At 38.0% G+C, this 247832-nt stretch overlaps 4 protein-coding genes across 38 annotated transcripts; 2 read left to right on the forward strand and 2 right to left on the reverse strand.

Annotated features, from left to right (window-relative positions):
• The first annotated feature begins 2751 nt into the window (after positions 1-2751).
• Positions 2752-31119, forward strand: LOC134539087 (kappa-scoloptoxin(11)-Ss1a-like). Of its 6 annotated transcripts, none has more exons than XM_063380835.1 (6): positions 2752-2883; positions 8159-8340; positions 21842-22068; positions 25655-25843; positions 26558-26791; positions 30642-31119. In XM_063380835.1, exons 3-6 carry the CDS (start codon positions 21958-21960, stop codon positions 30882-30884), a joined length of 777 nt encoding a protein of 258 aa, XP_063236905.1. In that variant the 5' UTR covers positions 2752-2883; positions 8159-8340; positions 21842-21957; the 3' UTR covers positions 30885-31119. The 6 variants fall into 6 exon arrangements, with proteins under 6 accessions (XP_063236905.1, XP_063236929.1, XP_063236913.1 ...); XM_063380843.1 differs by having other exon boundaries at positions 2766-2986; XM_063380852.1 differs by having other exon boundaries at positions 2793-2823.
• LOC134538935 (uncharacterized) lies at positions 18079-95100 on the reverse strand. Of its 5 annotated transcripts, none has more exons than XM_063380555.1 (7): positions 94902-95100; positions 86863-89489; positions 86280-86473; positions 81114-81289; positions 45136-45346; positions 44613-44756; positions 18079-21265 (listed from the first exon to the last, which is right to left on the reverse strand). In XM_063380555.1, the coding sequence occupies exons 2-7, from the start codon at positions 89261-89263 to the stop codon at positions 21086-21088; spliced, it is 3306 nt and encodes a 1101-aa protein (XP_063236625.1). In that variant the 5' UTR covers positions 89264-89489; positions 94902-95100; the 3' UTR covers positions 18079-21085. The 5 variants fall into 5 exon arrangements, with proteins under 5 accessions (XP_063236625.1, XP_063236631.1, XP_063236657.1 ...); XM_063380561.1 differs by having other exon boundaries at positions 94689-95090; XM_063380587.1 differs by lacking the exon at positions 94902-95100 and adding an exon at positions 94722-94895.
• LOC134539051 (enoyl-CoA delta isomerase 2) lies at positions 94651-140208 on the forward strand. Of its 8 annotated transcripts, none has more exons than XM_063380770.1 (7): positions 94651-94741; positions 106553-106673; positions 107656-107828; positions 111726-111846; positions 112301-112390; positions 112698-112838; positions 138905-140208. In XM_063380770.1, the coding sequence occupies exons 2-7, from the start codon at positions 106557-106559 to the stop codon at positions 139058-139060; spliced, it is 798 nt and encodes a 265-aa protein (XP_063236840.1). In that variant the 5' UTR covers positions 94651-94741; positions 106553-106556; the 3' UTR covers positions 139061-140208. The 8 variants fall into 8 exon arrangements, with proteins under 8 accessions (XP_063236840.1, XP_063236833.1, XP_063236874.1 ...); XM_063380763.1 differs by having other exon boundaries at positions 94725-94863; XM_063380804.1 differs by lacking the exon at positions 94651-94741 and adding an exon at positions 94832-95103 and having other exon boundaries at positions 112684-112838; positions 138905-138993.
• Positions 139657-217791, reverse strand: LOC134538962 (DNA repair and recombination protein RAD54B-like). 19 transcript variants are annotated; one of them, XM_063380677.1, is made up of 19 exons: positions 214418-214588; positions 210031-210148; positions 208069-208197; positions 206265-206412; positions 204816-204915; positions 200027-200122; positions 195553-195702; positions 187287-187489; positions 186646-186790; positions 184640-184804; positions 182699-182822; positions 177029-177234; positions 172935-173081; positions 171197-171343; positions 157711-157837; positions 156442-156601; positions 141820-141946; positions 141004-141216; positions 139657-140696 (listed from the first exon to the last, which is right to left on the reverse strand). In XM_063380677.1, the coding sequence occupies exons 3-19, from the start codon at positions 208145-208147 to the stop codon at positions 140628-140630; spliced, it is 2406 nt and encodes an 801-aa protein (XP_063236747.1). In that variant the 5' UTR covers positions 208148-208197; positions 210031-210148; positions 214418-214588; the 3' UTR covers positions 139657-140627. The 19 variants fall into 19 exon arrangements, with proteins under 19 accessions (XP_063236747.1, XP_063236669.1, XP_063236684.1 ...); XM_063380599.1 differs by having other exon boundaries at positions 156442-156706; XM_063380614.1 differs by having other exon boundaries at positions 156442-156706; positions 210031-210191.
• Positions 217792-247832: the final 30041 nt, after the last annotated feature.

A 247832-nucleotide genomic window follows, 5' to 3' on the forward strand; every position in this document is an offset into this window, starting at 1 on the left:
AAAAGTACACTGATTAAAGGGGGTGCGCACAAGTTACGTGGCACTCGTTACTCGGGTAACGTAAGTTAGTAATACAAAATACGGGACACAAAAATACACTGAGTTAAGGGGTGGGCGATTGGAGACGGCCAATCCCGTATACAAATGTCTCTGCGCGGGTGTTGTGCCCACTGTGGTGAAACACGCACCGCAATTAAGTTTGTCCAAGCTCCCTTGCGGGTTTGTGGTCAGCGCCGTGCGCGTGACCTTAAGTAAAGTTCTGTGCGTTGCGGGAGGCGGCCCGTGCCGTATACTGAAGATCAACCCCGCTGACCAAGTGTGGTGCGGGGTGCCTTTAAACTGATGCGGTCGGATTAGGTCCTGGACCGAAAAGGGGGACCGGGTACTCACGGAGAGTTTAAGTAAAAAAAGGGGTTCTGTTAATTAGTGACTATATTTACCGGACGTTACTTTCGATGAAGACAAAGGTTGTTGCCTCTCCGTGGGACGTAGGTCCGCCCCGGTCCGCGAGCCGTGATGAACTGCCGAACTGGCATGGCGTCCGAGGGAGGCTCGGCCTCTCTTGCGCCAGGTTTGACCTCATTACGCTAGACTCTAAATGGGTGTGTCTGGAAGAGACTTTATTGTCGCTAAAATCCTAATTTAATGTTCCAGGAGGAATGGGTACGGTTCTTCTCTTGTCTACTCAGGTTTTCGCGGGTTTGCCTTTAATTGCTGTTCGGCTCGCCTGACTCGGGTGGGCCATGGCCAGGGGTGTGTTCCGTTAGCGGGAGCGTATACTGGCGGGTGCAGGTCGGGCTCTGGGGTGGTCGTCTGCCGAACGACGTCAATTTAATTTCATCATTCACCGAGAGGCAGTGATTTCACTTATTCCCTTTATTTCACCATTTTTCGGTGCGAGGAAGCAGTTTACAATTACGAGCATTACTAGAGAGTAGAGGTGTAAAAGTAACGAAAAAAAGTGTACCCGTATGTATTCGTTACTATAGCAATTAGTACTCGTTACTTCTGATACCGCATAACATGCTATGTTATGTAACAGCAACGGAACGAGTCGTATTTCGTACGCGTACTGTATGACGTCGCGTAAATAATAATAAATCGAATATAAACAATTTAAATATTTGATAATTAACAGCTTTTGTTAACCAAGAAACAATTAAATCTCATTAGAGCGGCTTTATTATAATATATCATTAAAGATAAGAACATAAAACGTGAAAATACGCGATAATAAAAAACAAAAACATACATATTTATAATTTGTAAAAAATACTTCCTTACAGTGTTTCTGTTCCAATCTAAAACTTTGTCTACACACACAATACTTTTAATAAACAGTAAAAAACTTGGACGACGAATTTCCAAATTATACTTTTATTAATAAACAAACATCGTTCTTTGTAACGAATAAGCGCGCGCATGCGTAAAACATACGAAAGATGCGAGTAACGAAATGCATTCGTGTGTAAAGTTCCGTTACTTGTTACTCGATGCCGCATCCGTTACTCAGTAACGAATACATACGGTTTGCTACAGCTCTACTAGAGAGAGATTTCACCGTTCACCGTTTAATTTCACAGGAACCGATTTCACTGATACTCAAAAGTAACAGGTAAAGGCCTTTTCACAATACCGCGATGCGACGCGATCTGGCGACGCGATGTAGCGATGTAAATATATGTCGCCAGCGAGTACACTTCATAATAGCGCGACGCGATCGCCATGCAGTTGGCGAAAAAAAACCGAACCAGCCTGCACTCTGCTGGGGATATTTTACAACATGGTTGTAAACAAAAGTTTTTGGCGGTAATATTCAGATTGTTACTATTATATTTGTTCACTGACTGACTGACTGATAGAAGCATTTTATTATGGATAGGAATCTCGAAGCCCGTAATATTCACAGACGGAGAGTACTAGCTGTGTTATTACTAAATAATAACAAACTATGGCACATTGGACATTCAAGCTAGTATTTGCGATTTCTAGCCGAGCATTATTTTTCTCCGTCTCATTACAAAATTTGTTATTAGAAACATCGTACAAATACGGCTTTTTCTGAACTTCATCAATCAGATGCTCTTCAAAACTCATTTCAATTGAACAAAATCCTCGTGTTGTTTACTAACATTACTTAGATGCATCAATACATAGGTTCTTACCTCTTGTTTTTCAGTTCTTCTTCTTTACCACAATCATGTTTCTGATTGGCTGTTATTTTTGACGTCATTAGCGACATCGCCGAAGCGACGAAACAGCCTCGTCGCCAAGTGAGCTGTCGCGCATCGCGGGCGATGTAGTTGTGATTGGCTGGTTTCGTATGACGTCACGTCACATCGCATCGCGGTATTGTGAAAAGGGCTTAAGCCCACCACTAGTTACTATGGCAATGGCGGCGATGGAGCTAGCGGCTTGTCCATAGAGTAATAACTCTATAATCACGTGTGATTATAGGGTTCTATTTTTGTTTCTATATACTTATGACTATTTTACTGTTTACAAATGTGATGTTTAATTACAACATCTTTATTTTGCTAACAGCTAAATATGATCTAGTCAAACTGTATCACAATTTAAACTAGCAACAAACTGGAGAAGCACCAACAAGCATGTTGCACGCATGTAGGTAATAGTCTATGAAGTGGAAACAGGTGTACTTTTCAAGGATAATCATTGAAGCTCGTACCCGAAATAAAATCTTCGGAGTGCGCATGCGCACGACGATTGTTTACATGAACTCTATTTTCTATGGTACCGCCATATTGCGGGTGGCAAAAGAATTACAAACAGCAATGTAATTTGTATGACGCTTTATGAAATGTGCGTGCAAAGAATTTAAATATGAAACTATTTTTATATTAGTAATAAAGAACCACGCAGGTTGGCTAGCATTGCTTTCACATTTAAACGGTATTATAAGTGCTTAATTAGGAACGATTTAATTACAGACAATGAGTGTACGAACTGCCAATACCACATTCAAGTATTTACGATTCTGCATGTTTGTTTAATACAATGAGCACCTATAATACTTGGTTTTTAACATTGTCTTGATATTGTTTTTTATTGTGAATATTATTATTGATGTGAGGTGTTATGTTTTGAATTAGTGGTGGCAATTTTTTTTTTAAATTTAATTAGCTGCAATTGGGTACAAAGTGCCCGGTGGCAAGCATTCTCCCTACTTCCCCCTCACTCTCCTTGTGAACTGGTCCACACTCCCAGCCGCCACACACTCCTCCTCCAGCCTATTCCATTCCCCTACTGTCCTCACGACCATCGCATTTTTTCCCCTTTCTGTTCTCCTCCTCTCTTTGAAAACCTTCCTAGTATTTTCCTTTCTACTTCTAGGCATTCCCATTTTGACTTTGCCCCCCAGCTCTCCCCATTCTCCCACTCCACTCAGCACCTGGTACATCTTGACCAATCTCTCCTTCTGTCTTCTATCCTTTAAGCTCTCCCATCTCATTCCTATCATCATCTCTGTGGTACTGCACTCCCCCTTCCCTTCTCTGTCCGTTCTCCTCCACTTGCCCTTCACCCATCTAGCTGCTCTCCTCTGCACCCCCTCCAGCTCCCTCTCAAGTACTGCCGTGTATGGGTCCCACACTGCTGCGGCATACTCCAGCATGGGGCGGACCATAGTTTTATAGGCCTTGTCACGTATGCTGCTGCTTCCCCCCCTGAGCACTCGTCCCAGCATGCCCAGTGCCTGTCTGCTCTTCTTCACTACCTTGTCTATATGCTCCCCCCACCCCAGGTTACCCTGCAGCACCACCCCTAGATATTTATAGCTGTCGGCCTCACTTATCACGTCTCCCCTCCAGCGATATTCCCTCCTGATAATCTTCCTCTTCCTGGTAAACCTGACAACTTTCGTCTTTCCCACATTTATTTTCATACCATTATTTTCCACCCATTCTTCCAGCCTTTCCAGATCCTCCTGTAACCCATTTCTCTCCGCATCCATGTAAACCACGCAGTCGTCTGCAAAAAGCCTAATATGCCCTTGTATCTTCTCTCCGATATCGTTCATCATTATGGTAAAGAGAATGGGCCAAGCACACTGCCCTGCGGCACCCCTGATGTAACCCTTCCTTCCTCCGATAACTCCCCCTCCACACGTACCCTCTGTGTCCGGTTACTTATGAAGTCACCAATCCAACCCACCACCCTCCTGACACTTATAGCTCCCTCCACTTTTTTCATCATTTTTTCGTGAGGAACTTTATCGAATGCTTTTTCAAAATCGATGAAGCAGGCATCAATCTGTAGACCATTATCTACCCCCTCCACCAGCTCCTCCAACAGACCAGCCAGCTGAGTCTCACACGAATATCCCTTTCGAAATCCATGCTGTCTCCTGTCAATCCACTTTCTACCATCCAGCTCCCCTACCACATGCCTGTGCACTAACCTCTCCATCACCTTGCCCACCGCCGACGTGATACTAACAGGTCTATAGCTGGCTGGGTGCCACCACGTGTGGGGGCACATGGACCCGGCTAGAGGCTCTTACTCAGGGCGTTACGTGTCCCATGTGAGGCGAGATATTAGCCCTCCTGATCTCGAATTCTTCACCTGTCCCTAACCGAGCCTGCTCTCAGCGTCGGGCACGCTTCTGCCTAACCGCAGTGGGCTCTTATGGCGTCCCACACGCCGTTGACTAGGTTAAGGACCCACGTGGCCCCCCCGAACACAAAGACACGTAGCTCAATTAAGTTGGTTTTATTTACTTCTACATTACACGTCGTCATACAATCCTTCCTTTACACTGTTAAAAACGCCCGAGGCATGAATCGATTTAGTTGAGGAGGCGGACCACACACGTGGCCGCCTCAAACTTTTACGTAAAACGCAGGTAGCTAAAAACTCCTGAGAGTATAGAAATTACTAATTAAACAGCCCCACCGACCGAGAGAGGCCCCGAGGATCAAAAGAAAACGATTTGAATTATTTAAATTAACAGAACTACTTATCGGTGAGACAACGGTGATGTCCTCGGGGTGTCTGCAGAGACGTCCGCTCTCGGCCAGCTGTAGAAGGAGACTGGGGCGAGACAAGGTTCGCGGCAGGTAACATGGCGCCCTTCGCGCCCAACACAATTACCATTAACACCTTAGCTATTGCGTGCCCCGGGTTATTATAGAAAATAACATGAACTCTTTATAAAATTACCACACACACATCCACGACCAGACTGTCTGTAACAATTACAGATGTACTGCAACGACTGATGCGAAGTGTTATGAAATCGACACTATACTTTAGATTACAATTAACGAATGTTCAATTCAAACGAGATTTTGGATTCCACGAAATGCTATGCTGCAAACTGTAGTCGAATAAAATATTTTTTAAAACATTTAATGAGAAAATTCTACAAAGGTTGCGAAAGTGTAGCGTACCTAAGTCACAGTGTGTGTTGCTGTTTACATGTAGATACTTCTCAAGATGCGTGCATTGTGAATAAAAAAACATGCTGTTTTAATATTACTTAAAATTTAATTTAAATCGACAGTTGGAAGCGCGTAGGGTAGGCCAACATGATTTTATGGATACTTAACATTGTTCATGCACACATTTTTTTGCTAATCAACTTACCTAGTCCAAATGTTTAATTTATGAAGCCACTGAAATCAATTTAATTCTTTGTTTTCTAGGAGACTACACTTTTACACAAATATGGTACAAGTAGTATAGGCCTCATCAGCAAAGTTATATTTCACATGTTACCTATAATATCATATATAAACACTTGACAAGTGACAATAAACAAAGGGTAAAATTCTTGGGCCGTGGCTTTTCCGTAAATAAAATAATAAAATTCTGATAATAGTCAACAGAATAAAATTTATGTAAAATATTAAGTTTAGGTGCATCTGCCTTGCATCGTATGTGTGCGCTTCGTTTACTCGCCATATTTGAAGTAACGGCAGTTCAAAGCACATTAAATTTACATGTTCATGAATATAATATCTTACATATACATTTACTATTTACAATACTATTTACATCGTCCACCAGCACTTAAAATTAAGTTAGGAAAATTGAAAAGCCAAATTTAGCTCTCGCTGTATGAACGCACATTGTACATTTACAAAAAGAAAATAACAGTTTCTTACCTGCGGAAAGTTAACCCACCACAACTGCCGAATCTATTAGTGCAACCAAAAGCTGCACAAGCTTTCACCATCACGTGTATTCAGCAAAAATTAAAACGGTGCCATTCAAAACAATGCTAAAAATTCGCGTTTTTGCCACTAATAGCACTATACTTTCTTGTCTTTCAACATCGTCTGCTTGGTGCTTCATGTTTGATTCCAGACTTCCACTCCATAGACTATTACCTCCATGGTTGCACCCAAGTCCCATGTTTACTGTGACGCAGACCGCCAATGCTCTTCTATGTCGCATAGACCGCTATGCCTCCTCATTAGACTATTTTCATTATTAACACTTTATTTCTTCCAAAATTATGTTTCACCGTGCCCCTTGTCCCGAACCTGGCGGGTTCAGTTTCCCGCGAATATCAGGGATGTTCCGCGGGTGGTAAGGCGGGGAGGGGGGGTCGCGCGCGGTGAGGACGGGAGTATCCTTCCGGAGCTCACAGAGGCCGACAGCCGCCGCGCGTCACGGGACCAGCATTTTCTTTATTTTCACCGATATGTAGTTTACCATAATTAATCAATCTTCAAACCTTTTCCTTCAGTCCCGTGGTCGGCCTCGATTTATCGTGTGGTATGTAACTTAATTAATTAGTGCTCCAAGACGAGCGCGCTACGTCATATGTAAGTACTTTGTAAGGACTGGAAGATGGTCCGTCGGCGCCTCACGAGAATTCTTAGCCAGTCGGCTACTTAGTTTTAGCCCGCACAGGGCAGCCAGTAGGCACTACATAACCAACTTCCTAACGCATCAATATCTGGGACAGTTTTAGGACTCGTGTAGCGTCACCGGAACAGCGGGCCTACACGTTCCTAGCCTAGTGTAATACGTAAATGTTATCGTGAAGTGTGATCTTGCTTAGGGTTCTAATCGTGTTATGTTTAGGGTTCGTATATGTAATCATCGTGTCGTGTCAGAACTGAATGACCTCAACGTGTAATAAAATCACGAGCCACCACTGAGAGAGTGGCCGCGCGTGTGACGATTCGTTTCGGGACAACCATTACGGCCAGGAGGGGTACCACCATGTAAAGGACTGTGCCGGATTAAATTTATAAGTTATAACACAGTGTTTTCTTGGACTTATCAGGCGTCCCGAGTGGCCTAAACAGCTCGGGGAGGGGCCTGCTGTGTCGAACCTCTGCATCCCGCCACAAGGCCGAACCTACCCCGAGATTCCGGACAGAACGTAATACTACTAAATTCGCACAGAAGTAGCAGGGTTTGTGTCAAATGGGGCTCAACTAGTGTGGCATTTTAATAACTTACTTTCAAATTTTTTTAAACTTCATAGTGTGTCAAAATTATTGAAGCAGCAAGGGCTTGTGTAGGGACAGAGGAAATGCGCGGGAATAGACGCGAAGCGAAGACGAACAAGGGAGCGGCGCCGGCGATAGGCGCGCATCAAGTTACGCGCAAGGCGCGATAGGCGCGCATCACGTTACGCGCAAGGCGCGATAGGCGCGCATCACGTTACGCGCAAGGCGCGATAACGGCTGTGGGAGTGTAGGTCCGCGCGCCACACACGGGGATCGCGTGACGCAGCTGCGCCACCGCCGCGCGCGTCTACATGAGCCGTGACGGAGCCGTGAGCATCGACATGGAGGGTGTATGCCATGCATGCCTACTACGAGGCTTTCCGTTAAACCTTGCCAGGGCAAACACATTTGCCGTCTGTACCTGTGACACACAGAGGAAACCAAACACACACGTCGACACTCAAATGCGGCGCGGTAGGTTGCCATAGGTGGCCCAATGAGGTGGCACTCTGTCATCAATGTGGTACCACAACTCACCGCGCGTGCACAGAGGCGCACGAGTTTCTCAACTTTAGAAATGTACTATTTATGTGCCACGCGTGTGAGGTAGCCCTAGACAGGCAGCCAGTAGTTCCGGCACCCCCTATCACACAGCGCTCCGATGGTATTGTCAAGCTACCCGAGTTTGCGGGGCACGAAGACCCCGTAAAATTCTTACGGACATACAGGGACAGACTGGCTTGATATGCTGTCCCCACGGATGCACCAGTGCGCCCCGTCAGGACGGACAGGCGCTGCTTACCCAGCCCGTCAGCGGCCCGCTCCGGGTCATCAGCGAGCCGCACCAGACACCAGGTGGCCCCGGCGACACCGTCGGACCGCCTGACGGCAGCGCCCCTGGAGCGGTGTGGTGAGTCATATCGATTAGGTCAGTTGAGACCTCGGGCTGGCCAGTTACTTAGGGTATCCGTCATGATGAATGGACAGCCAGTACACGTCCTTGTTGACACGGCCGCCAGCCATACATAGGTGTCAGCTCAGTGCATGAGCTTATGGGACATTTGCCCATGTGCGAAGGAGGTACATTTAGCTACGGAAGGGGCAACAGCTCGTATTGTCGGTCGCGCGAATATCACCCTCTCCATCAGGGATCATGTCAGCCACACAGCAGCATTAGTCGTAGAGGGGCTACGGGAGTCTTTAATCCTGGGACTGCCTTGGCTAGCACAGGAGGACGCCACTGTGGAGGTCAGGGAGGGGAGATTGCACGTCGGCCATCACGAGCGGCGTACGGTATACATCCTGGGCTATCGGCCACCTGCCGAGCAGGGACCACCTATCACACTTGCTGACCTGAAGAATGATGTACCAGCTGCCCACGTAGCGCTCATAAATAGTTTCCTGTCCCAACAGCCACGAACAAGCTCCGCCGTACCACAACCACAGAGCACGCCATTCCCCACCCGACCTCACCAACCACAGTTTGTGAAACCGTATGGGTTCGGACAAGCTGAAAGACAAGTCATCCAGTCCCCAATCACAGAAATGCTACACAATTGAGTCATCGATCCCAGTGAATCACCCTACAACTGTCAAATTGTCATGGCAAACAAAAAAGATGGCTCCATGCGTTTCTGCATTAACTTCAAGCCCGTAAATTCCGTAACCATACCTGCCCCACCACCACTTATCAATATCACGGACACTTTGGCAGGGCTGGGCGACGCCCGCATTTTCATGTCCCTGGACCTCAAGTCCGGGTACTGGCAGGTGCCAGTACGTCCGGAGGACCGTCCGAAGACTGCATTCACCGCGCCTGACGGCCGGCGTTTTCAGTTCTGCGCCATGCCGTTCGGGCTGATGGACGCCCCCGCGACCTTCAGGGCCATGATGGTATGTGTATTGGACGGGTACGCTGGCCCATCATGTAACGCTATCTAAACTAAGACATGATACTTCCACACCACTATCTAAAAGGAAGGGAAAGTAAACTCTGTTAATTCCTAAGATAATTTCAGGACATAGAGCATCTTTTGTTTCTACTAGTAATTCCTCCTTTTCTTTCCACAAAAATTCACATTCGTTTACACTAAATAAATAAAAATAATAATAAAAAAAGTTTACTGGGTGTTCAATCACCTCAACCTCTTTGGTGTCATTTTCCTGGCTTGGATTACTACTGCTCCCTACTATTTCTATGCATACCGATGCCGGGAGCTTTACTCCGCCGATCCTTACTAGTTTACCTGTCGATCCACATTAAACTCAGTGAGTTGCCACATTGGTATGGATGGGTTATGTGAGAATTGTGTTATGACCATGTTGTTAGACTCCGTGGAGAATTAGGACTGGTTTCGCCTTGGTTATTTTCTACGAGATCATAGTTGTTATTCTGTTGTCTGCTCGCACTACATGAACTTGATGAGTAAAATGTTTTGAGTTTTTTACCCCTTGAGTTGGTTCAGGTGCAGTGTGTTTATTGGCTACCTGCCATGAAATGTGTCCCATCTGTTCCTCGTCAGGCAAAACAGAGTTTACATGTTCTGGTGTATTTGACTGGTTGAACAATATTGCCGAATGGTTATGACCCGTCTACAAAACCAGCTCAACAAAATTCCCTGACTTTTGCCTGTTTTCCATATCAAAATTTGTGATTTTCCCTGACCTTTCTTGGACTATTTTTTTAATTTTTTTTCCTTAGTTTTGGTGTGGGAGTGTGTTTGTGTGCATGCGATTGCATAATAGTATGTATACGGAAATAAAAAACCTTATATATTTAACTGAACAGACCTTCGGTGCATTGTAACATGTTTACAAATACATAATGAAAAACTTAAACTAAAGAAAAAGTAAACAATACCATGCAATACAAATGTTTAAACTTTCAAAATTAGTTTAAGTATTTCAAGCAATAAAATATTATGCAAATAGATAAACAACCCATTTAAATGTAATCCCAACATCTGTACTAATCCACACACAAACATATGACCACACTGAAATAACACAGCACTACGTAGAAAAATTACCGATTCCTCAGTGTGTCTATTTCAGCTTCCAAACGACTTGCTTCATTTGCAACATCTTCCAGCAATTTTGCTTCTTTTTTTTCTCCAAGTCTTTCACAGCAATTTCAGCATACCTTTTTTGCCACCTTTCTTTTTCCTTGGAACAAGCATCAATGGACTCTTTAGCTTTCACCTCTGCATACTTCGCTCGAGAATTTCTGGCCCCATGAATAAGAGATTTGGTGATAGGGACATCTCTCATTCACCATAGGATATCTCTCACTTCACCATAGGATAGGACAGCATCATAGACGATACGCCGTGCAATCAATGAGGTCACCTTCTGATTCGTCATTAAACACTCAGCATTTACAGAAAAACCCCGTTCAACGTTCGAGTTTCCATGTGACAGAATCATGATCATCTTCATTACTCTTAGAACTGATGGATTACTACCATTCACTTGAAAAATGCTATTCCAAAATGAATCCAATCGCACTGTACTTCTTGTGTACTTCTTAAGAGATACTGTTACAGAAGGAAGAGAACACATGCGCTGAAATTCTGTAAGAACATCGTCAGCGGTTGAACCAGAAAGCCAATGATTTTCCGTCAGAATGTCAAGCAGAGAAATCATTCGCCGTGCTCGAAGTTTGGGATTAGCTGCGACAGAAGGATCAAAGCATGTAATTGCTCTTGTCAGTGGATAAGCTAAAGGACTACGTTCCAACAACTTTGACACCATTTTCGCTAATGCATTGCGACAATCACGACAGAACTTCATAATCTGAAGGTCTTTAGTGCAGCACGACATGCAAACCCTATATCAATTTTTTCAAATGATGTTAGATTCTTAGTATCATTTATATCTATAGATTTGGGACTATTGCTGTTTTAAATACCTCTTCTTTTACAAACCTTGTCATTAGGTTGTTCAAAACAGATGTGAGAGCACTGTGCAAAAAAGGGGCCAAAGGTAGATCTGATTGGAATTCAGTGAGAAAAGATTCAACATGATTGGCCAGGGTTATGAAGAATGCAAGCTTTGCTTCTAGTAGGGGATCTTTAATAGCAGCAGAAAGAGTTTTAAAACTATCAATTTTTGGAGGGTAATAACATCCACACACACGAATCCGGCCGGCAGCCATTACCAAAACATTAAAAGAAACTGCCTCTGGCACAGAACAAAAGGAACACACTAGCACACCCTACCGGAAAGTACAGTACTACGCAACTAATTTTGTTAAACGTCCTAGAAAAACCGCAACAGAAAATACTGATGCGCAAGCAAGCAGTAATTGTAAATTTTAGTAAAATAATTATTAATTGCCTTGAGAATTTCCCTGACTTTTATGAGGCTAGGTTAAAATTCCCTGACATTTCATGGAAAAAAAATTCCAACATTTCCCTGTTTTCCAGATTTGTCGACACCCTATTTACCCTGATTCGCATGTACGTACTGTCAATTTTTCCAACTATCTTGTTTACCTCGGCCCCTCCATTTGTTTCGATACGGGTGTGCATAATGCATCTGAAAACCTGCTGTTTTGATGTGGACACGTATCTGCTCAATGTTCCTTCTCATTACTTTTGCAAGGTTGGTAAACCAGTTTTGAACGATTATTATGGTTTCGCTCATTACTGTCCTTCAGTGCACTTGACCTATCTAGTTTCTCGAGATGATCATAAATCAGTAGCTGTTCTTTGAAAACAATTATCACAGAAAATTGTGTGCATGAAAGTTGTAGTTGGTACTTCATCAGCAACTGTGAGAGAATCATGGCTAGGAACTCATCGTCCTCCATCTGACAATCCATGTATCGAGTTCAATTTTTGCCGATGTGTGCCTCTATGTTGACCCCTTTCTTTACATTGAATCTTTCAGGATATACCTAATTGTACTTGTAAATTACATTGTATTTTGGTGTTAGGAAATTGTTGCGTAAATAATTTTTGGAATGCATTATAGTCATGCACGGATTCGTGGAAAAGTTCTCACCAGTAAAAGACGGTATTCTTAAGGCAATTATGTACCTATGCATTTTAACCGCTCCTCCTCTGATAAGCTTAACAATTTGCAGTACTCATCAAACTGATTTAATAATCATTTAGGATTTTCATGACTTTTCAAAGAGTACGTGGGGATATTATCAAGCCATTTTTTTTTTGCTGGGTGGTGTAACGCCAGGATAGGGTCTGAAACTGACAGTAATGGTTCTTGTAGTCGGTACATTTGCACCGACAGTTTCTGAAATATTTTCAGCTCCATTGCTTTCCCATGTCGGACTACGATTCAAATCAGGAATTTAATTATCCCTGGTCACGCATACAGCATTGTGTATGTAACCCCTTTTCGACTTACTTTCAACAAATCAAACTGTTTACCCAGTCTATCATTAGTTCCATGAATTTTCTGATCTTGTGTGTTTAACCAAGTACCTACTTCACTCTCAACAGCAATCATTCTGTCATGTACTGCCTCAAAATTTTGCTCTATTTCGAGTTCGGTCTGCTCGAACCACGATTTCAACTGTCCGGTTTCGATCCTAAGTATATTTATCAATGAATTTGAAATCTGTGTAAAAGACTCTATTAAGGTCTTTCCTTTTGCATTTTTCCTCATGCTGTTGCAATAATTGCATTTACTGATCTATGCCTATCGGTTGGCTAATTGTCATCGCAGTCAAATTTTGTGTCTGGGCTAGTGTTTGGGAACCTACTTCCAATCCTACTTCCTCCCTGGTCGGCCCCTCCAAATCCTTATTGATTTTGCCTTCTTTGGTTCTCATGTTAAACATGACTTATTTTTCTGTAATTAACTTGTAATCTTTTCTATTACCCCTAAGGCAATATCTTTCCATTCACTATTCTTACTTACTAACTCGCTTATCTGGTTCAACACTTCTTGCTTAAATGCACTAACTCTTTCGTGCACCAAGTTGGTCGTATACTCTTTAAAAACTTGTTAGTTATGCATTGTATAGGAATAGAAAATATTACTACACATTCACGCTTTTTTTACAAAAAAATAAAATAAAGATGATGGTCAGATTCCAGAAGACTGAATGAATGAGATTCTCCCTTGGGCACCAAAACAGATAATATTCAAAATATATTTCAGATGCAGTAACTTTAAAACAGTAATCACTAACAATTAAGGTAAGAAACTTGAGAAGAAGTGTAATTTGATTATGCAAAACTTCAGCAATATTTCTTGCAAGTGATACTACTTGAACAGCTTCTCAGTTTAACATCAAACTCTTTTAAATAAAAATAAAATAACCCACATCATAGCATCCAAAAATATTTGCAATATTATTAATGTATCAAGGAATTTAAATTTATAGTTATATTATGTTGATTTTAATGGCAAACACAAAAAAAATGGCCACCTCTACCAGTCAACAAGAATCAAAAATTATACTTAGAAAACTCAGTCATCAAGCAATAAGAGTGAAAGTCTTAATCATTAAGAGGACCACTGGTAGAAAATTAGGTTAGTGCAAAAAAAAAAAGAAGAAAAAAGTGAAGTAAAACATTTACATGTAGGGAAAGCAAATCAAACGTTAATTAATGGGCAGGTCCAAACTTTAGGTACATAAATCATTTTTAAGCAACTATGAATAAAATAACATTAGGCACTCTTACAACTAAAATACACATTTACAATTACAACCTTGCAGAGTACTTATGACAACACCTGAGAGTCTTCTTTAACTTTTAGTTTGACAACATAGATTGCGCGTACGTTCTTGAAGAATTTCTTGAGTTTCGTCTTTTAAACTGCTACAGGTGAATCTTTCAAACAGGGTCAGCTGGTGCTGTAATTCTCTGGAATCTTGTGGAAAAAACATAGTTTTCTTACAATGAAAAGATGCTCTCTAGTCTTGAGAAATCACCATAGCACCTCTAGCATAGCTTAGAGCTATCCAAATAACCATATTCCAGGTTTAGTTTACAGACGACACTATTTCTTGTTATTACAACTTAAGTCCGGGTAAAACGTATACAGTTTTCCAACTTCTCGTAGGTGTCACAAATTATTCACTCGAAAACCAAATTTTTTTTTTACTTCTGATTGCTGCTTGGTTGGGTAAGTATACAGATTTAAGTGCGTTACACAGTCCATAGGCGTACCCAGGAATTTTTTTCGGGGGGTGTTCTTCCAGATTTTTAAGAAAAACTGCATTAACACCAAACATTAATTATTTCTTGAGTAAATAAACAGAATAGTCTCAAATTTCATTTTTTAACCTGGGCTATTGGTGATATGTAATTTGTACATAATTTTTCTTTAAATTACCTTAAGTAAGTTCACATTACAATATTAAATTACCTACATAACCCCCCAAAAAGATATATATAAAATATAAAAATAATATGTTAACTTAACGAATTTACGTATGCACTTTACAAACTTATTCGTAATAAGTTGATGGCATGACAATAAAATAATTGCTGTATAATTTGATTGTAAGGGTGCTAGCAACTAAGGCCGGAATTACAATAGCCCGTCCATCCGTCATCCGTCTGTCAATTACGTGACCTGCACCCAATAAGATGGACTGAAAAATGTCATCCACTCGGCCGTCTAAATCTTGGTAACTTTATACTTTTGACGGGTGAACGGATGAAACTATAACCTCCTAATGTCTTCTATGTGTTTGCATATAAAATAAAATATTAAAATGTATTAAAGTTTGTTTAATTGTTTAGCTGATTCCAAAATCATTTCTTAGCTTACGTTTGGACACATTTTGAATGCTCTTTTTTGAAACAAAAATGGTCTAAGTCTCGGAAGTATTATAATTACGTATGGTAACTCTGGAAATGTGAAAATACATAGCGAAAAAAACAACACTCTGAGTTTAATGAGTTTCAAGTACTTGCTTTACATTATTGTTTAAGTAATATAATTACATATGAAAATTTTTTCCCCCAAATTGTTAAGTTTTCTCAACAGTTGTCAGCACTGACATGGAGAAATATTATGACGGACGAGCGGAGTGTTGTAAATCGCCAGCCGACCTCCGTAGCGTAGTCGGATGCACACCGGCTTATGGTGGAGAGGTTCTGGGTTCGAGTCCCGGGTAAGGCATAGGAGTAAAATTGAGACATTCAAAATATACACTTGCGATGAAAGATGAAGAAGAAGAAGAATGAAATTGATATTTCTGGCTAAACGGATATCGCTCAAGGCCAAAATCCAAGCAGTGAAGTGAAGTGAAGTTTTATATCGCTTGGCGGCTGACGGACGAACGGATGACGGACGGATGCGACGGGCTGTTGTAATTCAGGCTTTACAATTCAAGTGTACCAAAACAGAATTAAATCTTTATATATAAAAATCTCGTGTCACGATGTTTGTCCGGGCTAATTTCTGAAACTACTGCATTGATTTTAATGAAATTTTGCACAAATATTTGTAACTTTGTCCAACTTTATATATAGGCTACATTTTATTTCGATTAATGACAGCGTTTTCCGAAAATCAGCTCCCAAGGGTGGTTAAGCACTGGCAACAGTGGGTACTCCATCTCCATGACAACGGGATTTTGCATTGTTTATGCCTTCTGCGTCTTCATGGCAACGGACATCGCATGGATAGATTTTTTTTTTCAATTCGAGGCATATTTCTGTATAGATTTAATTATTATTTTATCTAAAATTATTTAAATTTAAAAATATATTTGTGCGAAATACCATTGGCTGACTCATTACGATTGACTTGAAATCTTTCAACCGATTGAAACTTAGCATAGTTACTCATTTTGTGATGTATGTAGACGCTCACTAAGATATGATTTTCCGAAAATCAGCTCCCAAAGGGAGTTTTGGGGGTATAAAATATCAAAATTCCAGTTTTTGGTATAAAATCACCATGGCAACGGCTGTTGCTTTGTTGATGCTTCATTCGTCTCTATGGCAACAACTAATTCACTGTTAGTGCAGTCCTCATCACCATTGAAATTTTACAGGAACTTTAAATATCAAAAATTGCCTTTTTTTTTTCAATTTTATATCCTACAGACTTAAACTTGACAGTAATGTTCCTCATGTTATACAGGATGACGTTTTTCCGAAAATCAACTCCCAAGGGTGGTTAAGCCCGGGCAACAGTGGGACAGCATTGTTTATGCCTTCTGCGTCTCCATTGCAACGAGCATTGCTTTGATTTTTTTTTCCATTCGAGGTGCGGCAGTGGCCTACCTACAAGGAGGGGCATGTATAATGAGCGGCGCAAGTGTTCTACCTGTAGACTGCCATAGCGAAGTACGGGTACATCAGTTGTACGTTGCGTGCTCGAGAATCGGGAAACCATCGGTGCTACTCGTTTTCTCTCCGGTACTTTACAAAGCATTGTAATAAATTTTTGTCGAAATTAATTGCATTTTATTTCATTTATTATTACTGTAAATGGAATATTTAGTCTCATTTTTTCCCCATCAGTATAGCCGTGCGAAGCTGGGTCGGGCAGCTAGTATATTATATATATATAAAATTATATTGTTCTATTACAATATTCGCTAAAAACACCTACACATTGAGTTGAGGCCATTAAGCTACTGACTCAAACACAACTTCACACCACGTTACACTCTAGGTCCCTTTCATCTGGGGCGAGAAATTTACATTTCAGCTTTTCAATGTTTGTAACAGTCGTTTAAAATTACGCACCTTGCGATAATCAAACTTTTTTCTTCGTGTTATACGTACAGATGTACAGTATTTAAATGAAAGTACCTTACTTGACTAACGATCAAAAAAGGTCCCCCCCCCCGTTTTAATAGTTTTATAGAGTTTTGTATGAAATTAGGTCGCAATCACTACTGTTACTCAATGCCCAATTCTACTAACCAAATCTAAAACATAATCAAAGTAGAGCTGAACTGATTATTTCATCGACCAATCACCGCGATTTGAGAATTTAGACTGACCTATCATGAACCAACCACTGCAATTCAAATTTGTTTACGTTTACTTACCAATTGGGCTGCTTGGTGACGTTATTTCTCTCGTTGCTCTATGTTTAGAAATTGAGCTCGAATGACATGAGTGTTCATAATTTTCTTGCCTTATTTCGGGAGGGGTTTGAACCCCCAAAACACCCCTTCCTGGGTACGCCTATGACACAGTCTGTTTCTAACATCGATGATCCCGACGATAATTTAAATAAAATACTTACCTTGGCAGTACTATTTAAAATTTCTCAGTTAATTTCCACTTTTGTAAGAATACTAATACTACTGTCAGACCAAGTATTCTCTGAACTGATACAACGAATCAATCAGTTATACAGAACGACGATCACATATTCACGTTCAGCTAGTTCTGTTCATTAAAACATTTCAAAGAAAAAAGTTCAAAAACATAAACTTTTTTAGTGTTGTTATGGCAGTTGTTTTACAAATTGATTTTTTTTTGTAGTTAAAAACATAATTCCAAAAATGTTTAAATAAGATCAACAGTAGACTTAAATTAATAATAAATATCTACTAGTCCATAGAATAAGTTGAGTAACTCTTTTCACATTGTGTTTTGGATACAAAGATAAACATAAATTCATTTGTAATGATTAACATATATCCAAGAAATTCCTCAAAGTAATAGGTAATTCCAATCATTTAAGTTAACATCAGTTACAATTGATCAAAAACGATTGTAATTTTGATTAATTAATATCATCACTACATTTTGAACAGGCGTAAGGAGGCTACAAACAGAACCATGCCGAGACAACCCAGTTGTATGAATACAATATAAAATAATGTGATATTCTATTTGAAATTAAATAATTAAATATTAAGTTTGGTTATGATAAAATTAAAATCACCAAGATCACATAATCATTCTAATATTGTCACACACTACATTATGTGCTACAAATGTACAGGAGATCATCCTCAACTATTAAACATAATTATTACATACGCACAGAACCTCTGGAAATGCAGTATAATCGTATAGCAGTGTTGATCAATTCCAAAAACAAGCAAATTCGTATTCCAATTTCAATTCTCATATTTGGGATTTGATTATTTATTTTAGATTCTGATTGAATCACATTTCATTCCCTTTAACGATAATGTTTATCAAAATAACTCTGATTCATTTACAACTAACTTTAAATAAAAATAACTTATAAGATATGGCTCTATAGTTTTAGTAAGATTTCAAAAATATATTAACTTGTGTGAACTAGTGCTGTTTTCTTAAACATTAAAACAAAAATAATTTTAATTTACTTTAAATACAATCAGACTCTAAAATGAGAGACATAAATTGGTAGTATACATTTTCATACAGTGACAAAAATTTAAAATACAGTAGAGTATAACCTTGTTATAACAACACTTGTAATACAGTTATTCTAATGACAATTGTAATCACAATATGTTGCTGTAAAGAGTGAACCAGTAGTGTTTATTAATTTAAGATTCAAAGCTCTTTAAAAAAAAAAAAGCAATAATTGAAGTCTTTTCATCCTATAAAGGAAAATCCTATTGAGAAACAATGATTAATTGAAATGATTTTCAAGTTGTTACTTGAATAGATTCTTAGATTTCTCACTGATTGAACAAAACCCCATGATTCACCAAATGAAACCCCTTGTTTGTAAAAGAAAATTAATTTTAGACGAATCAAGATTTCATTGGTCCAAAATGCTAGTTAAGTGGCAAACATTCTGATTAATTGAAAACCCGATAAATTAAAAATACTTTTAAACAGAACCTTTTGATAAATAGAACAAAAATTTCGATAGAAGGTAATGATGTGATGAATTGACTGTGACACCCTTATTAAAATTACATATCACTCAAAATGTCGAGGTTTTGCTACAGGTGAGAAATCAACCAGCGTCTACACCATGACCACTCTGAATCCTCACGTACTGCTGGAATCCATGTTAGCGTACTGCTGCTGTGAAACATGTGCTTTTGTTTTACAATTTTAAAAATATATTTTCCTAAAATTGGCTTGGCAGAATATAAATCAGCATCAAAAAGATGCCCTCCCTCTTTCTCTTCTTCACTTTCTACCAAATTTTAATTATTTTAATATTTCTAAAAACTTATGTGAACGAGATTCAAAATTTAAATCAAGCCAGTGCCAGGCCATGTTAATGTTCTTATGCAAAAGCTGTACTACGACCAACTCCTGTGTTATCTGCACAGCTTAATGCGTGCACACTATCTCATCCTGCACAGGTTTCTGCACTGCGTTGCTCTGTATAACAAGTATCTGTGGCATCACCAGATCATTGAGCACAGTCAACAGCCGTGAACTCGCTGCATCTTACAGTTCAGCCACGCGTCCGACACAGAGATACTTTGGGTTCTTCAAGATAGGTACATTATTAGAGACTGCCTGGTCGCTCGTTATGCAATTTCTGCTTGCAACCAGTGTGGAATGATTTACTACAAGGGTAATATTTTATTTATTATGAAATGTACAATACTGTAATTCTGCCCTTAAAACTACTTCATTGACCAACTGGGATACAACTGTCAAATAGGAATACACAAAATTAACAAATAATCAACAAACAGTTCAGCAATAAACCTGAATGGTAGTTCTCCCACTAAAACAAGTACGTACTCAACAACTAACTATGTGCAAAAATACTTAAATTTTTACAAAAAAAATTACAAAAAGAAAAAAAAGAGGTGAAAATAATACATGGTACATATCCATACATAACTTAAAACTGAAAAATAACAGTACTCCTTAAACACAACTGCTAAACACTATTTAACGTAAGCCATATGTACATTCTAGACATACGTATTTTTCCATTATTCTCACATATCTGTAAAAATATTTTTATTGTTTTGCAAATTTTTCAAACATTTAAGTAAAATAGACAGCACAAAACAGTAAAGAATCTGTTTTGAAGACTGGGCTCTGCACAAGATATTACGACTAACTTGTCACGCATCACAAGATTTGTCAGAGACTGTAACAAGGAACACACAACTTTCCAAAACTTAACACAAATGACACATGTACATTAAAAATGTATGTATAGTTTCCCACCACACCTTGTTCTGCTGGAGGGAAGGTTCTCACGCCCAACGGCCTCCCGTGCAAACACTGATCCGTGACTTAGGTGCTCTATCATAGGTACACAAAATTGCAGTTAAAAGTCTTGTCTTAGTTCATTGAAAAGCTACTCAATAAAACACTTCAGAATCACACAAACATGACCAAAAATTTTTGGAATCCAATAACATTTCTTTTGTACTCAAGGTTACAAACCTAACACATTTCATTTTATATTAATCTTAAATTATAACCCTTAACTGAAGTTCTCTTATATCTTACAAAATTAACTAACGCACATTAAAAAAAAATAGTTTTATGTAATATTTAGTACAGTGTGTTTACTTATCATTATTTTTTTTACAACTACAGGTATTTGTAGTGAGAACACACATCATGGTGCATTGCAAAAACTTCAAACCGAACTTTGAAGTGTGTGAAAACAAGCATAAAAAAATGTAAGAACAATATTCTTTTTAACATCATCCCATATTAGAAGTTGACAGTTTTAAGTCCACCATAATTGATCTGAAATCATCAGATTATTCATGGGACTGTTTCTGCTTGCGCCCAGCACTGGAAGGTGGACGAGGAGCGCGCCGGTCAGGGGTCAAAGCGCTGGCGCTGCAAGCTCACCTCCTCGAGCTCCAGGAAGCGCCGCAGCCCCTCCTGGCATTCTGCACTGCTCCAGTGCTGCACCAGTAGCTGCGCCTCCGAGTCGAGGGCTGCGTCCAGCTTGGCGCGCAGGCCGTGCCTCAGCAGAGCCTTGGTCGCCTCCATCGCCTGCCGGCACGCACAGGAAATGCTCACGCACCTCGCGCGTAGCCGCTAAACACGCTGGGGAAAACAGCCAGCTTGGAAAAACCACGTAAAATCAATGCATCAGGGCCAAAGGTCTTATCGACACTGGAAACCACGGGACCCGGAGAAAACACTGCAAGATCCGTCATCTGAGTTCGACCTCACCGGACATTGAACTGATTACCTTGTTGAAAAAGTGTGGTTTCAGTTAACCATCAAGCAACATGACCTTCAAACTCTCAAAAATTCAGTAAAACCCTACAAATAAAATCAAACTAAGAAAATTTCATTCATAATAAGTTAAAAAAATGTTGCACTTGAATACACAGAATTTTATCCTTTAGTAAGTTCTACTGTTACATATTTCTCTTTGGTTCATTATACTGTATGTTTAGATTTTTTTTGACTTCTGTGAAGTGTAAAAAAAAGTTTCAGTGTATGGTAAAATTAGATTCAAAAAAATTTGTTACTCAAGAATGTAATTTGATTTTTGAATTGAATTAAAAAAAAATCTGCATAAGCAGAAACCTATCTCCATCTGCCCCTCTTCTTGCCTAGTCACTCATCATGGCCAAGCAGCTTTCCCGATCTGGTGCTTCCTAGAAAGATAACTGGTGGTGTAGCGAGGCACAAACCGATTGCGTGGGTGACCTCGGCCGCCAGTGAGTGGCAACATGCGCGGCGGCGAGGTTGTGGCGCTTGCTGCGCTCACAGCTGCGGCCCTGGCTTCCTTCTCCACCATCACCAACGATGAGGACGATGTGGACTTTGTGTACCCTGGCCAGGTGTGTGCAGCATGCGTGTATGTGCCGACTGATTGACACTCGGGGTTTTCTGCTCATCATCGTAAAGCATGAAAGCGACAACATACTAGACACAAGGCCCACACGAAGCAGATAGGCTTCTTACCAGGAGATGAACTTGCACAAACTATGCATGAAATGTTCATTATTGACGGTTTAGAGACTGAAGGCTTCGACAAAGCAATATAGGCAAATACTGCAACAGGCCACACTCAAGGTGCAAGATACAGAGGGTGGAGGGACGAGACTTGGACGAGACTTTTCCGCAGCGCACGCTTTCAGATCCCTGAACGCTGGCGTGCCACAATCGATCAGGACACGTAGTTCCACATCTCATTGATAGGGTCAAGATTTTATGGTTTTATTTTTAGGTTAATTTTGTTTTTAAAAAAGGAGTTTTCGATGTTATTGTTTCTACACATTGTGTTTATTCATAAAAATCATTTAACAAATATGAAACTAAAACAATTCTTAATATTTATTTCACCAAAATAGTCTCACTTCGACTGACACATGATGCACATATACAATAAAATAATTTCTAATAAGCATTTCTCAAAAAGAACTCGGAATAATAAAAATAAATCCGCATATTTTCTTGTGTTTGAAAAATGTCCAACATAATTAATGTTAAATTATGTAACTAATATAAGATGCATGATTAAACAACATTATTAATTTTTCCAATCAATTTAGTGTACACATTTTGGTACAAAAGTCATGGTAAATAATTACATTCAATTAATTTACGACAGTAAAAGATAACATTATTGCAGTTTGACTTAAGTTTTCAGATTGCTTTGATTTCATCTTTTTATTTACATTTCGGTGCTAATGGTGTATTAAGTGGCATTTTGGTGTTAATGTGTTTAATGACATACTTTGCAGTTTTATTTAGGTTTTATTGCAATTCACCATAATAATCTTGTTCCCACTCACTAAACGTGCAATGTATCGAGTGGGGTGCAATTTACATACATTATGGTGGGAACTAGCAAAAAAAAATAAAAATTTCAGTTTCATATGGGTTCACTTAGGTTGACGATAATAGGGGAAAGTTGTCAATCAGGACTAAACGAATCACATGTGATGTTATCTGGTGAACTGGGCCGAGGTCAGTCGGCCAAAGATCACACCAGTAGGAGTGCATTTTTATCTTTTGAAAGAAACTGTTTACGAGGTGTTTCGCTGGAATCGTTTTGACAGTTTCCAGCTTTGGTTGGTTTTTAATACCTTATAATAAGGTAGCCAACTCATAACCAAACTTAATTTTAAGTATTATTGCATTAAGACAACAGACACAAACAAAGACTTGAAGTTCTGGGAAAAATTTTTTTGTTGACTTTTGTTACATTTCTGTACTTGTGATGTGATTACTTAAAGTGGAGAACCTCTTATAACCAACTGGTAACTTTAGAAGGTCCCAGGTCAGCATTATGTGGTGGTGAGGCAGGGTGTTTCAGCAGAGTGTGTCTCTGTATTCCTAAACCCTGTCTCAAAAAAACTGCCACAATTACAAACACAATAAAAAAAAAATAGAGTACATATTTTTGTTGGCTACTTGTATGTTTTGTTAAAGTGTCACCAAATCTCTAAAAAAAAGGATTTAATTATTTTAATTTGGGCAAAATAACACTTATTTTATTTCCCTTGTCAATTGTACTACTTCTATATGGTGACGTGTGAATATTTCTTATTTTACCCACTTTTCAAAGTGTGATTATATTTTTATGTACACATTTATCATGCACTTGCTACTTGAAAGTTTATAACTTGTGAACTTCTAAGTTGTAATGTTTATGAAATAGGTCAGTGATCCAAATAATATTTTCTACAAAATACAAGTTTTAACTAATTATGCAATAATATTCCAGAACAATAACAATCCAAACATTGTCTAGCACCATTTATTATAAAAATTGTTGGTGTTTGAATATCCTAAAGTTTAAACTAATAATATTTATATTTTTAACTACATGACCCCAAGGTAGACCAAGGAGGAGATTAGAAGAGCAGATAGTTAAACTGGTGCAAGAGAGGGGAGAAAAATAGAACCTACAGAGTTACTACACATTTTTGAATATGAAATTCCCTGACTTTTCCAGGTTTTTAAGTCTGTATGGCAAATTTTCCAGACCATACATATGATTGCAATAGTACTTGGTAACTTATTTTGGAAAGTTCATAAACTGCAATTTTGTTCCAGCATATTTGCAGCACGATTATCTGATAATTTGTAAAAGCTATGGCCTTTCAGAAAGTTCATATGTTAGCATTAGTTTCTTTTTAATAAGTGGTTTAACTACAGGCATTTATACAAGTAGAACAAATAAAGTAATTAACTGTCAAAAATGTACCAAAACATTAATATTTAATATTCTTGTGTGTAGGCTCACACTTGAACAAACACACAATTAACAAGATTAAATATAAAAAGAACTTTCACATTTCAAAAATGCAATGGTAAAGCTGTTATTTTGCAAGTTTAAAATAGTGAAGATATAAAATGTTCATAGAATGTATATTATTTCTGATATTTCAAAATGCTGATAACAAGTCTATATTTAGGACCCCATACAATAATTGTCATAAATAGATAAATAAAAACATCATTCACAACATTTTAAGGCTGTTGCTTGTCAACTGAAGAGATTTAATCTTTTAATAGTTGGGCTTTCTTCCACTGCTTGTGTCAATTAGTGAATTTTGCCAAAGCATCTGTCTCAATGTACATCAAAGCGACATGCTATTCCAAGATCAGTGCCTATAGAATAGTCTAGATTGAGGGACATTCGATAAGGTCTATTTTGGTTTGTTAAATGCCATCTTTTCTGTCGTGTTTGTGACATGACAGTTAAAAATTACAGGAGAAAACAAACATGTTTTCTCAAACAAATAGAATAATTTATATTTTAACAGTGTGGAAGAAAGTGTGTTGTTTCATAAGTTTGATTTCCCAGACGTTTCCAGATTTTACAGGTTTTCCTTGACTGTAGCAATCCTGACAGTAAAGGAGGAGGAATGGAGTGATATAGGAAGATCATTTTACTTTGATGACCCGGCCACAGGCTGGAAGCAGTTGATGATGATGATTGATGAACATGGTTATGAACATTTCTTAGATAACAGGCAGTAAGATCATTACAATGAGTTTAATACAAATTTATGGGATAGTGTTATTGCTGTATTTCATAGAAAAACCTCAAGAATGGACAACAAAGATAAATAAATGCATACACACAGGGAGAACAAGCTAAAATCAGCTGTGTCAAATGTTAAATACCTAGACAGCACAAAGAATTCCATGAAAGGAATTTAGCCAGAAAAAATTACAACACAGGCGAATATAGTGGGCTGACAAGACTGTTGCAACAACAGAAAACACAGACTAAACTACAACCTTGGAAAACAGAGTGGAAACCCCCCCCAACAAATGATACTAAAAAAATAATCTGGACAAAACTACAGCAGGCAATGTTGCGATGTTTCGGGAACTGACATCAGGCTATTGTAAGAATCACTGAGGTTATTTCTACTACAATAAGAACACTCCATGCTTGTGTCGCAGCCCAACAGTGAGCGCGGACTGCCGCTGTGTGGCCGTGCCAGCGTGTGCAGCACACTGCACCTGCGCATGTGGCAGCCAGCACTGGTGGAGCGACTGTGCCGCTGCCCTGGGCGCGCAGAGTGCCCCTGGCACTGGTCCGAGCCCCCCGACGCTCGCACCATGCCGCTCGATAATCGCTCACAGCTCAAGGTACCCACCCACAGCTCCTCAGCATGCCACACTTTTCTCTTACTATTACAATGAACATGCTAAAGTCAAATTCAGATGCTTGCTACTTTATGCTAAGCTGTTCTACAACTTTTACTTAAGATTCTCAAATATTATTTTTAATATTAAATCTCAGTATTGACTTAGTAATTAAACATGCAACAAAGTTCCAACGCCCTTCAAAATTTATCAATGACATGTTTATCATACACATTTTAGATAATCTTAATTTAGAAATAGTCAAAGCTAAATTTTTAATTAAAAAAAAAAATTGAAATCAAATAGTTGTTAAATCCCTAGCAATTATAATTTCCACCAAACCTTTAGGCAGTCCAAATTTCAAGGAAGACTTGAGTGTGAGATAGTTCTGTGTTAAAGTATTTTTGCATTCGAAGCAGTTAATGTTTGATGTTTAACTTAAGTCTGTTTTTTTGACTCGTCATTTTACATTTGACGCACTCTTGCCATCAAAAACTAGTTATTTCTATTTTTTTTTTGCAGATTAAATTATTTATAAATTCTGAACATATAAAAATCTAAGATGAGTTAAAATATCATGTACTAATATTGAAAACTGCTATAAATAAAATCTTCTAAAAAAAGTCTTCCCCCCCCCTTCCCCCAAGTAACAGTCAGTATGTATTTGAAACGTCCTATGTAATGCACATGAACAGCTAGTGTGGTGGACATGTGCAGTTCTGCGAGAGCGTGGCCAACCTGACACAGTGCACGGGGCAGGAGGCGGCTCTGGTGCAGACGGTAATCACGCGCAGCGTGCAAGAGGGCAGCGCGGAGGACACCACCGAGACCCAGTACACGGCACAGTGTCTCTGCCCGCCCGGTCGCTACTGGCGACTGCTCAACAGCACGGGTACTGTGGACGCCCTCAACGGCACTACCCACAACACCACCTCGTACCAGTGCAGCTACGTGAGTGTACTTCAGATCACACATGCTCACTGTCAACCCAGCAAGGACATGACGACCAATTGGTGGCCAGTGTATATTTATAATTAGGGATGGGCCGGTCGAATCCTCGAATCCCACCGAATCTCTAGTATTCGAAAGATTTCGAAATTCGAGGGAAAAGATTCGGGATTCGAGGAAAAATATTGATGTAAATGTAGTACTTTAAAAACTTAAATGCTTACAATTTACTTGGCCTGTTTACATTTTCCTTGGAACACATCCTATTGAGGTACAATAGAACAACGTTAATACGTGATGGTCGGGACCGAGATAATCACTGATTACCAAATTTCACGGACTAGCGATTAAAAGCCCGGAAGGTCTTGTCAAGCTTCTCAGACACCCGCGTGCAGCTGGGTTAAGGCCAAGGTCATGTGACGTAACATCTCCCGAGGCTTACTGCGCCTTGGCAGCAGATGGATAAAAAATAGTAAACTCCCCATTATTCATGTTAATTGGGACCCGCCGATGCCCGGATAATTGAAATCCTGTAAATTAAAAATAAACCCGGATAATACGTTCACGGTAAGGGCCGGCCGTCTTTGAATTAGTGTCTCGGCTTTAAAAATACAGCACTGCCTAGTCATTAGTTCACGGTCATTTACAACAGCCGAAGAGAGAAAGATAAGATCGTGCTGACCTTGCAGACCCCCCCCCCCTCTCCCCTTCGTACAGCCAAATGCCAGCCAGACACGTCACTCGCCTGGCGCCTGCCGTGCGTTTTCGGGTGGAAACAAACAAAGGGAGACGGGAAGCAGAAGTCAGGACATCCCCCTCAAGTTTAAAGAGTGACAAATGTGATAGCTGAAAGGGGGGCAACACAAAGGGTCGGTACAAATAGCGTTGCAGAGTTTGGCGGCCCACGCGATGGCTTGCAGTGTTTGCCGGCCGCCGGCCCGCGTGACATTAATTTTAAGCGCTGATAATTTTTACTTCTCTTTTTTTTCTGCTCTTTTAAATCGTCCCGGATTATCCGATTCCCAAATTAGCGCATCACGGATTAACGAGGTTCTACTGTATTGTACTTTTAATTCGTTATTATATTTAAAAAAAGCATGTACTGATTTGGGAAACTTACTTTATATTCATGAACACGGATGCATTGTCACTACATTGGCATTAAATAAGGCATAAATCACAGATGTATTCTCAGAATATGCTAAAAAATAAAATAAAGCACATTTAGGATCTGGACTAGTAATATGAATCTTGGTTTTTTTTTTAATAACTTTACCAATAAATCTGTTACTTAGTAATACAACAATAATGCCGACTTTCATCACAAGTTACGGTCGCACATGTAGTAATAACAATGAAATAATGAATGACAAAAATTAATACATTATACAATTATTATTTTAATCGTGATTCAATTATAAATATTCTGATACATGTTCTATTTATGAATTTTTTTAGGACCAAGTTTGGTTTGTGTAGACTACCAACGTTAAAATGTGTATTATCTGAGAATTCCATGATGTCCAACCAATGAATTTGTTAGCCAATCAGTTTGAGCAACACAAAAAATAACTAATATTAATATAAAGAATTTTAATGGGTAAACTAGAGAAAACACCCCGTCACTTTTAACTTCGGGCATATTAATCACTATGCTTTAGTAGGCTTAATTTTAAAAGATGCACGACAATATTTCTTATGGCCTAAAACCATTGAAGCCACGATGGCGCCTTTCAGTTTCCATTAAATATTTCAGGAAAGCCTTTATCTTCGTTTGGGACTTGAAACAAATGTCAAGTTGGTAACTACAAAATATTGTTCTGTCGGATGTTGAATTTCGTTTTCCGATTTCCGTGGATACATGAATCAATGTACTCACAGATAATGCCTGAATGCCTTAAATCCACCAAGTCGGATTTTACAGCAATTGATGAAGTGACCAGATTCTTACGTGATTCTACAGTTAATCCAGAAATAAACAGCCTCGAATACTGGAAAAATCAGTCTGCGTGTTCACCCAGGCTACATAAACTGTCCAAAAAATATTTGTATTCACCACCTGCGACAGTGTTCTCTGAACGTTTGTTCAGAACTGCAGGAAACATATGTGACCAAAAATGGAATCGTCTTGATCCAGACCGTGTCAAAATCCTTGTTTATTTAAATAAAAATATAAAGGGTTAAATAATTCTGCATAATGTTTAATTTTTTCTCTTAACTTATAAATTATTTTATAATTAACCCTTGAGATCTGGATTTGGATTCGAGGTACTTTCTGGGATTAGAATTCAAGATTCGGGTTCGGGAAAAATGGGATTCGACCCATCAATATTTTAAACACTAATATTTAATTACCTTAATCTTTTTCATTTACTTGAGATGTATTAGTGATAATTTTGGAAATAAACCTGTATTGTTTTAATTTTTGCTCACCAAGTTTGACATCTTGTGTCAATATCTATGGTGTAGCTTCTTAAAGAGATGATCTATTTCCACCTTCTTCTTCTTAATCGGTCAGCCATCCCATCATGTAATCATCATTATTTAAATTCTGTTTTAATCCACTGGATTATGCAGTGAATTGATTGCTGCTTACCGCCTTTTGGGTAAGTTTTCTTTCTTGATTCCCCCGGAATTATGTTCTTTATTTATTTTTGGCCGATGTCTTAATTGTGAGTGGCGTGAGACATCCGGGCCATGCTTGAGGTAGTCCACTAAGTACGGGACGGGAGTGAGCCTTTTCTCCTCTGCTATTGGCATCAGGAATGCAGCTTACTAAATAAGGAAAGTTTACTTATTTATCTTTCGGCTTCCAGCATGTTTCGGCATGAAGTTTAATCTACTTTCGACATTATCGGCTCTATTCCGTAGAAAAATAATCAAGTGAAAGGAACTTTTCGTCGTTTCGTTAAATGAATAAAGTACATTTTAGTTATTAACCTCAAAAATAATTTCTGTTATTGTAATTGCCACTGGTGTAACCAGCCATGTGCTTATTGTCTTTTATGTTTTATACTAGCACAGGGCCCCAAGCTTGCAGTTTTAATAATTTAGTGTTTTGTAAAACTGAATACTCATATCTTTGTAAGTTAAGTAAGTGCATGATATTATTTAAATTATTTAATTGAACCAAAATAAAGAGGTATTATTTAATGTAAAATCAGTTCCTTTCATAAGTTAATTTAATAAATATTCGTGGTGTTCTGTTGGTTGTAAGAGCCACGTGAAGAGCCAGTCGGCATTTACTCTCTACTTGTATACCTCTACACATACAAAGCAGTGCCATTGAGCCTAATGTCCTGGAGCTTCTCTGTTGTGTCCACCCCACAAGGTTAACCTAACCGACTGAGGTGGATAGGGCAGAACACATTTTATTTCATTAAAAATTTTTAAGTTACAGTTGAGCATTACATAAATACTGCCATACAAAAATACTGCCAGACATGCACTGGAAGCAGCGCTCTGCTTAGTTGATGGTTCCTGAGTGGAGAGTGGTAAACCCTGTGGCCTAGAGCGAGCCAGGAAGTGACCTAGTTGCAGGAAACATGATGTATGGAATGATAGAAGAGGGGAAGAACTGAAGATACAGGCAACGACAGATTAAAGCAAATGTAGGCTGGGCAGTTGTGTTGAGGAGTATCAGCACAGGGTACAATGGCAAACCCATCTGAAAACAGTTCAGTAAAATACACTTTGGCACTAAAATGGTGAACTATTTTAAAAAATTTGGAAACTTAAGTTTAAACAGATTAATTCATTTGAGCTATCATCTCATTATCAAAGTAATAGGGAATGCATCAGAAGGAACCAGAGTAAGTTCGGACCGTGATTCAGGGTCGTGGGTGTGTTGCAGCTGGAGCGGTGTGTGGCGGGCCAGTTCTGCGGCCACCTGCGACGCGACCACTACTCCTTGTATCACCGCTGCTCGTGCCCCTGGGGACACCTGTGTCTGTCGCTCGCGCTCCAGCCCCAGCCCACTACCGAGCTGCTGTTTCACGGGCTCGCCTACCGCAGCGTCTGCAGCCCCAACCCCCTTGCCGGTCCCGACACAACGAGCCCCCTCCCCATTCCCGACGAGCTCCCTCCCTCTTCTTGATACGCCTCCACTGCCATCCTCCCTTCCGACGCCCTGTGGTTACATTGCCACGTCTCCTTCACGAGAACCTTTCCCCCGACCCAATTCTTTAGGCTTCCTGCATTTTGCAACACCACGTAATTTAATTTAATGTTTAATATTTCATAGCGAATAGTTGAACTTTCTATCAAAAATGTTTTTGGATGATGTACAATGGGTTGAAAACATAAAAATATATTACCTATATTTTACCTTCTCCTATGTCTGTTTTTACAAACAAACAAACTGAAGGGAAAAACCTAATAAAATGATTTTACATTAGGTACCGCATTATATATTTTTTGTTACACTTTCTCATTTTTGAAAGCAGAGCACAACAGAGACTACAATTCAAAAAAATATAACATCTTACTAAGAAGCTTCAATCACACGGAGAAAATGATGATGAATTAAAACTAAAAGCAGAACATTAAAAAATTACTCCTTGTTTGTAGTAATATCTCTCTTGGTGGCTTTAAAAGTGAAAACAATTATTTAATAATGTTAGGCTTTGATGACTGATGCCAATGTGTCTGTCTGCAGATAGATGAATTAATAGTTTAGTATTAGAGTGCAGAATATTCACTGGCTTTGTCAAACGAGGCCCTCTTTTTTTATAATAAAAAAACCACACACACACAAACTGAAATTTCAAAGTTCTTAGATGAGTGAGAGAGTGTGTGTATTTTTTAAATAAATAAATAAAATAATAATAATAAAACAACCTTAATAGAGTTCTGAGACTTGGGGGATATTCATGCAACCAAAGATAACTGCTTAATGATGCTGTACACCTTTGAATATACTACATGTAATAGCAGTAAACAGCAATTACACTACAACTACACTGTAGATACTATATTGTACAGGGCTGTATTCCCACACAAGCAAGGGGAGGGTTGTTTTGTCTGCCAATTGCCAAGGTAAGGAAGAGCCTATACTACAACCATGGAAAAAAAAAAAAGGATAGTTTTCTCCAGTGAGGAAGTGGAAACAGTTGAAAGCTGAGGTAAACTTGAGGTACGTATTTGTTTCCACAAAAAAAAATGTATCAGGTGATACATACTTTGTGTAAATAGTTCTATATGTAAAGCTACATAAAACTTCAAAACACACAATTTTACTAAACATTTTCTTTTTGAAGCCATATATAAAACACATAGCATATGAAAAACATTACGAAAGCAAAACATACAACATAGCACAAATAAACACAATAAAACTAAATATTTTTCCTTGCATGCAAGTATGTAAAATTATTTATAATTATCTGGATCTATGAAAACATTGCAAATGTAAATGCACAAAGGGTGTAACCCAAGTGATACCTTCAATTTAAAATCACTACAGTTATGACATGCACTGTGAAGGTTTGAAAAGGTACGATTTGTTATCTCAAACACACAAGAGCCACAAGCACATTGATAGCCTTGATAATTATTATTTATATTGATATACTTAGATTAACGTGGTAAAAGGACAAAACCAGATTGAATTATTATCATTCAATAGTAATCCGATGCCCTAATCTCAAACTGCTGTGCAAACAATCGTTACTAGTGATGGGATTTTCGATACTTCGATACCTCGATACCTTCTATACTTGACAGTATCGCAAAGTATCGAGTATCGAAACTGTAAGTTCGATACATTTTTTCGATACCGGAATGCTTGGTCATTTGTATTGAATTAAGTTTTGAGTCACCATCGTACAACATACAACTACAGTAGAACCTCAATGATACGTTCCCGTTTCATACATTTTCCAGTGTCATACGCCGATTAATTTTGGTCCCGCCGAAAGTACAGTAAAACCTCCATTAACGAATATCCTATTTAACGAAAAACCCCATGCAACGAAATAAAATTTTGGTCCCGCCGAACCGCCATATGATCAATGCTGTTTTAACCTCTAAATACCGAATTTTATTTGTTCCGAAATAGTGAAATTCCCTTTACAACGAACTGCCGCTTTTGAAAAACACGCAAAAATAAACATCTCCTACAAGACATCCACTAATTTTTTTTGCATTCACTGCTTAAAAATACGTGCGTATAACCTTAAAATAATATGCACCATCGCGGAAGACAATAAATAAACAAAGCATCATGGATAACACACGTCATGTATACATGCCACACTTTGTTCAAAATGGCGGGTACATTTAGCGCTAGTGGCGGAAACCTCTCGTGCCATCGCTCTGGCAAAACGAACAACTAGTATATTTTGCGTTTATATGGCTATAGATGCGCACACGCAAATATTTTTAACTATGGTATAGTTAGATTTCCGTTTTTTCAGCTTTCACTGTTGTTTATTTATTTCCACACGTAGTTACGGAAATCATTACGTTACTACTGTAAAATGAATTCTAATCCTAAAAAGCGGCGACAGATTGACGTTAAAATAAAATTAGAAATTTTAAATGCAGTTGATAAATGTGGGAAAAAAAAGTGATATAGCTAAACGTTTCAACATCCCGGCGTCTACACTTTCGACCATATTATCCAACCGGGAACATATCGAAAACAACGCTTCTCTGGTAGGGAGAAATCGAAAACGTGTGAAAGTATGTAAAAATGATGATCTGGACAAGATACTTTTAGACTGGCTAATGGAGGCTAGGGCATCAACATCAATGTCTCCGGGCCGATTTTACAAGAAAAGGCATGCCAGGAAGCACTGGAGATGGGAATTGATAATTTCCAAGCATCAAATGGTTGGCCATTAAACAAGTGTATTCTATGTACTTTTTCATGTTTAATTCCTCATATCGTATTAAACAGTCAGAAAGACAGTTCTAGCCATTTATGTAAAGCTTTATGATGACTAGAAATATATCGTGCGAAACCTCCATTTAACAAACCCCTTTACAACAAACACAACAAATTTTTGTCCCTTGAGATTTGTTAAATAGAGGTTTCACTGTACTACTATATTTACAATGGTTTACTTTCCCAGAACATACACTTATAAAATCATTAATTTCCCGTTTCATACGTTTTTACGAAGCGGAAAAGTCCTAAAATTCACAAACTTTTTTGTTAGATATATTCCTCCTGATAAATTATGTTTTAATTAATGATTTTATTTTGAAAAACGTTCATTGTTTACCTTTGCAAACGTAAGAAAATAACTATATCGCACCATAGATATGGATAGTATCAGGAAGACTGTGCACTTCGCTAGTAGCATCTATGGCCAGCAACAAGCGAGTCTAGTGGCGCAAACTAGCAATGATTATGAAAATGGTGCACGTGCTTTACCAAGGCACGGATATCATATTTTGTCCATTCATTAATCTTTAAACTGAATATACCTGTTTGTTAATGTTTTCTTACGATCGGATTGTTTTGTATTTTACGTTTCTCAAGTTAAAATTTTATTGAAAATTGTTCTGTTGCATAACGTTGTTTGTAAAATGAAACAAACAAGCAAAAATTTCTGATTTTCTATTTACAATAGCCTAATTTTTTAATTTCTAATTTTGGCTTGGTGACTTTTCCCCCCCTCCAAGAAAGGTCTTCAAACATTTTGTAAGGCCACTGTTTCTCATGTCAGCTTAACTTGATTATGGACTGTATTTCACTTTTCTGGTGGTTTTATTATATGTAAATATAATGATGAATTCATATCTTTCATTAATATAATGCAATTATTTACACATTATGTAGGTAAAGGAGAATCCCGTAATAGCGAGCACGGTAATAGCAAGAACACTGCTATAACGAGGTCTTTTTGAGGAATTTACGGCATGATCGCGTGAAGCGCGCCTTGGTTATTTGTCTACTATATCTTCACCCCTCTCGCTTGCCACTAGACATCTTGCCGTTGACACCTGTCACATTCTTCAGCCTTGCAGTCACCACATAAAAATAGAATCCCGTCCTTTCTTTCTTTTATCAAACTTCCGCTTGTCTTCAAGGCCAAGTAATGCTCGACTCAAATAAACAAAGCCTTTGAATATATTTATTTATTTTTTATTTAGGGCCGGTTTTATGACCTCCGGCTAAAGTTCCGGCTAAAATTTAACCGCAGGCTAGCTCTTATTTCGGTTTTATGACTCCCTGTTAATGCCTACCTTCCAGTTAAAGTTCCGGCTAACCTAGCGGGTGGATGAGCCGGCCGCTAGCTGCTTAACCGGAGGCTAAGCAACAGAAAATAAAATGGCGATGTATCAGGCGAGGTTAGTTGTTGATAGTGATGATGACTATTTGAGGAATTCTATTGAATATTTGCAGGATGCGATGGAATAATTTATTACTAAATGTAAAATGCTTCGCCGTATTCGTCAAAGTTTTATTAAAAATTACATGGCATGAACGTGTAGTCACGCTTTTCTATTCTCGTCGAGTCGTGTATTATTATTTGACTTTAATTGATCACGAAGTACATAAACGTATGCTATGTATATAAACTTAAATGTTCCTGCTTAAGAATATGTGTAAATAAGTGAATTTTAAAATTGCAAAACGAGGGTTATTATTACCTATAAAATGCGTGTTTTCGTGGAAGTTGTATCAGTGAATTTTTATTCGTAATACAGTGGACATATGCCGGGAATGAAATGCACTTCATACGACTTCAGACGTGGTTCTAATTCAATGAATACAATTGAATGTGAAAATAAATGTTACCCAATTATCCCTTCCCTATCTTACAAACCATTAGGTACTTATTATCTACCTGCCACGCAAGTGCAAAACGAAAACAGCACTGGAATTATTATGTTTACCGTATCCAAGTTTATCCCTTGATCCTATCGGCATGACCCTTTATATGTTGGTCTTGTTTAACATTATACTTGCTGTTTTAATTTAGAATGTTGAAAAATCCTGTACATAACACAAAATACCTAACATATCACGATGCAAACAAATTATGTCAGGTCTTGTAAAAATATATTTCTTTCGTATACATTTTAAAATCATAATTATTTCCCCAGTGAATATATCTAGGATCTCTCGACCTACTAAATTAAAACAGCACGCATCCTATACCACAAACTAATTCCATCAGGATCGGATTAATTTGGATACGTGATACGAAACTATTAGTACAAAAATGAAACCTACACCAGTGAAATGAAAATCGACAAGTATTTTCCCGAAACGGGGTCTATATTATTTAATTATGAAATAAATTTATGAAAGAAATAAGTGTTCTCTAGCAAAAATGTCATCCCTATTTATTTGTTGGTATAGAATTACTTAGTTAGTTTTGGCTTAATATTATTTATTTTATTTATTATTTATTAAAATTTGTGACATGCACACCAACAGCCGAAGCTTTAGAGGTGTGCACAGAACAAGTAATACAAACACGACACATACAAACGAATAAATACAACATAAACAGGATAATAAAAGACGCACATACAAGCGAATAAATACAACCTACACAGGAAAATAAAGGACGACACAATAACAAACAAAACAAAACAAAACAGCAACTGAGATAATTTTAACTAATTGATCTAAAATTGGAAGAATAAACAGGATTATAAAATTACTCAGAATATTAGGGTAATCATAAAAATTAAAATTTGAAGTTTTTAATAAAATTTTCATATTTATTGAAATTTGAGATAAGTCTGTAAATTAAATCATTATTATTGTGTAAGGAACATAATAGGGATCGAAGGCGGCTTTTGAACTGCGGGACTCGAATACCAGAGTTATCAAGTAAGTATAAGCAATTAATTTTTGAACTATAGCACTTAAACACAAACAGGGCATCCAGATGGATGCGACGATTTGAAAGAGATTCTAATTTGGGTAATTGATGGTGTCTAGAACTAATTATTTTGAAAAATTTATTTTGTATGGATTCAATTTTGTCACTGTCGGTGGTGTTAATACTGTTCCAGATAACTGAGCAATATTCGAGTTTACTTCTAACTAAGGACAAATAAAGAGTAAGAATGGATTCAGTATCAGATGCATAGTAAGTTATATAATTTATTAAATATAAGGTTCTACGGGAAAAGGATACTAAAGAATTAACATGTTGATGAAAGAATAGTTTGGAATCAAGAATAACACCAAGATCTTTTATACTAAGAGATTTGGAAATTTTTGAGTTGTCAAGAAAATAATCATATTTAACTGGATGAATTTTCCTTGTGAAAGAAATAATTTTTGTTTTATCTTTGTTAAGTGAAACTAAATTCATTTTGCACCAATTATCAATTTCAGTAATATCAGATTGAAGAAGCAGACAGTCATTTAAGGAGGAAATTTCTCTGGATATTTTAAGATCATCAGCAAACAGAAAACCAGTAGTATGATGAAGAACTTTAAAAATATCATTGATATAAATATTGAATAATAAGGGAGATAAAGTACCCCCTTGAGGCACACCAGAAGTAGCATGATATAAAGTAGAAGTTTTTTTATTAAGTGAAACAAAGAAACATCTATCTTTAAGGTAACTAGTAAACCAGGTTATATAATTATTACAGAGACCGAAGTTAGAAAGTTTAGCTAGTAAAATGGAGTGATTGACAGTATCAAAGGCTTTAGCCAGATCAAAATAACATGCATCAACCTGCCCCCTTGTTGTAACTTTATTGTATATAGGATTAATAAATGAGAGAAGATTAGTAGAAGTTGTCATACTATTTCTAAAGCCATGCTGATTAGGAGCTAATCTGTTGTTTATTGGAAAGTTAATATGTTTAAATATTATTTTTTCAAAGATTTTAGTAAAGCCATTTAATAATGATATAGGCCTATAATTAAATACACTGAGTTTACTACCCTTTTTATGTATGGGAATAACCTTAGCTATTTTCCATTTAGTGGGAAATACTTGTGATTTTAGACTTGTATTAAATAGATGCAACAATAGAGGCATTAGAATAAAAGAGCAGCCTTTAATAATGAAATTTGGTATACCGTCAGGACCAGTAGACATAGTTGGTTTTAATGATTTAATTCCCCATAAGACCTGGCTTTCTGATAAGAATGATACAGGAATTGAATCGTGAATAATATCGGGATCAATGATACGAGGGTGGTTGGTGGATGGTACATATACACTAGCAAAGTACTTAGCAAAGACATTAGAAAGAATACCAGGATCATTACAGATATCACCATTGACATTAAGAGAATGGGATTCACTATAACCATTTTTCATAACATTGACATATCTCCAGAATTTTTTAGGGTTATTCTTAACCTTATTATTGATACTACGATTCCAATTAGTTTTATCACGCTTAATAAGATTTTTAACTATTGCTCTATATTTAGAGAAAAGAAGGTAATACTGAGTATTATTGTTTCTTTTATAGAGTTTATGAAAGTGTTTTTTTAGATTTTAAGGCATGAATTAATTCACCAGAGAACCAATAAGGATGTTTAGAGGCCTTACGTGTGGATAATGGAATGTGAGTATTGATTTTATCACAGATACAAGATGTAAGTTGATCTACAAGAGCATCTACATCAGTGGTGTTATAATATTCATCCCAATTGTGGGTTTTTAGAGAGTTATAAAGGCTTAAGTAATCACCAGCTTTGTAGTTTCTGAAAATAGAATCTGGAGTAAAATTGTGTGAGGTCGCCTCAATAAGTAGTTTAATAAGTAGGGTAGGATGATAGATATCCTCTTTGACCAGAGATTCAACAGCTTTTTCAACCACACAATGGGATAGATTAGAAATACAAAGATCTAGAAGATTATTGGAAGATTGTATTAGGTTGTGCTGAAATAAATCCAAATTAGATATGAAATCAAGCAGGCACTGAGCCTTGGATCTGACATGTGCACGGGCAATATTGAAATAGTGATTTCCTTTCCAATCTATCCCAGGTACATTGAAGTCACCTAAGATAATCACATTATCATGAGAATTAACGAGTTTTTGTTCAAGAGCTTCAAAATACAATGTAAATAGATTAGGTGATGTAGTTGGAGGAAGATAAATATTACCCAATGTTAAGTACTTATTAAAGGCAATTTTAATATTAATCCATACGGCTTCTACTCCACGATAGTCATATAATTGAATTAGCTGAACAGAAGGGAATTTATGTTTGTTCACTGCGATCAACACTCCGCCACCACGTTCCATTGATGAGAGTAGCGGATCCCTATCAGTTCTAAAAATAGAATAATTATCGGTGAAATAATGAGCATTGATACATCTTTCGTTGAACCAAGTTTCTGTTAGACAGATTATGTCATACTGAGTATTAATAAGATTATCAAAGAATTCAACTGATTTTGTTCTAAGTCCTCTAACATTCTGATATGCAATTTCCCATTCATTAAGATTGGGCATTCACTGGGAAGTGAGTAGGAAGCACTCCTCCAGGCCCTGGCATAGAAGTTGCTGGCATAAAAGGTGACGATGTACTGCAGGAACTTGGAGGTAATTGGGTAGAATTACCGAGAGCTTCAGGAGATGAATTAGTATTAACAATTTGGTCTTGATGCAGTTTTCCAAAGAAAGGACTGATTAAACAGCCACTGGGCCAAAAAACAATATTATTAATTCTACTAAAATCTTCTTCCAGAACAGATACATGGAAGGAGGCGTAAGAATTATGCTTTGTCCGGAGCTTGGCCACTTTGACTTGCTTGAGATTTAGTTCGTTGGAAATATAATCTACGACTTCTTGTTCCGTGACAGACGGCTCAAAACGCGTGACAAAGAGAGCTTTTGTTTTTTTGTAAATAGGTTTAGCAATTGTTTTTAATGTGGAAACATTCCTGATGCCAATTTGCAAGGGATTTTTCTTACGATCCGTGTTAGATAATTTTCTATCGGAGTTTTCATTATTCGTGGACTTGCGTGAATGTTGTACTACGGTGAAGCCGTCTTCGTCGACGAGCTGTTTACCGTTTTTCCTGATGACGTCGTTGGAGACACGCTGAGTTGTAAGTGGGTCACTGGTGCGCGCACTGTTGCCAGATACACCGGATGACTCGACACAAGCAGGTTTCTTGTTTGAGGAGACTTTTTTAACTACTTGACTGTATGAATTAACAGAATCAGTCTTAGAAGATAAGATCTGTTTAATCTGTTGCAGTTCATTTTTTATCTCTGCAGTTTCACTACGAGAGTCGATAAGAAGGGTTTTTAACACCATATTCTCGCTTTTTAACTCGTCAAATTTCATACTGAGGGATTTCACGGCCGAGATTAAGTCTTCCATGGTGGGATCCAGAAGTTTTACCGTCCAAGCTTCACTAGAAGATTTTTGCTTCGATGAACTTTCACTTGCTTTTTCAGATATTCCCGGCGAATTAGAAATCACTTTTTTAGTAGGCGATCTGAACATTTTAGTAACCGTGTCTGGAACTAATTCAATGATCGAATCATTATTATCGGGTAATGAAAACCCATGAAAGTCGGAAAGATTAAGCAGCGATGAATCAATTATGAGTCGAACTTAACGATAGTGAAGAAATAATAGCACATTAAAGCCGGGGAGCGCGCGCGCACGTCCGTCGGCTATGAACGCTCAGCCGTCATTGTGAACGCTCAGCCGTCACTGAACGCTCAGCCGTCACTAACAAAATCATGAGTTTCAATACAAGAGTAAAGTTGAAAACACACGGTTTTGAATCGTAAATTTTAATTTTATGGTTTAATACAAAGCAGGTTTGACGTCAAAGTAGTTTTTGGTTAATTTAATTATATCTGTTGCAAGATAAAGTTCGCGGCATATTTCTTTACTGCAGCTGTAAACATTCCGAATCACAATACAAACAAACAGCTGACTAACATTCTACCAGAAAAAATAACTGTCTTGCAACAAAAGTTACCAAATTCTGTTTTATTTCATTACCAACACAACCATTATTACACCACACGCTTCGTCAGGTTCCGGTTAGCCAACCGCAGGCTAAGTATGGGTCATAATACACCCCTCTTTCGTTAACCGGAGGCTAGCCTTACCTGGAGGCTAGCTAACCTGAGGATTTAGCCGGAGGTCATAATATCGGCCCTTATTCATGCACTCCGTTTAGTCCCAAATTAGGGACATGGAGCAATACATACATATTTCTTATTTAGATAATAGACAAAATCTATTTTTTCCCGCTATTAAACATAACAATGCGCACTTTTTTTTAAATATAAATGCTCTTAATTAATTTGTTGGGACATTTTCATTAACGAATAATAACATTGTTTATAACTATGTTAGGGCAAAAAAGTTAGAGCCGTCTTTATACTTGTTGCTAATTGATCGCTTTAATAATACACAAATATTTATAAACTTGTTTGAAATTATTTGTCCTGACACGTTTACAAACACGTCACGTTATTTATTTTACTCTGACAAATAGTAGGAACTACCGTATTTATTTCCGAATCGCTAGGACAGTTTTCTTGTTTTGTTTCGGTCAGTTGTTGGGGTATCTGATGGTTTGAGTTTAATCCCAAATTTATATTTTCTATAAAAGTTTACAGGTTTCTTTAAATGAAAAAAAAGTATAGTTTTCCAGCGACTATTTCGTTTGAGGCGTACGTGCGTTGCCGCACTCCTGATTTTCTTTGTAAGGAATTAAATCGTCGCGCTACACTAGCGCCACCTGTTTACAATATCCCGAACCAACATGGCTGCCAGCAGACGCCCGCGTCGACAATAGATAGCAGGACAAGGCTGTGTCGGCCACGGACCAAGCCGAGTAATCGATTGCGGGCTGAGATGCTATACTTACGTGGCATGGTAGGGTATTCTGGTTATTTTGACGCAATCCGTGATCGCATCCGTACTTGTGGGGTATCGTTTTAAAGAGAATTCACACATCTGCTCACAGAAATTAAGATTTCGTTAATAAAACCGATTATTTTCCAATTATACAGGTTCAAACACAATATTTATGCTATTTTCGGTTAATTTTTATTTTTTGGGGGCCAAAATCTGTCCAATTCGGTTATAGCGAGGACACGGTTATAGCGAGGATCAAACCCGAAACCGTGACACCTCGCTATAACGGGACTTTAGTGTATTTAAGTTTAATCTGACATTGTGCTGGTATGATAGATTGAATTTATATAGTTTAAAACTAATTTATGTTATTTGTAATAATTGTTACTAAATGGGCAAATATTTTTCCCTGGAGTATCGAAAGTATCGAAAGTATTGAACTGAAAAAACAACACAGAATCGAGTATCGAAAGTGTGGTATCGTCCCACCTCTAATCGTTACAGAAATTATTTTTACTTTAATAAATTCTGATAAGTTACACAGAAATATAATATATAAAACCGGGTTGTTAACCCCTCATTGTTCCCGGGATTAGGGTCATAATAGAGAGAGGGGCTGTAATAAGTATTTTGGAATGATTGACTCACTCCGAATCCTATACGTCAAAATATGCTATTTTCACCCAAAATTTGCGTTCAGCATCTCTGGCAAAACGTCGAAAAGTTTTCAAAATAAAATATACATTTATTTTTCTAATAGATGTTTTCTGAAAAGAAAACGATAGCCAAGAAAAGCATATTGGACCATCAACAGTCACCAAAATAGCATAAACATAGCGTTGCAGTATTTTTTTAACAAGCACCAAGTCCATTTGACACCGATTTCATAAGGAAAATGAAATAGATTTGCATCAATTGTTAGTTTAATAGACGTGGGTCATAACTATACATCACTACAGAGAGGTCAAGAAGGTTAAGTGCAAGCCATTGCTTTGTTATCGCTTGTGTGAGTGGGACATTACAAAAGGTACACACAGTGTAGAATGTCCTGCACTTGGTAAATATTTTTTTCGCTGTGGTGGAACCTTTTTTGTCAACCCAGGGGAAAACATAATTGCCTTAGCTGTCAAATTAACTGTCGTTGATGACTGTTAAAAGCTAAGGTGGAAAGAACAGACTGCGGCAGTACATCAGGATATTTTTCTGATGCATTGCATCCTACGCGGCGCACCATTGTGCTACTGAAATTCCAGCAATATGTGTTCAACTCACAAAGATGTTCACTGTGTGGCTGGTGGCATGGAACGAAAAAAAACCAATTAAGAGCCTAATCTTTTTCTGTCGTAAAGAGGAAAGTATTACAAACACAACTTAACATTTTCGGAACTATCCAGAAATTCACAGCTTTTTCCCAGTTAGTTCCTGGTCACGTCAAATCCCCATTATTTTCTGTTTTCACTGTTGGTACACAAGTTGCACTTGACACAAAAATTCGACTTTGAGGAGTAAATTGGAAGTAATCTTTGAAATTAAATTCAAGAAATTTGGGTTTTGACCCAAAACTAGTAATAATTATTGCTTTTTTAAAATGCCAATCACCTCAGTTTGGAATGCTAGCAGAAACAAATCAATGTAGACATCAGCATATACGACACAACACTGCAGTAGTTACTTACCCGAATCAAATTTGACTTGATGGCAAAAAAAAATCAACTTGTTCCTCACTAGCGAAGATGACAGTTCTACGGAAAACAACAGGCTTAACATAATATAGTTTGGACATGAAAAGTGAACTACTATGAGTTGAGACTAACATTTCATGCTGTTTTATGAATGAATTTATGGGAATGACACTGTGCCATCTAATTTCAAACAATTAACAAAACCATTAAGATACAGTCAAACCTCTATCTATCGAACTCGCATGTATCGATTGTCCGTGTTTATCGTATACTTTCTACGGTCCCGGCAAAATTGCCATACAACTAAGGTTAAAAAAGTCAGCTTGTACCGATGTTCGAATTATCATTTTGTCTGCATTGATCGTACAAAATATGTGGTCCCGTCACTATAAATTATAATAGATGATCGTTTAACCATAAAGATTTTGCAGAAATAACCATTTCTTAGAAAGAAACCATCATAAAAACAGTAACGATAGTATATAGAAGTAGTAAAAATCACCTTAAATCAGCAGCCATTTTATAATAGCAAAGAGTGAACTGTCAACAAACTGTAGATGGCTAACATTGGTGCCATATTTCCGTGTAATCGACTCGTCACGAAACGTTGTCACACTATCGACTTGTATTTATGTACGAAACTTTTTCATGTCGGCTAAAATGGTAACTTAAAAAACAAAACATTTCCTACTGTATGTATATAAAACTACTTTAAGAATAAACATGTCCCTTATTATGACTGAGCATTGAGACGTCTCGTTTATAAGGTAAAAAGAAACCAATATGGCGTCCACTGTGGCGTTGAAAATTTATTGATTCCTGTGCAGCATCGTGAACGCATTTCTGTAGGCCGGTATTTCATTTTTCGGGCATGCTATCCTAATCTATGGCACATGTTACTTCCTGATTCTGATCGGTGGTCCTTTACATGTGCGTGAATGTTGACTTAATAAAAAGTGCAAAAGTGAGGTTAATGTTTTAGAGCGATTAAAATGTCTCGGCATAGTAAATAGGTGATAACACTTGATGAACGAATTAGGATTATTGAAGAAATTGAATTGTAGGTATATTGTGCATAGGCTATGTTTTTTTTAAGTGTAAATTGAATTAAGTAAAATGCTTCCATTTTTTTTTTTTTTTAATTGATTAAACTTTAATGACAAGTAACTGATATATTTCTGACACTAATTTTGAGGTTGAAATATTTTTTTCAAAATCTAAGAGTGAAGTCCACATCTATTGAATGTCCGCATCTACTGAATTTATTTGTTGGTCCCCTGAAAAACGATAGATAGATAGATAGTTGAAGAACACGAAGCTAGGAGTCTACTCCTGCTGCCATGGCTGCAAGTACCTGGGAGGACTGCGCGGCCAGCTGACGCACTAGCGGCAGGAGCTCTTCCTGGAACTTGTCAGGCCACAGCACGCGTGTCACCAGGCCATGCTGCCGCGCCTCCGTGGCCGTCAGCTTGCGGCAGCCGAACAGCAGCTCGCTGGTCTGCAACCACACCACCCACCGTGGGTTGTGTCTCCGCCATACATTTAAGTATAACCCTGTACAGGCACCGAGCCTTTAAAACAAAGTAATAAACTTACATGTATGTAAGTGCTGTATTTAAGTAAATTTGCTGTAAATGTATTTGTAACTCAGGCAAACTGGTTAAATTTAAATTAGGTTATGTGCCGCATAAAAAACGAAAAAAGTGTTGGAATATGGGCTTGAATTGAAAATAGTTAAATTTCATAACTATTTCACGAAAAAGGGTACCCATCAAAAATTTTGTGTAATTTTAATTTCACTGCTTATCTCTTAATTATACCCGGCATGAGATGTTCCCGGTCTTCCGAGCTGTGATCGGTGACAAGGAAGCACTCACCAGGGCGCCGCCCAGCAGGTGTGGTAGCGTCAGCACTGCTCCGCCCTCGGGAACCTGCCCCAGCCGTGCGTATGGCGTGTGGAAGGTTGCTGTGTCACTGGCCAGTACCATGTCGAACAGGGGCAGCATGGTGACACCCAGGCCTAGCGCTGCACCCTGCACGCCCGCCACCAGCGGCTTGGGGAACAGTGCCAGGCTGCGCACAAACTCCCTGCGACACAACAAGCACTGGCCTGCACTTACACATTACGCCAAATAGTAAGACTCAAGTGTCTAGTGTCTACAGATCTTTGCTCCAAGCAAATCTAAGTGATGGGGCTCATACTTACTTTAACACACTACACCTAAAAAATGACAATGGTGACAATCACTTTCCCACAAGCATGTGCTTTAATTACTCAGATCAATATTGCCTGTACCATTCAATTATTGAAATTATTACATTGTAAAGTTTTAAAAGCTATGCTATGTAATTTAAATTAACTTGGTCCATAGAGTAATAACATTTTCATCAACAAAATTTATATTATTTCATGACTATATGTTTTCTATATGATTTAATTTTTTTTTTACTTTCAGGCCACTAGTTTGTTTTAATATCTTTTGTTTTAAGAAGTAAAGAATTTTTATTTTATTTAAAAAACAAAATTACACGTAAAAGTTTGGAGTTGTAGTTCCATTTTAGAACATTTTGAGTACGCTTTAACCTTCATCTGAAACAGTTGTGATTATTTAGTCTTGCATAATTGAAAGAAAAAATATAATTTATTGATAGTATGAATTAAACGAAAAATTAATAATTAGACCAACATCTTGAATATTGATTTTCTATAATTACTGTGGAGCTGGCCATCAAAGTGGAAGATTCTTATTAGAGTGATGTGCTGAAGGATCCTTCATTTAGAATTATTTTCAATTGACCAATGAACTTGATTTGGTTTCAAACGTGATATCCAACAGTGCTGTATTGAGAAGAACAATTTTTGAAATGGAATATTTAAAATAAATAGTGGATAGTTATACCTAGAGCCAATGAAACTCCGTGAACTTCAGTTGTACTGTGTAAGATAGATAGAAGATTGGTGATTAACTGATTATTGTTATTTGTAGGTTTAATATTCCATGATCTTAAAATAAAAGGTATGTAAAATGCTCATGTATTTATCAACTATTAGCATCCTGACTTCAAATTCTCATTGTAAATGTTATAGGTCTGATTATTAAATTTTAATTCTTTTTGCTACAAATTTTTATCTTGCCACTATTTTACACAATAATTGTATGTGCTACTGTCTCAGTATACACCTCGGAGATACCATAGTATATGAGTCTCATTATTTTGTTTGCTCTTCAATCTTACCTAGCTGAAATAGTTGTGACTTTACTGACTCCAGAAAAATTCATGTGTTGTAAATATTGTGCTATAATCAATTATATGTATCTATGTGTGTGTATAGAGAGAGTAAGAGGGAGAGTGAGAAAAAAAAAAATTTTTAAAAATGTATTTTTAAATAGAATATCTTGATAAATTTTAAAGAAAGATCTAATTCCACTCTAATAAATACAATAGTTTGCTTATTAATATTTCCTGTGATGCAGGAACAAATAATTATATACAGTAGAACCTCGATAATACGTTCCCGTTTCATACATTTTCCCGTGTCATACACCGATTAATTTTGGTCCCGCCGAAAGTTCTATATTTACAATGGTTTACTTTCCCGGAACATACACTTATAAAATCTTTAATTTCCCGTTTCATACGTTTTTACGAAGCGGAAAAGTCCTAAAATTCACAATTTTTTTTGTTATATTCCTCCTGATAAACTACGTTTTAATGCTTTTATTTTGAAAAACGTTCATTGTTTACCTTTGCAAACGTAAGAAAATAACTTTATCGCACCATAGATATGGATAGTATCGGGAAGACTGTGCACTTCGCTATTAGCATCTATGGCCAGCACCAAGCGAGACTAGTGGCGCGAATGATTATGAAAATGGTGCACGCGATTTACCAAGGCACGGATCTCATATTTTGTGCATTCATTAATCTTTGAACTGAATATACTTGTTTGTTATTGTTTTCTTACGATCGGATTGTTTTATATTTTACGTTTCTCAAGTTAAAATTTTATTGAAAATTGTTCTGTTGCATAAAGTTGTTTGTAAAATGAAACAAGCCAGCAAAAATTTCTGTTTTTCTTTTTACAATAGCCTAATTTTTTTATTTCTAATTTAGGCTTGGTGACTTTTCCCCTCTCCAAGAAAGGACTGCTTTACTTGATTATGGACTGTATTTTACATTTCTGGTAGTTTTATTATATGTATATATAATGATGAATTCATATTTTTCATTAATATGATGCAATTATTTACACATTATGTATTTAAGTTTAATCTGTCATTGGGCTGGTATGCTAGATTGAAATTTTTTTTTTATTATTGCCATTCCCTTTTCATACACTTTCCCGCATCATACACCATTTTTGTGCCCTCCGTTGAAAAGTGTATGACAGGGGTTCTACTGTACTAATCAAGATCTTGTAATTTAAATTATTCAAATACGTTGTTAGTTATACCCAGATAAATACTCCTCTAAAATTAAATTTATTATTTAATTGTAGTCAAATGTGTATAAAAGAGTAAATATATAAAATTATTATTTTTATAAAAATATCCAATTTTGTGGAAAATCCCTGACTACTGTAATCCCCTTTCAGCAGGAAACACCCATTCTATGGAGAACCCTCCTCCTGTGGGGAACTCCTGTGGGGAAATACCGGTAAATATATCTTATCCCGCCACTTTTCCGCAAAGTAAAAATAAAATTACGAACATACCATTTTGCAACACTAGAGACGTTCTTCTATTTACCCTGCAAACAGCCTTAATAAATTCCTACTAGTTTCTGAGAAATCCCAGTTTTGAGCTCACATTTTAATACCTATGCATTGCTGCTGCAGTCACGGTTTATAATTGTTAACCCGTGTCGGTTTGTGTGTTTGCTCTGAAAAAGTTCAAATATTGTGGATGGTCGATTGGGTAAGGCTAGCTACATTAAAAATACTTTCATATATTGTGTGTGGACAGTTGGTTTGGTTAGTATAGCTACATCAAAAATCCTATAAAATATTTCTTACAGTTGCTTAGGAATTAACAATTTAAGATGTAGCTTTCCTGACTTAACCAATCATTCACAGGGATTTACAGAATTTTTAATGTAGCTATATCAACCCAACCAGCCATCCACAATATTTTAAAGAATTTTTTACGTCACTAACGTAACATATGAATTATTCGTTACTACGTAATTCCAAACACTATTTTAAATAATATGTCAAAAAATACTTTCTAATTTAATTATATTTGGACAAACAACCAACAAACAGAAAATATAAAAATTATTTCTCTACAACTCAATACACTGTCAAATAAACTAGTAATATTACAATACCATTTACTTAAGTTCTCCAAAACAAACACACAAACCCACACGGGTAAACAATTAATGGCGACGGCAGCAGCAATGCACAAATATTGAAATTTGAGCTCACAACTGGGATTTCTATGATACTAGTAGGAATTTATTAACGTTGTTTTCAGGGTAAATACATGAAAGTCTCTAGTGTTGGAAAATAGTATTTTCGTAATTTTCTTTTTCTTTGAGAAAAGCCACGATGTAAGATATTTACCAAAATACACTTTCTCTGGTTAAGACCCAGTCAGATGTGCAAATTTGCTGGACTTCAGTTATTTGATTTTATTTTCTGGTTCAAAATGAGTGGTAAAAAGCAGGATGTTGTATGGCTTTCATTTAAACATGATAAGAACCAAAGTATCTAATTTAATTTTAAAAAACCTGGTTTAAACAAAAAAAAGTTTAAACAAAAAAAACTAGGTTTGGCCTTTTTAAAAGAAACATGGTTTTTTTAGAATCCATATATATAAATGTGTGTGTGTGTTTTTTATATATATATATATGTTATAATATAGTAAACATAGGTACAAAAGAAATTAGGATGCTGGTATTGATTTTGTTGGTAAACTTAAATATCATTGCAAAGGATATATTCATTTTGTTTTGAATTGGACCAAGTTCGTTTTAGTGTAGAGCGTCACTTTCTATGTTCCCAACTGTTAAACATAATTAAAGGTAATTATAGAATTTCAAAATGATATAGTTCAGCAATAATTTATTTCAAACTTGGCATAATTTGTATTTTGCTGAATCAACATACTCAGATTTAAGCACTAGTGCCCGCAAATATTTTTAAATAACTTATTAATTGTCTTTTTGAGTTAGTTAATGAAGTTTAGTAGTTATTAATTATTATATTGAATTACTTATATGAGTTTAGAACAAGGTCTCATTAAAGTCTTCATAAAATTATATATATAAAAAAAAATTAAAGTTAGGGAATAGTTCCATACCTTTACTTTTTCACACAAAATATTCCACATCACATTCCAAAATTAACTATTAATCCAACAGACAAAAATCTAATATTTCATAGAGTCATTTCTAACCACAGATATACGTTTCTTAACTGTTATCTATTTTGAAATTATATCTCAACACCAAAACTATCTGCAACTTGTATTCACTGAAATACGTATATACAGTATTTACTCGCATATAGATCGCACCCATAATTTGAGGTCTTGAATTTGGTATTTAAGATTCCCCCCATATAGGCCGCACCTGTAATTCATTACACATACGCATTGCACCACAGTAAAAAAAATTTAAAAAAAGGGCCGAAAATAGATGGAAATTTACCGTCAATAGCGTGCCGTGCGCTGAGAAAGGTCATTGTACTCGATCAGATGTTGTTACGGCGCGGCGTAGCCGCCGGCTGACTCTCTCTGTTCTCTGAGTTGCGCATGCGCAGTATAACCATTGAATATATATAATGTATAGAAGTCGCGAGCCCAGGTTAAATAAATTTTCTGTCCGGTTTCGCAGAAGAATTGTAGTAGTAGGAAGCTCCGTCGCAGCGATCGCTTCAATCGCTGGGTATCGACAGCGCACGCCCCTAGCGGTGTTAGGACGTACTACGTTAACCAGCCAGTCATGCCACCTCCCTTCACCCTCCCATATACGGGAAACTGGTATCAGCACCGTTCGGCGACCTTGACGATAAGTATTCCTTACCACTCACTGCCTTTGAGAGCCACGAAACCCCGGGAGAAGACAATTACTGGGATCACTGTATCGAGGGATTGTGTACCCTAGTAACCTGAAAATTAGCTCCTAAGAACTTTGTATCAGGCCTTCAGTCCGTGTTGAGTTTAAAATATGATTTAATTTAAAAGTTAAATACCTACTTATTTTAACTTTATTTCGCATTGATAATTTTATAATTTCAGACATGCTGAAGGGTAATAAATGTGCGTACACGGGTTGTCAGAATACGAGGATTGGTTCATCAATGTTCCGTTTTCCAGTTAAAAATAATGACAGGGAAGTTGTGAATTATAACTTGCCAATTTTGTTTTACATTATTTATCAGTTATATACTGTGTAAAAAAAAGTTGACGCAAGTATGCGAGGAAAGTCCTAATTATTTAATATGAATTAGTAAAGAATACTTTTCTATTATATTTAAAATATCCACATTTTAATTACTTTAAAAAACTAATTATATTACAGCAACCACATATTTTTAAGTTCATCATTTTGACTAAAACCGAGTGAAAGCTAGTTAATTTTCGATGTAAATTTTAATAAACGCAAAGTTTTAGCCAAGTATTACCCACGTCGTCTATTTCACATAAAATGCATTTGTTTGGCAAGCGTTTCAACAAAAATTTTAAGATAGATTGCAAAATGTGCTTAAAAAACAACTAAACAATTAATTATTTGTGAGTAGATAGACTGCAGCTGCATTAGTATTTTTTTGTTTATTACTTTACAATATTAAGATGTTAGTAGCTTAATGATCGCTGTCAAAAAACGTCATGTGAAAAATTTTGCGTTTATTTACCAGAGAACATACTTTTTAAGCGGATTAGTGTAAGGAAAACATAAGTTCGAACTTTTGTTTTATACAAAAATAAAAACAAAAACGTGGTAAAAATTGGTCCACACAACCACCTCCGTACTTTTTTAAGTAGATAAAACTGTTTAAAATGCTTTGAATTCTACCGTTATTACCTAAGTTATGAACAATTTAAATTCCAAAATATTTTATTATGTATCCAGAAAAAAAAATTAACCTGGAAGACAATTATATTGAGATTCTAAAAATTAGGTACGCATTTAAACACGAGGTGTTATAGACTTCTAGCCCAGTCACAGTATATTATGTGCTCAAATTCAATCCGATGTTTATGATTTTGTGTTTCAATTGTTCAGTGGTCTGCACGGAACGTCACATCAACAGTCATGATAAATAGGAAATGATAATGTAATTGACATATTTTGGGCAAATAGAGGAATCAGTACCTCTTATCGGCTATATGACTGTGTAGTAAGAATCCACCATTAAGAACAAAGTCAGGGTTCTCCAAGTCCAAATTCTCCCTCGTCACCTAAAACATGTACAGGGTTGCTTTCTTGGTTTTGCGTATCCCAGCTTCGTCAAAGAGAGCTAAATGAAATGGAGCCAACTCATACTGCATATAAATGATTAAGTCATCCTATGTTTCTTCACTTATCGTTATCCTCTGGAAAACTAACAAATGATAAATGAGCTATTACAATTGAATTTAATAGTGTAGCTAATATTCGCCAGAGGGAGAGCTTGATCTTTTCGTGACAATGCTTGATTAGAATTTATCCAACATTACTCTGTATTTATTGCTCGCCAATTACTATAGCATTGAAAAAGGTAACTGTGGCATCCCCTACTAGTCTAGTTGCTATAGACATGATTTGTTGTGATCCAGGAAATGGTGGGTGATTATTTAGCTAAGCAGAGATCTTATATTAATCTGTGGCATCCCTACTTCTTCGATATTGTCAGAAATCTAGTTGTTGAAAGATATAAAATGAGTAGCGCATAACTTTTCAATGATGAGCAGATGCAAATGCAGTCATCCCCAAGGTCACAAATTCTTAATGCTTCACATAATTCATACGTCAAAGTCACAAATTTCGTTGTACGAACTGTCAAAAATCTCATCAACTATGGTAGGATGATTATGTGGCTTTTTTTACATTGAAAGTTTTTGTGCATGTAAATAAACTCTAGAATACAGAGAACTGTTTTTCGCTAGAGTTTTATACACCAACTTAACTCAAAGTTACTGGGCCCTCATAATTTGTAAATTATAAAGATGATAAAATAGTACGTATAATCATTTGTTTGTGGTATTTTTATTTTACTTCCACCCATTTTTAATTTTTTTTTTATGTGACTTGAAATGCAATTTAATGCACTGTGTTGTATAATGCTCCTGAAGGAGAATTTACAAACCAACCTTACTTCTGAAAAGTATAGGTAGTAAATATTTTTAAAATTTTGAATAAAAAATTTTTATATCTAGACATGTTAATAAAATATTAATTTATCACTGCAAAATAATATTCACTGCACGTATGCGAACATAAATATTATGTATGTACATGTTTACTGTTTAGTTATTTCTTTAACATACAATATTTTTCCCCGATAAAAACGAGTTTCTTGTGTTAGAGCTTACTAAAGTTTTTATTAATGTATGACTAAGTTCATGCACAGATTTACACTGATCAACTATTTATATAAGTGTCTGGTATTTTATAATTTCCTCTTTGCATACATTTGGTTGAATTTATATTAAAGTGGATTCTTTGAGGTACTTTAATTAATTTGGTGAATAAAATATTTGTTTTATATCCAATTGGACCGATTTTTATTCAAATACAATAATTATTACACCGTCTGGAATACAACACCAATGAAGTACTGATATATGTGGCTCTTTTTAAATAATTGTGTAATATTTCAAGGAATATTTTTTTTGCTTTCGGTTGTTTAAACAAAATACATTTGTGTTCAATATATTTACGTGTCGTTTTGACGAGCATAACCTCCCGCCTTGTCAATGCGCTGGCCCTCCACACAGCAACGGAAACAAAATACAAAAGAGAGAGAGAGAAAGAGAGAGAGAGAGAGATAAAACGCGCACAACCTTGAGTTAAGCGATACTATAGCGCTCTAGCGTGGGAGACACTAACCACGAGTGCCTTCTTTTCGAAAGCAGAGCTGTCTGGCGGGGGAGCTTGCAACTACCTCAGTTTTGATTCCAAAACTGGCAGAATAAATCGTATCCCCTCGCGACTTCTATAAGTTATATATATTCAATGGTATAACTCACTCAACGCTCCGCCCAGACTCGTGACCTTCCATCAGCAGCCAGCCAATAGATGCGAGCTTAGCGGAAAAAAATATAAGCTCCACCTCCCGTGTACCAGTTTTGTCCAGTTCTAATACCAGTTTATTGGTATACGCACCAGTTTTCTCGCTGCCGTGACATGTTCAAGTTTACGTTCATCTTGATGTCTTGATACCAATAATTAATTAATTATGATCCCCAGAAATAAATGGTTACTTTAAAAAATATGCGTCAACTGTACAATACTTCCGAAATTATAAAATACGTATAAAACTGTTACCAAGACTCCGCTCATTTTATCTTGTGAAGTTTGTCTCGTACCAGTATTTCGGCTAAGTTGTGACATAAATACAGTATCAGAACTTAACAATCAGCCACGTATATACATTTGTGAGTATACGTTTTTCCCTCGTGCATTTTAGATTGTCTCCTGCTATAATTACTCGGACTTTTACACGCTTAGGCTTAAATTATTACATGTTTAGAAATAAAAGCAACTTTTCATGTTATCAAATATGTATATTTTGCGATTTAAAATGTTTATTGGCGACTATAAACGTTACTTTTTCACTATGTTTTTAGGCCTACTAGCTAATTTTATCTACTCTTAAAGTACCCACAGTATTTTCTGGTTGTTTATGGTTGTTACGTGACGTAAATAGCGGGATGGATTAGATTTTTGAGACGTAATTCGCGTGAAAGTATTGTATTGGACTAAATTGGTACTAAACGAGACCTGAATAATATAGTGCAAATAACGGGACAATGTAAATAACGGTAACGTAAATAAGGGGTTTCGCTGTATGCGTACATTGTAAATAAATTTGCCTATACCTATATAAACTTCTTTTTCGCATTTTAAAGCAAAATATTGCAAAAAAAAAAAATTCCTCAAAAATTTAAAAAAAATTTTCTTCACATATAGATTGCACTTCATTCTCCCCCCCCCCCCCCCCCCCAAATCTGGTAAAATTGCCGCGACCTATATGCGAGTAAATATGGTACTTTGTAACGGATGACGTGATTACACCAAATGGCAATATCAAAAGACTAACATATTCCCTCTCTCTATATAAAGTGGTTGGTCTAACAGTGTGTCCAAACAAATCTGTGAAAACACTTCCCTGACAATATTTCAAATTTTTCTGTTTATTTTTAAAAATAATTTTTTGAACAAAATAAAGAAAATTCTAACTCCAAAATTCTTATATATGGCCTAGAATTAAATAACAAAAAAAATTTGAACAAAAATAAAACACAAAAAAATTTAAAAAAAAAAGAAAATCAAACAGAACCTTGCATGCACTATTTTATAGTATGTATGACAGTAAACTAAAACACCACCTAAAAATGTGAGAAAGTCTTTCTGTATTCTCCAGAGATCTATAACATCCATACCTGCCAACTTTGGCCAGTCCAAAAGCGGGGGGTGCTGTCATAACTTAGAAAAACACAACTTAGAAACACGCAACTTAGAAATACATAACTTAGAATTTTCTAAGTTATGACAGTTCTAAGTTATGACTTTCTACGTTATGACATTTCTAAGTCATGTGGTTCTGCATTGCGTGTTTCTAAGTTACGTGTTTCTAAGTTATGATCATTCTAAGTTGTGTGTTTCTAACTTGTGATAGTTCTAAGTTGTGACTTTCTACGTTACGGCGTTTATAAGTTGTGTGGTTCTGCGTTGCGTGTTTCTAAGTTATGACAGTTCTAAGTTGTGTGTTTCTAAGTTGTGATAGTTCTAAGTTGTAACTTTCTACGTTACGACGTTTCTAAGTTGTGTGGTTCTGCGTTGCGTGTTTCTAAGTTACGTGTTTCTAAGTTATGACAGTTCTAAGTTGTGTGTTTCTAACTTGTGATAGTTCTAAGTTGTGACTTTCTACATTACGATGTTTCTAAGTTGTGTGGTTCTGCATTGTGTGTTTCTAAGTTACGTATTTCTAAGTTATGACAGTTCTAAGTTGTGTGTTTCTAACTTGTGATAGTTCTAAGTTGTGACTTTCTACGTTATGGCGTTTCTAAGTTGTGTGGTTCTGCATTGTGTGTTTCTAAGTTACGTGTTTCTAAGTTATGACAGTTTTAAGTTGTGTGTTTCTAACTTGTGATAGTTCTAAGTTGTGACTTTCTACATTACGATAATTCTAAGTTGTGTGGTTCTGCATTGCGTGTTTCTAAGTTACGTGTTTCTAAGTTATGACAGTTCTAAGTTGTGTGTTTCTAAGTTGTGATAGTTCTAAGTTGTGACTTTCTACGTTATGACGTTTCTAAGTTGTGTGGATCTTGAATTGTTAACATTCGGTTGTGTGTTTGTGGCGAAGGTTTTCATACGGTCTTTCATGCAGTCCCTACATAGTTCTCACTCTGCCCGCTAGATGGAGATGAATACCTAACCATCTTTACCACGAGTGCTTTCTATTGGTTACTTTAAATACTACATTTTTATAAACTTTTTTTATTAACTATGGCATTTCCACACAGTACGTACATTTAACAAAGAACATTTGTGAGAAATAAATATTATGTATTATTAATTGTAGAATAGTAAAAAAAAAAATGAGCTTATCACCAATTGAAACACAAAGTTGAACTATGATATAAAAAAATATCCTAAATTATTTGAAGCGCAATCTAACAAAAATTACTTCAACTGAATTAAAAAATAAAGTTAACATCCAATTACCAATATCATGGAAATAACGGCCATTTAAATTAGCTAGTAATGCCTAAAACTTGATGGGTAGTTTTGATTGCATGGTTTTAAAACTGGAAACAATACGATTGGTTTATTCTTTGTAATAGTGAACACCAAATAACTCTTCGTGTTTTGAAACTGCATAATTAAAACAAGTATTTTGAATTTATATGTTATTTCCTTTAATTGTTAAAACTCCGCTTTATTGGTCATTTGTGAAACGGAAAAATTAATTCACAGTCCAATGTTCAATAATAATGTATGTTTGCTGAAGTATTACGTGTAATAAAATGAATTAATGACTACGGCTAGTCGACGTCTTATAGAAAATGTATAATCATCCCATACAACACAGAAAGTTAGCCAATAAATTCACAATGAAACATTTTTTTAAGTTTTCGTTATGTGCGATTCACAGTTAAATAGTATTATTTTAGTTTAAAAACTGGTCTAATAAATACATACTTAGCAGACTTAGGGTCTATCTTTTGACAAAAGTTTGAAATTAACATATGTAAATTTATTATTTACTGCAGAGCTTTATAATCATGCCAATTTATAATATATACTTGATAGTTCAATGGTTTCATTACATGTTACAAGATATTACTTCAACCATTTGTTATTTGTAAGTAAATCATCTAGAGTTTGTGTTGTAGGCCAATGGAAATGAGAAAGAAAAAATCTTAGCGACATAGTTTGGTACCCTTCAAACGGATTGTCGAATAGAGTTTGATCGTGTATTGGATTATCAAGAAAACAATGCCAAAAACACGTACAAAGTTTATGAGTTGTGTTTCGAAATTATATTTGATACTGCTGTAGCGACCAGCCATCCTATCTTATTTTAACTCAATAACGTTCATTGTTTAAGAGAGTCATTTTAAGAACTAATTTTATAACCGTACATTAATTATACTGTTCCTGAGCTTACTTTTACTATCCATAATTTATTTGTGTTAACGCTTAATAGACCCCTACTTCAAAATTTTATTTTAAAACGATTTCTCTAGACTCATCAAAAATTAAAAACTTTGTTTTAAATTTTATATGAAAAAATTAGGCTGAAAACAAATTTAAGTATTTTTTTTCGTAACCATACAAAATATTGCCTGAATATATTTCTCGGTGGACTGATTCATACTGCTGTAATTTTTAAGTGTACTTGGCTTTGGTTGCCAAAATAATAAGTGTAACTTCTGCAGTCACAAACATTGTGTCGTTATTTTTACCAGTTACAATATTAAATAAATTAATTAATAAATGAATAAGGAAAGTAGCATTTTAACAAATATTTTCATGTTGGTTAACTTGAATATTTTAACATTAAAAGAGAACAAAATTACATAAAAATTTCATGGACCAACAAATTTCTGAATTCTTGCAACTAGTAAGGTCTGGCGAGTCGAAAACATAATTTAGAATTGTTATTGTTGATAAAATTGGGTTCTACCCGACTTTGACGTATTACTTTTACAGAAAAATAACAGATCTAATATTGTTTCATAACTCAGGTAGAATTTGATGCTTAGAGTGAAATTTGAATACTAGATTCCAATTTCACCTAGAAAATAAAAGATTCAAATAAAATAAATTAAAATAAATTACAAAAATAATGAATTATTTTTTCATTCTCTTTTCTTCAGACAACTATTTATAAATATAACTTATATTAAGACGTATTTGAAACCAGTCACATGAAAAAAAATTATTAGTGTCAATTAATTCAATTACGGTATTTGAACTTCGGGAAGACAACAAAAAATCCACCGCTGTCTTTACACTTCCAAGCCTATTAGGTGACTGATCTCCTCCGCAACAAGCAGAAAGTCTTTATGTTCAAATACTATTTCTATTCTTTAACTTTTCAATCTCACTGAACATGTCATAAAAATATACAGAATGCTGGTATGTAAATCTTCATACAATTAAAAACAATTAATGACAATTATTCTCATATGATGAAATTATTTCATAACTTTTAATGCAAATAATTATTTTTAGAAATGTTTGCCAACGTATGGTATATATATGTACATAAAGAGTAATTTTAAATATTTTAAGGTAGCAAAAAAATTTTAACGTCATTGTTTTCTTGTCCTATATCTAAGTGAATACAGAAATATACATTTAAAAAAAAATCAGATTTAGTTGTTGCTTAAAGAAGGCAACACAAGTATCATGTAATGTAACATCATTAAAAAAAAAATTGCAAAAGTTCTAACCAAGAAGACACAATTTTCTGTTTATACAAATCAATAATTCATAAACGCCATATTTGTACATATAATTAGATTCACTTACAACATACAAAAGTGTGTGCATTTTATTAGATTTAAAGGAGTAAAATGCATACGCCGTTCATTTCACACTTGTTTTATTCGTCATGACGGGTGAGCGCCACTTAATGTTTACAAATACAAATAGGCTTAGTTATTCTTTTATTGTATTGAATTAAACCTTGCATATGTAAGAAATTAATTCCTCTTTCGCTAGACGTGATTTTTACTTTATCGTTGGAAGCCTCCGATTTGATTTACTTTGCGGTCAAATTACTTTCAATGTTGTGAGACACACTGTGCTTAGTTTTCGTTTGGCAAAAACAAGGCTTTGAAAATAATGGTTTGCAGTAATGTTTTGTTCAGAAAACATTTGTATGAAAAATTGTGTTTATGTTTTAATGTTGTAGTAAGAAGCCACACTGAATATTCTTTTATCAAATATCCGTCTGATAGTTTTACTTTTCTTTTTGGGTATTTCTTCTTCAATATCTTCATTTTTTAACGAGGATGCTTTGGTATCTGTATTTATAAATGGACGTAACTGACCTATTTCTAAGCATCGCTTTGTTTTTAAGTGGGTTCTTAAGCCAGTGATATAACGTTGACTGATTTTCAAAAACTGAGAACACATTAGGCCTTCAGATGTATTTAATTAAAGCCATTAACCTTTAACATTACTGTCACCAAAATTCTTCTGATGTGGTTTTGAAAGAGCCATACTTTACTAGTACCCGCAATTAAAAATAATAGATTAGGTTTTGTACATGAATAATGTAATAAACCTTACGTGAATAGATAATAAAATTGCTCTAAAAATTACACAATTCAATGGGATTATCTTGAATCAAGGTAAAGGCAGAAATTATTTAAATGGACAAAAACAAAAATATACTTTACTAACACGACGACGGATTGTTCGTGAAACCACCCATGTTATTTGCGCGAATCAAATGCCAACTGGCGAGTGAGACGGCGGCGCGGCTATGTCCGAGTGCATGCGAGATGCAGAGCGACGGAGCGGCAACGTCGCGCTAGGCGATTCAAAGAGCGGCAAATTTGACTGAGTTTTGCGCGATTTGTCAACAAATTCACGATGTGGATCCACAAGCCAGTGCGGGATCCCCCAGGCCTCAGATGATGCTGGATCCCGCGGGATTGCGGGATTCCACTTAGCTGTATTGCAATGCCTAGTCTCAGTGCCTTGCTCCTGTCAAGCTTATACGCCTATAGCGTTACAGTCTTTCATTTACATGTACCTTATTAAGTAATGCGATTGTAGTCTCGTCTTTATTTGCTATCAGCCACGCACACGGAGCTCAAAAGGGAGACGCTAGCCATCAGTGTGTACCTAACTACGTTTTGCTAACTAATCAAACCATCTATCTTTACAATAAATATATTTTTAAGTTTCTCTACTTTTAAGAGCAATGCATATATTTTAAACCATGTTTTGCTATGCATGTTTTATCAATTCTGACTATTACCACATTTATAAAGCTATAATTAAATAAATTTTAATTTAAAAACTAAATATAAGAAATTGTTCGAATTTTACATTCAGTTTGATATCAGTTATTTGTAGGGACCGGAAAAATTCGCGGTTTCAATGGCCTTTAGGATAGACTGCACATTCCCCTGTACGCTCGGGCAAATAACGCAAGTTCATTGGCTGCTGACTTGTAAGTCGTCTCAGCTGGTTTGTCTGTGATTTGATCCTTCTTTGGTTGAGGGTACATAATTGGTTGAGATTTGTCCAGATGAACAATAAGCCAATAGCAAAATCATCTCAAAGGTATATTAATTTTAATTTTAGCATATCGCTGAAAGAATCGGTGAATTTTTCCGGACTCTAGTTATTTGTACTGCTGCTTTAAAGAAAACATGCTCAATCTGAACCAACCATACAACTTACTAAGTCCCACACTTTTTTCATTACAAAAATCTGGTCTAAAAATTAAAACATAAAGAATTATACAACTAATTTTATAAAATAAATGTTTTACAAGTAGTCAGTATGTTTATACTTCACTTAAGATAAAGTAAATTTCTTAGTTACTCGTGTCAAAAGTAATATATATTCAGTGTAAGTTTTAACCGCAGCGTCAGAAAAGCATAGTGTAATATTAGCCTAACAACTTCAAGATCGCAAGGAAAGAATATATATATATATATATATATATATACACACACACACACATACATATACACACACCTAATATGTGTGTTTGTGTTTGTATGTACATGTGTGTATATATAAAACATTTTCAGCAGTTTGTAGAACAAGAAATGAATAAATGATACATAATACATTCATTTCTTAAAATATAATAAAAATAGTATCCATCACATTTATTACTTCCTAGCTTTATCCCACGGTTTCACTCTCGTTTAAGTAGATTTTGTCATTCAATTCAGGTTGTCTGTCGACACAGGAAGGAAAACTATTAAATTCAATTAATTAATAATATAATTAACTCATTTAATTCAGGTTGTTGTTCAATACGGGTAGAGGTTAAATATTTATAAAAGAAAAAAAAACCACACAATGTAAATCAGGGTTAAGTGTTGGAGAAGAAAAGTAATAGCGGAGTTTGTGTTAGTAGAGTCATAGGTTCGGACTTGTCGCGAATTTAAGATCCCACTCCATATTAAATTTTACCTACAGTTAATTAACATCCCTTATTAACTCTTCTTGTAATCTATATCTTACATAGTATAAAACGAAGTCGCTTCCCGCTGTCTGACTGTCATTATGTATGCTTAGATCTTTAAAAATACGCAACGGATTTTGATGCGGTTTTTTTTAATGGATAGATTGATTGAATAGGAAGGTTTATATGTATAAAACATGCATAATATAGTAGAGAAACACTGATAATTTTAGAGGTTTAGAGGTGTATGTTGTGATGAATTGGTAGAAAATCACCATGGCAACGGATGTAGCATTGTTGATGCTTAATTCGTATCTATGGCAACGACTATTTCATTGTTAGTGCAGTCCTCATCACCGTTGAAATTTTGCGGGGGATTAAAATATAAAAAAATGCTCTTTTTTTTCTTTCAAGTATATAATCTACAGACTTGAAATTTGATAGTAATGTTCCTTATGTTACGCAGGATGACATTTTCCGAAAATCAGCTTCCAAGGGTGGTTAAGCCCGTGCAACAGTGGTTACTTCGACTCCATGGCAACGGGCATCGCTTTGATTTCTTTTTCCATTCGAGGCACTGCAGTGGCGTACCCACAAAGAGTGGCATATAAAATGAGCGGCGCAAGAGTATTCAGACTGCAGACTGCCGAAGCGAAGTATGGGTACACCAGTTGTACGTTGCGTGCTCGAGAGTCGGGAAACCATCGGTGCTATTCGTTTTCTTTCTGATAAATTAAAAAAAAAACATTGTAATAAATTAATTACAATGGTATTTAATTTATTATTACTGTAAATGGGATATTTGGTCTTCTTTTTTCTGTAGTATAGCCGTGTGAAGCCGGGTCGGTCAGCTAGTGTGTGTGTGTATATATATATATGTGTGTGTATATATATATATATATATATATATATATATATATATATATATAAATGATTAAATTTCTTCTGCTTTGAGGTGCAATCGCGTAAACACGACTAAACGTACCGGTATGGGACCATCACCATTCGAAGCGGGATCGCATGTAGGTGGTTCTAGGTTATTCATTTAGAATTCCGTAGACCCTTTCACCAATTTTTTTTTTTTAGATTTTTAAATTTGATAAGATTTTTCGCCAGTAAAAAAAATATACATACAATTTATGTTATGGAAACATTTCTCCGTGCTAAGGGATTGTTCATAGCAACAAAAAATAACTACACCCAGTGATTTATTAGTTAGATTTTCTGTTAAAGTTTTCTTTTAGTTTATTAAACTATAATTTATTTTTTGATGAAATATATCCTAGGTCCTTTCTGTACCCCTGACAATGTGTATGCAAAATTTAATGATGATCGGTTAAGTAAAAAAAAAAAAAAAAAAGTCGCCGCACGGTAAGTTCATACTTTTAGGAAGCCCTGCTTCAAGCTGGGATCTATTTTCAAGGTGACTATGTATCCTTCCGCCAAATATCAACAATAACATTGCCATGTGGAAAACCATGTGACTACCACATGGCAATGTTTTGGTTGGGTAACTGTCAAATAGGGATGTAATTAATGGATAATAAAATTACACTGCAATTTTTATAATTGGTTAAATGTCAGTAGAAAATGTCATAACACCATGTTTAATAATTCAAATATTAAATATAAAAAAATCTAAGCAAATTTTTATAGTTTAGAGTTTAAACCCAGCGTGGTGCTGTGTCTTCACATAATATCTATAAAAATTGATGTTAAGTTTTACTAAAGAAATTTTGCTGCTTCGAGATTACTATATCACAAAGTGCTATGGTTGAAAGCATGGAAATATTGTCAGTATCATTTATGAAGAATTTAACTTTAAGAAATTATTCAGTATGAGGTAGCTATGTAAACTGTTAGTTTCCTAAAGCCGTGAGTGCCAGGCACATCACTGCCATTACATCGAGAGAAAATAACAAGTTAGGGTAAATATGTAGTTGGGCGGTATTTGCGAAAAAAAATGTTAAAAATCCGAAAATACCTTTATTGTATGCTCTTCAACTTCCTCTTTTCATTAAAAGCGGCGGAGGTAAGAAATTCCAAATACTTTAGAAGATATCGAATTTTAAAATTTCATCATATGTAGTTGAGCGGTATTTGCGAAAAAAAAATGTTAAAAATCCGAAAATACCTTTATTATATGCTCTTCAACTTCATCTTTTCATTAAAAGTGGCGGAGATAAGAAATTCCAAATACTTTAGGAGATATCGAATTTTTAAATTTCATCACAATACCAGTGCATTGATGTGGCGATTATCATTGTTTCTTGTTTACGTACGAGTATCTACTTTTTTATTGGATAATGATGTCACGTGATTGTTCGTGATAGGCCAGAATTCAAACTAACCAATACGTGATTATTTAGTTCATTTATTGTTTAAAACGGTGTTTAATTACCGCCTCCAACTTAGGTGAGTTTTTAACGTTTCTAATTTTAAAGTCTTATTTGTTATTTTGATATTGTTGTGCAAGTAATAAGTAACAAAAAAAAATACGTGAGTTATTACTGTGCATACTTTGTTACGGGATTGTTATGTAAGGTCAGTTACATTATAAATAATTTAAAACTAAAGAATAATTAAAATTAATTCACATTATTTTTAATGTCGGCTTAGTTTGAAAGTATTAATAATGTAACTGACCTGACCTAATCAACCATTTTATTAATTACGCATTGACGATTCGCGTATTCACGAACACACGGCAAAATAACAAAAATGGCGTCGCTCGAATGGTTTCACAGGTCTTGTATTGCAAAATTAAAAAATTCGATATCTCCTAAAGTATTTTGAATTTCTTATCTCCGCCGCTTTTAATGAAAAGAGGATGTTGAAGAGCATATAATAAAGATATTTTCGGATTTTTAACATTTTTTTTCGCAAATACCGCTCAACTACATATTTACCCAAGTTAGTAACACTTTTCTGGCACTACGAACCGAGTCAAGTATCGGTTAAAGGTTATGGCTAACCAACATGTGTTTTGTAATTAGAGGCATTATTTTCTATCAAGCAGAATAAATTTTAAATTCAAATTCTAAGTTATATATTAAACATTTCTGTAAGTGTGTATTTTTATGTGTCTATGTGGTTTGTCTCATATAAAAACTATATCACTTAAGTATGTACAATGCAGAAAAGAAATTGTTGCCATAAAAAACTTAACTTAAGAATCTGTAATAAAATAAATATATTAAATAAATCGAAACTCAGCAATAAATTATCACTACCATCAATATTATGTTATATCCTGTAATGAAACTAATGTTTAAGAATCACATATAAACACAGCAGAGAAATTACCTATCACTAAACACGTTATCCAGAACACCTGTAATTAAAAAGCATACATTAGCACATTTACCCTGAGCATATATTCAAATGCTGTATTTTTTTATGGTTACAGGTGTTAACAAAAAGTCATGACAACAACCTACGTAGAGTTGAATTTCTACTCAAGTTTTTTAAAATGCATTCTAATTATTGACAATTATGTTTCCTAACCTAACCAAAATTAACCAAAATTTACCAAACCTAATTTTATGTAAATAAACCTCAATTGGGTTGGGTTAGGTTACATTATGTTGGTTGAGGATAGGTTATGTTAGGTTAGTATCTGTGTACATGCCCTTACATTTAATATGTTTTGCTTGTGGGGCATTACCTAATATATAAACGAAAATATAAGAACGTGTCTGTTTGTAATTTGCCCGACATTCAAAACAAGAAAGCTGCGAGGAAGGTACTTTTACACTATTTTACAAACACGCCCCAACCTAACGGAACGTTTTCACGCACATACTTTCATAACGTGTTAATTAGTCACTCACTTTTTCACGGTCGTGACGCCCAGATCTACAAGAAATGCTGTCATTTCTGCGACATCACCCTGTTCCAGTTGACCTGTATTCATTAACATCGTAACTCTTCGTGCCACGTTGATAATATCGTGCTGTCTCCTTCTTTACATTCATTTTAATAACCTAACAAACCGTAATAACTAACACAAAGTTACACTGTAAAAGCAATAGTTCACTACAAGTTACAATTAAGACAACCCTTTAAAATTAGAAAATTAATTAGTACACAAATACACTGGATGTTTTCGGAAAATCAGAAGTCGTTTTGAGCAAACAAGCGTTCAACATGGCTCGGGCCGACACACAGTTACGTAGGTGATTCATCCGCAACAGCTTGCAACGTCATCTGTAAACAAAATAACTTAACTTTCGTATATATTAAACAATATTACTCCAGGATCTGGAAATAAACATATGTGAAGCATTTTAAGCAATATTTATCGTTATTTCAGCTGTTCAAAATTACATACTAAGGAACTATTTCTTCAAGTGTGTAGCCAACATACCGATAAATATCGTTGCCACGCGTGTTTAAAAACTTACATATAAAATTAACAAATACAAATTATTTCAGTATTCATACACACGTACGGAAACGTAATAGCTTGATAAATTATGTCGTCCTATTTTGTTTATTTATTTGTCAAACAAATTGCACAATAGTAAACCAAATATTCTTAGTTCCATTTTTCAACAGTTCTTCCCAAAAGTACGAACTTACCGTGCGGCGACTATAGTTAAGGCGTGATTGCGTAACAAACAAACAATCAAAATCAATTTCGCATTTATAATAGTAGAGTCTGACTAATCCGGACTTGTCCGGACCGGACCCTGTCCGGATCATCCGTAATCAACTTTAAAATGTATCAAAAACAAGTTTTATAGGCTAAATAAAAAATCTTTATGCTTAAAAATCAACTGCGATTTATTATAAGGTACTTAAGAAACTATATACATTATGTATGTAACATATATAAAACAATAATATGTATTGTACATACCTACATGTAATTAAAAAGTATAAAACAATTAAAGTTTAAAAACAATTAATTTACTCGAAAAAGTCTGTAATATTCTTTTGTTTTAAAGAAGATTGCCGTCGTTTTCCCGTGCGATCTCGTAGACGCCTCAACGTCAGTAGCTCAGCAGACGTTGTGTCGCTTTGCTTCTCAAAGTAACTCAGCAACCCCTCCAGCATTGTAGTCGCTTCGCCATGAGTTGGGCCAGCTGATTCCTCCGTACCTCCATCATCATCTTCCGAACTGTCTATTTCAGTTGCTGTGTTTGCAATGCATGCCTCCACGATTTCATCTTCACTTAACATTTGATGACCAATACCGTTGTCATCGTTAATCCATTCTGATATGTCATTCTCCTCTATGTTGGCACAACCCTCCAACTGTTGAAAAACATGTACAAAATCAAAGCTAGTTGAAGTTGGTTGAGTTTCGTCTTGTCCCTGTTTTTCCTGTGAAATGCTTGGCCACAAATTTTTCCAGCTTTTTTGAAGAGTTGACGGCTTAATTTCTTCCCATGCTTCTGCGACCAAGTAAATGACAGTCTTCATTGTCACTTTCTTAATATGATCTATTAAGTTAGCTGACGGGTCTGCTTCTTGTTGCTCTAAAAGAAACATGATCATTTTTTTCCTATATTGCCGTTTTATTGCTTCAATCAACCCTTGATCCATTGGTTGTATCAAAGCAGTCATGTTTGGTGGCAGAAATTTTACGAAAATTTCACCGTCTCGCAATTCTTCTTCACTTGAGTGGCATGGTGCATTATCAATTAACAACACAGCTTTTTCTGGGCTGTTTTCGTCTCTCAAAAACTTTTTTGTTTTAGGAACAAATGTTTCAAAAAACCAAGCTTTAAAAATTTTGCTGTCCATCCATGCTGATTTTTGTGAAGTGTACTGGGCTGGAAGAGCATTTATATTAAGATTTTTAAGGGCCCTAGGCTTAGCCGATTTGCCTATAACCAATAGTGGAATTTTCAAGTTGCCAGAAGCATTACTACAAGGAAGCAAAGTTACTCTTTCTTTTTTTACCTTATGACCTTTGGCTACAGAATCCAATTTTGATGCTAATGTTTTTTTTGGAAGCATTTTGTAATTTAATCCCGTTTCATCAGCGTTAAACACTTGGCAAGGCTCTAAGTCTTCATCTTTAACAAACTTTTCAAATTTTACTTTAAAGTCTTCACTTGCACTATTGTCACCTGACAACATTTCACCACTTACACTAAGTTCACGAATACCGTGTCGATCTTTCCAACGAGATAACCATCCCACACTGGCAGTAAAAGCAGGGTCACCTTTTAATTTTTCATTGAGTTTGAGCGCGAACGCTTGTAATGTTACGCCCGACAGCGGAACGCCTTGTTCACATTGTTGGCAAAACCAAATGTACAAAGCCTCGTCTAAAGTTTCATTTTATTGGTTTTTTTAACGTGCTTCTGTTACCCAGACTGTCCTTACTCACCATTTTAGCACAAAAATCTTCAATTTCTTTCCGATTTTTTTTCCAATCAGAAACAGTTTGTTTTCCCACTCCTAGATCTTGCGCGATTCTAGTTAATGATTCACCTGCATCAATACGAAATAAGGCTTGGAGTTTTTGCTCCATAGTTACAGTCACTTTCTTACGTTTAGTAGCCATTACGTTGCTCTTAATAAGTGTACACAATACAATGCTCGCACTGAATAAAATTAAACTGTCACAAACACTTGTCACCAGCACGAGTAACCATCGACTGAAGGGAACAAAACAAAACAACTCGCAGGTATAGATAGAGTGAGTCACTTCTTGGAAAAGACGATGAGCGGAAAACTAGCGGTAATACTCCCGGCTACTGAGGGCAAGAGGACCCTCTCTTACAAATATACTATTTTCTTATTTTCCTTTGTCACAATATTCTTATTCATCATTTACGTATTTTTTATATCCGTCCGGATTAACCGGATGTCCGGACTAGCGGGGTCCGAATTAGCGAGACACTACTGTATTAGTAGAATGAATGAATAAAAGTGCTAATTAAACGGAACAGGCCAGTGTTTATTTTTCATAGTCGTTTACATATAATTGTTAAGTCATTGACATTTCTTTCAATGAAATTAGATATGTGCCTCCCGAAATCAGATACTAAAATAAAAAAAAGTTAATTTAGTTTTGTTTATGAATAGGTTGAACAAATATTTATGCTTGTGTATACGAGCACAACGACTGCTTGTTGTCGACGGAAATGTTTGCAGGTTGTACTGTATGGCTTGTCATTGTGATGCCTCAGCGGGGCGCCTGAGATCCCGGACTCAAGGTCGTAGGGTCTTTGGAGAAGAATACCTGAAATGTGCTGGAGTGGGATGTGGCAGAAAACCTGTGCGTCACTGGGGAAGGGGAGAGAAGTTGCCACGTGGTGGGGGAACAATTTACGGGCAAACGGATTCTCAAGACAAAGGACAGAATGAAACTTACGCAGATTTTCGTGCTGGTTTGTATGAAATATAATTCGAGTATTCACAAACACAAAATATTTTAAAAAAATGCAATACAGTCTCCTTGAGTTCTATGGGGAAATAAATATTTGTTTAGTTTAAGTGTTCCAAGTTACTTCCAAAATTAAACCTTCACATTAAATAATGTTATCAAATTTTGCAGTTTTTCACTTTTTACAATCGTATTCTAACACATAAAATTTTTTCACCCGTTCAGATAGTACAACAACGAGTTTTGAGAGACGCACGTGAACACTTACAAGGGACAAGGGGCCATCCATAAATTATGTCACACAAATCATGATTCCCCCCCCCCCCCCCCCCCGGGCCCTGTCACAAATGGTGTGACGTCACAAATTTTCCAACTTTATATATTTAACTAATTGTATTAAAACAGCAGTTTTAAAATTATTTTTACTTTCATTAAAAATGTTTTAAACAAAATAACATTAAATCAAACATTTCTTAAAATTGACAAAACAAGAAACTACTTAAAGAATGATAAACTAATAATTATATCAAAATGAAAGATACAAAACTCAATCATCTTGTGTCCATGGACTCTGTGAACCCACTCCTCTATATTGCTTATCACTGGCATACCAGGCATTTCGTTGTCATTTTGGTTGTTAGTCAGGAACACAGAGGCCATTTGTCGTTCAACTCTGTTGAATGTACTTCTTCCTGGAGCATTTGTGGCAATGTAAATAGCATCCAAGTCAAAATCTTTAAAATATTGCACAGCTGATACTATAATTCTCTCTAATTTCAAATCTCGAAAACTTCTTTGAATTTCGCATTAATGAGTTGATTACCTTAAATCCTATAGGCGTATTGATATGTTGGTAATATTTCTAAGTTTTTTGCTTACATTTAAAGTTTCGCATTTAAATATTTTATATTTGGACATGTGACATCACAAAGCTTATGAAGCCTACCCCTTGTCAAACAATGTCACACTTCGTCGACCACCTCCACTCCCCTTAACACGTGGAGTTTTTTAGGGATGGCCCCCAATGAGACCGAGTCTTATCAGTTTCAGACAAGAAACTCAAGAAAAGGTAAATAAGAATGTTTTAAAATAACCTTTAAAAATCACACAAAACATCTTGCAATTCTGTCTACCATATTTAATGTAACGTGTTCCGAAAACACTGAAGTTATTTGTATGGAATCCAACGACTTTATTTTTATTACAAGTTTCACGTTTTCACTTATGAAACTACCAAACAGTGAAAGCACATGAAAATTATTAATGGAATTATAAAGAACTACTTACTTTGACATAAAAATTAACATTACTTATAGAAATAAGCCAAATGTAAATTGTTTCGACATTTGTATTGTTTCAAGTTGCAGGGTCGGCGATGTCTAGCATTTGGCGTATTTTACCTATAAATTGCAGCAGTGTTATTGCACTTGTTGCATGTAGCATCCTGTGCGTTTGCTTTTCTTGCAAAGTTTATAACATTATCCTTGTAGCCAACTAGTGAACACCTTAAGGTGTAGCCAAATTATACCTACTTGTTAATTTTATTTAATTTCAGACGCCCGTGGTCACTTCTTAAACATAATTTACTACAGTTAAATCCAATTGTTAAATTGTCATGTATTTCACACTTCTTTCATGTGAAAAGTGCCACGTATCTACCGCTCAAGCCCGCCCCACAATGTGTAATGGAACTTCAAGAAATTTAGGTTTCAATATGCGTTCCGCTGCTTCCACAGTGTGTAAAAACTTAACAATTGGTAATGAAGTGATTGAATTTTACGGTAACGAAAAAAATAAATTTACTGAAATTTTTTTGAGTTACGATAAAATAACCACGGTCATGATTTACACACACATGCCTACACGCACACACACATGTATATAAACATAATTATATAATTAAATATAATTAAAAAACAAAGTAATGATTCTGGAGGAAAATTGAAAATAATGTCTTATAATAGCGAACTGCATATTAAAAGTTCTCAAACTCGTTGAAAACAACCGCATAGTACTCTATTTATTAATTATTCAAATCCAGCGCTATGGACGTCTACACTTTCAACTACCATAATTCACAACTGCATTTCCTTTACGAGAGCTTGCAAAAAAAATCAGTGTAAAAACAACCCACAGGTTACTTACAGGATTAGCATATATGAATGACCGGATGTAAAAAAATAATATTTTCAAAGATATTATTCTATCAGTGATAATGAAAATAAAAAAAGAAATTCCAATTTCTTAATAAAATTGTTCACTTCATGGTAGCTTAACCTTAGAACTCGATGATAATAGGAAAAAATTATAAGTGTTTATAAACCAAGTATACATTAATAGTTAATAATCAGGCATTGATATGTTTACAACTCATGACCTAACTTCGTATTACGCTTCATATCCTAGTTATAACGTCACTGTAGATCCACAAAATGTACTAGTACTAGGCCCAATTTAAATATGGATCAACCGGGCATTCGCCCAGATTTCCAATTTTTGAGCGGCGAAAGAATTCGAGGTACGAAAAAAATGGGACAAAAAGGTTTGAGGAACGAGAAATAATGCCTAAAAATATAAATTACTAAACAAAATAATTTAGAAAAGTTTTAAAATTCGTTTAACAGTATACTATAACTCATATTTTATTACGGTACCTGTAACAGCCGTATAAAAATGCTACAAGCATTTATGAAATAAAAAAAATACATACAGCCTTTGTCTTTGAAAAACCTTAGTATTTAGTTGCATAATATGCTGTTTTAAAACTTATTATAAATGAGCTTGACTTTGAGAAGTTTTATTTTTGCGGGGAACTGGAAAGAAAGGGGGCGGCTAAAAATTATCTTCCCAGAGCGCTGGCTCCTGAAATCGGGGCCTGGCTAGTACATAATACAAGAGCAACCAAATTATTAAAATTGTTTACGATGAAATGTACTTATTTTCCACTATCCCTACAACCAATTCTATAGATTTTGGTGTAAAGTCAAAATCATCCTCACAACGAATCAAGTGAAAGCTTACATACAAAAATATCTTAAAATAAATGTTTTGTATAAATAAAACGGAAAGACTGTTTGCAAAACAATCTGTTATTCACAAATGCAAGGCTACGCACAGTTAAAACATACTTGTTTTTCCAACACTCAACCCACTTAGTACTAAAGAACATATACTGAGAACTAAAATTAACCTAGCCGAACTCAAGAACTAATTATTCTTAGATGACGCTGTAGGCACTATTCATTTGGTTAGAATTCATATATAAGGAGTATAAAATCTATATTGTAACACAAAAAATTAGGATAGGTTGGTAATATGGTAATTTTATTAAAGAGCAGTTTCTTGTAAATAAGGCTAATACAAAACCGTGAAGTGGAAGATTCGTTGCGTGAATTCAGAAGTAGTAATATTCATTTGGTACTTTATACGTAATTAATAAAGGCACCCTAACTAACCTTTAACTGTAGTTACTATTCAACTTGTTTTCCAGGAGCCGCTACTCTGTAATTTTCCCTAAAACATTCCGATGTGGCATACGAGTAATATATTAAATTATTAATGTTTGTCCAGCATTTGGTGTCAGTACATTATGTGTGGTTGAGGTCCATCATTTTGGATTGTGACTTCACGTCGGCCATTTTGCATGACCTTGACTTTGACCTCGGCCGCTTGATATTCCTGACAACATTTTGTTGGTGTTCTCCCTGTGCTCCTGGTTATTCCTGTCAAAACTTTTGTTGAATTTCTTAGTGTGCTTCTGGTTAATCATTAGAAAGTAGGTAATCATTTCAAGCATTTTTTCGATATGAGACATACAATTGTATTCAGTTTTGCGATTATTTAGTGAATTCCTGTTACCAAATTACTTTCGATATGAGAAATGCAATTGTATTCAGTTTTACGTTTAGTTAGTGAATTCCTGTTACCAAATTACAACTACAAATTAAATCAGGTGAAACTCACACATAAATTAGATTTATCACCGAGTCAATTTCTATGTATTAAAACAGCTGAGAACCACAGCATGCAAGACTATTCTCCTTCTGCTTGAGGTCTAGCAAAGCTCTCCTTCTATTCCGATCGTGAGTGAGCATCCCGCATCTCGTCTAAAACAGTGACCGCTTTTACAACATAACAAATAACGAATGTTTTATACTTGCATTATTATACAAGGTAAATTGTACTAGATGGATTCAGATATAATGTTTAAAGCAAGAACACTGTGAGCAATTACATGAGGAGACATTTGTTGGTGAAAAGCAGATCTACTTGGAGATGAATTTTTCAACAAATGTAAAATTAACTCTAGCTGATGGTTTACTGAAATTCCTACTTGAATGTCTGTTTTAGTTTGGAACACTTAGTATGCTTCTGACCACATTCACAGAAGCTAGCATGGATTCCGTAGCGATTTCTGTAGCCGTTATCGAACGGACACAAGTGTAGTTATTGCAGCAAGAAATTTACCTTGCAATAAATGTTAAACGTCATGAGAGAAGCGAGTGTATTTTGGGTCATTACCAAAAATTATTTAGTTGCACTCATCATCATTTAGTTGACGAAATATCTTGAATAAACATCACAAGATCTGTACAACCAAGCTAACTGATGATAAAAAGAACGGTGCTTCAACATCCAGAAAGTGAAATAAAGACAACACTATCCCAGATTTCGTTAATTATTTGAAATTAAATGCTAACGAAGAAAGTAGCATCTTTAATGGAAATGAAAAAAAAAATTTATCAATAGCAAATTCAAGTCATCTTTGCATAACTGAAAACAATGTTCGACAAGTTCGAATAACGTGATGACGCACTTGAACCTTTCAAGATCGAAGACCAAGCTGTAGCACCTGAATCTTACAAGATCGACAATTGTAATGAAGCACTGAGACCTAAACGATGGAAGCGACATGTTAAAATTATCAATTCTGATCATTTCCGTGATGATCAATGGGACGATTATGATTATAATAACTATGAGGCTGGTTTTAAAACAGAAGACTATCGAGTTTCTCAGAAAATTGGCAGTAAAAGCGTAAAGAAGATGGAGGCAGCAGCAGAAGAGATTGATTACACAACATGAGAAGATCCTAAAATATTGGTCGATACGTTAAGACTTCTACTTGCTTCCCAAAATGTTAAAAATATATCCATTACTAAAGAAAAAGGTACTATACTTCATGCACTAAGATGTATGGGATAGTACAATAATGCCTTGTTTTACCTGCAACTGTGTTTTATTGAAAAATAAATTATATTTTGTATTTTGGAAAAAATGTTTTATTTCTCGTATTTTAATTTATCGCCTAAGATTGTTTTCTCACACTACAATTTCTAACTAAAATATGCAAAAATCGTCACCAAACAAAATAATAAGTAACAAAAAAGCCTTCTCAGCAATCGAGACAATTTCGGGCTAAATATGACTGAAACCAATAGGAGCTAAATTCAGTTGTAGCTGTTGTAGAGAGTTGGAGCCATTGTAGCCGTTGTAGCCAGTTGGAGCTGATGTAGCGATTGTAGCCGTCGTAGCCAGTTGGAGCTGTGGAAGCCAGAGCAATTTGGAGTTGTTGATTTTAATCTTTACTCGGACTGGACAGTAGCAGTCGCAACAATGGCGAAGACCTTGATGACGTATGTACCATCAGCAATTGAAGGTTCTTCAGTTCAGTCTGACCTATCACCTATAACAACAGTAATGCTGACTATCGTCAGTAGAGATCATTGTGGAAGGTCTACCATCGTCGTTTACATGCTAGTGGAGACTTTAACGGGTGCAGTGTCTTTATCAGCAGTAAAAACATAACAAGTATCGAAAACGAATACATCGTGGTTCGGATATGCTTGGCCTACAAGGCTGACATTGTAAATGATCTGTTCGAACAGTATGCTGAGAACCGATGAATTAGATCTTTTGGTTCGGGATACTTTGTCTATACCTGAAATGGTACATGAGTAAGCTGAAGGGGTTTCCAAAACTCTTGGTGTGGAGACGCTTGTCATACGGCCTGTCTAGAGAGACGTTTCGTTGTAAGGCCAACTATCGAATTGTCAGAAAGTAAAGAGAGAAATAAAAAAAAAAAAATATTTTTTAGTCTAAAATCCCTTTTTTTGCATCGACCAAGGATCGAACCGAGGACCGAAATCAATTGATTCAATCGCTATATTATTTGGCTAATTTCCTAATATTTTGTCGTTTTTTTCTCGATTATTAATTTAATAAGTACAGAATTTCAATATGGCGATCAAACCTACATCTGCGGCTCACTAGGAGCTGATAGATTAGGAAAGTATATATTTTTTTGTATTTTTAAATGAATTTAATTAAATTAAATTTTAAACATAAAACTTTATTTGTATTGGTCAAGGATTGAACCAAAGACTCAAATCAGTCGGGTCAATCATTACATTAATGAACAATTTTTTTTTATAATTTTTGGAATCATTTCCGGATATATAGGTTAATAATTACAGAATTACAATATGACGGCTATGATGTCCGAAAAGATGGCGGAAGTGACAACATTCTTGCAATAAATACTCCTGCACTCTTGCCAACATAGCGGTAGCGCTCCATAGCATACTGGACACTAACGTGCCTGGTAGCTAGAATTGAAAACAAAGATGTTGGCAGCGCCCTCTAGCATATGGTTGGTGTACTACGTGACACTCGCGCTCCTGCTATTGTGAATTGAAAACAAGTATGGCGGCAGTTTCCTCTAACAAATTCTGATATTTTTATTTCACCATATTGAAAAAAATTACAAGTCCGAATTTGCTACATTTTTTATATATACCTTATATAATTCTCAGTCTGTTAAATGTCTCGATGGTCATGTGGTAAAAGGTGTATGTTTCTAATCCAGAGTTCAGAACTGCCATGGTTCGAATCGCCTAACTGCCTATGTATACAGTATAAAAAATTAAATTTAATATGTCGATAAGGGTCATAACCTCATTAGTAGGTAATGGAACATCGAACTTATGTACATGAGACATAGAGTAGCTGACAAACACTAGGAAAAAATAGCAGAAACAAAAATGGTAGACATTACATAATCCAAGATGGTGACCTCCAGGAGAAGAAAGAAAAGCAAGATGACAACTTCCGGCAGATAAAAACAAGATGATGGAAAAACCAGATTGCGGCCGTAACGAATTGGGGCATTCGATTTTAAGATGGTGGAAAGTTTCAGAAACAAAATGGTGGACCTTCTGTTAATTTCAGCTGCAAAAAAAATGAGTCAAAATATGACAAAATAACACAAGTGAATATGTTCAAATTACTAGTTAATGGAGTGTAGCACTATGAGGCAAAAAGCCACAGATAATGTAATGTAGGTCTACACATAACATAACCAACCACAGACATTCAATTAAGTAATTGTGTCACAGCATTTTTCTCAAGAAAACAATTAGTTAACTCATTTGTGAATAATGCCTCTCCACTCACCTACTCGCACTTGGCAATGAATTAGTGAAAGTGTTAATTCAAAGTCGAGTACAGTAAATAGTTATCTGGTTGCAAGCAATAGAGCTTAAAATTTTCGTCCAAAACACCTGACACAGTTCTTACTTTTAGAGTAAAGTAAATTAAAAAGAAAGGATTTTTTTCTTCATAGAACCATTAAAATACATAATATTACATTTTAAAGTTTATTGTGCGAAATACGAAATCAAAAATAATGTAATCATTAAATGATGAAAAACCGTACTTATATTGTTAACACTTTACTATTAAAAAAATGGGGGGGGGGGGGGGGGGAAGCTGCCGTAGTACGTACATTTCAACTTATTTACTAAGACATTGGAAACTTAAAAGTCTGTAGACAAAATACTCTGCAATCTTACGTGATGGAAGAGAAAGTCCGCGAGAACTAGTAACATTTCTGATTTAGACATTTAGACGTAGGGCATAACGTAGGTCACACCGAGCAGATCGACCCGCATTTTCAGCCACATGAGTCACGCTGAAATATGAACTCGATTGAAACTTCTACAAGCCGAAGAAAAGAAACAGCAATTTTTCCTAAACTGTTACTAATTCAAAGTAACAATAAATATATAAACGGAAAATACCCTTAAAAATTTTTTTTATAATATTAGTCAAAAATAGTTATAAATAACTACGGGTAACTCATTCAAAAATATGAATAGGTATATTAAAGGAAAATAGTTATCGAATTTTATTTTACAACTATGAAAATAGGTTACGCAAGCAATAAATTAATCAAAGTAACAAAGAAAAAATTGTAAAAAAATATATACTTTTAAATTTAAAACCTAATTCCCGTAAAAATACTTCATTATCTCACATCAAGAAATGAGTGTTACTCGGAAATGCACTACGTATAATACAACGAGGTAGCGAAAACGCGAAAGCTCAGGTTCGAAATCATTTCATGAATCTTTATTTTTTACCACCTCTCCTATAACCTTGCCGTCATGTTGGAACCAGCTGTCTGGCCAAAAGTTTTCTGCATCCCCAGTAAACATTGCTTGTGCAGTATTGCCCCGGAAATCAACAGAAAAATAGTACCTTGGTATAAATTTTATGAAATGGAAAAATTAAATTTTTATGTTCCTCATATATAAAATTTTCAAAGCTTTTTATCTAAAAATGTTTTAAAAAGATTTAATAACTACCCTGCGTCTGAACATTAATGTTTCTGCTTTCTCTTCATTACGTAATTTCTCACTTATTAAAGTTTTAACAATTATTTTACATACATTCTGTATTTATATTCTCAAGATTATATTTATCGCTACATTTAAAAAACTAAAAATTTTATATTAAATAAATTACACTAATGTAACCTTCGAGAGAAGAATACCTAATGACGCTACAACGAAAGTAAATGAGATAATACAAGTTTATTTTTATTTCGTTTTAAATTTCCGTCAACAGCGAATTTATTATAGCTATACAAACAAAACAAACTGTTTTACTAACACAAATTAAATCTTAATCATTGAAAACAGGAATAAAATAAACGTGTCATTCAGATATGGCGAGCAAACCATTAGCTGAAGTCAATTTAGCTATGTGTGGAACTAACAGCACCATCTATACACAGAGAACCAAACTGAACCCGAAAGTAACTGTTTAGCCACAAGAGTGCAGCTCTGAATGCGGGGAATGCAAACAAAAATATTTCTCACTACAGTCCTTTCCAAATATTTACGCCTTCTCATTCAAATTCTAAGTAACGTGATTCGGCGTTATGTGTTTCTAAGTTACGTGTTTCTAAGTTATGACAGTTCTAAGTTGTGTGTTTCTAACTTGTGATAGTTCTAAGTTGACTTTCTAAGTTATGATGTTTCTAAGTTGTATGGTTCTGCTTTGCGTGTTTCTAAGTTACGTGTTTCTAAGTTATGACAGTTCTAAGTTGTGTGTTTCTAACTTGTGATAGTTCTAAGTTGTGACTTTCTACGTTACGACGTTTCTAGGTTGTGTGGTTCTGCATTGCGTGTTTCTAAGTTATGATCTTTCTAAATTGTGTGTTTCTAAGTTACGTGGATTTTTCCAAGTTTTCTAAGTTATGACAGTTCTAAGTTGTGACTTTCTAAGTTATGTGTGGTTCCTCAAAAGCGGGAGGTTTTTTAGTGGAGTAAATACTTGTTCCCCCCAACAAAATTGAAAATTTTTTTAAGGAGTAAACCTGCATGATCAGCACAAGCAATGGGCAAATTATGTTCTAAAATAAAATACGTTAACAAACACTTTGCTTTTGTCCCACTATCTTCTTTTCGACTTGTGTCACGAAAAACGTCTAATTTCTGATTTGATGCTATATGCATTTAGCATTGATGGCATGTTTCTTCGTATTTATATGCTTCACAATGTCGCCCTTTCCGGCATGCGAGATGGAAAAATCACGACACAAAGAACAAAATGCAGCATGTTAACCTTTCCTCGATTGCAAAATGCACGGAAATTCGTCACTAAATGTCTTCTTGTACACAGCAAGATACTTCACTGTAGGCTTACTTAGCGCCATTTCTATTAAATCCCTATTGCGGAGTAGACCTATAACTAAACAACGCATACAAAATACTCATAACGCAACTGCTTTCACAAAATAATATTTTTATGAATACACCGTTGAATAAATTTGAAGACTGTACTATAATGCTACTTCTACACTTCCTATGTGAGCACAGACGCTAAAAAAGGTGAATTTGTTCGGGGATGAACAAACAATTCACACATAGCCGGCTGACAAACCGAAGTGAATTTGGGCACGAATGTAAACAGTGGTATCATAAACTCATTATTAATCCAGTCCGTCTTTATTTCAAACCAACACCACCGAAAACACAGTTCACAATGTTGACAAATAACGCCATCTTGGAAAACAAATGAAACCTTTTTCTGGTTGGCTAACAAACACCAATGAAGAACGTGTACCAAAACAGCTCCCATAATTATCGTATATAACTACGTTTCTTTCTTAGATGTACGCTTAACCAAGAGTTTTAGCCGACAATTGTGGGCATTTAGGCTATTAAAATTACACGTTATGGTACGAACCGTAGTTACTATACGATTGTACGGAAAAATGGTACAAACATATTAATTCTTTAATTTATTGCATTAATTAAAAACTTCAAGAGAAACAGAACCAAAAAACGGGGGATTTGAATGACAAATCGGGAGGGCGGGAGAAAGGGTAAAAAATCGGGAGACTCCCGCCTAAAGCAAGAGGGTTGGCAGGTATGAACATCTAACCTTGGTACTAAACAATTTCTTGTAGAATTATAATACAAAACTTGGACACCAAATTTAACTTAGAATTCTTGAAAATAATGTAGAACATAATAAGTACAGTAGAACCCTGTTATAATGAATCTGACGGGACTAGTTTATATGTTCACTATAGAGGGGAAACTTTATATCTGGGAAAACTTTTATATTGGCAATACATACTCAAAAGCATAATCTTAACTACACATAGGCCTAAGCCAAGAAAAGAACGAATGAAAATACTCAAAGCAACAGTTTTATGAGCAAATGCAGATATTATTTTTAATACACTACACATGTACAAACTTTCTATTAATGGTTCTTCGACATCGGCGTATTTTCCTTTTTTCAGGCGTTTAATACTCTGTGACGTATTCGCAGCTTGAGAAAGAAGATTGTTCAGCTTGTTTTATATTGTATTTAATGTGGATGTTGCAATTCCCAGTTCCTTTGATATTAACACGTGCGGGACAGTGGGGTTGGAGTCTACCTTTTTAATAATGTCCACTTTATCTCGCACAGATAATGCCTTACGTTTTTTAACGCGTTTTTCACCCTTTTTTATGTTCGTATTTCTTATTGAAGCACATTTGCAGCTTAATAACACGAAATTCTTTTTACCGTCAAAAGTAAATAAACGAAAAATAACGAGTCTGGCGCATCAAAGATCACTACATATCATTTAGTATCGCAGTTGCTAAAGCTGGAACGAAAATTTCTTACTTTCTATGGAAAAATTTAGCCCACAGAGTTCTATCTAATGGTAGTCTTAAAAACCTTACTCGATCAAAATGTCCGAAACGTGAACGATAAAAATGAGACGTAAAAATATTGAATTTGCTGCTATAATGTACATACGTATTTGTGTGGCTGTAATTTATGTTTAATTTTGATAACTTATTAAATGTACACGCGTTCGCCCATTCTTTAACTATGCAGGGAAAACTATTTTTTATTTTCACCAAACTGAGCACCATTTCTGGCTACACGTAGTCTACCGAGGCCACGCGATTACGACTTGTTTATATTATGAACAGTGGACAATGGAGTAGCATATTGGGGAGAAAAACGTTAATGTGATCCAGAATAGACGTTTTGTAAAAATACTTGTAATTATATGAAAATATTTGAGATAAATGTGCATTATGTCGGCAAAATTTGTTCGTGGTACACGGGAAAACGTATCAACATTGACAAAAGTTGTGCGCTATATCCAATAAATTAATACATAACCTCACATCATTTTGCCGGGACCGAGACGGAAATTCACTATAAACGGGAATTCATTATAGGCGGGTTCACTATAAACGGGTTCTACTGTATATGCAAATTGCGATTTTAACTAAATTTCTTGAAGCAAATCACACAAAGTTTCCGCACTCGCAGCAAGAATTCGCTGCCGGAGCAGTTATGTTGATTACTAAATAATTTCATTTGCAGAGCGAAATCTTAAACTATGTAATGAATGGCTCCAATAAAAGCCAAAAATAATTAAACAAATACAAACCCCTGCTTTGCACCTGATTTTCAACTCTGAATTTTATTACAATACTGCCCATCTTGTTAAAATTCATTAAACAGTTAATACTATAAAGCTTATCTCTGGCTTTGTGAAATTTGGTTTCTTGCCATCTGCCACACATGGCAGCACAATGGTTCAACATTTTCGTTCCATTCACGAAATTACTTGTATACTGCGAGCTAAGATGTTACATATAAAAAAAAATTGGGATGGCAGATTACAGCTTGACATTTTCTTCTGAAATTTCTATGACTGGAAATTTCCATGACTTTACCATGATAACAAGAAAATTCCATGACCTTACCAGACCAATAATAAATTCCCTGACTAAATGAACAGACAACAACAGAGCCAGGTATTTAAAAGCTGACGGAACATAGTTTGTAAACCCGTGTCGAGCGGTACTGACTTGAGGGCGGCAGACAGCTCTAGGGCGGCCGCTCGGCGACGCTCCGGGACCGCATGCAGCAGGCACGACAGGTCGATGCCCTGGCAGAACGGACCACCGGCCGAAGTCAACAGCACTGCACGGCACCCCTCGTCCTTGCGCAGCTGCTGCAGGACCTCGCGCAGCTCTCGTAGCACCTGCCACACACACACACACTTGTCACAACCAGCCCGCACACAGCTCCCAGGCCTCGCATCTCACTGCAGTACACCTCAAACAATATACTGTGGGTGGCAGACAGCTCTAGGGCTCTTAACTTCAAAATCACTAAACTTAGCAGTTACAGAAAATAAATATTTATAATAATATTTCTCAAATTTCTACTATGCCTTCTTGGTTAACTGATCATTAACACGTACATTTTTTTTATATAAAATTTTGCAAAGTAAATAATGTGTTTTTTATGAAAATTTTCTATATAAAAAATTTTCAAATCATGAAATTTTACAAGACTGAAATTAAAAGTAATATTTTTTTACCTGTTATTGGTCATTTACTAACTAATTTTTAAGTTATTTTTGGTTGCACGTTGTCCTAAATTTATTGTATCATATGTTTTTTTAAGTTACAAAGACACTCTATATCCGACCGACTGTTTTTACATTCAGAATTCTTGTATAATCAAGATTTACATATAATCAATTTGGACATACAATGGAGGTCTTCTTACATTATTAAATGTCTTATACTCGAGATTGTATAATGTTTAAGGTAATCTTCTGTTTGAAGTTGTCTTTTACGAGAGGTTGTAGTATATTCTGTCACCCTATATCTATTTTATATTTTATGGGCATATTACATTTGAGGGCGTCTTGAAAGACTAAACTGAAATAATGCATTCAAAATAGGTTAAATATTCACTTTTTTATAAGATAAAATTCTAGACTTCAAGCTAGTACAGTAAAACTCGTTTTAGAAGTTCCCGCATAATAGGTTTTTTCATTTATAATGTTTAAATAATTATTCCCTTGATCACTTCCATGTACCACAATGTTATTAATTTTTCTCATTCAAAACCTTTGCATTCATAGATGCTTCTCACACATTGTAGCATTGCAAAATGGGTCATAAGAATATTAAGAATAAGTTTGAGGTGAAGGATATATTTTTTTTGTTGATATAGAGAACAGTTAACAGGTAACTCGCACAATATTATGGAGTTGCACTAAGGGAAAATTTCATGCCTAGGGGCTAGGGCCAGGCCGTAAATTTTAACCTAAAGATTTTTTCGGAATCATGTAACTAGAAATTTAGGCCCTAGGCGTCGGCGACGGCCCAACTTCGCGCGACTTCGGTCAGTGCGCGACCGTATCTTGAGTTACATCGCTAACCAAGGGACAGTAATAAATTCTATTTTTTTTGTGAGCGACAAGACTCAACGACCATCAACAGAAAAATGTCTGGTATGGTATGTATTTGGACCTCATCCTATCAAAATTCAAGGACTTCGAAAAAATTTGTAGAACAAAAACTGTGCAAGTAACAAAGCTTTAGAACCAAATTTGTCTGAATTGTGTTGTCATGTAACTGAAAAAACTATCGTTTCTTTGGTTTGAAACGAAATAAACAAAAAGTAATGCAATAAACTCTTTCATTTCCAATTTAAAACATATTTTGATGTAACTAAATATCATCTGAATCGACCATCGTAATCATAAATTCTTAAAGAACATTGTTTGTATTGTTACATTTCTATGTGTTAGCCGGGCCGCAAGGTATGTAACAACATAACGTTCACCATTTAATCAATGAAAAAAATTATGTAATAAAGTTTATCTAAATTTACACTCTTAAACTATATTTAACAGTAAACTATAAAACAATTGTTCTAAACCAATAACAAACATGATCATCAAAACCTGAGCCGCATGCCGCATGCTGTTACCTCATATTTTTTGACCATTCATCTGCTGCATTCGTATCAACTTTGTAAGGCTATTCCATCTGTTCATCATTTCCTTATTCGAGGGATAAAAAAAACCACTAGCCATTCATTGAACTGTTTGCGTAATATTTGACGCAATTGGTACAGCAATTTGAGGAACTAATCACAGTTTCCTTGTTTGTTAAGCACTGTAGTAAAAATTATTATATGGTGAATGTAATGATGAATATTTTAATTTATCATCCCACTATGATTTCTGTTTTTTGCCAGACCTCTACCGTATTTACTGTAAATTGTGCACAATTTTTTGTAAAACATGTGTACAGATGTATTCCAGCTCCAAGATTGGTTGACCTGCTACTGCTTAAAGGAACGACGGACATCTTGCATGTGGTTTGCGGTAAAAAACATCTATGCCTGGTAAAAAAAAAACCTAAAATAATTAAAAAAAACTCAGGATATGAAAACTCGTCTTGGGCAGAAAACTCATTATAGTGAAAAATTGTATACGTGATTGAAGGGGGAAAAAAGTTTTTTTCTGAAAGTATTAGTGCAAAAAAAAATTTATTTGAACGGTCATAATTTGTAGCATGTGCTTCACCAATTTCCCAATATATTGTTACGAACTATAGCAAGGCCGGGACACGTGCAGGTGCAGAGCTGGCTGGCGGCTGCCGCAACATGATATGCGCCGCGCACGCCTGGAAGATAAAAAGGATTGTTGCTTTCCCCCCCTCCTTCCCACCACTCTCCGCACGGCGCTCTTCCTTTGACACGTAACTGAAATCTGACAGCTGTGGAGTTACGCGAGCCGCCGACACGTGTTTCGAGAGATTTCTGCCATCGGGTCAGCGCGGAATGACGCGACAGGCCCCGGCCGCGCTCGCAAGTTCTGGAAATTGCGGCTGATAGATAAAACGAGGACGGCGGCCTCGAGAGGGAGTCAGTTCGGAGTGTTCAGTCGGGAGTTCTCCCGCGGCGGAGTTTCCGGGCGATAGTGCCGTGGGTGTGGCAGAGTGGCGAAGTCCTTGGACGAAGGTTCCAGGGCAGGGAGTGAGTGAGTTCAGTGGAGTCGGGAGTGTTCCCGCGGTGGTGTTTCCGGGCGATAGTCGCGGGCGCGGCGGAGTCCCGAGCGAAGTTGCGAGCGAGGAGTCGAGCGGATCCTCGGCGAAGGGGAAGTGCGGCGGCGGTGGAGTGCGGCGGCGGAGACCCACGAGGGGTGCTGCGGCGAGAGTTGCGCCAAAGGTGCGGCCCAGCGAGGTGTGTGGAACGAGTGACTGGGGAATAGACCTTTCTTTAAGTGTAATTAATTATTTTCCATTTTAGAAGATTTTTGTGACATAAGTAGTGGCAATAAACAAAACTGTGTGTAAAAAAATCTTTAATTGGGCTATCCTTTACGAACCCGTGGTAAATCTTAACAATATTTTGTTTATAATTTTCTAACTTGGAATTCATTTCGGTCATCTGTGACAAAGAACAACACCGCTGCGATCGGGAGCTATTACATTCATAATTTTTTTTTTTCGTTCCATCACAGTAAAAATGTTTATTCACAGATAATCCATAAATAAAATACACTATCCAGTATATTTAGATACATGTATTAACAAAGAATTTAATGAAAATATTCATAAAATTGGTAATACTCTGGAAGCAAAATTAAAGAATCCTGTAAAAAAATAACTGTAGAGGATAAAACTGGTACCAAGAATGCTAACTGTGCTGAAGTCAGCTCTATCTACTGGATCTATTTGGCCGCCCGGGTGCGTCATGTACAGAGCTTGGGACAACAACAGCTTACGTAATTCCACGCAACTAAGGCAAATACCGTCCCAGGTGTACAATTATGCCGATAGACTTTCCTACAGGTGTCTACTATAATTAAAAAATAAAATTTGAGAGGCAACCACTGTACAGGTTGCACCAGAGCCTCTCAGGACCTCCACTGTGTGGTTTTCATGGTATGTCACAAACATTAATTTTTCACACCCACTTTGGCCATTGGTAATGATAGAGCTAATACATAAGGGCCTTCCTACAGGTGTCTACTACCAATAAAAAATAAAACTGGAAAGGCAACCACTGTACAGGTTGCATCTGGGCCTCTGAGGGCCTCCAATGTGTAGTTTTCATGGTCACTTAAGAACGTTATTCATAAATTTAAATAATTATGTAAGTCTATAATAAACATTTAAAAGTTTGATGCGAGACTTTTTCTAAAAAACAATAATTTGTGGTAATGGAATCCCCACAAACAGGTCAATTTTAAAAGAGAAAGCTGAACAAATATTGCAATGTCATTTGAATTTTTTTTATGTAGCAACTGATCTGTACTATTTTCATTTTAAGAAGTTTTCCCTGTTAATAAGTTTTTAACATCCAGTTCCTTGAAAAACATCTTAACAGTGTTTTAATGTGTCGTATATTCATTTAAACCACATGAAGTTTCCTTTGTCACTTATTGAATATTTACTTAAATAGAAATTTTCCATTTCATTGAATTTATGAGAATTTCTTATAAAAATTAATGTTTTGAATATTTCAATTTTTAAAGTTGACAAAAAAATAGATACTGTAATTATTACCACTTACCATAGTAAGTTATTTACTTTTTATCATTTCAGTGTTGCCTGAATAGCGATGTAATACGTAATTATTAGCCAGTGACTGAATTCATAAATTCTGTAAATGAAAATATGATCCCAAAAAAAATACAGTGGAAAGTCTTAATCTCGCATTCTATGGTTTCGCACATTCTGAAGTCTGGCACCAACTGAGCCATTTGCTTTCAGCTTTATTGTGTGGATTACAACTCCTGACCTTGGCCACTAAGTTTCATTACTGTGCTGCCGGTGTGTATTGTTCACATTGTCAGTTTTGATTTCAGTTCAGTTTCCCAGTTTCCTAGCAGGTTCATTTCACAGGTACATTTACGAAATGCTCATCTGTATTTTTAATATAGCAACTTAATACATCTTCTTTCAAATACAACTGAACTGGATATTAATTTATTTTTTCTCGTTAAAACTCTATTGACATTCAATAATTAGGTAAAATTACTACTAAAACATTAAAGATTAAAGTGTTCCCGAACATGCTGCATGACATACCTCCCACTGTAACTGATGAAAGGAAAATTAAGTTGTACGTGATTAAACTTATAATTTCATAAACAATGGGAAAAAAATTGTGAAACAACTATACAAAACACATTCGTCAACCTGTACAAATCTGCACACCTGCACGTTAAAGGCGTTCTTCATGCGGGTGGAGACGGGTGCCAGTACCAACTGCACCAGACTGCCGTGTCGGCGCAGGCACAGCTCTCGGTAGTGGTAAGAGCCCGTGTTCTGGCGCACGCTCGAGCGCTGCTTGCCATTGCCGTGGTCGTCGCGCCGCTGGCTCTCCAGGGTGTGCACCAGCTCCGAGTAGCCTGGGGCACACGCCAGCACCAGCAAGTGAGCACACAGCGAATGCAAGGACTCACATGTTGCATGAGGACAGGTGGCCCCGAGTATCACGTGAAAGTAAACCACGCTTCGTGCAGGTCACGGGGGTCACGGACGGATGGGCAGCTGAGAGGCGATGGAACTGTAGAAGAGGAAGGAATGTGATGGGGGGAAGACAAAGGTTGGGTGAAGAGTTTTCATTTTTTGAGCATTAAATGCTGTCTACAGAACCATTGAAGACAGACACATAGAACCATACTATTAAGTGATATCAAGGAAGAAATCATTTACTGTATACATATTTTAGTTAAAGTTATTTCAAGGTCTCATTACAGAGTGAAAGATGAGTAGCTATGCAAACAGAGGTACTCACTGGCAGCGCCGGGGCTGATTGGGACAGCCATGCGCACCTCCTTCTTGGCGCTGGGCGTGAGTGGCACGCTAGACGAACGACTGCTGCAGGGGGACGAGCTAAGAGACTTCTTGCCTCGCTTGTCGTCTGTGCTGCCTCGCTTCATCTTCAGCAGTTTGCCTTTCTCAACGCCACGGTGGAAGTTCCTCGCCATCTGAGCCTTGAGTCGTTGCTTGTCCAGGGAGTTGATCTTCTTGGAGCCATTCGCCATCTCGGACCCCTTACTTCGAACGTCCGCCTGCTTCCGAGTCGCTTCCTGCAGCTTGGCCACTGCCATCTGCACTGCCGCCTTCCCAGAGTCCGCCAGAAACTTGTGTCGGACCGGTTTCTGCTTGCCCAGGTAAGTCTGAACCTTGCCCGTCTTCCTTACGAATATGGGCACACCTTTCTTGCGGATGGGGGCAGGCACCAGGGGCTCCTCCTGATCGATGCTGGGGCGCCGCATGGGGCTGGTACTACGGCTGGAAAAGTTGCTGCTGGATGAGTGTCTGCGTATTATGCGTGATGCCTCTGCGGGTAGCTGCAGACGAGGTGAGCATGGCAAGGAGGGGGTGGGGGAGGGTGAGCACATGGAGCCCTGCGAGTCTAGTGATGGCTTTCGCTGCGGGGGAGTCACTGGCAGGGGAAGCGAGTGACCTGCAGGCCGCTTAGCACGCAGTGCCAGGGGTCCCGCAGACGACGGCGAGCTACTCAACCTCATCACTGCATTTTTCACCAGCCGAGTCTTCAGTAACAAATCCTTCTTCTTACGTCTTATGGACTTGAGAGGAGAGATGGGACGCTTCTGTCCAGCAGAAACCTTCTCCAACCCACTTCTCCGCTTCGACTCTCCCTGCTCTGCCTCGTACAGCAAGTTGATAGCACCTTCGTCCATGAGCAGACGGTCAACTTCCCTCATGCGATTCTTCTTCTTTCCACCGTCATTTCCCACACAGTCCACAGATGCACTCTTCTCGTCAGGTTCTGTCTTCACAAGTAGTACTTCTTTTGGTTTTGCTGTATCTTTGGTCTCATTATAGCATACTGTAGCGGCACTGTGCTGTACCGCGCTTCTCCCATCAGTCGACTTCAATGTTCGTTTCTTGGGACTCCCGTACGTCCTTGGCGGCGCAGCCAACCGTGGCGATGGTACCATGGGTATGTCGCAGGACACCATGGTATTGGTGGAGCAAGGCTTCGGTAGAGTGATCCTGTCATCACCATCCTGTAAACTTAGGTTCTGCCCACTTTCAGGTACACGCGTCTTTGTGACGTGTCTTGGTCCTGTACAGTTGGATACTTGAGGATGAGATGCCCGGCCTTTGACAGCAGCAGTACCTGCAACTATAGACTTTGCAGTTCCATGAACTGCTCCCCTCTGCACGCTTGTGTGCACTTCTCCATTGCTCAAGCTCTGCTTCACCTGCAGCTTCGGTATAGTGATTCCACCAGCCTTGCCACGTGTCGCACAGGTAACTATCAACTTTTTGGCTAATGGTTCTGATACATCAGTTCTCTTTCGACGAACTTTCTTCATGTTCGCAGACGCCTGCGAACCTTTTTGGGCACTGTTCTGTAATACTGCACGGTTCGAGAGGTCCTTATTTTTCTTCTTGATGCGAGGTTTCCGAGGCTGCTTCTCTTTCTTGTCGTTGGGTTTTTTCCTCTTGGTCCTGATGGGCATTTCCATGAGCTGCTTGAGTGCAAGCTGGCGTTCCAGCTCTGGATCCAGCTTAAAGGGCATGGGCTGTGCAAGCTGCGCAGGCGGGGGCTTAGGTGCGGGCTTGGTCTCCGGCATCCAGTCGTTGATGCCGTCTCCCTCCAGGATGGCCAGGAGCTCCTTGTCATCTGGGATGGCCGCCGAGCTGACGGGGAACTCCCCACTGCTGGCCTCCTGTTCCATCTTGGTGGGGCTGGTATCGACCGGGGCGAGGCGGTTTGCCAAACGCTGAGTCAGTTTCCACGCGAAGAAATAGTCCCCGCCCTCTGGGAACTCCGGCACCGTGTACTTCTTAAGCGTACGCTCCAATAGTTCCTTCGCTATCTCATCCTGCGTCACTATCTGGCTGGTGAGGGCGCGTGAGGGCCCCCGCGCACCCGACCGTGGCTTCTGCACCCTCCCACCGGTGCTGGCAGCAGGATCATCCAGATTGATGCCGTCCAGGTGTGTTTGCGTGAACGGCATCGGCGCTGCACCGATGTACGAAGCTGTTTGCTGTCGCATTGTCTGTACTGCGGACTGTTGCTCGCTCACCACTGGCGTCTGGGGTGCCAATGTCTTGGTACTGGATGGCTCTTCTGCACTAAAGTCTGCCCCGGGAGGTAGAATAGCTTCCTGCACCGACACATTCTGTCCTGAGACCTCGCTACCATACGCCTCCATGCCCCCAGGCGTCACCTACGAGTGCATGAACCGAGAATGAGATTCCTACCACCATTGTGCTCCACCCTCAATAGACACCATCATCCCTAGCTAGTCCATGGTGCAATAGTGGCACAAGGCACTCATTGTCAAGGCACAGTAAGCACTAACCCCTTCAACACTAACAATCAACAGCTATTTCACCCAAGTTCCTTGTATTGCTTTCTCAGCAACCATTACAGCGGTTCTGAAACAGGAGAAATAAAACTTTATGTAAAAACCAAATGTCTATCCAAGTTACAGGGAAATTAAAAGGTTAATTGTGTTCTATTAGTACACATATTTAGAGTTAATACATAGTTAATTTCACTGTAAACTCAAAAAGTCACATTGAACGTTTAAACCTTTAAACAATATACTTTAGAGTATTTTCTACAAGTGGTTTTTCCATCCCAATTTCAAACACTTATTTGACACACATACTCTTGAAAATTGCCCACTCACTCGATGGAAGTGTTGTCATTAGACCAATCGCTTATCAAGATCACCTGGTCTCAGATCCTGACAGGAATCATGACGGAGCTCAGCTCCGTCCCTGGCTGTCACCAAACACTTTTATTAATATTGAATAATGATTAATAGAGATGCTAGACTAAACTGTTTGTAGACTGAAGTGGTACAAATTACAAAAGTTGTACATTTTAGAGATAAACATATATATGGTTACCAGCGTACAACATAAAATTTTTCTTTGATGATGTAAGGTTAGATTATTATTCAGCTAAAACACTTAATAGGCCTAGAAATCATTTAAGTGTCCAATGCCATCCCATAAAAAATACTTTAACAAAATTTTAGAGTACTATTTATTAATTAACTTAACCAAACTTTTTTTTTTACAACTTCAAACATAAAATCAGAAGCTGCTCAAATGCAGATTATTCTGGCTTAGTGAATAGTAGGTGTCTTCAAGTAAAAAAAAAAAAAATAATAATAATAATAATAACATTATTTTGGCAGACTTTAAAACCATGTACTATATGAAATGATAATAGCAGAAATTTTGTCTGTCTTATTTCTACTGAAAAAAAGAAAAGAACATTTACTAGTTGCTTTAAAAACTGCCAGGACAGTTAAATAGGCTATAAAAGGCGAACATGTCCAGGCAAAAGAAGATATCTGGCCACCCTAAACATATATATATAAAGTATGTAAAATAGTATGTACTACCCATCAATTAGGTAAAATGTTAAAAACTAAAATTCCACATTATTAATGAAAATGAAATTAACAACATGTGTGTTTGTGTGCTGAGAACATTGAAAGGAATGACACCGTCTCTCTGGTCCACAGAAGGGGGCCACTCTAACCTGCTGATCCTAGGTTGGCTTAGCCAGGCTGGTGTAACCTATATCAAAAATATTAAGGTTAAATACACTTGCATCAGCTCGTATGTTGAACATCAGGTAGTTTCAAAATAAATGAAACTATTTAAGTTTGAAAAAAAATTTAAGCTACTCTTGGTTGTTTGCACCTTTATTTTGTCCAATTCCATAAGATTGTTAAAAAAATACTATTTTGAGAAATTAACCAAGTAACTTGTGGAAAATCTCTACACAGAAAAATTATAAATTTTGATTATTTATTTAACTACAACTACAGTATGTAAATATTTTAATCGTAAGGCATTTTATTTTGTAAAATGATAATTCTTGGACTTGTAGTGTATTGCTCAATGAGCACTGTTATGTTAGGAATTTATTAGCATGAAAAATAAAGATGATGGACTGAAGATTTTCATTTGGAATAGAGGGTCTTGCTTGCATTTGACATAAGTGGAAGCGTTTTGTCTTGAATGGGCTCACTACTACAATATATTCAATTTAATTACTAAGAAGCTGCCCATGAAATGACAAATTATAAGTAAGCATTATATGTTGCTGTAAGATATATATTTATTTGTGTATGTGCAAGAATATATGTGGGGAAATGAACTTTGAATCACAATAAATAAAATATTTTAACTGATGTGGATCAAACCCGTTGTGCATTGGAAGTGGAAACCAGTTACATGAACCATATTTGCACAAATATATGACTTTACTGGTTTCGTTAAATATTTGAATAATCAAGATCAATACGGACCACGTAAAAACCCAGCTGTTAAGGTTTGCTTTAAGATTTAAGAACTGACTTCAACTAGTGAAAATTGGAGGACGGTGATACTTCGGTGAATCATAGACAACCTCAGAACAGAGTTAAGGAGTGGGAGTGGTCTACTGCTGCTGTAGAAGGATTTCGGCACTCCGTGAGTCATCGTGCCCTGTTTCCAAACTTCGGCGGATTCCAGTCCTATCACCCTGGTGGTGTGGAGTAGGATCCATATCACAGTAATCAATGCTAGACGAAAACTATCATTGTCTAATGTAGGAAAATGATGAACCCCGATTGTATATGTGGTATGTAAATAAGGTAAATTTTGTTTTATAGCTATTTTTGTAGGGTAATGTGTAATTTTGAGTAATGATACAAGTTCATTTGTTAACATTCAAATGAAGCATGATTTCATCTTCTGTTTTAATTCTTCATAGTAGTTTCTCATTTGTTTTACAGCCTATTTAAGTGATTTTTTTCCCCATATACTCAGAGGATATCAGAGATAACTATTATTGTGACATTATTGAATAACATCTTTATCGACTTTGCTAAGTTAAGTAATTTTTGAAATGTTGATATTCAAGTGTTTGAAGTAGAGGAGCTTGTAGACTCTAACTGATATTTAAAGAAAAGATTTCAACACTCTTGTATTGGTAACTGTCTCATCAATTGCACTACTACAATAGTACAGCATTTGAATGTTAGCTATATTTAACTAGTACATAATCCCATATTTTAAATAAGTAATTTATAACTAGGTAATATCTTATAACTAAATTTTCTTTTGTGTAAAATAATGTCAAATTCTGTGCATATTGAGATAGAAAATCAGAAATCTGTTGTTTACTGAATAAATTATGTTAACTTAATCTCCTTCTGAGTAAAGTACCTAATTAATATTTTCAAGGGACTGCAATGGTGCCCAATTTTCGATACTACTACTTTCAATCACTGACGGGGTTAACTTTTTTTCTGTGTGTTTAGCTGGCATCAATATATCTTAATCAGAGACATATTTTACTTATGCAGCTACTTCTCACTTGAAGGAGTTAAACGCACACTTTCGTGGGCGAGACTACAAACTTTTGTGCCAAAATTCCTAGTAAGGTTTTTTTTTGGAAGCCAAGCTATTTTTTTTTGCAGAACAAAATTACCACATAGTCAATTTAAAAGTTAGCTCAGAATGTTGATCAGTTGACACTGGTAGTAACTCTAGCAGAATCAAATCATAACTTGGTGGCCAAGCTGTTTGAAAAGTTGCAAAAGAGAGTTTTAAAGTAATATTATTGTGACCTAGCAAATACCTTAACCTATGAAGACATTAGTCAATGGAGTGGGTCTATGAACAAATGGTGAAAACACAATACTTAAATAACAAAACAAATAAACACCGTATAAAGGCTAATGATATAAGTTTGTTTAATAGCTTGAAAGGAACGCGCTACATGTAATCATACAAATGTCATCAAGTAGATAGTGAGTGCTGTTAACCGAACAATATAATAACAAAAAAGTCAGATATTATTAGCATTAAACTCCATTATAAACATAAATGTTTTGTTATCTATAAAGGAAATAAGAGATTGAGTCATTCTCATTTTAACTTCAACTTTCAACATGTCAAGGACTGCACACACACTCCATATCTTCTTACCTCTAAGCCCAAAATTTTACACATATATTTGCAATCTAATTATCATTTTGATTTGAAAACTTTTACCCCATGACATTTACCTTGCTACTAGCCTTTCAGTGTATGAATCACATGACCTTGAGACCTGTCTGCCATTTCAGTGAATGTTTTTCTCGATAGCATAACTGACAATGCTTATGAGTAGCCTTAAAAATCTGTACAAGGAAATAACTTTGTTTACAAATCTGAGTCACTTTGTTTACTGGCACATGTGCTGAAAATACTAGTTTCCTTTAGTTTCTAATTTTTTATTACCAAGATAAGTGTAGCTACCTACAACATTTATCTTTGGTCTTGCAGACATCATTGGGACATTATCGAATATACCATCACTCAGGTAATTATTGAAAAGAGTAGGGCATCAAAAGAAAAATGCAAATACAAACCTGAAAAGTTTTTTTTTTATTTTAGTTCCTTAAGTTTTTACTATTGATTCTGTAAAAAGGGAGTGTGATGTCTGTATCATTTCATTACCTAAGGAAAAATTATTTTCCAGTGCATTTTTATGGAAGGGTGTTCACATGATGTTTGAAATGTTGAAAACAGGTTTAAATCATTACACAGGCAAGTTATTTAATATTTTTTCGTATTTCGTAGTAGGCCTATTGGTGATTGTTGCAAAAAGGTTTTATTAGATTTGATCAGCTACATTAATAAAGCATAGTTAATACTAATTTATAATATTACTTAGCTGACCTAATCTCTATTTACAGTATATCTCTGATTTACAGTATTTTACTTAAATGTGGCTAATATAACATAACCTAACCCACAGTTAAAAAAAAGGGTCAATTACTGGTAAAGTACATGAAATGACACAATGCCCATCCACACAATCGTTAGAAATGTTTAACATTAAATAATGACTTTTCAGATTGGTTATCTTTTAATTTTCCTTTTAATTTGTCACCCTCATCAAGAATTACCATTATTTGTAGTATCTCACAACCCAATAGACTCAAATTTTGGGTGCGCCATCTTTTAAAACAAATCGGTTCCCTACTGCTCATGACAATGATAATATTCTACATTGCTATGAAGATAACCTAACCTTTTGACAATGTTACTTTCATTCACATTTAATTTCAGCCTGGTATCTTCACCCCAAGACAAGTTCTTGGCCACAAGGTAACCCATGCTACATCACATACATAATTATGTTAACCCAAACACAAACCAGAACATTAACCCTAATGCAGCAAAGACTATATATACATTATTTCAATAATGTATCTCAGATATGCTAACTTGTTCTCATGTGTAGGACGATACATACATAATGGTTCAACAGTTGGGGGCAAATGTTATGAACACCAACATACTGTCTACGTAGAACATTCCTCATTTAGTCACAACCTTTAATTCATCTCATTCACGTACAGCAACTGCCGGTACAGAAACATGGAAGCAAATCACCTTACAATACTCAACTAGGGGGTTATAGCAATGTTTACACAAAAGAACAACAAATGTACCCGCACCAAACTGATGAAGATGTTTTTGTTTTCATCAAAGTAACATACAATTAAAAATTCGGGTTAGCCACAAACGAAATATCAAAGTTTTCAACCCTGAAATCTGAAGTGCATTACTCACTTGACCTCCAAGAGAAATTTAATTTGTATTTACACAAGCACGCAGTATCGCTGGTGAGTGGAAACAGGTTCGACTGGCATTTCCATTCACGTGTCCACTTTTTATTGAAGTTTTACATGAGCCACTGTTTGTGGGCGTGTTTGAGGCCAAATAGTTATAAACACGATCACAGCAGGTAATAACGAGTTCACGACGTTACAGTTATCGACTTACCGCTATCACTATCTTGCTGCTGGACACGACAGACGCGCGTTTCTTCCAAATACTTATCACGTTACTGACGATGACGTGGGTTATTTATTGCTAATTTAAATACAAACGAGATGCTTAATGAAAGCCAACCTGTTTATTTCTATAACAAAATAGTGGAACAACGGCGCATGCGCTCTTTGGACTTTAGTGAGCTTCCGGTACGGTAAGGAACGTGAGCATCGGAATATAGAAATAATAAATTATAGAAGCGTACAGAAGTTTGTTATCTGGAGGTGTAAGAACTTATAATATTTAAGAGTATAGCAGGCACAAATTTGTTTTTTTATATACACTGTTATAATAAAATACTATATTTGATGCTGACTCGACAATACTGGCGTGTTGTGGCGGGGTGTTCAACCCTTATTTTGCTATAGACTTGTTTTATTCATTGCTAAATAAACCTCTGGATATAAACTTACTGTTTTTAGTGGTGTATTTGGCTCTAGTAAATTTAAAAGTAAATTTATTAAGCTTCAGGTAGATATTTTCAGTAACATTTTCTCTGAAAGATTAAACACAAACACTCCATGAAAGAGCTTTTTACATCACTTAGGCAGAATTTAAATTGCTTAATGACGGGGGAGGGGTATATAACTAATCTGCTCGCTGTTTTCTTTCATATTCTTTTCTTTTGTTGGTAGAAATGATAGATTTTGTTGGTGGGGTGGGGGAATTGGTTAGGCTATATATCCCTCCACCCCCGTGGCTATTCAACCTCAAGAAATTTTGGTTTTGTTTTTATAGACTCATTACGTAAAGTAAATACAGCCTATAATTTTAAGCATGACATTTGCTCGCTTTTTACGCTTATGACACCAGCATGACTGGTTGTACACTAAGTTGTCATGGTGAAAGTGTTTCTTGGAAATTTATCTTTATTTATATAATAGTTATTTGATAATTCTTGTCATGGTAATGTGTGTGATGTATAACATTTCCAATGGTCACTAACCACATTAACTATGATTACATAATAAGAAGCACTGAAGACCTGATAGGTTCACAAGACTCACCAATAAGTCGTCATCTGTACAGAATGTTCATTAATTTCTTTTGGTCCTTTTCCATGTTTTGCACAGCACGAAACAGACAATTAAGTATATTATACAAAACTTGTACATTTGAATAGGGTGACTTAGAAATGACCTATCATGACTAGCACATAAAAGTTACGAGGTAACTTGGAATGAATACTTGTGTTGATGTGCCCCTTCCCACTGACAAAAGCAGCTGGGGTATTTTAACAAGGCACCCTAGACCAACATTTTGCGTACCCAGCCACAGGCAGTGAACATAGAGCTCCATTGCATTTGAAAGATTAAAACAATTTAGTTTTGTACCTGTGTGAGTAAATATATATATATTTTAAACTGTTAGTATTACAAGTAATTTTTTTAAGGTGTTAAAATAAGAAACTACTTGATCTTATGTCAGGTGTAACAGGTGCAAAACAAGCAATGTTTAAGTTGAAATGTTGGCAGGCAGCAATGTAAAGAATTAAATATCAGATTTATATTTACAGGAAAAAAACTACAAATTAATATTGCTAAAGGCTGACCTCAATAAAGGTGTCAGTTTTCACTGAGTGTGGGTGTCTGTAGATAGATACCCAGACTCTATATCCTCCAACATTCCTCTTTTCTAGTGAGAAAGTACCAATATGACAAACATATAGCAGCAGTAAAAACTTTTTCATTCCATTTTTTTTTGCCAGAGAGTTAAAAAGTGCCTTCAGATGACTCCACTCTGACGTGGTCCCTAGATGTGCTGACAAGCCTCATGCTCTGCCAACTACTCGATGAGGGTTGGGAGGGGACTGGCAGCAAGTGTGCATGTTTCTCCTTCACTTGCCCCGACTACAAGTCCTTCTCATTCATGATTGGCAGTCTCACACCCCTTGTTCTCTAGAAGGGGTTACTCTGCATGGTATCGGGCCAGTTGGAGCAACGAGGGTCAGATTGCCGGCCAACAATGTCAAAATCTTGGATAACTGCTTGACATTGAACCATCAGTAGAAACAACTGTCCACGAGGTTTGAACTGCGTGCCTTTTCTCCTGATAGTGCCTCGGACACTTGAAAAACCCCCACCTTATTGTCTCTCTTCCTCCCTTCCATTTCCAGTTTTCTTTCCCCTCCAATGCAGACTAGATATTTCCCCTGCGCACAAGCGCACCATCGGTGGAAAGTTTTAACTTAAAATGTTAGCACTGAGACTGGTCTTCTTCAATACGACTTTGGAGCGGCAGTTTACTTCCTAGCTAAAAGACTGAGTAGTTTTTCTGGGTGGGCATGAGGGCGGCATGCAATGTAAGTCGAATATAGTTTATGTAGTTTCATGTTTCAGCCTTGGTAAAATTATGGTTTGGTACTGTCTAGTGAAAATTATGTTTTGACTTTAACTTCATTGACGTGCACGTGTTCATTTGGTCGCTGCCTTTTGTGTCTCTGCAGCTTGGGCTTGGTCATAATGTTTTGACTTGGTTAATGTGCTTATGCCAAGTATTTCTTCTTAAGCTGTTATGTGTCAAGGGTCATTTCTACTAGTCAAGAAAGGGTAAATGTGGCTAGTCGCACGTTTAGCAATCGTGGGTTTTGTTATGTTTGCATTGTCGAGGTGACAGCTTTTTCTTAATTTGTCTTGTTTCATGAAACGCTGTGGTCGGTGCGTGCCACTTGACTGCTCGGAGCAAATTGTATTGGGTTAGATAGGGGCCATGACTCGTAAATTGAGATGCATGTTACATGAGGAGACATATATTGCCTTGTAATAATTCTTTTAAAAATTTGCACGTGTTGTTGAAGGAGCTTTGTATTATAAATTTTCTATCATGTGTGTACGTGAATGTCTGGGAGGTAGAGAGAATTTTGCTAGAAGTTAATATGGTGTGAAACTACATTTTGTATTGACAAGGCCGCGGCTAGTCCCTGTTATTAGTGGCGCGTCTCCGGCTGCTCAGGGGCGGTAGATTAGGGTTCGTGCCTCGTGGCCTAAGGGGTCTAGCCTGCCCAGGATGACTTCAGGAAATAAAGTCCGAATGAAGTTTTTATGGTTTTATGCACGATAAAACATACCCTTTACATGGGGCTACCGCGGTCCCGCCTGTGGCAATCTCAATAAGGGCGATGCCCGGTTCTGCGCGCTTTAATTTCCCCGCACACTGCAAGGGGCATCACACCCGTACTGTAATCGCGACTAAAAAGGTCTAGCTGTGGAGCGACGTCTCCCTGCGTCCACCTCCCTGCGTCTCTCGAGCGCGACTGCTCTCCCACGTGCCGCGACCGCGACTCCCCTCCCACGTGCCGTGACCTTGACTCCCCTCCTCCACGAGCCCGCGGAACGCGCGGATTGGCCACAGGCGGAGAACCACTGCCTAGGCGCCCGGTGAATAATACGAATAAAATAAATAAAATTATGAAATATAAAAACAAATTAATCTGAAATAAAATACAATACAAAATAAGTACATACAAAAGGAATCGCAAGTCTATACTGCACCCTCGGCGAGTAGAAACACTTCCACGAAGCACCACTCGGCAGGAGAAGGCATTGGCGTGACATATAGGCCTGTAAGAGTTAAGGAGGCCTTTGGGCCGACGTCAGTATGCAACTAAAACCTTTTGATCGTCATGTATGCATCAGGTAGATCAGAGGTACTACATTAAGAGACAAGAATTTGAGTCCATCACAAGGCTTGCTTTAGCTGTATTATAAGATTCCAGCAAGGGCAAGGGGTCTAGGTTGCCTTAGACCCCCCTTGAGCTTTTGAGCATTTCAACATCACCATGCTGCAACCCTCTGACATTGCGACTTGCGCACACAAGCACCAGCGGAAACACTGTTCATGCCCCAGGTTTTGTGATGGTAATGTGACTGCCTGTAATTTGGCTAGGGCGATCTCATACGCGGTGTGTATTTAGTTATTGAAAAGTGATTTTGAAATAAAATTCAATTATGAACCAAACCACGACCCTTATGTTCAGTTTCTCTTGTTAATTATGACTGTGATGATAATGGTTTAACACTAGGATCAGGCCACAGTATTTTTTTGTCATGGAAGGATGGCATGTAAACAATTTAATCATAATAATTTGCTGATTATTATAAATATTAGTTAGGAAATTGTATTGCAAGAAAATGTGAGTTGATAGGAATGGTTCGACATCAGGTTGGCTTTTTAATATATGTAGAATTAATTCATAAAAATTATAATATTTAACGTCACAGAAGGAAAGGAAGAAGACATACTGTTCTCTATTTAATGTGAAATTGCATTTTTTACCTCTGTATGCTTAATATTCCAGGTAATACATCATTTTACCTACAAGAACAAATTTTATGTTTTTTTTTCTTTTACTTACATATTTCAGTTACGTAAACACTTCAAGTACCGCCAAGAAAGGAAATTTTGCCCCATTATTGTTTAAAAATTCATGGGCTTAATAAATTGTTAATATTACATAGTAAAATGAACAAACACATGTTAGAAGCAAATTAACTTAATTTACTTACATCAGTAGGAGAGTTAAACTTGTAAATAACCCTATTACTACCAATTCGACATTCCAATAGTGGATCAGGGAGTAAAAGCAACATATCACTTTCATTATATTCCTGTTGCCTTCAATCCCATAACTCGAAAATCACTTGGCGACAATAATTCATTCATTATACACTTGTAACAAAACATGGAGTTCTCAGAAATTACTTTGCATAGCACAAATTTTCCTTGACTTGGCTTAGAGCTTTCAACTTCCAAACTAATACTTTCTTGTGAAAATGTCTCTGGAGTGTTTTCTGTGTTTCCTGGTAGTAAAGTGATAACATTCTTCATAATTTCACAACATATACCATTACTCTACCATCCTTTTACACTGACTTTATTTAACAGCAAAGCACTTTTGACATATTAAGCGGGCCCCACATAGTGATGATTATGGAGTCCGAGCACTTGGAGAAAACTTCCCTAACGATGCTGTAGCTTGCATGAAATATCTGGTATTTCAGTTTCAGGAACATACTCCCATGAGCCTGCATGATTTCAGACTGATGCTTAGTTAAATAATTTTATATGAAGTCTTCCAAAATAATTATTTTGTTTTCTGGGAGTGTTTATTTTAAAGTTTGCAGTTCTCTACATTGTCTTTTAGCATTATAACTGTTCCAGGAAAGATATTTTAATTGTGTGTAAAGCTCACATTTTACTGATTCAATGTCTGTATGTATTTCTTGCTTTACAACTCTGCCAATTTGTGTTTTCCACTTATAATAGGAAATATTCCATTGAACTCAGAGTCATCAAAATTAATGTCTAAATTTGAAGTTCCGCAGTGATTGCATTCTCTGTCTACACAATTAATATTATTTGTGTCAGAATTAGGGAAGTTTTGAAGTTATAAGCTATAAGCAGTTCAGCATTTCCATTATAACTACATACACACACATCCAGATCTGTAAGAGACATAGGAACTATATGTTCAGAGCATAACGATTTGAATTTGAAATACCATAATGAAACATCACTGGATTCTTTCTTGAAAATACTGACTGTTTCACTAAGTTCACAAAAAATAGATGTTTCTGACACTGCATTTTGCAGTTTGATAGTCACAAAGTCTTTTTGACCTGCACATTGCCAGATTATATTACTGTGTTTTCTCGCATAATCGTCGCACATTTTATTCTAAAATCAAGTTTGAAAAGTAGGGATGCGACGATTATGCGGGGAAAAAATTTTTTTGTTAGGTAAAGTTATTCATAAAAGCAAAACCCGTTCATGGAAAGTATGTTTATTTGAAAAAAGGTGGAGTATACAACAGCATGCCAAACAATTGATATTAATAATTCATTAAACAAAAACCTTTCTTCAACTTAAAATAGAAAAACAAAATCTGTGACGCGAACGCAAGACACTTGAATATGTGACGTGAACTAACGCTTAACTGTCGTAGTACACGCTTGCCACGAAAGAGTGCGGGCCATCAAATGTAGTTAACTCTGCACCTGACAGAGAGCATGTGTTGCATGCATCTGCGAGATATCGATATTAGACTACGTGTGCGCGCTCTATACGGGAAGCAACATAACCAAACATGAATGATGCCAACTAGCGCTGGCTACATGTTTATAAGCGGTACACCACGGCGATGCAGGCGGTCGGATAAAGGAAATAACGTTGAAAAACGTCTTCAAAAGAAAATTTACACGTCAAACAACTTAGTATTTCCGTTAATTAAATAAGTATGTGGTAATGTCTGAATAAATACTAGATTTCTACTTTAAAATACATTGTTTTATACAGAAAAGATACCTACACCGGTACACCGTGGCGACACAGACGATCAGATAAAGGAAATAACGTTTAAAAACATCTTTAAAAGAAAATTTACACGTCAGACAACTTCGTATTTCTGTTAATTAAATAAGTAAGTGGTAATGTCCGAATAAATATTAGGTTTATACTTTAAAATACATTGTTTTATACAGAAAAGATACCTACACAAAGTACTCTGGATATACTTAATAGCGGGACCAAAAACAACATGCGACGTTTACGCGAGAAGTTTTTTCATCACAATTTTGACAGCCTAAAATATAGGAGCGACGATTACGCGAGTGCGACAATTACGTGATAAAAGAGGGTATCTCTTTAAAAATGTCTTTTACTTTTCTCACATTTTCATATGTAAAGGCATTTCTTCTACATTTCCTTTGAACTACTGCTTTTTTATTATTGCTAAGCCCTGCTATATCCAAAAATTTACTCAATTTGTTTGGTGACAAAGTCTTATCAAGTTTTCCAAGAACCTCAACTCTTTTCCTTGGCAAATGAGGTAAAGCTTTTTTCACTCAAACAGTTGCTTTACATATGGCACTTGCAAAAAGAAGTGTATGACCTGTGACGTTTTGTTGTCTTATTTTCTTTTGTGCATCCTTTTTCCTTTCTCGTTCATATTATCATAATTTAAAAATACCTCAATTTTTTTTAGTTCTCTCTTTAATTTTTTCCTTTCCTGATCTCTATGCCGCATTTCTTCTTATTTTTCTGAAAGTATCTTCTGCCTCTTTCTGCATTGCCACATCTGTTTAGCACCTGTCTTGCCCATTGTTTACTACAAACTTAACACATCACTTGTAAAGTTATAGAAATGTAAGTTAAAGCCATTTTTCCATTGTTTAAAGAATGTGTAACAGTACATTATCAGACAGAATTGTAAGCATATAACAAAACCTCATTTTTCAAATATATGTTAAAACAGATTGTAGATACAATTGGTGTATTATTTTTTTTAAAATATGAATAGTATATTCTTTAAAATATGAAATGACAGTGAAATAAACTTAACACATTAGTATTCAACCTCCAGCTTTCAGTAATGAAAATGGAAGAAAAATATGTGATAAAAAATAGGAAGGAATAGGAAACAATAATGTTGAGAAACTTGGTTGGACTTTTACTTCTGTGAGGAAAAAAAAACCTTTTGTGACAGTTTGTAATTGTATATGTTTTTTTTTATTCTAATAAAATGTCACAAAATATTTTAGTGGTTAATTAGATAAATTTTGAATGTGAACTTACAATTCCATACTTTAATAATTATTGGTATTTTCTTTTAAAAAATGCCTTGAAATTGTCACAGAAGAATATTTTAATTTTTTTTGGCGAGATGGGGCGGGGGGGGGGGGGGTTCCCCACATAATCTTGTTATATTTATTTAAACTTACGTGTTTTTTTTTCTCTTGTTTACTCACACAAAGTAACATAGGCCTACAATGAAATATTTTACAAAAAGGAATTTGGAATTTAATAAATTATAAAAAACTGTTGCCCTTCGTGACCAAAAAATTTATGATAATCAAGTTTGAGTACCAACGGTTTTGCTTAGCCCTTAATGCAATCCGTCTAAAATAATATACCAATTTTTAATATTTTTCTTGATATAATATTAAATATTAAAATATGCAACTATGTCCCACTTTATTGTGGCCTGATCCACTAGTGTTTTAAGAGTCCCGCCTTCCAAGACACACACATGGTGTGCAGATCTTCAGAAAAAACCACACTATTTAGAAATTCCTCAAGCTATCTGAATAAGAATACACTGAGGGCGGATGTATAGCTACGTTTCCATATTTCATTTTAAACTGTATTTTTAGAAGGCTGTAAATGGCTAAAAGTCTGTTTTCAGAATAAATTTTAGGCATGAACACCAGGTACAGAGTTACTGCTTGCTCTTTATCTCATAGTTGTCCTATGCACAACAAGGCGATGCTGGGCTAGAAGCACCAGCAATCATCGCTCTGATCATTCCACCTCACTAGCACAAATATACCAATGACTACACAGGTCCCTCAATCTACAGATATTTAAACTTTGCTCAAGAACATTTTCCTATTTTCAAGATAACTGCATATTATATCGTGCTCAATGAGAAGCAAAGTGGTTACAGTCTTGAAGACCACAGACAAGTTGGTATTGACACCATTTGTAAGCAAACACCACGAGTGAGGAAACACTCTTCAACTCTGTTCCTGGAAAACTCCAAACACTTGCTGCATAAGCCCCGATGACGTGGGACGTACCTCTTTCGGAGCTTGCAACTGCAGCACACTTCTAGAAACAGTAATCCTTCGAGACCTGAACTCGTGCGTTTGCCATGGCTGCAAGAACAATTCAACAGGACTCACCTCTATCAAGACTTTCTGCTCGCACACTTTGAAAAAATATTTTTCTTTATGTTACAGTGGATTTGTCACCAAATATTTTTTTAATAAATAAATTTAACAAAATTCAAATATAAATAAAATAGTGAAAAATATAAAACATGTCAGCTCACGGTGGTTCAGCACTAGAAGGCATACATATGGAGGTGCACACGCCACTTTATAGAAATCTTACAGAGAAGCAAGAAAACTATTAAATGACTGAAGTCATCAGAAAAGTAATTATATAGGTATTTTTCTTTGCACCTGGTACATGAATAGCTGAAACTAGGGGTTTCTCTCTTTAAAAAAATGTTTGAGAGCAATAATTGTATCAGCTTCACTAGTTAGAGTTTAGTTTGGGTTAGTTTATGAAATGCATCAAGCAAATAATATTGTTAGAGGTAGGCAGTCTGCCTGGACATGCCATCCCCCTCTTCCCCCCGCACACTTCACATAAGGTCTATGTCTGCACGGCGCATGCCTGGCCCTGGAATGTAGGATGCACGTCAACTGGCCGCTACCTATCAACCCCGTCAGGCGTCATGATGTCGTCGGGGTGGTGGCACCACTTGCGCAACTCCTAGCGGGGTCCAAGCCCGTGATTGCGCAACGCAGTCGGAGAGCCGTAGGAAACTCCCAAGACGGAGGGTTTGCAAGGCCCTGGCCGATGAGTCTGAGAGGGTCTGCGCGAGGGTTGGTAGCAATACTAGCGAGTCCTTGGACCTGGGTAAGAGTTGTTGGTAGTGATACCAGTGAGTTGTGGTAGGCGATAACAGCGAGCAGGCGAGTTCCCCGGCGACAAGCAACTGTGTAACGATCATGGGCGACTTTGGCCAGGCGGAGTTAGTGACGCAGGGCTTGCGAGTCAGTAGTGGGGACAGCAGTGTGAGGACACAAAAGGTTAAAAGCATCTGCATGTAGTATATTAGGTGTTACATTATCTCAGGTGGAATTCGATGTAAATTTAGTACTGTAAATAAAGAGACATAATAAAGTAACAGGGCTATCCTTTCAAACCATCCTTCCACACTCTTTTTATTCTCTTCCCAGTTCATAACAATATGTTTAGCACAACTGTTCGTAAAAAAGACATGCATTTTGAAAAGAAAAAAAAATGATTCTCTACCAGTTACCAACCAGATTATTACAAATAATATTGTTACGATTTACTGCGGGTTCGTAAAGGATAGCCCAATTAAAGATTTTATTTCACACACAGTTTTATTGATGGCCACTAATTATGTCACTTACAAATAATCTTCTAAAATGGCAAATAATTAATTGCACTTAAAAATAATGTCGCTTCCCCAGTCACTTGTTTCTTACAATCCACACACCTCGCTGGGCCGCACCTCTGGTGCAACTCTTGCCGCAGCACCCCTCCTGGATCTCCGCCGCGGGACTCCGTCGCCGCCGATGCACTTCTCTTCGCCGAGGACCCACTCGACGCCTCGCTCGGAACTTTGCTCGGGACTCCGTCGCGCCCGCGACACTATCGCCCGGAAACTCCGCCGCGGGAAGGCTCCCGCCTGATTTCTCTCTCTAAACTCCGACTTGCCCCGGCCGGCGTCCTCGGGCATATATATAGGTCCCGGCACAATTCCAGAACTCACGAGAGCGGCCGGGGCCAGTCGCGTCATTCCGCCCCGATATGACGGTAGAAATCTCTCGAAACACGTGTCGGCGGCTCGTGTAACTCCCAGCTGTCCGGTGTCAGTTACGTGTCAAAGGCAGGGCGCCGCTCTGGGAGTGGTGGGAAGGAGGGGGAAAGTGATAATCCTTGTTATCTTCCAAGCGCGCGTGGCGCATATCATGTTGCGGCCAGCTCCGCACCTGCACGTGTCCCGGCCAATGTCACGTTCGTAACAATATAATTTGTTGTATGAAAAGTAAAAAAAAATTACAAAAATAACTGATGTCATGAAAACTATTTATTTTTATTTCAATTTTTTTATATAAGTGTTAATTGATAAATTAAATGATAGTTATTCTCTCATATTTTCTGTGTAAGTTTTTATAGTGCCTTTATCTCTGGAATTTCAAATGAAGCAACGTTAGTTTGGTTAGTTATTTTGTATTTATGAGAAAAAGGTAAACTTGCTCAGAATGTGAGATTACATTTGTCATGTGACTGCAGGTGAGTCATTCTGATGCTGTAATAAGCTCCCACATGAATCAGTAACAATACCACAAACTATCATAGGTTTAACAGACTTAACTGGGGTGGGAAAAATTAACTTCAAATGGTAGTAACATTCTTAAACTTTTGTGGCCTTGTTGATTCCTATCATTAGTCAAATACTCTGTCCAAATACACTGCCTTAAATACGTGAGCTTGGCAGCACACTGATGCCTGGTTCACACGAAAATAAGACACATTTAACAGTTGTTGCTGCCTTGGTCACCAGATTTTAATCAGTGCACAGAGTATACACTTGGAAACATGTTGGTTGGTAGAGATTTACAATGGAACTGATTAAATGGTAAAACAATCTCAATATAGGTACTCTTATGCAGCAAAGCTGGAAATGGTGCGAACTATAATAAGGATAATCTAATACAATACTGCAATAATCAGATTGTAAAAGGTGAACAGCCTAAAAAGAGAGTCTTAAGATAGAGCAGCAATCTGTTGCTTGGCCCTTACTACTAAGAAGGTCTGGGCACCTTGATTAAAAATGCAAGTTAAAAACATGTCTATTTCACCAGGAAACCATAGTAATATTAAAAATCACATTCTGTTTTCCACGCAATAAAAATCTCTCTGTATAGCGAAGTATAAGTGAAGGTGTGCACGTCTGGTTAAAACAAGCCACTCCTCTACACAGAGTACTTTGGCAGCCCAACACGACAATAAACATGGAGTAGTTGCAGGGAGGTGAGCATGCTTGCTTGTGCGCACAGGGGCATGGCAGGCGAACAGATGGCTGCTGAGAGCACGCAGCACATCCTGGTGACTGTGGAGCGAGGCCTGCAGACAGTCACCTTCAACCGGCCACACAAGAAGAACGCCATGACCCGACAGGTGCGTGAAGCACTCGGCAGTCAGTCAGTTGTAAGCAGTGATCAGCTCACATGCAGTGTGCTGAAGTCAACAGCAGACACAGTATTGTACTCTCAAATCAAATTAAAAATAAACCTCTTCATTTTCTTTCACCATGAGGATTTATTTTATGGTTAAGAAACTGCAAGATGCATATGTGTGTGTGTGTGTGTGTGTGTGTGTGTGTGTGTGTGTGTGTGTATATATATATATATATATATATATATATATATATATATATATATATATATATATATATATATGAAGCATTTCAATAGGTCTAAAGTTATTTGTTAAAATGGGAATATTAAAGACAGCTTAGTTTTGAGATTATGAAAATGAGGTTGTCTACTCTGAGTTTAGTTTACTTTGGCCCTAATTCGGTAGTTTGAAGTCAGTCTGGTACTGATAACACATTATAACCTTCAAGATGTTATTTTGGACATATGCCATTGCTGGCTACACTTTATGTCATAAGAAATCTCAATAACGGACAAAAAATATGAATACACAAAAAAATGAATACACAACAAAGGTAACCCTGCAAACACACAGAAAACAAGTCCAAAAACTGCAGACAGCACAGAAAATTCCATACAAGCAATTAGTCAAAAAATTATAACAGCACAGACATAGTGGACTAACAATGACCAGAAAGTAGCAACAAGGACAGTAAACAAATACCAAAAAAACAAGCTTGGAAAAAACAGCAACAAACAGACGAACCCAATGATGATACTTCACATATAATTTGAAAAACGCGACAAAAACACAAAGACGCACAGTCAAAACCCAACAATGTGACAAAATGGATATTCTGGACAATTCGAAAACTGAGATCTTTTTCCGTTGTCTGGCTCAAACAGACTGATCGGAGAAAGGTGTAACCTGTCCTCTTGCTCCTCTTGTGTCCTGTGAACCTGGAGCAGTGAGAATCAAGACTGCAGGCAGCGTGCTGTTGCAGATGTACGCAGCCCTGGAGCGCACGCTGCGTGAGGGCGCAGCTCGTGAGGACGTGCTGGTGACTGCCTTGACGGGCACTGGTGACTACTTCAGCAGCGGCAACGACCTGTCTGCCGCGCTTAATGCTTCGGGAGACCCGCGCATGTCAGCACACGAGGCTTGCCTCCCTGTGAGGTGAGTGATGTTACCACAAGAACAAACTGAAATAAACTAAAGTTTTGTATAGTGATTTGTTTTATGGTAGAGCCGTACGATGGAATAGTGTTGACATATAAGCATATTTGACTGTCTGGTCTAGACTTTGAAATTTAAAATTAATTATTGTGTGTAGATTTGCTTGGGTGGAATTGTATTTGTGGGAGACAAACAACAGATAAGATCTGTGTTTAAAGACTCATCACAAAGTGTCACCCTTGAATCAGTAACACTGATGCCAGGAAATATACTTATCCTTTGAATCATAAAGGCAGCTCATACCTCTTTAAGTTGGAGTTCACACTTTTGAAGAATAACTACTGTAAACATTTTAGAGAGATAGTACTATAATACATCCATGGATAAAATTCTGTTTTTGGTGGTTTTATGAGTATTTATTCATTAATAAAGCATTCCAAAAATATTGTCTTTGTGATGTCTGTTATTTAAGCTTGCCAATGTGTAAAAAGTTTTCAGTAGCTGCAGTTTATATAAGCTCTAATTCTACCATATTAAATCAAATTGAAAATCATTTCCATGCTATTGATGGTTCTATGTTGAAAAACATAAAAAATACAATTTTTTACAATAGTGTAAGACATGATAAAGTATGTATGGTTCTTGTAAATTAGGTCCCTGGTGTGATTTAGGGAAACAATTGAGTCAAATATCAAAATTGATAGATCAGAGTTGAACCTTGGTCTTTTGGAGGTGTTATCCCAGCGCAGTTTGCTGCACACATGCATGTTCTGTGGACAAGGAGGGCCGGGAGTACTTCATTAGAAACAAGATTTCATGGTGAATTGTGATAATGCAAGTTTGTCATGGAGTTAAGCAGCATTTAAGCAAAACTTAATTCAAATCACAAAAAAAAAAAAAAAAAAAAAAAAAAATCTTTTAATGTTTGAAACTTAAGGAGTGTCATTATTTCAAACAAAATTTTACCGAAGTGCATGGACCAAAAAGATTGATTAATTTCTTTGATCATGCATCTCTTGTTGAATTACTTTTAAACTGCAAATGCTCATTGATGTATTTTTATTGTTCTGAGTATACCTGTTTCAGAAAAAATGTATTACAAACTAGCTAATACCCGACAAGTGTTGCAATGCCTAATTTAATTTTTTTTCTAATTTGTTTTAAGTAGGTATACATATACAAAGCATCTAACTCTCTATGTATATCTCTATCTTCATATATCTCTATACATATATTTATATATCTCCCTCTATATCTCTCTCCTCTATATTACTCTATATATCTCATTATTTATCTCTCATTCTCTGTGCCACTCTCTATTTCTTTATAGCTCTATCTATCTTTCTCTTAAATTCAATTTAATTCTGTAATGACTTGATGTAAGCTTTTGGACATACGCCATTGCTAAGCACATGTATGTCTGTAAAAGAAAACTACAAAAAACACAAATTAAGCAAAAAATTGCTGTTGTCAACAGGATATAAACACCACATAATATTCCATAACAGGAATATGGTCAACAACAAAGAAAAACAAAGAAAAATGGACTAACAGAATGAAAAAAAACCCACAAATGGTGACAGCACAAAAATATTGAACCCAAAAAAATTCAGCACAACAGTTGAAACAAGACAAAAACACAGCAAAACGAAAAGACGAAACAAAAACAATAGTTTTCCATAAACAGAAGAGAACGAAAAGCAGCCATAAATAATGACAGCACAAAAATACATGTGCTTAGCAATGGCGTATGTCCAAAAGCTTACATCAAGTCATGCACTCCCATTGCACAAATCTTTCAAAAATAATTAATTCTGTAATGCATGTGCACTCATAAACCGAAAACACATGAATTGCCACTAAATTATATGAAATACACAAATTTGTTGAAACAATTTGTGCATCACCTATTGTAAAATAGTTGTACTAATTCATAAACCTTTGCAGTCATGCCTATAACAACTCACCAAAATTTCATTGCGATTGTTGAGGAATACATATCGGACAAACAAACAAATGTTCATTTTTATATGAATAGATTAGCCTTCATACAGCTACGATTTGTTTTTCTATCCAATTGCTAACCATTCAACTTCACAACAGACACCCACTCCATAGATTAATACCTCCATGGATATGACTCGCGCACCACCATTATTATTCAAACCATAGAAAAAAGGAACAGTCATAAAATTTTAATTTACTGGTAATAATCCGATACAACACGCGCCCCACCTACTATACATTATCTCGCCTATAAAGTAATCTTCCTCGTGTTTTGAAAGTCAAGTGTGCAAAATTTCATAGATCGGATGAACGATGCAATATCAATGAAATGGCAAAATATCATCAAGAATAATTTAATTCTGCTGTAAGGATGGGCTTTATCAAAATCTCACCTAGACAGTGATATTTCTCGTGTTATAAAGATAAAGTGTGCAAAGTTACATCAAAATCAGATGACTGGTTTAGGAATGCATAAGGGGCAAACAAACATTAATTTATATTATAATTTTGTTGTATATACAGTAGAACCCTGTTATAATGTTTTTCTGCTTATAATGTCATAATTTTGAAGTCCCAATATTTCCCCCATAAGGACAATGTATTTATTTCCTGCATATAGCATTCATAAATAGTGTAATTTCCTGCTTATAATGTTTGCTTTCTAACATTCAATAAATGGGGAAGAAATGTTTTAAAACCAAATTATTCCAACACTTACGATAAAAAGTTTCCTTTATGTATGTTTATGTTTACAATCACTGCCATACAATACAAGAAGTTTGTTAAAATACAATTTTATGCAATATACTGAAGGTACACAATGTTCATAGTTACGTGTCAGTTGGCACCCTTAGTCAACTCTTCTCTTCCTTGCCATTCCAGTGGGTATTCAGATGCACGTACATAGTCCTACGATATTTAAGTTACTAACCATTGAGCGAGGGCATAACTAAAAGTGTTTTCTATTGCTTACAAATAATTTTTTTTTATTCATACGTAGGAATCCCAAAATTAAACATTTTCAGGTGGCGAAGGAGTAGACGTTTTCACTCTTAATGTTGTCATCATGAATCGTGAGACAATTTTACAAAAAATGTGGCAGTGTATCTTTAAAGACAAACAAAATTTAACCAGGGAACAAGACGAAGTTGAAAAATTGTTGGCTTGTTTCAGAAAATTCATGTATCAAGTATACTATCTTTGGTTTTAACATTAAATTTGTTTACATAGCTTGGTGAGTCCATTGGTACAAAGCTCAAACATTGTTAAGTGCTAAATTGAGATTTCCTGATAATAACGTTTTCCTGCTTATAATGTTTTTTTCTTGTGCTCCCTTGAAAAATATATAACAGGGTTCTACTGTAAACACTACGCTATTTTGGTGGAATAAATAATACAAATAAAAATTATAAAAATACAAACAATAACACCAAAATCTTCTGTTTTAAAAATGCAATTGAACCAAAAATAAAACATAATATCTTGTCTCTGTACATAATAAGCAGGCTGTTTGGTGGAAGCGAGTGTTTCCAGTAGCTGACAGAAATAATGACTCTAAAAAAACCTTGTGCTTTAACATTAGAAACAGCTCAGTTTAACTGACTAGGGCATGACGATACTTCCTCGACCAGTATCGCAGCACATCAAGTTGCATGAGACGCGGAGCTTGTAGCAGGCAGCGCAAAGAGGGCAGCACACAACGTGGCAGTCCACGCAGTTGATGGTCGCCTCAGCGTGATTGTTCTGACCCTTCTGGGCCTTTAGTTTATTTTGGAAAGTTACCAGCGAGCTAAAACGACTTGAGTACTGACTCTGGTCTAGGGTTCTAAGATGGCCACGAAGGACACTTCCTCGCACAGGGACGACACTGCAATGGCCATGTGCTTGCAGGCGGCTGGTGGAGGCTCTCATCGACCACCCCAAGCTACTGGTGGCCGTGGTGAACGGACCTGCCGTGGGCATCGCCGCGACCCTGTTGGGGCTGTGCGACGCAGTGTACGCCTCTGACCAGGTACTGGCCCTGGCACCCAGACCTGCACGAAGCTTCCACTAAGCAAATCAATTGAAGCTCTTTATAATATTCTGTTTGACTTTGCCAGGCCGATTTACTTTAATTTTTTATTTTTAACACACATTTTTTTTTTTTGCAGTTCCTCGACAAGGGGTCAAAATAGAGAGATGATCGTAACAACAGGGGTTCACTGTATTGGTAGGAGTATTTATTAGTCAACAAATCTGTCAGAATAAATACTCTGACAGAACAACATCTTTGTTACTGCAATGTTATGGAAACATGGTGATGTTAGACATTACAAACAACTTCTACAGCATTGAGTTGCGCTTGCACAAAGAGAAATGTTGAGGAAGATCTGGGTGCATATTTGCACAGGACTGCGTGGTGCATGAGGTGCACTGGTGTGGTAGTGGCACGGACGGGACTGAGCACGGGAGTTGTGTGTCCACAGGCAACGTTCAGCACACCCTTCACACGGCTTGGGCTGATCGCCGAGGCGTGCTCCTCCTACACGTTCCCGCGCATCATGGGCCACCTGCAGGTGAGTGCCGTCCACGTGCCTCCCGTTCTGTTTGCTTATAAATTAATATTTTTGTAATAAATGTTTTTTTTTTCTCACAAGACACGAAAAATGAATAACTTCATACTTCACTTAGTGCTTGGTAAGAGGTATACAATTCCCAGAAAGAGTTACAAAAAAATCTACAAAGTAACAGGAAGGCAATTTTAACGCTTCTCTTTCAACACTTACGTGCATTGTGTAACCATGTTTTGTACTCCTTGATGAGTTTAAAAGAGAAAGAGAGGTACGTGAAGAGGGTGGTGTGGCGGTAGTACCATGTGCGCAGGCCATGGAGATGCTGTGCTTTAACAAGCGGCTGGACGCGCACGAGGCTCGCCGGTGCGGGCTGGTGTCAGAGGTGCTGTCCCAGGCGAGCCTGGCCGAGGTGTGGCCCCGTCTCCACCAGATGACAGCACTGCCTCGTCAGGTACGCAGCTGTTCAAAGCTCCACACATATCCATAGAAGCTTTCAGTAATTTATTTCACTGCAACCTTGCTGAGTTATACAGTGAAAGTCCGTTGTAGCAAATACGATCTATAACGTAAAGTCCGCTATAACGATAATTGCCATAGGCACCGTCAGTTTTGCATATGCTGTGTAGGTTAAAAATTTGGGAAATAACGAATGCAGCGTGGACTCATTTTCGCTATAGCGATAGATTACACACCTGTAATTTTGCTCTAAAACAATAATAAAACATCTACAATTTCCTTAATAAATGAGAAACAGCTTCGCATAATTCCACGCATCGGGCAAATGAAACAACGCGCATGGTGTGGCCATCTTGGCAACACCGCACAAGGTGGGGCCCCACAGCGAGCATAGCTTGCCAAGCGGCGACGAAAGCAAGTGTCGTTAACCCACTGCGACAGGGCCCCGCTGCGAGCATTACTTATTTAGAATCACGCCGACTGTAGCCCGTAAATGAGCATAACTCATCTCATACTTGCATCGTGAGCGTTGCGTACGGTGTAGTTTCAGTGTACGGCACTATGCGCATTGTTTACGTTTAGTTATACGCGACACGTGTAACTACGTACTTAGCTTCAGACATGGATAAAAAAAGAAAATCTCTCGAACTATCTACTAAATTGAGAATTTTACAAGAGTGTGAAAATCCGTCCGTTAGCAGAAGTGAAATTGGTAGATGCTGACGATGCATTGCCGGATGGTTCAGCAGATGAGCCCGGTGTTTGGCCTACCGTTGCTGAACAACTGCATGAGCCATGCACATTCCACGAATTTGCCACAGCTGATAATATTGTTGACTTGTGCGGGGAGTTGACGAACACGGAACTTGTCAAGATCGTCTCTTCTAATCAAAATGAAGCGGCGTCTGAAGATGATGACAATAATGACGACGAACCAAGTGACGTATATGTTCCGTCGAAAACATCAATGATGGAGGCACTTGACACAATCAGTCGTTTTTATCAGCATACAAATGCTTCGACGAAAGATTTTATGAACTTCCAAGAGGTCCAGTCATTTATTTTGTCCGAAAGTCTAGTGAAATCAAGGCAAACGAAAATTGATTCGTTTTTTAAAGAGTGATTTTTAATGTTGTGTGATTTTCCAAGGGTCTTACGAGTGATTATTTTTGTGTTACTGACCAATTGTCGGAAAAATTATTTTATATAATTTGTACGGTTGTCCAACGTAATTATTAGGGATGGGGCGAATCCTGATTTCCTCGAATCCGAATCCTAACTCGAATCCTCGACTGGAATTGCCGAATCTCGAACCCAAACCCGAATCTTTTAATACATGATGTCCACATATCTAATGTAAGTGAGATGTATTCTGCTTGCACTAAAAGTCCCTTAACTTTATCACATGTAGATTGGTACATTTCTGGTATAAGTGTATATAAAGACAACAATTTTTTCTTGAGAAATTTCAGTTTTAGTACAGATTAGCGGTTAGGATTTTTTCTATAAATAAGCTAGAGGTCTGCGAGCCTAAGAATTTTACTTCGAGCCGAGCTCGAACTTTTGTGGTACAGTTACACTTTTGAGAAATTATTTTTATCTTAAACTTAATATCATGTTTGAATAAAGTATTAAAATGAAGTGGGCTTATTAATTTTGGGTAACTATTTACAGAGTGTGTTTACATTTTGCACTGCTAGAAAAAAAAATAACATTTTTTTTCATTGAATCTTACCTGTTTCCATTGGTTCATTAGTAACTGATATCATCCAACTAACATAACCAAGTATATGTTTGTGTAAATGTAACATATCTTTGGAAAAATTTCACCCTTGTCAATTTTTCTGGAGTCCTTACTGAGCTTCAACAAACTTAGCACCAAAAATCATGTTGTTTGAAAAGTACATTCACATTGTTTCAACATTTCAACTTTTCAGCACAATAATTCTGAGAGAGATTGTCACAGAGTATTAAATTCTGTTCTTTAATCTATCATTCAGAACAATAATTTGTTCTGCACGTTCAGGAGTTAAATTAGCTCTACGATTGGAGATAGTGTTTCCAGCAAAAGAGAAGCGTCTCTCGCTGGCAACCTGCTTGGCTGGAATGCTTTAGTAAAATTGCTTAACCTCAAAATTAGTGTCATAAATATCTGTAACTGGTCATTAAAGTTTAATCAATTGAAAGTAATAAAAATAAAAACATTTTACTTCAATTTACACTTGCAAAAAAAACATACACACAATAAACCTACATGGAAATTAAAGTCTTTTTCAATATCCTGAAGTCTGAAGTATGTTTACTCAAGTCATTAAATGTAGAGCTGTATTGAAGAAGCCGATTTTGCCAATATTTAGTTGAATCGGCATTTCTGCCGACTTCCGATACAGTACGCTCGTTAATTTTCGGCCGATATTACTGAAAAGAGACTGCCATAACCTAAAAATCCACGAGTACCATTTTCACTTTTCGTAGTAGTACTGCATTCTTTCGGATCGCATTATTTCTTAGCAACATGTGCCAACCGTACATATCAAAGTTTAACATCCTTTTTTTTTTAACAATGTTCTTTAATTTAATATGTCATAAATAAATAATACATTACTATCACGGTAAATATACATCTCAGTTGTTACGGTAACTATAGTGCAAATATGGTAGCTAACATGCTTCTGTAGTAATTATGGTATTCTACAAAGATTCTTTAGTTCTTTTTATGGTAATTATTTTAAAATAACTATTGGGTTTGTACTGTAGTTATGGTACATCATCCATATTTCTTCGTATGTTGTTGTTCATTTGTCTTTTCTTCATATTTACGTGTGCCATTATTTGAGACAAGAAGTTTCAGAAAAATTTTTAACGGACATTATATCACACATTTAATGGCGTAAATGACGAGCCCTCGGGCAATTTAAACGCTTTATACGGAAAAACCTACCATGCGGGACCTCGTAAGCGAGTTTTACTGTATTTTTTTCCCCGTAAATAGTAAAAACCGAATCCTTTGACGAATCCTATATCAGACCCGCCGAACCTTCGAATCCCTAGGATTCGGCGGATTCGGCGGATATTGGATTCGGTCGCCCCATCCCTAGTAATTATTGTTTTCTTAAATTTTTTTTTGTATTCAAAACTCCGCAAATATGCACCCGATATCATCAGCTTAGCGCACATGTCTCCAGCAAACCAGCTGTGGTCAAAGCGACAGGAAGGGGCCGGCATGACCTTGCGTGACCCCGCCCACCCGTCGCCATGTAAACAAACAGCTGTGCGCTTAGCCACGATGTGCGTGACGGCCTTATCACGGCCACGCGGTCTCATATTCCGCAGTCGGCAAGTGCTGATGTAGCTTTAAAATGTTATTTTAGTAAGTTTTATGTATATTTCCTTTACTTTTGTTGTGAATTTCCATAGTAAAAACAAGCGTGATAATAATATATTTTAAATATGCTACAAAAATAAGATTTGTTTTAAATTTTGGCTATAGCAAAAATTCGCTATAACATAAATTTTTGGCGCCGTTAAAAATTTACGTTATAACGGACTTTACTGTATTTATTTTAATGCATTCTTGTATACTAGTTCTTAAGTAACTTAATTTATCAAAAAGACAGCAAATTACAATCTTTTCTAAAAAAGAAAAAAAAAATATGAATTTTCATTAATTACATATTATGTAGAGATATATTTCGGCATTAGAAATTTTAATATTATTATAGTACATATCAATTTGGAGAATTGAAACTATGTAATCTCCAAGCTAATGAAAGGATTTAAATGGTTAATAATACTGTTGGAAGAAGTGTTCCAGTAATTTGTACAAGGTTACATTATTCATTAGATGTTGAAAAATTGAATTTAACATTGTTTTGTTTACACTGTTAAGACACAATATATTCAAATAAAGAGTGGAATCTTATTGCAACGTAACCAATAAAAGCTAACTTTTTAATTTCTCGCACCGAGCCCTCGTGGGTGAGAGCCAGGTATTCTGTTTCCAGGGGTGTACAGGGGTAGAGAAGGTCGAGCTGTTCTTGCGGCAGGATTCACACTCCCGTGGCTGGGCAGTTGTCTGCAGGGGCGACGCAGGGGTTGCGGGAGCGTCTGTCTCCGGGCTGGTACTGGATCAGAAACAGCCGCTTGCAGTTCCTTGGTTGAGGTGGATTGGTTCACACTAGGATGTTCTGGAGAGCCAGCGATGGGTGACAGAGGGGCTGGGAGGTGTCGATAGAGACGTAGGATGCTGCGTAAACGTTTCTGGCTGGGTTCCTGGTCTCATGATACATGGCCGAGGGGGCTGGTTATGGGTGAGAGCGGGGGTGGTATGTGGTGATAGGGGTGTAAGAGGTGGTGTAGCTGAAGCTGGTTGAGCTCCTCCTCTTCCTTCCTCTTGACGGTGGATGCACTGATGCTCGGAAGTGCGGTCTGCAAGAGCTCACAGAGTCCCCTCGGCAGAGGGAATCCGAAGCGTAGATCTGGACGGCTCTCTTCGTATTGTTGACGTTGGGCGAGCTCCTCCAGGGTTGGAACTAGTCCAGGTATCCGGATCAAGGCTGGGAATAACTCTGGCGGATACTTGATGGAGGTGACCTTCGATGTTCTCTGCCATGTGGCCTGCTGGCGTAGGTGAATAGCTAGAGTAGTGAGGGATGGGACTAAACTACTCATCGAGAATGACGGTATAATCTCAAAGAGTACTTTAATAATCCTTGTTGTACAGTTCATTTGGTCGGCTGCGATGACTTTCCCTACACATGCACAAAATCACACTAATTACACCCTAGCGTCAAGAGGGGGGGGAGGGGAATAAATGCCCTATGCCGAGATAGGTCCTCGGATGCCTTGGCTCGCGAAGGAGGGGTGCGAGGCTGCAGAAAACGGATAGCCAGTTATTCTGCTGCTCCCACTAGGGTCGTCCTGTGGTCAGTGGGCGGATTCCAGCTGCACTAGCCGTCGAGCCGATCAACTGTCTTCGGGTGGATGACCTTCCCTTTATATAGGGAGAAAAGCACGGGAACGAAGAAAGGAAGGGAGGGGCAAACTAACTCCCCTTTGAAGGGATGAGATGCGCGCGCATAAATCTTGCCGAAATTTCCCTGCCCTGGCGGTGGAAGTATAAACTAGATATTAATAATAATAAAAAAAAGAAAAAGTGGCCTAAATAATTATATGTACATATATATATATTCAATCCTATGTATTAGTAAGTATTTAAACTTGCTTTCTCACCATATTTTATACTCTTATAAGATATAAATATAGTTTGTAGATCGCCGGTCACAAGATGGCGTCCCAATGTACATGTTCAGCTGTGCAAAAGAAAAATATCCATTTGTGTACATAACTCGTCCATATTTACTATTATATCCCGAAGTAAATAAATATGTGTGGTTATAGCAACTTGAAAAAAAAAAAAGCGAAGATGGTTGGTTGCTTAAATGAATTATTCTATTGTTCGTCGCATTGTTTATAACCTACGATGTTGCACGGATTCCTCGCAGCATATTACGTGAGTAGGCCTATTGCCGAAATACCTTTTTCCCTGAATTGCTTCTGAGCTACGTATTAAAACTCGGGTTGGGTTTAATTATCACGTAAAGTAACGTGATATTTTATATAGAGAGGGCGGGCAAGCGTCCAATTCTTAATAATGAAGTAGGCACTTTACATAGAAGACTAAACTAACTACCGTATTTACACGTAGAAGGTCACCCCCTGTGTATGGGCCGCACCTTTAATTTTGGGCAAAAATATCTAACATTTATTTTCACTGTAAAGGTCGCCCTCGAATAAGGGTGGAACCATATAGCTGTCTTCACTAGAGTTCCATGGATACAAGTGAAGTCTTTGTGTACCATGACTCAGCCTATTAGCCCACAAATTTTAGTGTTTTACCTGAAAAAAAAAATGTAGTTTTGAAATTTGGCACAGACGTTCCTTTGGGTGTTAAAAATTGATCCTAAAAAGTCCCCATCTCTCAGATGCCGCCTTCATACTTTTTTAAGGCAATAAGGGCGTAAGTGCCGAAATATGCATATCACGACTTGCGCGAGAAATATTCATTCTAAACTATCAAAATTTGGTCAAAATTTTAAAGTTAAGGGCCCTTAGTCCTTAATCATTCGTTTTTATTACTTTATACACCGCAAAAATTATCTTATAACCTAATTTATACTCAACTAATGGAAGTAAAATGTATCACTGCTCTATACAATCACTAGTTACATCAAATCCACCACTGATAGGCAAAAATATACCTTTATAAAAGTTTTCCGTTATTTTATTAGCTTTAAATTGGTGGGTCAAACATGTGTAGGCGATAATAATTGACTGACATATTAAGGATTACAAGGAACTACTGCACAACAATGGGTTTAAGAGCAATTTAGGTTAATATTGACTATAGCATTTTACCAGAAATAAAAATAATGTAGGTTTTAAATTTGGCACAGGCGTTCCTTTGGGTGTTAAAAATTGATCCTAAAAAGTCCTCATCTCTCAAATGCCGGTTTCATACATTTTTAAGGCAATAAGGGCGTAAGTGCAGAAATATGCATATCACGACTGTTGCGCGAAAAAATATTCATTCAGTTGTATCGTAACTTGTATAAGATGTGAAGTAAAAGGCACTTGGTTATTTAACATCCATTATTGTTGCATAATACATAGCAAAAAAATGAAACCTGATCTAAAATCCATTAATGGAAGTACACAATAAAAAAATCAACCAGTCCATTAAAGGTCCTCTTCATCAGAACCATCATTGATAACAACATTACTGCATGTTGCCCCACGACATTTGGCACACATAATACCACACTGCAGTCCAGCCCGCACACACTCGCATTTGTAGCTACATTCACTTTTACAGTTACATGATATCAGATTCAGGAGCTGTTCTGGAGCTGGAGGAAGGGATGTTGTTATAAGAACAAGTGTGCCACTCACACTTTTCCATCCCCACTCAACAGGATCTAATGAATGGCCCAGCCACTCTTGCACCTGTAGGTAAACCCGAAGAGAATGCTGTTCACATGCGGCACTGGTTGGTGTAAGAGAGGCTAGCTGGAAAGAAGCACTAACAGGCATCTTTGCTATCTTGCAGGTATACATATATACTCTCATTTCATCCAAAGGGGAATAGTTATCATGTCCCTGATACATTGCAATTGCAAACTTTTCTCCAGCTGCAATAACGATCTTCTTGTCCGCATGTGGACATGTAAAAACCTGGTCTGTTCTCCGAATGGAAACATCGTTCTTGATGATGTTCCATGCTTGCTTCTTTCCCTTACCGAAGAAAGCAATGGTTGTATCTGATCCGGTCATAGCATGACAAATCAAAATATAGTTTTTCATTTCACCAATGTCCTGCTGAATAGCTGATAAACTGTAAATCTTTCCTGTTGTCTTGCTTGAGGGTGGATGGACAATTTCAATGTGTGCATCTTCTTCTGACCTCGCAGTCAACATCGCAAGGATGTCTGTATCAGTAGCTATTACTTTTACACAACAGCTTGTTGAATACTGAAGAGCACTGAATGGCGTGATGACCTGAAGCTCGAAAATAAGTTACTAATACAGTCAAACCTCTCTGAAACGACCCCTCACGGTTCCCAGGAATAGGGTCGTAATAGAGGGGGGGTCGTAATAGAAGTTTTCCGAAATTTTCAGTTGATTTCACCCCCCCCCCCCCCCCCCCCCCCCCACCCAAACCGCTACTTGCTAAGAAACCAGCCGTACAATGGCAGGATGTTGTCACTCACAATGCTAGACGGCTTTGCTTTAAACCCACTTCAACCTTCATGACAAGTCCGTCGCCCTACAGACCACCTCTAAAGAAAATATTTCAAAAGACAGTTTATTTTTACTGGTTAGTTTACATGTACGTTTTCTGCTTGCCGTAGTTAAATACACTAGAACCCCGATGTCACGAACCCTTATTTAACGAAGCAGTGATTTTACGAATACATTCTCGGGAACCGTCAAAAAATTTGAAATTTGACCTAAAAGTGAAAATCAGAAAAAAATTAAAAAAAAAAAAAAAAAACGAAATGAAAGAACATTAAAATCTGTTAATTTTAACACACAGCGTATTTTTGTGTCTGCTTTAATACTTCCAATAATGTTCATGTAAGAATAACAAAAAATAATGGGACATTTCCTTTAAAAATATGGCCGCTGTTGGTTCTGCAACACGAGTGGGCGCACACGAAGCTTGCCCGGCTGGCTGGCGGCAGCGGCTTCATGACGGGAAGCCTACAACTCACGTAGTTTCGGTTCCCTACCACGTTCGTGCAACTTCGGATTTCTCTCAAAAATTGAAATTAAAACAATCGAAGGGTTAGGTTAGGTTAGTCACAACATGCTTGTTTTCATTGGAAACTTCTGATTTAGCGGCTGAAGTGGCGTTAATACCAAAACGCAAAATTCGGAAATCTTCGGAAATTCTTGCAGGGAACCGAAACTACGTGAGTTGTAGGCTTCCCGCTTCATGACGCATAAGCTCACCCCTCCCTCCCCTCATTAACATTCTTCAAGGCTCGCTCATCCCTCTCAGACACACAAACCATCTAGTGTCCTCCCTTATAACACCCCAACTTTGCTTCCTTTGAAAAACCTTCAGTGAGAAAATGCTCATTTCACCCTCCCTTCTCCCGTAAAATTGGGCTATTATGAATGGGGTACTAAAGCGGTGAGGCAGGGGTCAAAATATGTCACTTTTCACACCAAGTTCGAGTTCAGTCATCCCTGGCAAGGAATTTACAAGCTTTCAAACTTAAATATAAATGTATTTTAATAGCAAGGGTCCTTGAAAAGGAATATAGCGAATAAAATCAAGTTGCTGTCACCAAACAAAGCATAAAATGGCCCAATGCGTGGTCGCTTCGTTATTGCTTGCGCGAGAGGTTAGACGTGGAATGTTAGAAGAAAGATAAATGCGGGGGAGACAGACGGCAGCCAGTGTTTTTTTCCTGTGTGGGGAATAAGTGGCGTAGCCTTTTTTTTATGCTGGGTGAAGCGACTTTTTTCTATCAACCCACGGGAAAAGATAATTGCTTGAGCTGTCAAAATAAACATCGCTGCTGCAGTTAAAACAAGTCGAGGCGGGCGTGCATCCAGTCGGTCGCTGTGTATTGTCAACCGATAGTAATCAAAATCAAGAGAAATCCAGCAGGTAGCTTTGCCTTAACTACATACCACACTAGACACTCGCAAAAAGCTAAACTTAAACAAGTTGCCACAAAAACCTTTATCTGCACCCTGCCGGCAAAGGGACGTGGAATGGGGGTTGTTAAGCGCTGACAGCGGTCGACAGGAAGTGGTATCTATTTTTAGATATGCGCTGCCTACGGCAGTACAGCACTCGGCAAGAGAAACCCAGTAACACGCTACTCACCACAAGAAACTTATTTTCTGTCCGATTTTCTTCAGATTTTCGGCAATTTTTTCACGGTTCCTCAAAATCGGGTTGTAATAGAGAGGTGGTCGCAATAAATGGGGTCGCAACAAAAAGGTTTTACTGTAATTTGATGAGCCCATTTTTGTTATGGCCATTCCTCAAAAGTCCATTTGCGTCGATATAAAAACATTGTTAGCAGCTATTGAAATATCGGTGGAAGACCTCCCTGCAGAACTCCGCCTTCGCTCTTCCTCTTTAGTGGTTAATTTGTCATAACCATCAAACACTACAGTTGCTGTCACAGAAAAATGTTTTTGGATGAATTTAACATAAGCCTCACATATTTGACCAAATGTAGCAGGTCTTGGCCACACAAGCACATGCAAGAGGTTTCCTCCATCAATAACTACTTTGCAGTCTACACTAATGCTGTCATTGGTTACCTCACACGATTTTAATATCCTTGCAAGCGATCATTTTGCTGTTTTCCTCATTGATATTTCGTCAAATAGAGCTGGTGGTTTTGGAGCCAACTCATATTTGAAATATTTCGTGAAGTCACTCTCATTCTTCATTGTAATCCTTAATATGTCAGTCAATTATTATCGCATACACATGTTTGACCCAACAATTTAAAGCTAATAAAATAACGGAAAACTTTTATAAAAGTATAATTTTGCCTATCAGTGGTGGATTTGATGTGAGCAGTAATGCATTTTACTTCCATTAGTTGAGTATAAATTAGGTTATAAGATAATTTTTGCGGTGTATAAAGTAATAAAAACAAATGATTAAGGACTAAGGGCCCTTAACTTTAAAATTTTGACCAAATGTTGATATATTAGAATGAATATTTTTCGCGCAACAGTCGTGATATGCATATTTCGGCACTTACGCCCTTATTTCCTTAAAAAAGTATGAAGCCGGAAACTGAGAGATGGGGACTTTTTAGGATCAATTTTTAACACCAAAAGGAACGTCTGTGCCATATTTAAAACCTACATTATTTTTATTTCTGGTAAAATGCTATAGTCAATATTAACCTAAATTGCTCTTAAACCCATTGTTGTGCAGTAGTTCCTTGTAATCCTTAATATGTCAGTCAATTATTATCGCATACACATGTTTGACCCACCAATTTAAAGCTAATAAAATAACGGAAAACTTTTATAAAGGTATATTTTTGTCTATCAGTGGTGGATTTGATGTAACTGGTGATTGTATAGAGCAGTGATTCATTTTACTTCCATTAGTTGAGTATAAATTAGGTTATAAGATAATTTTTGCGGTGTATAAAGTAATAAAAACAAATGATTAAGGACTAAGGGCCCTTAACTTTAAAATTTTGACCAAATTTTGATAGTTTAGAATGAATATTTTTCGCACAACAGTCGTGATATGCATATTTCGGCACTTACGCCCTTATTGCCTTAAAAAAGTATGAAGCCGGTATCATAGCTATGGGGACTTTTTAGGATCAATTTTTTACACCCAAAGGAATGTCTGTGCCAAATTTCAAAACTACATTATATTTTTTTTTTAGGTTTGCTCGATTTTTCCCCTAAAATGCTGGGCTATATTGGCAAGTAAGAATTACAGCGCTGGTTGACCTTTGGTTCTTCTTTGTTTACTACGGTGAAGGTGCAAGGTGGCCCACTTCTTTCTCTTACCCCCACTCATATTTTTAACCACTCCAGTTCTCGCACTATCTGAGGAAAAGACAAATAAAAGAGAATACTGGAATTTTTTATACCCTTGTTTCCCTTTCATCTAGGTAATGTATTTTATTCTTTACGCATCCCTTTGCCGCAGAGAGACAGACAAGAGGCAGCAAACTACTCTTTATCAGTTCCTTCTATAAAAACTAGCTCTCACGGTTACCAGCAAACTTGTGTGGGGTTGGAGGAATATAACACCAACAATGGCTACAATTTTGTCACAGAATGTTCAGCCAAAAACAGTAATGTTTGGGCACAGTTGCATCATGAACACCTGTCAAAATAGTCATGTTAATTGTGTAGGGTGCCAGTACACATTACAATGATGAGAGGGAAGAACTGTCAACACGGCTGTATGCACACACACTCTCTCTCTCTCTGTCCTTTTTTTTACCCTCCTTGTCACACCTGCGATGCTCAAGCAGATTCAACTACTACCAAGACTTGACTAAACAAATTACTTACTAGTGGGATTATATTTATTAAAAAGAAACATACATAGTCTGTTTACAGTCTTTATTTTCTTGTCAGAACTATTATTTTTTTAAATTAATTTAAATTTTAATTGAGTCAATTCTTATGTTTGAATTATGTAATGGTAAAGAGAACAACCTTAGAAGGGGGCATTTCATTCCACCTAGAGTTTTACGTTGGTACTATTTAATTTGTTTTTTTATATTCCATATTTCTTTAAATTATTATTACATTATTCCGGTTTAGAACATCCATGCCCCAAATGCATGTCTTCATTTTTCTTTTTCTCTTTTGCAAGGTTTTATTAGTTTCAGTCTGTAGTATTACTTAAAGCTTCTTTGTTTTATGGTTGTCACAACACGCTAAGTTAGAGAAGTTATGTTTTTGGAATAGGGAGTGTATGGAAGTACACCATTAAGAAGCAAGATGATTCTTTGTGTGAGCAGCTTTCTGAATCTTGAGAGCCCGTGCAAAAAACATGAAGATTCGTGTTGACAGCATCAATAATTAGAGCTCTTCAGGAAGTTCAAGGATTAGGAATTTCTGATTTGTATGCACCAGATTTAGGGAGTTAAGACATTCTCAAAATTCATTTCAGTAACACATATCATAGCCATAGTTAGCATTTTCAGCTATCCATCGACGTTCCAGCAAATATTATTTTAGCATAACAATATAGGAAACTCATGCCTTTTAACATGATATCGTCCCAGGCTGCGCCCTTCTGAGCCCGATGTGCCACCACCTCTCCCCTTACACACTGCAAGCCCCCTCCTTCCACCACCACCCTCTACGACCGCCCGCTGAAGCTTGTGTGTGTGTGCGTGCGTGCGTGTGTCCGCCCGCGCCCGCCAATGTAACGTCAGTGCTCCACTCCCGAGAGTTGCCGAGCGAGGACAAACGGTCGCGAGCGATGCGAGAGGAAGGAGCTTTATGCACCTGTCATCGTATTTCTGAGGTTTTGTGTGATAGAGGGGGAAACCGGCCTCGCCATACACGGGCTACGTCACGGCCCTGAGAACAGAGTAGCCGGGTCCACATTCCCATTATACATGTGGTGTCGCCCTAAACTTCGACGAACACTTCAACCCCTATTGCGGTAGCAAATGGCGCCCATCAGCGTGTGGCGAGGCAAGTGAAAGATGGGTAAATGTGTACTTGTGCGATTGTTGCGGAGCCGAGAGCAACGAGCGCGGGTAACAAGACTGATAACGTGGCCACTTTGAGCGCGCGGGATTGTTGAGCCGAGTCTTTGTGAACAGTGTGTAAGGGAATGGCGGACAACAATGAAATAAGTGCCGGGGCGGACAGAGTGAAAACTGAGTTCATGTTAAACATTAATAGCATGTACTGTGTAACGTGTGCGCGACCCAAGTGTGTAAGCGGGATCAAGGGTGCCTCGTGGACGGACAATTACATGTGTTTGCAAATCACCGAAACACACAACAATGGCTTTATGGCTTTGCTAGGCAAGGAAATGCGGCAGGACTAGAACAGTTCTAATGCACAGTGACCAGCTGTATGGGACTAACATGCGAGGGGGTATGGTGCCGGAACTGCCGAGCCTTTAAGCACATGCAATGTATGTCCAGAGAAGAACAGAATTATTTTCGGGATAATTGGTACCACTGTGCAGCATGTCAGGAGGTAGCACAAGGGAAGCTGGGAACAAGTTCCCCGGTTTTGGCACGTGGGACATGTCGACCTGCCTGAATTCGTGGGACGAACGTGTGACAAACCAGGAAAGATTTTGCGCATGTGTCGTGAGAGACTGGAGCGGTACGGCGTGCCGGACATGGAGTGGGCTGGGCGTGTCGGCGTGCTACGCGAAGACGCAAATGCATGGTGGAGCATTGTTGGCGAGTACGACATGCCCTGGGCAGAGTTTACCCGACAATTCGAGGCACGTTTCGCCGACGTAAAAGCGGAAATGAAAGTCAGAGCTCAGCTGTACTGTCAGGAGCAGACGTCGGCGGAGTCAGCAGAGGCATTCATTGTTAAAAAATTCCGATTGCATAAGCGGCTGTTTCCGACAAGCGAGCCAGAGGATATGCTGGAACACATTATTGAGCTGATGCGCCCAGAGATGCGTCCATATCTACGCCACGCCACCCACCGGACGGCCGAGGAGTTCACTCAGCACGCACGCGCCGTGGAATACGACCTGAAGGCGGCACAGACTTCGAAACAGCCGGCGCGAATGGAGGCAGTGATGGCATCTGACGCAAGAGCCGTAGTACCATATGGTACACCACCGAACAACCGTCGGCAGGAACGCTCACCACCGGCGTGGCGCAGGCGTGAGATCGGCGTGGGACCATCACCGCAATGCCACATGTGTCCCAATGGCACGAGCACTGCCCAGTGAGAAACCGATACCGGCCGGCGCCTGAGCGAGACAACAAGGCGGGAAACGGACAGCCGGGGGCGGCGCGCTAAATCACAGTGTCACCCCCGGGCAGTCTGGCAACACAGGAGAAGACGCAACAATAATAACAACAACAACCGCAGCAACAACGAGTCTGGGGCATGTGAGCGCAGAGGGAGGTGAACTGCTGCGCATACCAGTGGTAGTAAATGGGCGTGCAGTCCACGTACTTATTGACACTGCCGCCAGCCATAGCTGCGTCGCCGCACGGTTCGCCGAGGGGACGGGGTTTGAGGCCCACCCGGGCCGCCTACAGCTGGCCACCACTGGGGACGCCTGCCAGACCCTGGGCATCACGACGCTGCGGGTGGAGGTCCGGGACTACAGCTCGAGCACGACCGCCTTGGTAGTCGAGGACCTCCGGGATGACGTGATCCTGGTGCAGCCGTGGCTGCATGACCAGAATGCCACGATCGAGGTACGCGGAGGCTGTGTACACATCGGCAACCAGGGCCGTCGTACATTGTACGGCCTCGGGCGCTCACCGCCCCCAATCAAACACCAGGTTAGTCTCGACGATTTCAAACATGGTGTGCCCCTCAAGCACCAAAACACCATCCAGTGTTATTGCACCCCGTAGTGAAGTGTTCTCAACTGCAGACCTGTTGAGACATAAGACTGTCACCGAGCACACTATACCCGCCCACCCTCACGTCCCTATGTTTATACCCCCGGGCAGCTGTGGACACATGGGCAAGCAAACCAAACTAAACCAAGTAAAAGAAATGTTGAGGGATGGGACTATCGAACCCAGCGAGAGTCCGTACAGTTTTCAGGTGGTGCTGGTAGAAAAGAAAAATGATTTGCTCCGCTATTGCTGCGCAGTTTAGGGATGCAACATCGCTCTTAAAAACATTGATATCACGAACATCGATGTTTTTAAATATCAGGAAAAACATGCCAAAATGATTTAAATTATAGTATGTAGTCAAAAATCATACCTACTACAGGTTCCTGACCACAATATCCATAACCCATTTACAGTCATGTCTCATGCAGAACAAAAACTTGTATTAAAAGCAAAGTCTGCTACCAAAAACTTAAAAATCCACATGAACTACTTGACCAGCTCTCAGTAAACTTCAAAGAGTTGTGGACAAATTTAAATGACTACAACTTCACAACATTAGCAGAAATAAAGGTAAACATTAAGGAAGGAGGCAATATGCATAACATGGCAAAATTTAAATATTAAGTATTTTCACTTGACTTTTAATCCCTAATGAAAAAACAACATGGTTAAAATGACAAAAAAATCATACAAAGAAATATAATATTTACATTACTAAAAAATGGAAGTGACAATTCTCTGATAAAAATTATACAGAAGCATCACAAAAAATATAAGGGTTATAGTCAAGGTCAGGGTTACAGTTATGTAAAAATAGCTGTGAAAATTATCTAGCAACATTAATATAAAATATAAATGTGCCAGTCTTCCTTAAAAAAAAAATAAAAAAAAAAGCATTTATATATCCTCCTCAGTACCAATTTATCAGAAAAAAATTTTTGTACTCTGAGAAAATGTACAATATACTGTACATGCTATAATTATTATAATAATAAGAATATTTAAGGTTTCTTTGCTGGAACCTCTTCCAAAATTACTAGTTAGTCATAAAACCACTATCTGACAATTTATTTCTTACAAGTGCTTTCTTGGCATTAAAGCGTACCAGATTGGAATGTACAGTATAGTGTACATTCCCACTGAGGAGGATATAAAAAGGAATTTTGAGAAAATAGTTTCAATAAATACCTATTTATATTAAAACAATCACCAATCTAAAACAAAATGTACCTTAACAACCATGGCTGATAATTAAATTTTAAAGTCTTTAAAAATTATGCACTTCCCGTGTACACACAAAAAAAATAGTTCAGGAGTTTCTTGCACATTACACATAAATATTTAAATTTTACAATACTCGCACATATTATAATATTAAATAAAATATTATAAGAATAAATATACAAGAACAATTGGTAAAACTTAAACTAAAATATAACATAGAAAATACATGAAACTTCTGCAAACATCTATAAACAAGGTTACTTACTAACCTTAACAAAAACTTCCTACACATACCAATGTCTGATACGAAACTCAATAAAAAATATGTTAATTATTACAATTCATTAAATAAAAAATAGCCATTTAATTATAAAAAAAATATATTCATTTTAAGTCCAGAGTCTATGGCACCTCGGGGTTACAATAAGTAGTACCTACATATAACTTTATGATAGCTAATGCAATGTAAGTAGTGTGATCAGAGATATTTTTAAACACAATGTATTAAGCTATCTTTACATCACCAGATTAAGAAACTAAATATAACAAATCTTTAAATGAAAATTATTTTTATAACCAAACTATTTATTTCTTAAAATCAAAAATTTTGAAATAGAATTTAGGAACAGTAGTTTAGATAACTTAGACCCTAGAAGTCTATTTCTTTCCTGAGTGATGGTTGCACCAGCCTCGGAGAACAAGCGCTCGGTTGCACAGATGTGGCGACGATGGGGAGGTATAACATTTCAATATATGAAAGTTTTGGGAAAATAGACTTAGGGCGGGATTCATAGTCGAAGGCTTGTTTGGCAAATAAGTAATACTTTATAAAGTAGTGCTTATTCTTCAAGTAGTACTTATTCCAGCAATGAATTCATAAACCTATACTTGACGAAGTAATACTTGAACAAGCACTACTTATATTGGCCATGCTGTACTTGATGAAGTATCTCAAAAAGTAAAGGACGAATTTGGTGTCAAAGTAACGCAAGCAAATATACCGCTTTAAATACATAGTTTACCTGTTTGAAAATAAAAATGCCCAAGTTTCAAACCATATATGCGTTTAAAATAATGAAATTAATACGTAAGATGATATTTATACTTTATTTGATAGTGAACTTGAATAACATAAATATGAACATGTATTAAAAACTAACTTACAACTACATAAATATGTTTTGAATCTTTGTGTTGTTAAATTATGTTGGCCATATTGTGTTTGTGATCTATAAGCAGGTGAAGTTAACCACGTGGTAGCAAAACAACTTTCATGATTCGTGATGGCTAGTGGGAAAGAAAAGAGAGGAAAACATTATACTGATTCGGAAAGAATTTTGTTTAAGCAGTAGGTCTTAAAATACAAAGCAGTAGTTTCTTTCCTCAGTGCAGGTTCAATTAACGGCATGATAATTTGGATGACTGTGTTCTTGCTGAACCTGAAACGTCGCTTGAACTCAGAATCACTATACCATTCGAAAGGGTTTAATGCATCTTGTACGTAGCGCTTTGGTGTCCGTACATTGACATGGTCCTCGTAAACTTCATCCGCAAATTGTTCAAAATCGTCCCAATCACCAAAATCCATCACGCTAGCTGCAGAAGAGGTTATGTATGTAGCCTGTATTGTTTACAAAACTAAGCGGCAACGATTTGTTTCGTTTCTTTCCCCAAATTGAATTTGTTTACTCTCTCAATTTTAATTAAATATATGGAAAAATTAACGGGAATTAATAACTTACATAACCTATTCCTTACAACAAACACTATAACTTCTGTTATACCCCTGGGTATAAAAATTTTCATAAAAATTTGTATAGCAGAACCGCAGAAAGATTTCTTAACTCCATACACACGATACCTAGAATGCTAACAGAAAACCAGCCAACGCAGTTGCCGACCAAAGCAAACATATCAGGGGAGGATAAACCTGTCAAAGTCAACTTATCAAAATACTGAAAAAAAAGTGAAAGTTACACCTGTTTGTGTTAAAAATTATGTAACTTGCGGGAATATTATTTGATATTTTATCTTATATTTTTCATTTGCAAATAAATAACAAAATTGGTTTAGTATTTAAAAACAAATTAAGAGCAATTTTGGAATTACAAATATATTTTTAAGTTGTAGGTTAATTTCAAAATCTAAAAATATATAAATTTAAATGATACAAGGGACATTGGGTTTACTAAATGTAGTTTATGTACGGTTTAAATTCTAATATTAATTTAATTATACAGTTAATCAAGCTAATTTCATTGTAATAGTAAAATAATGCTACCGTGATATATATGTTATATATAAGATTTATTGATTACTTATATATTTAACTACATAATTAGAGGAATTGTAACTAATATTTTTTGTAACCCAGTGAGACAAATAAACACGCACATACCGCGTAATAAATTTAAATCTTAGGTGAAGAAAAACATTTTGCATGTTTTTTTTTTTTACCCTCACAGGTGTGTCGCTATGAAGTATCAGTTTATTCATTATTAATTTATGGACACTCGTTTCTTAATAAACGTTGGCGTTTTAAATATAAAATTAACTTTTGGTTTAAATTATTTGTGAACATGTGATTTTACTTTACTTTTTTAAAAGTAAAGATAAATCTAGGTACGTAGTACTATGAATAAAATCAATGGACTGAGACACCTAAATGTAGTTAATAATATTATATCATAAATTAATTCTAATAATTTATATTTGCAGAAAGCACAGTATGTACAATTTAATTATCTGTTTAAAAAAAAAACTAAAAAAAAATTGGACTGATGAGGATTCGAACCACATTCAAAATTACCCTTCTACCGCTACCATCGTGCCCTTCGCCACTACGCTACCGCAACTTCTACGAATGTGATAGGAGATAATGGGTAATATAGAATGCAACGTATTTTCATAACGTATTTTAAAATTTCCGATTACTTCTTTCTGTGGCAATTTCAGCTTAACAAATATATTCCATAGTAGTTTTACTATTATAAAGTTTCATTTGGCATACCATTACATTTGTTACGTCCCTTAATGTTGACAATACAGACTATATACGGGGTTATATTGCAACACATGGGTCCGCCATCTTGACGGCTCCAGCTCGTGGGTATAGCAGAAAAATAGAACACATTCTATTACGGTTTTGGCTAAGACTTCGGTTATGAAAACTTTTATACCCAGAGCCAGACCCCTTGGAAGGGTGCTGAAATGTTACCCACACGGGAGCAGGCGCGCTAGCATAAAAATTACATGAAAACTGCTAAGGAAATGGGTGTCGTGTGGGGCAAGCTGACCGGTACTTGAGTCACCTAGATAGCCGACATTTATGAAGTATTACTTATATCAATGAATAAGCACGGCTTATTTGATTATGAATACTTGCGAAACAAGGCAAACTTATTTCATGGCTGTGAATTCGTATTGAGCAGTACTTATTTGACGCAGTGCTTCGTGAAGTATTACTTGAAGTAGTCCTAATAAGCAGTGCTCTTTTTGTTCGCTATGAATTTAATTCCATACTTAAGCATGCATATAAGCAGTACTTTTTTCAAGTATTGCTTATATCACCACTATGAATTCCGCCCTTAATGTCCTGCCAGATTTCAATAGCGTCTCTTTTGATAGATGTAACAGGAGACGACAGGTACGTCTGAACCTCTGTTTCGTTGATGGTTCCAGCAGATGTTGCCTTATTTTTCATGTTTTTGTGTGTCAATTGCTTATGGAATTTCCAGCTGTCAAATTCTTCCAAATCTTCTTGTTCCGAATCATCAGATGTGTCTTTCTGGGTGGTAGGTACGTTCGATTCCCTTGCATATTTATTTAAGTAACTACATAATTACTTTTGATTTAGCGACGGGATCTTTGAAGTGCATGAACTTAAATCTTGGGTCAAGAGTTGTTGAAATTGCCAGAATGGAGGAATGTTCTATGTTATCAAACCTTCTAGCCAGCTGTTTTTTTATTTCGTTTTTAAATTGTACAATAATTTCATTCCTAGGTTTCATATTTTCGACTGCATCCCGGACACAGCTAACGGGATTACTTTGCTTACAGTAACGTAACTGTCTCCTGAAATTTCTTTTATTACTTTTTCAAATGGTCGTAGCAATCCGACCATTTCTTTGACATACTCTAACTCGCTGCTAGAAACCATTGGGGGAGCCTCGGGTCTAGTTAAAAGTATCGCTCCTACAATTGACACTAACTCCAAGAATCTTTCTAGCATATACAAACATGAATTCCATCTAGTGCGAACATCAAGTATCATTTTTTTAACTTGACCTTTTAATCCTGTTTCCATACTCTTTTTAATGTATTCGACTACATCTCGAACCTTACTTATCAATTCAGTACAATTATTAGCATCATCAATGGATTTAGTTACGACCAAGTTAATTGTATGGGCAAAGCAAGGAATAATTTTTTTTTCACCAAACATGTCACGTGACCTTCATAACAGTGCTGTCATTATCTGTAATGACAGCTGAAACTTTTTCAATTGAAATATTCTACTCAGAAAAAATAGCTGTCAGTTTTTCAGTGATGTACAGCGATGTATGGTGTTCTGTCAACTCAAAAACACCTAAGGTCCCACTGAGTAGTTGAGACTTGTCCAGAAAGTGAATAGTGATACCCATAAATGATTTAGTTTGCTTTGTTTCAGTCCAAATGTCATAAGTAATGCAATAGTTATCAGCATTATTTATGTATGTTTTCGTCAATCCGGTTTTTTATTGTTTCTCGACGTGGTACCTTGTACAATGGACACACCTCTTACATTAATTGTAAAAAACCTTTACCTTCTACAGTAGAAAATGGTTTTGTTATCCATGATTACAAAATTCACGATGGCTTCAGTGATTTTCTTTGATTTTGCCCCGTCCTGTGTTATGCTTTTTATGTTGTTTATGAAATTATCAACAATTGGCTGCGTAGTTTTATTAGAACCACAAACCAGAATGCTTGACGATGTACTGGCAACTGTTTTTTTCTTGTGAAAGTGACACTGGTACTGGCATATTTTCATCTGTGCTGCACGATTTTGACAAAGAGCAGACATTTACATCGTTATTTGATGTTGCTGTAAGATTGTCATTCCTTAAGACACTGGTACCAGGTGTTGAGGCAGCTACTTCTAAATAACCAGTAATAGTATTACCTCTGGCCTTCTTGTTAGGTGGTTCTGTATCTTGCAATTGCAGTTCCAAATGTACTTTTTCTAAATGACCACGAAGATTTGTCGTATTGCCTGAAGTTTTTAGGTTCTTATTACATATTTTGCACACAGCTTCTTTGTCACCAGTTTTGGTAAAATAGAGCCAAATCTTACTTTTTAATTTGTTTGGTGGCATTGTAATCTGTAATGAAACAAACAAGCTACAAACTAGTATGCACAAGTTTCCACGTATCGTGTTCTTAAAATCGCTACCTTCGAAAACTCGGAGGTGGCATTTTTTAACACCCCCCCCCCCCCCCTTGTTTTTTTCGTACAGGCCAAGAAAACTATTATTTTACTTTTTGAACCCTATATATCTGGTATTATTTTTGTATATTTGAACTTAATAAATTAAGTGCCATTAAATAATAAATATTCTTAATTCAACGACCAAAATAACCTCCGGCCGCAGCATGTCAACATGGAATGTTTGCTGGCCCTCCTCGCCAATCCCTGCCTGCCCTCCTCTGCACTGTGGCCTATCGTGGATGCTTGGACATGTTAACAACCACATTAACACCGGCTTACTTAATTTTACTGAGAAGAGAGTGAAAATATTTTAAAACTGTCAGCAAACTGATAAAAGCTGTATACTAAATCCATAAAACAGGGCACAAAACTGGCCCGCTCGGCCAGTGTTTTATTTTCTTTCAAAACGTGACTAAAAATTTGTATGTATCAGGTAGAAAACATATGGCTGTAAACGTAAGACATTAGGACTCTAGTTATCCTGAAATGCTATGACATGTTTTTCGAGTAGATATACACAGCGATCGATCAGATGTACACCACTTTTTGTTTTTTACTGCCGCCGGCGATGTTTATTTTGACAGCTCAAGCAATTATCTTTTCCCATGGGATGACAAAGTCACTTCACAGTGTAAAAAAATAACTACGCCATTTTTTCCCCAAACATGATGCCTTCTGTCCACCCCTGTATTCCCATCCCATACTTTTTAACATTCCAAGTCTCACTTGCGCCAGTATCTAATTTTTATGGAAGAGATAAAGGAAGAGTGAAAAAAGCAACCGAAGTATTGCTGGTTCGACAAGTAATACTGGTGGATATGCTATAAGAATTTCCTACCTTGCATTTCTACACCCTTCCTCTTATCAGCTGTATAAGGTAATTTTTAACAGCTAACACGTTAAAAATGTTAATGAACGCACATTGATTACCAGAACAAAGGGTAACAAGCACATAATTTAGTTGAAAAACTGCTCAAGTCATCATGCCTATTAACTGCATTACTTATAACATTTTTTAACAGTGTTTACAGGCGAACATCCGCCACGGATGTGAGGAATGTGTCAACACGACGACAGAATCGACGAACACATTCAAAATTAAAATATCAGACAACACAAGAATTCCATGGAAGAAATTTAGTCACAAAAAAACAACACAGACGAACACAGTGGCCTAATAATGATGGGACAGTTTCAACAATAACATGAAAAGCAGACAGACAGTCAACAGCATGGGCAACGCAGCAAACATACTAACACAACAATGAAAATAAACAGGTATTATGTTCAAAATACCTGTTAAGGTTCATTGTTAGGTCAAACTGTTCGACATCGGCTGATCTAGGCTTGTTATCTGTGGATTTGTGTGTTTTTTAAGTTTTTTTCTTATTTTGCATTGTTCCATTTTTTCCATAACAAACAGCGCTAAACTGAAATGACATACGTCTAAATAATTGTATTATATTAAATTTCCTGGTTTTGCATGAATCATTTAAATAACACACACATGGATGTGTAATAAACTATAGTATGCATATCTTCAAAATACTTGATGACTGTGTGCGTTCAAATATATTTAATTAAGACTAATGATTGTATTATAAATTATAAACATAATATTTTACTTACCTACTTATCCAAAAGTACACAAATCATGAAGAGAGCAATATACAGTAGCACTGCACAACCCGAAATACGCGCGAACGCGACTCCACGTATCGTCGGCCGAGTATCCGCGAACGAAATGAAATGAATGAAAGGGGTGCACCGGTTGCTCGCGCGCCATTGGTTGGTAGTGTGTGACATCACCGGGGGGACATCTGGTTATGTGGAAGTAATGCCACAAGCGATTTATGCATTGGTCCAAACTATACAAGAATTTTACTTTCAGAAGCAGAAACAATAGCAAACACAATCCCAACACACATTTTTAACATTTTGTATGTAGATATTTATCTAAAAAATTACTTCAGTGTTGATTAATATTTTAATCCAATTTTTAAATTTAAATTTATAGTTTTTTTATGTGGAAAAGAGCATGTCTGTAATTTAAATGTATGTAAAGCTGGCCGTCTGTTCGGGGTTTGTGTGTGTTAGTGAGGCGGGATGATAAGCGTGACGCTCGCTGGTGCTTCTAGCGCGGTGTCGTCTCTAAGCGCAAGGCTCTGAACTGGCGTGCAGTCTTCTCATCGTCACAAGATCGCTGTGAAAGTTGAGCTGTGACCGTAACATTATATAGCGGAGAAATGAAAATAAAGGTGTGCTGCACTGCCCTTAAGTGGTTTCAAGATTCTGTATCGGTTGTTTTATGCCTAAAAATTACTCCGAAAACATGCCTTTTAGCCATTTCAACTCTACTAAAAACACAGTTTAAAAACTTAATCCGAATTCAAAAGTACCTTTCGGCATTCAGCGAACACTTAAATGCTTTTCGTAAACAGACCCCACTCGGATATCTTGAGTAGTTTGCAAATCACGTGTTTTTCCTGAAGCTCTGCGCACCTTATGTGTGCCCGGGCAGACAGCAGCCTTAAGACACAGGCTTACTTAAAATAAAATTTCCCTTGTTTTTTATGTTTTTAGTTATCATTTCATGAATATATTATAAATAGTACAAATCATAAGAGATCTATCTATCCAAAAACCATTGCGATATAACATTTAGTTTTCAAGAAACTTTTTTTTTAATTTTCGATAAACTTACATTTTTAAGTATAAATAAATGTAAATGCTAAACCATTTTGGTTGGTATCCTTATCATTTTTTTCCAGTATTTTAAAAACTCTAAAATCATTTTAAAAAAAACTATATTTTTACACAATTTATTTTTAATTGAAAAAAAATAGGGAAAAAGCATGAAGTGTATGTGCAGGTTTTAAATGTAACATTAATTTTCTCGATAGAGCTAGCGAGACCGAGACCGTATCGGTACCAATCAATAGCTTGTATGTACAACAAGCTATGAAATTGTCCATAAAGTCTCGCTGCTTTTTCCCTATATTTTTCAAAATTTAAAAGAAAATTCTTATGTAAACAAATTTTTTAATGGTATTTATTTTTTCCAAATGATTTTACACATCTTAAAGTACTGGAAAAAAAAAAATTGATACTGAAATCAACCAAATAGTTCAGTATTTACAACATATTTGATACCTACTTAAAAATGTAAATTTTTATAGTATAGTATAGTAAGTATAGACAGTTAAAAAAATTGTATCTTAAAAACTAAATGTTGTACCGTAATTTTTTTTTTATATATTCAATAAATATTCATGAAATGATAGCCAAAATACTATAAAAAACTAGGGTAATCGTAATGATGAACGAGGTCGATGTTTTTGGACTCTTTCGACGATGCATCAGCGATGTATCGCTCTTCAAAACATTGATGCTAACATCAATGTTTCATGAACGATAAATTGATGTTTTGAAAACATCGATGTATCGTTTGCATCCCTACTCAAAGTATTATTGTTTCGGTGTTGTTGTTGTCAAGTGCATATTTATATACTAGTTTTTAAAAATATAACCTGTCCAGGTTTGTTGTCTGCCTGCATTTAAGCCATCTGATAGTTGTTAACCCACTGTATTTGTCTGTGTTGTTATATTATTTCTCCTGACTAAGTTCCTTTAACGGAATTCTTGTGCTGTCTGAACTTAGAGGTAGAACATTTTTTTATCTGTGCTGTCATCATTGTGTTGTCCATAATACTTATTTAGTTTCATCTTTGGTTCTGTTTGTCCAACATCAACTCATTCAGTCTTGTTTTCTGTAAATTTTTTATGTTCACTTTTTTTTTTGTTTTTGGAATTTTTCCATGACAAACAGTGTAAAACTGCAGAAGGGTTTAAATATGTAAATATAAGCATTTTACAAAATATTCACTTTTTTTTGTGAAATGCATTGCATTGGATTTCAAGATATTTTGCTGTTCTTGAAAATGTTCTGAAACAACATGTAGAGTAGTAGGCGAATAAGAACTGAATTGAAAGGTTGTTTGTTTAGGTTAGGTAAGGTTAAGATAGGTTAGCTGTACAATTAAAAAAAACAATGGTTGAATTACATAATATAAATATTTTAACCAATATTTTCCATACAATTATTGTAGCGGACTTAACGTAACCATCCTTTTAATTAATATAATTTTTTCTTCAGAAGTTGCATGTTGTAAAGAAAATATTTTAGTGGAATTTTATCATTCTTACTATTCAAATTCAATATTCAAATTCGCAAATAATTTGGTATTCGTATTCGATTTGAACTAAAAAACTGATATTCATACAGGTCTAGTTATTTGCTCACATGTTGCACCACTCAGTGCAATATTATTATCTATTATTTTTTAACCCAAAGTGAAAAACTGGCATAAGAAACGCACTAAATATTTTTAAACTAAAAAGTGGCATGAATATGGTAATTACTTTTTTTTTATTATTTTAAGTTGAAATAGCTGCCTACCGACAGCTAAGAAGCCAAGGTGGTAGGCACCTTACATAAAATACACAATACATGAAACATTATGTTAGTATCATAAAATGTTTACTTTAAAATTAGGAATATTTTTCAGATAGATACCGAGGATCCACTATTTACCTAGTAAAGAAAGTATTTTTCTTATAAAATTGGTTTGGGCATAGGCCTAATGATTTAACTACAAGAAGTATATAAAAGTTATTGACACCTTTCATTATGAAGACTTGGTCTTTCCACAGATGTTGTGCGAGTGTTTTTTGAGGGATGGAGTGAGAGGGAGGATGTGTCATGTGCAGTCAGTGCTGGCCACCAAGCGACTTGTGAGGCAGCACTGCCGTGCAGCGCTGCACGAGGCGTGTCGTCTGGAGTACGCGGAGCTGCAGGAGCGCATACAGTCAGAGGAATGCGCGGCCGCTCTCGTTCGCTTCATGACTGAGCGCAGCAAGTTGTGAGCCTCCGGCCTACTCAGCTTGGCATCGGGTCGTATCTACTTTCCAGACACCTCACCTTTTACAATGTTGCACAAGTCTGGATTTTAGCCATCAGGCAGTTGTCCTTACCACCCTGACATGCCTCATCAGTCATCATCAAACCAGTTTTAGTTTGTCTGTTCCAGAACTATAATAATGAAACAGTTTGCACTTCCTTTAACTACAGGGTCTGCTACTTTCACTTCACAAGTGAAGTCACTGGTTACTGTCAGTCTTCTCTAAGTGTTTATGCCATCTGGGAGTGGGGGGGTTTTCTAATGTTGGAATGTGCACTTGTTTGCTGTGTGCACATCTGCTGCTCATCCAGGACATGAACATCAGGCCTGGCCAAGTCACAGAGACTGCAGTGCACATGCTTTGCAAGCATTCCAAACAATGTCCATCACATTAAATACTTGCACCTGCTGACTTCTTTGCAGAAAAACATTAACTCATGCGGTATACTGCATGTCCACTTAAGGCCAGCAAATTTTCTTCCTCAGATATTAATCTAAAATTAATTTTAGATTTCACTCATACATAAATGTGGCTCTTAGGGAAAAAAATTAAAAATACTATTATTAAGTACATGAAAAAAATATATATAAATATTTTTGTTTACAATCGGTAAATAGATTTACATGAGGTAGAACATCAAAATACCATAACTTCACAATATGATCGTAAACCTCAAGTTATCAACTTCATGTTGTCCCACTCTCTCAAGATGTTTGTACATCGTCAATTAGGTTCACACTGGTTCAAGTTCAGTATCGTACAATGCACAAAGCACTAAGTAGGTAGTGTTCACAGCTGGCAGCAATCTGACCATAAACTGCTCTCACCCTTTTCACGACTGGCTTGGAACAATCCTGCCGCATCTGCACATGCTGTCCACTCGAGTGGCAGGTATATACCCTTGCACGCACGTGCAGCAATAATGCTAACACTGTTTTATTTCAACAAGCTACATCACATATCACAGGCTGCATCACTCGACCGACAACACTGCCCATACGTACCTGTGCCCAGATAGACTTGCAGCTAGGCTCCACTGGTATCCATTTTCATACAATTTAAGTATCTTATAAGTTTTTGTTAATGGTCAATAAAGGCGACTGAATTATTTACTTTCTTTAATTTTAATTTAACACAAGTATGATTAACATTTAAAAAATTTAAAAGCACACACATTATATAAATAACAGCCAATAATAACTAAAAACATATCCTATAATTTTACATTGCAATGCACTTTTTTAGGATAGACTACTCAGTCATGTACCTACTCAATAAATGGTTGTGTGTTTGTTTACATGCTATTTCCTCTCAGTGTGATTTGAATAAGTAACACCTTTGAGTGATGATGGCTTGTAAATAGCTCAGTTTCTGAACCAAATCACACTAAATGGACCAATGACAAGTCTAAGAAATGGATGGTAGGCAGATGGTAGAGATTTAGGCTAAGCATCTGCTCATGCCACTCGACAGAATATAATTTTGAAATGAACAACATAGATTGGTGTGTGGTTCCATGGAGCCAACGGCATCATGCATCCTCAGTCGAACTGCGGAACATGAAGGTGATGTGTTCAGCAGTGCCGCTCAGAGCCATCTCCTGTCACATCAGACAAGCGTATTAGAATAAGTTTATACAGTTTAAATCATGAAAAATAATTTTTAGGCTTACTAGAAAGTACACAGTATGGAGAACAAGAGAGATATCATTTGTACACAAGCAATTGCACTAATTTAGATTTTAAACTAACTTGCTTACCAAATTTCAAGAAAAACAAAAATGTTACGCTAGAACTGTCAATACGTTAAGTTCTTTGTATTTAGCTGCTCTGGCTTTCCTCAAAATGTAATGCCAAATGTTGGTCCTGCACACTTCTGGCACTGGCGTAGCACAGACGAGAGCATACCTGCAGCAGCGCGGGGGAGAAAGGTGGCGCGAGGTGCTGCCAGCGTCCCAGCTGGTCGATGCCAGGAGCTGGCGGTGCAGGCCCCGCCCCCAGCTGGCAGTCTCTGGCATCGGGGGAGGGCGAATCAGCGATGACTGGCAGGCCGTGCCCCTCGCAACCACACCGCAACAGGGCATGCGTGGAGCACGGGCCAGTCCCCAGCGTGAACAGGTCCTGCACACGCACATCATCACACATTCCAAGATGAGCTCTTTCACATCACGTGCAAAACCATTCTTAACTATCAATGCCACCCACATACTTCTTAACAAAAATGTTTTTTGAGAATTTTTTACAATTTCAAAAATTGTCTTGGAAAGAGACTTTCCTAATTCAGTTTACTACCATGATAATTCTTGAAGTAGAACCACATAGTAAAGTAATTAACTCAACTCCTGAAGCAATAGAGCTCATGCTGGAAAGACACTCGCTAGACACGTACTCTTAGGCAAAGTGAAGGTGGTGGGTGGGAGTTCAGAGATGGGGAAGGAATGGAACAGACTACAGCCAAAACCTTTAAAATGTGATAAGATTTGTAGGTTTTTTCAGCTACAGAATAAACTAGCAAGTTTGTAGGATGCAGTTTTCTCAATGTTGAAGAGTTTTCCTTTAGTTCACACTTCATGAAGATCACTAGTTGATTAGAAATGGTGAAATGCAACTACGTAATCCACAGCTACTGGAAAGGCACAGCCATGACCTATAATAAAGAACCAGCTTAGTTCATCAGGAATGATTTTAGAAAACTGCCGTAGCAAGATGAGACGCCGCACACACCTTGAGCTCGCGGTCGGACAGGCGCACGACCCCCGGCCCACCTGGGTCCACCACAGCCTCCCCCAGGCCCGTCTTGCTCATCTGTCGCTGGAACATCTTCTCCTCGATTGTGCCTGTCGTCAGCAGCCTGCACACAAACCTCGTGATAAGCTCCTCAGCACAATTACAACACCACTAGCACACACTGGCCGAGACACACTTCATGTCAGCAGTAATGCCTTCTTTTTTCTTTCAGTCTAGTCAAATTATTTAAATAGTATTTGAATTCTGTTCGCTTGCATTTTATAATTATATTTTCCTGTTATAATTTTATTAATTTTAAACATTTCTGTAATTGTAAACTACCATATTGTGACAACTGGTTGTTTATTATTATTTATTAGTTTATTTTGATTTTGACTTGTTACTGCTACCAAATTATAATGAAATTAATATTGATATTATAAAATTATTTGTTTATGTAAGAAAATGCTTGACTGGAAACGTGTCAGGGTAAACCAGCTTCACAACAGAATACACCTCATTAATTATTATTACGTAAGTCCAAAGGAACTTAGTTTAGTAAATGACAACAACATACGTATCTTCATCTATAAGTGGTGATATATTTAGTTAGAAAATACATTTAGAGCTAAACAAAAAAAAACAATGACTCATCTGAAGAGGTAAACAAAAGTCATAAAATTATCATTAAAATGGAATATTTGTTATCAATAGTAAACCTAGGGTGCACCCAAATTACAGGCTAATAATGTTAAACAATTACTTTATACTAGTTATTTAGTTTTTATAATAAATTTAAATATCATGTTATATCCATAATTAGGATTTTACTAGTTGAGTCTATAACTTTAAATGTAGATTAAAAATTAGTCAGGAACAAAACAAAACATATTACAAAAATACTTCATTTAAGTAATTAAAGTCCTTTTTTAGGAAACATTAGGTAATTAAAATCTTTTTTTGCTCAACATTAGGCGACGAAAGTCTTTTTCTTTTGTAAGCGTTAGGTGACGAAACGTTTGGACGACAAGCAATAATAAAAATTCATTTTAAAAAAGGAACGGACTTAGCTGAAGATGAGAAATATCCGTGACATGTTCAAGACGAAAACTTGTACAGCAGCCGGCGCAGAACCGTGCTTCCCGGGCCGACAGGACGTAGATACAATTCAAAATGTTTGAAGGTAGGTTAAAGAATAACCCAAACGTAAAGAACTTGAAGAGGATTCAAAAAGTTAAACCTCCTGCAACATAAGGTTGCAGAGAAACAAAAATTAAATAAAAAAAAGGCAACAACAAAAAAATACTCTCACTCTTTCTCATGCTTTCTCGTGACTTACCGAACTCGGAGGCTGAAGAAATTTACACTGACTTTACGTCATCTTGTAGAACCAAATAAAAACACCACTTCTACGTGAGATGTCTACCAAAAAAAAACTATGGTGCGAAAAAGTACATTAATCAACCACCATCACTGACCGGAGCCATCTTGACGAATGCCGAGAACAACGGACGAAACGTGTAAGTAATTCTAAAACAATGGAGCATCGGAAGCTTACCGAACTGCCACCAGGTTGCGTGGACGGTACTAAAAAAAGGCTCTAGGAAAAAAAATGGTCTAGAGTACAGATTTTTTATATGAAATCACGTGAACAAGCGAGGAGAAACTGCAAGCAACTGCTGACAATCACGTGGACAGCACGCCGGGACACGGCGGACAGGCGGGCGTTACTAAAAACTCTTAGGCTAGCACAGAACATCCGGCGAACAAATGGAAGGTTTGGACTGAAGCCAAACGAAAAATAGAATTGTGTGCTTAATGGAATATAATACAAAAAATTAAAGTAAATATCATTAATAAATTGAAATTAAAAAAACTAAATTAAGTTTAAAATGTAATTAAACACAAGTAAACATTATAAGACTCAATATAAAATAATTATTAGGTAGAGAAAACATAAATAATTTTACTATTTTACGAGTGCCGAAACATGAAACGGCACAATATAAACCCACAGAAATGTCACCCCTTCGTATGGGTTGCCTTTAATATTGGGCATAAATAAAAAATAATTGTCATTTTCACTGTAAGGGTTGCCTTCGAATATGGGTAGCACTTTATATTTTTTTTATTTTCCTTTGTGTTGCGTGTCTGAGCTTACTGGCATGTAAGAAATATAGAACTAGTACTGACCCTGTGTCCTTATCTGATTACTTTAATACTGTGGAAAGGGGTGAGGTGGCATTCTCTCCCCTTCCCTTTTCCTTCAACCTCTTAACAAAAAGACAAAGGAAAAGAACAGAAAGGATTCGTCCCTTTCCACACAAAAGAAAAGGTGCCAAGCTACTCTTGTCAATTTTTTCTACAAAAACTAATTGGAGGAATATAAATGCTGTGCTTCAAAAAACCAACGATGGCAGCAGTTTTGTTATGAAATGTTGCAGTTGTACAGCATAGGAAATATCAAGCTAAAACAATAATGTTGGGGAATAGTTCCATCATGAAAACCAGTCGAGATAGACACGTAAAGATTGTGTAGGTTTCACGGACATTTACAATAAGAAAGGGAGAGAGAACCATCAACACTGCTATGTGGCCACATGCACTCATATAATGCACCACACACAAACATTGGCTGGTGGTTGTTTATTTTCAGATCTTTCCCCTTCTATAGCTAAACACCAGTGCAGTAGCCAGCCAGGTCACTTACCAGCACCGGTCAGGATGGCCGGCCGGCAGGCGGCAGACATAGCATAACGGCACAGTTCATGAAGCTTTACACGTTGTGGGGAAACTTATTACTGTGTTTAAAAGCAAATGGCCCCACCTCTATGGAGACAAAAATACTTAACACGTTGGGCTGTGTTGAACTGTGAAAAAAATCGATATTATTTGATGTGGCTCTCTGATGGTATGTGTTGGTTGATGTTCTCTAAGCCACAGTTAGGTGATAATTTAATAAGGTACAAATACACATAGATACACACTAGGACAAATGAAATTAGAAATGACATAACACAACTCATAAATAAAATTTATAATTATTTATTTAAATGAAAAATGGGTTCAAAATTTACTCTTATTAATAATATTTATTTAGTTACTATATTCAAATTCCTAACTGGTACTTGGCATCACAGATCACACATGGATTCCAATCATCAGGAGTTATGATGCGCACATTTAATACATAAACAGAAGTCTATTTGGGTTCGTCGAAAATACACAGTTTTATTATATTATTCGTTTTTATGAATCTTAATTAATTTTCCTCGGCTAGTAAGGTTCGAAATATCGTCAGTAGAGCTCAGAGTCTCTCAATTTGTAGGACCTCTGAGTTGATGTAATAGTGTGTAAAACAGTTAAATTCGTATCAAAATATAGTTTATATCGTAGAAGATGTCAAATTACTTCAAAATATCAATGTTTACATTTGTTTTTGACGGCAATGTGACGGAAAACGGGAGTTACGTGATGATGTGCATAAGTGGAGGAAACAAATTTTTGGCGCTTTTAATTACTCACGTTTTACACTCCTAGGTCATTTATCTTTTTAGATAAATCCTAAATTATGTTCTAGACTCCCTAGAATACATAATTAATCATCCTCGGTTCGGGATGCCTACCGCTCATTAGCTAAATTGTAGGATTTATTACCGTCGACATCACAAGCTACAGCTTTCTTAGCTGGCCATTATAGAACTCTCTTTCCTAGCTTCTTAAATTAAACCAGTTAACTTTCAAATGGCGGGCCGTGATTGGCCGAAAACCAAAATCAGTTACATAAAATACTTAATAAAACGTGAAATCCGCACGCAACAATAGCGCGGATTACAAAATTTCACGTAAAATTTAAATCAAAAGATATTAAAATAATAATTTACATTACAAAATAACGGCGTTAAATTTACCGTTTACCGTCTTAAAGTTCATTTAGTCCTTAGAGGGGTCCCAACAATACATATTTCAAATAGTCCAGAAAAGTCCATAGTGTCACTTTCTCATAGATACACATAAAAATAAATTGCCGTTTCTGAAAATAAATAACATTAGACATAGAGCAAACAATAAATAAATCGTAAATAATAATAATTAATCTGTCAAAACAAATAACATGTTGCAGTACAACGCATTGCTGAGATATTTTAATTTAACACTTGTACATATTCATGAAATATTTATATTAAAAAAAACACAAGCTAGTTTATTTAAGCATATTTTAACAGCACAGTGTAATTTTTAATTTTATTTTACTACCCAAAGTGAAAAACTTGCACAAGAATTCACTAAGTTTTTTAAGCAAAATATCGACTCAAAATGTGCTGCCCATATGCATTTAGAAAAACAGACCATAAGTAGTAAAGTACAAGTTTGCAAGGCTCAAAAAAGTAACTCTAATAGTTTTATAAGTAGAATCTGATATAGTCTGTGAAATAGCCAAAACGATGTTAATCAAATACACTGTTGGTTTCTAAATAATTCATTGGATATCAAAAGACTATAATCTATATAATATAAAACAATGTCGGGTTAGTTACACCATTTATAACTCAAGAACGGCTGGACAGATTTTAATGATCTCTGATTTGTTGTATTCGTCTTCGCCTCGAATAGCAGAATAACTATTAAAATAATGATAAAATTCACGGAAAAAAAAATAATTTTTAAATATATTCCGCAATTGACAGCTCATGTCACACAGGTTGGCCATAGTCATACAAAGTTACAGACGTACAAACTGTGAGTGTTATTTCTCTATGTCCGCCAAGAAATAGCCGCGAAGCTATTCTAACGAATAAAGTAGATAGAGTAAAAAAAAACTAAAGCTCTAAACCTTTTGTCGTCGCTATGTTTGGGACAATTGTTTTTACCCATTTTGTATTATTGTTTTCTTTTATCATTAAAATTAATTAAAATGAATCACCCAATCACATTAACGCTACAACACTACCACATAAAAAAAAATAATAAAACAGATTGACAACACCTGGGACGAATGCACAATGGCATACAAACGCGCATTGGAAGCACTTGACCGAACTTTGAAAGATCTGTGCAATGACTAGATGTTTTGGAGGCGCAGTGATTTTACTGTCTGGCGATTTCCGCCAAACACTGCCAGTCATTCCAAGAGCGACTACTGACGATGAAATAAATGCTTGCCTCAAATCATCAAATCTGTGGTGATATGTGAAGAAATGTCAGCTGGCAGCAAACGAAGTTGCATTGCTGAAAGATCCATCTGCTGAAGATTTCTCCAAGCCATTGCTGACTATCGGTAATGACCGTGTTCCTGTCGACGAATCAAGCGGATTGATTTCATTTCCTCAGAATTTTTGCAATTTCGTCTCAACGAAAGACGAGCTCATCAACAAAGTATTCTCGAACATTACTGCTAAATACAAAAATAACAAATGGTTGAGTGAGTGAGCAATTTTGGTGGTTAAGAATAAAGATGTGGATGACATAAAAACTTCGTACTTCAGATTCAAATACTGTATATACTTGTGTATAGCGCGCCCTTTTTTCCCCTCAAGTAAAGGAAAAAAATAAGGATGCGCGCTATACACGGAAAAAAAAAAGTTTGGGGGGAAGGAGGCGAGGAGGAAGGGTAGTCGTTAACTGCCGGGTGACGGGTGACGTTTCTGGCCAGCCCCCACACATACCCACAAGCAACAAGGCCTCTGTTTCACACACACACACACACAGACTCACAACCTGGTCTCTTGCACACACACGTGCTCACAGCACAAACACACACACACACACACACACACACGTGTGCGCGCGTGGGCAAGCTCGCACATCATGGTCTCTTGTTTATTTTTAGACCTCCCCCCTTTACAAAAGCCAGCTCAGAAGCTAGTAAAAAAAGAGAGAGAGAGAGAATGTTATCACCAGTTCCTCCCCTCCCCCCCTTCCCCCCCCATCGCTTTCTTCGCTTCCTCCATTCCTCGTCCCAGCAGCCAGCGACCGATGAGTCATCTAGTTCTCCGCGCCAGCTTAGCAACGTAGCTGCGGCACGCCTGCCTCCCTCCCTCCCTCCCACCCTCCCTACCACGTACCAGTTGTGACGATACAGCGCTTCATTATCTTCCGTCTACACAGCAGAGTTTAAGTATTTTCCTGACGCATCACCACACATCAATTTAAATAATCAGGTACCACAAAATGTTAATAAAATTTATTTATGGGGAAAAAAAATTTTAATTTTTTTTTTCTTTGGAATTTGTTGCAAAAATTGTGGTGCGCACTATACACGAGGGCGCGCTATACACGAGTAAATACGGTATATTGATTGTGTAGCAAACGAAAACGAAGCCACCAGCTATCCAACTGAATTTTAAACTCCTTGGATTTTCCTGCTTTACCACTGAACAATTTACAACTTAAGGTTGGCTCAGTAGTCATCATGCTTCGAAATCTAAACCAACCAAAACTATGCAATGGAACACGTTTGGGGTCAGTCCATAAGTGGTCCAGCTCTGGTTGCTCGACTATTTTTAAAAAAATTCATAATTTGAGCCTTGTTAACATTATGTATTGACAATTTAAAACTGACACAGTTAAATTTTTATTCTCACTAGTTTGATTATGGCAGCCATTTTTTTGTCATGGGGCGCGACAATTTTTACATTTACAAGGGTTCAGCTACATTGCTATATCTTGGCTCTGGTAGGCCATATCATGATGAAACAAAATCTGAGGGGTTAAGCACATTTTAAGCTACAATTCTGATGACAAACCATTTTTTTAACATCACTCAATCTTGCCAACTTTAAAGGTTGAACTTGTGCCTTAGAATTGCAAAAATTTGCATTTTCATAAATTTTTTTAAGAGTGAAGGCAGTATCTGTTGGGCTTCAAAATATTTATGGATGTGCTTATGTAATAGTAGAGTAAATACAAATTATTTGGAGTGTGAGACTTCAATACTTTTTTTTTTACAATTTTGTAAAAACCAGTTTTTTCAGATTTTTGCTTACTTTACGGCTTAATATCTCTGGTGGGCAGTTATCTAAAAATCTTAAATTTACACACAATTAAGTACTCTATGGTACATAACTCCTGTAAAAATTTAGACTTTGAGATTCAACTGGTTCGGTAGTTACAGCCTTGCCAAACTTGTGTAAAATTGCATTTTTTTTTGCAACAATGAAACTATAATAAATTCTAATTATATTTTTAAAAATCTTAATACCCTAAAATTGGCATTTACTATGCAATTGAAAAGAGTTCTCCGACTAAGAACATTAAAAAAATATGCCTGAGATGTTTACCACTGTTTGGAGTGTGCAGGTCTTAACAGGCACGGACTTGCTCTAGTATGGTCTGGTATTTGTTCCATCCTGTTAGTCTGCCAGCAGCTCTGGTATAGGAAAGGTGGTTTGTGTTTCCATGAAGGTTTTTTGTTTTTCGGTATGGAGAAAGAGTGTTCAATAGGACATTTAACAAATGAACAATGCCACAAATGTGTTTATGGTTCAGTGCAACAGGAATTGAAGAAAATCTGTGTGTTTAGTTTAGAACAGCAACAGCTAATATTTACCAGAGTTTCTAGTGATGTTAAGTCTGTATGTAAGTACCATGAGATTAAGTATCTTATTAAATATCACCATATATTTGGCCGGTATTGCAGTGATCCTTTACAAATACATAAAAAGGCAATCACAAAAGGACTTAGGGAAATACTTCCTGAACACATGTATAAAAAAACAAACTACAATTTACTGCTTGTCCCTGGTAAGTCCTTGTGTCCTACATGCTACAAAAAAATATTTGTGACAGCAAATGATGGAACCGGGGACACATGTGATTCAGACTTTATTACAGAGATTGAAAAGTTGGGAAAAGTAGACAATGTATGTACTCAATTAGGGGTTTCGCCAGCATCTAAAATAAGGAAATTGGGTTTAGATAAAAGACCACAAGCAATAGCTGACAAGATCAGTAAAGTTTCAAATGTTTTGAAAAGAAATCTTGAGGAATCTTTTGATGAAGTGATGGAAAACAGAGAAGCAAGTGAAGAGTCTGTAGAAGAGTTTGACGAATTAATCAAGAAACTGAAGGATAAATGTGCTGTTGCAGGAAAAGAAATGAAAGTGAAAATAATTAGTTTACTTCCAAATTCATGGAGTCGACTAAGAATAACTCAAGAGTTCAATGTATCTGATCGTTTGGTAAAACTGACAAGAGACCTAGTGAAAGATCAGGGCATTCTACCAGAGTTGGGAAAGAAAAAGGGTTTTGGCATTCAATCAGAGGTGGTTACTACAGTCCGTGAATTCTATGAAAGTGATGAATACAGTCGTCTTTGTCCCGGAAAAAAAGACTGTTTATCTGTAAAAATAAATAACATGAAATGTCAAAAGCAGAAGAGGCTGGTGCTTTGCAATTTGAATGAATTGTTTGTGGAATTTAAATCTAAACATCCAGACTGTAGAATTGGAAGATCAAAATTCATTGAACTCAGACCTAAGTGGTGTGTCACAGCCGGATCATCGGGAACACACAATGTTTGTGTTTGTACTTATCATCAGAATGTTAAGCTAATGGTTGACGGTGCAAAGCTTATGAAAGATTACAAAGACCTACTTGCTATACTCGTTTGTGATATGAGTAGTTACGAGTGTATGATGGGCAAATGTGTTAAATGTCCAGGAAGTGAAGCCCTAGTATCTCTGTTTGATGAATTTGAAGAAAGTGATGCCATCCCAGACAACATAATTTTTCAACAATGGACCACAACAAATAGAGCTGAAATGATAACTGTTATTCAGCCAAAAGAAGAATTCTTTCTGTCCCTTATTGAAAAACTTGATTCACTTAAAACTCATCATTTTATATCAAAGATTCAAAGTCAGCATTTGAGAGAGAAGAAGGAGAAACTTAACGAAACAGAGTGCATTGTTCTTGCAGACTTCGCAGAAAACTTTACATTTGTTATCCAAGACGAGATTCAGAGCTACCACTGGGTAAATCGCCAAGCAACTGTTCATCCTTTTGTGTATTATTACAAAGAAAACGATAAACTTCTAACCCAATGTGTTTGTGTAATCAGTGATCATTTGGACCATAACACAACAACAGTGCATACATTTCAATCTCATCTTATGAAACACTTAAAAGACACTGTTCCTTCGGTTCAACATATAATTTACTTCTCAGATGGATCATCAAGTCAGTACAAAAATAAGAAAAATTTAATTAATGTCTGTCACCACAAGAATGATTTCGGTCTTAGTGCTGAGTGGAATTTCTTCGCAACATCACATGGAAAAAATGCATGTGATGGTGTTGGAGGAACAACAAAAAGGGAAGTAACAAAGGCAAGTCTTCAAAGAACAGTCAAGGATCACATTCTTTCCCCTGAAGATATGTATATGTACTGTACACAGACTATTAAAGGTATCAAATATATATATGTTAAAGAAGAGGAAATTACCGCTCGACAAGAAGAGTTGAAACCTAGGTTCGACAACTGCCAACGGCTCCCTGGAACATGATAATTTCACCGCTTTGTTCCTCTCACCGAGATTATAATGAGATGCTATGCAACGTCCAAATCAGAAGAGTATGAGGATCTTCCAGTTTCAACCAAGTCCATCCCCATGAATCTTCGGAACAATGACATTATCGCCTGTGTGTATGACGAACAGTGGTGGCTAGGAGTCATTGAAGAAGTTAATTTTGTGAACAATGATATTTACGTAAAATTTTACAACCCAGCTGGACCTAGAACATCATTTAAGATGTCATGTGCAGACAGAGTGTGGGTGCCGCTTAAGAATGTGTTGAGGAAGCTCAGTCCATCAGAGCTATCCACAGCAACTGGACGTTCACACAACATTTCAGCATCATTATCTGAAGAAATTTCAATGCTGTTTAACAAACATAAGAAATAAGGTACAAATTAAAATCGTAAATCATTTGTCTGTTTAAAAATGTGATATAGAATGACTGTTATAATTAATATTTTTGTGCATAGTATACATGTGTTTTGGCAACAAACTTTAGTGTAATACTTTTTATGACTTAGTACAGCACTTACAGCATATATATAAAATAATTAAGAACGTATATAAAATTACTAGGGTTGCTTTTATTTATGCAAATAAATAAAAAAAATTACGAGTTTGGCAAGGCTGTAACTTCCGAACCAGTTGAATCTCAAAGTCTAAATTTTTGCAGGAGTTATGTACCATGGAGTACTTAATTGTGTGTAAATTTAAGATTTTTAGATAACTGCCCACCAGAGATATTAAGCCGTAAAGTAAGCAAAAATCTGAAAAAACTGGTTTTTACAAAATTGTAAAAAAAAAAGTATTGAAGTCTCACACTCCAAATAATTTGTATTTACTCTACTATTACATAAGCACATCCATAAATATTTTGAAGCCCAACAGATACTGCCTTCACTCTTAAAAAAATTTATGAAAATGCAAATTTTTGCAATTCTAAGGCACAAGTTCAACCTTTAAAGTTGGCAAGATTGATTGATTTTAAAAAAAATGGTTTGTCATCAGAATTGTAACTTAAAATGTGCTTAACCCCTCAGATTTTGTTTCATCATGATATGGCCTACCAGAGCCAAGATATAGCAATGTAGCCGAACCCTTGTAAATGTAAAAATTGTCGCGCCCCATGACAAAAAAATGGCTGCCATAATAAAACTAATGAGAATAAAAAATTAACTGTGTCAGTTTTAAATTGTCAATACATAATGTTAACAAGGCTCAAAATATCAATTTTTTTAAAATTGATGAAGCTTCCAATAAATTTTTTTTTGGACCACTTCATATGGATTGACCCTTTGGTGATAAGAAAACTGATGATCAATCTGATCCACGTGATAATCAAAGTAAAATTCAAAGGAGAGGAAGTTCTCATTCCGAAGATTCCAATGATCCCAACCAATATGCCCTTAAGTTTAAACTAATTCAATTTCTGATTCATCTTGCATTCACCATGACGATTAACAAATCACAAGGCCAATCCTTAAGTGCTTGTGGTCTGAATCTTGAAAATGCGTGTTTTTCTCATGGTCAATTTTACGTGGCATGTTCACATGTCGGCAAACCATCCACTTTATTTGTTCTTGCGCCTGATAACAAAACGAAAAAAATGTTGTTTATCACAAGGTGCTTCACTGAAGAGAATCAACCCTAGTGCAACCTATGCAGCAATATACATAGCTTCAATAAATTGGCAATTGACATGCCATTGAAATACCTACTTGATCTTTGTACTTTTATTGAATTTTTAGTATTCATTTTATTTTTTATTACGTTGATAAAATCCTAAATTAAGTTTAGCTAAACGTTAACACGACATTCATTGACTGTTAGGCGGTACAAAGTTCGCCGGGATTAGCTAGTTTTTACATAAATGACGATGAAATTTCATGACGAATGTGAAGATACACAATAAAACAAGTTTTGTGTGGTGCACATTGGAGGTTCACTTGGTTGCCGACAGGTGATACGCCGCAACAGCTGGAACTGCTAACACACATATAGTGCCTTGAGATGGCAACAACACGGCAACAAAAAACAAGTTCACTCAGTGTCAACAAGTGGGAGTCGGTTACATCTGCTCAGCGGCAGGCGCGAATTTAGAGGGGGGGCACAAGAAGTATTACGGATATTTACTCGCGCATAAAAAATAAATACCAATAATGGTCATTGTTGTTTGTTTATATAACAGACGTTTCCGCACCGGCGATAGATCAATCAGCGGAAGGAATGTGGTGGTTTGTGGGGTTGGGTGGGGGGATCCATCGCTTCAAGCTTGAGCTTTACAAATTATGGTGCGATTGGGGGAGAGGGAGGTGCCTGTTGCCTAGCAACCGTGTGACGTCTGTGTCCATCCTATTCAAGGTCAGAAGTTGAATGCCGACTGCACAGAACGGTATGTTGACTTGGAGTCGCATCCACGTGCAGTGAGGGAGGATTTCATTAAATTTGTGAAAGTCATTGATCTTACTGGAAAGTCATTATCTAACACCATTGTCAGTGTTTTAGAAGAGCTGGGCCTTAGTTTGGATAATCTAAGAGGTCAAGGATATGATGGAGGCAGTAACATGTCAGGGGCATTCAAGGGAGCTCAGAGCTATGTTAGTGAGCTACAACCACTCGCTATATATGTACACTGTTATAGTCATTGTTTAAACTTGGCTCTTGTAAAAGCCTGTGGGAATCAAGTGCAAGCAGTGAGAAACATGATTGGTGTTGTGGAAGAAACCACTAACTTTGTGAGGGACTCACCAAAACGATTAGAGTTGCTGGAAAAAAAATACAAGATCACTGTTCAGATGTAACAGGAGGAGAAACACTCTTGTCACTAAGCAAAACTCGTTGGATTGAACATCATGATGCCTTTGTAAGGTTTCAGGATCTGCTACCAGCAGTTATTTCATTTTTAGAGGAAACAATGACACTAATCACTGGTGAAGCTCTTGTTAAGACCAGCGGACTGTACCATTCAATAATGAACTTTCAATTTATTCTCGCTTTGCATGTCATTGTCAGTGTGATGAAATGCACTTTACCCTTGTCAAGACAACTTCAGAGTCCAAAGTTAGATATTGGCCAAGCAGACGACATGACAAAAGCTACAGTGTTAGCGATCGAAGAGTCCAGAAATAAAGAACATTCAGCAGAATATTTAAGGAATGTGTGCAATTTTCTTTGAACAACTGTATAGATGTAAAAATTCCAAGAATACTTCAAGAAGCACCCATCGATGTAATATTCTTGAAACAGATGTAGAAGCATACTACAGAATAGGATTTTACTATCCATTTATTGACTGCCTCATTCAGGAATTCAAAGATAGGTTTGGAAATGATAATGTTGTTAGGTTGTTACACATCTTAAAGGTGTAATACCAAGATTTTCAAGCATATTCAATTACGAAAAAGTTATGAAAACTGCCAAAATGTATGCTTCAGACTTGCCTGGAAGTCTTTCATAACTTGAAGGTGAGCTCAGTACATGTCATTTGTTGTGGTGCAACAATGAACAAAAACCAAAGTCAGCTGTTGAAACCATCATGGCATCCTCAACACAGTTGTACCCTAATGTGAAGACTCCTATTGTTTTACCTCACAGTGCCTGTTACAACGTATACAGGGGAAAGATCTTTCTCAACTCTCAGAAGAATAAAATCGTACCTACGATCTACTATGGGGCAGGAAAGACTTGATGGTTTAGCTGCACTTCACATTCATAGAGACATTACTGTCGATCACATTCAAGTCGTGGAAAAGTTCGCGAGGAAGCATTCAAGGAGAATGCAAATGACATTTTTTTTAGCTTCACTTTGTATTATCTTGAAAAACAAATTCGAATTTGCAGAAAAAAACATGTACTGTAGTAAATAATGATGTTAATTCATATTACCACAAAGTATCTTGTCAGGTATTTCTAATGACCATTTTTGTCCTTGTAAAATATGTGTAAATAACATATTATAATACAAAATAAAGTAGCATGGTATTATTTTTATATAATTTGCTAAACTATGATTTGTGGTGATCAACTTGTACTATTTTAGCTATTTAATTTTCTTATTAAAACTTGTTTCTGTGATTTGGCATAGTTTCTCATTACTTTCATAAACCAAGCCAGTTTTCGTAAGCTGTCAAATGCTGAATTATTGTATTATTTAGATATATTTAGTACCATTTTGATTTAAGATATTGTAAATTTAATTTTATTTATCTTTAAAAATATTTAAATGTCTGTCAGCTGTATATTGATTATTTAGATTCTAAAATAGCTTAAACAGCACAAATTTGCATTTTATAAACAATATTTTCCCGGGGGAGGACACCCCCCCCCCCCCCCCCCCCCCCCGCTTTAAAGGTGGGAACTGTGAATAACACACCCCCCACCAACGTGAAACTGTGCCCCCTCCTTTCATTATTTCTATCTAAATCCGCGCCTGCTCAGCGGATTCCCATCAACATTATGGCAGTACACATTCTACCACTGAGGGCAATCAACGGTGGCCAGTAGTTGTCAAAACGGGAAACTTCCCTTCCCCCTCCCCCTTCTTTTCGTGTCCTTAACGAAAGTTTTCAACAAAAAGCATTTAGAACGATGGATCAGCTGTCATGGTCATGGTGTATGAATCGTGCATCACAGCACTGGCCTCAGCCTTTTTTTTCTTATAGAAGTTTATCAAAGACTGCAGTGGCTGCAGTGACACCTGAAATTTTATGAGTTTGATTACATTTTTAATTTATGCTGTGTTGAGGGTACCTCAACATTTGTGAAATTAAATAAAAAAATTGGCATTTTTTACACATTTAGTAATTAATTTAAAGTTCTATCTTCATTCATAAAAATGATATTGCCTTATGAAATTGGATGAATCATATAGAACCATCCTGTAGGTTATAAGGAACAATATATATTAAAATATAATCATTTAGATTAATGATGCCCTAACTATGTAAATGTTACCAATAACTACATAAAAACTTTTTAACAACCAGCCATCACTAAATTCACAAGCAGCATAAGTGTTGTGATGAGGAATATGTTGTGTGCACCAAGTCACAACCTGCTGTGACCGTGCCTGTTACGATGCGCGGCGCAGGAGCGCACCCACCTGTAGAGGTGCACGGGACGTGTCTGGCCGTCACGCCACACACGAGCCATGGCTTGCCGGTCCGTGGCTGGGTTCCAGTCACAGTCATACAGCACTAGGCGTGACGCCCCTGTCAGGTTGAGCCCCTCGCCTCCCGCACGTGCGCTCAGCAGGAACACGCCTGGCGACACCACAGCTCGCCTGCACATCCGTCCTCTACAACCACCTCGGTCGCTGCGAGGCCTGACTACGGGAAGGTGGACTTTGAGCTGCACTCTGTGAAGGCCTATTTTTCAAATTTTCAAACACAGCATGTGCCAGTCCCAATAGCAGAACTAAAAATATCACTCAGTTTATGTATAAATACCAAGTTATTCTTGCAGCAAGAAGGCTAGGCACAGCTTATTCTGATATCAATTTTCCGAATACATAAATTACAATATACAATTATGTAACTATTTTAAAAAAAAGTAGGGCTTCAAGATTTTTTTCCTTTTTGCACATAATTAACATATGTTTGAACACACAATACTCATTATCTCCGATGAGTGAGAAGCAACTTCAGTCAGGAAAAAATTACAACTGAAAACTATGTTTCCCTGATAGGTAGGCTGACATTGCATGAAGGAGTATTCAAGCACAGAAGTGTGATTCTTGTGGAACATTCAGTGATGACCTGACTCGTAACGCATCCCTGCAAGTCTCAGTGTCATGTGTCACTACAAGTTTCAGTGGACTCACACGGAACTTTGTTATGCATTACCATAAGTCTATGCAGAGTCCCAGGAAACTTTGTTATGCATTCCTGAAAGTCTCAGCGAGTCATTTTGTAAAGTGTTACCACAAGTCTTAGTGGAGTAACAGGGAACTTCTTTACACGTCACCACAAGTCTCAATGGAGTCAAAAAGAACTTGGTTAAATGTCACCACAAGTCTGAGTGGAGTCACAGGGGAACTTCATTACACGTCACTGTAAGTCTCAGAGGAGACACCTTCTGCAAGCAGGTCATTTTTTGATAAAATACATTCAATATTAAATGTCCAGCAATTAAGTATGCAGCATTTGCATTTTTCTGAGAGTGCATTTGTTTAAGAATTTAAAATTAAATTCTGAAATTAATTATGAGAGACCTAAGTAAGTAATCTGTAGAATCCATAATTTATGAAAAAAATATGTCACATACGCGAAGAGTTGTGCAAGGAATGAGGAAACAAAGCAATGCAAGATGAGGCAGAGGGAGCACAGAAAGGAACATGCTGGATCACAGAGAAGGCAAGGTATGAGCTCACCATGCGAGGAGGCAGGATGGTTGAAGGCATCGACTATGTGCTGCCTCTGGTCGCTGGGCGTGGAGCCGTCCAGACGACAGAACCCCAGCCGCTGCCTGTCACACACGCCTGCCAGCAGGTCCAGAGTCTGCACAGTCAGGACACGGCATTCACAGTGTGCCCCCCAGCCAGTCACAACTTACACCCCACAAAGTCCACTATCATTATAGCCCATCTCCAGGTGCACCCACCTACATTTAATTTCTTCGGCCACACACACTTTCCGCTTACTGATTTCTCATTTGTGCAACATTATTCTCAGATAAACAAAGAGAGAGTTACTGTGTGCTACATGAAGTTCAATACTGAGCAAACTAACGTATACTTACTGTATGAAGATTGGGAAACCATAGGTAACATGCAGGCCTCTGGCCTGTATTCAAGCTTTTAAACATTTGACAGCAATTTTTTAATCTGAACTGAAGATTCTAGTTGCATGTATTGCTCATTCATGTTGTGTTAAGCTGGAGTCACAATGCCACGACAAACACCATACAACTCTACAAACTGTCGTACAGCTCCAGCACGACAGATTTAATAGCATAGGGTCACAATAACATGACAACATTAACCAGACAAAGTCAGCAAATTATTCCAAGCCAAATACTTCCATAACATGCAGTATAGAATGCACTAAAAACAGAGTAAGCTCTTTTATTTATTATTGACATTACAGTTGGTTTTCAGGCATTTCCAAACACAGGAGCTAAATTTTTCAACTATAAATGCACTCGCAGCATGGTCTTGTTAGCTGTGGCATCAGCCGACCACTGCTGCATAGCAGTTGACGTTAGAGGTGCTGTAAGAACTAGTGATGGAGGAATTCTCAGGCAATCAGCATTTGGCAAGGCATTAACCTCAAATACCTTGAAGATCCCGGCACCAAAAATGTTGCCAAGAACTGAAGATGACGACAGCCTTCCCTCTGCAAAAACATATGAGGTCATACCCTGGTAATCAACTGGCTGAAGAACAGATTGTCTTCAACTATCGAACATCCAGTGCCAGAATGACATTTTAATATATTTTCGGGATATTGTCGACTAGATGTCGAATTTATTCGCGGTCAATTTTAGGATAACAAAGTCTTGTAAAGAGGATCATCAAGGCAACAGTAGGTTTGCACAACTGGTTACTTGATGAGGATGATGATGTGAACCCAGAAAACACGAAATAATGCACACCACGTATGTTGGACACATACAATACAGATTGACAATTAATACATGGCGAGTGGAGAGACACTGTGTCTGGCAACGATGGTTTGCATGACCTGGAGCTCACAATGCATGTAGGTAGCAACCAATATTCTTTAAGTGCTGCAGTTATTCGTGAGAAATACATTGATTTTTTTTTTGGGACCTGGAAATATAGCTCACCAGTGGAATAAGATTCCAAGACACGAGTAATATAGTGTTCATCATTTTTTAGCATTTTAAGTCAGTAATAACTGAAAATTTACAAAATAAACATTGATGAATAAGTATATCCAATGGTAGGTTATTTACTTTCTTTCATAAGGTGCTTAGCCAGTTTGCGATGAAAAAACATTATTTTAATTTTGTTTACCAACATTATGAGGAACTGCCATATAAAATATTGAATAAATTCTTGCCAATCTATACCTGTTTAATGTTTTAATTTACTGATTGACTTTTACTTAAATTATTTAAAATCTCAAATTTTGGCAACAGAGCATATTCTAAATTATCTCAATCTACAATGATGTATATTTTCAGCAGGCAGAGCACCTTATATTATTTAATGTTGGATGGTGTACAACTAATGTACGAAAAAATTAATTAGTAGATTGCCTGAATTATTGGTTTGAAGAAGTTGTTTTTTCTCATTTATCCTGTCAGAAAAGCTGTTTGATGTTATATAGGTACTTGTACTTTTGTTGCTCCCTAAACAATACTTCAATTAATCATGAGCTTTACCTTTACTCTTAATGATACAACTTACAAATAAGTATTTGATGATATACTGTACTCCAGAAATAAGTCATATATAGAATATTTAAGGCCTTGCTTCCAATGTACAGCACTTAATAAATAAAACAGTTAAAATTGTTGTCCATACTTCAAAAATAATACTTTTAAAAACATCTGATGATGATTTGATCCCAATGAAATGACGTAAGAGTTTGAACACTGTTAATAGCCTAGTGGTTTGATGCCCTACTCTGATCTTGGTGGTCCTATGGTCTTGAACCTATGCGCAGCACATAGCAACATAACACTGTAACTAATACCATTTTGGTATGGACATACACAGCCTTCATAAAGAAAACAATTATGAACAGTGTACATATGAATTTATTTATTTATTTACATAGTTATGTCATTTAATTCTAAATCTAAAACCTCTTTTAATAGTCAATCATGTTAAATATTATGCATCAAGAATCACTTGCGGCAATTTAACTTTCGTAGCTCGACATATCTTTGTTGGTAGGGTTCATAGTCTTGATGCCAAGCTGTTGCAAAATGAAGAAATTTCATCGTCTGGCTTTTCTAATTCCTTGAAAATACAGACTTCAAAATCATCCATAGTCTTCCTGCTTTTCTTTTCCTTTTCTTTAGGGGTGCTCTGAAAAATTGTATTTACAGAATTATCCTCCTCTGATGGTGTACATCCAGACTGGATACTTGGTGGATGCTAGAGTGCTTCATTTAGGAATAAACTTGAATGCTCACTTGAATGCCATTGGCGGGAACTCGGGTTCGAGTCCCGTGGCGAGTCTAAGGGGCTGGTGGTGCTTTATGGTGTGTTTTTCCGGGAGGGCGCCAGGTTAGCTCGTACGTCTAACCAATGGGGTGGGTCAATCAGCTCCAGCGTGCTTCCCTAGACTCGGTGGCTGTATCTTAAGGGTTTAATTAACTGCTAGTAGACAATGGTGACACTCCCTGTTCAGCATAAGGTGGCTGGTGCCTAACTACAGATGTAATACACGCACTGGAATTGAAAACGTGTGGTACACGTATTTATTAACGGACATATTAGGGTACACAATATTGCACGACACTACTCTTGATTGATAATTTGGACATAATTGATACACAATATTACACGACACTACTCTTGATTAGTTATGATTGTCTCTCCCTAAGGCAGTCTGTTAGAGGGGGGAGTTCGTTAGTTGTCCTGGAGTCGGCCATGTCCGTAAAGTGACTGACCTTAAGGCAGCCCTGTGGCCCGTGGCCTTAAGGCAGGAATTACGACGGCCGGGTTAAGCCCTGCACCGTAAAAACTGACCCGGGGTCGCGTGGGCAATTGACGTTACAAAGGATTTGGTTCATGACTATATTTACCAGAGTGAAGAATCGGTGAGTTACTAAATTGAAGGTTCCCCACGGAACGAACATACGAACACATCCACCCCGGGCCGCGAGCTTATCTGGACTGCCGGAGAGGGCTGACTCGCGGGGGGGAAACAGTTCCGCCGCGCGCCAAACCACGAGTGAAGAAAAGAAATTAGTACCGTTATTCGGTTTTTAATTGAAAACTTACTTGTTAATTGTCCATGACCCTTGTTTGAATATTAATGCTGACATCAGATGTATTATGAAATATTGATTAAAGCTTTAGTTTAATAAATTGAACAAATATTATTTAAAAAGATGAGTCAACTTAAAGACTACTGACTACTTGGTAAAAACCACTGGTTATGTTTATGTTTGTGGGTTTGTTCTGGGTATTGCTTCAGCACCTTGTTTCTTAACTTAAATTAAGGCTCTAGGCCACGATGAGAATTAAGGGCGTTCATTAAACACTGTGCCCGGAGGGGGAACGGTACACTGCGACGACGCAGACTAACAGATAAAGGTTATAACGTTTAAAAAGTCTTTAAAAGAAAATTGTGCGCACAGTTGACTTGCTAAAAACTAAAGTGCGACCAACATAAGCGTGGCCTTCATGTCAATCTGCGTGCCGTAATACTTTTAGTTTTGTCTCAAATACTTGAATACGATGAATTATACGTGATGAAGCAAGTAACAGTTACTGGCAGCTGAATGGGTAGACTTTATTTTGTTTGTGTGAATTCCCTGCCACTGGCTAGACTGAGTTCACGGCCCGGTCTGTGGCCAGGTGACAACGGTACGACACGGCGGCATTCGCGCGGACGTAAAAAAAAATTGGTCCTTTACACTTCATAGTCGCGATTTAACATACCATAGCGGATGTTTGTACAACAGCCGATAGCGTAGACAGACCTGCGCGTGCATCTCTTCCCCCCTTGTTTGGCTAACTGTATCCCATGGCACATCTGTTGTATACAAAAGTTGAAACAGACTTCGTGGCGTTGTGCCCGACTTTTTTTTTTGCCTGTGAAGATTTCGTGCTAACTGAAATTTACAGACGTGCTATTCAGGACTAAGGCAGTAAAATTAACATCGCTCTAAATGAATCCGTGCTATCTGAAGACGTGCTAAGTGAGGGATAGGTGTATTCTTAATTCAAATTTATTAAAATTTATTTTCTATTTTTTTAGTTTGGTTTTCTATATAAAGCATGTTCTTTTAGTTTTTTAAACTATTGTTTATTTAATAATTTTCATTGTAGCTTACATGGCGCTATGTAAATTAGCTTTCTTTGAGTTTAGTGTAGTATGTGTTGTTATTATTAAACGTCTGAAGAACTTCGTCGTTGAGGTACGTGTTTTTCAATAATGAAGCAGTGTGTGCAAAAGAAAACCTTGATAGATTGTAAGACTACACTAGGGTCTCGATAATCCGAGCTCCGATAATCCGAGTTCCCAATAATCCGAGTCAGTTTCGGGGGTTATGAGAAAGAAAAAAATACGAATTTTGCAAACACACATACACGTAGGGACGGCCAGGGCTACGTTGAGGAGGAAGGCCCGATGGGGTGAGTTAGGTAAGTGACTGTACATAGCAGGTAGCGGCCCACCCCTGTCAGAAGTCGCAAGAATCTATTTTTAGAACATTGGGGGAAACCCCTTTTCTCCGTCGGCCTAGATCCTCCGCCCCCTCGTCACTTCCCCGCGTTCCCTCCAGAGGGCAATTTTTAGTTTCCATAAGTTCTTCGCCGTGAGCACATCTATGTCGTTACGTCCCAGTTCTATTATGAACCAGTATGAGTAAAAGAAAACATACTGAAATATCATTAAGTGATAAATTAGAAGCGCTGACGCGGGTTGATAAAGGTGAGCCGCTAAAAACAAATGCGCGTGATTTAGGAGTGAGTGCTTTTACTGTGGGCGACTGGAGGTGCAACAGACAGAAATTGGAGTTATGGCAAACTCAAAAAAATCTTTCTCAGGCTACAACATCCAGATCTCGTATGAAAAAAAGTGAGTACGAAAAAACAAGTGAAGCTTTGTTTTCATGGTTTTTAGCACAGCGGCAAAAAGGTGTCCCTCTTTCTGGGCCTATATTACAAGAAAAAGCGCAGTATTTTCGTAATAAATTACAAGAAGGTGAAAGCAATTTTAATGCCAGTAAAGGATGGCTGGATAAATGGAAAAAAAGATACGGTGTGCGGCAATTGCATATCACAGGAGAAAAGCTTTCAGCTGATGCTGCTGGTGCTGAAAACTACGTTCAAAAATTTTAAAGCATGATCGAAGAAGGGGGCTACACACATGATCAATTATATAACTGTGACGAGACTGGGTTAAATTTTAAAATGCTACCTGACAAGAGTCTAGCATCCAAAGACGAAATTTCCGCTCCTGGGCATAAAAAGAGCAAGGAACGAATTACTGTTCTACCATGTTCCAATGCCTCTGGGACACATAAGCTTCGTCCCTTGGTGATAGGAAAGTCAAAAAAACCTAGAGCTTTTAAAAATGTAAATATGAACGCACTACCCATCGCATACAAAAATCAAAAGAACTCGTGGATGAATACGACCATTTTTAAAAATTGGTTCTTCGAGGAATTTGTTCCTTCAGTAGAAACATTTTTAAAAGAACGACAATTACCGAGAAAAGCACTGTTGGTTATTGACAACGCTCCATCCCATCCAAACGTAGAAGAGCTTTCAAGTGATGAAATTAAAACTGTTTTCCTGCCCCCAAATGTGACTAGCCTCATTCAACCTATGAACCAAGGCGTCATTGCGACAATAAAGAAAAAGTACAGACGCATGCTTCTGACATATATTTTGCAAGAAGAAGAAATTTCATTAGTAGATATGCTAAAAACAGTTAATATAAAAGACGTTATCTATTGGTTAGTTGATGCGTGGTCAGAAATTAAACAGGAAACTATAAAGAAATCCTGGTCAAAAATTATAAAACCGAGAGTTTCACAAAGTGAAGAAGAAAAAACAGTTGAAGATGACTGTGATAATATGACTCTATTGAATTTAATGGTGGCAATCCCTGGCTGCGAAATGGAATCTAGTGCTGAAGAGGTTAAGAAGTGGTTAGACAGTGATGAAATTGAAGAATTGACGGATGAGAAAATTATTGAAATGGTCAACAACCGGGATGAGGACACCGAAAAAGACGAACAAGAGGAAGAAGAAACCAACAAAAAAATTAGCCATGCAGATGGGTTTCTACGCTTAGAAAAGGCACTCGAATACGTGGAGCAGCAAGATACCGTCACGCCAAATGACGTAATGTTTTTTAAGAAGTGGAGCACACGAGCAGCTGAGAAGCGAGGAGCATTAAAAAAACAAAAAACAATAATAGATTATTTTAAAAAATAATAATTATGTATATATTTCTATTCTGCCTTTCAATATGTTTGTATTTTCTTTTTATTAAAACATTGACATATGTATTAGAAATTGATTTTGCGTGTTTTTATTCGTATTTCCAATAATCCGAGGTTCTGATAATCCGAGTTGGCCCCGGTCCCATCCAGATCGGATTATCGAGGTTCTAGTGTATATTGATTTTTAGAGCAGCAATGCTTTATTATAGTTAGTGTTCTTTGAGATTTTGAAAACCAGCTTTTAACCCAGTACACGCCATGAGCTTATGCACCTTATCTAATCGAAAGGATCTCTGGGAGAATTCTAAAAACTTCTAGCCCTCATTAGCTTACTTGAACACATTTTTTTTAAATTTATTTATATCCAGCATTACGCCAATAAACTTTACTTCATTGACTGCCTTTTTTTACGTTCACCTTCGTCATTTAATATGTCCAATATGAGTACTGTTAGTTTTCAGCATAATGAACGTTCTCGTAGACGAAAATAGCAAATTTTCTGTTATATGAAACAGGTAATTTTGAGTGCCATAACCAGGGCCGCGTCTAGGGGGGGGCAAAAGGGGCATTTGCCCCGGGCCTCAAATTCAAGGGGGCCTCAAATTTTATCAAAAACATAGATCATTATTTAAAGTGAATTCCCATTTTATATCTGGCGTAATAATAACTTGTCTTTATATTTAGATACCTATTTATTTAGTTTTGTAAAGCATGATTCCACAATAAAACCACACCGTGCTGTAACTTGTATGGTTTTATTTATAACTACTGAGTAAGTCACCGACATCGACGCCGGTCCATGAACCTCCTCAAACACTAGAACCATGTTATTGTGATGGTAAGTTGCCTTTGACTTTACCACTTTCAAGCTCTGATAAAGTTAAAGAAAACACAGAAGTAACTAAAATAGATAATTGTAATCTCATTAACACAACTTCAGAAATTCCCATAACTTCTAGAAACTGTGCTAGGACTGAAAGAAGTGTAGATTTTGATAGTGCAGTGTTAATAGAAGAAATCCAGCAAGATCCTGCGGCATGGCCTGGCAATATCACTGACGAAATGATTAGTTATTGTGTTGATAAGGGGCCGGACTTTTTTTTAGTAATTATGATGGAGACTACACAGCTTCTGCTAGGCAATATCCAAAATGTACTCGTAAACTAACATCATCTGCATTTGTGAGAGTTCTTGAAAATGGAGAGCGACAGGAGAGAAAATGGTTATTGTACTCTAAATGTACGGGAAATGTGTTTTGCTTTGCATGCAAACTTTTCAGTAATGGTAAACTATCAAAATTTGTAAATGGTTTTTCTAATTGGAAGAAAACAGAAGAAAAATTGAGGGAGCATGAAAACAGTATTGAACACAAAGCATGTTCTTTAAAATGGGTTTCAAGAAAAAATAACAAAATGTCAATTTCATCACATTTAGATGCACAAGTGACTGAGACAAATTACTGGAAGAATGTTCTTGTTAGAGTAGTGGCAGTTGTAAAATTTTTGTGCAGTCGTGGTCTTCCTTTTCGTGGTGATAATCATATGCTTGGATCACCTCGTAATGGTAATTACCTAGGAATTTCGGAACTCCTTGCTCAGTTTGATCCTTTTTTACAGGAACATTTAAGGATACATGGGAACAAAGGAAATGGTCATGTATCGCATCTTTCTTCTGATATATGTGAATAATTCATTGAGCTAATAGGCAACGAAGTTCGGAAACACATGCTAAATGAGATTAGACAGGCCAAATATTATTCACTGATAGTTGATTCTACACCTGATGTTTCCCATACAGATCAGTTATCTTTTGTATTTAGATACTGCTTAACAGTAACATTTTGGAAAGGTTTTTGTGTTTCATTCCAATTTACAGCCACACAGGAAGAAATTTAAGTGAAGTTGTAACCTGTACTCTAAAAGACAATACCATTGATATCCCGGATTGCCGAGGTCAGAGCTATGATAATGCAGCCAACATGTCAGGAAAATACGAGGGCCTGCAAGCGCACATTAAATCAATAAACAGCTCTGTGCTGTATGTTCCATGTGCAGCACATTCAGTAAACTTACTAGGAAAAACAGCGTTGGTGAATGTATTCATGCAACAAAACTGTTTCTGTTTTTAGAAAAGCTGTACTCATTTTTCGCTGCTTCCACTCACAGGTGGTCAGTTCTTGAAGGAGTTATTTCGGAAAGCACAGGAAATAGCGGAAAGCCAAAAATCACTGTCAAGAGCTTGTCGGAAACAAGTTGGTCATCAGAGAAGATGCATTGAAAACTCTCGTCATTCATTATGATGAGATTTTCTGTGCATTTAATGATATGTTCAACGACAAAAATGAAACGCAAGACACAAGGATGGAAGCGAACTCCCTCATGAAGAAAATGCAATATTTAGAATTTGCTTTTATGGTCGTATTTTGGTACGACATTATGGAAAGATTCGGTGAAGTAACCAAGCATCTACAGAAGCCTGGACTCTATGTCATAACTGGTCATCAACTGATGAATTCTTTGAAAGATTTTGTTTCCGATTTGCGAAATAATTTTGATGAAATTGAAGTTAAAGCAACACAACTAAGCAACCATGTGTTACAAACTTTTGTAGATACTAGATCTTCCTAAAATAAAAAGTTTTTGAATGGAAAAGACGAACTTTCAACTGTTGTATTATCCCGCGAGAATTTTAGAATTTCCACATTTCTATGCATTGCTGATAAGCTCCGCATGGAACTGGAGAAGAGAGCTGCTTCCTACAAAGATATTGCCTCAACATTTGGGTTTCTTTGTAACTTAACTACAACAAGTGAAGATGAACTCAAATCTAGTGCTACCGAGTTGGTCAGAAAATACAGAAAGGATCTGCAGCCTGTTATTACAAATGAATTATTACACTTATCATCATTTCTCAGAGAGCAACAAGTTGAAGACAGTGTTACATCATTCACTCCACAAAAGGTTTTGCAGCACTTATATAACAGTATTATAATTGATGTATTTCCAAATGTAGCAATAGCACTGCACTTGTATTTGACACTACCAATCACAAACTGTGAAAGTGAAAGATCATTTTCAAAACTGTCAGTTCTGAAGAATCAATTCCTATCTACCATGTTACAAGAGAGATTAAAATCGTTAGCGGTGATTTCTACATAACATGATCTTGTGAACAGCATTTCATTTGATGGCCTCATTAACTTGTTTGCTGCTAAAAAGGCAAGGAAGAAGTTTATTGCAAAGTGAGTTAATAAATATGTAATTTTGATTGGTCGGGATCTGCAACTCATAAAATTGTGTAAATATTTGAGAACGATTTAAGACTTACGTAAATGAAGCAGAGAAATATTGGGGGTGGGTCTTGGCTATGAAATATTACTCCATTTCAACTAGAAAATTTGTTGTTATACATTATTTTGTTTTCCCTGCATAAATATGTTTCATATTTATGCGAATAGAGGCTGCATTTCATTATGGTACTTCTTGTTCTTTATTATGTTAGTTATTACATACATGCATGTCAATGCAAATATGAGTTTTTCATATCTGAAAATTATCACTACAATAAAAAAAGGGGGGCCTCGGAATATTGTTGTCCCAGGCCTCGCATTCTCATAAAACGGCCCTGGCCATAACCACATACATATGTCAAAATATGTCACTTTTCACACCAAGTTCGCGTTCAGTCATCTCTGGCAAGGAATTTACAAGCTTTCAAACTTAAATATACGTAAATGTATTTTAATAGCAAGGGTCCTATGAAAAGGAATATACCGAATAAAATCAAGCTGCTGTCACCAAACAAAGCATAAAACGGCCCAATGCGTGGTCGCTTCGTTATTGCTCGCGCGAGAGGCGAGACGTGGAATGTTAGGAGAAAGATAAATGCGGGGGAGACAGACGGCAGCCAGTGTGTTTCCTGCATGGGGAATAAGTGGCGTAGCCTTTTTTTTTTTATGCTGGATGAAGCGACCTTTTTCTGTCAATGCACGGGAAAAGATAATTGCTTGAGCTGTCAAAATAAACATCACTGCGGCAGTTAAAACAAGTCGAGGCGGGCATGCATCCAGTCGGTCACTGTGTATATCATATCTATTCGAAAAACATAAAATCTCAATTCATAACAAGATTCCTTATAACCTACACGTATTGCCGGATGTTTTCAGCCTGATCCATACAAGTTCTTTAACCACGTTTTGAATGAAAACAACTGGTGAGCCAGTGTTGTGCCCTGTTTTGCGGACACATAAGGCTTTTATCAGTTTTCTGACAGTTTTAATATATTTTTACTCTCTTTAAAATTAAGCAGATAACGTGATTGTTAAGTACAAGCAGCATCCGAGATCGGCCGCAGCGCACGGTACGGGGATAGGGTGACCAAGGGCGAGCGAGCGGCCGACTACCATGTTCACACGCTGCGGCCGGAGGGTTTTTCCTGCATTGTATTAGTTCAAAAATTCTAGCCAGAAAATATACTAAATTTGACTTCAAAAACTAAGCAAACATTGTCAACCGATAGTAATCAAAATCAAGAGAAATCCAGTTGGTAGCTTTGCCTTAACTGCATATCACACTAGACACTCGCAAAAAGCTAAACGTAAACACGTTGCCACAAAAACCTTTATCTGCACCCTGCCGGCAAAGGGACGCGGAATGGGGGTTGTTAAGCGCTGACAGCGGTCGACAGGAAGTGGTATCTAATTTTAGATATGCACTGCCTACGGCAGTACAGTACTGGGCAATAGAAATGTAGTAACACACTACTCACCACAAGAAACTTATTTTCTGTCCGATTTTCTTCGGATTTTCGGCAATTTTTTCACGGTTCCTCGAAATCGGGTTGTAATAGAGAGGTGGACGCAATAAATGGGGTCGCAACAAAAAGGTTTTACTGTAATATGTAAATTGCAAGTAATTTGAGCCAGTACAAAATTCAATTCTTTTTTAACAATCTGCTATCGCACAGGGTTGTCTAAGGAGGCGGATACTGAGTTTTGGCACCACCACGTGGTTTGTGGGCACGTGGACCCGGCGGGACTCCTTTCTCGGGCCGTGACGTCGCCCAAGTGCGACGAGGCACACAACCCTAATAATGCTTCGTTGGCCCCTAACACCCGCTCTCAGCGGCGGGCACGCTGGTACACTTGTGTAATGCCCTAATCTTTACCGAGGTGGGCTGTAGGCGTCCCACACGCCAGGCGACTACACCGGGGTTACAGGGGCACCTGTGACCGAAATAATATACACTTGAGATTCACATTTGATATATATTAAACATTCCTCGTCTCTACATTGTTCATGCAAAGCGGATAAACAGCCAACGGCAAACAATCGGTTTAGGAGGTGGGCCAGGTCACCACGTGGCCTGACCAAAGAAATTAAACGAAGTTAAATTTAAAATACTCGAGGAGCTTAAATTCTTATTGAAACAGTCTACCACCCGGAGTAGGCCTCGAAGGGTGAAAGAAAGTGATTTAGATTAATATATGCAAAACGGATGCTAACGGATCAGATATTACTGTCGACAAGGTGCGGGAGCGTCCCACTCCGGGCGGCGGAAGAACAAGATTGACCGATCAACAGGGTGTCATGGCATCTTCCAACACTCTAGTTCCCGTTAGCTTGTTAACTTATAATTAATCTAATTACTAACATACTTTACCTTTTAAAAATTAGAATTTCTGAGACTTCTATCTGATTCCATAACAGTATATTTAATTAATTATTGTCTAAAGATTATTCGTTGGTAGTTCCTGTAGCGGCCACATGTGGCGCTGCGCCGTCCTTCCTGTTTCTTAAGACTAAACACTGGGCGAAATTATAAAAACACACAATACATAGCCCTTTATTTCTTTACTTAATATTTAATTACTATTTTACGTTTCTGGGCCGTCACACTGCCTCTAATGCCTCTTGCGGCTCACACACACACACGCATGCACACGTAACTGTGCTACTGTGGCGGGCGGTTCAAACAGAGGGTGATGGTGGGAGGGTGGTGGCGCTGGCGGAACAGGGGACACATCGGGCTCAAGGGAGAGCGCAGCCCTGGTTGACGTCAAATCACTGCAATCACTCAATGCAACTGCATACAGAACTGATAAATATTTTATTAGCTTACCATCAACTTCCTCTTACGAAAAAGATCATGCTATCTCAGCCCATGCTTTTTCTTTTTTTTGGTTGATTTCTGTAGTCCTTCAACCCAAAGTGACACATTATAGCATGAGCCTGAACTTAATTAATTATAAGTTCTTCATTGAGCTCGTCCATTCTTAAATCAAATCTTTATCAATATACAATAACAATTTTTTACCATAAACATGATGATATCCACTTATACAAAAAGATGAAGGCAAGCTACAAATATTAATTTGTACCCACACGTAAAACAAAATTTTATTTTTCAGCATAAAGATTTACCAAGCAGGTAAATATTTTTGAAGTTTAGTTCTGTAAGGTTTCCTTTCTGTTTCCGTTTTATTTTCTGTCTGGCAGCACTACACGACAAAATTAGAAATAGAATCTATTCCTTGCAGGCCGTCAGGGTGCATATTTTGTCACTGTGACAATGTATTTCATTGGCTACTGAGCGTGTCAAGCCTGTCATGTCGGTCATGGCATTGTGATTTCAGCTTTACTATACTTTCTAGTGCGATAGAGAATTATGCACTGGTTGCAACATTGCTGGTGTCGATGTGCAGACACCAGTCACACCTGTCACACCTTCGCAACACCACGAGGGCCAAGAAGTACCTGTGTGTACCCAGACACCAGCACGAGCTTCTCCCCGGCGCGGTGCAGGGCCTCCAGCAGGCCCGCCAACACCTGCAGCTTGCCGCTGTGCTCCTGTGCACTCTGCACACCCTCCAGTAGAGGACACACGCTGTGCCACACCCGCTCCTGCACCAACCACAGCCTGCATGTATGCACGAGTCGAATCAAGTTACTTGTCTATGTAATTCGCAGCATGCTATCATCACATATCATTAAATACTCTTCCATAATCATCTGTGATGGCTAATATTACTTTCCATTACTTACCTTGCCCTTAAAGATACTTGTAAATTCAATAAAAGTCATGATTAGACTACAACCATCTTAACAAATTGGTACCAATAACTTTCCATTTTAAGATGAAAAGTATAAAAAACACCCATTTACATGATACCGAGATGATAACATAGCTTATACATAGCTAGGCTATGTGAATGATCAGTATACACAGAAATATCAATAATTTAATTAATTTCAATTCAACTTAGGTAAGTCATTTTGCTGTAAGACCTACAGGTTAAAGAAGAAAATGATTTACTTTAAAATTTATCTACCGTGTAAAGTCATCTAACTTTTGAGATCACATAATAAGCAGCTCACTGTAGCTCAACATTTGGGATTGTTCCATTCCACAGTAAAAAAAAATTTTGATTAAGCACGTTCAGGACCACGGCCATGCTGAATGAGCAATTTGCATGCTTATTCAACTTAATGCATCTTTAACGGGAATAACAAAAGTTAAATATGAAATTCAAGCCAATATAAACTAGTAATCACTGTACTTTAATGAAGACCAACAATAATGATACACTCTGAGTGAATTATAAACGACTGCAGTAATGCAGTAATGCAGTAACGCAGTAATGCAGTGATGCGACCTTGCAGCGATCAACAGCTGGAATCCATCCTAAACAATCTGAGCACAAGCGGCTCACGTGTGCCAGACTACAGACTGTGGGATCATAGAATGGCAGATTACAGACCTTTCACTGTATCTTGTTTTATAAGTCCACTTGTAGGTTATATATGGTACAATAACCCTGACTGAAAGCTACATATTTTAATTCTTCATTTCCACTTGTAACTACGCCTGTGCAAAGCTTCAACTAAGCGAAATCATACAAAACTTTTTTTAATATTTAAATATACTTCACCAGGAAATTTGTGATTCGTTTTATTGAAACTTCGGTTCTGATGCAAAGTTTTGCATTTGATGTGAAGCTTTGCATCTGTTGTAAAGCTTTGAAACATTGAAACCATTGAAAGCCTAATGTTCGCTCATAAAAATATTTATAATTTTTTTTTTTTATGTTTTATGTTGCTTGAACAGAGTTGGTTGATTAAAAAAAATCAAAAGAAGTCGCTCCATTTGTATTTATGAATCGTCAATATTAATATTATACATGGTAATTTTACAATTTTTATTGAATGATGAAATATATAGGGCCCAATCTGTTAATCACTTAACCAGTTCAAACACTCCAAATGTTAAATGATTATTTTTTTCACTTCAATACTAAATATTATAAGATAAGTGTAATACAGCTTCACCGAAAACAATATTCGCATTTCGGTCCGACTTTGCGAATGTTTTAAACATTCAATTTGATATTAGATTCACACCAAAAAAAAAAATTGTGTTCGCACATGCCTACTTGTAGCGTAGGGTTGGTGATACGGAGTGACGCACCACTGAGGAGCAGAGAATGAGTGTCACCTGCCAGGGAGACGTGGGCGTGTCTCTGCTGGGCGCCAGCAGGCATGGGTGGTTGCACGTCTTCCTGAGCGCCGTGATGACCTCAAGGTGCGCGGGTCTGTCCTGCATGTCTGCCCACAGCCGCACCACTTCCTGGTATACGCGTGTCTGCACACACCGACAAGTGACTGCTCTGTACATAGGAGCATGGCCACACAGCGAAAACAACAGTCTAGAAGAGCCTCCTGTGTCTGGAACTCTCTAGTCTGGCACGCAGTGTGTCCTGTGTCCTGGATGTTTCCACACATTTGTTTTTCTGTGCTATGCTGCAATGACACATGTAAAATACTACTGTGCTTTATCACATAATTGTCGCATATTTTATGCTAAAACAAATTTTGAAAAGTATTAGTGCAATTTTTATGCAAGGGAAAAATTTTTGTTGGGTTTAAGTTTTGACGTGATAACGTCTTATAAATCAATGAACGCCGGCTGCACGCATGAAAAAGCATGACTTATTGTCACGTTCCGCCTGAGCCGAGCATGCACGAACCGGCCAACCACCGTGCGAGAATATCTTCTATAATATCAAACAGGTTAAGGCGGGCTTTTTAAAAGCAGCAATTTAAAAAATTTGATTTATTTATCCAATTTCGTAATTTCAAATTAAAAATTTATTGACAATGATTTGATTTTAGTTTATTTCTATAACTAATTGTTTGTGATTATATTTAAACAAATTATTTAAATTAAATTTGCAAAAACTATAAACTAAAAATAATATTTGAAAATTAAACAGTATGCAATTTTTCATCACTGTTTTAGTATGACGTTATCACATAAAATTATCGTCCGTAAACCGACTTTACAGACAACCCCCTTTTTGATAAAAACCAAACATTATGCTTGGAAAGTAATTTTAATTAAAAACCAGAGTATACAATAGTACACCAAACAATTTAAATTAATTATTCATGCAACAAAAACATATTTTGTTCAACTTAAAATAGAAAAATTATAACTGTGATCTGAACATGAGCCGGAACTAACCCATAACTATGATCGTAGTACACACTAACCTCGAAAGAGTGCAGGCTATCAAATGTAGTTTAGTCTGCATGTGACAGAGCACGTGCATTGCATGCAATTGGTGAGCTATGTATATCAATACAGTAAAACCTTTTTGTTGCGACCCCATTTTTTGCGACCACCTCTCTATTACAACCCGATTTCGAGGAACCGTTAAAAAATTGCCAAAAATCGGAAGAAAATCGGACAGAAAATAAGTTTCTTGTGGTGAGTAGCGTGTTACTGCGTTTCTCTTGCCGAATGCTGTACTGCCGTAGGCAGCGCATATCTAAAAATAGATACCACTTCCTGTCGATCGCTGTCAGAGCTTGACAACCCCCATTCCACATCCCTTAAATGCAGGAAAAACCCTCCGACCGCAGCGTGTGAACATGTAGTAGGCCGCTCGCTCGCCCTTGCTCACCCTCTCCCCATACCGTGCGCTGCGGCCGATCTCGGATGCTGCTTGAACTTGTTAACAATCACGTTATCTGCTTCATTTTAACGAGGAGAGTAAAAATATATATAAACTGTCAGCAAATTGATAAAATCTTTCTTTATGTGTCCGCAAAACAGTGCACAACACTGGCCCACCAGTTGTTTTCATTCAAAACGTGGCTAAAGAATTTGCATGGATCAGGCTGAAAACATCCGGCAATACGTGTAGGTTATAAGGAATCTTGTTATGAATTGAGATGTTATGTTTTTCGAGTAAATATACACAGCGACCGACTGGATGCACGCCCGCCTCGACTTGTTTTAATGCCGCTGCCGCAGCGATGTTTATTTTGACAGCTCAAGCAATTATCTTTTCCCGTGGGTTGACAGAAAAAGGTCGCTTCACCCGGCATAAAAAAAAAGGCTACGCCACTTATTCCCCACACAGGAAACACACTGGCTGCCTTCTGTCTCCCCCGCATTTATCTTTCTTCTAACATTCCACGTCTCGCCTCTCGCGCGAGCAATAACGAAACGATCACTCATTGGGCCGTTTTATGCTTGCTTTGGTGACAGCAACTTCATTTTATTCGGTATATTCCTTTTCATAGGACCCTTGCTATTAAAATACCTTTATATTAAAGTTTAAAAGCTTGTAAATTCCTTGCCAGAGATGACTGAACTCGAACTTGGTGTGAAAAGTGACATATTTTGACAAACTTTTTTTTTGGGCGTGTTTGGTTGGGGAGGGAGGGGTCCGAAAATATTTACAACGATCTTACCCCTCCCTCACCGCTTTAGTACCCCATTCATAATAGCCCAATTTTACGGGAGAAGGGAGGGTGAAATGAGCATTTTCTCACTGAAGGTTTTTTCAAAGGAGAGCGAAGTTGGGGTGTTATAAGGGAGGACGACACTAGATGGTTTGTGTGTCTGGGAGGGATGAGCTAGCCTTGAAGAATGTTAACGAGGGGAGAGAGGGGTGAGCTTATGCGTCATGAAGCCGCTGCCACCAGCCAGCCGGGCGAACTTAGTGTGCGCCCACTCGCATTGCAGAACCTACCGCTGCCATATTTTTAAAGGAACTGTCCCATTATTTTTTTTGTTATTCTTATATGAACATTATTGGAAGTATTCAAGCCGACACAAAAATACACTGTGTGTTAAAATTAACAGATTTTAATGATCTTTCTTTTTTTTTTTTTTAATTTTTTTCTGATTTTCACATTTTGGTCAAAATGTCCGTTTTTTTGACGGTTCCCGAGAATGTATTCGTAAAATCACTGCTTCGTTAAATCCGGGGTTCTACTGTATTTAACTACGGCAAGCATAAAACGTACATGTAAACTAACCAGTAAAAATAAACTGTCTTTTGACATATTTTCTTTAGAGGTGGTCTGTAGGGCGACGGACTTGTCATGAAGGTTGAAGTGGGTTTAAAGCAAAGCCGTCTAGCATTGTGAGTGACAGCATCCTACCATTGTACGGCTGGTTTCTTAGCGAGTAGCGGTTTGGGAAGGGGGAGGGGGAGGTGAAATCAACTGAAAATTTCGGAAAACATCTATTACGAGCCCCCCCCCCCCCCCCCCTATTAAGACCCTATTCCTGGGAACCGTGAGGGGTCGTTTCAGAAAGGTTTGACTGTATTCAACTACGTGCACATGCTATAAGGACATCAACGTAACCAAACAATAATGATGCCAACGTGTGCTGGCTACATTTTTATATCCGCTGCACAGCAGCGAAAAATGATACAAGTTATAACAATTGAAAAAGTATGTTAATTAAATAAGCTTTAATATTCTAATGAATAATGGAATTCAACTTTAAAATACATTGTTTTATACTAGAAAAGAAGTTCACGGGCAATATCTTACATGAAAAAAAATACCTCTATCTTTTGGAGAAAATGGTGGGACCAAAACATTTGACTGTATTGGACAGGAAATCATATTGTAGATACATCTTAAAACAAGTTTTATTGTAATTGTTATAACCTTATTTTCACATTATAACTACAAAATTGCCTTTAACTTAAAAACCGATTACTGTTGCATGGTGCTTTGTTTAGTGATCTTTGGCAAGGTCATTGACAACTATTTACACAAGGTGCTTGGAATCTAACAATGGGACCAAAAACATCATGCCACTTTTTGCAAGAATTTTTATTCCCAAATAACAGTGCAACAATAATGCAATAAAACATGCTATATATTTCCAGTTACAACTTACAACAATTGCTACAGCATATGAGAGATATTAGGCATGAAGCTGCATCAATCTTTAGTTGTTTCTGCTCATATTGCCATAACAAGCCTTAATAATAATATATAAAAGTTCAAACTACCAAACATTGTTACACTATCTTGTCAGGTGGAGTGGTTTGTTGAATTGGACCTTTATATTCAATAATTTTTATGATGATGGTAATTTTTACCTGTACTTCAGGACAATTTATTAACCTTAAACAAAATTCTATCAATTAAATAATATTGTACCATTATTAAATAAGTTGAGGCGAGGTTTTTACCACATTTTACAGACTTAGATTTATTTGCATATGATGTTATTCAAGCAGGATAACTGCACATAAGCAATAGCAATGCTACCTGAACGGGGGCGGGCGCGCAGAACAGCACGGCCTCGTGCTTTGCCAGCAGGTAGCGGCGCACCACGTCCTGGGTGCGGCGAAGGATGAACCAGCTAGTGAGGCGCCCCAACTCGGCCGCACGCTCCTCTGCCGCAGCACGCTCCTCGGCAGTCGCATGTGGCTGCCGCCCTGCCGCTATCACGCGCTCAAACCGTCGCTGGAACTCTGAGGCAGGCACACGCAAAACTCGACACCCTGCTTTCAGCGAGAATGCACATCCTGCTGTCAGCAATAATACTTAATAATGCACACTCTGCTGTCAGCTTAAATGCACATCCTACTGTCAGTGATAATGCAGAATCTGCTGACAATGAGAATGCACTCTCTGCTGTGAGCAAGATTGCAGAAATGCCACAACTGACGACAGCCATGCATGTAATGTCTGCTTACCATGACTTGTTATGGAAACATCACTGCTTCTTGTATAGAAATATGTTCAAGGAAAAATTATTTAATATGTAGACATTGTCTTGAAACGGAAACGTCCGCTTCGTGACGCGCACCAACCGTCCTACTCCCATTCTTCCTTCTTCCCCCTCCACCCAGGGTATGTGTTCCCTCCCATCTGGTGCGCTGTGCAGGCACGATAGCACCTCCGTAGGGCATATAAGCAACTTCGAGCTTAATTTCAACCTCTTTCGTCTCATTTTTTCTTTTTAGTTCGTCATAAATTGTTTGCTTTTGAGTTTTGACCAAGGTCTAAGTGCCCAAACCAGTAACTTGCTTGCCTCAGTAGTTTGCCACTTCTTAATTATTGTTTGGAATTAGCCTTGCATGTTAATTTTCATGTTAGCTTCACGGAACATATGTTGAATCATTGTGCACTTCGGTGTTACGCTCGTGCAAACTGTGTTGTTTTTTGGTAATTCCTTAAGTAAAATTTGTCATTGCCCCTTTGTAAAGTACATTTTTGACAGATATGTGTCTCTTCAATATTGAGCTGAGGCTTTTAATGTTGTTTCCCTTGCATTGGGCAACTTACTATCCCAGTCAGACTGTTTGACCCGCGTTGTAGTCGTAACATGATTTATTTGTATGCGCTAGCACTGTGCAAAAATGTTTAAAAATGCTTGATACCTGGAACGACTTGTTCACATTTGTAATAATCACCTGTTTGTGTTTAATTGTTAAGTTTGCTTTACCTGTTTATGTTTAACACTTGTTTTCATCCTGCGGGACACTGTATCTAGTTCTTATGTAATTTTCGTATCTACGTTATAAGTAAGTATTTCTATGTAATTTTTTTTTATAGATTTCCAAATCCACTAAATTCAAGTTGTAATGTGATTGGATGATATAAACTATTAAGCTAATGGAATTAAGTGTTGACTCTAAAATATCTGATGCATAAATCAACTGTGTTAAAAGATGATACATAAAACATACTTAAAAACTAATAAAATGTTAAGAATAAAGTGTGGCCGCCTTATATAAGATTGCATTTAAAACCAAGAACCACATGAGATCTCTTCAAATTCAGTGTTATATTTTGTAAAACCTCGAAGGCTATGAACATCAACATCATACAACCAATTACGATGAACGAATTAAATTTGTAGTCACAATGAATCGAGTACCATACATTACAATACAACACCAAATTCTGTGCATGGATTTGGTTTTATGGACTGTTAAGACAGTGATGTAATTGTTCCCTTTATCAACCTATTTCACACATAAAAGTCTCAACTCAGTCTTGAACACAATATACAAATAGCATCAGATAATACAAGAGCAAATAACTTAGGGTTTTTGCCTTGGTTAAATGTATGCTAGGTCAGTGGGTGAAGCTGGACTACTGGTGCATAAACGTTACTGTGGGGACATACAAACTAAACAACATGTAGATTAAATCGATAAATATTAAGTTGAAAATGATAACTACCAAATCACACAGGGTTTCCAAAACTTAAAATCGTTAAACTTTCAACATTTGACAAAAAAACAACAGTATTAGTGTATATTTGGAAACTGAGAAGCGGAAATTATGATTGGTCTTTCAATTTATCCTAGTTATCCTTATCAGTTAATAAGAAAATTTACTTCGTGTTACGGCAAAGAGGGACATCTGAGAGCAAACAGTCACTTGGGACTAACCAACCTCGGAGTAGATTTTACGTATCCTTGTAGAATGGACAGTCTGTGGCCAGTTTCGCATCTTCATCCTGGGAATGCCTCATATTAAATATGCAGGATGATCTCAAAACCACAACCTCGAACACAGGACTTCCGAAGCCCGGTCAGGAGTGGCTCGTCCTCCTTTCCCCGTTCTGGATTGTGTAGCTGGCATTACCCTCGGTTGGCATTCTGGATAGATCTTGTCGCCTTCCTGTCCGTCATTGATTCTACTCTCAAAATTCAATGTAAGCAGTTCTTCTGACCTTGTAAATACAGTGTAAACTCTATATAACGACTCTTAACGGACTGAGCATTTTTTGGCGTTATAGAGAGTGGTCGTTAAATGGAGATAAATAAAAGATATCATTTTACTATTCTAAAATAATAATATATATATATTTACTAATATAGTATCCATTTTACATGTCTATAAAACCATGATAGCATCGCTTGATCCAGATCTTCGAATTGAGGTTTCTTTAATTTCTTACCAGATTTTCCATCCTCCTCTGCTTGCAGAATTTTTTCTTTGTTTTTCCATATTGTAGACACGGTAGAGCGGCTAAATCCAAAGCGTCTTCCAACATCACTGATCTTTTCTCCCGCTTCTATTAATAAAACTTTTTCGTCAATACACAAAGATTTTCTTTTACTCGCCATGTTTACAGTTCTAAAGTATGTAATCAACTGCGATAATGATAACGTTTAACAACTTGAGAAAAGTCTAGTAGTGATGGGTCGTTCGTTAACGATTCGTTCAAAAAGAATGAATCTTTGAGAGAACGAAATCTTGCGATTCGTTCGTGATGTAAAGATCCGGCTCTTTGAGAGCCGGTACCTTGAAAGATTCGGAAGAACGAAAACGCGGAGAGAACGAGAGAACGAGATGAGAGAACCGGCCACGCGCCAGGTCTGATTCGTTTGTGAAATGATTCATGACGTCAGGAGTCTGAAGAATTAGTAATCACAGCGTGCGCATGTTCACAAGAGCAAACAATAACTGATCAAATAAAATAGGGTAACATGAAAAGTATCTATACCTGAAAATGTCAACTGTTAAGTAGTGGTTTAAATTTGCTTTTTCACATTCACATACACAAATTTGGAAATAAAAAACTAAAAAAAAAAACCGTATGAATTAAAAATAACAGGGAAAGTAACTACAAATGTAAACACACCATTTTTGGGTTAATTAATGTACATCATTTGTTTCTCTTCATACTGAATCGCAGTAGTAGTATTAAATTTTTGTCTTTTTTTCTCTAAATGTGTTGGTCTACATGTAAACATTTTACTGTCACTAGAGTGTAAATAGCCTATATATTAATATTTGTAACTTAAAAAGTAATAAAATATAAATAATCTTGTTTCATATACGCAACTGTGATTATCTGGCTACGGAAAGCAATGTTCAAATACAAAAACACGTACCTAATACTCTAAAGGATTAACGAGTTACGACACCTGATAAAAGAGCCAGATCCCATACACAGAAAAGAACGAATTGACCGAGATGAACGAATCGTTCTGAACGAATCATTTCACGGAACTGATCCAAAAGAACCGATTCGGTCAAAAGAACCGTTCTGCCCATCACTAAAGTCTAGTGATCAAGGTAAACATATGCAAGTTCATCATAAAAAAACAAACGACAAAATTTCTTAGAATCTCTGGTACGTCAGTCGAAGTAAACACGTGCTAGATAATACAACAACAAAACAGCAAATAAAAGAACGTACACAGCTGCAGTTCTTATCAACTTCGGCAACTTAGAAAGTACTGCTTAATGATTTATAATGCCGTATTGTTGTCATTAAATAAGGTGAGTGTGACGCTATATACGTAGAGTGTATTATTGTATAGCAAACAAGGTAAACCAACCAAAATCAAGCAATTTCAACGTTTTAAGGAGTTTGTCATTAATTCAAGTGACGTTATAAAGAGTTTACACTGTATTCGCTTTTGTAGTAAGCACTAGTAGCCTTCTTCTAGTAAATTATCAGTCTCTAATCAGTTTATTTACTTCTGGATGCTGGATCTTCAAACGTAGGATAACAATTGTCATCTGTGGTATTCCGAAGTGTAGTTTGAAATCAGGTAGATGATGATTACTTCTTAATTCCTTATAATGTCTGTAGAATTCTCATATTCTTGAAGTATTAATAATAATTTCTCAAATTATAGTAGAGTTGATCTGTATTTTGACGATTATCGAAATAAATATGAAGCTTGTATTCACAAACACTCAATTAGACATTTGGTAAAACATGCTGATTGGTGGTTACATATAATTGAATTTATAGACAAACATATCATCCAAAGAAAAAAAATAATGCCAAGAAAGAAACACATACACTTATAATACAGATATAATGTATGTTCAAAATGTCGTTGGCGAAAATTGTCATTCTTATTCTTTGCTATGAAGGCTAGACGTTTACCTTCATAACGTAATGTTGACTAATGTAACTTCTTGTGTAGATTATTGAAATTATGAAATTTTTTATTATTGTATCACTTAGATGCTTTGCTACACTTTCATGTATTCAACGTAATTTTTTACTGTAATATTTTGTTAACCCTCTTCAATGTATAAGTCAATAATTGTTTTCAAAGAATTTTGCAGCTTTCATGTTTTGTGCTTTGGTAAATATTTTGGCTGTAAAACAGTAATTTTGTAATGTTTTAAAGTTGAAAAGATTAATTCATAACTCTAACTAAAAAAAATAAAGAATAACGAATATTGATTCGCAAAATTTGATTTTGTGTATATTTTCAAATTTTGCTATTGCTAACTGTAACATATTCCCTTACAGCTCTGCTCCCGTAGGAGAATCGGGCCACGCCCTTGTCATCGTCAAAGCACATGTTCATGTTTGACTTCTACCAGAAGCCAGTTCAGGCCCTAGTTGACTTCAGTCCACCCATAAAAACAGCAAAACAATGGCACAGAAACTTATCACTTTCTTTAAGTATTATTTAATAAATGATAAATATTTGTATTAAGTATTTGTAATTAGATTCCTTATTCTCTATCTGTACCTGGGAATGCAATCGTTAAACACGAGAATATAAATTATTGTTTAGGTTAACACTATAGCTAACACTAGTACTTCATGCTAATACAGTAATACGTAATACTAGTAAAAAACAATTAAATTTAACATTTAAATAAAACAGGCAAGCAGGTTTGTCCAGCAACTGCCAATGTCTCATATCTGGTGCCAAACTGCAATTAAGTGCTTAGAGGAGAAACAATATAGACATTAATAATGCAAAAACTGAAGGAACCAAAACATGTAAAACTTTAATAAGATGTTTATTATTAAGCAATTTATTATTATGTGCAATATTGTCTCAAATAGTAGATCAGCCTATATCATGGACTCTGAGTCATGGCGTGATAGCTTCCACCTAACAGCAACAGGAACGTGCCACCGTGTCCACGCAGCACTTGTTCAGCACCGCACTAGGCACAAGGGAAGTGAGTACTACAACACCAGGCACGTACCTCGAGAAGGACCCAGCACCCCAGGACTTGCCAGGCTTACGATGGTGTAGAACTCCTGCAGGTGGTTCTGGATGGGCGTCCCCGTCAGCAGCACACGACGTGCACACCCCAGCTCGGACAGCAGCTGGTACAACACCGGTCGCCTCCGAGTCACCCTCCCTTCTCCACGCAGCCTCACAGCAGTGCCACCATCACTCCCTCATTCCTCAGTCCATGCTCTCATTCCGACTGGCTCTAACACAGCACACAACACTCATGACTAGAGTCCCGTAAAAATGGTTTTATTTTTCCTTAAATTTCGTTTTGAAAAAATCAAATTTCGGTTTTATTTCGCTGTTTTGGTTTTTCATGTTTACTTTAACTTTTGAGAATGGTTTTATGACCTACAAGTTTTGCTTGGCTAAATAATAGTGGCACGGCGTATACTCGTATACTGCACTCTAAAGTCAACACTATTGGCAAATAAAAATTGTAGGCTTGAAACAGCTCGGCACGGCCCGGTGCCGCCTAGCGCGCTGCCTCGGCACGGCCCGGTGCCGCCTAGCGCGCTGCCTCGGCACGGCCCGGTGTCGCCTAGCGCGCTGCCTCGGCACGGCATGTCTCAACTTAGTATTCTTTTAATATTTCTTGCTGCTGTTCTTTGTCCCGTTGACGCCGTATTCACTTGCTCTGCGGTCGTATTGCATTTGCTGAGAAGTGTAGTTACGGCAGTTAAAGGTCACTGATTTTGCTTATCAATCGGCGTAGTGCCATGTGTTCATGTTTATGAGTAGTAGAGGTGTAAAAGTAACGAAAAAAAGTGTACCCGTATGTATTCGTTACTATAACAATTAGTACTCGTTACTATCGTGTCGCTACGTTACTCGTTACTTCTGATACCGCATAACATGCAATGTTATTTTGCAGCAACGAATCGAGTCGTATTGCGTACGCGTACAGTATGACGTCACGTAAATAATAATAAATAGAATATAAACAATTAACAATATTTGATAATTAACAGTTTTTGTTAACCAAGAAACAATTAAATCTCATTAGAGCGGTTTTATTATCTCTTTTAAGATAAAAACAACAAAAAAAGTGAAAATACGCGATAATAAATAACAAAAACATACATATTTCTAATTTGTAAAAAATACTTTCTTATAAACAGTAAAAAACTTGGACGACAAATTTCCATATTATACTTAATAAACAAACATCGTTCTTTGTAACGTAAATTCATCGAATATGCGCGCGCATGCGTAAAGCATACGAAAAATGCGAGTAACGAAATCCAGCCGTGTGTAACGTTTCGTTACTCGATACTAGATGGCGCACCCGTTACTCAGTCAGTACCGAATACATACGGTTTGCTACACCTACAGCTCTAACGAGTAGGTTGCCAAGCCAGTCAAACGTAGTTGAAAGCATGAGGTTGTTAACTGTTCAACATGAAAGGAAGAATTAAAATTTTATATTTCTCTACAAGATTAATGTGTAAATACAGCGGGTTGAAAATCATGGCAGCTATATTGTGTTGAAAACATCGCCGGTATTTTTTATTAACTTTGTGTTGATGCTCAGGTACATTTTTCTCTTTTTAATTAGTTTATGATTGCAATTACTGCTTTCGTTTCAAATTGTAATGATTACGTGACGGGAATACTGTAAATCATTATTTACTTTCATTACTACAAAGCGGCCATGTTGAAACTTAGAAAAATGGCGATGTGCCGTCAACGTCGTGTTTACTTGTTTTTCGCGATGTCTTGCATGGGTGGTCTAATTCATTATTATCAGTTTTATTTCTCGATGCTGTGCGATTTCGGTGTTTTGTCGCGAATTAAGGTAAATTGCGGTGTTATTTCGCGATATCGCGATTCGCGAAATTTCCGTGTCTCTACTCATGACATTAGCAACACATCTGCCTGCTTGTTGTTCGTGCAACTAGGTACTCACGACGGACGCCTTGACGGAGTCGTTCTTGAGGCGGTGGGCTTCGTCGCAGATCAGCAGATCGAACTGAATGCCACAAACCTGCTCGAAGCTGCGCACGAACCTCTCGTACGAGATGATCATGACAGGCCAGTGAGACAGGCTGGCAAACTCTTCCACCTTGTGGCTCTGCAGCATGAGGGAACAAGGGAGGTTGCAGCCGTGCCACGCACTGCAAGGACTTAACATGGCTCAATTACTAAGCGCAAATAGAACACCTAGATTGTAGGTCAACATGATCAATAAACATACATGATTACATTAAGCCTTGATCGTAGTACAATCGCCAATATAAAACTATCGCATGCTTATTACTGTAACATCTGTTTATTATTATTACTTATTTATTATTTAAAACAAAACAGTATGCATGGTGGATAAAAATATTACTATTATTAAAAAATAAGAGGTTGAGAGGGTGTTTACAATCCAACATTAAGATTAATTAGTTTCGTTTTGAAACTACATACTTGAGGAAAGATTTAATTTATATGTATTATCAAGTTATAAAATAACAAAATATATATTGAGATTCTTTCTTTACTGTCAACACATTTGAAAATTCAACACATATTTATAAAGTTATAATTGCTTCAAAAAGTTATTTAAAATAAATAAAATATATCAATAGGAACTCTTACATGAGAATTTAAGTTTAGTTAGCATTTTACATTTTATATAGTTGCTTTCAAATATGTAAGTCCTATCGAATAAATTAATGAAGGTAGAACACCATCCGACGAAGAACACTGGAAATTGTAGATGCTATTTCTGAGCCCACACTCATGAACTCACTCACGAACCCACTGCATCACAAGAGTAATCCAGTGGTTAGACAAAAACACAAAACAGACATGTAATATTCAAATCTGTCATGAACTAAAGGAGGATAGGTATTCAAATAAAATTTAAGGATTCCACTTCCCAATTAGTATGTGGGCTCGAATTATAGTCCACAAGACATAGGAAGCAGACTGAGATGCAGCATAGGAACACACAAAGTAAACTTCTTGTGCGGAGCACATCTTACACGCGAGGCGACAAAAATAAACCAGCCGATCTGAAGTTGAAGGATGATGTATTTTGGAAAAGATTCCCGAAGCTAAGTGACTATGTACATTGTATTCAAGCAAATTGTTCCGTGAATCGCCGAACACTCGAAACACCAACGAGCAGAGATGCAACTGGCCGCAGCGAGTAATAAGCAGTTCTATCGGTGTCTTGGCGGGAGCCAGAAGGCCTGCCCATGGACGAGTCCTTCCGCTGGAGGGCAGAAGTAGTCCAGAACATAATGCAGTTCAAAATCTGAAGTTTTAAGCTGACAAGGAAGGGGAGGGAACGTTTGGTAGAAATAAAAAATTGAAAATCGAGTGAAGCAATACTTGTACTTAAGCAGTGACGCTGCAGAATTGCAGATAAGGATTTAGACAAGGGGAGCGCTGGGAAAGATTGGATTGGGCTGAGTATAAACTGTGTTTGCAATAAGTTAGTGGGAAAGAATATGTGATACTGTGCCAGGAGAACTGCAGGAAGTAGGAATGCAGCAAACTGACAAATAGGGAAACAAGGCTACAACTTGCAAGGGTGCCTTAGTGAAGAATGCAACTTTCAGGCTGAAAATATTGAAATGAGAAAAGTTAAATACCAAAAAATTAAAATTCACAAAAAAAAAATTACAAATTAAATAAGTTATTTCCATTAAAAATTTTATAAATTTTTAAGTGCCATAAAATTATATAACGCAACAGTGTATAAATGTTCAATGACTTTCTGCAACAATACTTTTTCAAGAGTTTTAATAATGCCTAAATATAACAACTAAAAATATTTATAGTGCAATCCAAGCTGAAATTGGTGTAATGTTTTCTGTTAGTAAAAACAGTACTGAAATAAAGCATCCCTCTGGAACAATAAAACAGAGTAAAACCACTCTTGTGTCTGCAGTATAGAAGCTAGGCATAAGGCAACACCTGGTCAACAGCGAAGGCCAGGGGTCGGGGCTGCGGCAGCCAGCGCTGGAACTCGCGCTGCCAGTTGGTGACGAGGCTGCTGGGCGTCACCACCAGCACGCGACGCACCTCGGCGTGCCCGTACGGCCCCTGCCTCAACAGCGTCCTGCAACCACCGCGGTCGCTCGGCTGCACAGCGTTACTTACTTCACATGTACGCTTGAATTATAACCTCCTGCCCAACCCATGTCTAAATAAAACAGACTAAATAGCTAAGCAGAACATAAACCAAGTTTTAAGAAAAATGTTACCTTTTGAAATGCAATGTCATTGCATTCAATTTTTAATATATTACTAACTGAAAATCTGCTGGTAATGAAAAAAAAATGTTTGGTTCAATAAACAACTTTAATTAAGATAAGTTTTTATATCCATGATGATTGCAATAACTTAAAAAATGTCAGTCAAGGTGGCATAGTCTGAACAAGGACACAGTTACGTTCCGGTCATGACTCATCAGCACGATCGTGTAACGTGGGTCTGGTGAATTATTTAGGTCCCCTCTCTCTCACCCACAGGCTGTTGGTGCTGCACACATGCATCACACCTAACAGCCACCCTGGTAGCAGCTGGTGTCAGCAACGTGAGCACTGCGCTCTCACCAGGTCAGGGCGATGGCCTGCAGAGTCTTGCCCAGCCCCATCTCGTCTGCCAGCACGGCGCCGTGGTGGCACGGCCGCCTCATGCCCGTCACGCACTCGTACAGGAACAGGACACCTTCACGCTGGTGTGGTCGCAGTGCTGCACACAGTCGCCGGTCCACGCTCACTGTAGCCACCGGTGCCCGCGTCACATTGAAGCGCCACTGCAACACGGCGCCGCATCACTGGCAAGCACAGTGACTACACCTGCAGTTTGATGCCACACACCTCTTATTTATTACACTTTAAATAACACGTCAGTGCGGTTCTACATCTAGACGCTACTTGTTAGTGGGTTTACAATCACCCAAGTTTACAAGAGAATACCTGTATTGTTATAATAACTGTTAATTTGTAACACAGCATCTCTGTGCCTTACAAAATACCCACTATCATGTTACTGTGAGTTCCTGTCTCGAACTACATCATCACCACTCCGTACCCAACTCTGTGGCTGCCCATTGTATCGTGTTCAACTGCTGCCTCACTTGAAATGCAGCTACACTAATTGATTGAAAAAATTACACAGCAACATTATTTCTGTCATACATGCCTATCTCTTTTGACTAATACCATCATATCATTTGTCATCTATTTACATCTATTTCTATTTTGTTTTTTCACAAGAATAACTATTCCTGATTTTGCTTCATCAACTCCTCTCATCTCAGCTCGAAACAGTAATTAAGTCTATGATTAGTTCTCAACAATTTTTTTTTTTTCATTCGTATGAACACTGTCACCAGATTCTCCATTTCCTTAGTTATTTCATTAATTTTTCAACACGTACCTCAAAGGCTACATTCCATGTCCCACGAACCATAGTCCTCCTTCTGACTAGGCAAATCTGTGACATTTCCCCTTTCAGTTTAAAACACTGTGTGCTCTGCTTTCACACGGCAAGTTACATCCGTCACCACCGGCCCAGAGGTTGGCAGTGCTGTGCGACTGCCTCTCCCTAAGTGTCTGGCTCAGGGGCCTACCAGTGGCCATCTAGATGAAGACCCCTAGAGGCTGCTCAATCCACAGTCTGATACCAGCTGTCTTGAAAGGGCTTGTTCATTAGTACCAGAGGATCTATTACAGTGCCGTTCCCTCATTTCAAGCATGTGACCACTACTGCCACAAAATGAAGAAAATAAAGATTACAAACTTAACAGTGCACCACAAGAGTGTAGATAATATGTGAAACTTGCTGGCTACTGTATTTATTCCTCTGTATCTGTCCTTGAACCATCGACATGTGGCAAATAACTACCACAAATTACATTACAAATTCATTACAAATATTGTAAATATTCCTATAGATTCTCACTGATGAAAATCAAACAATAAAAGCACCAAAAAAAACATACACAAACAAAATCAAAATTCTTTGTATATTGCTTCTATAAATGAACTAATTGTAACTCAGTTCATTTAAACTGGATTTTTTTTAAATTATGAACTAATCATAAGTGCAACATTACAACTTGCACACGTCCTATCTCATTGTAAGATGAAGTCAAAGTTGGTTTCTGAGGCAGTAAGCTATAACTACGGACAAGCTTATATGGTGAATAACGGTAAAACTGAAGTAACACTGAAAAGTATTTTATAACACCGCATAACACTGAAATACAAGTTAATACACCAGATAGCACCGAAATGAAAATTATATCATATAATTAAGTAGAATTTAACCAAAACTTATTCAAATCATAAAAAAAGTAATCTTTTAATGTTTGATATTCAAAGACTTTAGTTATATCTGGGTAAAAAATTGTATCCAAAAGCATGGATTAGAAAAAATAAATTTAATTTGTTTTATTGTGCATCTCTTATTGAATCACTTTTAAACCACAAATTCTTCATAATTTATTTTTATAGTTCTGAATGAATCTGTTTTAGACCAATTTAACAAAAATTATTTTATTGTAAAAATGTAGCATATAAATTTTACCACTATTTGGCGGAGTATGTACTATAACAGCTTATATAAAAATAAAAACAACAACACCAAAATCCTGTTTTTTAAAAACTAAATTGGACTAAAAAAAACCCATTAAATCTTGTCTTTAGCTTTAACTAACTGCTTTCTGACCACTCAGCCAATTCTGACTCATACTACTTGCACCTGAGTGTGCCTACATCAGCAGCGATTGGTGCTTCAGCCATTAGGTGCCGGCCAGGTGTGAGAAGCCAGTGTGCGAGAGGCTGGCCCAATTAAACACACCTGTTCAGTACAGCGGACTAATGCACGGGGTTCATTAGCCCCAGGCTGACAGTCTCTCCCAGGAGTGCCTGGATGGCAATGGGAACATCATTCAGTCCACTATGAGTCTACACCTGCACGTTTCTAGCTTACCCTATGACTTAATTCTCGGAGCCTCTCCGTGTGTTGTCGATGTAAGCCACAGTGTGTTTTATTTTGCCCCAGGTCTAAATCCACTCAATTAGAATAGCATTTTTACATGTTCAGTTTTCTTTGCGCCAGACTTGAAAAAAGATTCTTACTACCCCAGAACAAGTTAATTACTGAATATCCTGACAGCACAACAAAATAATTACACCTTCGTTGCCACACTCTGACAAGTTGCAGATCTTCGACACGTAACCGATCCCAGCACATGCCCAACAAGCAGGTCGAGACCACCGCAAAAAACCAAACAGTAACCAGGGGAAACGAGACGAGACGGGACGAAACAAGGCCTCGCCTAGCTCACGCCACAGAGCAGTGGATAGCACACATCATGTCAAAGACTGGGTTGTCAAGCAACAAGGCGAGCGAGGTGTGGGGTACAGAGAGAAGGGGAGGCAAGGATATTGAAACACGAGACAAAGGCCACTACAAGTACTTTACAGTATCGCGGAGCTGATAGCTCAAAGTGATAAGGGGAGAAGACAGACAGCGTGTTGCTAAAAGGCTGGCCGGTCCCACCGAGTGTCCCAGCTCCTGCCCCAAGCCACCGGCTCCATGGTCCCCTACTTGTGTCACTGAGTGCAGCACGCATCCCACAAGCCACACACACTCCATGAAAAATGTAATTTCCTTTTGCTCCATGTTTTTCCCAACCACACCTCATGTTCCTGACCTGTACTGTACTTAGGTAGTTTGATACAAGTATTTATACCTTACAGCTCCTTGCCTTTATTGACACACTTCAGTTAAAATAATAAACTCTATGTTACCTGAATCCTTTACAAAAAATGACATTAGCATGATTGTGGTTTATTACATAAGAATTTTGCACAGGTTTGAAGAGCTCACAGCTGCTCTCGTCTTGCATGACAAGTTGTCTTATGTGACAGTACCTATGTCACTATCGCATGGAGTCCCCACACCAGCCCGGTACCTATACTGCTGTTGTACAGACGATAAAGGAGAAGAGCTAGCTTGAGCCAGTTGTTTAACCTTGTGTCCACTCTCAACCTCCGTGTGTTGGTTCAGTATCTGTCTCGCTTTATGGCAATGTCCTGTCTATGTGCTGCGAGTTGAAGAGCAAGATGGTTAGAAATGATCCCTCTCCTGTTTATGAAACTTCTGTCGACAAATCCGTCCTGTATATCACGACTTTAGTCCTAGATTATACAAAAATGAACAAAAGAGACAAAAACATTCATTCTTATAGTTTCTCTATATTATTTTAGTTTAAATGCTATGCTCTTGAAATTAATTTTTCAAATGAAATCGTTTGGGGTGAATGTTATCAAAGAACGAGGTTTCAACCCAACTTTTAGGGTAAATTCTTTCTCGATTGCATCACACATCATGTACACAAACACATCACACAACGTTTCACCAAGGCTCATAAATCAAGTATTTGTTTTATATTTTACATTTTCGTCACCAAGAATTGCAACGACCAGATTAAAAACACCAACAAATGATTATCAAAAAAATTAATTTTGTATTATTTAATTTAATTCAATATTTTACTAAAATTTTGTTTTCATTCAAAAAATTTAATAAAAGATTTGGTTAGTTCAATCCCTTCTCGACATAGTGCCTGAATATATAGAATGAAATAGGCATTGCAACGCATGCCAGTCAATAGCTAACATAACAAGGTAGTTATGTTAGTCATGTTTAGTGTACTTTAATTGCTCTGAATTTCAAAAAATCGGGGGAAAATGACATTTCTCCTGAGGGGTTGAATGTTGAAGAACCCGAATGGTTCTGAAACACTCCAAATCGAAAGATAATCAATTTTTGACATTTTCAAAATTTTGTGGTTTTGACCCACTCTATATATTTGTATATTTATTTATATACAACAATCTCCATGAAAATTAGTATACATAAATATTTTAACACGAAGAATATTTTCACTATATCCATTTTGTTATAACTCTTCACTAGATGGCGCTGCAACGCATCAAATTCTAAACCGTTCAACTGATCACCATGGGTAAACAGAAAAAATACGTCATAGACCTAAATAAATATGTACATATATGTTTTCTTTCATAGGTCATAGACATACAAACAGCAATTGTGTGTCATTTCTCTATATCCACCACACTGTCATATAGCAATATCCATTTTGCTTTAACTCGCAGACAAAATATCACCCTATGTTCAGACCGGGCAACGCCAGGTACTGCAGCTAGTTATATAAATAAAATTACGATATATATGTATTCATTCTGAAAACTTAGTTTGAAATAACCATTTAAAGGGTAGAATATTAAAACAATTCAGTACCTGTACTTACCTAAATATTATTTTTTACCAAAATTGTGGAAACTTTAAGTGGGGGTCGCATTGGGAAAAGCTAAATTGAAAAACTACAGCCTCTTAAATGTGTCACTTATTCCTCTTTAAACCACTGTTAATTACTGCATCCAATAAGATGAAAAAATTCATGCTGTCTGTAAACTGCATCACTTATGCCACTTTAGTCTGGGGCTTTCTGAATCTCTGCACAGGCATGACAGATGAGAGAGGCAGGATGAAGGAGAGGGTGCTAATGGAGTTTGTCACTGGGTACCTTCCACTTCTATTCACTGTGGCTGCTGGGGAATGCATCACCTCTCTGCCCCTCTTACACCCACCCATTTTAAACTACAGTCATGAAACACAATTTTGTTTTCTGACTGCAGCTTGGTGTTTCAAACGAGATCATGTAAATCACTCTACTGATAAAAGTATCTAGAAAAGTTCTAGTAAATATGAAATAAATCTTACAATATAAATATTTTTCAAAAGTTATGTACCTGTTGTGATTTCAAATCCATAAAGTCTTTTATCATAAACTTATAATCAAATAGTCTGAGGTTATATTACATTCAGAGGCACATTATTTTCGGGCAAATATAGTATTTTTCATTTCTTATACATTATTTTATTTTGTACCCTTGACACTTTTACATTCCAGGATGGCACGGCCTAGCAAACTAGAATAGTAACAAGACACTTTAATCACTGAAAATATAATTTTTACATATAATGATTTTGAAGTTAATCGTTGTGTGTTTAATTCATCTTTTTGCCAAAATTGAGGATTAACAATTTTCCTAGAGTTTTTTTTCTGCTAGAGTTTTTTTATAAAAGATTTGTGGACAGTCTGTTTTATTGTGATTTTTTCCAAAATAACAGATGGATCACAACTTACGTATGTCCAGGAGATTTTCTGCAAATTTTCATTGTAGCTCATAGCTCAATTAAAAATAAAAAAAATCCCTTAGTTAAGTTCTTAACTAAAGTAATAACCCTCAAATATGTCCTGGGAGGGACAGTCACCCTGGGGCGATGCCGATGTCTGGGATTGATTATCTAGTTTCAAAATGTCCGAAAACAAAGAAAGTTTCTCTTCCGCCTGGCCTCAATCAACAGACGTGAAATTATCTATTCGTTAAATATCAAATCATTTTTGTGTGCTGCCGGCGACGTGACCGAACACAACAACTACTGAACAACGAAGTTGTTTTCGCTTACAAAGGTGAAAACAAAGGGAAGGCAACCCCGTGTGCCAACCGACCAATTAAAAAAACAGAACCAGAAACATAACCATATAGGAAATAATATGTTGCTAGAATTTTTTTCTGAAAGTCTTGAAAAGCATATCACCCCACCTCAAGGTTCATTCTGATTGGCTAGCGAGGTAGCGCTCAGCAAAGGTTCTAGTACATTGCTGCGCAGCCGTGCACCTACGCGCTGGATTTTCCCAACAACACACTAACTTGAGGCGTGAAAAATAAACTGGCGACCCCCATGTCTTTCTTTTTAAACCTTCTCGAGTGTTACGCCTCACCAACCAGAATATGCTTTATAATAGTACAAACATAATAGACATATGAATTTTAACTGACCAAACAAATTAGAGTGATAAAATAATATTAAAAAATATAGTCATCTTTAAGTAAATGTAAAACCTAACCAAAATTAGGCACAAACAAAATATCTTAAATGCCTACGCATAGTAGAAAAAACATGAGTATGAATTAATTATGAAACCATCAGAAAAATAAAATATTCTCAGTTAATGGTAAACAGTAGCAGGGGGCAGGAATTATGCTATGCTACAAGTACAACACTTACATTTGATTCGAGGGGTATATTCAAAGTACTCTCTGGGATTTGAATTTAAGATTCAGATTTGCGAAAATTGGGATTCGATCCATCACTAGTTTGCTCAAATTTATACACTTTCTGGTACAGAAGTATATGTAATTACCAGATTTTTAACATACTTAAAAACCTATAGTTTCACGGATATTTAGCTACGACTTAGCCGCAAGTAAGAAAATGTCTTGTCCTCAAGCTAACATACTGTATTTACCCGCATATGGATCACATATTTGATGCCAATTTTTAGTGTAAAAAACTTTATTGCGACCCAAGTGTGAATTTTGGGGTATAAAAAAGATAATATTGAACTCTGTGGTTGAATATGTGCGTAAATAACTAACATATGTTTTAATAAATATAACTCCATGAGTAAGTATCAATTGTTTAATCAAAATATCTTAGCAGTCGCATGAAGTTCCGTGAACAGTGCAGTTATTGTACGTGTGCCGTGTCTGCCGCCCGACCAATTACGGCGCCGGTAATTGACGCGTCTACTGCACTACGAGGGCGAGGGGAAAATTTAAAAATAAACCAGCCAGAGAGAGGGGTGGACAAGTGTGTGGGCGCACATGTGTGCACATGCGTGGGAGCATGTGGCAGTGTTGACGGTTCTTCCTCCCTCTTTTCTTTGTAAATGTCCCGTGAACTGGCACCCACACAAGTGTTCATGCCACCCACTGTGCCCAATCATTATTGTTTTTGAATAAGATTTCCCAAGCTTTCAACTGAACATACCGTGACAAAAATGCAGCCATGGCTGGTGTTTATAAGAGCCTTTTATATTCCTCTAGCCTCATGGTACTCTGCAACTGCTAGTTTTGATAGACAAAAATTAGCTTACCGCCTCTTGTCTCTCCACCGCAAAGGGATGGGTAAAAAAATAAAATACAATGGAAGAAAGGGAAACAAGGATATAAAAAAAGCAGTCTTCTCCTTTGTCTTGTTAGGAAGTGCGGAAATAGGATGAGTCGTAAAAATAGGTTTAGAAGGGGGGAGTGGCCGTCTCATACCCTCCCGTAGTAAACAGACAAAGAAGAGCCAAGGGTCAACGCCAGTGTCATATTTCTTACATGCCAATAAGGTGAGAAAAAGTATACTTCATTTGCAACTCTAGTGAAGATATATACGTATATGGTGCTGCGACCTATCGGCGATGAAAATGTTTAAGATTTATTTTGCCCAAAATTAAGGGTGCGACCCAGACCTATACAAAGGGACAACCCTTCTGCAGGTAAATAGAGTAAATTATTTGCAATGCATCAAGTTTTGGTAATAAAAACTTTGTTTACATTCACAAAATAGTTTTTATTTAGAAAAAATTGTAAACATACATTCTTTATTCAGAAAAAAACTTAATGGATTAAATTTGTTGATTTTCTCAGTCTATTTCCTCACACTTTGCATTTTTTCTCATTTTATTTTACATTTATTTCCCACAATTATTGACTCTGAATGGTTAATTTATAAATAAACCTTTCACAAGTATGTGCCATGGATTTAAAAAGTAAAACTATAGTTTTAAACTACAATAAGGAAAAAGAATGTTTATACAGTTTATTGCACCAAATGTAGTTCAGTTTACACATTTCCACACATAACAAAACATGCGGCAGTGCATGATCTGCCATGCTAGCGCAGCACGGTGGCACGGTTGCACGGTGGCTAGTTGCCCACCTGGTGCTCCTGGGATGGCAGCGGCATGACAAGCGGCTCAGGTACAGCCGGCCGCGCCCTCTTGGCACTCGGGGGACCGTTACTCTCCGGGGCCTGCTCGGGACGGTGGCGGGGCGACTCCGGGCGCCCAGAGCCCATTTCGTCCACCAGCTGCAAGCAAGAACTTACTAACTTAGAAGTCAGAGCTTATTAAAAATTATTTACTTACTTACCTCTATGATTAGTTTAAAATGAAACTGTTATAACTGTCTACGTATTTTGTGTCTGCTGCTTGTGTTGCAACTTTCTAGTCGAAGACTACATTTAAGTTTTGGGCAGAGTTCAAGTATCAGGTCAAGTTGATGTTTCAGGCCAGTTTTTAACTCTAGCATCCGTTCCTGTTGGGGCCAATTTTGCATTAGAGCTACATCTAAACTATATTCACTCCAGAGAAATGTCTCCCAGTCATCTCCACCCCTGTCAACTGCAATCAGCCAATCACGGATCATCTGCTTTCATCCTGCTGTATATCACCTGTCTGCTATGCCTGAAGCTGTCGTGTCACCCTTGTAGGAACTGAGACTTCATCAAGTTTGCATTCTGTTCTCATCTCCTTTGTATTAGGAATTTTAAATTTAATGTATTAAAATTTCAATTAATGTTAAATGGTGAATAGTGATGAAAGCTATATAACAGAGAAATTGAAGTCAATACACCACCAAACACCGAAATCCATGTCAAACACTGCGTAACAGGGAAATGCAAGGCAAAACATGAAATAAAGCAAAAATTGCCTCAATTACCTTTGTTTCTATTAAAATATAGAATTATTTCCATGTATCTTTAGTTTAGGCTTTCATTCAAAAACCTATAATATTTATAATATTATGTCCTAAGTAAAAATATTTATTTATTTTATATTTACAGTTTTTTTCATAGTACATAAAAGGAGTCTATAGACTTGAATAAAGACATACAAAAAACTATCACAAGTAAATGTGTAAGTATAATGAGTTTGGGCTTTTAACTTTGCATATTAAATTTTTTGATTAATATTAATAATAAAAATTTGGCTTGGACATTACAGTTTAATGATATGATTAATTGTACTTATAATTTTCATATTTATAACTTTCTCAAAAACTAAGGAGAACTTATTGAATGTTGCAGTTGTTTAACTGTCATCAATACATATATATATGTATAGTTGTTTTATGTACACATTTTTAGTATCCTACCATGAAATGTTGAAGAACTGATCAACTTATTTGGGTTTGATTTATGTACTTATTATTAGCTTACATAATATCTTAATATGTTTTAATTTTTAATGACGATAAAGATGAAAAATGTTATTTGTTTTTTTAACACCATAAAATCTTGCTCTATTTATTACTAACAATGTTGATTTCATTCTAACACATTTATTCTAGTGAAATGGACAATACATTAGTTAATTTTTTTTAATGAGAATGTAATAGAAGTGAATCCAAGTTTTTAAAATTGGATATCAAATAATAACATAAATGTAAAATTTATACTTTTTAACCATTCTGCTTTAAAACATGACTTTTTCTAATTTTTCAGAAAATAGATGACTAAAATTTAATTATTTAATAACTGAATAGCAAAATTTGTTGTTTACCATCCAGCTATATTTTGTCTGAATAACACAATATCAGTAAACTGTTACGAAGGAATTCGTTAAGCTGATTATTTCTAACAAAAGGTCACATCTATAAGTTATTGTTAGTGACAAGATTTTATGGTTTTATTTCAAGGACAGTTTCATTTTTAAAAATTGAGATTTCTGTGTTATTGTGTTTAATTAAAAAAACGTGTATTATTCAACAAATTTGAAACTAAAATAATTCTAAATACTTAATTCACCAAAATGGTTTAGTTTTGATTGACATTTGATGCCCTTATAAAGTAGAATCATTAGTAATAACTAATAAGCATGTCTACGATAGAACTACTCAGAAAAATTAAAATAAATTTAGAAGTTTCATTTGTTTGGAACATGTGCCATCATTAATGTAGAAATATGTTACTACTATAAGAAATGTAGAGTAAAAAAATTTAATAATTTTTTTCCATCTATTAGGTCTTACATTTTGGTACAAAATACAGTAAAACTCCGTTAAGATGTTCCTGCATAATACGTTTGCATTAATAGATGCTTCCTGCATATAACGTTCAGCATTTGTGGGAAGAAAAAAAAATAACAATTTTTATCTTTAAACTTTTAAACTCTATTTTTAATTTTCAAAAATTAACTTCTTTCCAAATGATTAAAAATAATTTTAACTTGCACAAGACCGTCGAAACCTTTGCAGATGCCGCATGCCGATCATCTGCTTGCATTGAGACGTTGTTCCATCTGCACACCATTTCCTCCATTCAAGGCAGAACATCTCACGAAAGAGAAACGCGCACGGCCGTCGAAACCTGTGCCACACGCCGCACGCTGATACAAGTTTTATTTTCGACCAATCATCTACTTGCATTCGTATAGACTGAGAGGGTATTCCATTTACAGCCTTTTTTCCTATTCGAATTATAACATGTGAAGAATACAGAATTACTACCAGCCATTATTCTTTTTTAGTTTTGCGATCTTTTTAGGTATGATTTTAAGGTTATCAAGCATAATAAATATTTCATGTTGTGGCAAACAGTTCATAATGGCATCTACAAGTAGTGGAGAAACCATTAAACGCAAGGCATTGTCGTTTGAAGAAAAACTGAAAATAATATCAGAAGTAGAAGCGAATCCTTTGATACCAAGAGTGAGTATGGAAAAAAAACTCGGGATGCCGCCGTCTACTTTGAACGGAATAATGAAGAAGCAAGACCAACCTTTGGCTACTAATGTTTCGTCAAAGTGTAAAGAAATGAAAATTGGTAAATACGAAGAAGTCGAAATTTTACTCTTGGCATGATTTAAAGAACAGAGGGCACTTGGAATTCCAACGAACAGCCCCATTTTAAGAGAGAAAGCTGTACAAATAGCACATAACCTAGGCGTTGAATTTTATGCTTCGAATGGCTGGCTCGACAGATTTAACAACAGAGTAGGAATTGTCTATAGAACTGTAAGTGGAGAATCTGAGTGTGTGTGTGATGATACTGTCCAGAGTTGGATAAACACAAAGTTGCCTGCAATTATAAGGGACTTTGAACCAAAAAATGTATTCAACGTCGATGAATGTGGTCTGTTTTTCAACATGCTTCCGGACAAAACCTTTGTTTTAAAAGGTGATACATGTCATGGAGGCAAACAAAGTAAGGAACGAATGACAGTGTTATTGGGTGCCTACAAGAATGGCACTGAAAAGTTACCATTGCTGGTAATTGGGAAACCAAAAAAAAACACTTGTGTTTTAACAACATAAAGACATTACCGTGCAAGTATGCAAACAACAAGTCTGCATGGATGACAGGCAGCATTTTTGAAGACTATGTGAAAGCATTGGATGCAAAGATGGGGTACAAAAATAGGAAGGTTTTTGCTTTTCATGGATCACTGCCCTGCTCATTCCAAGGAAATATCCAACCTTAGAAATATCCAGATTGAATATTTCCCACCAAATTCAACATCCAGGCTCCAACCCATGGACCAGGGAATTATAAAAATTCTGAAACAGCATTTTTGTAAGTGCCTTGTGTTATGACTTACAACAAAAATGAAAAGTACCAAAACTAGTGGTTATAAAATCAACATCCTTTTATTTTTAACTTTTTTACTGTGGTGCAATGCATATGTCTAATGTAGCCCGTATTTGTTCTGAATGCTGCAGGATGCGACTGTATTTTAATTAACTTTAACGTATTTCTTACTTTTTCTTTATTCACACTTTCCCGCTTTTTACACTTTTTTACTTTGTCGCCATGAACAGTGCAAATAAAGGGTTTTGCTGTATGTTAGTTTTTTTTTGGTGTTTTTATAATTGTTTTTATTGTGCTTATTTAAAAAAAAATTTAAATAATTCAATTTACTGATATAATTATATCATTTTTCCTGCGTGCCGAAAATAATTGGTAAGTCATTTTGAGTTAAACAGTATGTCATGTTTTGTTAAAATTTTTATGAAGCAAATGTATTTCCCTTTTAAGAGGTTTTCCCGGTTAAGAGGTTTTTAGCATCCAGTCCCTTGAAAAACATCTTAACAGGGTTTTAATGTACATGCTAAATAAATTACATTCAATGAATTTATCATTAAAAAAGAAAAAAAAATGTTGTAATTTAAGTTAATTTTTGTCAAATATCAGATTTGAGTTCATGTTTTTATTTACATTTTGGTGCTAAATGGTGTATTAATTTGCATTTCCGTGTTATATTTTGTATTGACATGTTTTGCAATGATATTTCAGACTTATAATCTTATAATCTTATAATCTTATATAATCTTGTCCCTATAACTGTATATTTTATAAAATACGTAACCACTTGCACTTGTGCCACAAGCAGCCTGACAAGTGGTCAGCTCACCTCCACCTCTTTGCCGCCCACGCTGAGACGACTGCCCGTCTCCAGGACCGCCGTGTTGACGCGAGCAGCACGCCCCAGCTCCTTGCCGTCCGCGTCCTGCATGCACACATGGTCACACAGCATTCCTGCTTCTTAAGCCACACTCACTTCAGCATCATACTGAACTTTTCATCTTAGCATCTGTAAGTGAAATCTTGTTTGTCAATTGTACAGGCATTGTACGATGAAACAGTTTGGGTACATTTAAATTCATATTTCCATTTGAACAATATTTTTAGGTGACAACTTGTTGCTAGTTTTATGTTGTTAGGTTGGCTGAAGGTATGATAAAATAGTGCCCCAAATAGAAATTTATTGCTTTAATCATGTAAAAAAAAAAATACTGTAAATGAGTATATATAAATATTACTAAAAAAAATTGTACAATAAAGGGTGAGTACAAGACATGAAACCTCAGACGTCGAGTTTGGCATATTTCTAGGTGAGTGCCTTCATGTTCCTGTAAGAATTCACAGCGTGTGATTTCCGGCAGACAAATGCACAACAAGAACAATAGTCTGTGATCAAGAAGAATTTAATATAATTAGGGATGGGACGAATCCACATTTTGGTCGAATCCGAATCCTTGTTCGAATCCTCAGTGTTTGTCATCGAATCTCGAATCCCAGTCCTACACTAAACTTCACCACATGTTATTAAAAAAAATCACACATTTATTTTAATACATTACATAGGCCTCTGTATTAAAAAAATCACATGTGTATTTATAAAATTATAAAATAAGTGCATAGTGTATACACCTGATATAAAATAGAGACAAATAACCTCAAAAACCACACACGTAAGTTTGCATCTGTCTAATTCACTGTTAAATTTATCCTTCCTATGTTTTCAATAAAATATGTTTGTATAACAGACACCATTTAAAAAAAGTTATGTTTTTTTCTGCAAAATGTTATATTATTGTAGGTTGGAAATGATCGAGTAGTTATGCTAATTGACAAAATGCAGCGTAGTTTATCTTATGTTTGTGCTATTTCCGTTACCTTTATAATATAGTTTAGGTATACAATTTTCTAGAGCTGGACGAACCTCAGTTCTCTGGTATCGAACCATAGCTGAACCGAACCTCATACAGAAATAATTGTTTTGAATTAAAATGAACCGAAACCAGCATTTTGGTCTTTAACAGAATGGTGAGAAATAAAGGTTCTCCAGCCATATGTAAAATTAAAACATTATATAGCTTACTTAGCTTTATTAAAACATTGCAAATACATTTTATAAGTTAAGTTTATGCAATAAATAATGAAGGAAAGAAAACAATTTAGAGAAAATCATTTTGCATTTAATTACACACACACACACACTTTTAATTCATGAAGAAGTTTCATCTAAATTTTAAAAAAAACTATCTTCCTTTTTCAGTGTACACTAACCTTCATTTAAAAAAATATAATATTATAAAGATGACGAACATTCAGCATAAGGCCACATAACATATTTTTTGTGGTTAACATAACCTAACATTTTTAATAAGTAAAACTTTTTAATAGGACATTAAAAAAAAGTCGAATGTGAATTAAGTTACCTATCTACGTTACAAAACCCGCTGACTGCAGTTGCTGTTTTCTTTGAAGAATGCTGCTCGTCAGATGAAACTTGAGACATGTTTTGGGGTGGTTCTGGGTCATCTGGGTCGTCATTATCTTTTCTTCAATTGGAAAACTTAAACGACGTAAGCCTGCTCATCGCAAATCACCTCAAGAACAATAATATTGTAAACGTAACGTAAGAAGTGTGGTTATAGAAATTTGCGTCGGAAAAAAGAAAACACGAGAAATAATGATGGTTGCCGCGACTACGCTAGTCACCTTAGTACCCTACTGTAAAATTTACTGGACCAGTACTTTTAATACAGAAGATTAAATTAATATTTTCAGTACCTGCTAGTTATAACCAAAAAGGCCAAAGAAAATAAATACATCCCAGTAATTTAAAATACGTAATTTACGTAATCATTTCCTACCGCATTTGTCTTGTATTAACTTGATCACGTTAGTTTTGCCAAAATACGAGAGTTCTCGTACATGCGCTTTAGTTTAACGTATGGGGTACGCAATCTTTGGTGATTTTACAACACTTCTCGTACACGCACTATAGTTAAAGGTATAATATACAATACCTTTGGCATTTGTACGATAGTTTATATTACGTAGTACGAGAAATGCATACAAAATTCTCTAAAGTAAACAAAAAACAAAGCGCGCCTATATGAAAAAATGCTATGGGAGTTATGCGACGATTAATAAATTTTTATTTTATTTTGTCTGCGATTGAAACTGTTGAGGCGACGATAATGCGATAAAAGTCGGAATATTACAAGTAATGGAATTTTGTTGTGCTGTTTTGTGAATGGTCTCAAATGGGGGTTAGAAAATTAGAAAAACGTAATTTTTTTTAAACGAACGTTCGGTTTTACGAATATATTTTAAGAGGTTTCGAACCGAACCGAACGTAATGGTTCGGTTCGAAGTTTTCTAACTTCGCCCAGCACTACAATTTTCAATTACTACCTAAAACTCTTAAAAACCCACCTCGAATCCTACCTCGAATCCCACCTCGGATCCTACGAATCCTCGAATCCATAGGATTCGGTATATTCGACGAATCCAAGATTCGAAAATCCCATTCCTAAATATAATATGACATACCACAATATTATAACAGTCACAAGTGTTTTCAGTTCATTATATTTCTCTTCCATGTAGGCAGCCTAGTCAGTTTAAAGAAGTAGCTATCTAGTGGCATGTTACAGTAATTAAGACAGTTGCAATTTGTCTCTGCAAACAGCAAAATGCTGTGACAGAAACATGCATCGTTGTGTACCACTTTACTACAGAACTGCCAAGTTAGTGAAGCTAAGTGACTCAGACTTAACTACAGGATATACTAACTGTCCCCATGAAATTAAAACAAAATTTACATTAAGTTACAATTACTACAAATAGTCTATCTTTCTTGATGTGCATTGATCATTTTCCTTGGAATAATACAGTATTTACTCGCTTAAAGGCAAACATTTTTTTCCAAAATTTCGACTCCAAAAAAGGGGAGGGGGCCTATACGCGAATTTGGAGGAAAAAATAGATTTTTCTTTTTTTTAGGTATGAAAAACTAACATTTAATAAAAGCAAAATGAAATACCGCCACAACTTATTTAAACGCCAATTAAATTTTGATTAAATGAAACAGCTGGCGGAACGACTGGCAAGTCGTGCGTCTTTGTTCTAATGAGGGAGGGTGGGGGAGGCAGCGACGCAGCAGGAGGGGGAGGGAGGCAGCGACGCAGCAGGAGGGGGAGAGAGGCAGCGAGTCCGCAGGGGGGAGAGGCAGCGCTGTGGCAAGGGGGGAAGGCAGCGCTATGGCAGGGGGGGAAAGAGGCAGAGGCGTGGCTTAACCTTCCTCCTGCCAGCTAGCCAGCCAACCAGACAAAGGAGTGTTAGAAATACCAGCAGCGCTTGCTGACTACGTAGGTACCTGCTCCACCCACTTCCCTTCTTCCTTCACTTCCCCTCTTCTTCCCCTCTTCTTCTCCGACAACACTGCACATCAACACAAGCGCGCGAGTCCAGCTTTCTTTATCTTTATGTCGTTTGAGATACGACTAACTGTTTACGTCTGTCACGCCTCACGACAGTCCTACTGCCGCTTACAAAATCACCTCCCGTCGCTCACAATACATGGCTTGCTATTTGATGCATGCCAAGCTGCCCTGCCCTCAGATAAACCCAGAAAAACACGTTTTAAAATTTTTTCTCAAAAATGTTTACAAAACAAGAAGGGGGGCGTATACGCGGGCGGGGCCTTTACGCGAGCAAATAATAAATACGGTAATTGTTTTAAACAGCAAAGATTTTTTTAAGGACACATCTGGCCCTCAAAGTAACACTGTTGGATAAACGCAGTTGTGAAGTAATAATGCCAATAAATTACAACATAATTTGAAGTAGCGCAGCCATAGATTCAAAGTAGCAGTGTTTTCTTTTACGAGAATTTTTTATTTCCATGCGTGCATAATGGCATTAGCACTTGGGTAGCATTAAAAAGAATGCAATGAATTAATAATGTGACGAATCAACAAATACATATTTTGTTCTTCCCTTGAAAGCTATTCGCTTCCTTCATTGCGTACTTATTTCCAACAACGCCCCTGTGTTCAGCCAACATTTATATTCCACCATTCTGCATGTCAATAGTAGCTCTGGTGAGTCAAGCTTTCAGGGCTAGTTTACATCGCACAAGCCATATTATATAAACATGTGGTCGTAAATATTTTAATTTTATTCAAGATTGTTTAGTCTCTAAATGTTAGACATCATTTATTTAAATGTATCAAAATGGATTTAGACATATATTTAATATTTTTACTGTAAATTAAGTTTAATGGGAGCAATGTTTTAATTACAATGGTAGTCAGCAGGCACATTTATTTGATTGGAAAACAAATTATTTTGATTAACATACTCGCTTATGGGAAAAACATATTAGATTAGAGCTGTTTTGATTAGCGCTCTGTTTTCCTGGAACAAATTAGAGTGTTACTTTAAGGGGTAGGTGTACATTATGCACTAGTTTGCCAGTCACGGCCCCATCAAGTTGCTATGAATGATGTTCCAATGAAGATACTTCTCGGCCACGGGCGGACAGTAGGAAGTGTTTGGCAGGTGCAGAACTGCCCTTACAGGGTTCCCCGCACCAGGCCGGGGAAAATTCACAAACTACGCACCTTGAGCAGCGCAGAGGTGCGCGAGAGGTGGAGCATGCCATCGCCCTCCCAGGTGCGGTGCTTCCTGCGAGACGGCTTGCCCCATACTACCGTGAACACCCTGCAACACTCGCACAGCCTCACACTTCTGTCCATGCAGCCGCATAGCAGCCTTACGCCTTGCCTACTGCTTGCAACCAGTATACACCGGTTTCAAATAAATGGAATTCCTTTCTCCACATATCTCTGGAAATGAATTCTTACAAAAGAAGCATTTATTATAAAGTTTTAGTATAAAATTACTTTTGAGTTTTTGTTTACTCTAATTCATTTTTGAAACAAATCACAATATTAAAAAAAAAAAAATATTTTTCAAATAGAATTTTAACACACAGAAAAAATTAATTTTCACATTCACAGGAGTCCAAGACAAATTTATCCACAAAACAGTCAAATAAAAATTGAGGAATATATAAGGAACCATTATAAACAGGAGTAAAATGAAGGGAAATAGAAAAAAATGCTGACAATGCATTTTATTCAACCATTAAAATTGTTAAGTTAAAAAAAAAGTTTTGTTGATCTAACTGCTTAGACATAAAAAATATTATAATTATTCAAAACTTAAAATTTTAAATTATCAACAATGATTATTTGCTTAACATAAAAACAATCTGTGAATAATTTTGCAGAAAACAATTTTAAATGTTTCAATAAATCATCGTGCAGGCCTATCTGTTGGTAACAAATAATTTTAAAAACATACAAATTGAAATGTAAAATTTAATACTAAATCATTCATGAATATTGAATATTTTTCAAGTATTCGCCGACCCCTAGAAATGATGATTGGCCACTGATGAACACAAGAAGCAAGCCTAGCTTCGTACTTCCCAGCAACAAACAGCTAATAGCAGGTACTCGCCCGAGTGTGAACGTCAACACGACAGGTAACTGAGCATAAACACTGACATAATTATCCTTCAATGTGCTAGGAAATTTAGTGCCTATGAGTTCTCCAATTTCATATTTATATGAGATGAACACTCAAGAGTTTTTTTTATTTTCACCTAGTAAAAACTACACAAATGACTGCAAATTGGGCTTAGAAGCATTGACTCCAAATTATCATTGGATTTGGATGTAATTTTTGGGGAAAATAAAACATCAAAAATTTAATGTGTCCCATACTCAGGTAAACATACACTTATTGAAAATGTCGATTAGTAATTTCAAAAATACTGAACTGTGTGCAAAGCTCTCAAACTGAGAGAAAAATTTACTTATATTTTCTAAGGTACAGAATCATAGAAATCATTCACTTTTACTATTAATGAAAAAAATCAGACATTTTATACCACCTTGAAATATTATTTTGAACGTAGTAAATAGCACATTAAACAGACTCTAAAAGTTTGTGTGGAACGGTTACTTGGAAACCTCAACCTGGCATTTCAGAATGAAACGGACCTGTCAGAAGGGGCAGAGTCCCCCTGGGGTACGGGCCGCGGAGCTTCCTTGCTGACCAGTGCTGTGCTGTCGCAGGGACCCAGCGTCTGGCCCAGGAGACCCAGGATGCTGCCCGTGTCACGCACAGCCTTGCGCACGGCCCCGCTGCCTGCACGCACAGTCAAACCCTTCTTCCAGTTCTCGCAGTGCCATGCTAATTTGTGGAACAACAGTATCAATACTATATGACTGCTGCTTCAGGGAACAAATACCTAGCTATTGTACAACAGATTAGTTGCATCTTTCCAAATACAAACACAGTTCTGTCCCGCATGGCCAAACTCACACTTCCAAGTGTTGAAGAAGGAAACAAAAACTACCCCCAAACTAAATAAAATCTTGTTGAAGATATTTATTATTAACAAATTTGTTTTAAAACAAGCTCTATAAATAAACTGTCACAAAATATCACTGTCTGAGCATAATTACAACTGGGTGTATTCGCAGCTTGACAAACACAACCGGTTGTTGCCTGTCATGATGCACAACCAAGACAGGAAGTGGACAGTTTAAAATTACTTTACTGTTAATTTTTAAAACTAATATAAAAACATGCATACTAACCCTTTGAAGAAATACAAACTGAAAATGTTTGCCAGCTTATTAAGTTTAAATAGTTTGAACCTTCCCCTAGAAACGTAATTTAAAGAGACCCTTTTTCCACGTAAAAAGTTTAAAATTCAAGCCCTATGAGAAACTTTTAAACAGAGATTAATAGTGATTATATTTTTTTAACAATTGCAAACTTACACAGATCTACACACAAATGCCAGTTAAAGTACCTAAATTTTAATAGATAAACACAAATTAAAAAGTATTTTTTCAGCAAAATTCACAAAAATGTTTCATAAAGCTGGAGACACAATGCTACAATGAACATGACACGACAGGCCCGACATGCTCAAAAGCCAATGAAAGACAAGGTCGCCATGATGTCAACCCGAGATAATATGTGTACCGGTTGTTTGCAAAAATTAAATTCTACTTCTCATTTCATTGTGTCATGCCGCACAACAAAAAGCAAAACGGAAACCTTACAGAATTTAACTTTCAAAATTTTTACCTACTTAGCATATCTGCAGCTTGCTTCCTTTTATCTAAAATGTACATAACCTCACTTTATTCAAAAGACAACTAAATGTTATATTGTTATAATGTTATCAATAGAAACTAAAATATTCGTTTAGGGCCTACACTGTTTTTGGCACATTATATACTGCATTTTATAGACATAATTAACTCTGAATTATTTTCCGATAGCCATATTAAAGTTTGTTATGTTAATGTTGTGGTGATATTAAGACCCTACACTATTAACTCATTTGTGTTTGAACGATGCACTATGCCTAATCTGATTTGTTGTGTAGTGTTGGTCGTGGCATTGTGACTCCAGCTTAAAACAAATTAAATTTTACACAAGAAGTGTGTCCGGTAGTGATCAAGAAGTGTGTCCGGAAGTGATCCAAGTTAAATTTTTCTGTCACAACAAACACCTATGTGGTGCATAATGGCACGATACATATTAGGCAATGCAGTAAACACTAGGTACCTGGTTCCCAACTGACATCACACTGGCCATTGCAGATAAAGGTATGGTCTTGGTAGCCATGCTGTGCTCAGAGACTATCAGTAACAAGACCTCCAAGGGGGAACTCACTACTCGCAAACAAACATATGAGCCATGTCATCATATCCTCCGGCGATCACTGCTACGACAAACCTCGGCTGCGTTGCTGCAAGAAACACGCGTGAAGCACGAGCTCACCATTCTGTGCAGTGGAGTCTGCACAGGGCGTGGGCAGTCCACCACACTGCCGTGCAGACGGTGCAGTTGAGCGTCTCATCTGGCAGTCCCCACGACGTCCAGCCGGCTATGCTGTCCTCTGGTAGGTTACTGCTCACATACCATCCCCACATTTCAACACTCCCGAGTCTGGACAGTGCGCTCCAACCAGATCCACACCATGACAAAAAGTACACATACCTTCCTTCTGCACTACCTACAGTGCTGCGAGTATAGCTTTATCTGCTTAATGTCTCCAAAATTTGTGTGGCAAAAACAAAATACATATTAATGATATCAAAACATCAACTGGTTTGAACAGAATAAATTCCCAAAAAAAAAAATTATTGGCGAGTGATACGCACTATCGCCATAAACAGTGAAAGGTCTTTACTCTGGCATGTTTGGAATGACAGTCATTTCAAATTAGCAATTTTACCAGATTATTAAACATCAATACATTTTAATGGGAACATCATACAAAAATTAATACATAGTAACCTACAATGTTATTTAAAAGAGTACTTGTAATAAGCTTCTCTACAGAAAGTTGGTCTTATTCAAAATATCATTTTGGAAATAAGCCTGTGAAATGTAAATTTTAACAGCTATAAAACAGAAAACACTGTACTGAAATGAAAACAGACAATACTGATACACTCTAAGCGAACTAAAAACGTAGACAGCGCAAAAGTACAACCTGGAGTCAAGTTCAACAACAGGAATCCAAACAAAAATATCTGTACATAAGTGGCTTTATAGGTGCCAGATTATAGAATATATTGAACCACTGTGTTTGAGATCTCTAATAAGAACATTAAAAAAGGCATTTAGAACTTGCAATAAAATACAACTGACGACAATCTACCAGGCCTTCGAGTACTAAAACAACACTTCATTAATACTGGCTTGCTCCTTTAACTTTTAGGTAAGTTAACATGTTACTTATGACTAACAGCTTTACTCAATGAGAATATAAAACTTAAACCTAAGCTATACTTCAGATTCGGGATATTTGAGACTATAGGAACCAGCAGCTATCCTGCTAATCAGTCATGAAGTAAACTGCTTCCCAAGTGGAATTAATTCTTCAATATTGTACCAGTTTGGGAATACAGGTCCGAAAGGATAGCCCAATTAATTAACTTGTGTTTATTTATTAATTACTATGTACATTTTTCATTAAATTACAATAATTTAAACATCTGCCCACAAATTAATCACACTTTCAGAAGTCCCATATTTACTCTACCCACTGAAGCTCAGCTTGATAGTGGCTCTCTCTACTATTCATCTCTTAACACACACCTCCGTACCAACACACTGCTTTGCACTATTCACTCATTCGTCACGTGGTGACACCGTGCCTAGACTCCGATCTTTGCACACAAAGCTCATCATTAGTTATCCACTATCGCTCACCAAGAGGTCAATCACCTACTTCAAGGATTTACTGGTATCACCACCAGCCTCGCATTCCTTCCACAGGTCGGCATCCATCTTTTATAATTGTCAGCCTCTCTACAGGAAGGTCTCGTAGCCGTCCGAAGTGTAACCCAACTTAATACTCAAGGCTGCGGGAACAATGGTGTCATATTTACACCTTCATTCAACAGTGTTCTCATGTCGCACAGAGTGTTCCAAAAAGTAAAGCATTCCGCGAGACAAGGGTATGATAGAAAGCTCAGACTAATAGGATGCATTACTTGTGTCTGGTAGAAGGTGTGGCCTCCCCTAACCCCCCCCCCCCCCCCCCCAGCTGACCAGCACACCGGGCTGACTGGATTGCCTCATCTCTAGCAGCCTTGTAACAATATAAAATATAATCAAATACTTTCTCTATGAGTAAACTCACTACGGTGCTGTCACACCATCCAGATATTCGTAATCGCCTTGTAACATCTACGACAAACTGTTCCCTTGATATTTGCTGTCTGTACTTGCCCTTCGTAGTAGCTGGTAGCTGGACGATCTAAGTAGAGTGTGGGTCTATCCCTGTATAGATCAGAGACCTTGGCTGCTCTGCACCGACGTCCTGCAGTCCGGACACTCGTACCCACCCCTGAGTGCACAAGCACCTTCACTCGCTGCCCAGCCTCACAGCTCTGCTTGCCACGCTCCCACAGAAACCACAGGGGGCAAGTGTTACTGGTCACACACACACACACACACACACACACATATGCACATACATTTACTCACACATACATATGCACACACATACATACATACATATATATATATATATATATATATATATATATATATATATATATATATATATATATATGAAATTGCAAAAAGATATGGGACTAGACATGTTATACAAAAACACAAAGATACAATGACAAGAAATTAAATAAACTATTATTTCTTCATATCTTTCATTATATGAAACCACCCCTGGCTCTACGGTGAGTGGCTGTCAGCAATCTCTACATGTGAAAAAGTAACTCAGAGAAGAACTGCACTGATAACTTTATATCAACAAAAACATATGTTATTTTATGATTACAACCTAATAACATTTTATTTGTTTTTAGGAAAGCTGGCTTTCTTACTGAGTAAGAAGGCCTATTTTTACTGCTAAGTTATTTTTTAAATTGCAGATGTTTTCATTTCTTGTAATATGATAATGAAAAATTCATTTTTCTGAAAAAATTTCTGTTTTTGGACAAAAGAAACCATATGTAACAAGAAAATGTATTTCGATACTACAGGCAAGATCTTAGGGGTTTTTAAAAGAATTCTTCAAGAAGATTCAAAAGGTTATTAGCCAAATATAAATACGAGCGGCGTTCTTTCTTATCTGTAAGTAGACTGTTCCAAACACAATGCCATAAGACATGACGGAATTGAAAAATATAAAATAAACCATACATGGCAAAGGAAGCAGACCTGAGTTTCTACAGAATATGGTAAACATAATTCTTCGTTAATGTGATAATATTCATTCAGTGAGGAAATTTGGTGTGTATGAGTTCTCCAGTTTCAACAGCCTTATTTATAATATTTATACGAGACAAACAATCAAGAGTTTTATATTTTCACTTAATGAAAACTATACAAATGACTCCAAAATTGGACTTAAGCTTGGACTCCAAATTGTCTTTGAATTTTGATAGGTGTCGTTTTTGTAAAAAAAAAAAAAAAAAACATGGGAGGTACCGTATAGTTATTTATCAAAACATCTCAAATTAAATGTGTCACTAGTGCCTTATTTAAAAGTGCAGTGAAATAAAGCTTGGTATTAAGTAATCGCACTGAAGTCAAAGATGGCCTAACATTCCACAAGAAGGCATTTATAATATTAATTGGCGCTCAGAAAAAATTTCTACTGTTATCATTATGCAAGCATAATGTTTTTCTGTATTTTGTGCTCAAAAATCACCCTTAAAAGCAGTCAGAGATGTGGCCCTAGAATTTTCTGGGCCCTGGACCATTTACTTCTACAGTAATGTACCATAATATTCTTATGAGGGGCTTTACCGGGAGGCCTAGAGATACAGAAAAACACCCAGAGAAAAGATGAAAACAAAACTCTTTAAAACATTTTTAAGCCAACCTGAAACTTAACTTTCGGTGATGGGTTTGCTAAATTATCTTAAGAAATTTTGATATTCTTTTGTGGTAAATTTAATTTGGGTTACTTTTATAAATGCTAATGATCAAATTCCGGTGAAATAGAGGCAAAATGAGGCAATAAAATATTTGAAAGTTTTTCTAATCCGAAATTATAAAAGTTGCAGTTTCACAAGGACTTAGGATATGATGCATACAGGATAAGTGGGACTCCGATTACCATTAAGATAACACTATTATTATTGATTTTACAAAGTGCTTTTAACATTACCAAATAAATTCCATCTTTGTTACAAAACTCTTGCCTCCAGGCTTCACTTCTGCTACTGATCTGGGAATACCATGAAACACACACATCACTGAGTATATATCAACTCGGGAAACATTATGAAATATCTTAACTCAATTATTATAATCAAAATACTGGCCGATCTCTGTCACGTAACTTGAGGATGTAAACTCATCCCTGTGTTTAAAAGTATATCCAGCTCAGAGTTTGTCTCTAGCTTCTCACAGTCTTTCACATTATTCTTCTACATGAGGCCAGTACAAAAATTTTTATTTCAAAGTTCCAAGCTCATCATGATCTTATATACTTGCTCGTAAATGCAAGATGTGAATAGCCTTACTGGCTTGTCTCTGAAGGTTATCGCCACAGATTATCGTGGTTATGAAAAGTCTTCTAGTTGCCATTATTATTGGCACTTTGGACTCGCTCCACGCATTCAGTCTATGGCTTCCATTTTTATGATGTCTGGACTCATCCTGTACCTCATTTCTGAGGTGACTGGAACTGCCTTGCGAGTTCAGTGACACCCCTCCTTGGTGACGAGAATCAGCCCCAACAATGTCAGAGCGTGCTTGAAGATCATGTATACCCCTGCTGGGAATTTACCTCTGACGAATCCATTTACTAGTACAACGCCAGAAGGATTCAGATTACCCGTGGTTCATCTGTCCTTCTTGCTCAGTGAATGCACTGAGGGTAACAGCGAGTGGCTTTTCTAACCCCCCCCCCCCCCCCGGTGTTACTGCTCGGGAGCTGTCTTCTTCTTCATGGAAATCAAACCATCCACTAACTCTCCTTGGATGACTGCTTGCTCAAGCCGGGCTCAAAAACTCAAAAATAGGACCCTCATGCTGTGACTGACATGTGACTTACTGACAACTCAGAGTACTTTGCGAAAGCTCATGACTTCACTTGCGGACGACTCCTCAGCGACTAACTTCAACTGACTGGCAGATTGGCTTCGACTGACCGACAACCGGTCATAGACTGCTTGGCGACTTACTTCACTCTGATTTGATGCGGGCAGCCCATCCCCTAATATATGGTATGGCTGCACTGCCCATGGGTTAGTTCCAGAAGCTTTTCCCTTGTTCAGTTCTCTTCCCCTCACTAAATTACGTGGTCACTCCGAAACTAAGTGTACACCGACTCCCGCTCCATTCTGAGATATGTTCTTGAAAGTCTTTAGGTTCATAGCCTGTTCCGAGTTCACATACTCAGAGTCAATTTGCTAGTTCAACAAGAAAAACTCCCTGTGGGCACATAACTGGCGTACACCCCATTACATAAACTCAATTAATATTGAAAGGTACTGACCAGCACTTACATTTCCCAATAACAATTTAATTTGTCCATTCTTTTCAAAAGAAAACTATTCAAATAAGGAACATAAAAATTAAATTGCTGGTGAGGGGTCCTGGTTAGTTACACAGCTCACTCTTCTTGGAGCCAACCCTTCATGTACAGTATCAGAAATCAAAATGTAATAATTTAATAAACAGCAAGCATATTAAAGTTATGTCAAACTGAATTCCAATTTGATGAAATTTATTTTATAAAAATATCAATAAAATCACACTTTGAAAGATTCAAAATTTAGATAAAACATTTTACAACTAACTAAATGGCTTAATAAACCATGTTTAAATGTTAGATTAATTGGAATAACTATGTACTGCAGATGAAGCAAACTTTTAAGCACTTAAACAATAACTAGAATCACTTTTAATTATATTGTTTTTATTCTTATCTGTTATTTGCTGTTTCATCATTGATTTCACTCCTCTGGTTTGACTCAAATTTTGTTTTATATAATGTAGTTTTAGAGATATTATTTGTTTTATAATAAATACTAAACAAGCTTTAATACATGTCTACATAAAAATAAAAAATTGAGAACAGTAAATAATGCTCAATTTTTTAAAATTGAATGTTACCAATTTACTCTTTTTTTAATGTATGATCAGGACTTTTTGAGTGATTAACTGATTATATTCCTACCGCCATGAAAAACATTGTTCTCACGATGTATTACTAACATGACCGTAACAGAAATTAAAAAAAAAAAAAAAAAATCCTATTTAAATATCTATCCTAAACTTTGAAGTAAGTCTTTTACCTAACAAAAGGCTGACAAATTGTACCGAAAATAAATTTACTTTTTTTTTTTTACCAACGTTATGATTACAATTGTTTTCTAATGTACTAAAACTATTTTTTGTGAGAAAGACTTATTCATACCAATCTTATGTACAGTTTCATATATATATTTTTTAATATTGCACTGTATTTTCGTAAGTTACAAAAACTTTTTTAATAAACTTAACTTTAAATTTATTTTAACAGTGATGTTCTTACAGCCGGGATAATAAATTCAATATATATCATTTACAGAACAGAAACAACTAATAAAATAACATTTGAACGGAAAGCAATAATATGCACCCATTTCAGGTATACCTTAAAATTCAGTTATCCAAACCAATGTCATTTCAGTTCACGATAGACCAAGGACGGCCAAGCTAAATCCAAAATACCAAAACTCTGTAATTTTGCATAATGTTGAGTTATTTTTGGCGCCAAAAATACAATTTCATTGCACACAGAATACTACGTACAACCTCCTTCAAGCATACATATGATCGAAGCGAAAGCAACGAACATATTATGGCTAAAGCAAAGACAGCCCCATAGATCGGCATACCCGAGCAGTTCCGAAGTACGTCGCTCAATCGGGTAACTTCGGTAGTAGAAAAACGCGGGCTATAGCTACATAGTTTGTAAGTCATTTATCTTTTTTCTGTTTTAGTTTCTTAGTTTTTTAGGTGCTGACTGGCGGCGGAGTGAGTGGTCAGTGCAACCACTCACCACCAGGGGCGCTTGCGTCCCTGGTCACTAAATCCAGTCCTGGATAAAAAGCAAAGTGGACTACGAGTCCAAGTTCCCAACCCCCGCATGGTAGACTCTTTTCTACTCTGTCCAAAACTTCATCCAGACCATCCTCTGTCTCCTGTAAACTCCTACACGTAATGCATGCCAATTTGCATCCCGCATGAATGTGCCCAGGGTTTTCCCTGTGTCTATGCAGGTTTTACCTGGGCCCAACCTATCTCTAGTTATAGTCTAGATTTAAGAGTGAGGGGAGTTAGTCATGGCGCCAATCGCTGCCATGGCTGGCCAATCCCCTCCTAGCACATGATGCATGCGACCCTCTCCTTGCATGGCTAATCCCAGCATGACTAGGCGTATAGGCTTCGGCCTGAGACGCACCTAGGTCCCTCCCTAACCCGGACCCCTCCAAAATACACTTAGTTTTAGTTAGGTTAGGAAAAAAAAAATCGCTATAGCTACAAATTCAAAATGGTCCGAAGCACGCAGGTGTAGGTTTGGTTCCCGGGAGTTCCACTGCCTGTGCTGTTATGGCTGACTCCCTATGTCCGATGGGCATGGCCCGCATGGCAGGCTTCACCTCCAGTGCCAGTTGTGTTTCTGAAAGACATGGGATTTTGAATTGCAAGCTTGCAACAAATACCAAAATGCGAATAGGTCTTGACTTAATTCACCTGTAACTTTATACACCGACAGTTCCTCTATATTTAACTAGTAGTATAGTAGTAGATATTAGAGATTTGTAAATTAGTAATAAGTCCTAGATACTAAATAATAGTCATCAAAAATATATATTTCTAAAATAACAATAAAAAACAAAAAATAATAAAATTAAAATAATAAAAATAATATTTATAGTTATTATTTTAGTTTTATCTTAAGCACTGCACGTCCATCCCTGAGTTGGGTGTTTGCATATTTCGTAACGAAATGCCTAGTTTGTAAGTCATTTATCTGTTTTCTGTCTTAGTTTCTTAGTTTTTTAGGTGCTGACTGGCGGCGGAGTGAGTGGTCAGTGCAACCACTCACCACCAGGTGCGCTTGCGTCCCCGGTCACTAAATCCAGTACTGGACAATTAGCAGAGCGGACCACGAGTCCAAGTGCCCAACCCCCGCATGGTAGACTCTTTTCTACTCTGTCCAACACTTCATCCAAACCATTCTCTGTCTCCTGTAAATTCCTACACGTAATGCATGCCAATTTGCATCCCGCATGAATGTGCCCAGGGTTTTCCCTGTGTCTATGCAGGTTTTACCTGGGCCCAACCTATCTCTAGTTATAGTCTAGATTTAAGAGTGAGGGGAGTTAGTCATGGCGCCAATCGCTGCCATGGCTGGCCAATCCCCTCCTAGCACATGATGCATGCGACCCTCTCCCTGCATGGCTAATCCCAGCATGACTAGGCGTATAGGCTTCGGCCTGAGACGCACCTAGGTCCCTCCCTAACCCGGACCCCTCCAAAATACACTTAGTTTTAGTTAGGTTAGGAAAAAGAAAAAAAAATCGCTATAGCTACAGCTTTTGAACGTGAACAATGACATCGTTTTTTTGATCTAGCAAGAGATATTTTGCAAAATTGTACCAAAAGTGATGAAGATAACACTATTCCGGGATATTTAGATAGTGAAACCGGTTATAACAATTTCTTTGATGCCTTAAAAAGTGCAGCAATTTTTAATTTTTTAATTTTTTAATTTTTAATTTTCTATAGAAGACGAAGCAGGCAACATTAAAATGTTTATCTTGTTTGGTTCAAATCCTCAACTCTTATATCTGTCAATGAAGGAAATGAATTGAGCTTTCAGCTTGGTGCCCTCTAGATCATTACAAAAAAATGAAGGGCTATAAAATGCTAATGATATACCTAATGACAGAACAGATGGGTGGAGTAACGTAAGAACTCTGAGAAAACCAACTAACCACTGCAATGATTGCTATGTTCCCCACTATCAAAAGATACATTAATGACCCTGCTGAGAATCAAACCCAGATCACTTTGGTGACAGAAAAGTGAGCACTTAAACACAAGATAACTTGACGCCACTCCCGCTGCCTGTTTTAGCTTTTAATTAATTATTAGCGTTGTAAAATATCTCAGGGGTTTTAACGGGGGTTCGGCCTCGTGGCTGCAGGCAGGAGCGCGTCTCGTTTCGAAAATTACCTGGGCTGTTCAGGCCACCCAGGACGCCTTGTAAATGAATAGTAAACGAGTTACAGGACACTGCACTTTATTCAGTATTGATACACTCATTCGTCCCGATACTGGCCGCGTCCGTTGTCGGACCGCTATGACACGCGTATCTCTATACATGATGTCTGCGCGACCAAGATGGATTGCAAAGTTATATCGACAAACTGAAACAGTGGGTTATCGTTCCTGTGAAAGGTTTAGCATGTAAATGAAACTGGTATTGCCCCAACTTAGGCGGGCTGGTAAATACGTATAAAAGTTCCTTTGTTCAGGATGGTTTGCAGTCTAGCCTGCTGCGAAATATTAACGTTTCAGAAATTACGTGGACACGCCAACTGTAGACGTACACGTAAAAGGCCCTTACACATGAAAGTTAGTCACTTAAAATACACGTTACACTTTGCACTATAAAAACTGAGAAAGTTACAAGACGAAAATTAGTCAGTGTTATTCTCAACACTTATTACTGAGGATCTACGACGATAACGATTAATTGGCTAATCAGCCGAAAATTACGTACCACTACTACGCGGTCCTTAAACTGGACATGGAATTATGTATGAAAATAAAGTTCCCCGATGGGAAGAATTTAATAAATTAAGAGCCGCACGAAATATCGTGCGACTGCGTTGGGGTCGGCGCTGGGTTGATTAAAAGATTTACAAAACTTACACTATTGCTGAAATGTTGAAGAGATGCTAAAGTTGATGACCCGACATTCGCGGAGCGCCCGACCCCTTCGAGCTCCAAACGGTAACCAACGACTCGGTAACTGAGCGCGAGACCGCCCTGCGGCCTCGCGCCTAACCACGTGAAACGCGGGAAAACCGACCCGGCCAGTTTTGGACTTAAAGACAAGTTACAAAATATATGCTTATAAAACAATTAGACATAATTTCCCTTACATGAATCCTCTTTTTAATTGTTATTAATTTAGTTGTTTTAATTTGACAAATAATTATAGATACTTAGTTAGGCGCATTGCCACACCCGGCCGAGCGCTGACGTCGCTTTGGTGTTCGTCGCGGCGCACTTTCACACACTCACGCTCGGGCGTGTTCGATGCACTTAGGGGCAAGTGTTGCTGTGGCATAACGACCTTTGCGGACCAGAGGGAGCACCGGCGGTTGGCGTCAACCTAATGTTTGCCTCTAACAACCACATTTATAAGACCACAAACCAAATGCTTTTTACCTTTTCCCCCATTAATTTAATTACCTTACCTTTACAGATCGTGAGCAGCAGGTAATGACTAGTATACTGAATGAAGTCTTTGAGATTAAGGGCTTCTTATGTGTAGGAATGTTTGCAATTTTTGAAACAGCCCTTTCGGAATTTTATTATTCTACTACTGTTAAGTCTCTTCTCTACAAATTTGCTTTGTTCTCTGTTACTAATTATTATTAATGTAGGGCATCCTCCATCCTTTGCATACCTGTAGTGAACATATTAACTTATTGACGCCGACCGCCGGTGCTCCCTCTGGTTCGCACAGGCCGTTATGTCACAACAACACTTACTCTTATGTGCACCGGACACGCCCGAGCGTGATGTCCACCGAGTGTGTGAAAGTGCGCCGTGACGAACACCAAAGCAACGTCAGCGCCCGGCCGGGTGTGGCAATGCGCCTAATATTATATAATTATTCTGTCAAATTAAAACAACTAAATTAATAACAATTTAAAAGAGGATTCATGTAAGGGAAATTATGTCTAATTGTCTTATAAGCATTTATATTGTGTAACTTGTCTTTAAGTCAAAAACTGGCCGGGTCGGTTTTTCCGCGCTCCACGCGTTTAGGCGCGAGGCCGCAGGGCGGTCTCGAACTCAGTTACCGTCGGGGACTCGAAGGGGTCGGACGCTCCGCGAACGTCGGGCCATCAACTTTAGCGCTTCATCTCCATATCAGCAATAGTGTAAGTCTTTTAAAATCTTTTAATCAGCTCGGCGCCGACCCCAACCCAGTCGCACGATATTTCGTGCGACTCTTAACTTATTAAATTCTTCCCATCAGGGAACTTTATTTCCATACGTAATTCCATGTCCAGTTTAAAGACCGCGTAGTAGTGGTACACAATTTTCGGCTCATTAGCCAATTAATCGTCATCGTCGTAGATCCTCCGTAATAAGTGTTGAGAATAATACTGACTAACTTTCGCCTTTTAATTCTCATCATTCTAAACGTGTAATTTGTAACGTGTGCTTTAACTAAAGAACTTTCATTTCCAAGATACTTTTACGTGTACGTCTCCAGCTGGCGTGTCCACGTAATTTCAGAGACGTTAATATTTCGTAGCAGGCTGGACTGCAAACAATCCTGAACATAGGAACTTTTCTACGTATTTACCAGCCAGCCTAAGTTGTGGCAACACCAGTTTCGTGTTTATCCGCCAAACCTTTCATAGGGACGAGAATCCACTGTTTCAGCTTGTCGATATCACTTTGCAATCTATCTTGGTCGCGCGCGCCGTTACGTACAGAGATACGCGTGTCACAGCGGTCCGACAACGGACGCGGCCAGTATCGGGACGAATTAGTGTATCAATACTGAATAAAGTGCAGTGTCCTGTAACTCGTTTACTATTCATTTACAAGGCGTCCTGGGTGGCCTGAACAGCCCAGGTAATTTCCGAACCAAGACGCGCTCCTGCCTGCAGCCACGAGGCCGAACCCCCGTTAAAACCCCTGAGATCTTTTACAACGTTAATATTTAATTAAAAAACTTGAACAGGCAGCGGGAGTGGCGTCAATATTATATTATATTATATTTTTATTCTCCTCGCTGGTTCTGTATGCTCAACTAAAGCTGATTCAGTTGTGTCTTATGTTCTGAGAAAAAGAAACATTTATGGAAAGCTTACTGTAACACCAAAAATGAAGTATGATGTTACTGATATCATTTGGTTTGATATAATTATTAGTGTTAAATGTGCATTTGCAGTGCTAATATCTGATCCCGTTCACATACAATCATAAGTGTGATGACTAAAATGTAGTATGACAATTTAAGAATTAAATGTTATGTTTAATCTCTTTCCCTAACTATTTGATGAAAATTTTAAGTGCAAATGTGCAGTTTGTAGTTCTTATGTTAGATCGAATTCATTTTATACAGGCTAATGTGCATTGTTTTATGAAGAATAGTGTTGTAACTCCCTCCCTCTCTTTTCTATGGTTGTAACAAACTGTCAGATTAAATTGTTTTATTACAAAATAGAGCAATGCTCTTTGGAACATTGCAGAAAATAAAATTTTAAGAATTGCAAAGTCTAGCACAAATATTAATGTAAATCAGCTCCAAGACATAGTTGTAAATGTGAAATTAGGCCTATGTGATTACAATTTTCTAGCATTAAAGGTCTAGTAAGCCTACCTACATTTGTATGATAAATAAGCCAAGTTCATGAACATTTAAAGAAATTGCTGCAAATATTTGAGTTCAATGAACTGATTCAAATAATAAATTATAGGTTGAAAGATAATCTAGTAACGATGACAACACGGGAGGGGGGGGGGGGTTCGGCGAGAAGTCAGATGAGGGGGTTGAGGTTGGTGGAGCATTTGTGGAGGAATTTTTGTGTGATGTGGGAGATGGTTTGGTGAAGGTGGGGAAGGCCTGTTTGATCGAGGAGTTGTTGGCGGAGGGTGGTGCGTGGAAGGCCAAGGATGAGGCGTGTGCCGAGGAAGAATGAGCGGGTGATCGGGCGAAGGTTGAAGAGGGAGGAGTGTGCCCAGGTCGGGCAGGCGTAGGTCAGATGAGAAATGATGTGGGAGGGGTAGACCGTGATGCGGTTGGGGAGTGATGTGCCTGACGTGGGACGGAGGACATGTGCCAGTTGCCCCATGACAGCGCGGGTTTTTGTTCTGATGGAGTTGAGATGGGGTAGGAAGGTGAAGTTAGAATCAAGGGTTAACCCGTGGTAGCGGGTGGTGGGGGTCCAGGGGATAACGTGATTGCGGAGTTTGGGTGGGTGGTCTCGGGTGGCGTGGTATCGGGAGAAGAGGATGGAGGAGGTTTTGGTGGGGTTTAGGGCGATGCCGTGCGCGAGGAATTGGGTCTGGAGGAAGTTTAGGCCGCGGCTCAGACGGTCGCCAAGCATCTGCTCCGAGACGGAGGAGGCCAGTATGCAGGTGTCATCTGCATACTGGACTAGGTAGGTGCCTGGGGGGGGGATGTGAGGTCGGCAATGTGAAGGGTGAAAAGGAGGGGGCTGAGGATGGCTCCTTGGGGGACACCGGCGTGGATTGGTCGTGGTTGGGAGAGTTGGCCCTCTACTCGGACTTGGAAGGAGCGGTCTTCCAGGAAGGAGCACAGGAGTCGTGTCAGGTGGGGGGGGAATGTTTGTGGCAGCGAGTCGGTGGATCAGTTAAGCATGTGGGACCGAGTCAAAGGCTTTGGCGAGGTAAAGGACAGCCATGCCCGTATGTTGCCGCCTGGAGAATCCTTGGACCACCAGGAGCTCCACCCGGGCGATGGCGTGGGAGGTGTATTGGTGTGGGCGGAAGCCAAACTGATGGTTTGGGAGAAGGTGGTGGTCGTTGATGATGGAGAGGAGGCGTTAGAGGATGGCATTCTCTGCCACTTTGGAGAGGATGGGTAGGAGAGAGATGGGTCGGTAGGAGGAGGGAAGGGTGGGTGGTTTGGCTGGTTTGGGGATGGGGCAGATGATGGCGTTCTTCCATGAGGATGGGAAGTGGCAATGGAGAAACATGGCGTTGGTGATTTTGGTGAGGATTAGGGCTTTGCAGGGTAGGTTGCGAAGGAGGAGGGTTGGGATGTAGTCGGAGCCCGGGGCTGCGTTAAGTCGGAAGTGGGAGATGATGGACTGCAGCTCCTTCGGCGTGACCTGGGGGAATGGTGGAGTCTCTGGTAGGATGGGGAGTGAGGTGTGGCGGGATAGGTGGTGAGCCTCGTCTTCTGATGAGTCAGATGACAGGGAGGTGTTGATGGTGGGAGTGAAGGTGGTTTGGAGGTAGGCGGCCACTGCCTCGGATCTCTCCTGGGCAGTTTCCGCCACTCCTGTGGGAGTGGTAATGGGTGTAATGGTGGTGGGGGTGGCTTTCAGTCTTCGGAGGTAGGTCCAGAGGGAGCCTGTGGAGGAGGAGAGGGCTGCTAGGCGCTTTGTCTCCTGTTGAGCCCTCCAACCAGCTGCCAACCGACGGCACCAGCCCCGCAGCAGGATGTAGATTCTCCTGCTGATCGGGGATCTGGTGGCCTGCCAGCGCGTGCGGTAGCGGTTCCTCAGGGACATGGCCTCTCGTATGTGTGGGGGAAAGGGGATGATGCGGGATCGGGGGGGAGCCATGGGGATGTGGGAGTGGGCAGCTGCCGATATGGCCTGGGTAAGAGTGGTGGTGTGGGCGTCAATATCGGCAGGGGAGGTGAAGGGGACAGTTAGGTCAAGGGAGTGAGAGAGGGTGGTGCGAAAGGCTCGCCAGTCAGCCTTTGGAAAGTCGAAATGGGGGAGGTGGGGGTCGGTGTGGGGATGGTAGTGTAGAGAGCCGATGACTGGGATGTGGTCTGAGGTGCCGGAAGTGATGGTGCGGAGGTCGGTGATGATGGGGAGGTGAGACGAGAGGGCGAAGTCAATGATTCTTGGGTGCCGGTTTCGTTGGGCTGGGTAGACGGTGGGGGTGGGCGGGGCGTGGAGGAAGAGGTGGGAGGTCCGGAGGAGTTGACGGAGGGAGCTGCCCCGCCGGTTGGCAGTAACGTAGCCCCAGAAGGGATGGGTGGCATTAAAGTCCCCGGCCAGCACGACGTGGGCGTCGAGCCGTCCGAGGGCAATCACGTCGTTGGTGGGGAAAGTGTGTTGTGGAGGGAGGTAGAGGGAGACGAGGGTGAGGGCATAAGGACCACCGTGCAGCCTCACGGCGACCGCCTCGGTCGCGGGGGAGGTGTGGATGTGGCGGCGGTGGTGGGTGATGCGGGAGTGGAGCAGGAGTGCCACTCCACTGCCCCTCCCATCATGGTCGGCGCGGTAGGCGGTGTACCCTGGTATGTGGAGTTGGTCTGTGGGGGTGAGCCAGGTTTCGGAGAGGAACACGGCATCTGGGGAGTGGGTTTGGATCAGGAAGAGGAGGTCAGGGAGCTTGGGAAGGAGGGAGAAGGAGTTCCAGATGAGGAGTTTAAAGGGAAAGTGTTGAGTCATCGAAGAGGGACAGGACAGCTTGTATGATGACTTCTATTTTTTCGGCTGGGGTGCAGGCACGGGAGAGGGCTGTCATGGTGCGGCGGATGACGGGTAGGTAGGTGCGGAAAAGGTTGAGGATGTCTCGGACGGTGTCGCCAAAAGAGGTGGTGTCAGGGTCAGTGGTGGGTGGTGAGCGGGGTGTGGGGTTTGGTGGGGCATCTGGTGTGGTGTTGGGTGGGGCACTGGGTTGGGTGGTGTGGAGTGGCCTTGCCCACGCGTTGCCCTTCATGGCAGGGAAAGTGCATTGGGAGGTGGTGTCAGGTGGCGGGGCAGTGGTGGCGGTAGGGGTGGTGTCGGATGTGTGTGGGGGGTGGCGGCATTGGAAGGCGATAAGGTTGGGACAGTCTGGTGAGGTGGCGATGTGGGGGTCGTCGCAGAGGCAGCACTTACTTGCCTTGGGGGGGCGGTGCAGTCGCGCGACCGATGCTCCCCCGCGCACTTAAAGCAGCGGAGGGCACGGTCGCATTTGACGGAGTTGTGGCCGGGCAGTTGGCAGCGGTAACACTGCGGGACTCTGCCGAACCCGCGGTACCGCTCAACCTTTACGACCCAGCTGCCAAGGTTTTTGATGTTCAGTAGCTGGTTGGCCACTCCCTGGTGGTTGGTGGCAACCAGGAAGGGCTTGGTGTCGGCGTCTCGGGGCATTCTGGGGGGGAGCATGGACGACACGGGGTACCCATCGTCCTGCAGCTGCTGGAGTAGCTCTTCGGGGGTGGTGGAGAGGGGTAGTCGTTTTATGACTACCCTGTCCTGTCTTTCGTCGGGGCGGAGGGAGGTGAATGGTTGATAACCAGCTGCAGACAGTTTTTTGTAGAGGAAGTCGTGGTCGCGTGCGTTCGTCGTGTAGAAGGACGTCCTGTCACGAATGGTGGAGATTGAAAGGTTGCCGGTCAGTTCTTTCTGGAGTCGGGCTGCAGTCAGGAAGGGTTGGCTGGTGGTGGAGATGATGCAGGAGATGGGGGGCATTCTGGTGGAGGTCTGGGTGGGGGTGGCTCGGTGCAGTGGGGGCTCGGGAGGTGGATGGTTGTTGGTCGTCAAGGGGAAGGGGGTCCATTTTGTCTTAGTTTTCGGTGCTGTCTTTGTCGGTGGTGGTGTGGTGTCGTCACCCATGTCGTCCAGGCTGAGGGTGGAGGCAAATCTGTTGCTGGTGGGGAGTGATGTGTCTGATGCGATGGAATTGGTGCGGCGGCATTTGCTGGTCTTCTTGGGGATCTTGAAACCTGTTGTGTCCGTGTCGATCTGGTGCGAGGAGGCAGGGGGTGGTGGTGAATGGGGAAGGTCCATCAGGGCAGGAATTTGTTGTTGTTGCTGTTGTTGCTGTAGTTGTTGTAATTCCTGTTTTTGTTGTTGTCGGAGTTCTTATTGTTGCAGGTGTATTTGCTGTTGTAGTTGTTGTTGCGAGAGTTGTCGTCTTTGTAGCTCTTGTTGTTTCTGTTGGTGTCTAAGTTCATTGAGGTCGGGTGTTTGTTGTTGCATTAGTCGGTGTTGTTGTTCCTGTTGTTGTTGTTGTTCCTGTTGCTGTTGGCTGGTGTTCGAAGTGGTGCCTACAGTACACATTAAGGGTGTACTACTGATAGTGGTGGTCGTGAGTGTGGTTGTGGTGAGTGATAGAGGTATGCTGGATATCGGGATTAGCCCGTTCAGTCGGCGGAGCTCAGACACCTTTACACAGGCAGTTTGTGGTTTCAGGGAAGCATCGGTGGGCGTCACTGGGCGCGAGAAAGTGTCAGTATGGTCGGCGATGAAGTGTAGAACAGTGGCATGAACGTTTTTTGTTTCAGAGCTGTTGTTCACTTTTTGGTGGGTGTATGTCTTTTTGAGGGGTGAGGCGACCAGGTTTGGCAGTGACGGGAAGTCCTCATCAAGTGCACTGCTGCTTTCCATCTTTAAATATTGTTATCAATAAGAAATACAGTTAAAATTAAAAATTAAAAATAAAAGTGGGCGCTTTGCGGGAAAGTCTATGCCACACAAAATACACATTACACTTTACACTGAGGAAAATAAAATATTTGATTATAATGGGCAAAAGAACAGTAGGAAAATAAAAAGAACACAAGTATTTCAGTTATTGGTTTTTTGGGTTTTACGCACAGTTTCGTTTACCATTAAATCGCCCTCAGTTCGCGGGGCGGCCGAGAGAGGCGCGCGGATCGATGGCGCGCGCGCAGCCCTGGTGGCCGAAACTGATACCTTTTTACGCTTGTGCCTTGTGATGACCGCACGGAGGATGTGAAACCTGTAACGAGAATATTGAGCTCATTTTTTTTAGTTAAATCAGCGGTGGCCAGGGTGCCGGCCGACAGAAGCAGCGGCGATCAAGGTCAGGCGGCTCGTGGCAGGCGGGCAGCAAGCGCGAGCGGTGCTCGGCACGGCCTAGTCCAGCATCGGCGACATGCGGGCGCTTTGCGGCCCGCAGTGACAGACGGATGACAGGTGTAGATGTCCAGGCGATGGCGTCGACCTGCATTGTGTCAGGCGAATGCAGGGAGCTCAGGCGACCCCGTAGCTGCGGTGACTTGAAGGTGCGGCATCTCAATGTTGCCAACTTGCGGCTTGCGCGTGACGTCCCGGGCGGCGAGGCACTTGATCGGCATACCGATACTGCAGCGCTCGGCGTCGGGATCGGGCGTCGTGGCGCCTTGGACGGTCCTGGCATCGCGTCATGTGGGCACGAAGGCGGCGTCAGCGTCGGCGTCGCGCGCGTCCGTCTCGTTCGGGCATGTTCAACTGGCTGTGCCTCGAAGCCAGGCGGGCACAGAGGAGCAAATCTGGGTGGGCATAGAGAAGCGAATCCAGGTGGCAGGTCAGCGCTCAGGCGTCTCGACGTCAAGGCTCCGGACATTGTGTCGCAAAGCGTCCCATTTGCGACTGCGCACTCGGGTGGCGGTGACGAAGGCATGATGACGTCGAAGCCAGGTGGTGGCGACAAGGTGACACGAAGCATCGGCGTCGAGTCTGGTGGCGTCCGTGGCGAGTCGTGTGACAAGAACGATGCGGGTTGCGCCGGAATGGACCTGGTTGGCGTCGGGACGGCGGTTCGGTGCGGTGGCGAGGTCATTCCGGCGTCGGGAGGTGTCTCCGACACGAGGCGGGTTCTGGACGGTGTGGCAGACGGCGGCGGGACGGTCGGCGTCGTGCGTCAGTCAATTAGCTTCGGCGAGTCAAGTGTCATCACAGTCTGGATGAGTGGCGTCGGGTCGGCGAAACGTGGTCTTGCGGATGATGACGTAATCGGACCAGTGTCGGGAGATGTCAGGTTGACGCGAGGTGCCGAGGCTGGCGGTTCCAGGACAGGAGGCGGTGGGAGCATATTTGGCATCGGGACGGCGAGCGTTGGTGTCGGAAGAATTGGCGTCGGGTCAAGAAACGCAGTGCTGCTGATAGTGGCGGGGTCGGAATTGCGTCGGGAGGCATCAAGTCGATGAATTTCGGCGTTGGCGCGATGGGCGTCGGCGTCAGGACGACGGGCGTCTTCGTCAGGGCGGTAGGCGTCGAAACACGAGACGGTGCGGGTGACGTCTGGACGTACCTTTGTGAGGCTGGTGTTGGCGTCGTTGGCACGTGATGCGTTGGCGATTCAATCTGCGACGTTTTCGGCTTGAGCGGCGTCGGTGTGAGCGTCGTCGGCGTGAGTGTCGTCGGCGGACCGGAAAGCGTCGAGGCATTACTCAAAGAAGAAATTTTCGGCGTCTCTGCCGGGTACTGCACCTGGGTGGCTAGGTAGGCGGAACATCGCGCGCACGTGAAGGTGAAAAACTTGCGCAGTATGGTTCTCTCCCATTCTCTGATACAGCCACGATGCCACAGGCTGGCACATTCCTGGCAGTGGTAGCCCTCGCTAATTCCTCTGGGACACGAACTAGCGCCACACTTCGTCACGCCGTGTATGCGGTTCTCGGTGCAGTTACCACACTCATACCCGGCCGCGGTCTTCCGTACAAGTCCCAACTCGTGCAGGGGTAGTAACACCCGATACAGTCGTCCAGATACATATCTACGCACGTGGTACTCTCCACACGAACAGTCCTCATGAACAGTCCTCACTTCCACATCAGCACTGTGTAACTTACTGCGCTCGGAGTGCGTTGTTTGTGCGCGAATTTCTGGAAGTGTGCACGCTCGGCTGGTCACGTGGCTGGCGCGCCAGAGTCCCGCTATGCGCTCCGCGCTCGCGCGCAACAACCGCCTATCTCACGCGCTCATACAGGTCTTGGTACTAGACGTCTTCTATCACACCCCACGCTCTTAGGAGCCACTTGTCGCTAGTCGGGGGTTCGTTCGGTCAGCTTTAAGGCGGTATGCTAGTGGGCGCCACCACGTGGTGAGGCACATGGACCCGGTGAGACTTCTAACTCAGGGCGTGACGTCGCCCATGTGAGACATGATATTCCCCCTTGAAAGCATCTAGCACTACTTCCTGCCCGCTCTCAGCGTCGGGCACGCTTTTACCTATGCAGTGGGCTCTCAGGCGTCCCACACGCCGTCACACTCCACGTGGTCATACAGATTGAATATAAGAAAATAATACGTTAAATTTGCACACCTGTTTTATTCCGCTAATTCAGCTCACACACGTACACGATTGAAACTGTATAAAACGCCCGCTGCACGAATCGGTTTAGGGGTAATGAGCCACCACGTGGTCGCATCTTAAATTACGTATTACATAGAAACAAAAACCGTTACTGGTCGTACAATACTTAGTTAAGCAGTCCCCCGACCGAGAGGAGCTCCAAAGACGAAAAGAAAGTGATTTATAAAAAATTATAGTTAACAGAATTACTTGGCAGAGAAAACAAGCGGTGAGGTCCCCGGAGTGCTGATGCGTCTACTCTCGGTCGTTGATGGTGGAATACTGGTCTGAGATCATGGCTCGGCTCGACTAACCTGGCGTCCTCCTGCCGAAACAATTGCCGTTAAAAATATTTACGAAATCGTGCCACGGGAAACTAAAGTAACATGACAAGAATGATTTAAAAATTACGTGAAATTTTATGAATACTAAAAAATAATAATACATATTATAATTATCAAGATGTAAATTTAATTATTGTCCGGCTTTGGGTTTCCTCGCGAATGTCCGGAAACCCTACGATATTTTAATACATTATTTTAAAATAAATTACATAAAACCCTCCATGCCGATCTGCCGTCTCGTTGCACTTTGGGAACATAAAAAACAATCACACAATTACATTTAATTACGTTTTAGGGACGCGGCGCACTGCCTCGACAGCACCCTCTTGCCGGGCAAACACACACGCACGCACACGTACACACGGGTAGGCGGGAGGTTTGGATGGAGGGTGGATGGTGTTTGGGCGCTGGCATATCGGACTTAGAAGGGGCCGTAGGCCCGGACGATGTCACTTTGAAAACAGGACCACATTTAAGAACATTGAAGGGTCTCTTTGGAATCAGGACAATAATAATGTGTGGTGAAAGGGTCAGCAGGAAACAGGACCATTTTATAGACATATGAAGGGGTTCATTGGAATCAGGACAATATAAAAGAGAGAGGAAGGAGTTAGTGGGAAACTGGACCATTTAACATGTAATGTAGTGGTCAGCGGGAAATAGGACCAATTTAAAGAGAGGTTAGGGGGTTCATTGGAAAGCATGTTGGTGTGCCAAATTAATCTTAATATAGTAAATCTCTTGGGAATACATTTGGTACACTTTAATGGTCAAGTAACATTCGCCGCTTTAAAAGTTACACTATATGAGTTTATGTGCCCAGGAATAGATCCAAAATCTGGATGTAATCAACGAAAATGTAAGATCCTTGCTGACATGTGATATATGTGTATATATATGTGTACAAATATATATATTTATTTTTAAATATAAAACTGTGATTCAAATCGTAGTAGTACCTATGTTTTTCAGTACACATTTTCATTGCAGTCAAACGAAGAGAGTTTTATATTTCAAACAAAATATTATTTATATGTGTTACATGACCATCACCAATTCGGAAACTTTGATGTGGAGTAGTAGAGATACACTAGTAGTAGAGGTACAAAGGACAGTGTAGTTACTGTAAGTAGGTAAGTATGGTTCTCAGGGAGGCACTGGTTGCAGGAAGAGACTCAGCTGCAGGGAAAGCACTGCTAAAGGTAGACATTAACTGCAGTTAAGCACCACTCACGTTCAATAATTTCTGCAGTGACTTCAAAAGACAAGATACAAGACATATTCTAAAGTATCTACTAATGGGCATTGAAACAATGACAGATAATACAAATACACATTCTTATTTTTCCATACATAGCTTTGAATATGCTAAAACAAAATCTCACTTTTGGCGATTTGTATTAAAAATGTAAAGCCATGATGAACATAACCCCTCCGATGTTAAGCTAAGTCTCACTGCTCGCCAGGTGCCGCGCCGCGACGTGGTGATGGAGACGCCCGTCTCGGTGAAGACGATGGGGACGCAACTGGCCCCGCGGCGGTAACGCTCCATGGACGAGGGCCTCTCGGAGCTGCGCGACGATTGGGACGACGAGGACGTGGAGCTGGTGGGCGACTACAAGCAGCGCGCCATGAACTACCTGAGGCTGCACTACCCGGAGCCCCCCGCGGCGCCGGCGGTGCCCCCGTACCGCCGTGTCATCTGCACGGACCTCTCCTGCGACAAGGCGGTGCAGGTGAACACCATTAGCAAGCGGTGGCTCAGGAAGCTGCAGAAGCAGATAAAGGATGCCATGGACGACCCTACTTGGCCGAGGATCAACCCGCGGTATGGCCGCTGGTAGAGTGCTCCTGCTGACACCTCATTGCTGCTGCATGGGCTGCTACATCACAAGTGTTTTTTTTTTAATAATTTAAAAGTGCGACTTAAAATATGAAGTCACACATGGAACTTTGAGAACTTGATTCATGAGAACTAAGATTTCAAGAAAAAAAGGCACAGCTAGGTAAATAAAATTTAGAATCATCATATTGTCACGGGTTTTACTAAGGACATAGGAAAACCCTAACAAGGAAGAAAAAGGGACGTTTGCGGGTGGTTATGAAATTAGTTGCTAAGTTAAATTCGATCCAATAACAATTTATTGACAAACGCAATAACACCAAAAGGAATTGCATAGATTCTCAAACTGACATAATACTTAAACAAGTCGGGTTCTCGTGGAGACGAACTGCTGTGGTTAGTTCACACTAGAACACAAAACGTACGAATTAACGCTACATGCTCGATTCCTGAACAATTCAAACAAAACAATACCCTTAATTGTGGCGAGCCGTGCGCTCGTCACAGCTAACGATCAAAACGCTGTCAATTTCAACTACTAAGGCTATACCATTTACAAAGTTACAAGGAACATACCTAATCTTAATATTATTCAATGTTACACGTAACATAAATACAGATAGTTAATACCAGAGGTTACAATTATATACACGCAACTAGTCGTGTAACGCTGTCAATGTTTATAGGTTGGTTTTCGTTACTCTTCCCCCGGTACCATGTGAAGCTCTCTCCGCATTCCCGTAGTAACGTGAAAGTTCGTTATCTTGTTCACTGTCTCTTGTGGCTACGATTCTTCGTTACCGGCGGTAGAGTTAGAGTCCAAAATGTGTAGCCATCTGGTCGCGATAGTGTCCTGATAGTGTCGTGACTGTGACAATACTTCCGCTCGCTCGGCCCTCACGGAGTTATCTAATGCCCGCTCTCTTTGCCCTTGTGGCTGAACCGTCGTTTTTAGTTAATGTTCGTTCTGAAAGATTTTATGCTTACTCCAGCGACGCTTCCACTTGAACTGTCTATATCCTGGGTTACAACTCGGAGAGGTCTCACCCAGTCGATGTCTTGTTGGTCCTCGGGCGGCAGCAACTCCGCGGCGATTGACGGTGTAGGCCGGCGAGCGGTGTCGGAGCAGCGAAGCAGCCTGCTGGCTGGATGTCCCAGGTTTATTGCATATTGATAGTCTGGGCTCATGCCCTTTTATACTCGCAGGCTTCCCTGACGATCTGGAAGAAGAATAGTCTCGTCTATTAGGGGGAAGCCTGCCCAGCTCACTGTGTTGCAGGTGGTTACACGTTACAATATATTTTTGCATCACACACAGCAATATGTGATTTAAAGAAAAGCGTATGGCTGTAGAAACTCAAAGAAGTAGCTGCAGTGAATTGTGCGTTGTCGACTGTATTGATTATTTCGCCAATAAAATATTAAAAATAATAATAGTCTATGATTTTCGTATTTTTTTAATTAATTACATTCTGTTTGTACTACCAAATTGATTGTTATGATGTTTATTATCACATAAATTAACCTTCATTAAACTTAGTTATATTATCAATTGAAAAAGGTAAATAAAATATTATTTGCACTTATTTACTTTATGTTTCATTGCAGAAAATAAGTCGTTAATTTTTCCATCTTCAATCTCACATAAATCTTATGTAATTATGAAGATATTACTTTCACTCAAAATAAATATTTATTTATTTTTCTATATCATTTTGCACAAGACATCTCAGATCATTCAAAACACTGTACCATCTTACTGGAACAATGATATTATGCTGAAGGTTAATCCAGACCTAGATATTACCCAAATGTTTCTCATATTTTCACACTACATGTAACATATTTGCAGTGTTAGAGCATCACACTGGAAAAAAGTTAAGCTGATTCGCACTTTGCTCTTCTACTGCGAAGCAGAAATGTATAATGTACAACTCAAATGTTCATTCTGTCCTGAATTATTTTCGGTATATAATAGATTGAGCATGATGAGCTATTTATTAAGATCAATAATTTATGCAGGAAATGTTGAAAAGTTCACAAGAAATACCTTCTAACTGATGATGAGTGCGCGCACATGGCCTGTCGACTACAAAGAAATGAAATGTAAAACTTGGAAATGAATTTCACTGAACGAAGGAATTAAGTTATTCGGCAATGTTCCTTCAAACCGCACCAAAAGCAGGTCTGGCCATGGGACCGATGTGAAACGATTGAGAAACTTACACTATTTCGGTTACAGACCGTGATGGCAGTATACTGTCGACCCCGTGGTGCACGGATTCATTTGTCCTCTTTGCCGGGTCAGTGGTGACTGACGCAGCCTTGGTAGCTCTGTGTCACAGAGGGCCACATTTCCCGTGAGAAGTATGCGGAGCAAAGGAGTTACTTAAGCTGAGATTTGTGGCATAGGGGCATGGTGAACAATATTCTTTTAAATACGAAAGACAAACGATGACGATATTTTGGTTAGCAATTTGCAATGAACTAATTACATAACAAAGTCTGGGAACTAAATCCGGCTGAAGAATGCACATATGGCAGCGGTGGATGAACACATGAATACACGATAGCCTCGTGGGCGGCTGTCATCTGAACGACCTTGAGGTCGTTCCCTTCGCTTCACCCACACTAACAATGCATTAATTGTACACACACGTTTCAGGGGCGGGCGTCGATTTGGCATAATGGCCTGTGCGACGGAGAAGCTTCGACCATTGGTGTCACACTACACTTCAACCACAGAATAAACAGTAACAGAAGCGACAAAATGGGTTTACCCGCGTACTCGCTCATCGTTTGTTTACTTTTTGGTCGCCATCTTTTCGGGGCGCGTTTAGCCAATGCTGGGATAGCAGTTTAGTCGGATTTGAATTAAGTACTGTATTAGTTAGTGATTGCGAGTGAATTCTGGCATTGTAAATGATTTAATTATGTAGGCTTCACATTTGCGTACATTGATTAACATTATGAAAGTTTTTTTTTGTTTTGTATTGACGTCTAATATCTTTGTACAAACGTGTACACACAGAAGATCTGACAAGATGGACAAAATAAACTAAACAAAATGACAATGATATGTTGTCCTCCCATTAAGAGCTAAAATTTACAGACAAGAAAGTTTCTTCAGTTAGTGTCAATAAGAAAATGGTTAAGTAAACTTAAATGTTAAATTAATTTGTGTTATGAGATTCTACTTATTTAACAAGCCAAAAAAAGTAGGTAGCTATTTAGGCCTACATTAGAAATACCTAGATATGATGTGCATTTACAAAGTTTATTATAAGTATGTAAATACATATTTTATACGTGATAACTACATAACGTAGGGGCCAATTAAAAGCAACGAGTTAAAGAAATTCACTCTCAACAATATTACATTAGGCCTACAGGAAAATAAATCACACGTATTTTAAGTGTGGCATTTGTAATATAAATGGCATATTAAATTATAGACAAAAATCACTCTACATTTTGATTACTGTAGTCTTAGGTGCATTGTGGCAAAAAAATATATAAATAAAGGCATCGAGACACGTTGCATGGCAGTAAGCACAGAGTTACACAAATATCATGCATTCTTTCCAGCAAACGAGATGGACAAGACGCCTACTGGCTTTCAATCATTATTTAATAACATGTCGACGAGTTACATTAAAAATTATGCATTCCTTCTTAAATAAATTTGTTCGGCATTTACTGCACAATTCCCTGAATCACTGAACACAAGGCTAGAATGCGCACGAACTAGCTTATTTATTCCAATACAAAAGAATAATGTTGATTAGAATCACGCATGAATACTCTAAATACTATGAATTCAAACATATTTGTGAAATTACGACGAATTATTGTATTTACTACCACACAAACTGTTCATTAAATCATACGTCCATTACTTTCAATGGGAAAACATTGTTTATTTACATTCGTGTACGCCCCGAGAGCATCAGATTGCTGGTACGCACTAACCAAGGATAAAACCACATTTTGTCGCTTCTGTTACCAATTGTTTATTCTGTGCTTCAACCTATATTTTGGTATTTATGCAACATGGTGCAATAATTAGCCGATAAAAAAAACTGTTTCACTCACTTTCCCTGGATTCATGTATAAGTGACCAGCATTCCTGCTTTCTACCCACTATTCGTTTAAGATAAATTTTCTTACCACAGAATATTACAACAAAAATTTCTTTAGTATCTCATCTTCACCCAGCCCACACCTTCTTAAAAAAATCTTAATCCAAACAACTATAACTTGTCTAGCCATCTTTTCTACTCCACCAATGCATGGTCCAATTTGTTTTGTCGCGGCCTCGTCTCTGGTGAAGATGTGGAGACGGGGTGGACGTCGCTCGGTCGTTCAGTTGTTGTGTTGTTTGCCCGGCGCCAGCTCTTGGGTAGAGTAGCCTCACACTCTGAGGCAGGAGTGGACCGTTCGGCCCAGTGCAGCTGACCGAGGACGTGCTGACAAGGAGTAGCTAGCAGGAAGATTGGGTGTAGAAGAGAGGGGGGATGCCCGCGGTCTCACGAAGGGTCGTTAGCGGAAAGGTTGGAAGTTGGAGAGAGGGATGCCCGTGGTCTCACAAAGAGTCGCTAGTGGAAAGGTTGGTAGTTGGAGAGAGGGATGCCCGCAGTCTCACGAAGAGTCGCTAGCTGAGGAGAATGGAAGAGAGATAGACTGAGAGAGAACGAAGGAAGCCCGCGGTCTCACTAAGAATCGCTAGCTGAAGAAGGGAAAAAGGAGGAAGGCAAGCCAATAATACCACTTATGCCTGCATCAGTATTCATTCTCCCAGATTAGCTAGGAGAGGAGAGCTCACAATGGTATTTCTACTCCTAGATTGACTGAGAGAGAAGAGCTGTCTGGGCGTTTTTTTTTTCCTAACCTAACTAATTACTGTAAGATATTTATGTTGGCAACATGTTAACCAACATCCGGGCGGCCATGTTGTGTGGCAGGAACAATGAAAAACGTGTAAGCTTGTACAGACGTGCAATTAAAGACTCAAGATGATAAAACTGCAGTGAACTTCTTATTTATAACATGGTGTCAGGCGCGGGGTTATTTGTGTTCGTGTTGCGAATGTAGAAAGTTCGTTCGGCTCGCCATCAAGACCAAAATGGACATGTTTGCGAAACCACCTGATCACCTTTGTGTCGAGGGTAACCTAGACAAAAACTGAACCTTTTGGAAGCAAAAATTCAACCTGTATCTGCAAGTTTTAAAGATAAAAGATGATGCCGAGATCCCACGAGTTGCACTCTTACTTAATGCTATCGGAGATAAAGGTATTGAGATTTACAACTCATTCAACCTCGTTGAAACCGAACGGGAGAAGTTTGAAACAGTGATTGCACGATTTGATAAGTACTGTTCGCCACGGAAGAATTTGCTGTATCATCGGTTCCAGTTCTTGACTTCGAGGAGGCCAGAAGGTATGGCAATAGAACAGTTTGTTACTGATCTTAAAAATCTTTCACGCGTGTGTGAGTTCGGCCAGCAAGAAAGTTTTTTGTGCCGGGACATATTAGTGGCGGGAATTAACGACTCTGTTATGCAAGAGAAGCTGCTGCAAGGTGGAGACGACTTGACTCTTGACAAAGCTGTAGAGGTGTGCCGGTCTGTTGAAGCAAGTCGTATTCAGCTCAAAGCCATGCAAGGCACCACAGGGAATCCAAATGTAAGTTCATCTAAGGATGTATTGTCAGTTCAGTCACCCCAAAGTCTGGGAAAATCAGGTTATGTTAGGCAACAGCCCAGTCGTAATTGTGGTTATTGTGGATACAATCATGGACGTGAGAAGCAGTGCCTGGCTTTTAATAAAACATGTGCTAAATGTCACCAGAAAAATCATTTTGCAGCAGTGTGTAAGAATCCATCGGCCCGTCAACAATCTACAGATCATAGTACACACAATAGGCAGCCTAACCTACGTCAAGCCAATGCTGTCTCTGTGGATGTAGAATCACTGTCACATCAAGATGAAACAGTCTATAATCCTAATCAGTACATATATATATCTGAAGTTGGTGTACCCACTCCTCGTTATAATCAGTCATGGTGGGAACCAATCACTGTTGTCTCCACAGTTGTACAATTCAAGCTTGACACGGCTGCGCAAGTCAACACATTGCCGCTTGTTCTGCTCGATAAACTCGGTGTAGGTGATAATCACATTCAGAAGAACGGCCCAGTTTTGCGAGCATATGGGGAGTTTGAAATACCTCACTTAGGGTCTATCACACTGCCATGTGTTGTGCGCAATAATCTACATTACCTACAGTTTGAAGTTGTGGACGTTCCTAAAGCTGTTCCTCTTCTGGGTTTGGAAGCTTGCCAGGAACTGCACCTGGTCCAGCGTGTCAGTGCTATCAATCAACATTTTGGATCATCTAAGGAGGACTTACTACATGAGTTCCAAGATGTATTTACAGGATTAGGAAAGTTTCCTGGTAAGCCACTTACTATTCATGTTGATCCTAATGCATCTCCTGTTGCTAACCCTTGTCGGAGAGTTCCACGTAGTTTATTTGATAGACTGAAGATAGCTTTGACAGAACTTGAGAAGGCGGGTGTCATCACCAAAGTAACCAGTCCGACGGCATGGGTAAACAATCTGGTGATAGTTGAAAAACCAAATGGGGACCTGAGAATATGTCTTGATCCCAATAGCCTTAATAAAGCCATTCAGCGGGAAATGCATCCTATTCCCTCTCCAGAAGACCTCGCCTCAAGACTGGCAGGGTTCAAGTACTATGCAACATGTGATTTGTCTAATGGTTTTTTACAGGTCACTCTTGATGAGGCCAGCTCAGAGCTGTGTTGTTTTGTAACACCGTTTGGGAGGTTTAAATTTAATCGCCTACCTTTTGGAATTAGTTGTGCTCCTGAGATATTTCAGAGGAAAACAACTGAGATATTTGGTGATATTGATGGAGTTGAGATATACTTTGATGACATTATTATGAGAGCAAACACTCAGTCTGATTTAGAGTCAATAGTTCGTAAGGTGTTGTGCAGAGCTAGAGAATGTAATGTCAAGCTTAATAAATCTAAGTTTCAGTATCAAGCATCTCGTGTAAGCTATGTTGGAAATGTAATCTCTGCACAAGGTATTGAGCCAGAAACAAAACATGTTGAAGCTATTGTGTCCATGCCAGTGCCCTGTAATAAGACAGAGTTGTTACGTTTTCTTGGCTTAGTAAAGTATGTAGGAAGATTCATTCCTAATCTAGCAAAAGTCTCTGCTCCTTTGAGACTCCTTACTCACAGCGATGAACCTTGGCAGTGTTCAGGTGAACAGGATTCAGCATTTGAATTGCTGAAAAATCTCATTTCTTCTGCACCTGTTTTAGGGGTCTATGACCCAAGCCTGGAACTCATAATCCAAACTGATGCATCCTCTCTGGGGATAGGCTGCTGTGCCTTACAGAATGACAAGCCGATTGCATTTGCATCAAGGAGTCTAACTAGCTCTGAACAGAAGTGGGCACCAATTGAAATGGAATTTTTGGCTGTAAAATTTGCTTGTGAAAGGTTTCATGAATTTACATATGGAAGGCCAGTAACAGTTCACAGTGATCATAAACCACTTGTAGGCATCATGAATAAGGACTTAAATGTGTTGACACCTCGCATTCAGAATATTAGGCTTAAATTGCTGCGATATTCAGTAACAGTTGTCCACAAACAAGGGTCTGAAATGTATGTTGCAGATGCTTTGTTTCGGGCATTTCTGAGAAGTGATGATAACTCCCATGACGACTTGCAGTTTTCAGTTCATTCATTGGTGTCCAATCTACCCATGTCTGAAGAAAAAAAAGAGCAGTTCAGAGAAGCTACAGCACATGATCCCCAACTCTCGGCCCTCATGAAGGTTATTTCTGATGGCTGGCCTGTTTCAAAACAGTTGTTACCTGATTCCTGTAAAATGTTTTGGAGGTTAAAGCATTTGTTGGAAGTAGTAGATGGCTTGATTTTTGTTGGGTTAAAAATATTTGTGCCTGCATCTCTGAGACCAGCCATGCTATCTTTAATCCATGAAACTCACTTTGGGATCAGTAAATGTAAAGCCAGAGCCAGAGAGCACTTTACTGGCCTAATATGTCCCAGGACATTGAAATACTTGTTGGTAGATGTGAAGTTTGTCAAACCTATCAAATATGCAACACTAAGGAGCCGTTGTTGCCACATCCAATACCTGACCGGCCTTGGGCTCATTTGGGGATGGATATCTTACAGTTCGCAGGGAAGAATTTCTTAGTTGTCATCGATTACTACTCTAAATGGTTAGAAGTGAAACTTCTTACAGATAAATCATCAACTGAAGTAATCAAACAGTTGGAACATGTTTTTGCTAGTTTAGGTAGTCCAGATTTAATTGTCTCTGATAATGTGCCTTTCAACAGTTATGAATTTAAGAAGTTTGCTGAATGTTGGAATTTTAAAGTTAAAACCACTAGTCCACACTACCCTCAGTCTAATGGGCTTGCTGAAAAAGCAGTGGATAATACAAAGCGTATGTTACGGAAGGTATCAGGGTGTAAAATCCCCTTATCTCTAGCACTACTTGAATACAGAAATACTCCTATTCCTGGTATTCAACTGTCCCCAGCTCAAATGCTGTTGCACCGTCGATTGAAGTCCAAAATTCCCACTCACTCAGATCTGCTTAAACCACACATTCATGCTGATGTTCCTGATAGATTACAGGCACGTCAGGAGAGTCAGAAGTTGTACTTTGATAGGGGTGCGAAAGCCCTCCCTGAATTATATCCAAATCAGTTTGTTAGAGTTCAACAAGGTAATATGTGGAACCCAGCCACTATTGTTAGTAAATATGATACACCTCGCTCATATTTGCTTAAGACATTAGATGGCACTGTCTACCGGAGAAACAGAAAACACTTAAGGACAGTACCTGGCTTTGTAAATAATGTGCTTTCAGGTTGTGATACTGACTTGCCAAGAGACTGTGAAAGTGCTACTTCTATTATTGAACTGGGTTCTGATTCCGTCAGTGGTAGTGAAGAAACAATGCTCGATTCATTGCCAACCCTTAGGCCAGGAAGGGCTATTAGAAGGCCTCGCTATTTAGGGCCGATAATATGACCTCCGGCTAAATCCTCAGGTTAGCTAGCCTCCAGGTAAGGCTAGCCTCCGGTTAACGCAAGAGGGGTGTATTATGACCCATACTTAGCCTGCGGTTGGCTAACCGGACCCTGACGAAGCGTGTGGTGTAATAATGGTTGTGTTGGTAATGAAATAAAACAGAATTTGGTAACTTTTGTTGCAAGACAGTTATTTTTTCTGGTAGAATGTTAGTCAGCTGTTTGTTTGTTTTGTGATTCGGAATGTTTACAGTTGCAGTAAAGAAATATGCCGCGAACTTTATCTTGCAACAGATATAATTAAATTAACCAAAAACTACTTTGACGTCAAACCTGCTTTGTATTAAACCATAAAATTACAATTTACGATTCAAAACCGTGTGTTTTCAACTTTACTCTTGTATTGAAAGTCATGATTTTGTTAGGTTATATATTAAGCCAAAACTAACGAAGTAATTCTATACCAACAAATAAATAGGGATGACATTTTTGCTAGAGAACACTTATTTCTTTCATAAATTTATTTCATAATTAAATAATATAGACCCCGTTTCGGGAAAATACTTGTCGATTTTCATTTCACTGGTGTAGGTTTCATTTTTGTACTAATAGTTTCGTATCACGTATCCAAATTAATCCGATCCTGATGGAATTAGTTTGTGGTATAGGATGCTTGCTGTTTTAATTTAGTAGGTCGAGAGATCCTAGATATATTCACTGGGGAAATAATTATGATTGTAAAATGTATACGAAAGAAATATATTTTTACAAGACCTGACATAATTTGTTTGCATCGTGATATGTTAGGTATTTTGTGTAATGTACAGGATTTTTCAACATTCTAAATTAAAACAGCAAGTATAATGTAAAACAAGACCAACATATAAAGGGTCATGCCGATAGGATCAAGGGATAAACTTGGATACGGTAAACAGAATAATTCCAGTGCTGTTTTCGTTTTGCACTTGCGTGGCAGGTACCTAGATAATAAGTACCTAATGGTTTGTAAGATAGGGAAGGGATAATTGGGTAACATTTATTTTCACATTCAATTGTATTCATTGAATTAGAACCACGTCTGAAGTCGTATGAAGTGCATTTCATTCCCGGCATATGTCCACTGTATTACGAATAAAAATTCACAGATACAACTTCCACGAAAACACGCATTTTATAGGTAATAATAACAACCGTTTTGCAATTTTAAAATTCACTTATTTACACATATTCTTAAGCAGGAACATTTAAGATTATATACATTGCATACGTTTATGTACTTCGTGATCAATTAAAGTCAAATAATAATACACGACTCGACGAGAATAGAAAAGCGTGACTACACTTTCATGCCATGTATTTTTTAATAAAACTTTGATGAATACCGCGAAGCATTTTATATTTAGTAATAAATTATTCCATCGCATCCTGCAAATATTCAATAGAATTCCTCAAATAGTCATCATCACTATCAACAACTAACCTCGCCTGATACATCGCCATTTTATTTTCTGTCGCTTAGCCTCCGGTTAAGCAGCTAGCGGCCGGTTCATCCATCCGCTAGGTTAGCCGGAAATTTAACTGGAAGGTAGACGTTAACAGGGAGTCATAAAACCGAAATAAGAGCTAGCCTGCGGTTAAATTTTAGCCGAGACTTTAGCCGGAGGTCATAAAACCGGCCCTTAGAGGATTATGTACATTAGTTGTAGACATATGGAAATGTAAACAGTCACAGTTGCATGTGAGCTACCTAATTGTAGTGTTTTGTATGTAAACTTGAAATGTAAACAGATACTGTTGTTGAGCCATGTAACTATGTGAACTGGTTGTAGTTTATTGGGTGTAAATTTTGTATGTTTTTAGTGTCAATCCATATATAGTAAAGGAGATGTAAGATGTTATGTTGGCAACATGTTAACCAACATCCGGGCGGCCATGTTGTGTGGCAGGAACAATGAAAAACGTGTAAGCTTGTACAGACGTGCAATTAACCCTTATCCGGAGACGTGGGGTCTCCGTGACCCCAGCAAAACTTTAACTTGCTGCCATCTATGTGCAGTTCAAGGCACTTGCTTGTGGTACCATCTACCTTTCGCTTGGATATCACATAGTCTCCTCCTGTAGTGTCAGATTTGTTTACGCTGTCTGGAGCTAGATATCAGGTCGAAAAGATAACTTGGGGTCGTAGTGGCACCACGTCACCAGTTATGTTTCTATCTCAGAAGTGATAAAAAGGCTTCTAAACGAACATGTGTACGTGTGGGCGATCCAGATTATGACGAAACTATTTCTAAGTGGTTGAAAGATATTTTTAGTGACTTAAGTTATCAAAGTGTGTGTGGAAAAGCAATGTGTGATGATTGCAGAGCAAACAAATGTGACTTTTCGTACAAATTTAATTTTTTCAAACAATGTTCGGCTAATATATTTTATGTAAAAATGGCATTTTCAAAATATATAAGTATGCATGTGCTTTCTAGTTAGCTCGATTATATATATTGTTGTGGTTTAAGCATTGGTTATGCAAGGAAAATATTTGGAGGGGAAAAAAGTAATTTCTTTTTTTGGGAAAATTTATCTGTTGTAGATTTTATGAAAAAGTCTTATTATTCATAGAAGTTTTCTAGATTTTGTTTTGTCACTATATCTATATTGAATAGCAAATAAAACTTTTAGGCTACCATCTGCTTATTTTTTTTAAAAAAGCAATTATTACAAATAGGCATTTTTAGATTTATTTGAGCAAGCACCAATGGAAAAAATTGTATTTTATAATTGGTAAATAATTATTTACTAATTTATTTTTTAATTTAATTAATAAGTATAAAAAATACATTAAATAATTTTACATGGAACAAAAATAATTTCTAATCAGTTAACTTCTACAAAACATTTTGGGGTCTGAGGGGCACCACGTCACCAGATATGTCAAATATTTTCACGTCTCCGGCTAAGGGTTAAAGACTCAAGATGATAAAACTGCAGTGAACTTCTTATTTATAACAATTACTAAGTGTATTTGGGAGGGGTCTGGGTAGGGAAGACTCTAAGTGCGTCTCAGGCCGAAGCCTATACGCTCTAAGCATGCAGGTTATGAACCATGCAGGAGAGGAAGCATGCATCATGTGCTAGGAGGGGATTGGCCAGCCATGGCAACGTTTTAGCCATGACTAACTCCCCTCACTGACTATTCTAAGTTAAAAACTAGATAAGTTGGTCCCAGGTAAAACCTGCATAGACACAGGGAAAACCCTGGGCACTGACATGCGGGATGCAAAATTTCATGCATTAATTACAAGCAGGTTGGTTACAGGAAACAGAAGGATGGTTCTGGAAGAAGAGTTGGACAGAGTAGAAAGACTACTAAGCAAATGGGCGGGAGCTTGGACATTTTGTCCGCATTTAGTTTGGTGGCACTGGTTGTTTCGGGGGCGACTTTAGTCGTTTCCCACCAGGCTGCCAGCCAGCCTAGACTAAGTTAAGAAGGGGAAAAAAATTCGTGTGCGCTGTTGAATTTAAACTAATGTAAAGTAACATTAAATTAACATAAAATAAACATTAAAGATTATGTTCATTCGGTAGCTTAATTTAATCGTGCTTTTTCGCGAGCTGATGCATCGAGCCTGCACTCAGGAGTGGACATAGCCTCAGGTTGACCGAAGTCGGTTAGGGAAATTGCCCAGTCCTTCATCGCCAGGCCCCGGCCTCAGCATCTACGCATTCGTAGGCTACGGAGTGTGTATTAGAGGTGGGTCGAAAAGTATCAACCGGATACTTTGTCACTGATACACGCCTGTATCAGGAACGGCAAACGAGTACACTTGAAAAGTATCAGTTAAGAATTCACCTGGAACAACACCACGGCCAATGAGCGCAGTACCTGATCGCAGATGACGGTCACTTGGGCGGAGCTTGTGAAAGGGGAGGGAGCAGGAACGACGAATAAGGGATAAAGAAGGGAAAGAATTAGGGAAGGAAGCGCAGGGGAACGCGTTGAAGCCTTGAAGGAGAGGCGCAAAGCGATATTGTTACAAGCAGGGCTGCCACTCATGGGTTTTTCCACCCAGATCTGGGTTTTTCCAATGGTGTTTGGGTTTCTGGGTTTTTAAATAATGAATTCCAAAAATTCTAGGTTTTTTATAATTTTAATTATTTTTATACCCAAAACAATAATAAAGGTAGTAGCTACTGTATCTGTTGCAATATCTGTTTGATAAATGCAAACAAGTCTGTGTGTTTCACACACAAAAATACATATAAACACAAAACTAGTTTTCAAGAAGCAAAGTCGAATATTAAATTAGACACATTCTTCAGAGGCTTGCAGAACACAAAAACAATGCAACAATTAACCTTCAAACCAACCTTGTAGAATCAGACTCTGAATAAAGACTAACGTACATGATGCAGTTTTATAAAAACAATTACCGGTTTAAAGAATGCAGTGATGGTGTTTGTTTTGTCATGTATATATTTGTAGGTTTTTTTATGATATGTGCTGGTCCAAGAATTACTTATACAGCCATTTTGCTGCAGTGTAATTTTCTTGTATTGGTTGTATTTAACCGTTTTCAGTCTTGTAAGGTAATTAATTGTTTTATATTAAAACCAGTTATGTTTATATTTTTGAATTAGTACGCAAACATTTTCAACGATAGCATTTTAGACGCATCTGGGTTTTTTACCCATGTGTCTGGTTTTTTTTTGTAGGTTATCTAGGTTTTTCATGAATATCAGAGTGGCAGCCCTGGTTACAAGTCGTTTTGTTTATTGTCCTACTTCAAAGTACGCTCAGTGCGCAGTGCGTGCACCGTCTCGTTCAATAATAAAACTAATGAAATTTTAATATTAAAAAGTACATTAATACAATATATAATATTTATATTTGTGCACCTAACAGCTATGAAAATGCAAATAAATTCTCAGTTGACACTAATAACAGACGTAATCAACATATGGACTTTCTTTTTTCGAAAACAATTAGTAACTAGTGTTTTTGTACATTAAAAATTCACGATTATATCAAAAATAAAAAATAAAAAAACAGATAGGTACATTAGTGAGCATACTATATCAATGTTTTTTCAAATGTTTCTTCAGATTAGTCGATGATTTATAACTCAGTTTTTGTTTACACAAATTACAATTAGCAAACTCATTATTTTCCGTGAAAAAATTCCACACAAATGAAGTCTTTTTCGTGCACTTATCCATTCCTTACTAACTACAAAGCATGACAGCCCGCAACATGGTGATACACGGCCAGGACGAACTGCAGTGAATGTTGAACTGATTGATACTGGTTGTATCAGGCGGGCATGAGAGTATCAGAGGTAGAGAATTACCAGGCGTGATAAATAATGTATCAGATTCTCCTTCCGGTCGCACGGTCTGCGTACGCGGAGCTTTGTTGCCTCCTGGGACCGTCTGATACAGAAGTATCAGAGACTTGTAACATGGTACAATGCTGTATCAGTATCAGGTTGGGACAGATACCAAAAATTGCTGTAACAACCCACCTCTAGTGTGTATAATTGTACTGTCACGAACTGGTGCATCGAGCCTGCACTCAGGAGTTGACATAGCCTCAGGTTGACCGAAGTCGGTTAGGGAAATTGCCCAGTCCTTCATCACCAGGCCCTAGCCTCAGCTGCTACGCATTCGTAGTAGGGATGGGTTGTTCGCGAACTACCAGTTCATTTGGAACTGTTCTGACGAGCGAACTAGGTGACTAGTTCGCTGTTACCAAAAACAATCGTTCTTTCGTTCTTTGCGTGTTTCTCTTCTCCTACTCTGTTTGGTCCTTACTGCACATGCGCGAAAGATCCCTAGGTGACTAGTTCGCTGTTACCAAAAACAATCGTTCTTTCGTTCTTTGCATGTTTCTCGTCTCCTACTCTGTTTGGTCCTTACTGCGCATGCGCGAAAGATAAACCCCCCCCCAACCAAACCACTGTCACCCAATATGCCACGTCTTTCTTTCTTGCTTTCTTCCCTCTCTTACGTTTGTTCTTTATTTGGTCTCATCCCCCCCCCTACCAATATTTCCCCATCGCTTCGTCAGTTCTAGACTTGCGCATAATAGTTCGCGACTGGGAGCGCTCCTTTTAGTTCGCAGCTCCTTGGCGAACTAGGTCGCTCTTTTAGTTCGTCCGCTCCTATCTCGAATTCAAAGAAGACAGATCACAGATAGTTCGTTCGCTTTGCTACCGCTACTGCAGGCGATCTTCTTTGTATGTTATAATAGTTATTTTTTATAATGATCAGTGTTGTGAACGCCTAGATTATTATCCGTTTTTTGGGTTATTATACATCAAATGAGTAAATAAAACAATAATTTACATAATTGGGTAAAATGGCGTATATAACAGTTCTGTTTTTATTCTTCACTTAACATACACTATAATCGAAACATTTTAATTTATAAAAGGATTTATTTTATAGCTAGTTTAAGAAATATTATTTATGAAATGCGTTTATTTTAGTGAATAAAATACCGTTTTATAAATATACAAATTATATTTTTTTTAAGAAATAATCAACAAAAATGTGTTATTATGTACAGGCTACAAAATTACGTAAATTATTAAGAATAGAGACCCATTACTCTTCTAATTTGTTACCTTACAATTAGATATAGAAAAAAAGCCATAATTAATACCCGAAAGGGAGAACGAGTGACGACTTTTGATAAGAGCCAGATCATGTGCACAGAACTAAAAGAAGGAGATCGGTAAAAGAACGAGCTAATGAACTGAGGAGCGAGGGATCTGGGAACTAGTTCGCGTAGTTCGTCTGTGGGAGCGCTCTTCCGAACTAGTTCGATCGCGAACTACACAAGTCTAGTCAGTTCCAAGCAGAGACGTTCCAAGTACTGATCTGAACTACGAAGACCGAAGAGAAACGGAGTACATATACACACTGAACTAGCTAGTTCAAAGACATAGATAGTATCGTTTGACGATCGTGAACTCTTAATTTTTATCTAATATTCTTTATACATTTACATTACATATTGACATTAAAAAACGTGTCACGTAAATAAGTGTAATTACGTTAAATTTCAGATAGCCTATACAACCTGAAATTAAACTTTCATTACACATAGACCACACATTACAAAACTACACTAAAATTTAAAGAAACATAATAAAACTTACCTAATACGAAAAAAATCAGCTTAGGTTGTCACAGATGAGAAAACACTATACCATTATTTTGTTTTGTAAACATGTGAAAATAAGCACTTTACTTGCAGAAAATAAATTAATACACATTCAAAAATGTAAGAAGTGTGTGAAAGAAAAACAATATGATAGTCGCTCATTTGTAATGGGAGATATTGTTTACAAGCATCGGATTACTGTGTGCCTCTTTTATTTATAGAAAAAGAAATGCCCATAAAACAAAAAGTCTGTAACGATTGTGTTGGTGCAATGTATGGAATATTTTGTTTAAACATTGGAAACCGCAATACAGTCCGCGACCAATGCAGTTCAATAGAACGGTTCCTAAAGAACTAGTCTTTGAAGTGACTAGTTCTAGAGCTGTAGCAAACCGTATGTATTCGTTACTGAGTAACGGGTGCGGCATCTAGTAACGAGTAACGAAACGTTACACACGAATGCATTTCGTTACTCGCATCTTTCGTATGTTTTACGCATGCGCGCGCTTATTCGTTACAAAGAACGATGTTTGTTTATTAAGAAAAGTATAATTTGGAAATTCGTCGTCCAAGTTTTTTACTGGTTATTAAAGGTATTGTATGTGTAGACAAAGTTTGAGATTGGAACAGAAACAACGTAAGAAAGTATTTTTTACAAATTATAAATATGTATGTTTTTGTTTTTTTTAATATCGCGTATTTTCACGTTTTATGTTCTTATACTAAAAGATACATTATAATAAAGCCGCTCTAATGAGATTTAATTGTTTCTTGGTTAACAAAAGCTGTTAATTATCAAATATTTTTGATTGTTAATATTCGATTTATTTTTATTTACGCGACGTCATACTGTACGCGTACGAAATACGACTCGATTCGTTGCTGTTACATGCATGTGCCATGTTATGCGGTATCAGAAGTAACGAGTAACGATACGAAAGTAACGAGAACTAATTGTTATAGTAACGAATACATACGGGTACACATTTTTTCGTTACTTTTACACCTCTAACTAGTTCCGAACGATCTAGTTCGTTTCAAAGAACTATATTTCCCATCCCTAATTCGTAGGCTACAGAGTGAATAGAAGTGTACTGTCACTAGAGGTGGGTCGAAAAGTATCAACCGGATACTTTGTCACTGATACGCGCCTGTATCAGGAACGGCAAACGAGTACACTTGAAAAGTATCAGAGACTTTAGTATCAGTTCAGAATTCACCTGGAACAACACCACGGCCAATGAGCGCAGTACCTGATCGCAGATGACGGTCACTTGGGCGGAGCTTGTGAAAGGGGAGGGAGCAGGAACGACGAATAAGGGATAAAGAAGGGAAAGAATTAGGGAAGGAAGCGCAGGGGAACGCGTTGAAGCCTTGAAGGAGAGGCGCAAAGCGATATTGTTACAAGCAGGGCTGCCACTCATGGGTTTTTCCACCCAGATCTGGGTTTTTCCAATGGTGTTTGGGTTTCTGGGTTTTTAAATAATGAATTCCAACAATTCTAGGTTTTTTATAATTTTAATTATTTTTATACCCAAAACAATAATAAAGGTAGTAGCTAC

Source organism: Bacillus rossius, chromosome 1 (genome assembly GCF_032445375.1).
Source record: "Bacillus rossius redtenbacheri isolate Brsri chromosome 1, Brsri_v3, whole genome shotgun sequence".
Lineage (NCBI taxonomy): Eukaryota > Metazoa > Arthropoda > Insecta > Phasmatodea > Bacillidae > Bacillus > Bacillus rossius.

Coding starts and splice junctions, on each gene's coding strand:
- LOC134538962 (XM_063380646.1), bottom strand. CDS start 208,147: ATGAGACGCTCAACTGCACCGTCTGCACGGCAGTGTGGTGGACTGCCC. Junction 187,490..195,552: donor TGCCATCCCAGGAGCACCAG/GTGGGCAACTAG, acceptor GCCGTGTTGCAG/TGGCGCTTCAATGTGACGCG. Junction 156,707..157,710: donor CCATCCTGCCTCCTCGCATG/GTGAGCTCATAC, acceptor TTTGAAAAATAG/GCCTTCACAGAGTGCAGCTC.
- LOC134539051 (XM_063380753.1), top strand. CDS start 95,012: ATGCTTAATGAAAGCCAACCTGTTTATTTCTATAACAAAATAGTGGAA. Junction 107,829..111,725: donor GAGGCTTGCCTCCCTGTGAG/GTGAGTGATGTT, acceptor ATGTGCTTGCAG/GCGGCTGGTGGAGGCTCTCA. Junction 112,839..138,904: donor TGACAGCACTGCCTCGTCAG/GTACGCAGCTGT, acceptor TGTCATGTGCAG/TCAGTGCTGGCCACCAAGCG.
- LOC134538935 (XM_063380555.1), bottom strand. CDS start 89,263: ATGGAGGCGTATGGTAGCGAGGTCTCAGGACAGAATGTGTCGGTGCAG. Junction 81,290..86,279: donor AGAACGCCTTTAACGTGCAG/GTGTGCAGATTT, acceptor TGTGTGTGGCAG/GTGCTACGAGAGCTGCGCGA. Junction 45,347..81,113: donor GAGCTGTCTGCCGCCCTCAA/GTCAGTACCGCT, acceptor GTTGTGTCGCAG/GGAGTTTGTGCGCAGCCTGG.
- LOC134539087 (XM_063380835.1), top strand. CDS start 21,958: ATGCGCGGCGGCGAGGTTGTGGCGCTTGCTGCGCTCACAGCTGCGGCC. Junction 22,069..25,654: donor ACTTTGTGTACCCTGGCCAG/GTGTGTGCAGCA, acceptor CTTGTGTCGCAG/CCCAACAGTGAGCGCGGACT. Junction 25,844..26,557: donor ATAATCGCTCACAGCTCAAG/GTACCCACCCAC, acceptor GGACATGTGCAG/TTCTGCGAGAGCGTGGCCAA.